Consider the following 288358-nt stretch of genomic DNA (forward strand, 5'->3'; position numbering starts at 1 on the left):
TCTTTATTTATTTTATTCAGCTTCCTCCTGCTGGTACAGCTCCCCCAGCAGACCACAACTTACAGGAGCTTGCTGGCAGCCATTGATGGATAAAACATCTGTAGCAGCCTGCTGCAGATGTTGAAGAAAACTAGCCTCCGCAGGAAGTAAAGCCTCGAGGGCCCCTTCCTGTAGAGGTTACCGGGGTTTAGAGACCTGTCCAGATTACTGTTCAAGATGAGACCCAGATATTTGTAGGCTGTGACTGTCCCTATAACCACACCCCCAGTACAGACCGGTGATGGAGAAGAAAACTTTTTCTGGAAGTCCAGGACCAACTCCTTAGTTTTTGAAGTGTGGCACTGTAGCTGGTTCCTCCGTCACTCTGTGAAGACCCTCATCAGTTTCCTGAACTCCTTCTCCTCGTGTCCTGTGACACATGCAGCGATGGCTGTGTCATCTGAATATGCATGTGACACAGTCATGACAGAAGTCAGCAGTATATAGAGTGAAGAGGGGGACAACACGGTGCCTCACAAACTGAAGTCTGTTTGTCAGATAGCTATCTAGAAAGCATGGAACAGCTCCACTTCCATGTTAGTTAGCTTATCCTGCAACAAGAGAGGCTGAATGGTAGTAAATCCACAAGAGAAATAAAGAAAAGAATCCTCACAGTGCGGCCTCCCTCATCCAGGTAGGAAAGAGTCCGGCAGAAGATACAGGACAGCATCCTCCTCCACCCCATCTTCTCCCTATCAGCAAACAATGCTGTACCTGCAGTACTCGCAGGACTATTCTCTCCAAAGATTTCAGGACATCAGGACATGTGACGTAAGGACAACTGGAGAAAAATCATTCAGTTCTAGGGATTGTCTGTTCTTGGGGACACCACCTCATCAGTCTTTTTAAAGAGACTTAAAACCTTTTTAGCTTAACTTTTAACTAAATTTTATTTGATCTTATTTTACATAATTTTATTTCGCATTATTTTTTTTTTCAGTTTACTCAACTGTATCACTTGTATTTATTTATTTATTTATTTATTTATTCATTCATTCATTCATTCATTCATTCATTCATTCATTCTTAGCTGTTCTTATTGTTTCTTTGGTTATTTAATCTTTGTTATAACTCCAGTGTTATCCTCATGGGGATCCTCCACGCTGGGGTTGTTGCCACAGAGATTGCCCTTGTCTGGGTGGCTGGGGCACTGCACTGCATCCTTATGGCTGTGGTGTGGGCCTCGGTCTGCCCTGATCAGGGTGGTTGCTGGGGTGACAGCCGCTGTGGACATGGGTGGACAGCCGCCTGGTGTGGACGGATCCTCATGATATGGTTTCCTCTCAGCAGCATCAGGCCAGATGTTTATTACCTTTAGTGTTTTATACCTACATTCAGTTTAGAGACAGAAAGAAGGGGGTCATGTTAGTGCAGAATTTGGGGGTGGGGGGCTGCTTTACGTGTGTGTACAACTGTGTGAAAGACTGGGTGTTTTTATTGTTATGTAATCTATTTTGATGTGTGTAAAGCCTAGTTTTATTTTTAATATGTACAAATCGCTTTTTTTTTATCATGTAAAGCAGTTTGTGGTGCCTTCAGCATGAAAAGTGTTTTATAAATAAAGTTTCATTTGATTTGATCTTATTTGATAGAGCATTTCCATTACCCATCCAGGGTGAGGGACTCAGTGGCTTGAATCTCCTGATGAACAGGACGACCCGGTACTAGAAGGTGGCCCTGATGAACAGGACGACCCGGTACTAGAAGGTGGCCCTGATGAACAGGACGACCTGATACTAGAAGGTGGACCTGATGAACAGGACGACCCGGTACTAGAAGGTGGGCCTGATGAACAGGACGACCCGGTACTAGAAGGTGGGCCTGATGAACAGGACAACCAGGTACTAGAAGGTGGCCCTGATGAACAGGACGACCCGGTACTGGAAGGTGGACCTGGGGTCCTGGTGAAGTAGCTGTTGTAAAGATTCAGATCAGGTTCATGTGGGGTAGCTCAGACCGGTTGATAAAAGGTCTCTGACCACTTTATGGGAACAAAGTCGATATTGATGCATATTTTTAGCTTCTTATTTCCAGATCTAAACTATAAAAACTCCACGCTTCCCTTTTCCCTTGTTGCACTCATATCTGCACGGTTCCAGCTACTTCTCTAAACACACTTTGAGGGCAAACATAGAAAAGTCTGCTATAATTATGTAGAGCAGGAGGGTGGGGAAGGCTGTCTAGTCTGGGTCTGAGCTAAAGGTCAGGGGCTGGTTTGCTTTGTCCAACTTTCTCTCCTTACCCAGCAGTTCCTCCCACGGAGAGTTATCCAGCAGTTTTCAGATCAGAATGCCTGGAGCTGCTGTTCTCCCAGTAGCTGGCAGCTCTGCGTGTTGACTTCCTGACACCAGACAAACAGCAAACGCACTCATTTATACAAAAACAAGAACTGAACCGACTCTGGCCTTTGTGATTTGTTCCTGGATTACTGTAAACCCTGAAGGATAGGGGAATGATTAGTGGGAACAAAACATCATAGTATGTACCATTTTTATTTGTTTAAACCCTGGTGTCCTGAAAAAAATTATCTTTCTTTTATTAGATGAGAGACTTTGATTTATGAGCTGATTGTTTGTTGCAGGGTCTGTAAAAGTCCAGCAGATGGCAGAGTTTGTCTCTGATGTGTGCTGCACAGCCTACACATTCCTGCATGTGCTGTAGTTCAACCAACGGCCACCAGGCGGCACCGTTTCCACACATGATTCCTGTATCTTAAACCAGAGGACAAAAGGAGTTTGAGCCGGACTGAGCTAAAAGGAATTTATTTATTTCTTCATTTGTTAATCTTTTTGTTTATTTATTTACTTTTCAACCTAAATGTTTCAATTGTTTAAAAAAACAATAGAACTAGTCGTGTTTTCTATTGTGTGACAGCAGTTTCTTTAATGACATGTATTTGTTGTTGTTGTTGTTGAAGATGCTAATTGTGCACATGTTCAGAGAAATCTGTGTCCATTCTTGCTGGATGAAAAGTTCCAGCTGCTCAGCTGTCTGTTGGTGTTCAGGTTGTGGACGGCAGGCAGGTCCGCCAGCCAGCACGAAGCCATCCTCCTCTATCTGGATATTTTCTCTTCTTCAGACCATTCTCTGGAAACCCTAGAGATGGTTGTAAATGCTCAGACCAACAACCATGCCACATTCAGAGTCTCTAAAATCCCCTTTCTCCCTCATTCTGATGCTTAACTTGAAATCCAGCAAGTCATTTTCACCATGTCTACATGGCTACATGCTGCCGTGTGATTGGCTGGTGGATGAGTGGCTGTTCCACAGTGTGTCACTCTCATTATTTAGGTCTCATCATCCCGGAGACTGTGACCTCCTCTCTTGTCTTTCATGTGGTTTTTACCTTTTTAAGTTTGATCCTGTTCAGGTCTGTGTCCCACATCTGCTGAAACCGAGGCTAGTTGGGGGGATTATCAGGATGTTCCCGCTGCTGGATCATCCCTGGGTGTATACTACCTTCCTAGATGGAAAACACTGCAGACAGCTGTCCCTCTTCCAAGGGAGGATTTCCTACTAAGTCCAGTCTAAGATCAGACCGTGCAAAGCTCAGAGAAACTGTAAAAACCCGGTAGCTCCATGGCGGACTCTCCATTTAGATGTTAAAGTTCATGACAGTCCAGTTGGAAAAAGACTGAACCAGTACGGCTTGTTGGGAAGGGTTGCAGGAGAAAAGAAGAGCATGGCAGCGCTGAACAAACCACCAGACTTCTGGAACCAGGTCCTCTGGACAGACCCGACCACAGTGGACATGTTTGGTCCTTAAACGCCTCATAGCAGCGGTCAGCACGGTGGTGGAGGGATGATGGTCTGGACACCTGCAGTCATTGAATGGACCATGAACTCCTCTTGATACCAAAGTCTTCTAGAATCAGATGTGAGTCTGAAATGGGGACACGCAGCAGGACAATAATGACCAGACTTCCCCTAAAATTCCCTGACAGAACCTTAAAGGAATTAAGAAACAAATGTCCTAAAATCTCAAAAGCTGTAAAAAGGAAAGACGGAAGTTCATCTTCTAAATGTGACAGAACAATATGGAGAACAGGATCGATTCTACAAGCTGCTGGATCAGGTCTTTCACAGATTCTGTATTTTAGCCAAGTGTTTGCTAAAAGGTCCGATCAGTGACATGTGGCATTCCTCTGGATTTACCTCATTCTGGAAAAGAGGGAGAGGCGGATTTTTATTCTAAGGTTGGAGGCTTGAAACCTGAAAACTAAACGAAGGTTTGCTTTCTTTTTGACATGACTGTACTTTCACCTTTCTACACTCTAAAAAGTAATTCAGGAGACTTTTTACCACCACTTAATTAACTGCATGGCTGCAAGATAAAAAATTTAATTTATTGATTTAGGCCAACCTGTAAAGTTACTAACATTATTATCATGAGTTGTGTTGACATAACAATGTTGATAATTACACCAACAAAATATTGTGTGTAATTTAAAGAAATATTTTTGCGTTTATTGATTTAAAACAAAATTCAAGTTGTAGTAACTTAATAAAATTGGCTTGATAACTTAATTTTCTCCACCTTGATTTGAGGATTTCAAGTCCCCTCTCTGATCACTTAACATGCCTTGAAATGTTTGGACAGTTAAGACTGTTTGAAGACCTGCAGAGTGAAAAAATACCATACAAAGGATATTTTTTAAATGAGTGTCATTTCATTTACAAATACATTCTACTAAAGCAATGAATTGTGACTTATTTGCAGTTGTCACGTGACCAATAGGGGATACACCGAGGTTAAGCTACACCTGCTCATAAAGTTGATGAATTAGCCCAAGTTAGCTTCTATTACTACAAGCTAACCTGTAGTAGTACAAGAAGAGACAATCAAATTCTGACAAACATCCACCTAAATTCACACCTCAGATGCCCGAGTGCCAGTAAATGCAGCATGTTCTAAATTACCTGCCCAGGTAGGTGATAACAATAATCTAGCTGCTGAAAAACTGAATGCAACCTCAAAACCATTTTATTAAAAGCAAATGATCTGCCATCATGTTACAGAGTTAGGATTGGTCCAGTGAGGGAGTCTAATTATTATATGAGCTGTTGTTGATGCATTTGACTCAAACTAAATGTCTTATAAAAACTATATGATCTATAAAGGACTGTCTTATAATTATGACCTAATTACTTTCTATAATATAAATACATTAACTAGAAAACAGAAAGTTATCAGGGAACGGCATCAACCAGAACCCAGCCTGCACGTTTTATCGCCCAGAATAATGATCTTATAACCATTGATGGATTGATTGATGTGCTTTTCCTGAGCAGGCAAAAGTACCTTCTATCAGAGTAGATGTATATAAGTTCTAGAAAAGAAAAGAAAAATTAACAATTCAATTCCAAATATATTAAATAAATTAAAGAAATTGATTCTAAATTTAATCTGGAAACAATAAGTTCACAGAAAGATGGAGGTTCATGACTCAGTGGACTTTCCTGCAGAATAAATTCCAACACCAGTTTTTAACATCACGTTGGTTTATACAAATAAAGATGAGTGAAGTCTGCCATACTTTTATTATTATTACTATTATTATTTGGTGTTGCAGCAGCAGTTATCTGGAAGCAGCCATAGCAGTGGGCTAAGCAAAGGGACGTAGATGCTACGTAGCTGTGCTCAGAGAAGGGCTTTATGATAGAAAATGTGATGTAAAGATGGGGGACTGGGCCCCGGCACAGTTCTGCTGTCCAGAATACTAATAAAACTTTGGCTCAAAGAAAGCTTTTCTCATTATTAATAAGTGTTTATGGAGCAGTGATAAAACCCACAGAATTCAGGAGCACCCAAAGTAAACAGCTGTTGAGGAAAATAGTTAAATTTATTATAGTTTTTACTTCTTTAGCTTCCCTTTGTTTTCAGTGGATGACCACTTCAGTTGCAATAATCAGTTCATTATTTAATTTTTTAAAAGGTCTCATTTACATGTGCCACCCTTCTCGTGGTCTGTTCATCCCCCAAAAATACCCGTGAGTGACCGGCAGTAACCAGGTCACGTGGTTTCTGAGGTGCGCCTCGGAGTTCCAGGTGGGGGAGTAACCGCAATGGAACGAAGTACGCATGCGCTTTGGGGTTTAATCTTCCGAGTGAGTTAACTCACAACACCTTTTTACAGCAAAGTATTGACAGAGAAGTTTAAAATACGACTGTTCCTTTTCCCGTCCGCTTCGTGTAACGAGTGGAGGATTTTTAGTTGTTTTTAGTTTTTACTTTCTTTTCCTCTCCGACCTGGAAGTTATGTGACCTGGTTTGGATCCGTAGGTAGTTGGTGGAGCTAGTTCCGTCTTGCTCTGCTCTTGGGATGGACAGCAGGGACAAGTCTCCAAAGTAATCAGGACTCCGGCTGACACAGGAAGACCAGGAGTGTCTCCGGTCTGTTTGGAGACGTTTCCACCCAACTTAACGTACTTTACAAGGTGAGCCCCTGTTGTAAGGCGCAGTCAAAGCTTTGTTAGCTGGAATGACAAGTATGAGCTAATTTACGTTAGCCAACGAAGCTAACGCTGAAGGGACAGTAGCACCTGTTGCTGCCTGACTTCAGCTAGCAGCAGTCACGGGTCATCGCTGGACCGTCACTGTCACGGCGCGCCGCTGTCCCGGGACAAAAGTACTTTTAGTTAATTAAATTAAACAGAAGTTAATCACTGTGAGAGCAAAAGCAGTCGCTGAGTGTATTACAGTATTTTACCTCTCAGGGTTGAACAGGTATCTGTACCTGTCTGACGTTAGCCGATGTACGCTGTAACCTTACCTGTGATGCGAAATGACTGGAAATAGCTACGTATTTTTGGAGTTTTGGCCGCTAATTATCTGACTTCTTATTAGTATACACACCATAAACCGGGGAAAATGGACTAGTTTTGAATCAAAGTTAGTTGTTTTTTTTTGGACATGGCTGCTGTGGTGTTAAATTACATGCCAGTGTTTCCAGAAAGGCCTCACGTGTGGGTTGTTTGCTTGTGAAGGAAGCAGCACACCTGTGTGACAGGCATTCCTCTGACAGGCGCGCGGACCTGTCCCAACAAGCACTTCGTGCTTTACTTCAGACTGAAGGCGGTGAAACGCCCTGCTGGGACCAGAGACAGCAGAAGCTCCAGATGGAGGTTGTAGCTGTAATCAGGTCAGTCATGTCTGAGCTGAGTGCAGGTGGGCCATGTTTACTGGCCTGTTTTTCAGGAAAAGAGGTGGTGGACTTCAATCTGGAGGATTTCTCAAAAACTTTGTCCTTTTTTTTTATTTTGAAAAAAATATACAAATTACCTTAGTTACTTTTATTGGTAACACTGATCTGGGTTCTTTATTATTTTCTCCTGTACTGTAATGTCAGAAATGTGTGATTCAGATGAAGAGAAGCAGATTAGTGAATAAACAGAGAATGTGGCTGAAGTTTGGGTGGAAAAATAAATTAAGTTAATGGTGTGCCTGGCTATTGTGGAGCTGTGGGACATAATCAGATGTGATGGAGATCCATGCAGCGCCACTGTGCTGATGCAGCTCTGCACAACCAACAATGGATGATTGTGCTGTTCTCGCTGGCTGCTGGTTTTAATGAGCTGACTGGGATCTCTGAGCAGACAGGATCAAGAAACCTGGTGAACCAATGTGGGCCTAGTTAAGCCAAAGCAATGACTTCTCATTGGATTCATGACTGCAAAGTTTCAAAAACTGTCTGTGACATTTTCTGAAGTGAGTCTTTCCTTATGCATGAACCAGAACAGCAACTTTGCTTTGTTAGATGGTGTTTAAATGGGCCTTTAGCTTCAGGGGAGCTGCAGAGAGGACATGGGTACAGTGCAAAGCCCAGCAGCATTTTACAAACTCTTCATGTACTTTTTTAAAATTATTATTATTTATTAATTTACCCTTTTTTTAAAAAAAAAAACAGAAGCCAGGATCATTGCAAAGGTGGGATGTCCCATCCTGTTTCTGGTGTGAACAGCTCTCATCAGTCCCTTTTAAACCTGACATTTACAGCTTTCCTTGAGACGTTTCTGACGTTTCTTCATATATATTTATAAAATCGCATTTTTATGAGAAAGAAGGATGAATTTTCAGGATTTACTAACTAAAAGGTAAAAAGTCAGCAGGATGAATTTAAAGCTGTGAAGCTGCTTCCTTCTAAACACAGAAGGAATAATATGTGATGAATATCAGCATCAGGTGAACAGACAGAAAGCAGGATTAGAATCTCACAGCTTCTAGATGGTGAGGAGAGAGAAATATTCACAATATGCACAATAACTTCCATCCATGCACCTTCAGTGTTTCAAGATCCAGATTTTTGGCCTTTAAATGCTCTAAACTTTATTTTTTAGCTTGACTGTTTAGCTTAACACCTCTGCACCTTCCGCTACCGGAAGTTAAGGGGTTAACATCTCGTTTCTGGGTGTAGCGTCAGATGTGCAGCTATAAACGTGTGTGGTATCCATAGAAAGTCCAGAATCTCAGCTAACAGCTCAGTTAAACCATTTCTGCAACCACCAAACACAGTTAAAACGACAAACCATCCAAAGACCAGGTACACAAAGTCCAAAAAATATGTAAACACAGATGATGTTTCCCCATGAAGGCGAACAAATGACTCCTCTACTGAAAGCTCACATCTCACAGATTCCACAGCTGGAAGTTTCATCTCACTATGACCAAGATTCACCGAACCAGAGGCAAAAGAAGACCCGATTTATGCTTTATACTTGGAAAAGTCAGAAAGCATGACTTACCTTTGCTGTCTTGCCTCAATTAAAACCACATTTATTAAAAATAATAAATAAAAAGTTTCTCATTGTCTTTTGGGAGCAGTTTCCCATCCAAAAATCACAATGTTCTGCCATCTGTATGAGTTTTGACAGACAAAGAGAAACGTCGGTTCTTATTCTTTTTTAAGTTCCAGACAGAAAACGTGTCTTTATTTTAATAAACCCGCTCTCTCCTGATTACACCAGACGCATCGCTGCAGCAGGGAAGGGAGACATGGACGCCATGTTTCTGTCATCAAAGCCAGCGAGCAAAAAAACAAAAATAAAATAAAACTTAACACGCGCTTAAAAAAATAAACAGCGTTAATTAAGCGTTGCATTAATGCACAATTAACTCGTTAACGTGCTCAGCACTAATACATATATAGGGTGTGTTATTTTAGTGTTCCCTTTATTTTTTTGAGCAGTGTAGTTTATTTCATACTTAACACTCCAGGTGGCTTCTTGGCCCCATAGTTGTAATGTCAGCTGTTTTTTGTTATTGTCCTTACTATCACATGGATAAAAGCAGGTCCTTGTTTCTGATGTGTTGATATCCTTGCGATGGATCTTTTTACCAAACCTGAAAGTCTGGCTTCCATTTTGAGCGTTGTTGTTGTTTTAGATGTACTCAGCTCTTTTTCATGCACCAGATAGTGTGCAGCTGATTCACTCAACCAACATGGAGGCCATGATCTGAAAGCAGCATAATTCAGAACGCCTCCTCTTCAGCTCTTGGATTATTTTTGAAATAATGGGACAGGGTGTGAACCTGTGTGTGTTTGAACTTGTTCCTGTGGTGTGGACGGGCTGGGCTGCTCTAGTTTTATAGATAGTATACAGTATACATGCTCCTGTATGCTAGGAGACGAGTCAGCTCAGTGTTTGCTGTAGTATTGTAGCTAGTACTGTATGCTAGCAGACGAGCTGGTTCAGTGTTTGCTGTAGTATTGTAGCTAGTACTGTATGCTAGCAGACGAGCTGGTTCAGTGTTTGCTGTAGTATTGTAGCTAGTACTGTATGCTAGCAGATAAGCTGGTTCAGTGTTTGCTGTAGTATTGTAGCTAGTACTGTATGCTAGCAGATAAGCTGGTTCAGTGTTTGCTGTAGTATTGTAGCTAGTACTGTATGCTAGCAGATGAGCTGGTTCAGTGTTTGCTGTAGTATTGTAGCTAGTACTGTATGCTAGCAGATGAGCTGGTTCAGTGTTTGCTGTAGTATTGTAGCTAGTACTGTATGCTAGCAGATGAGCTGGCTCAGTGTTTGCTGTAGTATTGTAGCTAGTACTGTATGCTAGCAGATGAGCTGGTTCAGTGTTTGCTGTAGTATTGTAGCTAGTACTGTATGCTAGCAGATGAGCTGGTTCAGTGTTTGCTGTAGTATTGTAGCTAGTACTGTATGCTAGCAGATGAGCTGGCTCAGTGTTTGCTGTAGTATTGTAGCTAGTACTGTATGCTAGCAGATGAGCTGGCTCAGTGTTTGCTGTAGTATTGTAGCTAGTACTGTATGCTAGCAGATGAGCTGGCTCAGTGTTTGCTGTAGTATTGTAGCTAGTACTGTATGCTAGCAGACGAGCTGGCTCAGTGTTTGCTGTAGTATTGTAGCTAGTACTGTATGCTAGCAGATAAGCTGGTTCAGTGTTTGCTGTAGTATTGTAGCTAGTACTGTATGCTAGCAGACAAGCTGGCTCAGTGTTTGCTGTAGTATTGTAGCTAGTACTGTATGCTAGCAAACGAGCTGGCTCAGTGTTTGCTCTGCTGCCAGCCTGCACCATTGCTGGGAGGATATCTGAGAACAGAACCGGGCTGTAGACGTGCTGACCGTTATTTGATTAATTATTTATCAGCTTCCCTCTCCTCATCAGCTGACTGGAAATGAATAATAAAGCCAATACACCTTTTAATGAAAAGACAGTAGATTAAACAAAGTGGTTGTCATTCTTAATTTCCTCAGGTTTAGAAGGTATTTTATGTCCTTAATGTTGATTATTTAAGATTACCATCAAGCTCTGCAAGCTGTGCACAATGCTGTTGCTGATAATATGCTGTTTGCGTTATTACCCAACACTTGTTAAACCAGTAGGACTGAACCAGAGCTGACCAGAGTTGTTCTCTAGAGCTCTTTTGAGGTCATGAACCAAATATTTAACACGTACAGCATAGTTGTAGGTGTTTTGTCATGTCAGAAAAACACGAGGATATCTCTGTCTTGTGAAAACCGGCCGCATAGTGAAATCTTCCCTGATCAACGCCTTACTCTGCAGATTTTTAACACGGCTCAGCAGCACCCTGAAGGAAGTTGCCTTTGTGTCATACATGGTGTACTTGTTTGTTTACATGTTTCAGAGGAGCGCTGTGATCACCAACTGCTGAGTTGTGAAACCTGAACCAGAAGCCCCAGGCAGACTGGCCCCAGGGAAGATTTCATAGATGATCAATGATCCTCAGTAAAGGTGAGTATGCTACCTGACAGCCGTCTGTAGATGAATAACTAGCAAAGTTTCAGTGTGTTCAACTTTTCCTTCATGGCGGCAGCTACAGTCACAGAGCACAAAAAAATAAAGCTACACCCTTATTCAGCGTTTTTGGCTTCTAGCCTGATACTGCTGCGAGGACAGAGCCCAGTTATCCACATTACATCCTCACACCTTCTCATTTTGACCAATCAGGGTTGTACTTTGAAAAAGCCACCGTTAGCTCTGTGGGAGAGAAAACACGCCGTCAGTTTGTCCTTGTTCTGATGTGAACCCAGCTGCTAGCTCTTAAAGCTACAGGACACCAGCAGACACTGGTTTGGAGCTAAATGCCGTTAATATTTTTATTCCTGTTGGTCCTGAAAACTCTTTCTTTTGGGTTTCTGACCATTTCATTGAAGTTTTAGTTTAATTTAAACTGATTGATGATTACTGATGATGACAAAGCTAATATTAGATAGAAGTGTTTTGGTACTGATCCTGTTCGTTTATTTCAGCTGCTGACGGCTGAGTTTTGGACACTGTGATGGACAAAGGTAAGTCTGCCTTCACCTGTCATGTTTATAGAAAACAAAGTTGCTGGAAAGTCGGAACCAAACCATCTAGGTTGTAATGGGGGGGGGGGGGCGTAGATGACATGACGTGGTTGCTGACGTGGTTGCTGGCGGGTCGGGGGGACCTGTCCTTTAAGGGCTCGGCTGTGTGACGTGTTGTGTGGTTTATGACTGAAATCAGCTGATAGGCCCCACCCTGAGGATAACGGAGCCGGCAGGTACTGTTACCACCACACATGGCCTTGAATCTCTGACTGATCTGGATCAGGTGCTGCGTATCGCTGTACGCTGTGGTGGCCCAGCAGTAGCCTCAGAGACACACTTGGGATGGCTCTGCAGTCTGAAGTCACCTGTGAGTAAAGCTGTTTTCTCTGAATCTGACTGTAGCTCGTACTGTAGAGGATTTCAAGCTGGATTGATGGCATTAGTTTTTTTTCTGGCTTCATGAGCTCTTCAGAGAAGTGAGCCATGGTGAGAACAGATTAAGGAAGCTGGATGTATTCATCCCTGCTTGGCTCTGTGGCCAAGCAGTAAAAATAAACCGGATTTCCTCATCAGCACCGTTTCTGACATGAAGCAGCAGGAATGCTTCACGCTGCCGGTGTTTTTATCCAGGAGGATGAGCAGCTGGAAGACATGCTGCTTTGCTGCTGCTCCTCCTGCTTGTTTATCTTTGCTTTCCTGGGTTGTTGTGCTGATTACTGTCCTTGGACCAGAAGTAGACTTGTGGTCTGGCATTCCTGACATTCCTGCAGCAGAGCTGTGCTGTAGCTGGAATTGGACTGTAGATGGAGCAACAGGGATGTAGAGTATCTTAGTCAAGGTGGAAAATGATGTTTAAATGAAGTTAACTTCCACTCCATTTACACACTGTAAAGATCTAACAGACTGGCTTGGCTAAAACAGGATGGAAGCTCCTGGAAGGATCGGAGGGTGTAGAGTTGTAAATATCAAGATTGGATGTGATAAATGTGGCTTTGCTAAAATATTAGAACAGAAAAGCCTGATTCAACTCATTTATACAACTTTTTGTTCCTCAAGCTACATTAACGGTGTTAACAGCTGCTGACTGCACCACATGTTTTCACTGAAGCCGACGTTTCCACCTTCCAGGGTGGATGAAGCACTGTGGTGAAGGTGTCTGCTACTACGCCATCCTCTTTCTGCTCTGCTTCTCCAGTTTAAAATTACAGTGATGCATGACTCTGAGTAGAAACCTGACGGACTGAGCTGGAGTAAAACCAGATGCAGTCCTGAGTTGCTAATATTTAACTTAAAGTCATCTGTTTGCACATGATTTAAAGGGCCAGTCCCCAGAAAGTCACTGTACACCTGCAAGGTTTCACTTCCCGCTCCACCCTGGCCCGACTCACCTTCTCCAGTTACCTGAGCTCGCTGAGCCCGCCCCTCCTCCTCCTTCAGGCACGGCTGTTGTAGCCGCCTGTAAAATGGTGCTAACTGCCGGGGTGGGAGTTGTAAATCCCTGAAGGCCTTGTGGCTGGACCAGACAAACCTCACTGCTCACCTGCTTTGAAAACATCTGCTGTGAGGAATGAACAGTGAATGAATGAACTGCTGGATTACCTTATTTATGAAGGCAGATCTCCAAGTAGGGAGGAACCTAAGCTCTGAGAGAGGGAGACAGGATGAAGGAGGGAGGGACTAAGACAGGCTGAAGGAAGGGGGAGGGCAAGACTACAGCCAAAAGAAACAAAACTCCTCAAGTGAGCTGTGAAGACGGTCTGTAGTTACAGTAGCAGCGTCCGTTTGGTGGCCTAAGGTCGTCCTGCTGCTGCAGGCCTCCGAAGAGGCAGCGGCCGTCAGGTCCGCGGGGACGGGAGCCGTAGCATGGGACACAGTGCTAGCAGCGAGACTGTGGCCCAGCAACCAGCTCAGCACAACACGGGTGAGTCTGAGGCCACACGTTAGCTCAGGAGGAGAGTTCAGAGCTGTTTCAGGTGTTGGATTAGAAGCATGAGCTTATAGAGAAGCAGGTGAAACTGGAGGCGGCAGGCTCAGGCAGGTAGAGGAATGCACCTGATGGAATGTGCTGATTGTGAAATGTACGAGCAACGCAGGCCTGTGTGGACACACAGGGCTGGTTTCCCTCTGGAAGCCTAGACCACCATAGACATCAGACCCTTTAACGCTGCTTCTAACACAGTGGCCTACTGTAGTTCCTCCCAGTTACTGACTGGTTCTTAGACTTTGGGTCGCTCTGTTTACTTGGTGTCAACATGTCATGTGATTGGAATGAGTCATGTGAAGATGTCTGACCTGGGAGTTTCTGGGTGTTGCATCTCCTGCAGGCTGTAACAGTCACCACAATACTGGTCTCCCACTTTACTGCCTGCCACCCCACCCTTCCCAGTGTAATACCTAGTGGTGTCAGAAATCGCTGAGTGGGTGACTGGAGTGTCCTCAGTGTGCCACATTTCCTCCCACCAAATCCCATTAGTGAGAAGTTGTACGGTGTCTCAGCAGGAGTCAGATTCAGACCAGTGTGAGTTTTATTTTCATGATTTCATCTCTGCTCTCCTGTTCTCTAGAAACAGGTCGTCGTGTAACTTCAGAGGTTAGGACGTCTTGATTAGAGATGTTCTTGGTACAATTATTAGTAGAGAAATTAGGATTTTACTGTTATAATTGTTATTATGTGTCGGTTCAACACTGTGAAACCACATCCGTCCTCCTTCTGGGTCTTAAGTTTTATCTCTTGCTGTCTTCTGATGCCAACATGACAAAATAACACAAGTAAAGCTAAATCTGCTGTGTGCAGAATACATAAATCCTATTAACCCACAGAAACAGATGGAAGGCTCCAGGACCTGGACCTGGACCTGGACCTGGAACTGGACCTGGACCTGGACCACAACCTGGAAAGCTTCTTTCTGGAAATTAAATGATAAAAATGCTTTAGAACATTTCCTTAGAAAGCAGGAAAACATCTGGCTAGCTTTGGCTTCCAGCTGTTGTTTGACACACAAATAATCTTGGAAGGGTGAAGATCACGAACCTAGACCACATCTGTAACTAAATACACTCCCTGCTACAGACCATCAGACAAGGACCAGTAAAAAACGTCACGCCCAGTTACTGATGTTTCAGCTGTAGTACTACTGATCCAGGTAGGAAAGTCGGATAAAGTTGAACTAATTCCTACATTTATAGACTTGGTGAACGGCTGCCGTGAATAAGAGCATCTGCTGCTGGTAGGCACGCCGACGGATGCTGCAGGCCGGGCACGCCGACGGATGCTGCAGGCCGGGCACGCCGACGGATGCTGCAGGCCGGGCCCGCTGGTGGATGTGATATTAATGGAAGTGATGTTAATCAGATGTTAAGTCTCATATCTCCAGATTCTGAATGCAGCTTGAATCAGACTACGATTTGAACTGCAGATAGCGCTGTGTGTTTTCCTCATACTCCAGCTGTGAATGGACCTCATGGTGGGTGGGTCTGACCCGGTGGCATCTACAGACCTCCTAAATACTACAAGGACGTTGTGAATGACTTCTCTGGTTTCTTGGCTGGAATTATGCCTCATGACCGGGTCCTTACTGTAGGTGATTCAGTATTCATGTGTGCCGTCCTGATAAGCCTCTAGTGGAGGACCTTTTTAGAGGTTATTAATTCTTTTAATCTTGTACAGTGTGTCTGGGACTGAACACAGACACACTCTGGACCTCATTCGCTCATATGCTTTGTCTGTATCTAACACAGAGATCTGTGACGTTGCTATTTCAGACCACGTGCAATAGTTTGATGCTGGACTTGTGCTGCGGGTAAATCTTGCGTCCCGCCACGGCACTGTAGGATTTTAACTCCTCCACTGCCAGTCTGTTCTCCGTTGCTTTAACCAGCTCCCCGTTCCCTCGGCTGCCTCCATTTCTTATGTGGAATTAGAGGACCCGATTATCTCGGAGGGACTGCAGGAGGACAGGATTCAAGTGAAAAAGGACGACCTGCAGGTCTCATTTCATATCTTAAGGAGCTGCTGGCAGCTTTATCCAACCACAGTTAAAGGCAGGAAGAGAACATCTGTCGAAGATGTTTCTACTCAACATGATCCAAGTTCTGTGTAAAACAACAGATTCTGTCCTTTCTGCCCCACAGGCTGCAGCGTCCGAAGCCGCCTCTGAAATGTGTAAGACTTTTCTGAATTTCCTCAGTGACCAGGTGGCAAATGTAAGGGCCGCCGTCCCTCCTCCTCCTTCCGACCCGGCAACTCGGTCATCTTTGGAAAGTTTGAGCCGGTGGCCCTGTTTTCCTTAGATGAGGTCGTCTGGCAGATTAAGGCATCTGGCTCTCCTCTTGATGCCATTCCTTCTCTTTTTTTTTATGGAGACCTTTCCCGCTGTAGCTCAGGTGGTCCTTGCCCTCATTAACAGCTGTTTTGAGACCGGTGCTGTTCCCCTCTTCTTTTAAACATGCACTTGTTCAAACCCTGTTCCAAAAACCTGGCCTTCACGGCTAACTTAAGGCCCGTCTCCAAGAGGCCTCTTGTATCAAACATCTTGGAGAAAGTTCTATACTTGCAATTCAGGTCGTTGGACCACCACTGCACTGTTTTTTAGTCTTCCAGTCTGGCTTCAGATCCCTGCATAGCATCAAATCAGCTTTATTGAGGGTTGTTAATGATATTCTCCTGGCTACTGATGCTGGAGATTATGTGATCCTGGTCCTGGTTCTGCATAACTTAGCAGCCATATTCGACACAGAGGACCACATGATCCTGTTGTCGCGGCTCCAGAACTTGGTAGGGATCTGAGGTACTGCATTAGACCGGTTCAGGTCTTATTTGGAGGGTAGGACCATGTGTGTCAACATAGCTGCTCGTCTTCTGGTTGGAGGGCGTAGGAGAGAGCCCGTCACTCCTGTTCTAGCATCACTTCACTGGCTACCAATGCAGAGTTCATTTTAAGATTATTTTCTTTGTTTTTAAATCCTGAACGGTCTGGCCCTGTTCTACCTCTTCATATTGGCCAGCCCGGCGCCTCAGATCAGCTGATCAGATCCTGTTTGAGGTACGAGGTCTCAGCGGAGGCTCAGAGGGGATAGAGGCTTTGCGGTCGCTGCTCCTGAACTGTGGAACTCTGCAGCCACAGAAACGCCCCATCATGGTCCGTTATTAAAACCAACCTGGCCTTGGATGTAGTGCAAACTCTTGTCATGTTTTTATTGTTTTACTTTGCATTTATTGTTTCTAGGCCAGGGGTAGGCAAGTTCGGTCCTAGAAAGCCACAATCCTGCAGGTTTTCCAAATTTCCCTGCTCCAGCACACCTGACTTAAACTAATGAGTCATTGTGCAGATCCTTATAGGCTGTTGGATCCATTTAATTTGAGTCAGGTGTGCTGAAACAGGGGAATTTAGAAAACCTGCAGGATTGTGGCTCTCTAGGACCTAACTTGTCTACCCCTGTTCTAGGCAGACGTTGATAAATGAAAGGGATGGTCAGATGTATAAATCCTGCCTGAGGACATGCAGCCATCCGTCTTTGTGCAGACTTCACCAGTATCCACTGGTCCACTGAGCCACTTTACATGCACACCAGTCATTATCCTGTTTCTGGAGTTATCAGATTATTAAAGTGATCGTGTGGACAGCGTAATCTGATTATGCTTCATCAGATAACTGCAGTTATCTGATTAGGAGAAATGGGATTAACATGATTAACTGTTTAGCAGCCTGGTTTCTGACCCGCGTATCTGGCTGATTTAGGTGAATGTGCAACAAACTGCGCTGCTTCACCGTTTTAACGCCTCACTTTAAAAGGCGGAAGCAGCACAGTCACGAAGTTTGTGAAGCACAGAAGAAAAACAGGATGGCAAGTCAGAATAGGAACTAAAGTATTTACATGTAGTCTGTTTAGCAGGCCATTAGCCCACGTTAGCGGCTAAGACCACCATGTTTAACAAAGACCGGATGTTATGAAATTAGGAAGATGAGTATTAACTACGTATGTAAGTAGTTTAGAAGCAGCTAAATGAATGATTTTCAATGTGGATGGAGGACTTTACCGGTGAAGCCAAAGGTAGCTGCACAATATCCAGAATATTTAAAAGGGTAGTACACCCAAAAATGTGTTTTTTCTAGCTGTAAAGAACACAGAATTACTTAATTGTGATGAAAATCACATATACTCTTGATAAAATTTGTATTGTTTTTAGTTTATTTTAAAAAGGGGATTTAGTTAGTAAAAATGGCTCATAACACCCTCTACAGGGTAAAACCAGGTTATGTTATGACATAGAGAGGTTATCTACGTCACAAGAAAATGTTAAAAACCCCACAACCTGCCGCGAGTCTCCACAGCTTTCCAGAGCTGCTGACAGGCTAGCTAACGGCGCTAACGGCTCAGACGGATACGCTTCAGGGCCACCTCGTTCACGTGTAGCTGAGGAGATTCAGGAGGGGAAAAGTCTTCCACCTCAAACCGCTCTGTGGCGTAGCTGCTTTGTGAATCTCACTTTGCATCTTGCCAGTGAGCTGAGCTGCTGTCAATCATTTCTGCCTGTGCATCCTGACCCGCCCACTCTCCGCCCCCTGATCTCCCCACACCTCCCACCCCAACCCCTGCAGTTTCAGGTATTTTTCAAATTCAGCAGTGGGTGGAGTTATGCAGAAAGTAGGGGTTGGAGCTACACTTTAACTCTTCTTCATGCTTTCTTTTTAACTTGTATGTGTAGTTGAGGTTTTTCTTGTTAGATTTCTTCTCATTTTAACCATCAAAGAAGTACAAAACCTGCAAACTGTGTAGCACAAACCCCTTTAGACAGATGTCCATCTTCCCTTTCCTGCAGAGATAAATACACTAATAAATAAACAAAGCATACTCCGCTTCGGAATAGCTGACATTATTAATAAATCAGCTGAAATCCTCCTGACTCATCAGCCTTTTGTTTGTGTTCAGTGCAGGACTATCCATCAATGATTAACTCGGCTTTCATGGATTCCTTCCAGTTTAACTTCACCTTCGCTGTGACTTTGACTTTGCAGCTGGGGTCTGAAGGCGTTTAGATCAGATCTGAGCTTCCTGGATCAGTTTTCCAGAGACGGAGTGATTAAACGGATCATTTAAAGGATTTGTTAGAATGAAATTGGTAAAGCCATGTGTTAAATCCAGAAATGGAGACTGAGTCTGTGGATGAATGCGTGTATAAGTTTGGGTTGGTTACTGGTGTAAAAGATGCTTTTTCCCTCTGAGCTTCAAACCTGCTGCCACGTGGTTCACAGCGGTACTGACATCTGTCTTACAACTCATCACAGAACAATTAGTTGTTTCCACCCCCACTCAGGACTGCATGTTTTTAAGGGCATTAAATCACTGAGCCCAAGTTTCCGTGACTAATACTGTTGATAGGTCTGTTGGTTGCAGTTAATCTGATGAACTTGCTATCCTGCTTGTGAATCTGTTTCTCTCATTAAACAAAGAACCATCAAAGTTAAGCCTTCACATTTATATTTTTTTCTCTTTGATCTAATTAATTGTTGTTTATATGACTTTGTGTACATTTTTTCCTCCCAGTTGCCATGCGGAGCCTTGTCCCTGATCATGTATGCAAAGAAGAGGTTATTAAGGGTCACTGCCATGAAGAAACAGACTTTCAGCGCCACAAAGCTAAAGAATATAATGCAGTAGCAGATGCTCTGTTCTAGTCAGGCATCTTCATGTTTATTACATGATGATTATTTCTGGTTGTCTGCCTTCGGCTGCATGCACCTCCAGAAATCCAGGTTCTCAGGTTTTAGCCTTCATTCGTGCAATATTTCCGTTTCCAAATAAACTTCTGCCTACACTTACAGTTGTACGTACATCAATCTGACATCAGTCCATCTGATTTGTTTTGAAAACCTGTTGTTCTTTAGAGAAGCGGTTCCCAACAAGGATGCTGCAGGTGACGGGTTATTTCACGTTTAAGTAGAAACTGGATCTGTGGCAGGGCTGGTTGTTGCACGCGGAGGTGTTGCGTCTTTAAATCCCACGTGTTGTTTACGTACTTTCTCACCACCTCGATCAGCTGTTCATTAAAACTATCCGTTCAGCCTCCATCAGGGGAATGCGGAAGCCACAACTTTCTGCTTCATTCTTTTCCACGTTAACCACGCCCACCTCAAATGGCCCACCAATCACACAGTACTTCTCAGCCTCACACGAAGACAGTTATGCTCAGTTGATGCGTCAAGAACAAGCTGCAAGATGTTCCCATTCATGTCCACAAGAGTAACGTCATTTTTTTCTTGTGGTCTCGAACAAAAACAAAGTTCTGGCTTCTCGTGGAGTGTACCAGCCTTTAGAGACATCAGTGAGGATTAAGGCCCGTTTATGCTCCTTACGAATGTAAACAGGTACGTCTGTTTCACACGTTGTCTTACGTCACCGCCCTTCATACTTTCATGCTTTTACATTTCCATGGTTCATCCATTAGTGGGCGGTGCTGAGTTCAGTGTTCTGACGCCAGGTTCAGACATGCCCTAGACATACATCATTACTTCAAAAGCTCCCACCAGCTTTACAACTGTTGTCCTCATCTTCTTCTTCTCTGGTTGTTTCCTTTTTGCTGGTCCGATGTCAGCTATCCTGCTGGTTTGCTCTGTTTGCTGCATCCAGGGATGAATCCACAAGGCCCTGGAGAACTGACCAAATACGCAACGAAAGTTTCTGTCTCCTTCTGCGTCTGTCTGCGTCTCTATCCTGTTCTCTGTATGCGTCCTCGTCTCCGTCTGCGTCTCCATCTGTGTCCCCGTCTGTGCCTCCGTCTGCGTCCCTGTCTCTGAGAGCCCCCTTCCTTCTAGTTAGTGTTCATCTTCAGAAATGAGTTTTGTATGTGACCCTATTAACTAGTGAACACTATTAACTGAGATGACATGTTTCATCCGCCTGTTGCAGCTTTTTGACACACACTGTTGTTGTAACATGTTTCTGAGAAAGTGAGACGCTAGAATGCGCTACACGTTAGCATGATACACGATTCAAACGTTAGATGGTGGTAATTCTTATATAATGTTCTTATAAAGCTACAAGGAGCATCTTAAATTATTCAGCTCAGTCCTAATTCTTTCCAGAAGTTATTTAAGTGCAGAGAGAATTAGTCTGTTCCCACCTGTTCTCTCTCTCTCTCTGTGTGCGGACGAGCGAGAATGGTGGGGAGAAGGAACGCTATTAATGAACGTAACTGTGTGCTCACTTGTGTGTGCATGTATCATCAGGTGGAGGAGAACTGTGAATGTACAGATTGGTTTTTGACTCCGTTGTGGAGCCTGGATGAAGACATGTTCAGACGCAGCCTGAGGTAGTTGAAGTTAGCTTCTGACGTGTAATAAAAGGGGTGACTCCACTACTTTTTTGGGACTTTGGCCACATTAGACCAGGTTCTGCTGAAAACCTGCAAGACTACAGATGTTGTAATCTGGACTGAACTATTCTACAGAGCATGAAGATTAATTGAAACAGTTCCTGATTTAATAAACCTTTATTCTATTCATGAAAATGCATATAAGGCTCATTTATTTAAACCTGTATTGGTTACGCCTAGACCATACGGGGTCAGTTCCAGAAAGCAGAACCCCCCAATGTGAACATCATTGTGATCTCCTCCATCATCTCCATGTTGTTATTGATGGTGGATATACTGACTAACAACCATGCTAACGTAAGGGATGCATGAAAGTATGAGAGCTGTGTTGTTTATAACAGACCTACCTGTTTACGTACGTAAAGGAAGTGTAAACAAGCCTTTATTGGCTTTTGCCGTGCTTTCCACCAGTTCTTCACATTGCTTTCTGTCACTCGTCACAAAAATCAATTAGCTCAGCTTTGTTTGAGGGGTTGCGACCATCCACCTTCCTCCTCATGACAATACACAGATTTTCAGTAGGGTTTAGATCTGGAGCTTGAGCTGGCCGTAAGAGGATCTCGATGTGGTGGTCCTCCTGCATCTAGTACTGGATTACCTGGCTGTATGGCATGGAGCATGGTCCTGCTGGAAATACTGATCTTCTGAGTTCTAATGTTTTCTCTCGCATAAGCTTATATGTGGTTTTATTTATGCATCCTTCACAAAGACACATCTGTGTCATTCTGGGACTTCTGGTGTGAGACCCTGTAGGCCTTTTCATGTCTCTAACCAGAGAACGACAAGGTGTAGCAAACTTTTATATCCCAGTGCTGATGAATCAGGTTAACTTAAGCAAACTAACTGCTGGTTGTTCCAGACAATGTGGTGGACCTGCAGCAGAGCACGACAGGAGAGGACGAAGGGCACTCTGGTGGAGGAACGCCTCCAGCTAAACGCAAAGGCAAGCTCTCCAAAATGGGAAAGATCTTCAAACCCTGGAAATGGAGGAAGAAGAAGCCAAGCGACAAGTTCACTGAGACATCTATAGGTATACTTCCTAGCAGGATTATTTTGAAAAGTTACTTCCTGCTGTGTCTGATGACTTGGCTGACTAATTCATATGTTAATCCCTTTTTCAGCTTTGGAAAGAAAAATTTCTGTTAGGAAAACTCGGCAAGAGCTTATCGCAATAGGAGTGTTAAAGGACATCCCAGAAAACGGTAGGTGGGTTTTCTGGTATCTCTTCTAGAGTGAAAATGAAACTCTCAGTTTCTTTTTAATGGTTTGTGTTTGTCCTTGTTTGTCTCAACATGACAGAAAGCAGCGAAGCAAACTATTCCAAAGCTCCACCGCTGAAAAATGGACATCCTACGCCTATGGATGTGGATCGGGTGTCGGAAGCAGGAGTGCGAGTATCTCAAGGGGAGTCAGATATCAAAGGGAATCCTGTCCGGCTTCCTCAGGGAGACGAACGTCGAAGCAGAGTGCCGTCCGATTTTTCCCGAAATAACAGGGCACCTTTGGATGTGGACTCCCACGCCAGATTCCCTGTGGAGGCTGATAGACGGAGCCGTCTCCCCTCCGATATGGATAAGAGAGGAGGATCTTTACCTCGAGGACCTCCGCAAGATGATAGATACCGCAGGGAAGAGAGGAGAGATTACAAAGATGACAAGGAGAACAGAGGGAGGAAGGACAGGGAAGATGTGGAAAGAAGGGACAAGCGAGAGGAAAGGGAAAGGGATGGAGTAGTTGACCGGAGAGAAGACAGAGACTCAAGAGAAAGGCGGGAATGGAGAGATGACAGGGAGAGAAAGGATGAAAGGACAGACAGAGACATTCGAGAAAGAAAGGATCGGGATGAGAAAGGGCGAAGGGATCGGGAAGAGCGGGAGTTGAAAGATCGGGAAAGAAAGGATCGAGAAGGGAGGGATCCAGATGAGCGGGTAAAGAGGGAGCGTGATGAAAGGAGGGAGGACAGGGACTGGCGACCAGAGCGTGAAAGGAGAGAGAATCGAGACGACAGGGAGAGGAAAGATGCACCAACGGAAAGAGATGATAGGGAGAGGAGAGAGGACCAGTATAGAGGAGATGACCGGGCAAAGAGGAACGATAGGGATGGTAAAGAAGACAGACCGGTGCCTAAGCGGTCCGTGGACGACTCGAAGCCTGGACTGAGGCCCTACTCGGAGATGGACATAAGGGCTCCTCTGCAAAAAACCTCCTCGGAGGAAAGCAGGAAAGCTCGCCCGGCCTCGGATGCCGGCAGGACCACCCTGCCCAGATACAACCCACCTGTGGAGTTCAGAGAGCGCTCTGGTAAGACCTCGTCCTGTCTTCAACTACACCGGTTTGACTGTAGGAGAAAAAGAGCGGAGTTCTCAAAGGAAGTGGAGAGAATATTTAGAGTGGCGTAAAGTTGCTGTCTGAGCTGAATAATGTCACTGTGAAGGAGGTCGCACAGTCCCAAGATTTCCAAAGGCTAACAAGGAATTCCCAAAGCACCAGGGCTTCTGTATCGCTAACTGGTTCTGTTTTTAATATTTCATGGTCGATTTAATTCATCCAACCTGAACATGAGGCTGAAATACTAAAAATAACAGATACTAAAACTTAAGCAGAGTAAAACCAGACACCACATTTTTAATTTAATACATTAAAATCAGTCTGGATGTTAATAGTTATTTAATAGTTTTAATCATTCCTATTCTCATGTTTTAGGAAACTTATAAAGGTAATAAATAGGTCCAACGTTTCCCTCGTGTATTTTAGGGCTTAAAGTATCTGGCTGTACGATGCGGCAACCACCAGTAGGTCTGGTCGTATGCGCCATGCTGCTGACGAGTTACAGGCTGCTGAATCAGCCTGCTGATGGGTTACAGGCTGCCGGCCTGCTGACAGGTTCTGGAGTGCAGTGGTTTAGACAATGAAAACGGAAACTCTGGGTTTTTCAAGCATTGTTTAGGTTAACATGTGAAGATGAGAAAAAGCAGCATATTCAGACTGAGTTGATGTCACGTGGCCGCCAGAGATTGAAGAATTCAGTCAGTTTCCATAACCCCTGTGTGTTTGTTTGTGTGTGTGTGCGCATGCGTGTGGTGGCCTCTTGTATTTCCTGTTTACATAGTTTTGTGAAGCTCTGGATCAGCAGCCTCTCCCTAAACAACTCTGTGTGTGTGTGTGTGTGTGTTATTGTGTGTCCTCCTCCTCTGTAGAGTCCGCCGGGGTCCGCTTTGCCCCCGACCCTCCTCATCGAGTACAGGACTCCCAGCGGGAACCTCCCTCACCCAAGCAGGCTTTGCTCCCCCCTAAATTCCTCACCTCCGATTCCGGCCAGAGCCCGACCCCTCCCTGCCTCTCCTCTTCATCCTCTTCATCCTCGGTCGACAATGCTGTCTCCAAACCGCCGAGGACGGTGTCCCTAGATGTGCCTCGACCTGCTCATGCTGCCTCTGCTTCGTCAGCTGACTCCAACATGCCTCCCCCCATCCCTCCTCATGCCAAGCAGCCTCCCGTCCCTCCACCTAAACCCTCCAACCGCAACAGCAGCCTCTTGCTGCCTGGTGAGTCACAGAAACCTGTCTGTACACAGCTGCTTGGTTTCCTCCTTTCAGCAAGCTGGTCTGCTCAGTCTCAAAAAATACCTCTGAAGAAGAACTAGTATAAATATCCATCAGTGTTTGGGATCATTGAAAAACTACGTTCCAGGTGGTTCCATGGTCTCTGAGATACTCTGATGGTTAGACCGGCAGCCTGGACTTGTCTTGTATTCAGGGAAACTTAACTTTGTGATGTAAATGTTGAGGCGTCTCTTAGCTGCTGTGATCAGTAAATCTGTTCCTGTACTTTCACTTCTTTCACCTCCAGAGTTTTTCTTTTGCCCCTCATCTACCTGCCGCCGCTTGGCGATGGACTCAAAAACAGTGTTCCTTTTTTCCGTAACAAGTAATCTAATTGGTCGCTCTTCACATCATTACAACACCGTTATCATTACTGCTGAAAATGCGGCGCGTTACTGTAATTGAAGATGGTTTTTCATCTAATCACCTTGACCTCTAGCCGAGGTCTTTTTTTTTTTTTTTTTTTTTATACTTCCGTCAGTCAGCTAAGTCAGCTCATGTCTTAATTGGCTTATTCATTATTTACGATTTCTCCTTCTGAGGCCCTCCAAGTGGACCGGACCAGACAAAATCGGTTTAAACACACCCCACAGCACAGAGAAATTAGAAATGTTATTTGCAAACATCCAACAGTCGGGCCTTTGCTGGCTTTGATCGTAAGGGGAAGATCGGGACAAACTTCGGCCCGATTATCCTGTAGTGTACCCACCTTTAGCTAATTTATATTCTACTTCTTTATTTGTTCAATACATTTCTGCACATCTTAGCATATTTTAAATAAAGGAGGGATAGCTGAAGCCCTTTAAGGACAGTAACTGAGCAGAAGATAGCAGTACAGCGTCTCATCTCCTGCTCAGCTGTTTCTCTGCTGTTGATTGTGTAATGATGGACATGTCTTCTGCTCCTGGACTGCCTGAAGCCAAGACAAACATTATCTGAAAGCCTCCTTTCATATTTATCTCCCAGCTGTGGATTGTAAACCCGTCCCTCCGTCCTGACATCTCTGCTCACTTTTGCCAGCTTCCTCCTTGAACAGGGAGGTCAGGCCGCCTTGTTTCTGGACCAGCTGGACACGGCAGAGTGAGCTGGGTCTCTACCTTTCTCTTCCTCTGTGCCTGCGCCACAGGGCATGCTCAGGTACACCAGCCAGAAGCTGGACCCTCTGTCCGACTTTTAACAGCAGACATGCACTGCATGCGTTTTTAATGTGGAACCCATGTAGAAGCGCTGCATGCAGACATCCACCCTGCAATCAATGGTGTGACCACTGACCCAGCCACCAGACTGCCTGGATCAGGCCACTAAAGCGTCCATGTTTGTGTTTTTGCTTGTTTTAAATCGGACTAACCTCCCTCCTGTTCTGGGCTAATCTGTGTTTGCTTGTGTTTGAGCATCAAACTGTGAAACATGTTAACATCTTTTCTTTGGTTGAACAGCAGATCCTTCTCAGCCTGGCAACGCTGCCATCGTAGTCCCAGTACCTGCCAAGCGCTCCCCACCAACCCCACCCAAGAGGATGACGCCCGTCACCAACCGCCACTCAGTGGATCCCTCTCAGGTCCCCGAGTGCCCCCCTGCCGAGCCCTCCTCTGCCCCTGTTGAGGTGCCCCCGGCTGTCCTTAGAGAAGAAAGCAAGGAGAATCCAGCAGTTCCAGAGCCTTTGCCGCCCTCCCACATACCTCCATCACCTCCCAGGGTTAAGTCGCTCCAGCTGCCCAGCAAAACCTCCTTTGATCCCTTGCCCACTGTGCAAGCTGAGCCCCCCAGCCCAACCACAGAGCCTCCCAGCCAGCCTCCACCCATCCCTCTACACATCCTGATCCAGAGAGCTCTGGCTAACCCCGGCCCGGTTCAGCCCAAATCAGATGGCTCACAGAGGGCCCACTCGCTGCTGTTTGAGTCTCCTCCAAATCTCTTCGAAGAGGCAGGGGGCAACCTGCGCCATTCCCTCCCCGTCACCATCGAGCCTCTCAGGCTGTACGTGAGCTTTACTTTAATTTTGTTTTATGTTATTTTTGTATCTTAAAGCATGATTTAACTGTGATGCTTTTAAGGATGCACCGCAGGTTCTCAGTAGGGTTGAGGGTCAGGGGATGATGGTGGTCCATCATGAGTTTTTCTCCCTTTATACCCCAAGCAGCCAGAAATCCTGCTGGTATTCCTGCATCATGGGATGGAGCATTCAAATCAGTCTTTGTTTATATAGCAGTGTCATATACCAGGAGGTTCCCAAAGTTGCACTGGTAAAATAACAATACATCAAACAACAATTAAATAAACAATAAAAGACAAACGAGAAAAGATGCAAAGCCTGGCCTGATGGTGGCGCTCTCTGGAGTCAACAGATGACTTTTAAAAAGAGATTTATATTCACTCAGGGTTCTTGCAGACCGGAAAGAGGGAGACCGTTCTAGAGTTTAAGGGCTGCTCCCTGAGTTACGAGTCCGGTCCTGGGATCTACTAACCGACACGGTTCTTCAGATCTCAGAGCTCTACAAGGACGGTGATGGTGCAGGAGCTCAGATAGAGACCATTTAAACATTTAAAAGTCAAAAGTAAAATTTAAAAAAAAGAGAGCAGCCAGTGAAGGGAGCGCAGTAGGAATGTTGTCCCACCGTCTGGTCCTCGTTAATAGGCCGGCAGCTCAGTTCTGGACCAGCTGTAGACGGAGGAGAGACTGGTCCATCCCAGAATAAAGGGAGTGGCAGTAGTCCAGTCTAGAAAAGAGAAAAGTGTGGTTGAGCCTTTCTAGGGCATCACGAGGAAGATAAGGCTCGACTTTACTAATAAGCCTCAGGGCCCGGTTCAAATGTAATCCAATCGGATTTTGTTTATCAGATAGGATCAAATCTTGAAAATGGGTTGTTCAAAAGGAAAATCTGGATTCTGAAATCGGCTTGGATTACGTAATCCAATCCTGGTTGTTATCTGGATAAAACACTCAGTTTGGGTTGTTCAAAACTTCTGAGTAGGATCCGGATAACTCTGATCCAAAAAGTCAGAATTATCCTGATCCCAACAGAGGGTAGGATTACAAGGCGGATACCAGGAAGAACATGTGGTACAACCTAACAGCTGATCAAATAATAGAACTTTTTTTCGGTTCATATGCTTATATTTATATTTTGCACCTGACTTGTGTAACCGTTACAGGGATAAAGTGGTTAAAATAGACGTAGGCTACCCATGAAGCCTTTCAGCAGCAAAACATCTTGTCCCCATGAAATACACCCAAATAAATTCTATAACAAACGCACATAAAATATTCAATTTTCCTGTTGTTCATCGCTGTATAATCAGAAAAGAACCTGTCTGAAATAATGTCTAATGATGCATCCCTCACTACACGTCCCGTCCGTCCCTCATTCTGACAGAAAGCCAGAGGTTGGGCCTCCACACAGGGTTCAGGTGCGTCATCAGCGTGGTCACAGAGAGGGACAGTCCGCCTGGTAGCAATGTTATGCAGGAGAATACGTGCACGTATGATGTTACATGCCCCCTGTGGTTCCCCTCACAAGTACGTCTGGCGTGCAAACCGTCTTTCCAGAACTCCATTTAAACGCTGGGTTGCTCGTCTCGTTCCTCTATGAGCAGTGTTGAAGTGCCTGGGCTGGTGTGGCTGCAGCAAGGGCGTCATCAGCCACGGTAGGAATGGATTGGAGCTGTCTCCTAACATGATACCATCCGGTGGGTTGGTTTGGAGCTCTCTGTACAAGGCGCTCTCCCTCGGTACGGGCATCATGAACACACCCCGGCAGTTTGTGATGGGGAGGTCAGCGTCGCTCACAAGTTGGATGTTGATGCTGTGCCTCCGCTCTTCAGATGAGGAACCCTGAACAGTCTTTAGTGTGGTAACATGTAGACGTGGAGCCTTTTAAGACGTTTCACACTATCCACAATGTAGGTGGACATGTACTAGTTTAAATGTTGTGGCTCCGATGAGGTGTCATACAGTCCTAAGTAGAAGTGGATGTTTATGGTGTCTGTGTTGTCTCACAATAAAAATCACTTGACGTGACCCCATCCCGGCTCTTCTACCTGCTGTTCTTCACATTGCTGGAAGCCCACATTGATGTACGTGCTGGAAATTCAGATTTGGTGATCCTGAAAAACAGGATTCTGGATCAGGGTGATCCAATCCTATTTTGCTTTGAACAACCGGTTAAAATCACAAACAACCCCAAGATTTTTAATATAAGGGAAGTTAAATGAGTCCAGAGAGCCAACAGCACTGCTGCATCCTGCCAGCAGGTCAGTTTTCCCAACAGTAACAACCTCTGGTTTATCTTATTTATGCAGAGGAAGTTCATCTCCATGCATGTTTTCACATCCTGCAAGCATTTCTGTAGCTTCTCTATGCATCCACCTCCAGCAGGTTTTAGAGGCAGATAAATCTGGATGTCGTCTGCATAACAATGAAATGACACGTTTTTTAAAAATGGACCCCAGAGATATTAAATAAACTGAGAATAAAAGCGTCGTCTTTACTGCAAAAGGAAAACTTCTTCCTTTTATACCAAGGCAAGAAATGATCCGTTAGAAGCTGGACTGCTTTATCAGAGACCACCATAAAGGGTCCTACCATGTCACTCCCTATTATTCCAGCCCAAAACATCACTCCACCTCCACCTGCTGATGTAGCAGCCTTGCTGGGACATGGTGGACATCCACCATCCATCCAGACCGCCATCCATCTGGACCAAAGTTTTTAATACATCTTGATCAATAAATTGAAAACTAATTAATGAAAAGATGCAGAAAGCAGCTGGAACACTGGTCCTGTCAGGCTTTCTAAAGCTTGATTTTTCAGCTGAACTGAAGTCTTTGCGTTGTTTTGCAGCTGAATACTGCCCCCTAGTGGTTAATAAGAGCTATTATTCTATTTTAGATTGTATGGAAATGTAAGGTTAGGCTCTGCTGCGTGATGAGGCTTAATGTGCTTCAGGGTTTTAGCTCCATGCAGGGTTGACCTGTGGTGAGTCTGCTGCTCCTCAACTTCCATCAGCAGATCCAGACCAGGTTTTTCTGTCAGCTCAGGGTCCCAGCTTTTCTTCAGCCCAAACACAAACCACCGCTCAGCTCCTTCTCTCTCGACAGGCCCGAGGATGACGACTTCGACATGGAGGAGGAGCTGAGGAAGCTCAACCCTATGAGGGCTCCCCGCCAGCCGAACCTGGAGCCCCGCAGCAGGACAGGGCTGGTGGAGGACCCCAGAGTGAGCGTCATCCCTGAGGGAGGGGGCCCCGAAGAGGATTCGGACTCAGACGGCCCCATCCTGTACCGAGACGACAAAGAGGAGGAGGATGATGATGATGATGAGGAAGGGCCTCCAAGTTAGTTCCATTTATGCTAATTTAATAAAATTTAATAAAAAAATAAAAACCAAACCTGGAAGCAAGTAATAAATATAATATCTGATCTATCATACTTATTGTAGGTAGTAGTAGTAACAGTCATAGTAATGTTTATATGACAGAATTAATGACATTATATATTTATACAATTATTTTTACAATTAGATAATTATTAAACTTTTATTATTGTAGGTATAGTAAACTTTATAATTAATATTATTCATAGTAGTCATTATGCTCAGTATTACACATATTTTTTCCTCTTTATGTATTTAAATCTAGAAATAAATGTTTATATATTTATTGTTAGTGAGTTAGTACCTGTACTTGTTAAACTTCCTAAAAGTTTGTTGAATGTAACCTATTGATTATAACAAATGGGAGGAAGAGAAAAGGCTGTTCTCCTCATCGGACTGTAGACTGAAGTGTTTTATAACCTTTCTGTATTAATGGAGTTTAGTTAGCAGCTCGAACATCACACACCTTCGATCCAAAATTAGATCTGTTCCTCTAACGTTAAGGTGATGTGTTGAACAGGTGGGCTGGCGAGCCGTGTGAATAGGAAAGACACGTTGGCTCTGAAGTTGGAGAGACAGGAGCGGGATGCTCAGGAAAACCAGGACGGTATGAGCTGGAACAACAAGGAGCAGTGGTTGGCTGTGAGGAACAAGATCGGTACCACCCTTACACGGTGAGTTACCTGCTTCATGTTCACATCACTCGACGCAAATACATCCTGGGTTAGGAAATAGGTCCTGGGTCACCTCTACTTCTAGTTCTTCTAGTAGAGATTCAGGACACGATGCAGTTGAATTAAGGTTGTTTGTGAGCTGGTGGATAAATAGAAATCTGTTTCCAGGCGGCTGAGTCAGAGACCAACAGCAGAGGAGCTGGAGCAGAGAAACATCCTTCAAGGTGAGCGTCTCCCTCTGTCTCTCTCTCCATCCTTCATTCCTTTATTGCTTTATGTTCCAAGAAGCTTCATTAATCAGTAAAAATCTGCAGACTTCATGACAAACTTCCACTTAGCTGGATTCATCTGTGGTTGTTCAGCGCTGACACCAGTCAGAGGTCATGTTTAGGTTCACCAGGGAGGTCTTTTATTAACAGGGCGAGGACGGTCAGATAATGCCGTGGTGTGTTCCATGGTGACACACCCTGAACGTTTTCACCATGAATATGGTTCACCAAACGTACAAGCCCACATCTGGTTTCTCAGTAACATAATTATTCAGTCCTCTCTCTTTGGATGGATTTGTTATTTAATTGTTTTCTATAAAAAAAAAAAAAAAAAAAAACATGAATCCAATTCAATCTGGTCCAGACAGTTTTATTCCTAATAAACACTAAATCATTAACAATGTTTTTTTTTTCCATTTGTTTTCAGTCTCATTCTCGACTTATACATTTATTTAGGCTAGCTATTTTTGGTCTCTTAATTAAATGAAAAAAGAAAATAAAAACCCATGGACCATTCACCAGCAGTCCTTTTCTCGGGTCCTAAATAATTATGTTCTCCGTCTGGAATTTTGCAGTGTTTATAAAACCTACCTACGCTGCATATTAGGGCTGCACGATTCAGAAAAAGTGTGAATCACGACTTTTTTGCTCAGAATTGAGATCACGATTCTCAAAAAAAAATGTAAGAAGTTGAGATCCGGACTGGTTCACTATAAATTAAAAACCTTTTTAAAATGACCTTTTTGCACACATTGAACCTGGAACTAACGGAGCCTTTAAAACAACATTAATCATTAAATAAAAAATCTTTTCTTATGGCTCTATATGCACTTTTTTAGCTGAGTCATTTTTAAATTGAAAACATTTTCTACAGATTTCCTCATTTGAAAAATCAAACGGCGTTATAGCAAGAAAAAAAATGCAAAAAGTTAAACTGCACTGAACGTCACTTTTCTATAGGTATATATTACATATATAAATATAATACACAGACACATACACATTATTTATATATATATATATGTATATATATATATATATATATATATATATATATATATATATATATATATATATATATATATATATATATATATAATTAATAAGGTTTAGTCCAGTTATTGACATCTGTCTTTATTTCTTGTTTTGTACGCATTAATGTGATTGTAGAGATTTGTGGTGTTGCCTTGAGGTGCTGCAACCAGCGTAAAAAAAAAACTTAACTATGCAACTCGCTTTGTTTCTCATCATCTGGCTTAAATCCAAAAACTTCCACACCGCTGCTGAATGAGAACATTTTTTGGGTACGTGTTAGGTTCAGGTGACGGGGGGACTGTCGCCACTACCGCTTGGGTTTTCGTCGCTTTGCATTTAAACCTGCTTCCCGCAGAATTCCCTCCGCTTTCACTCACTCTTTCCAAACACTGACCTGCAGGCGGCTTCCTCCACTGAATCGCATGTTGTAACGGCGCTTTACCATTGGTTGAGAGAGGAGGCAACAACAGTGATGCATTTGGGGACCCTTAAAAAAATCCAGGAAGAAATTAGGAGCGTTTTTTTGTGATACAGCTCGTGATCTAAAATGTTTCAGAATCGCTGTGCGTAGAAATGAGATCATGTGTATGTGTGAATCGAGATCGCGATTTTTAAATTTATTTATTGTTAAATTTATTGTGCAGCCCCTCTATGTATCTCCTCCTTGGCTTTGTATTTCAATAACAAAACGGCAGAAGATAGTGATGATGCGTTCAAGCCGCCTCGTTAACACGGGTGCAGAGGAGATAAACTGTGTAATAATGGATGTAACCATGCGTTTTCCTGATGCGGACATGCTTAGAAAGAGACATTACGTATTTAGCTGTCTCCGATGCACACTGTAGCTACCGGTGCAGTCTCATCGCAAACATCTGCCTCAGACCACCCATTCAGATCGGTGCGTCTCTCCATGCCTGCTGCAGAGACCTCTGATGTTGGGTTGAGCTGTGAAAGTCCTATGTATGCTATTTTTTCCTGGTCTCTGAAGGCGCCAGCGTGCCCTCCTGTGTTACACGGTGCTTATAATAAACAGAAGAGCATCATCAGCATTCAGACGCCATATTATGTTATTTTCTCATTGTGTTGGTCTGAGATCGCATGGAAGTAAGCCATGATGATGAAGAATAAGGTCTAAAAACGCTGAGTCACTGCAGCTGTTAAACTCTGAGGAGGTGTTCGCGTGTTTTACTCTGAGCTGAAAAAAGATGAGAAAAGAGAAACTTCTCTTTCCTGTAACTGTATGCTGCTCTAAAGCAGGAGGTTGGACTGAGACTGGACTTCCACGATCCTCTGGCTGGAATTAAAATTTCCAGCGGATTTGCGAAGACAGATATATTTTAGTGAAACATTCAGGCGCAGACAGGAGGTCTGGAATATTTCTGTCTGTCTCAGCTCAAACCTTTAACTCAGGTTACTGAAAAAGAAAACTGCTGACTCCTCATCATCTTCATCATCATGGGTTCAGACTGAATTAATAGCCGGATCCAGAGCTAGTGCTGATCCAGGATCAGTGAGAGTCTGGACCTCCTCTCACGGCAGCTCAGGTGCAACCTTATCTGACTGGCCTCACATGGAATGTGGTTTTCCTCCCACAGCCAAGAATGAAGTGGACCGGCGGCTGGAGAGAAGCGAGATTAAACGGAGGCTCACCAGAAAGGTAAGGAAGCAGCGGTCTGTCCTACATCCTGTGGTTGTAGTTACGGTGAAGCTGACCAGGCCTCTGCTGCTGTTCCCCTCAGTTGTCTCAAAGACCCACGGTGGCCGAGCTGCAGGCCAGGAAGATCCTCCGCTTCCACGAGTATGTGGAGAGCACCCACGCCGAGGACTACGACCGGAGAGCGGACAAACCCTGGACCAAGCTCACTCCTGCTGACAAGGTGACCCCACACACCCAGTTCCATCAGCTGTAACAGGGCTGCTTCAGAAGGAGGGGGGGCCAACACCTAACCCTTAGACCTCCAGATCTCTTCTATCATCAGCATTTCAGGAGCGGTAGTGTGTAGCTCTGTGGGGTAAACTGTGATGGATAGTTACGCTTTAGCTGATCTACAGAAGTTTTCCAGGCATTTCTATCCCGTCCAGGAGGTTTACAATCCAGCCACTAAATGTAGTTTGATTCAGAGACTCTCTGGCAAATCCACAATGATCCATGATAACAGCATTATTCATCACATTTTCATCATAAAAAGATCAATATCACTACTATGTTGCTAAGAGACCTCTATTTAGACCTGGACATGATGATGATCCATACCAAATAAAAGGGTAATTCAAAGATAAAAATCACAATATGAAAAATGACAGATTAGTAACAATATCTATATAAACAGATACAGGATCAATCCTGCCAGTGAGTACTATGTACAGTATTATCAGTATGATAGACAGTAAATGTAAATGTAGAACGTAAATGAATAATAGTGGACGTTGTTGCTGTATGGAGGAGTTGTACAGTGTGATGGCCACAGGTAGGAATGATTTCCTGTCTGGTTCAGTGGAGCATTCAGGTGGTATCAGTCTCTCACTGAACGTACTCCAGTGGCTGATCAGCAGGTTGTTAAGCGGGTGGGAGGTCCAGCTCCATACTCACCACGTTACTGGCTTTGCAGATCAGCTTGTTCAGTTTGTTTGTGTCTGCAGCCCTCAGCCTGCTGCCTCAGCATGCAGCAGCATAGAGGATAGCACCGGCCACAACAGACTCATAAAACATCCTAAGCGATGTTTGGCAGATGTTAATATAGAGACGGCTCTGGCCCTTCTTGTAAAGTGCAGCAGTGTTCTTAACCCAGTCCAGTTTATTGTCCATATGCACTCCAAGGTATCTGTAATCCTTCACCACTTCCACATTGATGCCCTGTATTAAAACGGGTGTTGCTGGTGTTTTGGACCTCCTAAAATCCACAATCAGTTCCTTAGTCTTTGTCACATTAAGCTGCAGATGATTCTGCTCACACCATGTGACAAAGAAGTCTACAGAAGCTCGATATTCCACCTCATCTCCTCCCCTGATACGTGCAACTCCAGCAGTCATCAGAAAACTTCTGAAGGTGGCAGGTCTCTGTGCAGTAGCTGAAGTCAGATGTGTAGATGGTGAAAAGAAAGGGGGAGAGGACAGTCCGTGGTCATGGAGAAGATGCTAGTCTGGTCCAAAAGGGTCAGATCATCGGCATCAAGCAGAGAAAACATCTAAGGAGAAGCAGAAACTACTAAACTGGGTTCAGAACCGTCCAACCATCATTAAAACCGGAAGGATGGTGGGGAACCGTCGTCTTCCAGGAAGAAATGTGGTCAGAAAAACATCCTGAATGATGGCGATCACTTTAACCTGATGGTAGAAAACCAGCAGTAGAACTCAGGACTATGTTTGATAGTAAAAGGAAGAATATTTCTGATGAACATCATATTTAAAACAATCTTCTTCCTCTCAGGCGGCCATCCGTAAGGAGCTGAATGAATTCAAAAGTTCGGAGATGGAGGTTCATGAGGACAGCAGGATCTACACCCGGTGAGGCCTAAACCCAGCTCGGTAACACCTCATGTAAACAGAATTGTTTTTAACGGCCTCTCTCCTCCAGGTTTCATCGGCCTTAGCTGCTCACAGCGACTGGTAAAGCACTTACACTGGAACCTGGCGTTACTACCTGCTAACCTGCTTCGGCTGGAGCCGAAGCTGGAGGAGCTACGCCCTCTCACCGAGACAGCCTGGACTAAAAGGAAGTTAGGAGTGAAATCTTCTGCCCCACCCCGGCCCCCTGACAGTACCGCTAACCTAGTCTGGACCTGGTCTCCCGCTCACATGGACCTACACGCCTGTTCTAATGTGAAAGACTTGTTAAGCTGGTTTGACTCAGCCTACAGCGTTTCTCTGAAATGTGCATTTTACTGTATTTCTTTGGATCAATTTGATTATTCTCATGGAAACCCAAATCACTAGATTATCTCTAATAAGGCACCTTTTCTTTCTTAATTATCTTTCATGATCCTGTGTTTATAATTGAATTATTCAAAGCAGGAAAATGTACATATTTTTATTTTCCTGGCTGTTTTATGGTACGTCAGTAACCGGCTACAGATGTATAGATCACTGATTGACTTTGTAAACTACTCATGGCTTGTTTTAATTGTAAAGTTTATCAATTATTTCTTCATATTAATGGTACAGTTTTTTTTTTTTTTATACAGATACTTTAAAAAGTTTTATGTGAACACTGAATAACTGAGAAATCCACCTAGAGATTAAACACTGATTTTCCAATCAGCCCAGCCTGGTTATTCCAGAGTCAAAGGTTTCGAATAACCAGTGTTGCAGGACCCAGAATGACCACATGAGGGCAGTATTACCTCAGTTCAGAGAGCACCAGCGCAACACATAAAACAACAAGAAGCTTCTCTTTGTCTGCTTCTGTGTTTACAGGTGAGTGCAGCCTGTTTGTCTCTGAAGGAAGTCCCAGGTGCGTTTACCTGCTGGACCCCACTGAGTAGATACGGAGCCAGGATAGCTGTTCAGCCCAGTTACCGTGGTAACTAGGTCCACCTAGTTAATTAAGTTTACCTGTAAAGGTCATGGTGTATATTAGGTCATTCTGACATCATATAAAACGGGCAGAATACGTCCAACCTTGTGAGTCTCCAGCCATGGATCGGATTTGTACCAGTTCCTGCAGAAGCTTCTGGTTCCTCCCTGGAAGGTCTGAGGGAAACTCCTTACTTAGGCATGTCAAGCAGATGGAGAGGACAGAAGCTGAAAAACAAGTTTCAAGCTGTTTATTTGTCACATGCAAGATGGCAATGAAGTCGTACATGCATCTGAGGCTGTGCACAGCCATTTCCCGCTAGTAAAACAACACGGTAATAAACTAAAAAGACAGCAAATAGAAATCTGCTGAGCCACAGTGATGTGCTGCTAACAGACTGACTACATGTATATACAGAATATGTCCAGTGTAAAAGTAGCAGAGCTTGTAAAATGGACATGAGTAAATGACAGTGTTTCCAGCAGAAGCTAGGACGCTGGCCAGGGTCACTACAGGGTAGAGTTCCCAGTTCCTCCAGCCTGAGGGAGGAGTTCCTCCTGATTCTCTCTGGGTTCGCCTTCATGAGCCTTAGACGCCGGCCAGAGCGCCGCCACTCCACCACACCGTTGTTAGGATGGTGAGGGTCTCCATGATCCAGTTCGCTCTGGCTGCTGTTCTCCTCATGAACATGTCCTGGAGGGTGGGGCGGGTTGTACCCATGGTATGCTCTGCTGACCTCAGCACCCTCTGCAGGGCCCTCCAGTCCCAACCAGTCCTGTTCCCGTACCACTGGGTGGTGTTACCAGAACACTCTCCACCACTCCACACCACACCACATCCTCACGATCCTCAGAGAGACTCTGAACTTCCTCAGGTGACGCTGCCTCACCTTCTTCACCTGGCTGTCTATGTGCAGAGTCCAGGATAGATCCTCTATGATGTGCACACCAAGGTACTGGAACCTGCACCCCCCACTCCACCAGAGTCCCATTAACCCTCCGAGGGTGTAGTTCCACTGCTGTCTCCTCCCGTATTCAGTAATCATACAACATAACGCTTAGCGAGTTTTCAGACCCTTCTTGCAACTCTTCTTTAAAACTGCCGTAGCATTAAGCCCAGCAACTTTTTCAGGTCTTATTGGAGACTTATGGAGACTGATGTGGAAACAGGTATTGTTCTTATTCTGACCAATGACAAGCAGTGCTGCCATAGACCCCTCCCCATCCCAAACCACTCACAGGAAGCTATTAATTACAACGCACTTTTTATTGCAAATATATAAGATACAAAACAAAAATAGGGCCTTAGTGTATATATCAGCCTTCACTCAACATAGTTTACTCAGACTGAGCAGGGAAAAAGCTTCTGTCAAACAAGACAAGATAATCCGCCGTGTATATAACTAAAGACAAGAAATAAAGTCCTTACTATCCCATCAGGTCAACATGTTCATACAGCCTGACTGCATGTTTATTTTGGACCAATCAGAAATTTAGAAACAACATAAAATCATTATGCCAAACATTAAATGTGGGTTTAATTTTGAAATATCTACATCTAAGAATAAAGAACTTTCCAATCATAATAAAAATGTTCACCAAACATTCCGTTGCTTTGTTCTCGTTTTTTTAATCTGAGTAAAATTAAATCTGCATTTCTCTAACAAAACAAGCCATTTTAGTTGGATTTATTTTATGAACTATTTAAATAGCATCTCCTTTGCTTTTGGGGGAGCAGAAAACTGACCAAAATTTGTTGGTATTTTAATATTTTGATCTCTTGTAAAGTCTTTAAGCGTAGTTTCTTCGAACAGGGTTTGGAGAAAAGACGGAGGCATTTTATCATCACAGAACTTTATTCCGTGGCTGTGGAATGAGCTCAGTTCTGGAGTCGGTCTGAATTTAGAACATTTTCTCTAACAGGTCGGAAAGGACTTGGAATAAAATTTCAAAATATTTTTAAATATATTTTGTTGTTATATAATTGTGTTCCTGTTGTAACATATTTTTATTTTTCAAAAACTGTATTACCATCCCCATAAGACAGCGCTGACGAACATTCATGATTTCCCTACCTCACCACCAGAGGGAGTATCCCCTGAAGTGAGTAGGGCAAGACGGTAATCTGTCAGGGCCAGTTGTTGACAGGAGTGATAAATACATGCTATGTCTGTTTACAGAACTGTTCCATTAAAGACTCCATAAAAACCCACATGAGTGGAATCATCCTTCTCAACGGTGCAACAAAATTTGGTGTCAGAAGTGGGATCAGAGGTGCTGCTGAGGACGCAAAATCGTAGTGCAACAGTAAAGATGGAGTTGGAGAAACTGCAGGATAAACTGAGTGAGGTCCTCCTGCAGCTAAAGTTTGACCAACTACAGGAGGTGTGCGTTCATGCTAAGATCCCCACGGAAAAATGGACAAAGAAGCACGTGCTGATCAGAGCCTTGATTGAAACAGTAGAAACAGTTATTGAAAAGGAAGATGAGGATATTGCAAATACATTTCTGGAAAGATTAATTACAACTGCAAAAGAAATTAAAGAAAGAGGCGGTGATTCAAAGGACAATGAAGGTAATGTTAGTCAAGATGCTGTTGCGTTAACCAGTCTTCATGAACAGTATGCAGCATTACAGCTTTCAGACCGCAACCAGGAAGTTAGAGGAAGAAATGGCACAGCTTACCCAAAAAATGTCCTTCCATGGACCAGGGCATCGTCCAAGCTACAACTTGACGGCTTCCCCAACAATGCAACTACCTGAGCTGACCATTTGCAGAGAATTCTGAATAAATGGTCAAATTGGAGAACGAGGCCAAAAAGACAAACTTTCTTACTCAAATCGGATTCATCAAATTGAAACAGGGCAGAGAAGAAACCACAGTGAGGCTGAAATTATCGACGCTGTTATCAGAGCCATCAGTCCTGGTTTAAGCCTCCGTGACGTGTTAGAGATCAAACAGACCTCACACTCGCACAGCTTCGCACCATCCTGAGGGGACATTACAAGGAAGACCGCTCTACTGATCTTTGTCATCGGCTGATAAATATTGTCCAAGAGCATAATGAGTCGCCACAGAACTTCCTGTTCAGGGCGATAGAGCTAAAAGAGAGGCTCCTTGCATCATCCAAAGAACCAGGTGCAGATGAACAGTACAGTGCTGAACTGGTACAAAAGAAGTTCTTGCGAGCTGTGGGTACAGGTTTAATCAGTGACAATGTAGAATATCAGATTAAAAGCTATCTAGATGACCTTACCACCACTGATGATATTCTGATAGCAAAGATCAATGAAGCAGCAAGCTTTGAGTGGGAGAGACAACAAAAGTTCAGGAAGAACAGCAAAGAACCGAGGGTGAGGGAGGTAAAGGTTGAGCCACAGCCAGTCCACGAAACAACAGTTGGTGCAGTAGGTGGACAGGAACAGTCATTTTCCACATCAGCAAAGAATAAAATGGCTAAAACACAACCAGCAGTTACTCATAAAGAAACAGAGCTTCTTGAGATCATCAGTCAGTTAAAGGGAGAAATAGCTGAAATTAAAGGGGCCATTCAGGATTCACACCGAACGCCTAGACCACGTCAGACAGCAAGGAAACGGGGCTGCAGAGACTGTCAGGACAGAAACAAGGGAGAGCATTGTGATCATTGCTTTAAATGTGGAGAGAGTGGTCATCTGTCGAAAGGATGCAGAGCCCAACGCAAAACCACAGACAAGTCAGAGCCAATTGGTATGTTGGCTAACACAGTGACGTCATCCCAACACACACCTGTCCAGGGTGAACAGAGACACGACACGTACAAACTCATCACTGACAGTATCAAACACCTGGAAGGTAAAATGGAAGCGAACACCCAAGACCAACCGAATGGTGCAGTCACTGTTAGCCTCCTCTCCCCGAAACGGAAGGCTCAGCTCATGAACCTGGTTGGGAAGAAACGCATGATTTCCTGTCTACTAGATGGCACAGAAGCAAGAGCGTTGTGGGACACTGGGTCGCAGGTTTGCCTCATAAATGAAAAATGGAGACAACAGAACATTCCACACACCAATGTGAGACATTTAACAGACATAATCGGACCCGGTGTACTGGAGGGAAGAGCAGTAAACCAGACAACAATTCCCTTCTCAGGGTGGGTTGAAGTCCACTTTAGTCTACCAACAACAAAGCCAGCACCATTAGATTTACTACTTCCAGTTCTTGTTTCTCAGGAAGATCGGGTGGTAGAGGAGCCAATCATTGGCTTTAATGTGCTTGAACATCTGCTGGACCAGGGAATTGAACAACCACATGTTGAGACAGAGGCCATCAGTGCGGCATTCTCCATAGACTGTAAGAAAGCCGAAGTCTTCCTCAAAGTGATGAAAGGTGGAGACGAGGGGATTGATGAGGGTACAGTGAAGACAGGGAGAAAAGTCATGAGCATCCCTGCTGGCCAGACAAGGGTTGTCAAGTGCTGTGTGACAGCAGGTCCACTCCCAGAATGTCAAGAGGCTCTATTTGAGCCGAACTCACCAGTGCAGCTGCCAGAGGGCTTGGAGGTACAGGAAGGTATCGTAGAGCTACAGCAAGGTACATGGTCCCGCGTTACCCTCCCAGTTACTAACAATACAGCTCATGAGATTTTTCTGCCTCCAAGAACAGTGCTGGGGCAAACTCAGAGGGTTAGGACAAGTTACCCCGCCCATGCAAAAGTTACCACTGAGCAAGCACAGACGCAACAAAAGAATCTGACAGTAGAACCAGATAACAGAACAAACCCAAGCAATGATGATCTCTGGGACCCTCCTGTCCCTCTTGACCACCTCCCTCCAGCAAAGCAACAAGAGGTGAAAAAGCTGTTAAGGGAAGAGTGCAGAGCCTTTGCTCATGATGAATATGATGTGGGCACTATACCATCCCTACAACTCAAGAAGAACTTACATGTCAGTCCCAAAACCCCTACATAAAGAGGTAAAAGAGTACCTAGAAGACTTGTTGAACAGAGGGTGGATAAAAAAATCCAAATCGCCTTACTCCAGTCCTATTAACTGTGTGAGGAAGAAGGATGGGAGTCTTCGCTTGTGTTGTGACTACAGGGAGCTAAACATGAAATCCATCCCCGACTGGCATCTCATTCCACACATACAGGATATGCTCAACACCTTGAAAGGAAGTTCCTGGTTCTCCGTCCTAGACCAAGGGAAGACGTACCATCAGGCTTACTGGAGGAATCAAGCCGTCCTCTCACTGCATTTATTACACCATGGGGACTGTATGAGTGGGTAAGAATCCCTTTTGGTTTCACATCCGCCCCTGCCGAGTTTCAGAGGTCAATGGAAGAATGCCTGACTGGACTGAGAGATGATGTATGCTTACCCTACTTGGATGACAATCTTGTTCACTCTCAGAGTTTTGAGGACCACTTCTGGATCTGAGAAAGGTCCTGCAGCGCTATGAGAGCCATGGGGTTAAGCTGACACCCAGAAAATGTGAGCTTTTTAAAACCCAGATGAGGTTCCTGGGGAGGCTGGTGACTCCAGATGGTCATACCATGGACCTTGCTGACATCGCCCCAGTTCAAGCTTTAAAACAAAAAAACCCCACCACCATTGGAGAAGTGAGAAAGTTGTTGGGTTTAATTTCTTACTACCACAACTACATTCCAGATTTCTCAAAGATAGCCAAACCGCTGTATGACCTCCTGTCTAGAGGAAACACTGGAAAAAAGACAGACACAAAAAGGAAACATGACCCAAGGACACAATCCAAAGGGGGGCAGTTACCCATCTTTCCCAGTGGTGTGGTCAGCTGAACACAGACAGGTGATTGGTCAGTTGGTCGACTTCCTCACTCAGCCTCCAGTTCTGGGGTATCCTGATTTTGAGCAACCTTTCATCCTTCACTGTGATGCGTCACAGGAAGGACTTGGGGCGGTGTTATATCAGAGGCAGAGCGGAAAATTGGTGATGATTGCTTATGGGTCTAGATCGCTGACTGTTCCTGAAAAGAATTACCACCTCCATTCAGGCAAGCTGGAGTTTCTTGCCCTGAAGTGGGCCATATGTGAGAGGTTCGGGGATTACCTTTATTACTCACCTCCGTTTATTGTCTACACTGACAATAATATCTCACATACGTGCTCACAACTGCAAAACTCAATGCTACAACCCACCGATGGGTAGCTGAACTTGCAGATTTCCAGTTCACCATTAAGTATCGACCGGGCAGAGCTAACAGAGATGCCGATGGCCTTTCACGCATGCCTCTAGATATGGATCAGTTCATCCAGACCTGTACAGAAGCTGTGACACCTGAGGGAATGAACAGTGTGACTGAGGCTCTGGGTGTTCAGCTGCAAAAAGGTTAGCCAAGGCTGTGTCCTCTGACCATCGCAACAGCAGTAGCAGAAATACAAAAGGAAATTGAGTTATCAGTGGGGCAGATTCCAAAAGCTGATTTAAGACAGGCCCAACAGGAGGACCCTATAATTGGTGAAGTGCTCAAGTGTATCACCAGGAACTACTGGCCAAAAGGTAGGAAACAGACCTTCAACAAGGGGGTAGCGGTGCTAGCAAGAGAAAAACAGAAACTGCACTTGGACGACAAAGGTTTACTGTTTAGAAAAACATTTAACTGGTCACAGCTCCTCCTGCCAAAGAAGTTTCACAAGCTTGTTTACAAAAAACTGCATGAAGACATGGGTCATTTAGGGGTTGAGAGAGTTTTGACCCTCATCAGGGACCGCTTCTATTGGCCTCACATGCAGAAAGATATTGAGCACTACATAACAAAAGAAACGCCCTAATAGACCTACGAGAGCACCCCTCACAAACATCATCACCACTTACCCATTTGAACTGGTCTCTATAGATTTTTTGCATTTAAAAAAATGTAAGGGAGGATACGAAAATATCCTAGTCGTGATGGACCACTTCACGCAGTTCGCCCAGGCTTACCCCTGCAGAGACAAAAGTGCCAAATCACCTGCTGAGAAAATGTTTGGGGATTTTGTCTTGAGGTTCGGCTTTCCCACACGACTCCACCATGACCAAGGTAGGGAGTTTGAGAACAAGTTGTTCGCCAAGCTGGAAGAATACAGTGGAGTAAAAGGGTCCAGAACCACGCCGTACCACCCCCAGGGAAATGGACAGGTGGAGCGGTTTAATAGAACTTTGCTGGCAATGCTCCGAAACCTCCCAGAGACAGCTAAGGCAGACTGGAAGACATCACTGGCAAAAGTGGTCCACGCTTATAACTGTACACACAGTGAAGCAACCAGATATGCACCCCACTTTCTGTTGTTTGGGAGAAATCCCAGACTCCCCATCGACCTCATGTTTGACACCACGGTTAAAGACCAAAGTCTGTCACACAGAAATTATGCTGAAAGGTGGAAGGCTCGCATGAGTGATGCTTACAAACTCGCCTTACAAACACAGCATGCAAAGAGAGCAGGCGAGGGAGAACACTCTATGACAGGAAAGCCCATGGTGCAGAGTTGGACCCAGGATGCAGAGTACTGGTCAGAAATCTAAATGAAAAAAGGAGGGCCAGGGAAACTGAGGTCATTCTGGGAGGACCAAGTGTTTGTGGTGACACAAAAAAAAAATATAAGGACAGCCCAGTATATGAAATTAAGCCAGAAAATGGAAAAGGACCAGTCCGTGTGGTCCACAGGAATCTTCTACTGCCGGCTGAGTCTAAATTGGCCGACTGTCTGCTTAACGAGCTTGGCAGTAGCCATAATCAGTGGTAACTTGCCAAATGTTAGGCTAAGTTGTAGCTACAAACGTGACTTTTTCTTCCATGACAAAGGTGGTTCTCCAGTTGTTCATCTCTTTTGTCGCAGATTGAAATAATTTGAAAAAAAAACATTTTTTTCTTTATTCCAAACAGTATTATTCTAAGCAGCCTGTAACACTGTTGGCCTTGGCTGCAGCATGCCTAGAAAAGAGAAAAGGAGCTGCACCAGGAAGCTCAGGGAAGCAGCTCTCTGCTGGCCTGGATGAAGCCGTCAAGCAGCAAGGAGGATGATGAGGAAGATGATGAAGGAGAAAGGTCAGAGCCATGACCAGAGTCATGTTAACTGTTAATAATAATAATAAATAATACACAGAACTTAACTTAACTATAAGCAGTGGATTAATGAAGGTGTAACAGCTGGGTGTGTACAAAGGATGGATGTTTTAACAGTTTCAAGAACTAAAGGAGTTTGATTTGACTAATCAGAACCACGTTCGCTACCTCCAGGAGAGAGTCACACTGATCCTAATGATGATGATTGTGTAAAAATGCTGGACTATATCACTCTAAAAAGTACAGAGCTATATCTTCCCTCTACGGACATTAAATGGGTGGGAGAGCCCATAACATGTAGATGTGACACAGAAATTGGAGAAAGAGCGAGGAATTCCTGTCTCACACAACATCCAACCCCTTCCTCAAGAATCTGGAGGCAACACTGCTGGAAAAATATCATTCCATTTTTCCTGACTCCTAAAATCCCAGCTGGATATGCATCCAGAGTCCAGCCCTGCTGAGAGAAAGTGGAGATGTTAACGTAAATCAGTCTTCTGGCCATGCTGGTAACTGTTGAGATATCAGGCTATGCAATCCCTACATGTTGGGTGATGTATTGTGGTTGTATGGGAGATAATGTAGCTAAAAATTAAAGATATTTATTAAAAATATTATTAGCAGTTTGCAAAAAGGCTATTACTAAAACATGATGCAGATCAGAACCACCGACTAACTAACCACTTAAGACTGGCTACGAGCCGTAAATGGAATATCTGAGATGGAGATCCTGAACCACAGACTAGGGACTTCAGCGATGGATTTTCTCCTGATGGGAAACAAGACTCTTTGTCGGTCCAGAATCTCTCTTGGATTTGGTCGAGCAGCAAAATTTCTTTCACAATATGTAGGTGAAAAACACCAAATCTGGCAACGCCAGCCACCACAGAGCCGCACCGCACATGCGTCATCAAACTTCAAAACATGGAGGCAAAATCCAGTGAAGGCAGCAGCTCCACCTCTGCCTCAACGATCACTACAGCATCTTCGTATGATCACTTAAAATAAATATCTGAAAAGGCCAGTGATGATCCAGGAGAGAGAAAATCTTGCCTTTTAGTGTGAACTTTGCCCGCCAATATACCTTCTGCAGTATATTGTCAGAGACCTGCAGCCTTTGAGGAAAGAGGAACCCTCAGCTTTCAGAAACCTGACTAATGCAGACAAATGGTCTGCATGTCTTTCTTTTGTTCTTTTACTTATTCATTTGGTCTGAATTTTGCACTCCTATGACCCAAGTTCTAGAACTTTTCTTTAGACAAACAAGTCAGAAAAAATACTTTCACAACAAACTGAAAAGTGACTTAATAAAAAGATAAATAATATTTAAATGTTTTGCACTTTGAGGAACATCCTTTGTTTCCTACCTCAGCCTGCTTCCTACCTCAGATAGTTTAATAAGTCCTCATTAAAAAAGATCATTCAAGCAAGTTTTTCCTCATGTTTTTATACTGTAGGAGTGAAAGCTGCAGCTGGTTACGAGCGTGGACTGAATGAATGGCAACAATAGGAAAATGCCGTATTCTGACGGTAATAGCTCAGAGAAACGTATTGGGGGAAAAACATCTATGAACTAGTTCATTTTTAGAACTGTGAACTTAGTTCAAAAATATGAATTGTGAACTATGAACTGAACTAATTCTTTTTAAAATGTGTGAACTGAACTTTGAACTAGTTCATCTAGAAGTTGAACTTTCCCAACACTATCAGAAATCTCATAAAAAAAGGAGATAAATGTTTTTGGTGGACAATGGTCACAGCTGTGACAATGATGTTTTTTACTATTGGATTACATTCACCTGTAAACTCTGAGAGCTTATTACTGCTCACATTAGAAGCTAACGCTAAGACAGCGCGCGCCGCCATGTTCAAAACCAAATGTTTAGAAAATAACAGGAAGTGACATCACCAAGTACGTATGTAGTCCAAAATAAATCCGATAAAGGACTGGCTAAATGTAGCCAACAATCTTTAGAAGATGCTATTTCAGAAGTGCTTCTAGATGCATCAGACTGAAGTATCTGATTTTGAGGGTCATGTAAACAGGCTCATTGTTTCCAAAAAAGTTACCTGAGAACATCGTTAATATTCAAGAAAAACTGGTGTTACATAAAAATCTATAAATCGATATCAAATCTAATCAGGGTGTTGTCAATCAAATCAATTCAGGAAATCAGTAGTGATACTCTGCCCTGCTGATATTCGATGGTTTTTCAAAAACTTTATTCAGTCTAATACGTTCACAGCTCAGTACACAAAAACAACTTTGTACCACTTACAGGTGCAGAAAAGTCACACTTTATATCAGTGGTTCTCAAACTGGGGTGTGGGGCACAGGGTGGGGCGCACGGGATTAGGAAAGCAGACAAACTAATGTTTTGACAACTTTGGGCTCTTGGAAACACTCCAGACCACTGGATGGCAGTAGTGCACCAGTTCATTTTTGCCAACTGCTAAAAATATAAAAGAAGAAGAAGAAGAAATATTTATTCCTCCAAAGGGGGGCACAGTAAAAAGTTTGAGAGCCACTGCTGTATACTTATGAACATCAAACCTGTGGATTTCACAGGTTAAAGCCACTGCAAGGCTTCTGGTTACTGCTTTGTTTTAGGGATATACAGAACATTTTCATTTCTACTGGCTAATAATCTTAACAGTGATGCAATGAACAGGTCAGATGTTGGTGAAAATGATCCCACAGTACAGATTCGCCTTAAATCCAATGGCATTCCCATGAGATCCAATCTAGCAGCAAATGTGGAAAAATAAAATGATGAAATAAATCTATGTCAGCATGAAGAAATGGCAATCTTCTTTTCATTCTGGCAGCATTCTCTCATTAAATGTCGATATACTGCAGACAGTACAGGATATTTTAGAGTAACAGACTTGGTCTAGACATCCAAAGACATGCATGTTATGTAAACAGGTCTCCCTACAGCAGAGACTGTGTCTCAGTGGGATTACCTGGAGAAATAATGGTTAAAAAATACATCATTTGCAGAAATAGATATATATTAAAGTACTGTGCAAACGTCTGGAGGCGACACCAAGGTATGGAAGCGCCTCCGACAACATAAAAAAAAAAAAGGCCATTACAGCCTAAAAACACAATCCTTCATTAAGGAAAGCCTCAAACCTCATTTCTTTACATTTAAGCAAGAAGAAAAGCTACTTAGATTCATAAAATATGTGTAAACTTATAAGCATGTACAGCAGGGGTGGCCAGTGTTGGTCCTCAAGAGTCACAATCCTGCAGGTTTTCCATGCATCTCTGCACCGACACGCCTGACTTAAACTAATGAGTCATTGTGCAGATCCTTATAGGGATCCATTTAATTTGAGTCAGGTGTGTTGGTGCAGGGATGCATGGAAAACCTGCAGGATTGTGGCTCTGATGTACAGTATAGGACAAAACCAAAAGAAGTCAGTATTTAGTGGGACCACCTTTGTTCTTCAGCACAGCCTGAACCCTCTTTGGTAAACTGTCTTGTAAAACCTTTAAATAGTCTTTAGGAATAGTCCTCCAGGCTTCTTGGAGGACTTTCCAGAGCTCTTCTTTGGATGTTGGCTGCCGTTTGTAGCGTTCTCTGTCCAGATGATCCCACACTGCTTCAACAATGTTGAGGTCCAGGCTCTGGGGGGGCCAGTCCATGACTGACAGAGTCCCATCTTGTGTTTTTTCGTTCAGGTATGCTTTCACTGCATCACCAGCGTGTTTGGGATCATTTTCATGTTGAAAAATGAAGCTGCTGCCAATCAGACGCTGTCCACATGGCACCGCGTGGTTGATCAAGATCTGATGATACTTTTCAGCATCCATGGCTCCGTCTATGTGGACTAGATCTCCAACCCCGGCTGCTGACAGGCAGCCCCAAACTACAACCAAGCCTCCAGCATGTTTCCCACATGTCTGCAGACTCTCGCTGCTGGATTTCTCTCCACACCTCTTCCCAACATTTTGCCATTTTGGACCAAATATTTCAAACTTGGTCTCATGGCTCCATAAGACCTGCTGCCACTGGCTTTCAGTCCAGTTTTTGTGGGATCTGGCAAACTTCAGTCTTTTGTCCCTGCTTCCCTTTCCCAGTGGCTTCCTGTCGGCCATCCTTCCACGGAGGCCATTTCTGATGAGGCTTCGGCGAACTGTGGAAGGATCGACCGAAGGTCCAGAAGCATCTCTCAGGTCCTGCGTCAGGTCTTTGCTGGATTTTCTCCCATTTCTTAAAGACATGACTTTCAGATACTGTTCATCAGCGGTAGAAAGTTTTTTAGGTCTACCACTTCGTTTTTTGTCCTTTACTTTTCCAGTTTTCTCAAATTTCTTAAGGACGTACTGCACACCATGTCGAGATATGCCAAGTTTTCGGCTAATATCTCTTTGAGAAACACCTTCTTGGTGCAAAAATACTATTTTATATCTGTCAAACTGCTTTATCTTTGGCATTGCTGCAACCTAAAGTGCCAAAGACAATATTTAAAACTGGTTTTATGCTCACTTGTCGTGTACAGTAAGACGTGGGCAGAAAGGTGGGTGAAAAGGCAGATGCAGTCCAAAAAAAGACTGCAGAGCCCTCCGATGTCCGATCAGTGGTGAGGCATGGTTAACATGGCTGAGGAGGGAGGAGGGCTGCAGAGGGTCTGGAGGGCACAAAGACAAAACAGAAATGTTCATTTAAAGAACAGGTATTAGTCACTGATTATGACTGATGTGAAAATGCACATAATGCATCTCTGAGTCCAAATAAAAGTCATCTCCACATCCACTATAGTTGTGTGTATGAGCTTTGTTTTACATGGATAAATGATGGACTTTTAGTTTCAGCTTCTTCTGATACCGTTCATGTCATGTCTAAACCAGGTTGAAATATATGGACAAATTTGACACTTGAGACACATGGCTTCTTTGTATGTAAATAATCTATAACTAAAGTCCAATAATCATGCAATTCCAATAAAAAGGGGGTGTCTCTCTAAAGTCTAATAATATTATTAATAATGGATTAGAATTCACGGGACATGAGTTACTGAGAAAAAACTGTACTTTAAATAAATAAATAGTAAAAATACTAAATGAGAACATACAAAGCAGGAAAAAGGTGTGCCAAATTTGATATTATTTCAATTTATCATTCAGTATACTGACTTACATAACGTGATTTAATGGCAAACAAAATAACAAATAAATCAAGTGGGAAAGCTATATGAAATTTAAATAAGAGTTAAAAAGAAAGTTTTATACAAAACAGAAAAAGCGCTCAAGTCTCGTAGGTGAAAATATCCGCTAATTTAGTTTTTTTTTAAATTTGGTGTTGCAGAGTCACGTGACACGGGACGTAATGACAAAAATTGGAATTAAAAAACAATAAAAAAAATACACACAAAATGTAAAACAATAAAATAAGCAAAATTTTAAAAGAATGATAATTTCATAAATAGAAATAACAATAAAACCCCCAAATTCTCATGCAAAACAAAAAAAACTAAATAAAATAAACAAATAAAAACAATTAAATAATGAATTTCAGAAAAATCTCCAGTCCAAGAAAAGGGGTGTGTCTCGTGCACCACGCTTGCAGCGTGTGTGGGCTTAGTGAGTCACGTGACATGGCAGTCATTAACTACATCCTCATTATGTATTCATATAACAGAGGGATGGCACCCGCAGGACTTTTTCCTTTCTTTTTAATGACTCGGACGTTTTTACTGTCCATTCTCCAGCGGAAGTGACCAAGCCGTCCTCACGGGACGTCTGGTACACAAAGACCGCGTGCCCCCTTCACGTCACACACCTGAGATCAAGCTAGCGTGTGATTAATGTCCGTTAGCTCTGTCCTGCCACATTAACGGGTCAGAGAGGAAGGTGAAGCCAGTCAGAAACCTGGCCTAGCTTGCTGCTATCCGTTAGGTACACGTCACACATATACAACCGGAAATGGTCCATTCTCACCTCTGCGCGCTCAGTCAGAGTTCTGGTTTTCATAGTGGTTTCTACAGAACCTGGGTACTGTGTTGCAAACAAAGGTTTAATTTCCAGCCGGAAGATGAGACAAGTTGCCCTGGCCAACATGGCGGTGCCGTTGACGTACGAGCCAAGGACCAATGCGGCGTCTATGTATTACGTAAGAACGTAATTACACCTGTTCAGTACGTCACTTCCCACAACTGTTAGAAGAATTAAGTTTTCTTTATTTTCAAGAACATAATAAAAGTAATAAAGATAGGATATTAAATAACAATGAATGAAAAATACTTTATTTATCCAAGAGGGAAGTTGTAATGTATTAGGTTTATATATACATGACCACACACACACATACACGTGTGTGTATAAAGTATTTTTCATTCATTAACAAAGAGATTCATTGTTATTTAATATCCTATCTTTATTACTTTTATTATGTTCTTGAAAATAAAGAATATGTGTGTGTGTGTGTGCGCGCGCGCGCTGCCAAATACATTCTTCATGTAGCAGGAAATAAATGAATGCTACATCTGGTGTGACATGTTTAGATTTGAACTCAGTTATTTTATTATCATTTTACTGAAGGCCCGCTCACCTCCAGCCAGTCACAGGCAGAGCAGGAAAATACACAGCAGGGTACACATGTCTCTCTGTAGCCATTGTGTATCTGGTGTTAAGTGGGTTCATATCTACAATGCTAGATTCAAAAGTTGCACTATATGTTTCCTTTAGTGCTAAATTTGCTCTTCAAGGGACTGGGGTCATTCTCATATTTCTCAGAGACCTTTGAGCATGAGGCAATGATGCTGTCCTGTGCCATATCTCTGAATTTCCATAGGATGCAGAACGCACCACATAGCTGTTGCAGTGATGAGAGCTGTACCTGTAGTTGAGAAATTATGCTGTCCATTGCAACATGAAGCACTATTTCTGAATCGGGTCTCTGGGCTTTGCTCCGCTGTCTCTTCCTTTTCTGACTCATCAAAGAAATGCCTCCTCTTTCTCTGACTCATATCTAACTTGGATTTGATGCCCATGGATGTAAGAACAGCAGCTGCCTCTGTCTCATGATGCATGCATGCACATCAGGTAAGATGTTACTTCAGCTTTGGCTTCACTGGCGAGTTTACCTGTAATCAAATCAAATCAAATCAAACTTTATTTATAAAGCACTTTTCATGCTGAAGGCAGCACAAATTGCTTTACATCAAAATTGCAATTCATGCATTTAAAAAATGAGCCTTTACACATATCAAAATAGATTACATAACAATAAATAAGAAAAAACACTCAGTCTTTCACAGTCACATGCACACACATGTATACACACACACACACACAAAGCAACACCCCCTCATTCTGCACAAACATGACTCCCTAGTTTCTGTCTCTAAACTGAATGTAGGTATAAATACTAAGTGAGAAAAGCGAGTGAGTAAGAGAGTGAACATCTGGCTTGATGCTGTAGTGATGGGGGTGTCTAAAGCCAGGATCACACCGGGTAAATGTTGTGCCACTGGACGCGCTGCCTCTAGCCACGCACTCCACTGTGTCAGAAAAGCTGTGCAGAGAACAGCAAAACAGAGGCCTGCCACTGAATAGTTTGTACAGCTGATTGATGAAGCCATAGAATATGTCTGTTTCTGAGCAGTGGAGGTTTAATGGTTGAGAGGCACAAGGTGATGTGGCCAAGTGATTTTTAGTCAGTATGCGAGCCTGCATTCCTCTCACTTTTTCACATAATGCAGGAAAGCTGAGATGATGTGATGGGTCTGTGGTCCATCCTACTCAGCTGATTGCAGCTGGATCTCTCGCGTCTCTACCTCATCCTCTCTGACGGAGCTACCAAACTCACCTGTTTCTTTCAAAGAGAACATGTGGCAGGCTTTCATAAAAGCTAATGGACGCTAACTTTAGAAGTTACGTTTCCAGGCTGGTAGACGTTGGCTGCAATGTTTCTTACTTTGCGTGACCTTTCTGTGCGTGGCCGACAGCTTGGCCGCTTAGTGGCTGCTGCAGGAGGTGCAGGCAGGTCTGTTTTTAGCGGTGTCGTCTGGCACCAGTCTGCTCTGATCTTCCATCTTACAGCTTTGCTGCTGCTGCCAGTGCTTTTGCCTACTGCAGCCTATAATATTGGAAAGAATCTTTTCCGACCCATCGCCCTGGAAAATCACAAGACCTTCATTGACATCCAGCCTGTGAGTTTAATAAAATGTTTTCTGTTGTTAACAGAAGTTAAATGGGCTTAGAAGATTGAGACTTCCCAACTTTAGTACACTAGTTCAAGTGTTGTGAGTTTGAAATTTTATAAATTTTAAAGTTATAAACAGCTGGTTTTGTGTTTTAAGATTTAGTGTGCAGACGTGGGAAGATTTGTCTAAACATTTTGATGTCTTGACATTTTTGTGTCAATCAGCAGTGTTTGTAAGCAGGAATATAGGCAGGAAATTGTTTTTGTATGTTTCCTTTTTATACAGTTTTATGCTTTTTTTTTAATGCATTTTCACAGATTATTTACAATGTCAAATTAAAACTGATTTTTTTCTACAGTCATTTAGCAGACGCCTTTATCCATAGCGACTTACAACAACACAAGCATGAATTCAAACAAGATGGGACGTCATAATTAAGTGGTAGTCAGACTGCTTTGAGTCCAGTTGGACCCAGGTGCTGTCATGTAGTGCTAGAGGCAGTGCATATAATTTTTTTTAAGTCATTTTGTTTCAATATCTCAATATCTCACATCTCCAGTGTCGCCTCCACCACGAAGCTGAACTTAGCCTCCGTTTCGCTAGTTAAGGGAAATTTTAAGGGACCCTTAAGTCAGAACTCAAGTGACTGTATTTCTCTATTAACCCTGCGTTTTACTGATACTCAATGCCGTCAAACCTGTCCTAGATTATTCTACAGAGTCTCCAGAATCTGAAAAATATAATTTGTGATTTATGAAACCTTTCTCTGATTTGTGAAAATGCAATAAAGGCAGATTTCACTCATTTTTTTGCCGTTTTTACCCATAATAGCTGGTCCAGATGTTATAATATCACACTGAGTCAGGTCAAACCCGTCTTAGATTATTCTACAGAGTCTACTGAATCTGAAAAACATAGTTTCTGATTTGTGAAACCTTTCTCTGATTTGTGAAAATGCAATAAAGGCAGATTTCACTCATTTTTCTGCCGTTTTTACCCATAATACCTGGTCCAGATGTTATAATATCACACTGAGTCAGGTCAAACCCGTCTTAGATTATTCTACAGAGCCTACTGAATCTGAAAAACACAGTTTCTGATTTGTGAAACCTTTCTCTGATTTGTGAAAATGCAATAAGGCAGATTTCAATCATTTTTCTGCCGTTTTTACACACTATACCTGGTCCAGATGTTATAGTATCACACTGAGTCAGGTCAAACCTGTCTTACATTATTCTACAGACTCTACTGAATCTGAAAAACATAGTTTGTGATTTGTGAAACCTTTCTCTGATTTGTGAAAATGCAGTAAAGGCAGATTTCACTCATTTTTCTGCCGTTTTTACCCATAATAGCTGGTCTAGATGTTATAATATTACACTGAGTCAGGTCAAACCTGTCTTACATTATTCTACAGAGCCTACTGAATCTGAAAAACATAGTTTGTGATTTGTGAAACCTTTCTCTGATTTGTGAAAATGCAATAAAGGCAGATTTCACTCATTTATTTGCTGTTTTTACACACTATACCTGGTCCAGATGTTATAGTACCCACACTGAGTCAGGTCAGACCTGTCTTACATTATTCTACAGAGCCTACTGAATCTGAAAAACACAGGTGAATCTGATTTAAGAAACCTTTATTGGATCGTTTTTACACAAGCCCACGCCTCTCCATGTGATTCCTTATTGCCATCTCCATGGCCTCCATTTCACCAGAAAAAGAAATCATATTTTTGACAGAGATTTTGGGCTATTTTTTAAAGGACATTTAAATGTTTCACTAACCTCTCATCCAGTGGTCCATGATCAACCTCTTCCACTGCGTCTTTTATTGTCATGTTCCTTTTTTCTTTCAAGGCCTTTACTGTCACCTTTGTTACAGGTATCATATCCCGATTATGCATCCATATTATTGTCAGTGTTATTATGCTCATACCTCTACATTTAAAAAGGCACCTATTGACTTACCTCTGGCAACATCACAACAAGGATGTATTCAAGCTTGTCATAGGACAGCATGGTGGAGACTTCATCTGAGATTTTTTCACAGTTATGAAGGAAGCCTGTCAGGTACTTAACTATCCTGTCCAACTGTTGGTCATCAAACAATATTGGAACCCACTTTTGTGTAAATTCAAAGTGGGGCTGCTTCTCTCCAGACACGACGGCCTGAAAAATAAATGTACTCAAACTTAACCGTACTGTTTGCTTGCTGGAGGTGGCATGGTCATAGTGATCACATAATGATTAAGCGTTATGTGATGAACAAAAAGAAAAAGGCGTACCTGCAGTGTATCTTCTGCACCCTTTTGTTCCACAATGAACTTGACAAGCGCTTAATTTTTTTCTGAACGTTCAGCAGCAGCCTCTGCTGCCTTGTCCTACAACAAAAGCTCTCCACACCTGGTCCTGATCTGATGAAGTCTAATCAGTCATACCTGTCCCCCAGTCCTTATAATCCCCAGTTCTGCCCTCAGTCCTCGTCGGACCTTAAACCCATGTTCTTCATGGACTCACCTCTTCTCCGTTCCTGGTTCCTGTCCCTCCAACCGTCTCCTTCTGTTCGGTTCGAGTAAGACCTTTACTTTGTGTTCAATCTTGGGTAGGCATTCATAAATGTTTCCAAAACAAAGAAACTTAGTGATACCAAGGCATTGTAACTAAAATGTTTGCGTGATTGTAAGTTTATTAGAGTATTAGATAATTCTGTTAGTATTAAAATGGCCTGTCTATCATGGCCCCCTAATTTGTATGAATTAATTGTTGAGTTTGAAATTATATTTAGCAATCTATATTTTTATTTCACAATTACTTACTCATCATAAAATGCTGTATTGCTTTTTCAAAGACCCTCCTGGTCCTCCATGGTATCCCCATAGTTAGTATTTTACAAGCAGCAGACAGCCGTCAGACTATCCTGACACAAAATCACCGTACATAGTCAGAAACAAACCATCTTTCAGTACAGTGAGGGTGCATTTTAATTCCAGATTGTAAGGCAACAGAAGAGGAATAAGGGAAGAGAAATGCATTACGAGCCATTGCTGGTGGCCTTTCTCAATTCTTTAAATTATGCCAGCTTCTTTATTTCCATGTGTTTATTTAAGTCTTTATTTGGGGGGTGGGGGTGTCTGGTTTCACTAACAATCTTGTTCTGCTTTAAATTCAGCTCAGACTGAAAGCTCAGAAGTTATCTGCTCATCATATCTTGCTGAAAACCTTCTCAGGGAATAGTAAAGGATAACAGCAGAGGGGGCAAAGGAAGCAATGGGAGATCACCCTAAGAATCTCTTCTGGTGTGAATTTAACAAAAAGCTGACAGCAGCACAGCAAGCAGTTAAGTGTTTGCCTGGTAAAAATGTGTTTCATTGAGAAATGACAGTTGGCTTGAACGTCATCACCTTTTTTGACTTGAAAATTTCTTATATGTCAAATAGGTTTGAATATTGCAGTGTTTTAACACCCATTTCTCCATGAGGCCCCTTGATGCCTGTATCATTTGAAGTTTAAGGAAAAATTGTGGTAGCCTTTTCTCTTTAATCTTTCTCTGCTTTGTTGTTCATATTTATGCACAATCTTCTAAACCAATTCAGTAGATGGGAAAATCCCATTTTTCCACCCGATATCGCTTGTAGCTCATCCCAACTGGTAGCATGGTCTCAGTCCATTGTGTTGATTAAGTAACTCACCTATTTCTGCTTTTCATCAACTCAGGATTTACAGTCCCTCCTCTGGTAGCTCCTGGAGTGTTTCATATCCTTTTGGCCTTTCCACTGTTGTTTCATTCACAATGTACAGCGAGTTCAGTTGTTAAGTAGATACAGTCACACAAAGCTTTGTGGGCCAAAATGGCATGAATCTGCAGGGTTTGGGTTATTCTGCATGTAAAATAGAAAATTTGCTTTGAGCTCATTGACAACTTCATGTTTAACCAATTTAAATTTTTAAGTTATGTAATATATTTCTAATGTGACTAAAACTAGAAATTATGGAGGTGTTTGTGTGGTTTTAAAAGCTAACTAGATGTTTCTTAGCAAGTTGGGTTAAAGATGGATATTTTATGTGATGCATCTCTATATAACTGCCAGCATTTTTCATATCTCTAACTTGAATGAGCCACTAGGGATGTCAGGCTGGGTCAGGAAATACCGATGGCAGGAGGCTCTTTGACAGGCCAGACTGGAATCTGCAGGGAAGAGGAAAGGGGTTGGCTTATGCTGCTAGTGATCCCTCTCACCATACTTCTGCAACCTTTCACAGGCAGGGTGAAAGAGAGAGAGTCTGAAATACCATATTTTCTGAGAGGAACTTGGACTCATCATTCTTGGCATGTAACACTGGCCTCCTCACAAGCCATACTCTATCCTGTGTGTGCTGAGCGAGTGAAAGGCTGTAGTATGTGTGAGGCTCACAGACCCAGCTTGAGCTCAAAACTCATGGAGAATGGCCCAGCCTCTGTCCCCAGCTGCTAAGCCAAACACTGGCATGTCTGAGTCACCGCACATGCCCGACCATGCAGGGCCCAGGCAGAGCAAATGTTTGATTGGTCTGAGAATGGAAGAAAAGGAGGATGACTGTGCTGGTGAGAAAGGAGGCAGGATGGTGAGAAAGAGGAGGGCAAGGATGGCTAGAGATGAAAGGAGTTGCTACTGTATAAATCACACTTTTAAAGGTAATTTCTGGGTCATAGTGCAGAATGATGCAAAATTTATTATTTATCTGTATTCATCAGTTTTTTTTTTGTTTTTTTTTTGCCAATAACAATCATTTGGCAGAAAAAAATGCCCACAATGGGAATTATTTTTCAGTTAGAAGATCTAATGGCAAAATTATTTCTCTCTCCCCACAGTAAGGAATCCTGGATCCAGACAGTGATCCAGATCACCCCCAGATCTAATCATTTGTTCCTTTATTCCATTTCTTATTGTTTTCTCAAAATGTAATCAAAATCCATCCATAACTTTTTAAATCATGTTGCTAACAGACAGTCAAACAACATCACTGAATACATGTATTTGGTAATGCAAATTTAGCCCTCCCTCATCTCTGTCATTTTAATAAAGTGATAATTATCAAGTAGGGCAAGGAGGTGACTTCTAATCTAGGTTCAGTGAGGAGATTGGCTGCTATTACCTGTCTAAACTGGTAAATTGTCTGTCTAAACTGGGTTCTGTTACCATTTTTATTTTTACTTGTCCTGTCCAGCAAACAAAATTTGTAGCAAACTGTGTTGTGCTGAACAGATTTGCTTTGCCAATGTCATCTCGCTGGACCTGAGCGGAGGGGGCAGAAAACAAGAAGAGGAATGAAGAAAAGTAAAAAGGAAAGTAGAAAAAAGGAAGCGAAGACAAAAATAGAGTATATGGAAGGCAACAATCCTTCAATTCGACCTAACACCAGACAACCAACTGCTACACCTGTACAGAAACACAACAGAGAATTTCTTATAGCTTTTACAGGTAAACTAAGCTGACAATCATCAGGGGTTCCTAAAAAACAATATCCCCCAAAAAATCTAAACAAAAGTAGCTCTTAGTTCAGACCAGGGCATATTACGGCCCGCGGGGCACATCCGGCCCTCCCTGTCTTGCCCATAAATTTCAACATAGATAGATTAAAGAAATATCTATGTTTTGCGTGCAATGCAACTTTGCTTTTATTTTGAAAAGCATTACGCTACTTCCGTATTGATGTATGCGCGTGATGCGAACTTTGAGTGAAGGTGAATAGCGACAAGTGATGCTAGTTAGGTTACCCTCAAGATGTCAGCTCATGTTAAGAAAAGTTGATAACGAAAGTCGTCTTTTTAACAAGACATAAACTGCCAAGTATGTCTTCACAGAAATTAAAGCAGTGTGCTTGATTTGTGGTACACAGGTAGCTGTGTTAAAAGATTGTCAATCAATCTCCGCCATGCTATGTCTCCTGTATAGTACAGAATGCATTCAGCTTGCCAAATTTACATAAATCTTCAATCGCTGGCACTGTGACTCTGAAGTGCTGTACTGTATGTTTACAAGTTTTCTTCCCAACAAACCCCAATGTCAGTGAAACGTTCTGCACCGTCAAAGGCACCTGCAGCAGCACCCAAAAGGCAGAGGAAGATGCTAACCATCGCACAAAAAGTTGGACTTTTGAACATGCTAAACAAATCTTTTCTACGAAGGTTTAAACTTTGAAGGTGTTTAAACAAGAGAGAAAAGTGTGAAAAAGTTAATGCCTGCCTGTGAAGTGTATAAAGTGTATCCTGAGGGGTTTTACAGCCTTAAAACATCTATAATAATTGTAAAAAATAAAGCTGACTACTTTGCAGATTTTGCCTATTGCGGGTTATTTTTAGAAGGTAATTCCTGCGATTGACAAGGGACCACTATAAATGTCAGTGAGCTATCAAAATGAGTAAGAAGCATGTTTGAGGTAGGAAACTTGAGTAGTGTTTCTTTAAAGCTGGATATAGTGTTAACCTTACTTCAGTCTAGAGTCTCAAATCAAATATTTTCAATAACCAAGTTAGTACTGTCTGACTATTATAGTGATGGGAGTAAAATAAACAGTATTACTAACAGCGTTACTTTTTTCCAGTAATAGGTAATCTAACTAACTACTCTTTCATCCGTTACAACACCATTATCGTTACTATTATTGTAAGATAAGATTAATTTTTGTTGTTTCACAATTTGTTTGGACTAAAATGTGCTGCTGCTACAGTGAAGAGAAGGCGGAGTGATACGCAGAAACTGTTTGAGTAGAAGAATTGCTGTGTTGTGACCGGGTGCAAGCTAAGTAGGTCCTCACCATTTATCACAGAATTTTCACTTTATTCAAACCAGGCGATCAGCCGAGGCATCAGCTGGATGACCGGCTAAGATCGGACAGCTTGTTCAGCGAGAACACCCGTTTTAACCACAGAACAAACAAATCAGTCCGATTTAGAATGTGCACCCTATTCCCTACATAGTGCCCTATATAGGGGTCATGATATTTTCTCAGAGCGTCCGAATGTCCAGAGAGAAAAAAATAGGGCACTAAAAATGACCCAGAATACATCTTGAAAAGTAGTGAGCATCTATGGTCACTAGACGGATCAATATAGACCACAATGCATTGCGGGCAGACGCTCAACATGGAGCAAGGGGGTGAAAAAATCAAGCTGCGCGAAATTACCTATAAACAAACAAAAAAAGAATAAAATACAACATAAGGAATAAAATAAAAATATTTACACACAACTTTGGATTGGATTTGAAATGACATCTTGACACGCATTGTGGTTGTCGTGGTGATGGCGGTAGTCAAGTGGTTTGCGGCAATGAAAAAATAGACAGCTTCATGTCCGAATCGCCAAGAGAATCTCTATGTAGTGTGCTATGTAGTGCAGCCCTATGCAGTGAACAAGGGGTTAGGGAGCAGGGTGGACATTCGGACACAGCCTTAGAAAATGTTACAACCTGATAAATAATGTTGATGTTCGGCTTGTGTTTGTTCAGTAGATAACTTTGCGTTAGTACGATTCCTCAAACAACTTCTGCTGATTTTATGATTCTTTTCAGCTTCTCTGGGCAGTGAAGTTCTACTCTAATCCAACTAATTGTCCTTGTATGTAAAAGACCTCCAATGGACACTGTTGCACTTTGCAGACTACAACATAAAAGAAATGCGTACAAAATTATGGCTTTATTATTAACTTTTTATTATTTTTATGACCAATTTTGCCCTGAAGGATCTGTGCCTTTTGTTTTCGTGAAGCCTCTGTCCACCAGCAAACCTTTTCCACCGCTCGTCATCATTTCTCCCCGAGTCACCGCCTGGTTGACGGTAAAGGAGCGGACCCAGTCAGTATCACAGCCACACACACAAACGACCAGGAGACACAGCAACGGCCAGAGAAAACGTTTTAATCTGGAACCACAGACACCACTTTTCCCTCACAGAGATGAAAGACGTTTTGGGGAGTGTCCATCATAACTGGAAGATTCTTTTTCATGGTGGAGAATCTCCTCTCCTCAGGAGGACACGAAAACACGACTTCCAGCAGCCTCAGATTAGTGTCCATGATTTTTACATTAGTAATTTAGACCGTTAGGTTTCCATATCATACATTAGTGAGATCTAATATGGTTTTATTATGAATAAATAAACATGAAGAGGAATTTTAAATTCCATCAAAGGGAACATATTTGAGGATTTTTAAAGTTACTTTTCCAAGTAATTAATTACAGTCAATGCTGTAACTCAGTTACTAACTCGGTTATTTTCTGAATTATATTTATTTGTTTAATTTATTTAGTTAACAACTTTTTTAAAGGAACATACTGATAGTGACACAAATGCTTTGGATATTGGCATTTTTCTCATTAAACTTTGGTTGTTAGAATAAAGCAAATGGAAACAATTCCACTTGTTTTTTCTTAAACGTGTCTAAAAAAATCAGAACTGTATCAATGTTTGATTTTTTCAATTTGTATTAATGCCATTGGCTGATTGATCATTGAATTGACATCATTACACACCTCCCACATTCACCCACCTAACCTTTTCTCCAATTTTTCTCTCTTACACATGTGGTTAAGAAGAAATACTAACACAGTTTTTCTGCTTACGTGTTATGGCCAAATTAATAACAAATGAAGTGTGTACAGTCATTTCTAAATGTACATTTAAATACAGTCAATAATATATATATATATATATATATATATATAATAAACTTCATGTTCCAGAAAGACAAGTCCGTTGGGCTTGACCAATGAAGATGAACGCTGAACATTTGTGTGGAATGGTGACAAATTGTTTTCTGCAACCACAACAGGACCAGAACACAATGCTGCTGCTTTCTGTAGACACTGCATGTAAGGAAAGCAGAGCCTATCAATATAAAAGTAAAACACATCTGTAACGTCTCTGCTCAGCTGCAAGACAGCCAAGTTTGGTAAGAGCTACTACCTGCAGACATCAGTGACTGAACCTGTGCAACATAGTAGTTGCTGAAGTTGACGTCTCTGACATAAGGAGCAGGCTGGTAGTAGCAGGTGATGTTGGACAGAGCAGGGATTGCATTTTGTTCAGCCATTACACGGAGCGCGAGGGCAGAAATGAGAGCCAGCGTCTGGCGGCGCTCATGGCCCATCAGACACACAGTGCTTTCATCAACTACTTGCCTCAGCGTCACTAGATACTCGTATCGCTTGTGCCACATGCCCACAAAGTGGTTCTGCAGATATGTCTCCAGCTTCCTCTGCTGCTCGCTAATATTGGGGAAGTCGATGAAGAAGCGTGAGCACATGTAGCGCTGCATCTGTTTCATCTGACTTTCAGATGATGGACGGAAGCCGCGCACCAGCAGGTGGCAGTACTTGAGCAACCCACCTCCCCGGATCTCTTCAGGGCTGTGGGTGGCAATAGTCTTGGAGCGAAGGTGATCCAAAGCTTCCTCAAAATCTCCATACATGCTCTCTCCTTGCACTGTAGGGTGGAAGGTCTCAGACATGGCCGTCTCTGAGCAGCGGTCGAAAAGCAGCAGTGAGTCCAACGTGATCTGGAAAGAGTCGACACTAAACTCGAACTGCCTTCTCAGGGAGTCCACAAACTTCAGTTCCACATTTTTGCCAGTGTTGTTGGACAGCGAGATGAGACTCCAGCGGTCTGTATCATTGCAAACTTTCACCAGTTTCTGCACGTAGGCCTCTTTGAGGGCAAGAGCTGTGATTTGCTCCTTGCACACCCCCTCGGGCAAGAAGTTCACCAGGCAATCCAGCACAACATCCTTTACCAGACGAAAAGTTTTGTCATCGGTAAGACTTAGGCCAAAGATCAGGTCCAGGTCTTTGTAGCCAAGGCCATTGACCTGATGAAGCACATGGCTGGCCGCCGAGCCATTGAGCTTAACGTCATGTACAGTCACTCCCTGCTCCTCCAGTCGAGCCCTGACTACCTGAAAAATAAAGAGACAAATCTGAGTGATGGGAATCTAAAACAAGATAATAATTAAAGGAGACTGACCCAAAAGTAGAAGTTTCAACAGGTTCACTCCTTACTGCTTCAAATAGAAAGAAACTAAGGTGAAATTTAATACAGCATGGAAATAAAGTAGGACTAACATAATACTACATTAATATTTTAGTTATTCTACACATTAAAATAAGCTGCATGAATATCAGGCTGTTGTGGAAAAAATACAGCAGGAAGTAAAAGGTAAGTGAAACCAGTGGCAGGTTACTGAGGCAGGTACTGTATGTTGCTGCTGAACACGATCTGCAAAGTGACCGCTTCTATCAAAACAATGGTGTCCATTATGGAGCAACTCTTTGTTTACCGCAGGGGAAAAAACTCTTAATAATTTGTGGCAGCAGTGCAATATAAAAAGTGTGGGGGTGTTTATAAATGGAAATGCAGGTCTTTTTAATGAACTGAAAACACAGTTCGGTTTAAAAAATTTAAATTTTTTATCCCATAGACAAACGAAGTAAGAGAGACTTAGTAGACATACTTAAGAAAATTGCTGCCAGGAGGGATGCAGTGTCAGCAACTTTCAAACGCTCCAAAAGGAAAGTGAGACGGTATAAAAAATATACAGTGGGATGCTGTTCTTAAAAATAGCACTAATATCCAAAAGCATCACATATAAAATTTTGCAAGTAAAAATAATACACTGAGCACATATTACACTGTGCACATTAAATAAAATAAACCATAACTAAATTCCAGAGACTCCTGCAGAGCTTGAGAAATTCCAATAAGCCCAAACGAGCGTTGAAGCTAGCAAGATTTTTATCTAAATATCTCCCCACTGGGAGAGGTTGCTCCAGGTGATTCCTTTTTCCAGCTTCTTTTTGGAGCTTGAAGCGGCTTTGGGTGCAGAGGGAGTTTGGACGTGGGGCTCACCCTGCCCATGACGATGAGGCTGAAGCACTCATCGATAAATTCCAACAGACTGGTGCAATGCTCATTGTTGTGCTCCAGAGTGTACCTTCAACGAGTCTTTGAATTCTCTGCTTCAAGACAAGTTTTAAATTAAGTTGGCAAGATTGCTCAATAGAATAAACGTTTGTTTAGAAGCGTGCCTTGTCTGAGTCTGTTGTCTCACAGAAACTCTGTCACTCCTGCATCACAACTGTCACTTACAGAACCTGTGTCTCCCGTCATCTTTTACTTGACTTAGCAATGACTATGTTTCAAGTTCATAGCTTGTTTTATGTTTCTTTGAATTTCCAGAGCCCTTGACTGTGATCCCTCTTGTTCTTTTATTCAGACACTGCCTTTTCTTGTCCATGTTGCAGTGAGATTCTTATGCTTGCTTAACATTCTTGCTTCCCATGCAGTGTCTCCATTTTTCATGGTTATTGTTCATTAATATGCACATTAATCCCTTTTATTTTCACTGCTTGTGACAGCACGTTATTTCTTTGCTTTGTACTGATGAATCTGATAATGACGGCGGGATTTGTTTTTGCTACTTTGCTCTGTTAAGTATGACACATGGATATTGCCACTAATATTTTTCCTTTGAAGAAACTTTACAACCTGTTGTTCAAGTGTTTGTAGGTCTTCCTCAGGAGCATCTTCTGCTGTCTCTGTGTCTGTTAAAGCTTGAGCATAACACCTATGCCTGGTTACAAGTCCTGTTAGAACTAGATTGTCCCTCCAGTTAATCCACAGCTGTGGGCAGCTGCCAGAGGCGGGGACCCTGGCGGTCTGATCCTCGGCTGCAAAAGCTAGCTCTAGGGACGTGGAATGTCACCTCTCTGGCGGGGAAGGAGGCTGAGCTGGTGCGTGAGGTTGAGCGGTTCTGGCTAGATATAGTTGGACTCACCTCGACACACGGTTTCGGCTCTGGAACCACTGTCCTTGAGAGGGGCTGGACCCTCTTCCATTCTGGAGTTGCTCCCGGTGAGAGGTGCCGAGCAGGTATGGGCATGCTCATTGCCCCCCGACTTGGCGCCTGTACGTTGGGGTTTACCCCGGTGGATGAAAGGGTAGCCTCCCTCCGCCTTCGGGTGGGGGGATGGGTCCTGACTGTTGTTTGTGTTTATGCACTAAATAGCAGTTCAGGGGGACTGCAATGCTCACGTGGGCAATGACAGCGAGTGAGCTGGCCTGGGAACGCCTCAGGATCCCTCCAGATAAGAGGCAGAAAATGGATGGATGGGTCCATGTCAGTAGCCTAGAAATGGTTCGGCATTGACAAGACTGACGTCGGTCAAAATAACATTATATGCAAGATATGCCCAAAAAAATGTCACTGTTAAAAGCAGTTTAACAACAAATCTGTTCCACCACTTGCGAATGAACTATACGAAGGAATGTGAGGAATATGCAAAACTTTGTGACTTCACAACCACGACTATGGCCAAAGAAAAGACATTAAATCTGCACAATACACTCAAACCCTTGTGGAGTCATTCAGTAAACATTTACCATATGACAAAGCAAGTAAACGTTGGCAAGAAATGACACTATCACTAAATTCATAGCGAAGGCAATGATGGCGATTTAAGTAATCCCGGATACAAAGTGCCAAATCACAAATAGCTTGGCCAAACTGCTCTATAAAACTTTTATGAATAAACTCGCAAAATGCTCACTGAGAAACTTCAAAATATGTCACACTTTACACCACACCGCACACTTTACTTTTTTTCCTCAGTTCACCACTCATACTCTAGGCTAGATTATTTTCTGGTTAGCAGCTCTTTGGTAAGTGAGATTTCAGAGACCCAGATTCACCCCATCACTATCAGCGACCATGCCCCAGTTTCCTTTACTTTGAGGAACACGAGAATCACACCACCGACTAAAAGCTGGAGATTTAATACAACGTTGCTTAAAGATCCCGACTTTATCAGCTACTTCACAAAAGAATGGGCTATATACTTAGAAAACAATGACAAACCAGGAGTCCCAGCATGTGTTCTGTGGGAAGCAGGGAAAGCGGTAATGCGAGGCAAAATCATCTCTTTTGCATCACATAAAAAAAGAACGAAAACTCAAAAATATTAGAATTAGAACTAAGAATTAAATCATTAGAGGACGCCTACAGTGCTTCACCAGATGAACCAACGATGAACCAAATAAGGAAGGCTAGACTGGAATTAAATGAAATAATCAACAAGAGAACAGAATTTCTGGTGCAAAGATTACGCTTGGAGACATTTGAACACAGTAATAAATCTGGAAAATTTTTAGCTAATCAGTTAAAAATAAATAAAGAAAAATTTACCATATCAGCTGTTAAAGATTCAGTAGGTCTGAATGAGCCAGATGCAATAAAAAACATCTTTAGAGATTCTATAAAACTCTGTATACATCACACTTAGATCCATCAGACAACGATATCCATCATTTTCTTAACAATATAGATCTTTCAGGTTTACAGCAGGAACAAGTCACGGCCTTAGATTCCCCCCTCACAGTGGAGGAGCTACATGAAGCCCTTAAACATATGCCCTGTAAAAAGCCCCAGGTCCGGATGGCTTCCCAGCAGAGTTCTATAAAGAATTCTGGTCAATACTGGCCCCAACATTTTTCAAAATGGTGACACAAATAAAGGAAAATGGTTACTTACCCCCAAACATAAACTCTGACACCATTACTGTACTATTAAAACCAGGTAAAGACCCCACAATACCATCTAGTTACAGACCCATATCACTGATAAATGCTGACCCTAAAAGAATCTGCAAAGCATTAGCTGGAAGGTGAGAGAAAGTAACTCCTCTCATTATACACCCTGATCAAACAGGCTTTATAAAGGGCAGATAGATTATTCTACCATCAATAACCTGGAAACAATAACAGTTTCTTTAGATGCAGAGAAAGCTTTTGATCGTGTTAACTGGACAACAGAGGAAATATGATCATTTCTACCTATTTTGGCATCAGGTGGTTATTTGGACCATATGGGATTTTGCACTGTTCTTTTCTTTAGACTCCCATGGCTCTGGATCAGATCATGTGGAAGTATTCTGTAAAGGGTGGTATGCAGAGATGGATCGATGCTGGATTTTACAACATACTGGACTTTGCAGGGACAAATGTCCACAACAAGAAATGCATTCAAATGCAGTCAGACTTATGGAAATTTTCATAGCTCTGAGAGTTCTGGTGTTATACATTCTTCTCATATTTATTCCACCTAGTGTCTTCTGCATTAAGACCTATTAAGATGCCCTAATTTTTATTTTATTTTAAGCATTTTCTGTGCACTTTACTTGTTTGCACTCCACACTTCAGACATAGATTGATTAATTATGATTCATTTGTAAGCTCTGATTACTCTAATTAAAAATTTTAATAATTTGACAGCCCTGATATACATATATATATTTTTTTTCCTATATCATCCACCTCTACCATCTTTCATTCCATTCTTTTAGATAAAACAAAACAAACAAACAAAGAACAAACTAGAAACACTCAGAGTGCAGGCCTCTTTGTCGACCAAACAAACAAGCCAAAGACAGGTTACCTCCTTTACATAGCCCTGGGAGCATGTGGTGTCCTCATGTTGCTCAGCCTAAACAAAGGGCTAGTGAGGCATTGGTTTACAGTCTGGTCTCCAGTTACCTCAGTGATACGGTGTCAAGCAGACCCACAAGTCCAGCGTTATGACATACACTAATTCATTCCTCACAGGCTGCTGCAAATCCAGGTCACAAACTATTATCCAGGAAAGCTGAGATCCAGGTAAAACAAACAAAAAATAAACTAGAAGCACCTAGAGAGCAAAGACCTTATCCAAGCCCCAAACCCCCAAAAGGTCCAAAACCCACCCAGTACACCCTATATATGATCAATGATGTTGTATTATAACATCTACCAATGATTTTGGGCATTATCTGACAAGTTAGAAGCTGCAATTGCAAATTTATTCCTATTTAATAATAGTAAAGAGTCCTTTAAAAATTCCTGGATCAGGGTCACTGATCACAGGATCACATTTAGACCCCAAAGAATCAAACTTTTAGCCCACAACCAATAACAGGCAGATAAAGAAAATCTGAAATTTGCTGTCTCACTGTTGAGGAGGTAATAAACAAAAAATCCTCCCCCCATGTATTTAGCCTATGACACAGTCATCAGGCATCTGAGTTTATCAATACGTGATGCTACTCTGGAGCCTCTGTAGGTGTAGCCTGCTGATGGGGGAACATGGACAGCCACCGTGGGTTCCAGTTGTGATTCATTAATTGCTGATGTAAATGAGTCTCAAAGAACAGTGGTATTGTTAACAGCAGAAGTTTTGCTTTTTTGCTTTCATGGCTTACTTAAAAGATGCCCACAAACATGTTATTTAAATCTGGCCCACAGACCAATCCGCTGCTGAGTGGCTCCTGTGACTCTTCAGGAGTCTGATTATCCATTACGTCACCAAGCATGCCATAGCAGGATTGGCCTCAAAGTTGCTGTGACTGGTGCTTAGGCCCAGAATAATTCACATTCAAGTAAATGACTGGTGGTTTAATAGGTTTTAGTACATTTACCATGAATCAGGAACACCTTACCCTTCATTTCCACCAGGTGCATGTACGCCATGTTACGGCTGTGCCACGGATTTGTTCCAACCTTCGTGGCACATCAATCTGCACCGTGAGTGTGTCAGATGTGAAGCGCCTAGTTGGATCTGTGAGATCACAAAATCACAGGAGAATTGGACAATCGTGTGATTCTCCACTTCCAGGATGAATGTCTCGTCGTCCATGATAAAGAAAAAAGACACTGAGACACCCTGACAGGTTAAATACGTAATATTTTCATGGTTGAGCAGCAAATCTGCACAGGGGCTTTCATTTTGTATAATACCTTTAGTTTTTAAACTGCTCTCGTGTCTGATTTCCTGTCTGCCCATATCTCAACTAAGGATATTGACGCATTCTGGGTGCGTGCTCCATCAAAAATAGACTCGGCACGTAAATTTAGCGGAGAGCCGCGACAAGTCGCTTCTGGGACGCTTCTGACACCTGCTGCGGTGCACCCGGTGGAAACCAAACCGTCGACTAAAACGGCCACGAACAGCAGCGGAAGCCGTAATGTGGAAACCAGGGGCTACCTTACTGTCATCCATTTTCAAAACATATCAGACTGGGTTAAACCAAAAGGCTGTGTGACCAGTAGCTGGCTTTCTGTCACGTTGGATTAAGCTCAACATCAAGCACAACACTGAAGGAAAGAGATTCAGAGGATAAGTAAAAAAGGGTAAGGTTGTCACTTATTTCCATTTCTGCTAAATTATTGTGTTGATGACAATATAATTGAAAATAAAATTTGATTAATAACCAAATGATTGTGCATTATGCTAATTAAGTTGAAGGAGCCGTGACAAGTTTGCGGTTTAAATGTATTAAAAGTACTTCTAATTTGAGATCTTAAAATCTTCCAAAATGTGACTTATTTTGTGTCTGAAACATGCCAGGAAGTGTTTTTCCAGTTAATAAACTTCCAGAAGAACAAAAGTGTCTTTTTTTTATTTTACTGAAAAAAGTGAAGAAAGCAGGGGATGACTTTTCCAAAAGCTGAACACTGAAAGGTCCAATAAATCTGCTTTTGCTCATGGAAAGAAAAATGTTTGGGGCCCCTGTTGCCTACTGGACTGTATACTGAAGAAAAGATAATAGCAGGGGGATGTTCAGAGCAGGTGGCAGGGGCCTCCTTGACAGCATAGGTCTTTTAAAGCGAGTGTGTGTGTGAAAAAGAAAAAGAGAGCGAGGCCGTCATTCTTCACCCCATAAGATCACAACAGAAAATAATAACTTAAAGGAAATATGAGCATAGATTACAGGAACTTTAATATTGTCCAGAAGAAGTGCAGACTTTCAGCAAATACTCAGTAGTGCTTTAATTATCTTTCAAGAGCTGTGAAAGAAAAAAGAAGACGACTCAGGGAGCTGAAGAATTAGTAAGCTAGTGGAAAACTCCAGTCACAGAGTTAGATCCTCCACACTTGTATGTCTGAGATCAAATATTTTTTAGGTGATGTGAGCAATTAAATCTAATCACTGCAGAAAACCAGCAGCGAACAAAGGAAACAGCTGGAGTCATTTTCATTCTCTTTACTGCCTTTTTATGTATCTCATCTGAAGACTAGGCTAATACAAACACAAGCACAAATCCACATGTGTCAAACTTTAAATAACCACTGTCTTGCAGGTTTTGGATGTTTCCTGCTGCAGCACAAGTGTATCAAATTAATGAGCCAACATGACTGGCCAGAACTTGACAACAAGCGGTGGAGGAGCGCCATTAAAATCTGAATCAGGTGTGTTGGATCAGGGAGACATCTAAAACCGGCAGTATTGTGGCCCTCAAAGATCGGAGCTGGACACCATTGACCTAACTGGACTCATGTGCCGTTTGCCAACAGGCAAACCAGGCAAATGCAAGGGGCCCCGAGCCAGAAGGGGGTCTCCAAGGGCCAACCAACTTCTAATCAAGACAGAGTAGTTAGAATGTGGAGCGTTCTAGTTTCTCTGGGTCTTACAGCAGTGCATCTGAGAGGCAAGAAATCTGATATGTATTATTAAAGTGCATGGATGAAAGTTATTGAGTGGTGTTTGGGCAACATGGCTCAGTGGGTAGAGCGGTCATCTTGTAGCCTGAGCTGGGGTTGCCGGTTTGATCCTTGGCCTGTGGAGTTCATGGCGAGGTGTCCCTGAGCAAAATACCGAACCCCAAATTGCTCCTAATGGGTCGTGGTTAGTTTGGTTAGTTAGTTTGAATGGCAGCTTCCGCCATCAGTGCTTTTGGTATCATTCCAGGTACAGAAAAGCGCTATATAAATACAGACCACTTACCATTTATTTACCATTTATACTTCTGATAACTACTCAGTATTTCTGTGGAAATACAGAAGATTAAATGATATTTCTCCAGTTTACTTTAATAAAAATAATACATAATTATGTAAACGTCAGTAAAAGTTAAAGCCGTCAACGAACATTTACAAGTACAAGAAAAATAATTGCTGTACCAACAAGATAACATTTAAAGATTACATTATTACCATGTTATTGCTATTGTTATAATTAAACAATATCATAATAAAGGGGCAATGCACGCTGGTTGGAAGGGCCAGCTGTAAAGTTTTCCTTGGGACCCCCAAAGACTGAAGAATTGCTTCTGAGTGGACTCAAGCTGCGGAGATAGACGCCCCTCATCTAAGTTGACTCAAACTATGGTCTCACCTGAACGATCTGCCGAGGCTGCACGGACAGCGTGGGGAAGTTCCCGCGGCCGTGGATCGGCACGCTCTCCCCCAGGATGGAATCCAAACGGCGCACCTGATCCCAAGACAACACGCTGACCCGCCGACTCTCCTCCGAGGCATCACCAGAAGACATGACGACCGGGAAAGACTACAGAAACAAGGGGACGGCCACGGGATGAGTTAACAAGCCTTCCTCCTCAGAGAAGAGTCTGTGATGTCAGGATGAACGTGTCTGAGCGGCTGCGCGTGTCTGTCTCTCCTCCTCAGAAAGTCTCAAAAACTTCCACGATGTCACACAACACGGACCCACTCACTCCTCCACTCAGAGATTTCTCTTAACGCACACCGGCTTTTTTAACCCACGAGCTTTCTCATTGGCTGGACGCATAATTACGGGCACTTACACGTACAGAAAACCTGCACACCTACTTCCCATGCGTCAGATGACGTTTAGGGACTGTAGGAAATGTGATAATTATTACATAGGCGCAAATGGAAGACCGCCTCACAGCAACTAGAGGCCCTGCAAAAGTTTTCTAGTTGCGCTTTAGGTGCCTTTTTTACATAAGCATGCTGTAAAAGTCTCATTAAAGTGTGGAATAAAGTGTGGAAAATGAAAGAAAATCAGGTTAAGTTGTGTAAATACATAAAGTCCTAAGGAAAACTCATAATGTCATATGTTGCCAAGATATTGGTGCAGCTCTTTATTTAAATGTGTAAAAATTTAATGAAAATTCAATATAAGCAGTAAGGCAAAAACAGAGTTGCTACCGTTTTAATGAGGTTTACAATCATTATATTGTATGAGCAGCTTTATTCTTCACCACAGTCTGACCCTTGACCAGCTTTGCTGTAATGTCTTTAAACTGGTCTTTCTTTAAGTGGGAATAATTCTCCAGTCTTCTTGAAGGTATTTCAAAAGCTCCTTTTTGGGTGATGGCTGCTTTTTTGGTAAATGGTAAATGGTTTATTTAGCGCTTTACTGTACCTGGGATGATACCCAAAGCACTTTACATCATACACACATTCACACACTGATGGCGGAAGCTGCCATGCAAGGCTCTCAACCACGACCCATCAGGAGCAATTAGGGGTTCGATGTCTTGCCCAAGGACATCTCAACATGAACTTGACTTGGCCGAGGATCGAATAAGCAACCCTTGGGTTACAAGATGACCACTGGCGGCATCCTTTTGTTTCTGTTCTCTGTCCATATGATCCCACATTGCTTTTGTTCAGGTCCGGACTTTGGGGAGGCTTCATCACTCCATCAGACCTGTTAAGACTGACTTTCAGTCCAGTTTTTGTGTCATTTGGCATACTTCAGCCTTTTCCCCCTGTTTTCCTTACTTAAAAATGGCTTCTTAACAGCAACTTTGACCATTTCTGCTGAGTAGATTAATCAAGTGCATCTCTCTGGTCCTGTGTCAGGTCTTTGATTGTTTTATTATTATTATTATTATTATTATTATTATTATTATTATTGAGTTTTTTAGTACAATACTTTTAAATACTCTCTTTGTAAACACACAGCTCCTCCCTCCAGATGCAGATAGGTGGGGTCCTCACCTTGCAGCCATAGAAAACCACACCCACCAACGCATGTGAAGGAACATGGACTTATATGATATAGATTTGCTAGTTTCAGATATTCTTTCACAGAGTTTCTGATGAAATGTTCCTGCAATGGGACGAATTTGTGCTTCTGAGGGGTGTAAAAGTAACACCAGACTTTATTCTTTATCAAATCAAATCAAATCAAACTTTATTTATATAGCACCTTTCATACATAAAAATAGCAACTCAAGGTGCTTTACAGATAGTAAATTCCCCCAGAACCCCAACCCAATAGCAGCAAGCCCCATCCCCCCCCACCCCTGCCCATCAAACACACACACATCACCGAGGGTAAAAGCAAGTTAAAAGGACCAAGGAAACGCTGTTGTAAATTCTGGGGTCTAGTGGTGTGGGGAAACACTGAGATAAAACACTGTAAAACCAAATCTAAAACAATCTAAAAACCAACCTGGGTATAAAAGTAATAGTAATATTGCTAAGACCCATAAAATAAGAGAACCCGTGAAATAAGAGAATCAGAATGATTAAACAAATACATAAATGATAAATAAATAGAAGCTGAATACAGCCTGTGTTAAGAATAAAGAAATGAATAAATACAATAGTAATAATAAAAGTAATGATTAAAATGCTAAACTAAAAAGGTGGGTCTTGAGTCTGTTTTTAAAAATATCCACACTACATGGCAGCTCAGGGCGAGCTGTCTATGCCCCTGCTCTTCTATTTCCCTCACCTGCTCTTCCACTTCTCTCTCTTGCTCTTCAGTCTTTCTCTCCTGTTCTTCCATCTCCTCTCTCACACTCCTCCACTGGGGATGGTGGATAAACCTGGTCTAACATATTAAGATTGACATAATTGGTTGATTTTTGGAAGAGCTTGCAGATAACAAAAGAAAAGAAGGATCTTTCTATTATATTCCTGCCGTTTAAAAGGTTTCTCTATATAAAGTAGTAAAGCCTAATTAGCCTGGTTGTAGTTACATGCATCTAAAAGTAGATCTATTTTATTATGATGCAGTTAAAAAAATGGCACAGAATGTAGATTTTACAGTATTTTGAAAGACTGTACTCTAAAAACTAACAACCACAAATTAAAAGTTTTTTTTAGGAAAGCACCAGTGAAAACCATCAACAGTAAATATTATAGCTCTTAGATACACCTTATGGTGCACCTGAACACATCATCAGTGTTGTAACCTGGGATCACAGGGGTTTTGGGTCTTTCAACAATCAGACCCCTCACCCAGGCGACCCAGCCTGGGGGAGAAAACACTACCTGGACACAAGCCCCATGGCTGTTTTACCAAATAATGACACCAGCCTCTTCAAGCATCCTTACCGACTAAATCTAGGCCTGTTGTATTGATGTATAATTGATGTATTGCATAAATTCCCACTGCTGAAGAAACTGCAAATATATCCAAAAATACTAATTAACTTGAGCATATGTCAATTTTAACTAGTCCAAATGCAAGAATTCAGTTTTGAGTATTATTCCTTTTTATGCCATAGAGGAAGTTATTATTTTGCATCTGTTTCTACACACTCACCGCGCTACTCTGAATACAGTGTGGTGCCATGTTATCTGTGAAAATGTGCTGAATCTGTATGGAGCTCTAATGATGAAAGACCACCCCTGAAAGCCCTGCTATTCTTACATCTAGCTGCTATGCTTTGTAAAACTGCACAAAGGTGTATTGTTGTAGCTATTTTACGAGGAGCAATTAACACATCCACTCGCAGATTATAGGATTAAACTCACTTATCAGATTTATTTCCATGGCCAATAAAATTTTCAGTTTTATTCAAAGTACTTCTGTGTTTTAGTTAAAATGATGGAAAGTTCTTATATTTCAGTAGATGTGTTGAGTGTAAATTTGGTTTTGTTTCCTTAATTGGTTAAAAGTTTTAAAACCCATCTGGTGTTAACAGAGATAAACATTAGTTTTTGGGGGGTTTTGGACCAAAGACATGTAATGGTTTGGTTTTGGAGGTTTTACATCAATGATTTCATACAATAATGAATCAAAAAACCAAGATTACCAGTATGAGATTCAAAGGTGTATACCTTGTCAGTTGTGTGACATATCCAGCGCTCTGCTAAGATCAAACAAATGGACTCTGATGAATTTATGTGGCAGTAAAGAGGGTTTTTGGCTGGACATGAATGGGCTGACATCTGCGCTCAATCTTCACTGTGCCTTGTAATGAGCATCACAGGGCTTTGTTCTCTTCTAGAGGAGAAAAGGAGCCAGGTAGGGGGTCTGCCGCTCAGGTAAACCTGGGTATTTGCCTTACAGCTACTGGAAAACATTAGTAGAGGGGTGTGGATAATTGTAGTTCTGAAGCTGAACTGGTGGTCTTCCTGGTGGGCTCTTTTAAAAGCATGGGGCTGGATCATCTGGACTTGACACTAACCAAAGGGTTTGACTCAGTCGGAGCCTCCACATAAATGTGACACGTGGTTTTCCTGCACAGTGCAATTTTGATCTGTTCATAGTTAAGTTTTCTGCGCAGCGTCAGTGTCAATATATCAAACTGGAGTCTGAAAGTCCAGAACTACAGAGGAATTTGAAACAGGTTTATTTTATTATTTTTCCCAGAAAATCACAAAGCGAATCAGAATATTGAACATCTGATTTGACACATCTGTAGGTGAAACAGCGTGAGCAGCCGTACTGTTCACGTACACAGGAGGAACTGAAAATAAAAAGCAGTCATGCTGCTGACAGAAGAAAAAAACAGTAAATCAAAGACATAAAACCTTGTGTATTAAATTCTTCACAGTGGTGGTGGAGTGGTGTGAATACCTCTGCAGGAAGGTGCCAGGTCACCTGACTTTCTGTGAAAAGTCTTCAGTAGATGCATTTTATCTATTATTATTTTTTCATTCTTTTGGTCTGGCTGCTGTGTTGTGCTGAACAAATTTTCTTTGCCAAGAGGAGTACAAAACAAAAGTAGCTCTTGGTGTATGAACCCACTGAACAAGTCAGTGACTGTGTCAGGATGCAGAGGATGAGGACTATGAGGAGTGTAACGATGCAAATGCCACCACACCACCACAGGCTAGAGAGTTTTACATCGAACCATAGTTCACCTAGACTGCTAGATTTAAGCCATTTGGAGATACATTGCAGCTTATTAGCTAAGAATTAGTGATTAAAGTTGGGTAAGTCCAGTCTACCTCTGTTTTATCTTTTTAGTCAGTTAAAGTTTTTAGACTGATACGTGATGGTTTATTTTATTAAGATATTTGGATCTGTGTTGGTCCAGTGACTTAAACCAGCTTTAGGATGGTTTAGTGGCTATCATTGAAAACAGGTAGTTGACTTTAGGTATAAGCATTATATTCACTGTTTGGTGCTGATTTGGGGTTTGGGGCCATGTAGTACAAAGCAGACGGGATTGCTAATGCGGCCCCACTCCCAGCGCGGTCACTGCCCCTCAATTTTACACACACACTTCACAAACAGTCTGGAGCGAGGAGGGTGAGGGCATTGGGGACCTCTCGCATCCCTGATCCCCTGAGCGTTGCTGGGGGCAGGCAGGGGGAGGTGGTTGCCCTGGGAGCCGGGACCTGGATTGACCACGCTAATGGGGGACTGCTGGCCCCTGGGGGTTCAGTCTGCCACATCTGGGTGGGTATCATTGAAAACAGGTAGTTGACTTTAGGTAGAACCACAGGAAATTAAGTCTTTGCATCTGGAATTGTGTTTATTTATTTATTTGTTTATTTATCAAATTTTTTATTAAGTTCAAGTTTTGCTTTCGTTATATCATTCAGTGTATTCAGTGTGTGGGTAATATGATAAGCGTCCTCTAGGGATTTAATTCTGAGTTCTAATGGGCAAGACACACAGGAGGCGACCAGCGACCCTCGTGAAACCGAACACACTGACACAACAAATGACAGCAAATGTGTATATCATTAAATTTTCAATTTTTGTCTGGTAACTTTTGCCTCAGATGCTTCATTGCCTGAAAATCTCTGGCAACAACACAGTGTTTGGATGACAAGCGAGGGGAGATCAGCTCTGCTGAGCACCAGTTGTCCATAAACATTTATTTGTTCTTCCGAGGGACTAGTAAAATGTAGGGCAGACTCTTTTAGCTTGGAGCTAGCTAATTTGTCTTGACATTCCTGAGATGGCATGGTGAGAGGGGAGCCCCGCGTCCCTCGTAAGCTGCACACATGCAGGACAGAAAGGTAAAGCTACCAGTTAGACAGCAGGAACTCCTTTTAAAAATATTAAATAGCTCATGTGCCATTTTTCATGTTCTTGGCAAGTAGAACTCGGAGGAGTCTTGACTTCTTTACAGTGTGGTAGTGTCAGGTTTAAGCCAAAGACTGCAAACAACAGGTCTTCTCAACATGGTGTGAGGTTGGTTAACTGAAGATGTATCATGCATACTTACTTTGTGTGGTTTTTAACAGAGGGACTTCATCACTGAAGCATTTAAGGGCATTCAATAAAAAAGGGGGAACCTAGAAAAGGGATTAGAGGAAACAGGTGGTAAACTATGTCAGGTCCTCGCTGATGTGAACACCCAGGAACTTAGTGGAATTCACTTCCTCCCTCTTGATAGGCAGTGGGTCCTCTGTGTTCCCGTGTGCTGTCCAAAAGTCCACAATAACCAGATTGTTTTCAGTGCACCATTCAGCCTGATGTTGGACCTCCTGCCTGTAGTAGGACTCATCTGAGATGGGTCCCACTACGGTAGTGTCATCAGCAAATTTAATTATGTTGTTGGAGGAATGTAGGGGGGCACAGTCATGTGTGAAAAGGGTGAAGAGGGCTGTACTAAGCACACAGCCCTGCAGCACGCCTGTGTACAGAGTTTAAGTTGATGATGTCTGATTCCTGACATTTTATGGTCTGTTGGTAAGGAGGTCCATAATCCATGCACAAAGTGTGCCGGGCAGTTCCAGGGTTGGTGGGTCTATTGACCAGTTTATGGTGGATGCTTACATTTGGGTGCTCTAACACAGGGACAGGGCTGAGCAAAGTGTAATAGAGAGGCCATCCTCTGCAGATTGTTTAAATTTGTCATTCTCTCAAAGCATTTCATTATCACAGGTGTAAGGGTAACGGAACAGTAGTCATTTAGGTAGGCAACTGCTGTCTTCTTGGGCAGAGGGACAATGGTAGTGGGTACTGCAGCATGCTGTGACAAGATAATGAATATATCCTTGTCTGCTGGTCAGCATAGACTTTTAAGGATGTGTCCAGGCACCCCATCTGGTCTAGATGCCTTGGTGGTGTCAATCCTTTTAAGATCTGACCTCACCTGTAGGATGAGTGTCTTCTCCTCCTCTAGCTGAAACCATCTGGTCTTTGAGCAAGTGTGTGGTTTTAAAAAGTGGACAAAAAACACTGTTCAAGGTATCAGAAAGATCTTTGTCCAGACTAACTTGAGTGTTCTTTTTACCTTATAGCTAGTCAAGGTTTTGATTCCTTTCCACATGCTGCATGAGTTGTTCTCAAAGTGTCCCTCAACCTGTCGTTTGCACCTGCCTTTGGCTTTTTTAATGCCTTTTTCAGATCCCTACAGGCTGCACTATAGGCCAACCTGTCATTTGAACTGAAGGCAGCATCTCCTTTCTGGAGTTGTGACCTCACCCTGTTGTCTAACCAGGGTTTTTGTTCGGAAGCAGCCTGATGTTTCTGGAAGTCAGCACGGCTTCAGTGCAAAAGTTGATGTAAACCAAGACAGCAGAGGTATATGTCTCTAAGTCAGCTCCCTGTGGAAACATTCCCCAGTCTGTGCTCTTGAAACAGTCCTGTAGTGTTGCAGCAGTGCTCTTACTCCACACCTGCACTGTCCGTACAGTTGGTCTAGTTCTACAAACCACAGGTCTGAGTCAGCCTCAGGGAAATGTGCTCAGATGAGCCAAGATGGAGAGATGGTGTAGCTTTGTATGCCGTATAGATATTTGTGTATTCTTGGTCCAGGATGTTTTTGTCTCTGGTTGGAATTACAGGGTAACACCAGCCAGAGTAACACTGTTTCCAGTTCTACATAGTTAAAGTCTCCAGTTTTAACAGGAGCCCCCTCAGGATGAGGAGTCAGCTGATTGTTCATGAGGCTATGCAGCTCTTCCAGGGCTAGCTTAGCATTAAAGTTGAACATGATAACAAAGAAAAAAGACGCTCTCACAGACTCAAAGTTAACTTTTAAATTAATCCTCAAGGTCACGCGTTCATCCAACACTCATCATCAGTGCAGTTTAAATCTCAGTAATTTTCTCAGATTTTCCTATTTGAGCAAACTTGGATAAATTTGAAAAAACTGTATTTTCATTCAATGAAATAATTTTCTTGATATGAAACAGTTTTAAATTAGATAAAAGAGACAAACAAATCCAAAGTAGTTGGAAGAATTTAATTCTGATAACTAAAAGGACTATGGTGCATAAATAGCCTGATTTCATCAGTCTCTGCTGCCATCTAGTGGTCATTTACAGTACTTACTGGACATAAATACACAGAACCTTTTCACTTCAACCATTTTGTTCTCCTTACCTTTAGAGAACACGAGTGTAATTCATGCATATAATCTCACTAATGTCACAGAAGGGTTTGGGATGACTTGACAAAAGCAAGCTGGTATTCAACTTTTTGTGTCTACATTTTAGTGCCCAGCCATGATTTCTGGGATCATTGCATTTTTGTGCAGCTATTGCAATCATGTTAGAACTTACATATTGAATACCGACTGCTTTCCAACTGAGAACGAACCACAGCATCATCCATTTAGATGCATCTTTGATATGCCAAAGCAAGAAATGTACTTCCATCGATGAGCTGAAGTTAGCGTGAGCAGGTAATGTACAAGGAGCTTAAAATTACTGTGCAATAGTGATGACAACACAAGTATAAATCAGAAATAATGCAGTAGCTCTACAAAAAAATAAATAAAAAAAAAAAAAAAAAAAAAAAACAGTTTCAGACTTCAGAAATGATGTTAGAATTTAAATAAATAAAGAAAATATAAAATACATTTTTACTGTAGTTTTTACCATGCAGTTGCATTCTATTACAGCACAGAAATCTAAACAAGAGTACACACAAATACAACCGATACACATCCCAACCCACTGTGTTTTATGTGCAAGGTTCAAGAGAAAAAAAACAACAGAAAATTCACATTGTGCAATTTCAGTGATTGTGAGATCATACAAGTCAATGTCTTACAATAAAAAACAATCATGGTAGCACTAAAAATTGAAGAGACAACGATGTGTTGCTACTGTTGGGGTTAATGCATGGAAACTGAAACTCAGTGAAGTCGATGGGCGGATGGTGCATTTGGAAGAGCCTCAACACTTTTTAAGATTTTGGAGTGAAGTCTAAGGCTGAAAATATACTTGCTTGCATACGTGTTTATCATGCCTGCTTTGTGTATTTTGCGTTTGTTTTAAGTGTTGCTTATGCACTCACTTGTAAAGTTTTCTTTGTGAGGTGCCCCTTAACAAAATGGCCAGTGTATTGATATCCAGTTGCTGGCGTGCAATGTGATGCTGTCCTCAAGGCCTGAATAAAAGTTGTGAAGTTCTGTTTCTCAGTTCCTGGGTGCTACAGAACAATAACAGCTCCGAGAATATACATCTTGAATGTCAGTGTGCCATCAAAACAAGTCAGAAACACATTTTAAAGTCTTGAAGTTATACAGTGTTTTTTTTTATGTTTTTTGTTATGTGAGTAACCAGTAGGGGCAGGTTCAATTTGAATGAACGTAAGGTCACAGGGTCAACAGTACTGAAAATGACAAAGTTTTAAAGACAAGCCTATTGACCAAGTTCCACATGTTTACTTTATATGTCATTACGTCTGCACTGCAAATATGCTTGTCACAACAGCTGGCAAGAGATCAGTACTATTTTAGAAGTTGACTTGGAGACATGCAGAAGTAGGTAGTAACAGGTCTGAGATTATGTCTGTGCACGGAGGACGATGATAGAGAAACGGAGTGGGGACAGGGTGTTTGATTCACCATTCATAAGACGGAAGATTTGGACCAGCAAATTTGTCAACCTCCAGTTTACAGAGATCAGTTTAACTAAATTTTTACCTCCTCTATTGTTGCCATACTTATTGTGTTACTATAGACATCGAGCAACTCTATATGGGCTGAGTTTTCTAATGTGGAATTATCTGATAACAAGTTTAGTACACAAGCAACCATGTGACCAGTTATGATCAAGACAGAGGCAGTTACCCACACAAACGCAAGGTTAAAAAGCAAGTAGTTTCTCAGTCTTAGATTATTATCATGTACATGTCCTAAAACTGCTTCCTGTCAAAGGGGTTGTTCTAAGCTGGACTCATTAAACTTTTATAATTGTAGTATATGATTGTTGCAGGTTCATGTGTGCTTTCATACATGGACCAGAATGGGGAAAGTATGACTAAAACTAAAAATTAAAAATATTAAAAATAAAAATAAACCCCTAAAATTTTGTCTAACAAAGCAGAGCCATCTGTCTATTTATTTATTACCCCTATATACATTTAGCTGGGTAAGGGCCCAGAGCTTAAAACTTCATGTCAATACGAGTCTGTAAATTATATCAACTCTTGATTTGTTTCCATGGATACTACATTCTCCTTGGATTTGAGTGGATCTGTTGTCGGGAATTTCATATGATGTTGTTACTCATGTTGTTATTGGTGTAAATTAGTGTGAACATAAGAAACATAGTGTTTTCATGACTTTAAATTGAAGCCTTTAAATCTTCACCGTACCGTTTCTGTGGTAACCCAGACATGACCTAACAAACACTGGTTACGGAATTTGCTAAGAATATTTGCTTCTACTAATATTGCCTTTTAGTGGTCACTGTAATTTCTTCTACATAGCAGGGGGGGGAAGCAGAAGTATTGTTAATTGCAATCCACAACTTCGCCACTGGGTGTCACTAAATCCCGAGATTGGACAGCCTTGTTTCTCCTGGAGAAAACTCAACTCCAATTTACAATCAAATCTGAGATTGCCTAATGTAGCGTACCATATATCCAATGGATTTCCAAATGTAAACACTTTTAAATCCAGGTTAATAACATTTGTTCTGTCAAGCGCCTACGTATCAAATCTGACCAGTAACTTTTTAGCTTTTTAGCTTTAAATCATTTGAATGTATTTTATGATTTTATTGTGATTTTTGCTATTTGTTGCTGCCTTTTACTGCTTCTAAATGCTTTCTTTGCACCATCAGTAATGCGTTTAATATTTTATGTGAAGCACTTTGAATTGTCTTGTATATGAAATGAGCTATGACTCTGACATGCTTGTTGATTTTTTTACATAACTATCAGAAAGACATATGGCTTAATCGCAGTACTTCATGAATCTTAAAAAAAAAATCAACCTTTTCATGTGCTTTCTGTCCTCCTCTGAAGTCTTAATTGCATCCATGGTATTCCTCATCTGGTTAGCCCTTGCACTCGTTTCTCCACACCTTTATGATTGTCGTACTCTGAGATCAGACCCAAGACTTTAACTAAACAACACAAAAAAGGAAATATTTCATATCACTTGGATCATTTTACAGCTTCTGACCATTTATCACTGACCATTTTACAGCATGCAGGCTTCAAGCAGAGTCAGTTTTAACTAGAGAATAATGTCACTGGACTCATTCAGTGCAACGGAGCAACGCTGGCGTCTTCGTGGTCTTTGACTTTGGAGCTGCAATCAGAGTTTGGAGAAATAGGGGAAACAGGGGCATCAAGGGTAGGGTTGGGAATATGCACAGGAGCTTGTTTGAATTTTTTTGAGCGAGTCTTGGCATGACGCAGAGGAGAGGCATTCCCATGGGGTCTGGCGGTATGGGAGGCCCTGCAGCTCTTGGGTAGCTCCAGTGGGTGGTTAGAGTTCACTGCAGGGTTGCTGTTTGTACAGGAATGAGCTCTCTGAGGTTTCCCCTGAGGACAGGAGGTGGACAGGAGTGGAGAGAGAGCTGCTGACTCCAGCAGTCCTTTAGTTCCCTGTGTGCACTAGAGAAGAACGGGAGCACACAAAAACAAAGACAAGAAGAGACGGTGAAGTTAACAGGACAAACAGCAAGGGGTTAAAATAGTTCGTCACTACTGCAACAGCAGTGCTGTAGTCACTTCAGTAGTGAACTAAAGCAAAACAGCCTTTATCACACCACAGAATTGCACATTAGTCAGAGGATATCATAGTTTATATTTGATTAAGCTCAAGATAAATCCAGCAACGTTGTCTCTAAAAACTTTAAAAAATGGATGGACAATGTTTAGTTATCTGAGGCCAAAGTATTCTTTTACATCTTAGCAGTCAGGGAAATGATGTATAACGTCTATATTTACATCCATGTAACTTCCACTGCTGGCTCCACCAACTGCTTCCAACTTCGTTACATTCAATGGCAATTAGGAGAAAAAAGAACATGCATATAATAAAATACTGTAAGAAGCTGAACTTCCGAGTTAAGTCCTGAAAAGGTTTGTTTGCACATCTACAGTTTACCAAGATAACATAAGAGCTCTCGGACATGGTCTGTTGGTTTTTGTTGTCTTTAGCTTGTGTTTCATGGTTCTTTGATAATCTTTCTTTGGTCACATCTTTTGTTTATTCAAGTCTTTAGTTTAGTTCATCCACCTGAACTCCTGTCTGTGGTCCTGCATTTGGTTCCTTCCTTCTTATAAAATAAGGAGGAAGTGGGACACACTATGGACTGTTTGGTGTTTTTAAACTAGACATCAACATATTTATTTGTGGCTCATTTCTTAAGCCAGTCAAGCAAACTATACTCACTGGCCACTTTATTACATTCACCCGTGTAACAAAAACGTAGCATAGTTGTTGGTCTGAGTCTTTCAGAACCTGCTGCTCTACTGGGATTTTCACACACAATCATCTCTAGGGTTTACAGAGAATGGTTCAGAATAGAGAAAATGTCTAGTGAGCATTCAGAGGGTATGGTCAGAATTTGGTACAAACGAGATGAAAGCATGGGTCCATCCTGCCTTGTAACAAAGGTTCAGGCTGCTGGTGGTGTAATGGTGTGGGGGATATTTTCTTTGCACACTTTGGGTCCTTTGGTCCCAATGTGGCACGGTTTAAACGCCACAGCCTACTTTTTTTTTTTTTTTTTTTTAACTTGTCTTGACCAGCATTGTGGCAAGCAAAATGACGGTCTGGCTGCTGGGCAAATTTGCCAAGAGAAAGTGCAGCTGGTGTGTCGATTCAACACATTGTTGAATTTATGACACTGAGAATTAACTCAGGTCTGAAGGAAAACCAGGAACAAGCAAAGTGGACCTAATAAAGTGGCCGATGAACACATAAGTACATGATCCAGATCAGTAGATTCAAGTTTTGTGTACACTATAATGGCAGAAACAGGCTTTTCTCTTTAGAGCAGTGACCCTTCAAAGTCTGATTGTTTTTGGTAAAACAGCTGTTCTGCCCTAAAAGAGTTTCAGTTCATGTTTTTACTTGGTCACAATAATTAAATGAGCCCAGTTCAAATGGTACAAGATAAACTAAAAGATGTTAATCTATAAGATGAACTCTGATCAATTAATCAGTTTCAGTTAAATCTATTAAGTTATCACAACCTAACGTCTTTTAAAAGACAGATCTTCATCAAATCTACTACTGGATAATTGACACTTATTAAAATACTTATTAGAATAAACTGCGTTATTGCTAATCTATGACTTGAAAAGGGTTCAGTCAAAGTTAAGTGACAGTAGCAGAAGTGGAGGTATAGCTACATACAGTGAGTTAATTCAGCATAGTGTGAGCAGCATTGATAAAGCCATGCAAAACAGTGGAGGGTACATGCAAAGACAGCGACGGCCCAGGCACACTGCACTTCCTCTACCTCTCTGTAAATGGGCTTACCAAGCTCAAGCTTTGACTTTTTCCTGCTCTAACAGCAGCTTATCAGCCTGTGCAGTCAGCTGCAAAGTCCACACACTTATCCTCCTAGTGTTGGTGGTGGGATGCAAGTACAGAGACACACCACATACAGAACAGTAAGTCAGGACTGAATCAGGTCTGTAGATGTGTGTTTGACATACACAAACTCAGATATGTAAACGAAGAGGACAGCGAAACAAAACCATGTAGAGTGAAATAAAGAGACATGAGAGCTAAGATGAGCAGACAAAGATTTAATCTATGACACTTCTCACAGCAAGAAGGTATTTTCTGTTTTAAAACAACAATGGCGTCCAGTATGGTTCAGTGTCTTTATTAGCTTGTAGAAGAAAATGAAGAAATAATTCAATCAGCCTCTCATCAACTTGATCCACTGGTTATTGTTTGTAAAAAACAGTGGTTACCACACAAATTCAGCGAGAAGATCCAGATATCTGGCAACACGTGATCCCAAACTGACCAATCACAAGGGAGTATCTCTGCGTAACCGACTGTGTAGCAGGAGTGCACGTCAGGTCTGGAAGTGTGAGTGTTTGTGCAGCAGCGCTAAAAGTCCTACAGAAGCAGCATCACCCAAAGTAAACACCTGTTAATAAAATAGATCATTGGCTGTTTGTTTTACATCACTTTTTTTAACATTAGATGATAGACTTTAGTTGTAATAATCAGTTCAATATTTCATAAAATTTAGACCTAAAAAGTTCTCATTTGTGCCCCCTTTTTCCTGGTCAGTGCCCCTGCCTGGCCCCATCAAAACATTTCTAGACCCGCCCCTGCATAGCTGACGTATCCTTGTCTACCACCAGCCAGCTACTGTTAGAGAAGGTTCTGTAAAAGCAATACTTTTGGGTAAATGACAGTGTGAGCCATGGACTGATAGTTTCCTCCTTCTCAGCTGAACAATAAACAAACATAAAAAGAAAGAACAGCCAATCAGCTGATCACAGACAGCCGTCATGATTCACGAACAACCTGAAAGTAGAGGGAGGAAGCAGCTGCTGCACAAATGATGACTACCTGAGAGCCACTAGGTCAGACATGTTTGTGCAAAACGTAGGATAAGTTCAGAAGAAAAAATAAATAAATAAAGGTAAAGTGTGGCTGTGGATCCCTTAAACTGTGAAAAGAGTGTGAGTTAAAACACCCGCATTCTCCATGGAGGCATCGTCCATGGGTTGCTCCATTAGTGCTGTGTTTATTCTCAAATCCATCGATAGAGCCGGCCGAGAAGTATTTACTGATCGAACAGACCACCACCAACACTGCTTCTCTTATGGCTCTTTCTAAGAGCGTGCATTATTATGATTTTCTCCACTGTCGCCTTGTTTGCTATTGTCTGAAACTGCTTCTTCTTCGTGGTTTTCTTCTTCTTTTGGTGTTTTTGAACGGTTGTAAATGACTTTATAGAGGTGCACTACCATAGATATATATAGAACGCTAGATGCCTCGTCCGCGTTGCCAGCCAACAAAGTCGAACGTCCGTGCCTGGCGGCCATCTTACCACAGGTAGCTCTCTCACCCATAACGCTGTTGGTAGTGTAAAAGTACTTTTCAGAGGACCATAACTTGATCAAATTTCAACAGATTTTCAAACGGTTTGGTTTGTTATAAACATGGGTGGATGTAATAATTATACTCAATTGTTATTAATGATTATGTTGTCCTAAAAATAATGTTATGAAACAGGTAGATTAATATTTCCTATTACAAATAGGCTATAAGAAAGGCTCTATGTTGAAATCCTTTAATGATTATGTTGTCCTAAAAATAATTTTCTGAAACAGGTAGATTGTAGATTCCTGTATAACAGAAATTGTATTGAACATACTTCCACTAAATAACTAACGATTATCCTAAAAATAATGTATTATCTTACTGGTGAAAGGTGATCCCTCGTTTTCTTGTGTCAAGACTACGATGATTAGCGCGGCCATAAGCTGCACAAAAGTCCGGCATGTTCTCTTTGAAAAACAAATTTCCTGTAGAAATAAGAATGGAAGATGTTTTAAACAAACCAAACCCAAATTGAAAATCATGTGCAACTTTAGTTATATTGAAAAGAAACACCAATTCTGCCTCTGACTTCGACGTAAAATTACTAGGTGCTAGCTAGCAGCCTAGCCATACACAACGTTGACTAAACCGTTTTCTGAAGAGAAAATCTGCGATTTCAACATGTCCAAGCATCCAGGATTATAACCACGTTAATACTGTTTCTAATAAATCCAACCATTTGTAAATCCGTCAAAATTTCATCGAGATAAGAATAATAATGTTTCAGCATATCACTGACCTTACCTTGGTTTACCTCAGGTTCGACAGATTCTGCCAGGAAGCGAACCTGTGGTAAGATGGCCGACCTGTGATGCCGTTTAAGACTCCGCCATAAGGCATCTAGCGTTCTATATATATCTATGTGCACTACCGCCACCAACCAGGGTCAAAACGCAGAAGACAACTCTGAACTTGGCACTGCCCACTAGTGGATGAACTGACCCATGGCAACATAAATGATGCATGGAAGTATGAAACTAATAATAATAATAATCAGAAAGGTTTATTTCTATGGATGTCAAACTAGATATAATGTGTTGTCCTATGGCTGTAAATCTAAATCTTAGTTGTTTTATTTATTAGTATTATTTTGGTTTATTATTGATATAATTCCTGAAAAAAGGAAAGAAAATAAGAAAACATTTTTTAAATGTTCCTGTAGTGCCAACGTGCCAAAACAGCTACTAGATATGATAACATGGTGGCTCAGACTGCAGCCCAACCTAAACCACAAAAGGTGCTGTACAAATCTCCAGATACCTTTTCATCCTTTTTTTTATCCCTGGCTTGTCAGGAAGAATAACAAAAAAAGACACAAACGGAGGCGGAGGAGGAGGATGAGGTGGAAACAATCTTTACTTCTTATTTCTTTTGCTCTCTAAACACCCTGAGCTGGTTTACTGTACAGCTGACACAAAATACGGAGGGTAAAATTGTGATTAAATAAACACACACACACACATATATATATATATATATATATATATATATATATATATATATATATATATATATATATATATATATATATATATATATAAATGAGGTAGACTTGACTCAACTGCAGCAAATCACAGGCGTTAAATTCAACTGACTAAAACCGTGACTTTTTCAATCATTAAGCTGCACATGGGGAATGACATTTACACGACAGCCGACAGGCAGCAGACAGGTGCTAGGTTCTCTCAGAGGGGCAGTATGGGTAAAAAGGAGGGGGATTGAGAAAATCCTCCTACCACATTTATCTCGTTTTTAGCCGCAAAAGTGGGCAGCTCCATGTCTGTGCCGCCGATCTGGGACGATTCGTCTGCTGGCAGCAAACCTCGTCTGTCAATCAAGCTGAAACGAGGTGAGAAAAAAGGTCTGAATGATGAGAAGTTTCAACATACTGCTCAAGTTGAACTGAACACAAAGGCAAAGACAAAAAAATCATTGAAAGTCTTGCTGCACACATTATATTATATGGTCGGATGAGCTTGCATTTCTAACCTTTCATGTCACTGCAAATGAAATAAACTGACGTTTTTTTGGTGGTTTTTGTTGTTTTAAAAGAAACATGAACTTGAAACAGCTTTGTGAATCAATTCCGACCTCACAAAGGTTAAACAGATATGATATTCCAGCTGTTTCAGGTCTGAACTGGCAAATAATAAATTCACAAGATTGACCAAGATTGTCAGTAATATTACAGATGTTGTCCGAGCTGGAAGTAATTCCCATTTCCTTCTTGCGATGTGATGGAGTGTCAGATCTGAGACTGAAGCTAACATCTATTAATCAGGACTGTGAAGAGACGTCTTGCTATATAGGCCACCTGGAGCTGTTGTCAGCTCTGCTGGACAACACAGATTTGAAACTCTCAGTTTTATAAAATCATAGACATGATAACTTGAAATTAATTATACAAAAATATTTATCCAAGCTGAAAAATGGGATGGGATGCACAGGTGTGCAGTTTCTTTTGATTTATTTGTCACTGTGCTAAATGAAAATAAAAATGAGTGCAAGAATGCACTGGTGGTGGGAAGGGACACCTTGTACTCAATTCTGAGTGGGACAGGGAGCAAGTGGAGATTTCAGAATAGGGGTGAATTGACCATATTTGCAGACCCTCATCAGGATCCTATCGTTGAGAATAGTTGTTCTGGATGTACTGCAGTCTCTGGATGCTCTTCCCAGAGATCCCAATGAGAAGTGCATTACAGTAGTCCAGCCTAGAGGAGATCAAGCCGTGGACAAGCTTCTCTGCATCTGCCATGAAAGGGTTGAACAGAGTTTGGCAATGTTCCTGAGGTGGTAGAATGAAGTCTTTTAGCAGTGTTTGATATGGGTGTCAGAGGTGAGTTAATCCGTTTTGGGAGATGTTTTGGCTAGAGAAGATTATACTGGTGATGGTGAAAAGCAGAGCTGATGGGGTTTGCCGACTAGGATGGCTTCTGTCTTGGAACTGTTCTGTTCTGAAGAACTGAAGAAGGTTGAGGTTCATCTACGCCTCTATGTCCTCCAGGCAGGTGGTCAGTGTGGATGTTGGCAGAAGAGCAGAAGTGGGGCTTGTCCTTAAGTAGAGCTGTGTGTTATCAGCATAGCAGTGTAGGATATCCCATGCCTGCTGATGAGATTGCCAGGGGGAGGATAAAGAGGATGAGACCCAGCACTGAGCCGCGGGACACTGCAGGTGACGTTGTGTGTGTGCAGTCTAGATTTGCTCAGAGCAACATGCTCGGTCCTGTTGGGCAGATATGAGGTGAACCAGCTGTTTAAGTTTTCTGAGAGTTTAATGGTGTATTTCCGGTGGTGGAGGAGGATGTTGTGGTCAGCTGTGTCAAAAGTAGCTGTTAGGTCCTGGAGGTTGAGTAGAGATGGAGAACCGGTATCTGGACCTTAAACATAAATGGAAGATTGGAACTGGGCCTGTAGGTGGAAAGGACGTCTTAAATCCAGGGTGGGTTTTTTTCAATGGCGGTCTGATGACAGCGGAGAGGTGTGATGGATTGTCAAACCTTTGCCTAAAAAAAGTGATGTGCATGTTGCACTTCTCTGTGGTCTCAGAGTGGGAAATTAAAGGGGTTTGAGGAGATGATTTAATCCCAAGAATTGTTGTTTGGAGTTACCAGGGCTGTTGATGATGGTGGAATAAATTGTTGACTGTGCATCCCTCAGAATTCTGCATACGCCTTCTTGCTTATGAACAGAGACCTTGAGCTGCTGCTCACAGTAACGCCCAGAAGCCTTCATCTTTCACAGCTCGCAGGTGTACCAGGGAGCTGAGCATGAGAAGGAAGCTGACCTGGATGTTAAAGAGGTCTAGAAGAAGTTTTAACATTCACATCAGTCATCCACTTCAGCACTTCTTTCCTCTAACGATGGCCACTCCCATTAAAACAAAAAGTTGTGATGTTTGGTTTCTTGGCCTAGAGATGCTGCAGGGCCACATCTCTAGATGTGGCAGGGCCTCCAAGAAAGTAAAAAATCAATGTCTGTGTGTCATCAAAACAAGTCAGAAGCAAAGTAAAAAAATTATGTAAAATAATGTAGTTTTACTTTAATGGTCAGTTCATAATTTTCTCATCCATTTGTGTGCAAAACCAGGTATCATGCATTTTGTAATCAGCATCAGTCTGCTACAGTCTGACCCGGCTTGCTCTGCAGACAAAGCTGGCACACAAATATACAAAAGACAAAAAACTATGAGGAAAGTACGGATGCTTTCATAGGACAGGTTGTTATCAACACAAAAACAGAGCAAACACACACAGACGATGTCAAACCTGTTACATGAAATGATAAAATGGGCATGTTTGACATTTTCTTTTGTTTAATCCTTGAAAAATTAGTGTAAAAAAAATGTCATTTTACGTTTTTTTCTTTTTCTTTTTTTACTTACTTTCATTCAGATCTTTTCAACAACTTCGACCTAAGCAGAGATATATTTTTTTATTCTATTTTTACATTTTGTTTCAGCACAAAATTTTTCTAATAAGAAAAAGACCAAATATGCATAACCTAAAAAAAAAGAAAAATAAGGGTCTGAGCTGTAAAACTGTGAAATTACAAAAATAATGTGCATTTGTAAAAAGCCCAGAACCACATTCAGGTTTGATTAGTTCATGAACAGGATCAAAAAGCTCTAAGTGTGAAAGCATCACATGCAACTGCTTTCACAATTTAGTAATCTTAAAAATAGAATTACCAGCCACTTGAGGAATATTACTTTAATTCTGAGGCTTTATTCATAAAAACGGATCTGCGTACCCACCTGGGAGGAATGGGTGAACAGAGCACAGAACAACAGTTTTTAAAGATGTTTTTATGACTGTAGGGGTTGGTTACACCTTCGCCACTCTTCCCCGACCAGGAGCCTTTGATCTGTAAAACAATTATTGAAAATAATGATAAAAAAAACATTTATTTATTCATTTTTTATGCTTGTTAATGTTTTAAAAGCTGTACATTTATCATTCTATAAATATAAAAAAATGCTTATTGCTTTGAATTAAAACTAATTTTACAATGAGCTCACATTCTTGTCTTTACTTTTCTAACGTTAGTTTAGATGTTTCTACATTTATGTTTAGAAATAAAGGCTTTTATTTAATCAAATCCCAAAATGAACAAGCTGCCAATGATCCAGCAAAGGTGTAAATGATCTTCAGTGCTACATCAAAAGGCAAAACTCACGTCTTCATTCGTCGTCAGATTTGAAGCAACCAGGTATGTATGGAAGCCCGAGAGGCCCAAGATGGACCAGACAGAGAAGAAACAAATCACCAGCTCCACGGCAGTGAAAGACAGGGTCAAGGAGAGCATCCATACGTTTGAGGACTGAGGGATTGTTTTTCCTTCCAGAAAAATTAGTTTTTGTTAAATGATATAAATTTACCAAACGTGACTTCACACAGGAATGTGGATTATCATTCAAATGGATTTCATATGTTAAGAAACTTAAAAAAACCCAAGACAAGTGAAGCCAACTTGTGAAAGCTGAACGTTTAACTAACATTAGCTCTACAGTGGATATAAAAGGTGTTCTGACACGTTAAAATGTTGTGTTTTTGTAATGTTAAAAAATGAGACCACAATACCTCATTTCAACACTTTTTCCACTTTTAATGTGACCTATAACCTGTTCAACTGAAAAAAAAAATGTTTGTACACTCTTAAGGCTCATTTAGCTCCCTCTTACATAAACAGGTGTGTCCGTGTCAAACATCACTGCTCACATACTCCTCTAAATCAGTGCTTCTCATCCAGGTCCTCAGGCCACACTGCCCTGCATGTCCTGGACGTGCTCCTACTCCAAAACAAATGGGTCGAAATAATAAACTTGCCCATCTAGTATTTTGCAAGCCTGTCAATGAGCCATTAATTTTATTCCGGTGTGTTTGTTAAACAAAAGAATTGCTTCACCTGAGGAAAACTGAAGTTCTGAAACACCCCAGAAACAGTTCAGAACTTTAATACAAAAGAAAATCTGTAGGATGACCTGAAGATGGCTGAATAACAGATTTCCTAACAATCTGACAGATTTGGAGCACATTTGCTTGGAAGTGTGGAAAAAAATTTATGTGCAGTGCTGATGGATTCATACCAGGATGACCGAATGCTGGGATTAAATCAAACATCCATGATATTTTATTTCAAATATCACAAAAATCCAGTATTTTAACAGGTGTTTGATTTAATCCCATCACAACGGTGGCTATGTAGTGGAGTACACAGCTTATTTCTCTTTCGCTGATGTGATCTCTTTGCAATGTGAGCTCTTAAACTACCTCAGAGACATTTGTGACCTTTATATGAATTTTAAACTTTCTGAATGACACCTCATATTGTTCAAATAGTTAAGTTTAGGGTAAATACAAGGGAGACTTTACATATGACACAAAAAAAGTGAACAAACTAATAAGTAGTTAAAAACAATTTCATGACACCAGGCTGCAGAGTCTCATCCCTTTCACATGCAGCGAAGTGGCATAATGTGTTGTAAGGCTGCGAGAACGTCTGGTTTGGAAATGGACCGGCTGCATTTCTGCCAAATTCTAAATCGTTTTTCAGCTTTTATTCTAAATCAAAGCATGATTACTATTTATCTCAGACTACAGATTCTTTACATGACCTGAGGAAATTCTGGCTATCTAGAAATCACTCTCTGGTAACTCCTGCACATCGGATTTTCCTCCCTCTGTCACGGTGACAAATAAAACTGAGATGTTCAACTGTCTTCACAGACACTTTGTAGTCTCAGTTCCCTGTTTGATAGTTTCTACTGGTCAAACAAGAGACAGAAGCTAAATGCAAGACGTTCATTTTAAGCAATAATTCACCTCAGAAATGACGACGACGATGAGGAGACTGATTATTTAGCTGTGCGTATTTCCTGATGGACATGAAGTTCTTGGTATAATGGAGCAGGAAACTCCTCCAGCTGCTTTTCCTATAGCTGCTCTTTTTATTACATTTCTGTCTGTTTTACAGGTGGTTGATGCAACAGTTTCCAACATGCACTCTGTCTGCTGGTGGGAGTGTAGCTCACCTGTGTGTGCATGTGGGAAGCCATGTAGAGACATGACACGATGTAATTAGATGTCTACATGAGAATAAGATGGATAAAACCAGGCTGTTTAGTTTTTTTTATATGTATATAAAATGAAGAAATATTAACCTGTTCTAGAAGAATGGGGACCTTTGGTGCAAAATAGAAAAAAACAAAATAAAATATATTTGAATTTTGGGCAGACCCCTAATATAATAGTCAGGGAAACACTGGGTTTTATTACGTTTATGAGTGCAGGTCCCTGGTTCAGAATAAAAAGAGATATATATATCTAAAATAGTCTGTATTTATAGAGCTTTTACCCAAAGTGCTTTACATGATATTCACCCATTCACCAATCAGGAGCAATATGGGGTTTGGCGTCTTGCTCAGGGACGCCTCAACATGAGCTTGACAGGCCGAGAATTGAACCGGCAACCATCAGGATACAAGACAACCACTCTACCCACTGAGCCACGCTGCCGTGTATCGGTATAAGGAGAAAAGAAATATTAGTTATAGACCACAGCGCCCAGCCCTACTCTACACATCCTTAAACGCCAGATCTCAGATAATGTGTTGACGTTAATAAAGCCGACAAAGAATATTGGGTCCATTTTAAGCCGTAATATGACAAAGAAATGACTACAATGATCAGCTTGTTGAGCTGTGCTCGTCCCTGCGATGGACATGAAGTTGTAGCTTTGAGGAGCAGGAGAAATACTCTCTCTGTTCCTTGCTTTAGCGCAACTGTTTCCACCTTCACCTTCCTGGGAGAGCTTTTTAAAAAATGAAAATTTAGTTTGCTTTTCAGCTGGTTGGTGTGTTTTCTTTATGCGCTGGTGAAAGTGTTCTTAACTGTGTGTGCGCACGGGTCTACGTGTGTGGCAACCCCGCCGTGGACACAGAGAGCAGCTCTGACATGCCATCATGTAAACCAGATAAATAACATCAGACTGTTCAGTGTGTGCAAGAGGAAAAGAAGCCTTAAACGACTTCTAATAAGACTTGACGCTGTACTGAAAACCAGATCAAAACAGAATATGGTTTAATGGTAGAGGACCCACTGGGATGCATTGCCTAACAACCAAGGTAACACAACGGACTCATGGGAGTGTGTGAGCAGTAACGTTTGATGACGTCTGACACAGTCGTGCCTTTTTATTTACATGAACTGAGCACAAATGAGCCTTTACAGGAGCTGTTGAGAAGCAGAGGTACGGTCAGCCCTTTTTAAGTCATCGTCAGTTACGGCCATTATTCTCATCACTTGTGAAAACGTTACAGTCTTGACTCTAGAAAACTTTATATTTCATGTCAGAAAAAGTGACACTTAACATTTAACAGCTACATTTACATCATACAAGGATCAAGAAAGCAGTTCTGTATCAATATAAATTAATATATGGCTCAACTCAAACTGAAAAATGACAATAGCTGTTTGTTTGCTTAGGAAATCAAAAACACTGGCCAGTAAAGGATATCTGCCCGGACTCTCTTGGAGAGCAAACACCAGGCCCCTCCCTCCCTGGGCCCCTAAAACAGAAAAAAAAAAAAAACATTACAGCAGGTTTACACATTTTTCTCTCTCTGGCAACCGAACTGCATTAATTTAGTAAAAACAGACTAATCTGGCAGGTGCAGGGATACAAAATAAACACAAACAGTTGCTGTGAAGAAAACGAAGAAAAACTTGTAAAACAAACAGCCTTTCCAATGATATATACAGTTGTTTATTTTGGGTGATGCTGCTGTAGGACGTAAAGCTGAACAAAGACTTAAAGGATAAAAAAGAAATTTTGGTTTTATCAGAGGTTGTTCATCAATATGGGCTGTTTAACTTCAGACGTCACATCTGGTGTTTTAATGTCAGATATTATCACCATGGAGACGGTTGGTGAGATGATGATGTGCAAATTCTATGTAAATATTAGTGCTGGGCAACCTAAAAAATATGTGAACAAAAATTATAGCGCCTCTTGTCCATCCGACAGCACTTCTACTGACAGCTCACATCTCATATTCCAAAGGTTTCATCTCGCTATGACCAAGATTCACCAAACCAGGGACAAAAGAAGGCCTGATATGTTTGTAAAACATACTCATACAATGTCTTACCTTTTCTGTCCTGCCTCAAAACTTATATCCAACAGGAAAAAACTGCATTTAGTTAAAGAACTAAAGAAAACAACTACGTTTCTCATTTTCTTTTACGAACAATTTCCCAAGCAAAAATAATTTTCTGCCCAAGTGTCAGTTAATTTTTTTCTTTCTTAAGTGTCAGACAGAAAATCTTCCTTTCATCTTAATAAACCCGCTCGCTCCTGTTTCCGCTGCAGCAGGACAAGACATGCAGGAAGAGACCTGGACTGCAGCTGCTGCATGAGGTTTCTCTGTGATCAGAGCCAGTGAACAAGAACTTTGAGGGGGAAGAAAAAAAAAATCACTGCATTAACGTGTGAAAAAAAAAACAAAAAACAGAGTTAATAATGCGTTATCGTGCCCAGCCCTAATACACACACACACACACACACACCATATACATATATATATATGTGTATATGGTATATGTATATGATGATTATGTGTTACAGCTATGAGAACCCCAAGATTATAGTCTCAGAAAATCAGAAAAGTAGAGTTAAAGTGCCACACTCTAGTCAGCTCCTTAATCCAAAACACCCGCAAGTAGTCTCTCAGTCCATTTCTGTAGAATTCACAGTCATGAGGAAGGTTGCTGACCCAACAGGTGTGCAGAAAACCATCATTTAACACCTTCCACATGGAGGGAAACCTCAAACGGTAATGGCAAAAGAATGCCCTCAAAGTGCTGCATCAAAGCACATCAATAAAAAGTTGAGTGGAAGGAAAAGGTGGAACAACCAGCAGGGATGACGCAGCCTGAAGAGGATCGTCAGGAATAAATTAAGTTTTGAGCAATATTCAAATTTTCACCTGTATGTGCACAAATAAACAATTTAAAACTTAAAACACCTGCAGATTAAAACAACAGCACATACTCAGTGCCAGATGCGTGGTAACACAGCCAAAGATGAACGCCGTCAGGAAGGAGAGTGACACGATGAAGGTGTAGAAGAATCGGTAGTTGCGTTTCCCGACGCAGTTCCCCACCCAGGGGCAGTGATGGTCGAACCTTTCTGAGGATAAATACAGAAGTCCAAGTGAAATTGTGACATTCAGGAAACACTGCAGCACTGTAAGACGTATGACAGCCTGCTCACTGTGGCTCCTTCATTATTGATGGGAGGATGAATGTCATAGCTCACCCACACAGTTGTCACACAGGCTGCAGTGGGAGGTCCGCGGAGGCCGGAACATCTTGCAGGTGAAGCAGTACTTAAGTTTCACCACCTGCTGGTTGATGAGGACTTCCTTGGTGCGTGGTGGAGGCCGATAGCTAGTGTTTCCAGTGTTGTCTACAGATATAAAAACAACACAATGTATTATTTAAACACTGTTTACTTCAAAGGACAACAAACCTATATTGAAATGACACAGATCTTAAAGACACAGTGCCCGGCGACGCGCCTCCTATCACCAGCTACTTCGACATCCATCTTGCATCCCACCTGTACTGTGAGCTTCCTCCAGCAAAAGACAGTCTTATCTGACTCTTGTTTTGTCCCTTTCTTCATCAGATAATGTGTTCTTGGATTTTCTTTCTCAGTGTGCCTTCAAAACAGCCAGTGTGTTTATAACAATTTGCTGGCTTGTGAAGTGATGCTTGTCATGCAACACTGGGCAGCGATGGCTCCAGAAATAGATGTCACCCTATCATCAAATGAGTCTGGAACGCAGAAGTTTTAAGGTCAGAAAGTTATGTAATGCATCTTTAAAGCTCTTACTTGAGTTTAAATATCTGAGGGTGGTGATCATAAAACCTGAGTGCTGCTTTTCCAACAGATAGACCTTACAGACATCCACAGAACTGAGACTTTACTCAAAAAGAAAATATATCTGTATACATACGGCCACTTTATCAGGCACATCAGTCAATCAATTTGTTGTTTACACAAATATCTAATCAGCCAATGACATGGCAGCTCAGTGCATTTAGTCATGTAGACATGGTCTAGATGTCAATAATGAGGAAGAAAGGGGTTTTTAAGTGACTTTGAACGGAATATTTTTGTCCACACTCTTCATTAAAAGGCATTAATATCTGACTGTAAGCCAGGGCCGGATCAGCCACGTTTCGTGATCTTACGTCTGACACAAAAGCCCCAAAGCCTGCGTCGAGTAAAGGGGGCGTGTCCAAATGAAGCCTGAAGCGAAGGCCGTATTATTTTCCTGAACATCACGTGACCAAAGACAAACGAGACCCCGTTTTTCCTGATTCACACGAGTGTTTTTCGTGTGATTCGGGCTGCAAAATGCAAATGCAAAAAATGCTCTGCATAATTCCAGTTGACAGTGAAGTGAAACAACACATGCAGCACTGACAGAAGCAAAGACATCAAAGCAAAAGACATCAGCAGTTTGGGAATATTTTATATGATACATTCCAATAAGATAAGATATAACTTTAATCTGCTGAAAGGATAGTATGTCTGCTGGACCTCAAATGACCAGCAGATGTCAGTACTACCTAATGTGCTGTTAAATGGGGCCTCGAGTAAATGACACTAGAAAGACTCAACACATTCACGGGGCTTCATTAAACCTTCACTAGTCATGGAGCAGAAGTAAACTTTTCCTGCTGGAGCTGGGACTGCTGCGTGAGGACTGAGCCTCCTGTGTGACAGGAACCAGTGCTCATTAAGAGTAAACTATACATGCTTTCACATCAGTCCCCAAAAGTCTCCAATAACACCAGAAAAAGTCGCTAGATTTGTTGCTAGTCGCTAATCGTTAGAGGGTCTTAAAACTCGCTAAACATGGCACCAAAGTTGCTAAGAGCCAAGCTCTGACATGTGTACCAGTGTATTGGGTGTACCAGGAACTCCTGCACTGACAAATGTTCCATGTAGATCACAATTTAAACTGGGATTAAATGCATTAATTTCTTTAAAGCGTTAATTTTTTGTAATTAATTGATCGTAATTACTGCGTTATAGTCCCACCCATAACAAGTATGGGTTAAGCACAAACTCTCCGAAATTTAGGTGTATTCTTAAAAAAAAATGGACAGTAATGTAATGGAAAAGTGCCTTAATGTCCACTATCTTCAATATTTAGTTACAAGCTGATTATTTTATACTTATTCATGCATCATTTTCTCCATTTCTGTGTAAGATTATTGTGACCAAATAAATCTTCTAGAGAAAGTAATTTTTTTTCCATTTAAAATGAAACTCAATTCAAATAGGAATCAATAAGAAAACATCCAGTACCAGGAACCCATAAAATAAAGTTACAATTCTTAACATAAATTCCTTAAAATAATATGTGTATATTATATATATATATATATATATATATATATATATTTTTTTTTTCTTCTTTTTTTCTCATCCATCCTTTGGGTCCAACTCTTTGCCTTAATTCTCATTGGATCATGACAATAAAGTCAGACTGTGCTACCTTGGTTACTATTTACTAAGTTATACAAATATTTAGTTTCAGGCTCTGAATAGGAGCAACAACATCCTGCTTTAATGTCTACAAACAGAAATTTATTCTTTCACTTTTCTTTTACACGATGTGAAATTTTTAAAGCTCAATGTTCGTATTCAAAGACAAAAGTTTTAGATAAACATTTCACACTTCTGCCACAAAAATAGCCCAAGCAAAAGTAGCACGGTTGAATAAGATAAACATCTTACATCATCGCTGCCTAAACTTTGGTCACGAGTAGGAGTTTCCAATGCGAGCAAGAAGCAAACTTCAGACTCTGAGGTCAAAATATCTATGCATACCATATTAAAAAGAAAAAGATATTATTGGCAAGGTACAAAACTGACAGAAAACACGTCTATAGTCCAAAAGAACAGACTGAAATAAAGAAACCAGTTCAGTGGGACACTTCTGATTATGAAAAGGTCTACATTAACATTAATGTAATTATAACAAAAATCAGCTTTTTGTTTCCCTAGTAGCAGAACAATACCTTAAATCTATACTGCAAACAGTGCATCAATACACTGAGGGAATCTGAAGTCCACAAGGTGAGTTCTAGTGTCAGGACTGGTCTGACATCAATGCTTAACACTGGCAGAAATCCAGCTAAAGCAGAAAACACTTCAAAAGAGTTGCATTTTAAAATATAGACAGAGCACTTCAGACAACATTAAAGCCACGTCCAACCTCACCCCTTACCAATCTGTCTCTCAATATTTGCAGCCTCGTCTGGCGTCGCTCTGGGCAGGATGCCAGGGTCGGTGAAACTGGTCTGGAGCAGCGTGATGACCACAAAGACAAAGAGGACACCTCCAATGGCAGGTATACAGCTGGTCAAGTGTTTGACCAGGAAGGGACAGCTGTAATAAGAGACACAGAGAGAGGGCAAGTTCCTTAAGAGACTTGACTAAATCAAATGCTGTGAACAGGTCAAAACAATGCATATTTCATGTAACCAAGCCTACTTTGTCTTCAAACAGATCTGGTGTTAATTAATAGCTGGTGCTTTTAATCACCATGTAAAACTCTAGAGACAGAGCACACTTTATTTTACTGCACAGTGATTGTCTTTCACTATCATTTATTACTGTGCAAAAAACTGTTATGTAACATTAACAGCTGCAGGGGGAGAAAAACAAAGAAAAAAAAACCCTCAATGTAAAACCAAGACAGATATTCACATAGTGGGCCAAGTGGTGGGTCACATGGAGCTTAGGGAAGTACTCCTCTTTGGCCTGAGACATGATTAAATTTTCCAGCCTAACCTGCATGTTAGTAAGAGACTTTCTCTTCTAGAAAATGAAGACGTTTTATAAATAAGTACGACCTCTTCAACACTGCGGAGTAGAAGAATCAGTTACACACACAAGAATCAGTTAATATAATGTCAACATAAAAATGTTTTGTGCATCTCAAGACAAAAACCTTCATTTGTACTTATCATACTAATAATAAAAGAACTATTTGACTTTATAAATTGTAAAATAACACATAAACTTACTCAAATATAAAGAATAAACCGCTTGTGACGAGGATAAGGCCCAGAGTGAGGGGTAGGACCCCACTCTGACGGGCCACAATGATCCTTCCATCGCAGTAGAAGCGGTTCTTTCCGGGAAAAACTTCCCACTTTCTCCGGGGTCTTTTCGGCTCCTTTTTGTCTGTCTCGTTCCCGTGGTGAGGTGGAGAGATCGGGGCGGGCGTCGGGAGTGCCTGCGGGTCGATTTGCTGATACTCACAGTTTTTCATGATTTACAATGGAGTCAGACAGCTCTGTCCCAATTCGGACAACGACCGACGGCATCACTGGCTCCCGTGTACTCCGAGGCTGGCAACGGGAGCAAACGTCGTCATGCCGCTGAATAAACGAGCAAATTCAATACTGTTGCTGTTCAGTAAAAAAACACGAAATCCTGCGCCCGAAATAATGCCTTTTGTACTTTCCATGCCTCCGTAATAATTCATCTTTATCTGTCTATGCGAAGACTCGGCACAGATAACCCACTGCCCATCGTTAGCTTCTTAGCTCTCCCACTCATACTAGCCAGCTCTCCCAGCTGTGGAGGTACATAACAGCATTAAGCCCAAAGTACTGTCAACACTGCTAGCTTGTTAGGTTACTAAAGTGACACATTTTAGTCGGCTTTCATGCTTCGCTACAGCTGCAGCTGCCATACACCGAAAAATCAAATTAAACTCAGCAGCGTTGATATTTTGAATGTATTTACCCATAAACGTCTTTCAAAATTGCTTTGATAAACCAAATTGAAAAACAAGACGATTTCCGGTATCCTTTCAAACTAAAAGAATATTATTTAAATACTATACAGCTTTTGTGACAGTGAAACAAATCAAACAAATGGCTTTATAATGTCGTAAATATGGAGCATCGAAACTGCCCAAATAAAAGATAAATACTTAATATAAAAATTACTCAATAAATAAATTGATTTGCAAATGAATTATACTAAATAAAATGCGGTTTTTCCATTAAGAAACCTATGAAACATGACCAATTTATTTAGTAATTTTCAACTGTTTTAATTTTACTTTGTGTTAACATTCCTTTTTATTTACTTTTCCATGTCATTTTCAGTTGAATTTATTCATTTATTTGGTGATAATTTTTCTTCCTTTATTTTTATGCCTGTATTTATTTCTGTATTATTTTTATTTTAGTGATCCAGGCAACATTCTCTAAGCATCACACCCAGAGAAATGTAAAAATGAGACACAGGAATAAATACACTTGGTAAAATTAAAAAGAGGAAGAACATGTAAGACAATAATAATAAGAACATAAATATGACTGAATTTAAAATAAGTCTAAATAAATAAATAAAATGTTAGATTCAAATAAAATACAGGAAAAAATAATTTGGGGGATAATGACACATAAAAGGAAACTAATACAGAAATAAATACAAGCATTAAAATAAAGGATAAAAAATAAATAATCAAACAAATAAATAAACTGAACTGAAAAATAACATAGAAAAGTAAATAAATAGAAATATTTTTCTCTGCAATTCTGCCGTCATTTAGCAGACAATTTTCTCCAAAGCAACTTACATCAAAAGATGGTTAGGAAGTAACCGGAAATACAACCTCTAAGGCTCTTACCTGAGGACCCACCTGAAAGGTGTTAATATTCGTCCCCTGAGGAATTCAAACTCGTATCTCGTATAGACAGATGCCCTGCCAACTGAGCTATCCAGCCACATACTAACACAAAATTAAATTAAAACAGTTGAAAATGACAAAAGAAATGTAAAACTGTGTCATGTTTAATAGGTTTCTTAATGGATTTTTTTTTTTTTTTTTTTTTTTTTGTAAAATTAACTGGGACATCAATTTTTCAAAACATTTTTATATTTCTGTATTTATTTTTAAATTTAGCAGTGTCATTAATCCATACATAAACGGTTTTACTTACACCACTAAATTATTCCCAAATAGTATCCTTGAAATGTAGATGTTTTTTTCTATACTTCTATTATAAACAGCATTCTTCAATTTTTTTTATTTTTATTTTTATTATTATTATTATTGTATGAAATACAGAATTTCTTGGAAATTAGAGCCGGAATATTTCCAAATAACAATGAAAAAGTTTCAAATAAACGTTCATTGCATTTTTTAGCTCGTAAAATGTTAAAATTACAGTGGATTCTCCGCCGAGTTTTACTTTGTAATGTAAATCTTAACCGGAAGTACGAGCTCTTTATCGCAGCTACCTGGTTCGCTTCCTGCACCTTGACGCTCAGGTACACGGATTTGATCGAAAACTTCACTGAAACTTGGATTTCTGGGAGCAGTATGTACGGCGGACTGTTCAAACGGATTTAAACGAGCTTTTATAATAAATTTAAGACGCCGTTATTATTTCGAGAGTCAACTCCTGGATAAACTGGAAACATAGGTGAGAAATTCATGTGTTCTCTAATGGAGGAAGGAGCAGCAATGACAGTCGCCATGAAAGTTAAAACAGTATTTGTTGTGTACAGAGCTTATTTAACGATTTTGTACCAGATGTCAGCATATCAGTTAACTAAAATAACACCAAAACCATTAAAATAATTTAAACGGATTAAAAGAAAGTTAAGTTAAAGACTACCGTAAACATTCGTCACAAAACACGTCACATAAATGGTAAACCAGACCCTCCGAGAATCTGACATGATACAACTCTTATTTGAAAAATGGTCAAATATTGGCCTATACATAAACTGAAATCTAACTTAAGATTTAATTTTCTCATCTTAAAACATCAATTTCAATTTTAGCTTTTTTTATTTATATTTTTTAATGTCAATTATAACATTATTATTACATTTGCAAATTCTAACTAACTCTAATTTAATTTTGGCATTTATTTGAACTAGTTAATAAATGAACATTTTTACAACTTTAAAAAATAGTTATTGCTTAGCATTTTCACCCAATCATTAAACATAGAACTTAATTCCAGTCTTTTTTAAAGTTAGTTTAATATTTGGAAGTCTTCATTTTGGAATACCTCTTGACACCATGCAGAGAACATGACATATGAGTGGGTGATTGTCTTTCACCATTTGATCACATCCTCCAACAAAACCTGTTGGGCTACATTACCTGCAACCTGGGGACAGAAGTTTCACCCTTGTTTTGAAGGGAAAGATGCCCTCAGGTGGCTATAAGTTATTTCAGATTATTACCTGAAAGATTGGATTGAACACAACTTCATTTCATCACATTCTTATTTAAATAAACCTCCAATTGACATAATTTTCTTTACATGCTTGTCTTTAAATTCTTGCAGCCAGTAAGTCATGTCCGCTGGCAGCACCGGCAGTCTGAGACGCAGCTCAGGGCCCGGGAGCAGCAGCCAAGCATGGTTTTATGAGGAGCGTTGTGTGGATCCAGTAGAAGACAAACAACCTACCCCACAGCACAAAGCGGTGCATAAAGCTCATGTTAAAGATGCTAATGGAAAGGAGTCTGAGTCCATCGGGTTCATTCCTGGCTCAGCTGATCCGTCGTCTGCAGCACAAACCTGTAACCCCTGCGCTTCTCCCAAGAGTTGTAAGACTTTTGTGTGCAGCGTGCTCACCTGTGGCCTCTACAGGGTCTGCCAGCGCTCCGTCCTTGCTCCATGCTTGGCGCCAGAGGAAAACTCCCCAGATGAACCAGAGAGGGTGAGCCTCCGAACTGTGAACCCGGCAGACAACAAAGTAGAAGACGGTATAGGATACCCTGATGTCCGCATTGCTGGTGTCATGGTGGCCAATCCAAGAGAGTATATTGATGTTGAAACCAAATCTCCATCATACGCGCCTTCATCTGCTGCTGATACCCAGAAATTCAACTCCTCCCTGCACGAGTCAATGATATTCGATGACTGGGAAGATGGTGAAGAGGATGTGGACTCTTTGATAACCAAGAAGTTATTGGAGCTTTACTCAGAATATCAGATTGAGGAGTTAGCCAGATGCACCTCAGATTCAGTGTTTCTGAGGAAGAGCAAGGCCATCAACCAGCTGATTAACTCGCTGGCAGAGGAGCACAAATTGGACGAGCAGGAAGCAGAGTGCAGGTTGGTGCGAGGCATCATCCGAATCAGCACTCGGAGGAACACCAAAAAGAAGCAGATCACCTCCAGGATGCCGAGGACGGTGTCGGACAGCGGGAATGAGACGATGAACTGTAGCAGCGATTTTTCATTAAGCAACAATAGTAAGTAAAGTTTCTTTTCACTCCATCACCTTCAAAAATCCAACAGAAATGCTTCCCTGCTGTCAAGGTTAAAAAAAAAAAGCTAATTTTCTCTGTTTCTTCAAGATGATTATAGATCAAATCCCAACATCCAAATATCAGACCTGACCCCCTCCGACAAGTTTGCCAGGGAGATGTGGAGGAAGAACGGTGGTAAGAAATCCTCCGTGTTCACCTCTAATTTATGATTACATACACAATATACAGCTTCATTTTTAAATAAATGTGGGTTTGTGTGTCATTCACTAATAATTCTCCAGTAATTTGATTATTGACTTTGGAAGTGTGTTTTGTAACCATACAGTACTTGTTTTACTTGTTTTGGGTCATACGTGGTGTGCAGGGCGAGTAGCTGATATTAGGCTTTGTTTTCAGACTAACGCAGGTTTGACTGCCTGATACATGCTGCACCAAGTTTGTTGAAAAAATATTTGCTGTGCAAGAAGTTAAAATGTATGTAGAATATATCTACGTAATCTCTTGTTTAATCTGAAGGATGTGGTGTTCACTGGGCATCGGACCACAGAATAACTTTTGCAGTTTGCCTCAGTCTGTTTTAAATTAGCTTTGTCCCAGAGAAGATGTTAGTTTTGTTTCATGTGATCACATGTGGCTCCTTGTTTTCTTCTGTTCTTGTTTACTTTGGATTCCTATAAGATAGACCAGAACATAGCAAATTAATCACATAGCTTATCAGCAGGTCTCAGGTCTTGTTATTTCTGAAACCTTTACTTGAATATCTTACCTTTTTTTTTTCCCCAGTTTCATATCCTTCATCCATTAGCTGTGTGATGGAGGGGCTGCATCCTTCCATTTGAATAGAATTAATCTTCTAGCCAGCAGAGAAAAACAAGGAGATGACCATAGCTGAGAGGGAAATTTAACGCCTGTTTGAGCTACACCAAACACTACAATTGTTGGGGATGGTGTAATGCAGGAGTGTCTAGCTCCGGTCGTCGAGGTCTGCGGTCCTGCAGGTTTTAGATGTCTCCCTGATCCAACACACTTGATTCAAATTAAAAGGCTCTCCACAACAGCTTGTTGTCAAGTTCCATCCAAACATATTGACACAATACTCAGATTCACCCTGATTCAGGTGTGTATATAGTATATTCGTAAACAGTGGAAAATGTTGTCAATACCCAGTCATGGAGGAAAACGGGTAACAAATAAATAAATAAAATACTGTGAAACCAGCAGTATTTTAAAAAATACTATGAAATATGTAGTTTTACATTGAGGAATGTTATTTTGAAGTTCCGTATTTGTAAATGAAGCTTTTTCCAGATTTCCGAAGCCTATTTTTGAAAGACTCTGCCTCTCTAAGGTGCTCTTTAGTATACTCAGTCATGTTACTGACCAGCTGCCTAACTAGCTGCAACATGTTTCTCCAGCAGTTTATTTTGACTGTAGCTTACTTTTCCAGTCTTTTGTGGGTCCTGTATTAAATTTTACATATCTGATGTCGACATCACATTAATGATGTTCAACATTTGATATGTTTTCTGTTTTTATTATGATTAAAATATTAGTAAGAGTTGAAAATTGTGGCATTCTGAGACGTATGAATACCTTTTCTGAAGTACAAGCGTTATTTTATGGGTTAAAATACTGCTCACCAACCGAATGACACCATTTTTGTAATGCTTACCATTATTGATAGAATATTAAGATTTAGATTTAAAAAGATTTTATTACAAAAATACACAGAGCATGTATAGAGTAGTTAAATTGTTTGGAGTGGAGTGTTTTGTGTGAGAATTTCCATTTCCTTCTAAAGAACATATGGTAGATGTACTGTAATTTTTACCCTTCATATCCTCCCCGGTCGTTACCAGTGACAGTGGACAAATGTAAATAGCTTTTATCAGAGAGTGCTGCAATGCCTGCATATCTGCTTTGACTGTGGCGCCGGCTAAATTACCACCAAGACTGTTGATGGAAAGATAAGAATAAGAAAGTGAAAATACGATTTGAGAATTTTTTCTGTTCCATCTCTCATGTTAATATGATTGTAATATGATGGAGGGATTATACAGAATCTTTGAATAATGCAGTTTTAAAGGTAGATTTCTATTTTTTTTTAATTATTACAAATTTTTACATTCTCACTTGGGTGAAAATCTGTTTTTCTAAATTAATTAGATACTTTTTTTTACTATATAAAGTGCTCTGCTTGTCAGCGTAATTAACACGTTACTTTTAAACAAAAGACTATTTTATTTCCTTCAAGTTGTTGAGTTTAATTCAGTTCAGCACATCAGAAGATTCTCTCATCTCTACGTTATGTAGATTGGATTGTTATAGTTTGCTGAATTTGTGCAAACACCTGGAGCCTTTACACTCGGGTCTGCTGGATGTAACCATGTTTTGCTAAGATCGGTAGTGACACAGGAGACATTCAGGAGAATGGATCCCTGTGGAGTGCAGCAGAGGTGGGAAAATAAGCCAGAGGAGCCTTCTTTCCAAGAATCAGCAACTCTGGTGCTCACGGAGCGATTCAGGTATTGGATGTTTACCTCCTGCAACACACCTGATTCAAAGTAATGAGTCATCAACAGACTTGTGCAGAACTAAAACAACAAGCTATAAGAGAATGATTTTGTTTGATTCAGTGTGCTGCAGCAGGGAAACATTTAAAACCTGCAGGAGAGCAGCCCTCATGACCGGACCTTAGTGAAAAATATGATGCAACTCTGGATGCAGTGGGATGTTATTCGTTAAGGTAATCTAAACACTTTTACAGTGAATGTGTGCTACACTCAGGTCTCAGGTGGTTGGAAAATCCTGTCTTACAAATTTCAATAAAGTAAATCCTTGAAATTGTTACTATTAGTCAAGAAAATTTTGAAAATATACCTTAAAGTTTACCGTGCTTGTATACATAAAAGCCAAGGTTATTGATTTTTCAAGCTAAATTTATCATAAATTCACTAATGATGTGTTAAAATTTTTAATCGTGATTAATTGCATGACCTGTAAGGGCCTGACGAGGTGTCGGCTCCTCTACGAAGAGCTCACATCTCACAGATTTCACAGCTGGAAGTTTCATCTCGTTATGGTCAAGATTCACCGAACCAGAGACAGAAGAAGACCCGATAGTGGAGGCCCAGATCAGATCAGCACAGTTACTAAACCCTCAGAAATGTTGCTTCAGGAGCAAAAAGCCAGGACGGATAGATGAAGAAAATAACTTTGATATTGCTGAAAAACGTAAAAAACAAAAAAAAAAAAAAAAAAAACACTTGTTTACACACAATATACAAATAACATCTCATCCACATTTTACAATTTTTCATTTGGAGTTTAAATATTTTTTTTATTTAATCATTGATGTACTCAATCTTTTTTTTTTTTTTCTTTGTTCTTACAGGTCACCCCTCAAGTTCCCCAACAGCATACTCCCCCTCTCACACAGAGGTCAATTCCTCCGGTGTCCCTCTGCTGAGCACCACAGTGAGGACATGATTTGTTCGGCACAATGACGATCTGTACTCAACCACCTTGTGTCCATGGGGTCCCACATGTTGGATTTTTAAAGGAGACACTACACGCACTGGAGTCTCTGGCTGAGCCAAGCTCTTTTAAGCTTTATATTTGTAGAAGGAAGAAGAAACAATAAGTGAACGTTCACGTTGTCTGAAGGAATTCAGTGAACTCAGGGCTCTGAGTGGAGGTATTTATGGCTAGTAAATATTGTGCCTTTGAAGAATGGATAGATTAGGAGGTAAGGAAGTTACCAGCAGCTTTTACAATATTTAACCGTCCTCGTGTTTTTTAAAGTAGGTCTGGCTCGAAATGTGAACCCCATCTTTGAGAGGTTTAATTATTATGCTGTTGTTACGCAAATAATGTTCTTTCAATGTTTTTTGTATGTTTTAACTGCACATTTCACCATCTCATTATAATTGAGTGATTTTCTTTGCTTTTTGTAATAATTTGATTCAGTTGAATGATTGTATACAGCATTTCACCAGATAATGGTTGATCATGCTATGATAGTTTTCAGAAATTGATTTACTTCAGGTTGATCTGGGGGTATGGATGAAAAAACTGGTTATGTTTTTTTTTTTCCTCATTTTTTTATGTTCCTGAAAGTAAACTACAAATAAGAAATGATTCCCAACATGAGAATTATGCTTTTCCTGTAAATTTCCTTACATAATTTTTATAATTAGTATGTCCAAATTGTTTTAAATTTGGTAATTTTCTTATTACTACTAATGCTAATGGTAATGCTGATTTTCAGATTTCAGTGAAAAGGCCCATTTATGGTCCCTTACGTACGTAAATGGCCTCAAATACTTCACTGTCCTCATACTTCCACGCGTCTTCTGCATCGCCATGGTTGTTAAGTCGACTCCTCCACTAGTGGGCAGGGCTAATTTCATTTCCCAAATGTGAAAACCAACTAAAAAATTCATCTGCATTTTTGTGTTTTGAGTTAAATGATTAAGATACTTAGGATAACTTTGTCGTACTGTCTTTTTTGAAACGCTTTCTTCATGCCATTATAATGAAGTTGTGGGACACGGATTCCGGTGTGGACCAGGAAGCATGAAATATAATTGAAAAGGCAAACTCTGCTTTTTACTTTACCAGATGTTTGAATCGTTAGCTAAAACATTGCACTTTGTTTCAGTTTCCTAATCTTTTGTGGATGTCTGGTCGCCTGAGGGCAAAGTGTAATATTTATGCCTTTCACATGTTTAGTAGTGGTAAGTAACTCTTTTCCTTTCGACCATCTGGCCAAAGAAACTGTAAAATATATGTGAACGAAAGCTGCTTTATTGGGAGTTCATACATAAAAATATTTGTTTTATGTAAATATACAAAAATATGGAATTGGGAAGAATTTAGAGCACCTAGATCGATTTAGGTTTAGTTGCGCATATACTGTATATGCAGAAAGGATTTTGATTCTGGCTGTCAGGCTTATTCAAGTTTCGTCTCAAAGTATGTCTGACAAGTTGAAAAGAGCCTCCTAACAGAGTGATAAATTCTGTCATGTAATAAAATAATATTAAAATCATGTAACAGCTTTTTAATTGTTCATAAAACAAATAAACACTTGTGATATCTCCTCTTACTGAAACGGCATAATTACTTTGTGGTTACACTTACAAATGTTAAAAACTATCATGATGATCAAATTGGATATATCAGCTATTTACTATTGTGGACGATATTTATATATTACTTTGACTTACTGCTGCATTTGTCATTGTTCTCTCAGATTACTTCTGCTCAGATATGATAGTATCTGAGGTTCTTTAATGTCTGCTGACCAGGGGCCTGATTCTGGCATAGGAACAAAAACCGGCATACACCAATCATATTAACTTTTGGGATTTATAAAAACCAAACTGGATCTATCCATCTATCTGTTGTGAAAGAAATTGTGCTGCATATGGTAATCACTCATATAATAATCACATGTATATTCAGTTTTCTTTATTCATTTATTATTGTTAATCCATTCACTATTACATTTTCATGTTGTGTGTTTTCATTCTACAGAATACTGAAGTTACAGTTTTCATTGTGTGTGCGTGTGTGTGTGTGTGAGGTCAGACTGACCACTTTCTTCCCACAGCTCTGATATGGCAGAGTTGAGGCTGGATGGATGGATGGAAAAACAGCAATCCTAGATTTTTTTTTTTAACTGATTAAACCTTTGCACTGTTAAATTATTGTATTTTATTACATAGAGACCATGTGTGAGCAATATGGTCTCAAACCCAGATCCTCATATCTGAAGTTTTCTGTTTTCTGTGCTGATGAAATCATTCAAAGACACCCTTTGTTTATGGAAAAGACTATTAATAAGCCTTTAGTGTTGATCTACATTCACTTTTTTTTTTAGTTTTGTTTTTTATTTTTTTACTGTTACTCTCTAATTCTTCTAAACCAGCATCACGCAGAAGATTCACATGTGCACATGTTCCCTTGATTGGATGTCTGCATATATGAAACATGCTGCTTTACTCTGTTCATTACTGTTCATTGCTAGTTGATTTCACAAGCTAGTCTCTTGCAAACACAAGTGACTTTCTTTCTTTCTTTAGAAAAGATAAAACAAATTCGATCAATATCTGAATCTATATAAATGGTTATTTACATGGTTCATGTTTGTTTTAACTTTATTTTAATATGCAGAAAGAAATTAAAATTGAAATGCTACTTAAATATCTAGACAAGTCTAGCTTAGTACATCTGACTTTGATATGTAATTGTTTGCAGGTGTTGTAATAAAACGGTGTATTTGACACCGTTTTATTACAAACTCGCCAATAAAGTGGCGAATTAAGGCCCCTTTGGCTGTATGGCAGCATTTCTCATGAGGCAGGCGAAGCACTTGTTGGCACAATGCAGACACTTCTTTCCCAAAGCGGGATGTATTTGCTCCACTTCATCACAAACCTGCAACTGTAGAAATATCAAACTGTCTTCAGCTTTACAATAATTGTAAATTAATCCATTTTGAAAACATTTGCTGCAAACCTGAAATAGCTACACGTCAAATAAAGGCACAGATAAATAAATAAAACTAAATAATTCAGCGTCCTGAATTGATGAAGTCTGTAGGAACCGTTTTTAAGTATCTGTAGATCTCTTATTTGGCCACCAGGTTGTTACTGCCTATATAAGTTAGCAACCTTCCTGCAGGCCAGAGTGGGACTTATTTAATCCCTCAGACCGGCCGCTTTAGATGACCACCTATTTTTATTAAAATCATGTCATTATAACTTTACATGTTATGTCTACAAGAGCACAATGTTCTGTAAAACTTTGTAATGCAGTATATTTTTCTACAATATTTCTAATTCAGTGCAAGAAGGGGTTGCTTCACAACGTAGATTTCTTTCAACATGAGTACTCATCTCTAACATTATTCTTTACAACACATCGTTTCAACTCAACTTTATTTATATAGCTCTTTAAAACAACCACAGCTGAAACAAAGTGCTGTAGATGAATGGACAAAGCAACACATAAAGTACAAAAATCAACCAGGAAATAAAAAATATAATAAAATATAATAAAATAATTGTTCATTGTTTTTAAAACAGTTTTAAAACAATAAGCAATTTTAAAAGAATAAACAAATTATAAACAAATAAAACCAATAAGTAAAACAAACCACAGCACACTAAACAGGAACAGTCTCATACTGGGCTGAAAGCCAAAGAATAAAAATGGGTTTTAAGATGAGTTTTAAAAATAGACAGTGAAGAAGCTTGTCTAATGTGGAGAGGGAGCTCATTCCACAGTTTTGGACCAGCGACTGAAAAAGCTTGATCCCCTCTGAGCTTCCGTTTGGACCTCGGTACGTCCAGGAGCAGCAGGTCAGCTGACCTGACGCACAGAGCTGGAGGGGTAGGGGTGGAGTAGCTCAGAGAGGTAAGGAGGCACCAGACCATTTAAAGATTTAAAAACAAATAAAAGAATCTTAAAATTAACTCTGTAGTGCACTGGCAGCCAGTGAAGTGAGGCCAGGATGGGGGTTATGTGCTCCCTCTTACGTACTCCAGCTAGGAGGCGTGCAGCTGCATTTTGCACCAACTGGAGACGTGCGATGGAGGACTGGCTAACCCCAAAATAAAGAGCGATACAATAATCCAGCCAAGATGTAATGAAGGCATGGATTACTGTTTCAAAGTGTTGTTTTTTAAGAAAAGGTTTGACCTTGGCAAGCTGCCTGATGTTTCAACAACATCAGAATCTATATCCTGTTCAAATAAGTGTTCACAGATATTCAAACCTTATAAAGGATAAATAGAATATTAAATAATAAATAAATTAAATAAAAAGTGTTGCACTTTCTAATAACACTATCAACTAATTTAATCTGCAAGGAAACAGTTGCATCACAGCTTAGATTCCACTAATATGAGAACATGAATTAAAGGGCAAATCTCCAACACCATCCTTTAGAACATCAGAATTAGAGATGCACCGAAATAAAAATTCTTGGCCGAAACCGAAAACCAGAAATAAGGAAACAAAGGCCAAAAACCGAAACACCGAAAGAAATGATTATGCTAATTATTAGTACCACAGTATTCATTTCTATGAATTTGTACTAACCTCACGTGTACTATTTATTTAGCACATTCCAACAATGCACAATAATAAAATAAAACAAAAATAAAATACAATTTTCTCTGTAGGACTACTACAACAAAGTGCATTCAGAATGAGTGCAGCTGCTGCAACCATAGACTGTATATAAAAGATGGACGTCACCCGTAGGTTTCTGAAGAGCAAAAGTGAAGCTCGCTGGGCGTTCCCACCGTCGCCATCTTGGTAGCGTCACTCGTGTCGTTAGTCCCGGAAAATCCATAAATGGGCAAAGAGGTGAGCGGCGGCCTGTGACCTCGGGGGTGGATGATTGACAACCATCAAATCATCAAATTCTGACACTAAATTACATTTTAAAAATGTTTATATTTTTCAGCACAAATCTCCTCTTTTTACAAAGCCTGATCCATTCAGGACAGTTTCATTAATATAGTGCTGAATCATCGAGCATCTCAAGGCACTTTTCATACAGAACAGGTGCTTTTTTTTGGCTTTCTTATATTATATCTTATATTTGTATTAAAATCTGGACTGCCATATTATGCATACCCCTTCTTGTACTAAAATCCAAACAGGTAGGGTTGAAATGGTGTTTCCTCCATTATAACTAGTCTATTTTGACTCATCGGTGTGGGTTCCTAACATATAACTTACATTTGTGAACCCTGCCCCTGTTTAAGGAAGACTGAAAACTTATTTTTTAGATCAGTCTTTGACACATGATGGTGCTGTCACTCGAGAAACTTGTGATGTTTATAATTTACAAGTTTACTATGTTTTTATTCTTGTTTTTATCTCTTTTATCTCGACTAGTGACAGCATCCAAAAGCTGCGGGGATGCTTTGAATCTACTGACTGGAATAACCTTCTTGCCCCTTCCATGCACATAATGGAGCAAGTGGACACTGTCTCTTCCTACATCAACTTCTTTGCGGACAACATCTTCCCTAACAACAAACCTTGGATTACAAAAGAACTTAGGGACGTTCTAAACAAGAAAAAGTGAATTTTCTTCGCTGGTTCGAACTAGGACCAGCAACGATTAGTCAATGTTGTCGACGACAGTCGACAATAAAAATAGTAGACAACGAATGTAGCTTTTGACTTTTGTCTGAAAAAAAAACACAAAAAACTACAGAGTGAGACATTGTCTTTTAATCCTATCTCTGCTGAGAGTTGCACATGCGCAGTAAAGTCCACCAAGGGAAAAAAATGGTGGGGGACTAGGGAGCAAAACGGCGGCTGAGGATGTCAAAAGTCTGGGATAACTTCACGTTAAACTTACAAAATAAATTAAATACATGTGAGATTTGTAAAGTGGACCTTGTGTACCACGGAAGTACGTCTGCAATGCTTGATCACTTAAAGAAGAGGCACGTCGGACAACCTCATGCAAGATTTCAAAGCTGACAGTGAAATAAGAGCCATTTATAATAATTATGAGATACATAATCCGATTGGTCGACTAGTCGTTTTAATAGTCGGTGACAAATTGACCATCAGAATAGTTATTAGTTGCAGCCCTAGTTCGCACATTGAAAAGAAGGAGGTAAACAGAGAGGTCAAGCGGGCCATAAAGACTGCAAAGCTGAAATACAAAACCAGGGTAAAGGAAAAATTCACCCAGGGGAACCTCTGCTTGGCTTGGCAGGGCCTGTGAACATCCCTGCCACCAACCACAATACTATCCAGGTGGCCGGCAGCAGCCATGCACCTCTACCCAACCACCTTAACTCCTTTCATACAAGATTTGAGAGAGACAATTCAACTAATTTGGCAAAGACAGTGGCAACACTCAACCCCGGGGACTCCACTCTCATCTTTGAAACAGAGGAGGTAGTGAGAGCCCTCAGGAGGACTAGGGAGAACAGTTGTTGCGGCGCACCAACTTAAAATTTAACCCAAACGCTGCGGCAGGCTAAGACATGAGGCTTTGTATCAAAAACGCGTCACGCTAAACCAGTGCACTTGTCACTATGTTTTATTTTTCTTTATCCAAATCACAATCATAAGAAACAAGCACTTACTTTGATTGATGATGTTCCAGATGTGCAAGGTTATATAAAACAGTGCATTTAGATGACGTTAATGGTATAGACAATGACGGTTAATAGAAAATTTCTCAAGATCACTCTGCCTCCATGCTCCAGGCCCAAAACCGACACAGGTGAGCGTAACCATAAATGAAGATAACATGCCCACAGTGCCACCCACAATCACCAGTGATGCCACCATGCATGTGCACACATACATTATATGGGTAAATAAATAACCCAACATACAGCTCGTACAGTTCTCCTGTCTGCTCTCAGGTCAGGAGTTTGTGCAGTGGTGTGATAGCACAGGCCTTGAGCTCAATGTGAGCAAAACCAAAGAGATGGTGGTGAACTTCACTTACAGGCAGCGAGAGCTGGTTGCAGCATCCATGGTAAGCCTGTGGAGCTGGTGGAAAAATGCAAATATTTGGGCACCATCTTTGACAGCCACCTGAAATTCTCCTCTTACACAGAAGAGATTCTTCGGAAATGCCACCAGCAGCAGTATCTCCTAAAAAACTTAATTTCTTTGGTGTCAATAAAAACATCTTGCTAAATTTCTATTACTCTTTCAGTGAAAGCATGGCCACATTTCCCATAACCTGCTGGTTCCACTCCATCAGCCTCCAAAACAGAAACCGCCTAGAAGGCACAGCCGGAGTCTACTCTAAGATCATTGGACAGTCGACAAGAACTCTCTCCTCCATCTATGAACAGCAAACTCTCAGGCTGGCCAATAGGATCATGCATGACCCCTCACACACTCTCCACCCTGCATTTGAGTGGCTCCCTTCAGGGGAGCTGGGGATAGAACTGGGGATAGTTCTCAGATAAAAAAAATTATCTTTTTAATAAAACACTTTGTACAGTAATTAATAAATATTGATTAATCACATATTATTCAACAGTATTTGTCCCAAAAAGCAAAATTTTTTCATTTAAATGGACTTTAGTGGACAACTGAATCAAATAACACACACAAACATTAAAATTGTAAACTCAATCAACATTTTATTCATTTAAAATGCAGAACATTTTATTATCTGTTTTAATTCTTGGCATGCACGTTTGTGTAGCTGAAATACAGCACCTGCTTGACCTTCTGAGGTCGTGATCCAAGTTTAGTTAAGCTATGTTTATTTTATTTTACAAACAGAGCATTTTATTTTTCCATATTACCATTTCCTTGTTAGTTTGGGCCGTGTTTATAACCCTTTGCAGCGACGTCCTCTGAGCCACCATGTAGCTGGTGTACCACACACACATGCAGCTGGTGTACCACACACACATGCAGCTGGTGTACCAAACACTATGGTACTATTCTTCTCCTTCTTCTAAGCATTTTGAGCCTAAATATCACCCCCTAAACACCCATGAAAAGTTGTGAAACTTGGCGCACACATCAAGTTTGGCGAAAATTTCATTTTTCCTTTTGCTGTTACAGTACACTGTACTACATTATGCAAGATGCTACTTTGTTGTTTGGTAACCTGTTAGAGAGATTGTGGATTAATAACATGGAAACTTGCATATACAGTGAAGACCATGAGCCTTTTCCAGAAAGGTGGTTCTAGTCCGGTAGTTTTGGTCCAATTAGGGACTCGACTCAGCTGGAGGTTGCTGGTTTTTCTGGATTGAAATTGCTTTCATGCTGCACTACTTAAACAAATTGGACCTTTTAAATAATGTGTTTCACACTTGTGCTGCACCAAGAATTACTGAAGGAGAAGAAGAGAAAATTCATTCATCTTTTGGTTAATGCAGTACATAACAGTTTCTAGTACATAACAGCTTAATACGGAGCTGCATCAGATCCTAGCGGTTTTGGGTTAATCATATTTCCATGAAAACTTTTCCCAAATTTATTCCCACGTCTGACCCTGAACCATTTCTCCCGCCCCACATGTTCTTATGTTTTAATTATGTTTACCCACGATGCAGCACACTGAACCCAAAGTGCACTTTGTTTTGTAGTCCGCTTTCTGTTTTAGTCCGCTTGAAGTGGACAGAGACCTACGTTTGTACACGGACCAAGTTTGCTTCTTTGATTCGAATCAGAATTTGTTTGCACTTTCACAATAACCCCCCAAAAAACAGACTTCCCACACAGAAGAACTTGGATTCAAACTGTTGGAGAAAACCTGAAAAATGCACAAGTAATCAAGAACAGGTACTTCTTCTCTAAGTAAAACTAAACAGGTACTTCTAAATTCCCATAATTTTAGTTACTAGATACTGTTCCACACTAATTTCTTTTTACCTTCCTTTTTAGGTTCTTCTCCTGCATGTTCGTTTTGATGGAGCATAGATGACAAACTACTTCTTTCAGTTGACAATTTATTAATTTACATAGTATGATAATGTGTGAATTACAGAACCCCGGGTCCAAATCTTTCCCTGGCAAACAGACCTAAGAAAGGTCTTGTTGCTCGCTACTGACAGGACATCCACTCTTTCTCCCTGGACCCTATATATTACAGCTCCTCCTCCTTGCTATACACAGTTTTGCTGACTAATGGTGCAGTTGCAGGAATCTGGTCAGATGCAGTCACAGGTCCTGTGACCCCTATCCACTTGTGTTCTAAAGAACAGGAACAAGAAGACAATACACAGACAAGCAGATTTCCTCTGGAAACTTAACCCTTAATCGCACCCAAGCACATTTATGTGTGTTAGGGAGCAAAAAGGAATTTTTTTAAAGGGGTGACAGAGGGTTAAGTGTAACATTTCACATGTTGTTTACTGGCAGTCAGCCCCTCACATGTTTTTCTCACTTACCCCTGATATGAGCTTAAAGATAAGAGAAATATAATATGATTAATAGAGTAAGAATATAAATGAAAATAAGTAGCACACTTAAGTAATTCCTTGATGAGTATCCCAATAAATTTATTTACAATTCCCCCTTTTGACCTCTAATAAGAAGTCAACCTTTGAACATTATAGTGGATATTATTTATTTTATCTACATTCTTATTTACAGTAATAAACAAGAAAATGGATTCAAACCCAGCTGCAACCTGGTCCACTAATTTATACTCATCTGGACTATCTCGTGGGACTCCATCTTTAATGGGGGTGAAGATTGGAGAGACAGCTTTTACAGGTGCTGAAGGAAAATAATGTTTCCAAAGGCCTACAGGGGGCAGAGGAGTTCTGAGGCATATGAAGCTCCAGGATGATAGGTATTGTAGAAAAATTACCAAGAGTCTGGAATGAGTAAAAGTATATAAGGTTTATTTACAGGAGAAGTATTGAATAAAAAACTACTTGCAAGTAAAGAGATTGGTCGTCCCGACTCGCATGGAGTTGGAAGAGACTCTGATGATTCATCAGAGAGAAATAGTTTTATTCAGCTGGTCCCCAGCTGAAGGTCAAACAGCAAAATAATAAATGAGGAATAGAAGACTGAGTGGCACCACTTTCTTCCAGTTTTAAGACAAAGCCCACATACCACAACAAGCTGATATCCCAAACAACTATTGCTATCTAGCAGGTTGAAAACTCTGCCATATCAGAGCTCTGGGAAGAAAGTGGTCAGTCTGACCTCACACACGCAAACACAATGAAAACTGTAACTTCAGTATTCTGTAGAATGAAAACACACAATATGAAAATGTAAAAGTGAATGGATTAACAATAATAAATTAATAAAGAAAACTGAATATACATGTGATTATTATGAGTATGTATATATGAGTGATTACCGAATGCAGCAAAATTTCTTTCACATGGGTCTGTTAAATTATCAACCACCTTGATTCCAAGCTGAGCCAGTAGGTCATCACCAGTCAAATAAGCTACCAGGACATATACTCCAGTATCTTTAGCCTGAGGATCTTTAAGAGTTATTAGTAGAGGGTTGCAGTGTCCCGGCTGACATCCTGAGGGAGAAGAAGACTTTAAAAAATGGTTAATCTGCCATAGATTACTGGCTCCATGGTTATATTATGTCCAGCCCTCTTACAATACCCCCAGCAAGACCCAGCTTCCTTGGGTCAGTTCCTGGTCCTTGGGTTCTTGGTGCTGCACACCTCTGGATCTAAAAAGAGACACTGCCAGTACTGTTAGCGAACCATCATAAGATTATGGGACGATTTATTGAGGTCCATGGGTTCTTCTCTAAAAGCTAATGATCCCGGACCTGGCATCTCCCTACCAAACATTAACACCGTGACGTATGGTTACAGTAAAATTTTCCAGTCTCTGTCAGAGATGGGTCATGGTAAATGCCTTTGATAAGACAAAGGACGCTACACTGTGGGTGGTCAAAACAGTCAGGGTATGATGCATGACAATGTAGGCTTTAATGGATGGACTTTGACTCATTTCTTCAGTGTCCAGCTTGGAACTGTAATAGAGTAAAACCTGTCTGCCTCCATCTTTTATCTGAAAGAGTACCAGTTGACCAGAGACCTCAAGACAAAAGGGAAGTGTGTAGTCCAGAACTACCAGAATATTGGCAGAATGCAGCATTTGTATAAGGACGATAAACTAAGCCTCAACCTATTCTTTAAGAGATACTGACAGCACCAAATGAACATCGAGTGTAGAAAGAAAACTGCACAGGAGAGAAATGAGAATAAAAACTCACGTCTGTGGGTCCATCAGACCACAGTAGGATGTGGACAGAGTTTAACATACTGTCAGCCTGTGGATGATCCGTGTGCTCCCTCTCTAGTTCCAATATAGCCTTATCAACAATGTCTTATAGGTGTCATTACTGAAAGAGTAGAGAACTTAGAACTTGGCAGAGTAGATTGTTTCCAGTCCTGGGCTTCTAACAGGTGTTTTATCATTGGACCTAAATCCTTAGCGTGAGGCATAAGAGCTAAGTTTATACCAGGACATCTGATCAGGGCAATTCCACAGCAGCTACCACCCCCTCCTTACCTACAAGGAGGCAGGGCAAGCTGATGGACCAGGAGGTCCCTGCAATCTCTTTTTCAAAAACATGATAAATAAAATCCATTTTTCTAGTACAGTCAAGGGTGACATGGAGATATTCAGGGGGAGGAGTATAAGAATGAAGTAACGGTAGCCAGGGCTTCCAGCTCTGAAACAGGGGAAAAAATGCCAGTCTTTTCAAACAGCCTCAGGTTGTAACAAGGCCCAGTATATATCCACAGGCTGGGAGAGGATAGGTGCTCCACATTTAGGAGCCTGCCTATCAGGGAAAGTAAACTCAGGTTATTCTGGTAAACAGATAACAGCCATTCCTATTTTATACATAATGTCTCTTCCCAGACAGTCCAGAGAAAATGTGTGGAGAATCTGGCTCCTGTGTTCACCATGAGGAGCAAATGATATGTTTCCACAGTTATTTGGAGCACAGGTTCTGCCAAGCCTTGCTTGCAAGTAATTTTGTATTCAATAATTCTCCTGTAATAAACTTTATATACTTTTACTCATACCAGACTCTTGGTAATTTTTCTACAACAACTGGCGATGTCTGCAAAATTTCGACCATGGAGAAGCTCAGTGACGGTGTATCTGATCAACCTGAATTCCATTTAGCCTCCAGTTCGAAAGGAGGACCCCTCGCTCAGATTCTCTGAAACTCACTCTGTAACTTTTTTAACAGAGCTGAGAAGCTGGTTTGGTGACAGGGGTGGTCTGTGGGCTTGTGTGAGTCGAGCTGTGTGGGCATATGCGTTTTCGCTGCGGAAAACAGGCCTTCAGCTGGTTAATTCCTCTGTGTCCGCAGAGGTCTCCCAGTAGAGTGGCCAGGTAAACTTATTACTTGGAGTCTGTGAAGACGTTCACAACTATAAGGAGATCTCCCCCATTTGTGGTAAGAATGGGCAACAAAGACTCCGTCTTTGTCACAGGAGAATTATTTGATTTTATGGGTAACAAATAATGGTAAATAATTCAATAGAATTTTGTTCTGAATGGATCTCAGTAGGTGTGTTCCCTGCTGAAGAAACTCTGGGTCCAAGGGAACTCAAAAAGTATAAGAGGGTTAAAAAAAAACTAAATAGTCCAATGGTTTTGTTTTAAGTACATTATCCAGGTTCAGTCATTCAATTTAAATTCATGGTGTTGATAAGTCTGCTCAACACGAGAGGCGTGTACGGAGAACTGACTGAGAACAACAGTTTTTGAGAACATTTTTTTTTCTTACATTTCTCATCCTTCATGAGAAAATATACAAGTTGTCAAATAATCTGATCAGTCTGAGGAAATCTTTTGCTCTGCTTCACAATGCTCAATATATGCACAAGGACACACTTTCAGAAGTTAAGTGACACTCTGCTTGCAATGAAGAATGCTTTTTGCTTACACACAAACACACACACAAACCAGATGTTTGATGGACGTGTAAACATCTGCTTTGGATGGTAAAACACCATCCTCCACAATGCTCCTGATTATGCGTTTTATTCTGAGGACAGGACAAAAGCTCAAGGACAATCGGGATAAGAAACAAAACTGTGTGAGCTCTCCGGCCCAGTTCCGTGGTAGCATGGCCAGTGGGCTGAGGTGGGTGGTGGGGGCCTGAGGTTGGAAAACCATCCAGTTCTACAGACCAGAGAGAGAACATCCATGTGGTGAAAAGGGTCATTGGGCATAAAATCAAAAGGTGGTTTGCCATCTGACTGATCCACGGCAGAGCTGACTTGGAGATGGAAGTAGTCATGTGACCACGTGACACTGATGGTGAGACCGTTCTGATTTCATACCACAAATAGTTCATGATTTAATTACAAAACTCTGTTAGTACACTGAAGTTTAACAGATCTTATCTTTTATGAAGAGAAGGTGCTAAAAGTAAACAAAAGACAGCTTCAGTTCTAGAGTAGGTCTGCACATAAGACGAGTTCATAGCTTGAACAAGAGACACATACATGAATACACACATTTACATGAACAAACACACACACGCTCACTGCAACGAAGTACCTGCTTGCTGCTGATCACATGACATGATGAGCTACTAACCCTTGTTTTGTTTTCATGATTTAGAAAGAACAGAACATGTTTAGTGACCTGGTGGCAACAGCCTTTCCTCAGTTATCCAACACTGATCGGCTCATTGTTTTTGAAAGAAAGAAATTAGTAAAACGAATTGAAAATAATATTTTCTTTATTTGATCCCTTCAGACGCATCCTAACGGTGACTCACTGACACATGAATTTATATTTCCTCCAGATTACCGTCTAACCGCTGACCCAGGATCTGATAAGATGTGGAAATGCCAACATACTGATCCTTATGTGCATTTATGTAAATACCGAACGGCAGTTTTCCTGCTTGGTTCTGTGTGGTGATGCAAGCTGCAAGTCCCCTGATTTCCTGACAACTTTAAGTGTGTGCGTGATTTGTACAAAAACTGCTCGTGTGTCTCTGGGTCCTGATTATTTTATTTTTGCTCACAGTTGGTTTAAGTTAAGATGTTGAATATCTTGGTATCTATAATTTATAATAAACCTGAAACACCTTCCATTTTGCTCTTAAAAAGGCTGCATAATAACTTTGACCCGTGGTCTCATGTGTGAACCATAATGTGCTACATTTAGGAGTTATTTGCAGCCACATCTAAATATACTGGAATGGTTTTCTTTGGTATTGATCTATCATGGCACTTTGGTAATACATGCTATTTTACTTTTAAGAATAAACACTGAAGGCCTGATATATGTTTCAATCAAGCAAACTAAGGATCTGAAATCTGAAAATGAAAAAAAAAAGGATGGATTAATAAACAATTTTCCTAGAGGAAAATAAATCCCTGGCACTTAGAGAAAATGGTGATTAATAAATGGTAAAACTAAAGCAAATTAAAGGAGCTCCTCTTTTAACTGTCAGCAAATAACCAGATGGAAATTAATTTAAGGAAAAGGAAGGAAACTTGAAACACTAGTTAAACAAACCTACATCAATATAGATAAAATAGGGTTTGTTTGTTTGTTTTTTTTTTTTTTTTTTTGGCTGCAATAACATGGGAAAGTGTACTGTAAGAATTCATACGAAGAGGTACCAGGAGAAAATACAAACAATTTCATAATGATGTGAAATCCATGGATATTTTAAACAGATCCTCTTGTAAAATAAAAATAAAGAATTTGTAAAAGAACAAAAGAGAAAAAGCTGCTCGAGCAAATTCAGGCTGATGGTGGACACAGTATTAATATTCTACATTGTATTCTACATTCATTTAGCAGACGCTTTTATCCAAAACGACTTACATTTGAGATTGAGAACAACACAAGCAAGAATTCAAACAAGATAATAAGTGGTAGTCAGACTGCTTTAGAGTCCAGTTGGACCCAGGTGCTGTCATGTAGTGCTAGAGGCAGCGCAATAATTTTTTTTTTAAGTCATTTTGTTTAAATACAAGATCACGATTTCATCACACAATATCATCTTGGGCAAAAGTGCACACAGCTTATTCAGTACTTGGTTGAGCCACAGAGCTGGACAAATCTTTCTAACTCATTCTATTGAGTAGAAGAGTTAAACTAAATGTGGAAATGCTCCTTAAACAACTGAGTCTTTAGCTTGCTCTTAAAAGTGGATAAGGACTCTGCGGATCGGACGGAGTTTGGTAGATCGTTCCACCACCGGAGAACAACAGAGGAGAAAAGTCTAGCTACTGATTTTGTGCCACGTTGTGGTGGGAGCACTAGGCGTTTTTTGCTGGCAGAGCGTAACTGTCGAGAGGGAGTTCAGCTCTGGATTAAGGAGTGGAGGTAGACAGGAGCCGTTTGGGTTATTGTTTTCTAAGCCAGGAGCAGAGCTTTAAATTTGATGAGTGCTGCAACTGGAAGCCAGTGGAGAGCGATTAGCAACGGAGTGACATGAGCTCTTTTGGGCTGGTTGAAGACCAGAGGTGCTGCTGCGTTCTGGATGATCTGCAGAGGTTTAACTGAGCATGCAGGCAGGCCAGCCAGTAAGGAGTTGCAGTAGTCAGTGCGTGAAATGACCAGAGTCTGGACCAGAAACTGGGCCGTGTGTTCTGTTAGGTAGGGTCTGATCCTACAGTATAGAGTATCTGTAAAGTGGCCTTGTCTATAGCTAGATTGATATGGATCAAACAAGTTGTTATCTTGGAGGAACTGTGAGACCTGACTGAAGACAGCACGCTTTAGTAGTTTAGACATGAATGGAAGCAATGGGACCGGCCAGTAGTTTCCAACCTGGGCTCGGTTGAGTGTGGGTTTCTTCAGCAGCGGGGTAACCCGAGCTTGCTTGAATTCAGAGGGTAAGACACCAGATTCAAGAGAGGAGGTGATAATATGGGTTACTGCAGTTTTGATTGTAGGTAAAATGCTCTGCAGGATGTCAGCGTGAACAGGATCAAGACGACAGGTCGTGGGTTTTGAGTTAACTAGAAGTTTCAAGACTTCATCCTTATTTAGAGAGCAGAAAGAGCAGAGTGAGGCACCAGTAGCTGGTTTGGTAAGGCTGAGTTGGTCAGGCTCAGTGAATTGGTTACTGATGGTAGCAACCTTTTCAGTGAAGTAGGAAGCAAACATTTCTGCAGTCAGCACAGTGGGAGGCTGAGCAGGTGGTGGAGATTGAAGAGAGTTAAACACCATGAAGAGTTGTCATGTGTTGGGAGCATTGCGGATCTTGTTCTGATAAAAGGCTATCTTGGCTGCCTTTAGGCTGGATGTGAAAGTTTCAAGTTTTTGCTGGTACTCAGACAAGTCAGCGTGCTCTTTTGATTTGTGCCACTTTCTTTCTGCAGCCCTGAGTCCAGCTCTGTGCTCCCTTAGAGCCTCTGTGAGCCATGGACTGGGAGGATTTTCTCTGGCTGGTTTTGACACCAGAGGACAGAGTTTGTCCAGAGACGAGGCGAGAGAGGAGCAGAGTGTTTCTGTAGCCTCATTAACAGACAGTAAGGAGAAGTCGAAGTGGAAAAGGAGGGTAGAGTAAGCCTCATCAGGCAGGTGTGTAGGTCTGAATGATCTCAAGTTTTTGCGGTAGGACACTATTTTTGGAGCCACTTGAGGACTCGCGCAGGTAGACTTGCAGGTCTTTACCCTTAGTGGTCTTAACCTGACTTGGGCTGACACAATGGCTGATGCCTCGCTGATGCTTGTGGAAAAGTACCTGGAGCTGACACAGCTGAGCTCACTTTGCTTGATTGCAACTGGCTGAAACCGCCTCTATCTGCTTTGCCCTGAGCAGTACACAGTGGGTGTGACCCCGCGTCACGGCCTCAACTGGTTGTAGAGTGCAGCAATGTAAACAATAACCCGTAACCAAGACAGAAACTCAAGCAGTAAACTCACCTAAGTGACTGTACCAACTCTGACTGAAATCAGTGCTTGTTCTGACATAGAGACATAGACATTCAAATTGGTTTAATGTCCATATCATCTTGGAGTTTAAAGAACTGATCTAGAAAACTCCAGAAGACTTCTTGTCTTTCTAAAACGATGCCATATTGGCCTTTATGGATCCTCCTACATGCAGGGAAAATCTACCTGCTCTGATTTGGCCGTTTACTTGACCTTTTCCTTCCAGCAGGTTCTTCTCCAGGACACTGCTCTGCTTCCACACAGGGATGATTGCTGTGTTTTTTATAATGCTGCTAGCTCTGATGCCATTAACCAGAAACACCTTTATTTTCCTGATAAGCAGGTCTGGTGACATGGATCTGTCTGCAGGACTAGACATCAATACTTATTTTTACAAAATATGTGTATGTGCATTTTGAAAATCAAACATGACATGACATCAAATATTTACTCTTATGACATTCTGGGATAAACTTTTACAGGAAGGATATTATCACCGTGGACACGGGTGCATGTGCTGTTTAATACACCTTATCGTACGGCTGATGATGACTGCTTTCACAGGGGTGATACCAGAGCAGTCACCTTCAGGATTCAGTCGTACAATTTGGTTATTTTATAATAACTTGTCTTTTCTAGATTACATGAACAAACAGATGTAATTATAAATATTTGATATGTTTATGTTCGTATGTGCATGTATGACACTATCTTGCAGTTTGAGTGAACGTCAATGACTTGTTTTAGAATGTTTGTTTGTCCACATCTTTCTCTCATAAAGCTGGTTGCTCTGGCGACGCAGACACCGTTCTAAAAACCGGATGGTAAGCTGGTTTTGGACGTGTCTTGGGTTGCTTACCTTTGCAGGCACCGTTATTTCTGTCTGTCTCACTCCGCCATATCTTGCTTGACGTCTCCCTACTTCTCCTCCTCGCTCCCTTTGTCCTCTGCCCCTCCCTTCACATTCTCTGCTTTGCATGCTGACGGCTCTCTACCTCCTCCTGACCTGCATGAGAATGTGTAACTGGACAAGGTTGAACCTCAGTCCATTTCAGGTTCTCTCTAGCAGGCCTCCTGGTCTTGGAATTGAGCCGGCCCTACCTGGAATCGTCATTGGTGAGGACTCAGTGTTGGTTTATTGCAAAACCTTTTCCTTCTGCTTTCTGAGGCTTTACAGGTGGTGACAGCAGCTCTCCCACAACCACCTGAGGATAGGTTTCACACACACTGATGCAGGGTGGCTGGATCGTAGGTGAAGACCTCCGAAGGAGCATTGAACGGCTCAGAAGTTCACGGGTCCATACCAGGTTTCCCTGCTGGGAGGTCTTCCTGGCCAGCCCCTGCAACCATGTCCCAACATCAGCGGGAGATCTTCAGTCTTCACCGCCCCCTCCATCTCCATCTCCTGGGGGAGATCTCGACTCATCTGATCCACCAGGATGAATCAACGTGGGTTACCCTGTCCCCTTTTATCCTGAGTGGTGACTAGCGATAACCATGGCCTTCAGATGACTACGGGAGCTTGAATGCAGATATTGTGGAGCAATACTCATCTGCTTCATTTCTTTTCTTGTTCACATGGAGGCTGACAACCACAGGAGGGGGTGAAACATCACCTGATTGATCATCATGATGAGCAAAACACACTTGTGGTATCAGCTGGCTGAGCAAACCGCTCTGAAATTGACAAATTCCAGCTGTTCTGTCTGTTCCCTAATCCCATTTGTGACCTGAGGTCCCCCTGCTGTGACCTCGGCCAGCAGATGCTGTGCTGAGTGTCCTTTCTGCATTCACTGTTGTCACTCACAGCAGTACACACTTCCTGGATCTGAGCGTTAAAGGAGACATTTTCCAACTCTCTCTCATTCATTCCAACTCGTTTTCCTTCCAACTTCTCTGCACACACCAACAAGACTGTTTCTGGTGCAGTGATAACTACTCCACACTCAGTTCATACTCCACAGGTTCCGGTATGTTTCCACCTTCTGGGTGGAGCATCTTTGTTTTATCTTAGTTCTACCTCACGCTGTAATTTTTTATCCTGCATCTTGGTTTTATTGTGAAAACAGCTTTCCATGTCACAAGTCTGATGTAGTCCTGCTACTATGCTTGTATTTACTTCTTTGGGTTTTCATGGTATGAATATGCTGTTTCACACACACCTTCTCGGGGTTCTGGGTGTCCCAGAGGTGTTGTGAAGGTTTATGGTCACCATTCTTGCCTGTCTCTTCCTTTCAGGTGTGGTATTTGCTACTTAGCCTTCTTTATTCCTTATGCACGTGTGGCCTCTAATTTAACTATTGCTTTATTCCTGCAGGCGTCACTCTGGCCTCCATAAGAGGGAGAGGTCGGCTCCATGGTCTAAGTTTATGGTAAGTGGCTTATGGTACTGGTCGTAATGCTTTTCACATAGATTAGTTGCGCTATTGAAGTTGAGAATCTCTCTGTACCAGTTTCATCTGGTTTTGAGTGACCCTTGACCTTAAGGCTCCTGTACACATGGGTATAACAAGCTTTTCAACAGTGTGGGGGATGTGGTTTATTACGTCAACACTAACAAATATAGACTTTTTCCCCATAGTTCCACAAGTTTTAATAAGCAGATAATTATTTAGTAAAATCTAGACCTTATAAATTCTCATTTGTGTCATCCTTTTCCTGGTTAGTGCCCTTGGCTGGTCCTCTCATCAAAACTTTTATGTACCTGTCCCTGTATATACAGTAGATCCTATCACCTGTCAACCACCTGGTTGGAGAAGGTCATACTCTGATTTGGATTTCAGAACCTGTTTATAATTTCCCTTCATGGCTTATAAAAAATAAACCTGCCTGTCCAACATCTGCACAGTACCAATAATTTAGAAAAATACTCTTGTTTAATCTTGACACTCGTTAGATATCTGAACCTGATTCATCTGGCTGTATTATGACCAGCAGATTTTACAGCTGTCACCAGTTAATAAACCTCAGTTAATAAAGAAAATAATAGACAATAAATGCAAACAAAAGGCTATCTAATTGAAACAGGCTAAAGTTTTGCATCAACATCTTGCTAGTTTCCTCCTCCTCAACATTAGCTTAACGATAAACAAACTACAAGAGAGAAGCTGGGACAGAAAAGCCAATCAGCTGATCACCGACAGTCACGTCATGATTCAAGGAGCGACAGAAGAGGAAGGGGGAGGAGAGAGACTGGAGAACGTTTGCGCATAAGTTTATAAAAGAAAAATGTGTCATCAAGCTCGAATTGATTTCAGACAGCTGAACTTCTATTTCTAGACAATTAAAACTTTTTCAAAAATGCTTGGTACAAAGCTCTGTCGGTGCACGGTGATCAGCTGGTGGCTGAGGCACAAAAACTTCCTCTGCCTCAGTCTAATGTTTTACCGGCTTCAGAGTTGCACCTCACAGCATACACTTCACATGGTCCTGATCCTGATGTTACACTTACTCCTGTTACTGTGGAGGTATCCACTAGGTTAATTTCCACCAAGGGTTAATGAACCTAGATGATTTTTTTTGGGCCAGAGGTTCGGCTACTTAGAGGAGGAGTGAAAAGAATGAGACTCGTACACAAGCTTAAATTTAAACTCCCGGGTTGTATTATTTTAACAGAAAATAGAAAATTTGCAATAAGAAAACAAAGGGGGAAAGGAAAAATAAATAAAATTGTTTCAAGTCAAAATCCTTTTTTTGGTACCAATAGTCAATAATCAACTCTTTCACAGTCAATGAATGACTATAAAATTCTTCCAGGGTGCACCCATCTAGTTGTACAGATCCAGCTTAATCCAAAAGAACAGTTTCAACTGTATTGATATTCTTTACAGAACATGAATCATAGCATTTCAGTGCAACAAAACCCTTGTTTGAAATATGTCTTTCACTATACTATGTCAGTCGTGCATGATCTGTGCTGTAAATATTGCAGGTAAGAGGCATAAGATGCCCCCTGCAGCTCACGAACCGCCCAGCATGCCATTTGAACATCTGCAGCTCGACTTTGTGGAACTCAGCCCTGCTGAAGGTAAGCAGTTTGCACTGGTGATGTGTAATATGTTTTCATATGTTTTTTCTGCCAAGCATGCTACGAGCCATGTCGTCACTAAAGCCCTGCTGACTGACATTGTCCCTCGCTGGGGAATTCCATGCAGGATCAGCTCTGATAACGGTTCACATTTTGTCAACGAGGTTGTGTCACAGGTTGGAGCTTTTCTGGGTATTGATCTAAAACACCATTGTGCCTATTACCTGCAGTCAGCTAGCGCGTTTGAACGTCAGAATGGTATCCTGAAAGCTAAACTGACTAAGTGCTGCCTATCGTTCTGACATATATGCGTATGAGGAAAAGAACCAAGCTCAATCTCAGTCCATTTGAGATCTTTTTAGGTAGACCCCCCAGTCTTGGTATTGGGCCAGCTCGCAGACCACTCCCTGAAACCTCGGTGTGTGAGGACTCAATGTTGATTTATTGCAAAACCTTGTCCCATGTGCTTTCTGACATTTCACAGGTGGTGAAATCCGCACTCCCAACACCTGTTGAGACCGCGCTACATGATTTCAAACCAGGCGACTGGGTGGTGGTAAAAAACTTCAGGCAGAAACACTGGAAGGCCCAGAGGTTCACTGGCCCGTACCAGGTTCTGCTGGCAATTGATACTGCTGTTAAAGTAGCTGAACAGGGCCACTTGGATCCACGCCAGCCACCGCAAACGGGTCGATCACCTCCTCCTTCATCACCTCCTCCGTCTGAGGTAGACCCTGCTTCCTCTGAATGATCACATTGCCTAACCCTGGTTTTTCGTGTCCCCTTGTGGAAAAGTGGTGACTACCACTGGTCATGCTCCTGAAACGGGTCCAGGAATTCGAGTGCAGGTGCCGCGCTGTCCTGCTGTTCTGGCTTGTTGCATTCCTGCTGGTGTGGTGGCTCCTGATTACTCCTGCCACCCCACGCAGTAGGTGAAACGTCACCTCATTGATCACCATAATGTCGATGATAAACTCTGGTATCAATTGGCTAAGCAGACGGCTCAGAAGGTTTCTAATTCTACCTGTTATGTCTGCTCCCTGATCCCCTCTGCCACCCCTGCATCACCACTCCTTCAGCCCTGGCCCGTGAATCTTACCACAGCATTCAGTGTCCTTGCTGCTTTCACTGCTAATACCCACAGTGCCACCCACTTCCTGGATCTGCAGTTTCTGCAACACTGTTGTTGCACCATGTGGTTTTGTACGTGAAGAACATTTTCCATGTAACATGTCCTCTGCACTTCCTGTACAGTCTAATGTAACCTTTGCTGATTTTGGCATTTCAGGTTCTGGTCTGCAGTCCGTTAATCTTTTTCTTCCCTCACCCCAGAGGTTTGGCCTTCCTATTAATATGGTGTGGGTTTGTGGTTACAAGTCCTATCTCTATCTGCCTGTGTCGTGGTGTGGAACTTGATACCTGGCTTATCTTGTTCCTCATATACGTGTGACCTCCTCTTTGACCTCTGCCCTTACCCGTAGGTTCCGCTCTCGCCTCCATAAGAGGGAGAGGGTGGCTTCCTGGTCTAAGTTCCTTGGGGGAGTGATTACTTCATATGCTACTGTACATAATGCTTACAATATTGACTGCTTGGCTGTGGAGCTTGAGAACCTTACTGCTACTGTTACTTCCGGTTTTGAGTCTTTGACTCCTGAGCTCAAAGCTCAGACCCCTCTGCTCTAAATGTTAAAGGCTGTTCAGTTTATCTCTAGTTGTTAACTTGTTAAATGTGGATTTCTCTGCTGTTCTTTCATGTTTTTTTTTCCAAATTCTTGACTTTATCCTCCAGCTCTTCTTGTTTTTGTTGTCAAGCTTTTTTGAGTCCAAATGATATTTCTATAATCTTTCCACAAATCACAACTTTCCTTCCATTCCACAGTGCTGATGGCGATGTTTCATTTAAATACCATGAAAATAATGTTTTTTTGTGTTGTTCACATGTCCATGTGGCATTTATTTGACGCCAGAGGACATATCTTGTGAAAAAATTTGATCAAAATGGCTTGTCTGAGTATTTCTGCATTTAAATCATTGTGAACCAATGGTGGGCAGAAAAAGGCGGGCTCAGACAGACCAGCATTTACATGTCATAAACCCTCTGAGGATGAAGAGATGACGGATTGTCATGTATGTGCAGTAGCGGGTTGCTAATCACGTTAGCTTTCATTATTTACCAAAAACTTTGTTGTGAGAGAGCAATGGATTAGGTTTCTCTGTCATCACTATATAACAAACCACACATTGGTTTGCAGTCTGCACTTCAAAGTTTCAAGATTCAAGATTTTTTATTTGTCATTATACAAGTGCAGGACACAAGTACAACGAAATGTATTCCAGTACAACCCGTCCAAGACTAGACAGCAACAACATGTAGGCACAAACAGGGTCGGCGCGGTGCACCTATATTAGTATTAGATATAGATGGAAAAGATAACATGAAGGGAATAAGATGAGGCTAGAGAAAAAAAAGGCATCTTCACGCTGGGCCCAATGCATACGGTAATCAATAATATTTACTCATATAATATTCACAAGTGTAATCATTCTTTTATTCATATAATACATTTATTCATTTATTACCCTCAATTACATTTCATAATGTGTATTTCCTTGTATAAGAACACTGAAGTTATTATTCTCCTGTTGGGTTCTTGTGTGAGGTCAGGCTGACCACTTTTCTTCCAGACTCATGATATGGGGAAAAGTTGAGAGTGATGGGAAGCTGCTAGATACAAACAGTTGTTTAGAAAATGGCAGCCTGTTTGGGCGAGACAGTAAGAGAGCGGGATCTTTCTAGTCTCCCTTCTCCTTTTTATCAGTTTAGAGACTGACCTTCAGCTAGGATCAGGTTGAATAAAACTGATTCCCAAAATGATGCAAGGCAGAGTCCTCTTGTCGGCTTCTGGGCTCAGCAAGATAGCTCTCGAACTTGCGACTGTAGCAGGACCCATGGGTGTTACGTGTTTCATTGATTGCCGTATGTGTTGGTTGGCCAATTACTGAGTGGGGTCGATGATATAAAAGGCAAGCAGGACGTGCAGTCTGCCTCTCGCTTCCTGGTGGCTGGGTTTACTTCAGTTCCTGGCATCCGGAATTTCCCCCTCTTGGATGGTGCAGGTAGGCTAGTAGCCGCTGCTGCTCACTGGGTATTGCTGCGGGGTGCACTCTTCATCGAGCTCCCAGATCAGTTAGGCTGATGCTGCAGGCGGCATAACTAGTCGGGGATTCCTTCGCCTCACGTGCGGCCCCGGAATTGTGGGTTATACACAGCGCCGTGTTAACCCGCCGCCTGACGCCAAGCTGCAGCGGATAAAGGCGGGTCGGTGAAAGCTCCGTGATACGAGATCGTCTGATTTGAGCTGTTGAGTGACCGTGCAGCGCTGGATCACGTCTGCTGGGACCGCTTTGTTTTTTTTGCTTTGCTTTGTTCTGCTTTGTTCTGCTTTGCTTTACTGTGCTGGTGTGGCTGCTCTTTGCTCGGGCGCGGTCACTGAAGAGGATCTTCATCAGGAGGACATGTTGGCTAAGTTTTGCTTTTTTTTTTTCAGAACTGACGGCTGCTCTGTGTGCACTGATGCCATCAGCTGTTTAGAGAGAAGGAGCCTTTCATATTGACTGCTATTAGCCGAGCTGGTGTGCACACGTTCGCGTGCCCATTTTAGAATAGACGTCATTCTCTTTATTTTCTTTTATCAAGTTTGTGTTGTATTTTATCCAGAGTGTTTATAATCCTGTTTTCTTTCCTTTATCAGGTGCTGAGCCCCTTGGTGGTGGATCAATGTCCCTAGTGGTGGTTTCCCCCTATGTGTGTTGTGTGGATTTGAGTTGGTGTGGTTTGTTCACCCTCACTTGTGGTGTCCCTGGGATCCCCTTTTCATTTGTTTTGGACCCTTCCCCAACCAAGTAGGTCTCAGCCCTGATTTACGCTTTTAGTTTTATTGGTTATTTTAACAGATACTGCTTTGTTTATTAAATTCATTGGTTTATTGGAAGTGCTATTTCTGCCTCGTGCATTTTGAACCTGGGTACCTGGTGGTAAGAATTACCACCGGGATTCATTTCCTTGGGTGGAAGTCCTGGGGTGGTGTTGTCCAACCCTTGCGTTGTATTGCCTGTATTTGATACTTCTCCTGTAATAAACCTTATATGCTGAACATGAGCGCATCCAGTTGTCCACCCACCCAAGAGTGGAGGGAGGGGGGGAAGGATCAACCAAGGCAGTGAAAATCATGGTGGAGGTGTGTCTGTAGTAGTGTTTGTGAGTGTGGTGCATGCATGTGTGCAGTAAGTGAGCCTGTGAACTTTCTCCCAGTTCCTTTCTCCAGTCTCCAGATGATAGTGGGGAGTCCTTGGGAGCTGATCCAGGAAAAGTCCACCACCCGAGAGGAGGGCGGGGGGACTGAGCATCCGTCAACATAACCTTCCAGGAGAATTTTATAACCAGCCATCCAAGGCCAGTACAGGGAGCCGAATTTAGATAACAGCATTTGTTTTAGTTTCAGGCCAGAGCTGTTTCGTCTGCCTTGAGTCTCTCAGTGGTCCCACTGGCGACTAAATCATCTGAATTTGTGGGTCAATTTCCATCCAGCCGAGCTGACAACTTTTCCAAGTTGGTGTCCACCGCGTACGAGCTCTGGAATCGCAATTAGCTTGCCATTCTGAGCTAGAATAGCCTCCAGTTTACGATTTAGCTCCTGCAACGCCAAAGTCTGATTGTTCATAGCTCGACACACATCTGCACAGAAATCCGGCAGCTTGCCAGTGGCCGCTAATAGTGTCCGAATTTTGTGATATACCAGGAAACTGCCCGCTCCAAACAGCAGAAACCCAGTTATCATGAATCCGAATGTATGTCGTCAGCATCCTCGACAGAATCGAAAGGCACATGACCTTCCACACTCCCCAGGAATCCATCACATATACAGCCGAAAACGTTCCGACAGGACAAGCAGGCTCCCCTACGCCTGTTTTCCGGTTCAAATAAATTTGTCGATTGCATTTAGGGACCAGCTGATCAAATCCATGGTTCTAGATTCAGAATAGAAAGAGAGAGAGAGAGGCTCAGGGATAACAGGAGAAGTGGCAGGGCATAGGTGAAGTTACAACTCATTACAACTGTGACGGGGGTGAATTTTTTTTTCTAACTCATCCGTTTGGATGTTATTTAATTTTGAAATTCGGCATAATTAGGGGCGTGTCCTTTTGATTGACAGGTATCCAATATCCATGGAAAGGCTGGAGAGTGCAGAACAACTGCGGTTTTTAGCCGGCGAACAGCCCGCCTTAGTTTTGGCCCGCCTACCTCCGTTAGCTGGTTAGCTATCATTGCTTGGGGTTAGCTCTTAGCTACAGACAACTTGGAGTTTCATGGTTGTCAATCATCCACCCCTGCCTTCACAGTCCCTCTCTCAGCTCGACCTCTTTGCCCATTTTTGGATTTTGAACAATGAACTATACTTTTGCTCTTCAGAAAACTTTGGGTGACGTGACGGAGGCTCCGTCCATTTTACAGTCTCTGGCTCACTGTCATGTCGTCTCTTCTACGCATGCAGGACACTTTTAGTGCGCATCAGGTTCATACAGGAGATCACATACAAGTTGCATTTAATTGGAAATGTGAACGGACTCTAAAAAAAATTGGATTTCACAAAAAAAATCCAAATTGATCATTACGCCCTGCAGTGTGAACCTAGCCATTGATGACACAGACTTTGCCCAGCAATTGCACATTAGTCAGCAGAAACTGACATTTTTTAGGGTTCAGGAGCCAGGTAGTCATGTTCAGTTTTGTGGCAGGCAACACTACACTTTTATGTCTGTTCGCTAGGGCCAGGTAACAGAACCCAGAGAACTCTGTAAATTGCACATTTTCTAATACCATTGTAATTGATAAATAGTTAGAGAGAAGTCTGGTCCACGTTCTAGAAGAGAAGAAAGCCCATGGAGTCAGAAGGTGATTATTAGTACTCTAAGTATGTTGGAAAGTAATACTTTTTAGGGGTTTTCTTTCTTCTTCACTACTTAAAAACAGGTTAGTCGGTTAGTTACAGGTTTCACAAGTTCCGTCTTTCATTTTCACTTCTAACTTAAATTAACTAAAATGAACTGAACTTTAAACTAGTTCAAAATTAAAATGGTGAACTATGAATGTTCTTTTAACGTTTATTATTTTGAACAGAATAAACTATACATTGAATAATTCATGAGAAGCATGAACTTGCACCGCACCGCTTAACTCTTTAACCATTAAAAGTACTGGTTTAACTGAACCTTCTACAGGAAACTGCAGAAAAGAAAAATATTAGGTTTCTGTTCCATCTTTAAAATGTTGTTCCATCCAAGTCTTAGTCTGCATTGTAAAAGACTGGTTTGTCAAGAATGAGCTTCCTGAATACCAACCCCCACCTTTTGATTCCAGTAACAGCCTAAAACAAAAGTTAAGATCACAGTAACTACTGCTCTTGATCTTGAATGCATCAAGGTAAGACTCTCTTTCTTAAATTTAAAACTGTTCAATTATTCTTTAACATTTCTTGAAAAGCTGAATTTCTATGTATATTGTGATTTATAATGGATTCCATGAAATATCTTGGTTTATATTTATCATTATTACCCTTCAGATGTCGCAGATTTACAACCTACTTCAAAAACACAGACTGGAAAGTTATTACAACAAGTTTCTACAGTTCGGTGTGAAAGATGAAATAGATTTCTTTGACAGTGTCACAAATGAAAACTTAACCGACCTCGGTAAGAATACCATTAGAAAAGTGTTTTTACTTTCTGTTTTACATGATGTTTGCATAAGATATTTGAAATGATAAGATCTCAATCTGAATAAGAAACACATCTTAAATACAATTCCAACCCAAACTCATTATAATTTAATATAAGAGGTGTGTATTATTTTCAAATAATGAGATTAAATCAAACCTGTATTTCCAAACAGGATTAACTCAAGCTGAAAAGAATCGTTTTGCTGAATTGAAAAAGACCATCAGCAGATTCAGAGCTCCAGCAGCTCAATCTGCTGCTCCAATGCAAAAGTCTATGAAGCCTTTTTCTCTACTGTATACATACCCCAAATGCCCTGAGCCAAAACGCATCGGAGGTAAGAGATTCATACAATCTATGCCTTTTCATTCTCACAAAGTTTTTTTTTTTTCTTCTTACATATCATCATTTGTGTGACACGTACTGTAAAAGTGTTTATTTCCAGTGCTTAGACTTCTGGAGGATGGAACACACTTGGTGTGGGGACTTTACACTCCCTAATCAAGAGTATAGTTCTTTTTTTTGTTTCAGAGCAAATTTGCTTGTTTATGTAGTTAAATATTGACTGTGTCCCAAGACAGTGGATACTGTTACAGATGTGGACAAAATTGTTGGTACCCTTCGGTTAATGAAAGAAAAAATCACAATGGTCACAGAAATAACTTGAATCTGACAAAAGTAATAATTAATAAAAATTCTATGAAAGTTAACCAATGAAAGTCATCTATCTATCTATCTGTCTATCTGTCTATCTGTCTATCTGTCTATCTGTCTATCTGTCTATCTATCTGTCTATCTGTCTATCTATCTATCTGTCTATCTGTCTATCTGTCTATCTGTCTGTCTGTCTGTCTGTCTGTCTGTCTGTCTGTCTGTCTGTCTTAGCTTGTGTTGTTGATGATCTGATGAACCCACTTACTGTAAATGCAGTCATCATATTATCTGGCTCTCCACTGTCTGGAATTTTTGACAGAGTTGTTAAACTGCAATCAAAGAGTGAGCAAAGATAATCCGTGAAAAGTGAAACTAAATGTATAGAAACTCAGTGTCATATTTGAGAATTAACACGTTTGAGGTGAAGTAGACCATATTTAACCACATACAGAGCATGAAAACAAGGAAGTATGCTCTCAAATAAATAATTTTTGCTGTTATTTTTACAGATATGGACACACAAAACACAGTCGAAGATCTGATGTTGAGGATAAGTCATCTTGAAAGTATCAGTTCCTCTAGAACTGTCTGCCTCTACACAGTCGATGGAATGCCACTGACAGATGATCCATTCTTCAACACATGTATGCTTTTTCAGTCTCTTTTTTGTCAGCTTTAAGTCGCTCATTTCATTTTCTGTGAGCTGAATCACATCAGGTGAAGCTTTAGAAATGAACAGTTAATAAATGTTGATAACAGTCATAGGACCAAATGTCAAAATATAAACAAAGTGACATAAAATGGACAAAATAAACAAAACCTCTTTCAAAGAATGTTTGGCCGGTATTCAACTAAGCAGCAACTTAACTAATTCTCCAAAGTGACTGTCAGATCGCTCTCAGATTAAATAGCTACGATTAAACCAAATAAAAAAAAAAAATAAAAAAAAATTATAATTTAATAATTGTCCAGCATACTGTTCTGGAGAGCGATGACTGAACACGCAGCACAAAGTCTGCCATCTTGATCTTGATTATTGAGAAACAATATGCATAAAAACTCATTGGTCTTTTGTGCAGGTCTTTTTTTTTCTTTTTTGTGACATTGTTTTCTCACTTTCTTCACTTATTATTTGTTCTTTTGTTTTGTTCTTTTGTTTTTGTTTTTATTTATTTTTTTGTTTTTGTTGTTTTTTTTATTTTTAATTTAGTTACGACAGTAATAACGTGGTTATAATAAAATGCATTCTAGCTTGATTGCATGGAGAGCAACGTTTCAGACTCCTGAAATGCCGGTTTTGTGAGGAAAAAATGACCAAACATTAAATAACTGAATAAAATAAATTCTCCCCCTATGGATAGGGCCTTTGTTGTCCTGATCTCATCACATAGTCTTTAAACAGTTTAAGATATGTTCCTGGTGCCATGTGCATCAGTGAAACATGTAACATGCATTCTCCATTTGCGTCCTTAGTGCATTTCCCATCAGAGTGACTGGAAGAAATGGTTTGAATTGCCTTCACTTTTCCCTCTGCCTTCTCCTGCCCTGCATTATTTTGTTGCATTTCAACTTGTGTGGGATTTGGTGTATTATTTCACTCATTAATTCATTTATGGATACGTTAAGTTGATCCCATTTTAAAATAACTCTTCTCTTGGATTTTGTCAAAGAAGAAAAATCAACTGTATTTAAAAAAATTTAAATAATAAGATCAGTCTTATTACAACTGCTGCCATGTGGCGGCATATTCTAGAAAAGAAAGAGCTATTTAAAACGGTGCCACGAGACATTTTTCTAAAACAGCTAATTCATACTTGTGGTTACTTTTCTCTTTATTTGAAGGGTCTTTAGAAGAAAGACACATTAAAAGTGGAGATGTGATCTATGTTGTATTTACACCAAAAGAGAACCTGATAACAGCTGCTCCAGTGATACAGCGACCAACAACTAAAACTGATGAAACAGACACAGTGCAGTGTCATGTCATGCTCAAGGTACGTTAAAAATATTCATTGATATTTTTCCTTGGAGATTTCCTTGGAAATTGGTAAGACGGATACTACTGAAGAGATAAAGAAAGGAAGACACTGCGACTTCAGAAAAATTTTTAAGGCAGGCTGACACAAGATTTTATATATATATATATATATATATATATATATATATATATATATATATATATATATATATATATATATATATATATATATATATATATATATATATATATATATATATATATATATATATATATATATATATATATATATATATATATATATATATATATATATATACATATATATATATATATATATATATATATATATATATATATATATATATATATATATACATATATATATACATATGAAAACGAACAAATGGCTCCTCTACTGAAAGCTCACATCTCACAGATTCCACAGCTGGAAGTTTCATCTCACTATGACCAAGATTCACCGAACCAGAGGCAGAAGAAGACCCGATTTATGCTTCACGTTTGTAAAAGTCAGAAAGCATGTCTTACCTTTGCTGTCTTTTTGTGAATAACAATTTAACAGATTTTCCAACTTGCCGGGGTAGTAAGTCGCTCTCGTTTATCTTCTCCTCCCACATCTCAAGCACTATGCGCCGGCTCGCAGGGAGAACGCCCTTCCGGCTTACCCATCATATGAATAAACAAATCTAAAAATCTTCGCTAACGAAAATGTGTCTGATCATTAGCCAAGGTCATAATACACCAATAATAACACATAAACACATGCAGATGTCGGTTTTGGCCAATAAACAACGGAAAATGTTACACAGTGTCCCTTTTAAGATTCAGAGATATGACAGCATTAAGCAGAGAGGTAGGCCGCCCTGTCTATAGCCTCATAATACATATTAAGAAAAGAAATGAAGTAAGCTCTTTTACATAAACCTTATAAAACTCGGCTGTAAAGCCATTTGGACCAGAGGCTTTACCAGAATGAAGATTTTGGATAGTTTCAGTTTTCTCCTCTGTGGTAATTGGCTGATTGAGTGACATTGTCTATTCTGCTGACAAAGGGAGGAGGCCAAGAGTTAAAACCTATACAATTTCTTGCTTACTTGCATAGTTTTCCAATGAATAAAAAGTAGAGTAAAACATTTTAAACGTTTCATTTATCTTAATTGTGTCAGTTATTAATTTATCCCCCTGTGCCCTAAAAGGTGGAATGGAACTTAAAGCTCCCTTTTGTTTAAAGTATCTCGTCAGCATACGTCTGGCTCTAAACAATGTAAATTCAGCTTTATAAGTTAAAATGATATTTAACTCATATTTGAGTCTAGTTGGAGTACTGCTGGAGTATTTAGTTTGAAGACACTTTATTCTTATTTTTTCCTCCTTTATTTTTATGTCTCTATTTATTTTGTGTTATTTTCCTTTTACATTTTTTTTTTCAAGCACATTCATTTCTCTGTTTCCTTTTGACATTTTCTTATGCATTTCTGCCCCATTATGTAAATGAGGGGGCAGTGTTTCAAGGCATGTCTTGGACCAGATCCTCACCAATTGGTCAATCAAGACTGAGCAGTTAGTGCAGGCAGAGCTTCCTGCATGGCTGCCTGCTGAGTAAGGCTGTGGGAGGGAAATGAAGGTTTTAGATTGGCAGAAATGGCTGACTTTCAGCAGGAGACTGTACAGGATCGTCTCTTTTAGCTGAAAAGTCACACAATAACTTATGACTTTTTATGATTTAGTGTGGATGCAGTAACTGAGAGGCTGTTCCAGCTGCAGACGTGCACAACTAATAGGTTGACGGTTCTGGGTTGCCTGGATTGTTGAGATTAGAACTTATTTTAAATATTCCGTGAACGTCCGAAGAACAATCCCCGAAACACCGTTTCACTTCCTCCTTTCCTGCCCACTGCAGCCGCTGCTCCTGGAGCAAAACACACTGCTCTGTATTGTAAAGAATATTCCAGCCTTCATTTAATCCTGTCATAATTGCTTGTAAGGACAAATACACGCCAGGGCGCACCGCACACAGTGGCTGTGAAGTTGGTTTCTTATTCACAGCCTTAGAGATACATGAGATGGCGTACCGCAGAGCTCAGTTGTGAGTTGCCTAATTAAGTAACTGAGTAATTTTTATTTAGTTCAGTTAAATGAATAAAAATAACTCAGTTGTTTAGGGCTGGACTGGAGCAAAAAGTCAGGCTGGAGTCATACACTCAGCCAGGACACACTAATTCATATTCTGCACATATATGTTCACATGCAAGTACACACACACACATGCATGTTTGCGCGCGCACACACACACACACACACACACACATCAGCTGATCTGCTGAATTTGCTACATATGCATTTTGTCTCAGGGTGTAATGAACTCATAAAAAAAATTTTTTTTCACTTGATATTTCACATCTTGTACAGGGAGACTATGAGGTGAAAGTGAACTTGGCAAGGGACACAGCCTCTAGTTTGAAGAACAAACTTTCCTGTGTGTGTGGAATCCCAGCAAATGTCCTTCATTACAAGTAAGAATGTAGACAGCATTTATAGGGGAATTTATATAAACAATTATTATTACTGTTATTACTACTATTACTTTTTAATGTGTTTTTATTATCTGATTACCAATATTGTATCAGAGGAACAAATGAAGTGGGCATTTCATTGGAGAGTTGTGGGATCACAGAAACATCAACGGTGTACTTTTCATTATCCACATTTGCTGAAGAGGACCAAACTTCCAAGGAATTCTTCATTGATGACATTATTCCAGCAGTTCAGCAAACTCCCAAAGGAATCAGTATCTTGCTTTCATCTCTCTATATGATCGTAAGAAGTCTGTGCATGTGCGCACACACACACACACACACACACACACACACACACACACACACACACACACACACACACACACACACACACACACACACACATACCCTCTGTTGTCCATCTTAGAATTCCCTTATCCACATGCATTTAAATAAAATAGTTATTGTTTACTCTCAGGGAATTTTAGAGTTTACTTTAATTTTCATGGTTTTTAATGACCTTTCTCTTTTAGAAATACAAACGCTCAGTGGATTTCCAAAAGAAATTGATTGGCTACATCCAAAAACTAACTGCATGCAACCCCCTGGCACAAAGTTTGTACCAGTTACTCTGTAAGAATGAAAACATATCCAGGATTCAAAAGGTAAGTTATATTGACAAATAAAGATATTAAATTGCTGTCTGTTGTTTCTTGGTTGATTTTCTTTCATTACTTGTTTCTTCCTTGATTCAGTGTATGTCAATCAAATTGTTCTGATTGTTTATGTCGTTTTACTACTACAATGTAGATTGCTGTAATTGAAGGCTTGTACACCCTATTTCGAGAGCTTCTACCAAATCATGGAACAAATCAAGGTGACAGGATCATCGAGGACGTTGAGGTCTTTGAGTATTCAACACACTGCTGGGCATATCTCATGTCAGAAGCAGAGGTACTTTTGAACCAGTGCAACAAAATCCCCTTCACGCTTCGGCTGGAAAATATCAAGTTTCAAGATAGCATGTGTGAATAATCTTTCTCTCTGTAGAATACTGGACTCCAAAATGTTTAGAAATTATCTTATAATCCTTCTCAGATTTATGAGCAGCAAAGATAGCTTCTCTAAGATCATTGTTGATGTCTTTCCTCCATGGCATAGGGTTAACACACAGCTGAACGCTGAACTTCTACTTTTATCCTGAGGTGATCAAACTTGTTCAGTTCATGAATTGTATGCTGTTAGCAGGATCTTGCTGTTTTTTTTTTTTATCTTCCTAATAGTTAAAAAGCTTTTATTAGTAAATTACTCTCTTCAGATGGGTGTCTTCCTCTCTGCCTTTAAAACAGCAGTAGTGAGGCACCTTCTGAAGAAGAGTAGATTAGACCCAAACATTCTTGATAACTACCGACCTGTATTCAGCTTACCATTTCTAAGTAAACTTCTTGAAAATGTTGTTTTTATTCAGCTAAATGAGTTTTTATATAAAAACAATATTTTAGAAAAATGTCAGTCTGGATTTAGGACAAACCACAGTACTGAGATGGCCCTTTTAAAGATTGCCAGGGATCTTAGATGTATAATTGATTAAGTTATGTTATCAGACACTTAGTTTTATCATAAGCCTACCTAACATATCATGACAGTAGTCTTCCATCTTCATCAGAGGTGTAACCGGATGGTGTGTGACACCTCTGATGAAGACAGAAGACTACCGTTGAAACATGTCAGGTAGGGCTGGGCGATTAATCGATAAAATCGATAAATCGAATTTTCCAGTTTTGGAGATTTATTTTTATGAAAATCTGGATTTTTTTTTTTTTTTTTTTACCATAGTTAGTTAGCAGCAGACTTAGCCCTCCCTCCACACCAGAACGGTGTTTGTCTGACAGATTTTCAGTGAAGTGGTCCTTCACTCACGCCTGGGATTTAGCTGTGCGAATAACTGCAGTGAGAAATGCTGCTCTCTATGAGATGCAGAAGTCAACTTAACCCACAAACACTAGTTAAGATACAACCTTCATCAGGGGAATTATTTCTGCAGTGGATCCTGTATGATAAGGATCCAGATGGAAAGAGATCACGGATGCATTGTGTCGCATATTTCTATGTAAGATATGAAGTTGTTTATATGGTGGAAAAGCTATGACATTATATGCTTTATTTTTGCTGGCATTCATTTATATAAACAAATAAATGTTTTTAAAAAGTTTATTTATGTTTTGTAAAAGAAAAGAAAAGAAATTATTAAAATCGGAAATCGGATTTGGCTATAAAAAATTGGAGATTTTATTTTTAGGCCATATCGCCCAGCCCTAATGTCAGGTATAGTCAGGTATAGCCTGGCCTTGTTTCCACATCAGAGGTTTGGATTTTTGGCTGCAACTCTACCATGAAGACCAGTTCTGGTCAGACTTCTACAGACAGCAGATGGGTGTACCCGGGCTGGACTGGTTTCTATCACTTCTGAGCTGGTGGCACTGCTGGACATCTTCTGATTTTGATGAGAAATAAACTTAATGTAATTTTCATCTTTTTTTTCTTGGCCGGTCACTGACTATGATCGTACAAAACTCTTGACTTTTTACAAGTGTACCTATAAGAATTGATGCTGGTTTGAGGGCAAAGAGAAGTAAGACCAAATATTAATACGATTTAGATTTTTCTTTAGCTTGCTCACTTTGCTTTTTGTAAATTGATAATAAACAATCATCATTTATATATATGAAAGCATTCTTAGTATACAGCATTTGTTCACACCTTCCTTAAAATGTTTGCACAGTACTGTACACACACACACACACACATATAGTATATTGTATATTGAGAGAAAAGCAGTATTTGTGTACACAGATTAGTGACCTTGTGTAGAATTTATACACCTTACATATGACTGTCCTTGTACTTTTTTTTTATAGAAAGAAACATCAGAACATGAAAACTTTGCACCATTTTACCTGATGAGTGAAGATGGCAGTCGGTTCTGTGAGCCAGTCCGGGTTCCTGGAGTACCAACTACCATGGAAAGAGCAGCTGTTCTGCAGAAAATAAAAGGTCAAACAACCTTTTATAAAAGAAAACCAACATGTGCAAATAACAATATAAATATTCCTGTCTTGTTTTGTCTTAATTTTGTCTTTATGATTATTAGAATTAAAATGTTTCTAGTAAGCTAGAGTCTGTTAACAGAATTTTATCATCTGTTTCTGTCATGTAGAAGGAGAAAGAATTCCAAACTGCACTGAAGAGGTTTTACTGGAAACATCACTGAAGACAGCCACTGACATTGAGAAGATTCTTCTCAGTGTTCATCCTTCACTAAAAACCTATTATCTTTGGATTTCGCATGACAGCGTGTCTGGTCAGAAGTATGTATTTCATATGGTTGAAGTGAGCATGGTACAATCACATCCAACCATTTAATTGTTCATTTTCAGTAGTTGTAAACTAATTCAAACCACCGTAATTACAAATATTTTTAAACTACTTGAGTAAAAGGAAGAGCTTTGGCTGAGGGAAAGCAAGAAGATTTTGGTTAAGTGTCTTTTGACTGGTTGAATTCCAGGAGACTTGCTAGTGGGGTGAAAGTGGGGATGATGGTGGCTAATGAACTATCACTGTTCCTGTTTCTAGTCAGAAGGCTACTACAACTCATAAATAAAATGTTGACAAACACAGTACGTTTATAACCCTGAGATCACCTTAAATCCAGCTGTATATGTTTGAGGCAGATTCAGGTCTAGAATATGAAGGTGAGCAGCACAAAATTAACAAATGTGTCAACAAATGTATGAACACAAAAAACTGTTAGCTCCCTTATATGCTTTTTGCTCAGAGTACCCATGACGTACCTGTATGTACTAAAGTCAAATAATACACCTAATGAAAACATAACACAGAGATAGTGGCCTCGTAACTTAGAAAGGTCTCATGTGGTTCTGGATAAGTTGAGCTTCTTTTAGATAAAAGAATGCTAAAACATACTTACTGTATAACTTTTTCAAAGTTTATGAGGAAATGGAGTTTGAAAGACACCATACAATGCTGATGAGGAAGCTCATTGTTGGTGATGCAAAGTGGATTACAGAGAAAATATACAACATCTATCTATCTATCTATCTATCTATCTATCTATCTATCTATCTATCTATCTATCTATCTATCTATCTATCTATCTATCTATCTATCTATCTATCTATCTATCTGTCTATCTGTCTATCTGTCTATCTGTCTATCTGTCTGTCTGTCTGTCTGTCTGTCTGTCTGTCTGTCTGTCTAGAGACACACAAACCACTTCTTCAGCTCTACTGGAATCAGAATTAGACACACTTAACCCCAGATTAGGAAATTTCATTGTCACAGCAGCTAATCTACAATTCTCAAATAAATATCCAAATAAAAATATGAATAATGAGACAATATGGGATACAAGATCAAAAACAGAAGTATGGCGGTGCATAAACAAAAGAAATAAAGTAAGAAGCAGAGTTAACCAGTTGTGGGTCTGCACTTGAGTTTTTATCTTACAGAGAACTGTTTCCTGTGGCAGGAAAGAGTGGTATCCTCCCAAAAAAAAATTTTATTTTTAATGAAAGAATCATCTCTCTTGAACAAACTCCTCTCCCCATGCAAGTATCCATTAATTGGCGAAAGAGGACAAAAAACTTGGAGCTACCTTCCTTTCCTGCAATCAACTGAAGTAAATATGTGAATGCTCTCTATATATAAATATAGAGAGAGCCCATGACTCTGTGTCTGATCTGCTGACCTGCAGCGTAGGTGTCCCCCAGGGGACGGTCTTGGCCCACTTTGTCTTCACCCTCTACACTGCAGACTTCAGACACAACACAGACAGCTTTGTTCTGCAGAAGTTCTCAGATGACTCTGTGAATGTTTGAACTGATTACTGAGGATGACGGTGTAGACTACAGAGGACTGATGCAGAACTTTGTGGACTGGTGTCAACAAAACCACCTCCTAATCAATGCAAAGAAAACCAAGAAGATGGTGGTGGATTTTTGCAGATGCCAGTTGTTGTGGAATTTTATTATCAAAGATCACACACTACGTGAGAATCAAACAAAGTATTTTATTAAGAGCTGATCAGCAATGAGAGTCACACAGTCAAACAGCTTTGGCTGAGCGAGTCCGCAGAGATACACATGGGCTTGGTTAATATAGACTCGCATGAGGTGATAGCATCAAGGTTGTTGAAGCAAATCCTCAGTACACTGTCTTCAGAACCTGCTCAAACTAGTACAGAGTTTCAGAAAAATGTTAACAGCGGTGTGATAAGAAAGAAAGCTCATTACCAAATATTTGCTGGGTACAGGTCGTTCTGCTTAGTGAAATATAAGCCATGGTTTTAATAATACAAAGTGCAAGATTACATGTCTCATCTAAACATCACACAAATATATAAGGATTATGTGTATAATTTTCCATTATACGGTCTGCTGTCCCATTACCAGTCAACATCCAGGAAATGAACATTGAGAGAGTGGACTAAAAAGTACCTGGGGTTTCAGCTAAACAATAAACTGGACTGGACTCACAACAGAGATGCACTGTACAGGAAAGGTCAGAGCAGGTCTTTCTTCTGAGGAGATTGCAGTCTTTTGGAATGAAGGGGGCTCTCCTGAGGACCTTCTATGACTCAGGGAGTCCAGCTCTGTCCTGGGCTGTTCTCTGGACTCTGTGCAGGAAGTGGGTGACAAAAGGGTCATGGCAAAACTGATATCCATGCTGGACCATGAGTCCCACCCCCTGCAGGACGCTCTGTCTGCTGTGGAGAGCAGCTTCAGTGACAGCCTGGTCCATCCTGGCTGTGTGAAGATCAGATAGCGGAGGTCTTTCCTCACTGCTGCTGTCAGACTTTGCAATGAACACATGTAGACTGTCTTTACATATTTTATATACATGTTTATGTACATATTTATATACTGTACATACTCACCCTATCAGACAATATACTGTCATATTATTACTTATTGTGTGTGAGTGTTGTTTGATATCACCTATGTGCTTCTGCTTACTGCACCTGTACTGTTGCAGCAATGCAATTTCTACAGCGGGGGACTAATAAAGGTTTACTCATTATTATTAATTTCTGCAATACTTAGATTGGTAATGTTATATTTACATTATATTATATTTACAGTACACACTGTATTTAAATTTTCAATCACTTCAGTAATTCATTTCACTATATTCCAGCTTCCACGTCAGTACAGGGAAGTCTATTGGAGACATGGCAGAGCACCTGAAGGCTTTCCCTCTACTTGCAGTAACACCACCACTGCATTTGAAGGATCTAGGATGTCAAGATCCATGTCTTGTTTATCTGGAAAAAGGTACTACACAGATTTATACTTCAAATGTATGCAGAGAAATTAATAATGGTAAAAGCTGTAGAGGAAATTTCTTAAATGCAAGTATTTGCAACACGGTCACCCAGATATGAAAACAGTACGTTCATTGTAACATGGGCCACAATAACCTAGCATAGACGTGATGAGCTGTTAGCGTATTGCACCCTTGGCTAAATATTCTTTTCACATTCAGCCTTTATTAAGACCTCCTGTCCCCTTCACCCCATGTCTTTTGTGGTAATATTAAATATTTGGTAACCAGGAACAGGCTGGCCATGTAGCATTCTGGGCATTTTCCTGGTGGTGCTGACGTGTTTTGGGGCCTACACAGTTCAATTGTTAGTATGACTTCATAAAACTCACTAGATAAATGGTCCAACTAACACTGGGCCGGCCCGCTCAAATTTTTAAACACCACCCCTTTTCCTGTGGTCATTGTGCCTGAGTAATTTATCCATACAAATAGTTTATTTCCTGACCATGCGTTAACCCCTGGCTCACTGGTTCTGCTCTTCACTGACACCAGACTGAACCAATCAGATACCTTAAACTGCTTAAACAGCTGGAGGACTAAGCTAACGGCTAACATTGGAGCCACTTAAACAACTGCAATGGAATACTTTGCTGAAACTTTATCACCTAGCACTAGCCACAGCAAAGACTTTAGCCAAGATGGTGCCACAATGCTTCACAACAATCTCACTCAGGTCAGGGGTCTGGACTGACACTTGACATGCATAAAACTCTGCTAGGTTGTACCACCACCACCACTCCAGAAATTAGCCATGACTCAGCCGTTGTGCGTCCCTCTGTGATGGCTGTTACACCTGCTGCAGCTGAAAACACTCCCTTTACCTACAGCACTGATCCTGGATGCTAGGATAAAATTGAACATTTGAGGATATTTTGGATTACCAGGGACAAAAAGTTAGTCAGAACAAAGATTTGGATGTTGCAGACAACAGAAGGGGTACTTTTCTAAAACCTCTATCTAAAACTGAGAAACTGGCAAATGGTGAAACTATATCAAGAAAATTTGGGAATTGTTAGCCTAGTGGTTATAGAGGTGAGTTTGGGTCTGGAAAACCTGGATTCAAGTCTGGAATCTGGCAGCCCACTGATCCTAGAAACTAGGATGGGTTAAATGCAGAGAAAGAATTTACCAACTTGAGATTAATTAAGTATAATAAAAAAGAAAAAAGGTTGCTTTATTCCATTTTAAAAAGTACTGTGCTGTGTTTTGCATGTAAACTACTTAGGGGCAGTCTGCAAGTCACTGCAGGCTATAGAGGCTGTAAAAAGGCAGCTATGCGCCTTGGTGAACATAAAAGATCAGAGGGCCACAGAAGGGCCTTGGTTATTTATATTATGTGCTGTGCTGATGCTGGGTGTCCAGATTCGGAACTGAGGGGTACTACTCCCAACATTAGTCTAGGGGCCCATGACCATTTTAATCCACCACTGTTTATAGATGTTGCTTGTGCTTTTGAGCATTTCCCATGCTCATAATTTCATACATCTCTCATGTGACACATAACATAAAAGGTTGTAAAACAATTAATGAGCATTTGCCTGTGCACCATGATCATATATGGGCCACTCTGGGCCAAAATGCCAGGGCCGATTTTGTTGCCCCAGTCCAGTCCAGTTGCTACTGATCCATATTTAATGTCTTCCATGTCCATATTTTGTCTTCTCTATATTATTTGCAGAAAAACTTGGTGTTTATCTGAATAAAAATAAGCTGACACCTGAAGCGATTGATGTCTTTGACTGCATGTCTGGCAAAAAAAAGATCCTGGATGTGAACAAATTGGCTGCTGTGTAAGTATTGATTATTCTTGCAGTAACAAGATACAGACATACTAAAACCTGAGTTGTATTTAAGATTTCTACTCTATTTGAAATATTTTTTCTTAAAAAAAAATTAAATAAAACCATTTAAGTTCCAAACTGAAGCTATCCTGTTACAAGAATGCACAGCAGTATCTTTGGTGCAACTTATTAAGATCACTAAAGTTTTAAACATAATATTATTATATTTATTCTTTCTTTTATAATATTAAACTGGTTATTGATCTTAAGAAAACATGAGGTTTTTCATTTTTTATACAGAACTGGTGACCACAGGGAGGACCACACATTTGCCACGACCAGGACTCCAAAAGAAGCTATTCTGGTATTTCTATTTTAATTTTTTTTTTTTTGTCCAGTTATTTTCCTCATATTTCCATCTGGTATTTTTTTGCTCCTAAAGCAATAGCTCTGTGAGGGTTTAGTAATTGTGCTTCTCTGGTCTGTTGCCTCCACTATCAGTAAAAACCCCAACATAAAACAGCTGCTAAACTTTCTGTACCAAGCTCGGAAGGTGGAGGCGAGGTAATCACTTCTAGGTGAAGCAGCAGCTAGCTTTAGCTCCCTTAACTTACCCAGCAGCAGCCAGCCAGCAGCTAGCTTTAGGTTTAGCTCTCTTCACTTTACCCAGCAGTGATGAAGCAGACACGAGACTCTGCTGGAACTAGAAGAGCTGGGTGGTATTTATTGCTAAAGCTTGTAGCAACACATTCACTTCTCTGGTCAGAGAGTCTCTCCCAGCTAACTTTCTCTGCTCCAACCAGTGTTGCCAGATTAGAAATCTTAATTTATCATACCAGGAGCTCAGAATAACCATATTTTTGAGGAAAACACACCTACTTTGCATCCTGATGTGGCTCAGGACGATCAGCTTCAATAACACAATATCAAAGACTGTACATATTATAGCCTATATAGCAGTTTTAACTTTAAAGACTAACAGAAAAGATAAAAAGAACCAGCTCTTACAGTACAGAACAGCATCTCTAGCTGTGTGGTGTGCAGGATGACCCCAGGCCGAACAGCCAATAATATCAGTCAATTCCCAAACTTGTTCAGGCATTAACCAGCTTGTGAAGGTATGTTTGGTCCAACACGACCCACTAAATTTTTCATGCAGTAAAATAAGAAAGTCATTATCATGTAAACAGCAACATTTACAAACATACACTCCATATAAAGTTCTTAACAAAAAAACTCACATATCACTTAACCACATCATTTACAACCAGATAAACACACTGACAATCTGATTAAGTTAAAAGGTTCCTTCATCAGTATTTAGCCTGGGATAATAAAATGTTCCTCATTTGGCAGTTTTACAGTTGTTTCTGAGTTGGACGAGGACAGCTGTGTACAGTAGTGTACAGGTGTTAAATCCAAGCAGTTTAAGTATTAAAATATCCATCTGTAAATTTACCACAGCACATTATATTAACTAAAAATTTATCTGTGATACCAGGACATCTCAACTAGGACTTCCTGTATACCCCAGTAGCTTCTATGTCCATCTCTCCTCTAACACTCATTTATGAAATAGAGAACTCACAACTGACTGCTGCTGCTGGTAGAGACTCAATATCAGAAAGTTCTGACATTTACCTCCTCCTCAAGTGCCTTTTTCTTTTAAACATCTATGTTCTTTGTTCGTGGTATTTTGTTTTTGAGCTAAGGTTTATCTTGCATGTGATGTGGTTTATGATTGATAAGAATTGTATGTTGTCCTTTTTCATTTGCACACTACATTTGCTCAGTAAATTAACAGCAAAAAAAAAACAAATTGATGAATAATAAGAAATTATAAAAATTAACTTGCCATTAAAGTAATTAATATTATTGTCATGACCAAAACACTGCGTGTTTCTGATTTAGGTGATATATTGACCTCAGACAGACCTTCTAAGTGGTTGTAATCATAAATTATGTTATATATTGTAAGGGCACGGTGTAAAAATGATTAATCATTCATTCAAATAAAGACACAAAGTCAAAACTCTTTTGGATTTAAAAAACTGTCCGCCATCCTGGAGTATACAATAGTAGAATTTAGTCAGTATCACAATGAAGTGCCAGCTTCACATATCTGATTAGATTTCTGGTCTTTTGTTCTCATCAGGTCCTCATAGATACAAGCTCTTCAATGGATGAAAAATGCTATGGAAGTGTTGACATAAAGAAAATCCATGCAGTGAAAGAGCTTTTTGGCATCTTTGCATCTCGGAGTATGGCTTATGATTTTCACCACATCATAGGCCTTGTCAAGTTCAACTCAACTGTGAAAACAATCCACACATTTACAGAAACACTTGATAAGTTTAAGGTAAGTTTATCAACCTTTGATTAATCTGATACTGTACACATAAAACTTAAATATCAATTGTCAGTTAAGATATTTTCACAGCACAGGCTCTTGAGTCTGAAACAGTTTTTACTTTGTCCAGGAACACGTGCGCACTCTTGAGCCATCAGGAATCACACTGCTGTATGATGCTCTACAACACGGACAAGCTGAGCTAGAGAAAGTCAAGAGCAAATTCTCACAGTGCAGACTTCGCATTCTGTGTCTCACAGATGGAAATGATGTTGGGTAAATTTCACTGGCTCTGCTAGTTAGCTAACAGCTACCATACTGAGGTGATCAGCTCTGCCATCTTTAAATAATACTCCAGTATTACTAATACAAAGTTAAGGTTCAAGCTTAAGTTATGATGGTGTTAGGTGAGGATTAAACTATGTCAGTGTAATCTCCTTTTATGTGGGTGACTGTGTCTGTATTTCTGTGTCTATGTAAAATTACAGCCTTGCTTGGTTTTAAGTTATGGTTAACTTGTTTTAGGTTTAGGGATGTGAAGTCACTAATTATTTTATGTCTTTAACAACATATCTGGATGTTTCTGAGAAGATCTTCAAACATGCCAGCTCATGTTGCTGTCGACCTGATAAGGTCCCAGATAATAGTGGATTCAATCCTCCTTGGAAATGTGGTGAATAACATTCTGCATGGAATCAGTAATGCAACAGGTAACTTTTCATGGAACTTCAAAGTTTACAAAATAATTTCTATAATCTTTTTAAGGTTTTATTTTCATTACATTCTTGAAGGTTTATTTCTATGGATTATAATATTTCAAGAGCAAAAGTCAAAGTTCTTATTTAGGGCTAATGGCAGACCTACTGTATACTAATGCTGCTAGAGTTGATCACTCACAGAATAAGACTGGAAAGTAAGCTTTAATCCTGAGCTTAAAGAAACAGAAATCCCAGTTAAGGCAAAAAATATAAAAAAAAAACACTAACTAAAGATTATATAGCTTATGTATCAGGACAAAATAAAAAGGTCCTTACCAGGTGTCAAAAGTATGTCAATATAAACAACACAGGAAATATTGCACACCATTCTAAATTTGAGAAAAACTAACCCAGAAATCCAAAAGATCATGTGAAAAACTAAATGATGTGAGAGCCTGTAACTCCTGAAATCGTACTGCTGCTAAATTGTCCCTTTTCTGTTACAAGCAAAGCACATATTTGTGCAGAGTCAAGTCTAAGCGAAAGTTACCCTCAAAAATGAATAAATAAATGAATATATAAATAAGCCTATTATATCTTGGACAGTAATGTACTGTTTTCCTGCCAACTTTGATGTGTCCTTATGGATGGTGCAATGACGTTTCTGCAGCCAAGAGCCTCCCAATGAAAATGACTTGCAGAGATGGAAACAGAATCAGATAGTTAATGCAAACTGAAAAGGTTCTGCATTACTAATTACAGTAATGAAAAAAAATGTAGGAACAAGGGAAACAATAACGGGATGAGATGATGCCATTGTTGCTTCCATCCTATCGAGCAAGAGTGTGGACTTTTTCAGTGACATGTCTGACAGTTTTATTGTAGTTTGGTAGTAACAAAACTGTCCCCACAGGCAGCTGACAGCAGACTTGCTGAATGAGTGTTAAATCACACACCTGTTTCTCTTTTAGGAGGATGTTGTTTCAAACCAGAAACAAGCAGAGATGGGGTCAAGCTTTTTGAGACTGAAACTGCTCTTTCTTTGGAGATGAGGAAACCAAAAAGCAAAGCTGATCCATCAAGCATCACTGAGGTTCATACACTTTGTCTCAAAATTGATCATAATTACCTTTACATTACAATAATACTTTGACTTATGTACCGTTCTTATTTTACAGAGTCTTTTGACAAGCTACTTTGCTACTCATGGATATGATGCCTTTCCAGAGGCTGTCTTACCGAGTCAGATGCAGAGCAAAGTGACTGTGACACAAAAGTAAGTAATAAAACAGAATTTCACTGCAAGGGAATACGAGAGTTAGTCAGGTTTTCAGCACAAAAAGGAGGTAGATAAATTATTTCTTATAATGACTGACATGATTTCAATAATCACCTTTGTAAACTTTTTTTTTATCTAGTTAAATTAAGAAGACTTGTTGAAAATTGTATGTTTTGATAGTTTTCAGGAAGTTTTATGTTAAAGGTGAAATTATAATATAGAATCTTCAAAGATCTGACTTTTTATTGGACAGATTACTTCAAATATTCTACCAATATTTTTTTATTTGTTGTTGTTGTTTGTTTTTGCTCAGTGTTCTTGAGGTCTGGAGAAATGTTTGTAACTTGCTTTAGTCAAAAATACCTCCAGAATAAAGTGTTGGCTACAAAAATACATTTGGAAATGTTTTATTGTATGACAGAGAATAAAGTACCTTGTTGTATGTTTACAGGTACATCCATTTTAAACATCATTGTCCTCATACTCATATGTTGTTAGGTAATACATCCACTAGCAGGCAGTGTACAGTTCAGAGCTCTGACATCAGTGAAAGACAATCGGAGATTTTCTTTTTTTTTTTGCTTTAAACCTGTCTTGTCAGCATCATAGGAAACAGAATGATGGTCTGACTTCTCTGTTGCTTTGCCAAGGGGAGCTTGATGGGTATAAGGCTCCCCTTGATAATCAAAGCAAAGGGGACAGAATAAAAAGACAGGCTTGAACACAAAAGAGAATAGAACAGAGAAGAAATAGAAATAGGGGGGAAAAAAAACAAAGGAAAAAAAGGGGTCCATAGAAAACATGCGGTTATGTCAGGTTTCCTCATGAAATCATAAACAGGGAGATGAAGACAAGGATTTTATGAAAAGATGTCAAGAAATATGGCTTGCAGATATTTTGCTGAGATCAAAAGGAGCTGAATGACAGAGTTTGCAGAGATCACTTCATTAAAAATGTACAAATAACTTCAGTTGGTTAGGGTCCTTCTCTGTTAGCCTCTGCCTTGTTGTAGCTAAATTAAAGTTGCACTATGTAATTTCACACTGACATTCACTATGTACATTTCTGGAGCCGTCGCTGCCCAACAGTATCCTGAAACTGAGAAACTTGTAAGATTGGATCGGCTGAAAATCGGACACAAGCGCAGGCTGGTTGAGAGAAGGATTTTAATTGAGCTCTAACAGACCAAAGGTGTGACAAGACAATACAAAGTTCTGCAGTGTGCTAAGGGTTTAAGTAGGCCAGAGGACAGGTGTGACTTGTTAGGTTGATGAGGATAGAGGCAGGTGAAGTCCGATGAGCTGGAACAGATGAGTCCTGGGAGATGAAGTCCTAGAACCGGTGATCAGAATTCTGGTGAAGCAGAGCGTACTGGTGCCGGAGGAGCAGGCATGACAGAACCTCCCCCTTGAGGCGCAGCTCCCGATGCGCCACGCCGCCTGCCAGGAGGACTACCCCTAGGCCGAGGGGCAGGGCGATCCGGACGAGCCCGGTGGAAGTCCCGGATGAGATCAGGGTCCAGGATATCCCCACTCGAAACCCAACTGCGCTCCTCAGGGCCATACCCTTCCCAGTCCACCAGGTATTCCAGGTGCCCCCGGCGACGCCTGGAATCCAGCAGAGACTGGACCGAGTACGCCACAGTCCCCTCAACCTCCAGGGCTGGAGGAGGGTCATCCAGCGGAACAGCATCAGCGAGGGGACCTCTGATCACCGGCCTGAGGAGGGAGACATGAAAAGTCGGTGAGACGCGAAAGTGTGAAGGTAGTTGGAGAGTATACGCAACCTCATTGACCCTGCGAAGGATCTTAAAGGGGCCAATGAAGCGAGGGCTCAGCTTCCAACACGGCAGCCGGAGACGGAGGTCCCTAGTAGAGAGCCAGACCTGATCCCCTGGCTGGAACACCGGAGCCTCCGAACGCCTGCGATCCGCCTGGATCTTCTGATGGCGAATCACCCGGCGCAGCTGGACATGAGTGGTCTCCCAAACCCGCCCGGCCAGCAGAAACCACTCATCAACGGCCTGGATCCCCTCCCGATTCGGGATCCAGGGACTAAATGGAGGTTGACGCCCCAGCACACACTGGAAAGGCGTCAGCCCGGTTGAGGCGTTCCGCAGGGAATTCTGGGCGTATTCCGCCCAGGGCAGGAACCGAGATCAGGTGTATTGATTTCGAGAACTGTGGGCCCGTAAAAACCTCCCCAGCTCCTGGTTCGTTCGCTCAGCCTGTCCATTGGACTCGGGATGGTAACCAGAAGTCAGACTCACAGAGATGCCAAGGTGGCGGAAGAAAGATTTCCAGACCCGGGAGATGAACTGCGGACCCCTGTCAGACACAATATCCTCTGGAAGACCAAAGTTCCTGAAGACCTGGCAAAACAAGGCCTCAGCAACCTGAAGAGCAGAAGGCAGTTTAGCAAATGGAATAAATTTACAGAACTTGGAGAAACGGTCAACGACCACCAGAATTACAGTATGTCCTTCAGAGACAGGTAAGTCTGTAACAAAGTCCACTGCGACGTGAGACCACGGCCTCTGAGGAACAGGCAAGGGCATAAGTTTCCCCACAGGACGATGGCGTGGAGACTTGGTTGTAGCACAGAGAGAACAGGAACGAACATATTGGAGGACATCAGAGGCCAGGCGAGGCCACCAATATTTCTGCCCTATTAGGTGGGCCGTGCGCTTTGCTCCAGGATGACCCGATGCTGCAGATGTGTGTGCCCACCTGATAACCCTGTCTCGGAGGTTCAGAGGGACAAACGTCCGTTGGGCTGGACATTCCGGTGGTGTTGGAGTCAGACGTAACTCTCATGTGATACCCGCGTCAATGTCCCAACTGATGGGGTTGAGAAAGACTGAAGCCGGTAGGATGGAAGCCTGCTCCATAGGCTCCGCGTGAGGAGCATCTCGTCGAGACAGGGCATCCGCCTTGGTGTTACGACTTCCTGGTCTATAGGAAATGGAAAAGTCAAAGCGTGAAAAGAACAAAGCCCACCTGGCTTGACGCGGATTAAATCTCTTAGCTGTGCGGAAATACTCCAGGTTCCGATGGTCCGTGAGAACCTGGAATGGATGGTGAGCCCCCTCGAGCCAATGTCGCCACTCCTCTAATGCCAACTTCACCGCGAGTAGCTCACGGTCGCCCACATCATAGTTCTTCTCAGCTGGAGTCAGGGTCCTAGAGAAGTAAGCACAAGGATGGAGTTTAGGGGGCTCACCTGACCGCTGTGAGAGTACCGCCCCCACACCAGAGTCACTTGCGTCCACTTCAACCACGAAGGCTAGGTCAGGATCAGGAAGCCGCAGGATCGGAGCCGAGGTGAAGCGTCGCTTCAGGCTATCGAAAGCCATCGGAGCTGCCGGCGTCCACACGAGATCCCTCGGTTTTCCCCTGAGTAGAGCAGTAAGGGGAGATGCGACAGAGCTGAACCCACGGATGAAACGTCGATAGAAGTTGGCAAACCCCAAAAACCTCTGTAGCTCCTTGATGGTCCGGGGGACAGGCCAGGAGGCGACAGCGTCAACCTTCACCTTATCCATTTTCACACCGTCAGAACTAATAACATAGCCCAGGAATGCAACGGTTGACTTATGGAACTCACACTTCTCTGCTTTGACGTACAGCTGATAAGACAGCAGCCGTTCCAGGACCTGCCGAACATGCTGAGTATGCTGGGACTGTGAACTAGAATAAATCAGAATGTCATCAATGTATGCTATGATGTATTTACCCAGCATGTCACGTAGAACGTCGTTGATGAGACTTTGGAATACCGAAGGGGCGTTGGCTAGCCCATATGGCATGACGCGGTACTCAAAGTGGCCAGAATGAGTACTGAACGTAGTTTTCCACTCATCCCCCTCTCTGATACGCACCAAGCTGTAAGCACTGCGGAGATCCAATTTCGAAAATATGGTTGCCCCGTGCAGTTGGTCCAGTGCACTAGGGACCAAAGGAAGAGGGTAGCGGTACTTCACGGTGATGTTATTCAGACCACGGTAGTCAATACATGGCCGAAGTCCCCCATCCTTCTTATCAACGAAGAAGAAACCCGCAGCAGCCGGAGAGGAAGATGGCCGGATGAAACCCTGGTTGAGGGCCTCCTCGATGTAAGCCTCCATGGCGCGATGTTCAGCCTGAGTCAGGGGATATATGCGGCTCCTTGGAGGAGTGGTGCCTGGAAACAGATCGATGGCACAATCCCATGATCGGTGAGGGGGCAGGCGTGTGGCTCTAACCTTACTGAATACTGCCATCAGGTCATGATATTCTCTGGGAACCGGTGGCCCGGGAACTACAGAGGGGCTCTCTACAGACGTGGCAGCACAGATCACCTTCCCAGAGCGAGGATCCGACGAAGGTGAGGGAAAACCCACCTCCCGGGTCCTCCAGTGAATGGTGGGCATGTTCTTGGTGAGCCACGGCAATCCAAGGACGAGGAGATGGCGGGACTGAGGCAGAACATACAGAGCCAACTCCTCCTGGTGAGTTCCCACTGTGAGCTGAAGGGAACTGACAAAGTGAGTAATGGGGCCCCTGCTGATGGGCCTCCCATCTATGGCTTGGACAGCGACCGGAGTAGGAAGCCGATGGAGTGTCAGATGGAGTCTCCTAGCCAGACCAGGAGAGATGAGGTTGCCTGCAGCTCCGGAGTCCACCAATGCTGGAACTGGAAGACTCATATCACCAGCATGGACAGTCACAGGAATCATAAATTGTTCAGTGCAATATAAGGGTGGTGTCACACTCACCCGCGGGTCGGGTCGTCGCCGACCTCTATCTCCCGGAGCACAGGGAACGTGTGGGCAGTCAGGTAGGAGATGAGTCCCTTCTCCACAGTACATGCACAGGCCCCTCTGCCGTCAACGCCTCCTCTCCTCAGCAGTAAGCCGTGCGTGTTCTACCTGCATCGGTTCCTCCTCCTGATCCTCCCTCGCAGAGGGTCGGGTGGCAGCACGAGTCCTCTCGCGGTGAAGATTATCAATCCGTATGGCCAAGGAAATCAGGTTGTTGAGAGAGAGAGTGTCATCCCGACAGGCCAGCTCAGTTTTAATCCCTGTCGAAAAGCCGTGATAGGCTCATTTCAACCACTCGCAGCAGCCACAGTGCGAAAGTCCAGTGCGTAATCAGCCACAGATCGTGCGCCCTGTCGCAGCCGAAGGAGCCTCTCTCCCCCCTCACGTCCCTCTGGTGGATGGTCAAAAACCGAGCGAAATAACGTCAAAAAACGTGCGTAAGAAGAGAGCACCTCACCACCGCCAGTCCAGACCGCTGTAGCCCATTCACGCACCTGACCTCCCAGAAGAGAGATAACCGTGGCAATCCGTTCACCATCCTGCAGCTCTGGGTGATAAGAAAAAAACAGGTCGCACTGCAGGAGGAATCCCGCACAGCCAGACGAATCACCGTAATAAACTTCCGGGAGACGTACTGGTGAGGCAGTGGGTCGATTTACCTCAGCTGGAGCGGCTGCCTGAGTTGGAGCCGGATTGCTGCCCACAGCTGACGGCGGGTGATGTTGAATCTGTAGGTGTTGTAACAGATCCGCCATCATCGTCTCCTGCCTGCTGACGCATTGCTCCAGGGCGGTGGCGACTGCGGCAAGTTGGGCAAGAACAGAGGGTGGCTCAGGGACTGAAGCCGTGCCTGACGAAGATCCTTCTCCAGGAGAAATGCCCGCTGTATCCATGGTGGTATTGTCTTCTGTAAGATTGGATCGGCTGAAAGTCGGACACAAGCGCAGGCTGGTTGAGAGAAGGATTTTAATGGAGCTCTAACAGACCAAAGGTGTGACAAGACAATACAAAGTTCTGCAGTGTGCTGAGGGTTTAAGTAGGCCAGAGGACAGGTGTGACTTGTTAGGTTGATGAGGATAGAGGCAGGTGAAGTCCGATGAGCTGGAACAGATGAGTCCTGGGAGATGAAGTCCTAGAACCGGTGATCAGAATTCTGGTGAAGCAGAGCGTACTGGTGCAGGAGGAGCAGGCATGACAAAACTGCACTACACAAACTCCATGTATGCTGCATGATGTTGCAGCTGAGTTTCACTTTATGCACTACGGCACATGCTAGCAAGCAGATATCAACACACCGGCCATTTTCAATTGCACACAAATTGAGTAAAGACATGCAAGTAGACATTATTGGAGGAAGATAGGAAAGAAAAGAGAGGGACAGAGCAGGAGATAAGACAAGACTCAACATAGGACTGTCTTTTTCTGGCCAGAGAGAGCTCACAGTAAAAGTAGGATGCAAAACAGATGCAGAATTAGCCATCAATAAGTCTGAGAAAATTTGCCAAAGTTCTTTAATGCTCAGCTTACGAGGGCCTAAGAGCAGAAGCTGCTTCTTGTTTTACTTGACATGATTGCACATTGTCAGGTGTGCAGCAAATAAATGTCTGTAAAGTGGAGAACAAACAAAGGAAGTGTCATTTAGAAAAAATCTTTTTGTACTGCGGCAAGTGACCATCTCCATCTAGCTGCCACTGGGATTCTGGGCTGTACTATTATCTACCCCGGGTCTACGTAGTCTCCGGCCCACCCCGAAATGGTCGTCTTGTGAGTGGCTTGAAGTTAATGGGAGCTAAATCTACCTGCTCTTGAGTGTGCTGGGCCATCACTTGTGTGAAGAACAGACTGTTTTTGTGGACTCGGAGGCTTAATTACTGTTTATTTCTTATAAGATACGGCAAAATATTAGAAAGTCATTTCATATTTGAAAATAAATGTTGCCATGTTTATTATGTAATGTTGGCAGTAAACTCAGTTAATCTTTAATGTAAACAAATGTCACAACTCTGTCACTGACTCTCAAACTAGTGCTCTGAAAGAGAAGATTCGGGAGGCCAAAGATGGGCGTTTCATGGAGAAAGACAGGCGCATCCTTGAGGAGCTGAAGAGCCTGCAATGTGAACCACATCCCTACATCAATATCTTTCCATCTGAATCTGATTTTAGTAGGTGACTTTTTATAAATATTTTTTTTCTCAAAATGACTTTTATCATTTTCATTTGTGAAATATTTACAAATTAGTTAATAACATGACAACACTGGTAAAATACAGTTGTCCTGGTTGGGTTCTGACAACATTACCTGGTTTAGGTTAAGAAAACAATGATAGTTGAGACTAAAGTAAATTCTTTGCCTTAATGGACACATTTTGCTGGTTGCTTTGGTTACTTGTAAACACAACACATCATTATAAAACTTTGTTTTTTTTAAGGTTGTTACACTGGTTAGGGTTAGAAAACAAAACTACTTGGATGGGGTTAAACCCTTGTAAGTTGCTTCAATATCATGTTAGTAGAAAACAAGAGTCCTCTCCAAAGAACAACAATAAAAACATTACTGATTTTTTTTCATGTTTTTTCTCAGATTGTTCTACCAATTTTAGCCCCAATTCAAGCTACATTAAATGTGTAATTGTGCAATTTATTTTTGTCTTTTGTTTATTTTTTAAATGTACTAAAATGAGTTAAGGCATTGATTAAAGGGTTTAAATTTGAATTATTGTATATTTGGTATTTTCGATTAGGTGTGAAGTTGATTAAATGATTTAAAAAAAAAATAGAAAGAATATTGTTCTTGAATGTTTTTATATCAGGTTTTGGTTTAGGACTTTTGTCATCTAATGTACCTGTAATTTAATAAATTTTGTTCCCGGAGTTTTGTTGACATTGTTGACAAGTTCCTCAAATACTGTCTTACAAAAAGTCTTCCCATTTTGGGTAACATACAAATCCTGGCCAGACACTTAATGAAAAATGACCTGAAAGAGCAACAAAAAAAGTCCCTTTTGACCAACAAGGATTAAAAAAAGCCACTGTGGTCACAACTAAAATAGATGCTTTTTACAAAGTCAGTATCACCCTCATCAATGCCATTTTTACACTTCACATGCAATTGCTCTCACAACCACTAAAGCTCATATATTCTCTAATTTAATCATAGGCCCCCTATGGGGCCTAAGGGGCAGGCTGGGCGGGGGTTCTGGGCTCTGGTGCCAGGGGGTGGTCCTCCTCCCTCCGGGGTGGTGGGCTCCGTATGTGCCTGGGGTCTGGGCCTGCCCTGATGTGCTGCCGTGGTGTGGGTTGGTGCATGCCCTGGTGTCTGGTTGACACCCTGGGACCCAGGGTATGGCCCGGGGGCAGGGGGGGTGTAGGGGTTTGAAGGAGGGCTGAGTGGGATTCGGGGGATTATAGGGGGAGGTGCTGGGGTGTGAGACAGGGATGCTTGTGTGTTGTGTGTGTGTGTCTATACTTTGGATGTTTGTGTGAATGGGGGGGTATGTTTGTGTGCGGGCGGGCCTGGGGGTGGTGGGCCATGGGTCTGCCGCTGTCCCCATCCTCTCATTCCCCTTTAGGGGTGTGGGAGGGTGGGAACTTTCTGGGGTGGGTGGCGGCTCACTGGCTGTGGTCCCTGAATGGCCCCGCCGTGGGGGGCGGCCTCTCCTGGCCTGTCTTGCCCTGGGGGGCCTCCTGGGGAGCAGGGGTGCCTAATGCCACTAAAGGCTCATCATCCAGAGGGAAGTTTGCTTCCCTCTGGACGTACATCCCCGGACCCCTCTTACTTCCCGCTCTCTCTGTCTCACACACACACACACACACGTAGGGAGTTGGGAGGCGTGGAGCCATGCGGGGTGGAATGGAGGAGACCATTCAGTGGTCTCCTTGGATGCACCCCGTGGCTGCTCGCCTCTCAGTTTTAATTGCACCGAGACACCAAAACACAAGAAACACAACACACAAACAAACACTTGGGGGGCATGGCATGCGGTGCATGGCGGGCGGGGCCACTTAGGTGGCCCGGCTCGCGGCTCATTGCAGTCACTGCCCCTCAATTTTAATTGCACACAACACACACTACATAAACAGTCAGGAGCGGGGAGGGAGAGGGTATTGGGGACCTCTTACACCCCTGCTCCTCCTGTGTGTGGCTGGGGGCAGGCGGGGGGGGGGGGGGGGGGGGGGGGGGGTTGGTGATCTTTTTGTCTCCTTTCTTCTTTTCCTTTTGCTCTTTTTTGCTATTTTCCATCTTTTTCTGTCCCCTCCGGTCAGGTCCAGCAAGATTACATAGATTCCGTGATTCAAAGTAAATAAATAAATAAATTAATCACATTATCAAGAGGAGCCTTACCCATAGGCCTCCCCTTGGCAGAGCAAATTTGTTCAGCACGATATGGCAACCAGATTATCATTTTGCTTGCTATGATGCTGGACAGGACAAGTTAAAAAAAAAAAAATCATAGGCCCTCTCTGTCTGTATAAACATAATACCCAGGAACATATTTTGAGGACAGTCAACATAAGGAATGTTTTAGATTTGATCACAATTACCAAGAAGCTTTGTTATCCAACCCTATTCTAGTTATGTTATTTCCTAAACCTAAACAGGTGACAGCATTTTGTCTTAAAGTGTTCTGTGCATATGCAACCAGTGCAACCAGTATCTGAGAAGTATGTGATGTAGAAACGTACCAGAACTGTATTGTTTTTTTAGGGCAGCAAGATTCTGCTTATTTGACTCAGGTTCATAGCGATGTTGTGGACATTTAATTTTCATTTTAGTACATTTTTATGAGGTTCAAGCCAACATCTACTGGCTAAAGTCCATTTTACTTGGAAGAGTCAACTGCTTTGTCTTACGTCTACATCTTACAGCATTCTGGAAGATTCTGATGGAGGGCCCTCCTGACACCCCTTATGAGAAAGGAGTCTTTGAGTTGTTCTGCCAGTTTGGTCCCGACTACCCTGTGAAGCCCCCAACTGTTCGCTTTGTCACACATGTATCCTGCTAAATAAATGTCTTTCTGTCATGAAACATTTATTGTAAGGCCATGGGTTTAATCTCAACTGATGGTGTCTAAATAAAGAATATTTGTATGATTGTGTAAATTTTATGTTTATTGTTTGCACATAATGAACAAAAGAAGACAGCTGTTCTCTTACTTCCTTAATGAGAATTAAGATGTACCACTGCAACATTAACAGTTCCGGGCGCATTTGCCACAACATATTCGATCGGAACTACAATTCCCATATCACCATGAGAGAAATCCTTGAGGCTGTGTTTGGACTGCTGATGTTCCCTGAGCCAGAAGATCCACTAGACAGGTAACACTACCGGGCAGACTCTCACATTGACATTTTCCACCTTTTCACCAATGACTTTAAACATTTTTGCTTCATTTTAAGCAGCATTGTGCATGAAAAACACTGAACAACCCTACTGTTTACCCAAACTTCTCACAGTGGAGTAATATGTCACAGCTGTCTTTTGTATTTATGGCACTATGTCACACCTACAAAAGGATATCACCACTCTGGCCATTTTGGAACACAGGAGCGAAATGAGCCTTTTACACTTTATGGGGCTCCACAAAGTGTGAAAATCTACCAAAGTTCAACAGTGGGACTTAAACATTTTTAACAGTGTATTGTAAAGACTTTTTAAAAAGACTTTTCATCACCTTCATTTATCATGGTGATGAAGGAAACTACTTAAGCCAGCATGTACTAAGGTACATGACTTACTTAAATGGCTGACCATTTTACCAGCTTACCAAAGCACAAAGATTTTTAAATGAGGCGTCTACAGTGTAAATTGACTTCATCATTTTACAAGTATTGTGTAAATTTACTAACACTGTCTATGTATAAGATGATAAATCATTGAAACTGAATATTGTTTTGGTTTTATTTCTTTTCCGTGGAAGTGTTCTGGCTGAGGAGTACCTGACAAACCGCACATCATATGAAGAAAAGGCCAAAAAACAGACTGAGGAAGCTGCAGGGGAGTCTATGGAGACGAAGGAGAAGGTGATGGGCCGTTTCATTCTGCAGGAAGATAAAACTGCAGACATCTGATGATATGTTAACAAACTCTTTCCTGTCATTTGGATAAAAGCACTGATATATTGATTTAATAAAACATTAACAGATTTAAATCTTTTGATTAAGGGATAATTATTTTAAATCCAAGGTTAGAAATACATTTTTAAGTACTTACTTGCACTCCAAATAATTTAGGTGCACAAACCAATTTTGTGAGATATTAACCTTAAATTTAATCTAATAAAATCTTAGAAAACCTAAAACATACATATAAAAGAGTTTTAGCTTAATTCCTTAAACCTGCTTTGGTTTAATTGTTGCTGGGTAATGAATAAATGTCATTCCATAAAATGTAATGACAATTAATAGTGTTATTACACACAAATTTCAATGATGATTCAAAACTTGTTTATTGGAAACCAGTTTATATTGCAAGAAAGTATATTATATATAGTATATTGCTATATGAGTAATTGTTTAGTAATTGTTTCTGGTAAAAACACATAATCCACTTTAACAACAATCTTCTTTTACTAACCAGCCATTAAAATATTTCTTGTAAATCTCAACTTAAACATTATTGTAATAAAATCTAATATATATGACAAAGAATGAAAATTTACAGATTTATTTGTTAAAAATTAGCAAGTCAGTAGTATGAATTTAAGCTGCTTTCTTTCCAAACACAGAGGGAACAATATCTTACTGTGGATTTCAGTCCGCAGGTGTTTTCCTGCTGGAACAGAAAGCAGGATAAAAAATCTCCCACTGTGAGGGAGGAAGCGATGTTGTTGTTGTTGTTGAGAAAATAATGCTCAAACTTGTGTAAATATCCAGGTAATATATAAATTAATTTCTCTTAAAACTTCCGTTATATGAGCAGTAGGAGATAAAGTATCACGATGATAATATGTTTAGCATGTACAAAAGTTATTTAACAAGTCTTTCAAATTTAAAATCTGAAAATAAAACAATTTTAACTTTCTGTTGTAATTCTGTGAAACAAGCACAGTATGTCAAAAACGAGTTTTAATCGAGTTGTTTCCTTGTGTGGGGACATAAACTGTTCAGGTGAGCTCTGCAGCACTCCACCTACAGGTGAAAAACTTTTTCCGTACTTGCACAAGTGCATGTGCAGTCAAAATTTATGTGCACCGCTCCAATTTTACGTGCACAAACTTGCACATGCATGTGTTATTTTGAGCCCTGAAATTTTTCAGTTTATGACATGTTAATATAGTATGTGCTGTCTACTTCTTATTTAACAGAAACTGGTGGAGTCGGCAAAACAGCCTGTACCTCCACATCTCATCTGTCCACTGACCAAGAAGCTGTTTGTTGATCCTGTGAAAACCCCACATGGAAGGATTTATGAACGGAAGGCCATTGAAAAACACCTGAAAGAGTAAGTAACGTTATAATAGACTGATCAAAAAGAATATTTAAAACATTTTAAACTACTAGCATATGCTGTCTTAAAATTCATTGGAAGAGTGAAAATTATTTCTATTTAAAAAACTAATTCATAAAGAAAAATATTTAGCTGATATTTGTTTTGGGCAGCACAGAAATGCAGTGGTTTGTAAAGTTCACACCAACAAATTCTGACTTGGAACCTGATAGTTGGATGAAGCTTTTTTACAACCTAAATTGTAAAAAAGTTGGAAAGCTGCATAAAATCTACATTAAACACTGGGGATAGGACTCAGATAAAAAATTTATCTTTTAATAACACGCTTTGTAATTAATAAATATTAATTAATCACATATTAATCAACAGTATTTGTCCCAAAAAGCAACATTTTTTCATTTAAATGGACTTTAGTGGACGACTGAATCAAATAACACTCACAAACATTAAAACTGTAAACTCAATCAACATTTTATTTTCTGTTTTAATTCTTGGCATGTACGTTTATGTAGCTGAAATGCAGCACCTGCTTGACCTTCTGAGGTCGTGATTCAAGTTTAGTTAAGCTATGTTTATTTTATTTTACATACAGAGCATTTTATTTTTCCATATTACCATTTCCTTGTTAGTTTGGGCCATGTTTATAACCCTTTGCAGTGACGTCCTCTGAGCCACCATGCAGCTGGTGTACAACACACACATGCAGCTGGTGTACCACACACACATGCAGCTGGTGTACCAAACACACATTCAGCTGGTGTACCACACACACATGCAGCCCTCCACCCTCTCCACACAGTCCCCGCTGATGAACAGAAGTGGAATGTCTGTTTTTCTTCTCCTAAATTCTATGACTAGCTGATGCAGCAGGTCTAAGATGTTTCCCTGCTGCCAAGTTCTGCACAAGTCTACTATTGACCCATTAATTTCAGTCAGGTGTATTGCAGCAGGAAAACACTGGAAGTCTGAAGGACAGTGGGCCTTGAAGACCAGAGTTGGGAATTCCTGTCATAGACATGGTGAACTTAAGGAAAGCTGCCGGACTGGATGGAGTTCCAGCCAAAGTTGATGGTGATATTCACAACACTGTTCAACCCTGCGACTTCACTGTTGCTGCTCCACAACTGTGGAATAATCTGCCTTTATACATCAGAGAGACCCCTCCACTGTCCAATTTTAACTAGTTTTAATAACCATTTTTATTCTTTGGCTTTCATCCCGGGCAAGACTTAGTTTTTTTGTTGTTGTTGTTGTTGTTGTTTTTGTTTGTTTTGTTTTGTTTTTTTATTGTGTTAAGTTTAGCTATTCTCATGTCTCATGTTTTTGTTTGTATTTATATTGATTTTAATTGTGTACAGCAGTGTTCCACAACCCTGGTCCTCAAGGCCCACTATCCTTCAGGTCTTAGATGTCTCTTAGATGCTATGCTATGCTATGCTATGGATATGGTATGGTATAGTGTAATATGTTATGTTATGTTATGGTATAGTGTAATATAGTATGGTATGGTATCACTGTTTAATGGAGAGCATCCTCCCCTCTGGTGTGTGTGGTATGGTAGTTGCTCAGCAGAGGACAACAAAGTGCTGCAGAGAGTGACCTCAGCAGCCCAAAAGATCATTGGCTGGAAACTACCAAGTCCCATTGCTTTAAGAGGATCAAAACCATCACTACTCACCTCTCACACCCTGCAAGCCATCGATTCGATCTGCTCCCATCAGGGAGATGTTACAGATCAATCAAATCACGTACCACCAGATTCATAAACAGCTTTTCCCCCTGGGCCATAAGAACTGCTAACAAACACTGCAAATAACAATAAATCCTGCACAAAAAACATCTAATGTCTGAATGTCTTTTATTTTTAATATTCATGTTTCTTGTGCTCTGTACTGGCTGAACACCTTAATGTTGTTGCACATTGTTGTGTAATGACAATAACGTTTATTCTATTCTATTCTGTTCTACTCTAGACTTTGTACTTGAATGTTTTCACTGTATTTTTTTGTTTTTGTTGTTTTTTACAGTTGGAAATATGATCCAGTTGACCGGAAGTTGTTCCTAAGAAGAACTGATCTTAAGGCAGAACCCAACATTAAGAAAATGGTGACAGAGTACCGTTCAAGTCTAATTTCAGAAACCAGTGTTTAGCAAACCACTGGTGCTCCAGTTACACCAGTACAGTTACAGTCTGTATGACATGAGTGTAAACAGGAAAAGTATAGTTTTGCTTAGTTCATGTCATTATATTATCATCTAATTTTAAGTCCTAACTGCCTGTTATTTCGAGAAATTATATGTAACCTTTTACTAATTTTACTAATTTTTACTAATAAGTCATTATTGTGCTTTATGATAGTTGATTGGTATATTATTGTACAAATTACGTTGTGACAAACTGAGTTGGGTGAAAATTTTAATGTTTTTCTGTTTTATCTGAATGACATATAACAATTTGAAAAGTCGGGAAACCTTTAACCCCTGCATTATATAATAAGTCTGAATATAAAGTGTGTATAATGAACCCAAAATCACGATTTAGCTTTTGTTTTTAAAAGTTTTGGAGCTTTACTTGAATCAGTGGATAAATATTTTAAGAAGTTTTTATAATTTTTGTTTTTAATATCTTTTTGTGAAGTTGACAGCTGCCTGTAGACGAGTTGATAATGAGAATAAAATCTGGGTTGCTTTATTGCAAATTACTTTTAATATTTTTCCAATGATACAGAAATGTTTATAAATGCTTGATGACAAATAAAATTGAAAGATATCACTTATTGGTTTTATTAATCTAAAAGACATTCAAGACTACTTTGTTTTTGTTGTTGTATTTACAAAAATCCAACAAATGTCATCTTTGTGTTTTGTGTCAGATACTTTATATACTACTATACATTTAAGTGGCATACGTTGGTGTGTTAATGGAAGACAGTTATTTTTCTTGTTGCTGTTACAGTACACTGTACTACATTATGCAAGATGCTACTTTGTTGTTTGGTAACCTGTTAGATAGATTGTGGATTAATAACATGGAAACTTGTATATACAGTGAAGACCATGAGCTTTTTCCAGAAAGGTGGTTCTAGTCTGGTAGTTTTGGTCCGATTAGGGACTCGGTTCAGCTGGAGGTTGCTGGTTTTTCTGGATTGAAATTGCTTTCATGCTGCACTACTTAAACAATTTGAACCTTTTAAATATTGTGTTTTACACTTGTGCTGCACCAAGAATTACTGAAGGAGAAGAAGAGACACAACAAAGAAGAAAATTCATTCATCTTTTGGTTAATGCAGTACATAACAGTTTCTAGTACATAACAGCTTAATACGGAGCTGCATCAGATCCTAGCGGTTTTGGGTTAATCATATTTCCATGAAAACTTTTCCCAAATTTATTCCCACGTCTGACCCTGAACCATTTCTCCCACCCCACATGTTCTTATGTTTTAAGTGTGTTTACCCAAAATGCAGCGCACTGAACCCAAAGTGCACTTTGTTTTGTTGTCCGCTTTCTGTTTTAGTCCGCTTGAAGTGGACGGAGACCTATGTTTGTACACGGACCAAGTTTGCTTTGATTCGAATCTGAATTGTTTGCACATTCACAATAACCCCCCAAAAAACAGACTTCCCACACAGAAGAACTTGGAATCCAACCCAAAATGTTGGTGTGAAAAGGAAAATATGGCGTTACATCACTACACAAGAGATTATGTTACACGCGCGCAGGTGTCAGTGTGTGCGTGCATCTCGGCAGAACTTTTGAGATACACGACAGAGACATCAGCTCTGACATATGTCATGTATGTCCTATACAGTCTATGTGCATATCAGATAATTACATCAGACTGTTTAGTTTTTTGTTTGTTTTTTGTTAATAAAAGAACTCATATACTCGTATAAACCGTTTATTGAGCAAATGAGACTTAAAGGACTTCTGCTGTGACTTCAGATCAAAATAGTTCAGTTTGATCTGTTAGGGGTATAATGTTAGGGGAAACACTGATAGTGTTTTTCTGAAGATTAGTTACGGAAATTGGGGGTTGTCTTGTATATATACACTACTGTTCAAAAGTTTGGGGTCACTTCCCTATTGAATCCCATGGCAAAGTGACCCCAAACTTTTGAACGGTAGTGTATATATATATATATATACACTGCTCACAAAAATTAAAGGAACACTTTTTTTATTGGGCCTGGCATGAAATCAGTTAAACCTGTCTGATAATTTTCTGGTTGGTTAAGCAGCTGAGGGCATCGTTAATCACTTTCAGCTGTATTGGTGTTCATGGAATTAACAACAGGTGCACCACAGTGGCAACAATCAGAAAACCCTCAAAACAGGATTGGTTTTACATGTGGAGGTCATTTCAAGTTTCTCCCTCTTGATCTTTTTTGGCTGATTTTTCACTCGTGCTGGTTTTGGCTTGAGTAATCATCTCTACTGGCAGTATGAGGCGATTCCTTAACCCTACAGAAGTTGCACAGGTTGTCCAACTTCTCCAGGATGGCACATCCACACGTGCTGCAGCAAGAAGGTTTAATGTGTCTCCCAGCACAATCTCCAGAACATGGAGGAGATTTCAGGAGACTGGTGGTTATTCTCGGAGAGCTGGACAGGGCCGTAGAAGGTCCTCAAGCCATCAGCAAGACCGATACCTGCTCCTTTGTGCAAGGCGGCACAGGCTGAGCACTGCTCGTGCCCTACAGAATGACCTCCAGAGGGCCACTGGTGTGAATGTCTCTACCCAAACAATCAGGAACAGACTTCATGAAGGTGGCCTGAGGGCCCGACGTCCTGTAGTGGGCCCTGTGCTCACTGCCCAGCACCGTGGAGCTCGACTGGCATTTGCTGAAGAACACCAGAATTGGCAAGTCCGCCACTGGCGCCCTGTACTTTTCACAGACGAGAGCAGGTTCACCCTGAGCACCTGTGATAGACGTGAAAGAGTCTGGAGAAGACAAGGAGAACGTTATGCTGCCTGCAACGTCGTTCAACATGACAGGTTTGGTGGTGGGTCAGTGATAGTCTGGGGAGGCATATCCATGGAGGGACGCACAGACCTCTACTGCCTAGGAAATGGTTCTCTGACTGCCAGAAGGTATCGAGATGAAATCCTTCAACCCATTGTCAGACCCTACGCTGGTGCAGTAGGTCCTGGTTTCCTCCTAATGCACGTCAATGCCCAGCCTCATGTGGCAAGAGTATGCAGGCAGTACCTGGAGGATGAAGGAATTGAAACAATTGAATGGCCTTCACGATCCCCTGACTTAAACCCAATAGAACATGTGTGGGACATTATGTTTCGATCCATTAGGCGCCGCCAAGTTGCTCCTCAGACTGTACAACAGCTCAGGGATGCCCTCACACAGATCTGGGAGGAAATGCCACAAGACACCATCCGTCGTCTCATTAGGAGCATGCCGCGACGTTGTCAAGCATGCATACAAGCTCGTGGGGGCCACACAAGATACTGAAAAGCATTTTGAGTTGCAGAAATTAAGTTTTTGAAAAAATGGACTAGCCTGCCACATCTTCATTTCACTCTGATTTTAGGGTGCCTACACAACTAAACCCTCTGTAGGCTGAAAACTTTTATTTCCATTAAAAGACTTGGCATCCTTTTGTTCCTAAGACATTGCCCTGTCGTTATTTGTATAGATATGCAACTTCATATTGAGATCTGATGTATCTAATGTGTTTCTTTAAAGTGCTCCTTTAATTTTTGTGAGCAGTGTATATATAGATGCCTTAACTCCCGGTAGCGAGGCTGCAGGTGCAGAGGTGAAGCTAAACAGTCAAGCTAAGAATGAAAGATTAGAAAAATTATAGGCCAGAAATCTGGATAATGAAGCAGTGAAGGTGCATGGATGGAAATTATTGTACATATAGTGAATATTTCTCTCTCCTCACCATCTAGAAGCTGTGAGATTCTAATCCTGCTTTCTGTCTGTTCACCTGATGCTGATATTCATCACATATTGTTCCTTCTGTGTTTAGAAGGAAGCAGCTTCACAGCTTTAAATTCATCCTGCTGACTTTTTACCTTTTAGTTAGTAAATGCTGAACATTTCATCCTTCTTTGTCATAAATTTTTGATTTTATAAATATATATGAAGAAACATTTAACTGTTTCTGTTTAAAGAGAAAACTGCTGCTAAACCTGTTTATGTGTTTAGTGCAGGGGTCTGCAGCCTTTCCAATCCAAAGAGCCATTTTTCCCTCAGCCGAATAAATAAAACTCCTTTAGAGCTACAAATGTTACGAGACCTTTTCAAGAAGGCAACTTAATATATATTTTTAATGAAGAGCCACCATAGGATGTTTGTTATTTTGAAGAACCACATTTTTATTTATATTTATATTTATTTTTAGGTTTTAAAATAAAGAAAAACATAAAACCTTTATGAAAAAAGAGGATAAACAGACTTTCTTCTAAGGGATGTAGATATTTGTGGAAAATTATGTAAAAGGAAAAAAGTCCCTGGTTTCCAACCTAATGACAAGAAAGATAGATTTAAAATTAAAGCCGCAAGTGGCATCCATCGGGTCCGAGCCTCATGGCCCCCGCCACCCGTCTCATACACCTTTTTAGCTTAACCCATAAGATTCTGACGTGACATATTTGTCACATACAGTTTCTGAGAAACTTGTTTCAATTTATGGTATTAACTTTGCTCAAAATCCCTAACAGATACCCAGAAGCAGAAAACCAAATTATAATATTTTTAAACTGTCACATGGTAATAAATGGTAGATATCCAAATAAAGACCCCATATTTAAAAATATGGACTTTTCTTACCATTTTTTCATGGGATGGGCCTTAACGGTTTAACACGGCACAGTGTACCTGTGTGATGATTTTTAAACAATGTACATGGAGATGGCTGAGTCCTACACATTGTAAAGCCAGCAGTTCTCTCCAACCAGAGCGATATATATATGGTAATAAATGGTACAGCCATTGAAGACCCACCTCTTTTGAGTACAGTGGATGAGTGTTTCAGAACATTTGTGTTGTAAATCAGCTGAAGATCAGATATTAAATAACTATTATGATTTTATTCATTTTAGTTTTTTTCCATTGTATTTCTGCACTTTTTACAAATTGAGAATATGTGCCTTGTTTTTCAATAAATGACTGAAACATTGTGCTGTATTATTATATTCCATTTATAAAGGCAGATTTAAAATAAATATATTGGGTCATTTCAAACCAATTGTTAGTAGTTTAATAACCCATGTTTTGGGTTTTCTTTTTAATCCACTTTTGGGTAGCTTTAACTATACATCAGGTCATTTTAATCCATTTTTAGAGCAGAAAATATTACCCAATGTGCTGGGTCCAACACATAACCCAACCCTGCTGATTTAAAATAACCCAGTGCCGGGTTGATCCATATTTGAACTAGCAGCTGGGTTCAGATTGGGTTATTTTTTAACCCAGCACTTTTTAGTGTATGTGTGTGTGTGTATACATGTGTGTACATACATATATGTGTACACACACCACACATGCTTTAACAGACAATGCCTCAACAGCAGGATTAATGAAAAGACAGCCTGGTCCTGCTGGATATATATCACGATTTAAGTTAAAAAAATAAGATGTGATTGTAAAAAAATAGTAATTATTCAGTTATTCTGCTTATGTCAGTGCCTGGTGAAGCCGCCCTGGTGTTGGACAGATGTTGCTCCAGTATGTCCAGTCACATCCTTAGAAAGCTTTACAGTTTCTCAGTGGTGTGATTATCATGTCAGTTTGCACACATTACCTCCCATCTCTGTGAGATTGTAGAATAAAATTATATTATATAAAAATATTGTTTTGTATCCTGTTTGGTTGAAAGTTGTGTATTTTCTGAAGACTTGATAAACTCATTTAGTCATTTATTGTTATTAACAAAAAATATATTTCAAATTATTTCAATGTTTTAGTTCATATTTAACAATAGTTTTCTGGTTAGAACAATAAACAGGGTTACATATGTAATTATTAAGCTCACATAACAAAAAGTGAATTGTATTATGTATTATGTAGTGACATAATAGTGGTGCCTTCTATACATTGGAATAATAAATTCCCAGTCATCATTCGAAGCATCTACAGCCACTTGTCCAAGTTGAGGATCTGAAATTGGGGTAAAATTTATCTAAAATATTACACTGCCTGTTTTTGCCGCGCCACAGATCACGTGACTACCTGCAGTCACCACAGCAACCTAAAAAATATTTCCTTATATTGTATTTTATTATTTCTTTTTTGTTTATCCATTTCTTTGTTGAGTTTTGTTTAATCAGCCTGTTCGCTTCTTTCTTGTGCTATTTAGAGCTCCAGACTGCAATGCATTGTGGTTTATTTCTTCCCGGTCTTCATGTTTTCATTTGTCAAATCAAAGTAAACACGGACTTTATGGGCATTGCTTTTAGGGACTACACGAACCACGTGTTGACGAGGGTCATAATATGGCAATTTAACATTTAATCGCTAAACGTGACTATCCAGAATTAACATTATAGATATCCATAATTTAATTTTGACTAGTCGTAATTATATTATAACTAGTAAGAATTTTAATTAAAGATATCTACAATTGCATTCTGATTAGTCAAAAATACAATTAGAGATATCTGTTATTCATTTTTGACTAGTCGCAAAAGAATTGCAGATATCCAAAATGACGTCACTTTAACTGACACACAACTCGTCACACATCCTAAATGACAATTACAGATATCTGTAATTCATTTTTGACTTTCCAGAATTAAAATTCAGGATATCTCAAACGTAATTATGACTAGTCAGAATTGATGGTTGGAATGGGTTTGATCAACAATCAATAACATTGATCCTTAAGACCCCACAGCTAAGGAATGGAGCTTCGATGCTACATTACTACCTCCAACCTCATCGCTGGACATAACAAGCTACCTCGTTTATGGTATCAGTGCTTACACGTATGAACAGTTCAGAAACAAATCTCTGGAAGCTCCGGACATTTCAGGAATGTCTGCGTGCAGGATCTGTTCACATTTCCACCGCAGGACTGAACACCACAGTGTCACTGCAAAGGTAAGTTAACCTGACTAATCAAACTGACACTGGTTATTTATGTGCTTAAGAGGCAACGAAGAGTCAAAAAGACTTTAAAATGCCATTCACACACTTTATTTTCATGTTCAAGCTATACACAAAAACAAAAAAAATGCACATTTTTGCTGCACAAATATTATGAAAACTTCCAACTATCTAACTATACACATACATCATCGTCATGTGTCTCATCCTCTGTGATCAGCTGATCACCATCTTCTCCAGCCTTATGTGTCCTCTGGTCTGTAGCTGAAGCTTTCCTCTCCAGCATCAGGTGTCCTCTTCATGGTCTGTAGCTCTCCAGTGTCTGCATCCTGGTGGACTCCATCTCTGCTGCTTGCAGCGTCTCTTTCCTCAGCTGATCCGTCTTCTTCGTCTTGCAGACGTGCAGCGTTTGTGGGTGTAACTGATGTGTGTCCTAGAAGCAGGAATGGTGAACAATCTGAGCCTCCATCATTTCTTAAGCTGGGTGACCTGCAACCACATGTTTGGTGTTATTAAAAAACTAGTTAACATTGGATGCTTCCATTACATTTCACAATCTTAACCACTTAATCCAACCTGTTAACATCCCATCAGATCTCACAGAACACTCTTGGTATTTACCTGTATCTTCATAATCATTCACTCTGTGACGGTTTTTATATAAAGATGATTAAACAAAATAAACACTGATCAAACACAAACAGATGAACCCATTTCTATTTCCCTCCCTCTTTGCCTGTAGTTTATAAGTGAAGTTAGCCAATGTAAATATAGCGACTTTAAAAAACCAAATAAAGTATATTCATTAACATTACTTACACAATAAAAACAACAGCAACAACAAAAAACTCTCCTACTTGCCTTTATGAAAATGCCGAGAGCAAACACGCATGAAGGGAGATGGTGTTGGATGTGGTGTCCTTCCCTCACCGCAGCGACCAGGCCATCCGATGTTATATCCTCAACCTGCTGTCCAAAGCCTCTTTTGCAAGTCGGAAACTGAAAAAAATCTAACGTAGTGGCTACTTTTCTACCATTAAAGTTGTGTGACTTAGTATGGCAGTCTTTAACACAACACGAGACCCATTTTATCAAAGATTATAACACAGCAAAGACGATGAACAGCTGTTTACAACGTGTAACCAGCCAACATGGCCGCCCCCCCTCCACCCCCACTTTGTTACAGATATCTGCAACGTCTTTTTGCCTAGTCTAAATTCTAATACAAGATCTCTGCAATTACATTCTGCCTAGGCAGAATGAGGATTAAAGATATCTGCAATACGAGATATCTCTAATTAAAATCCCTTTTAAGATATCTCCAAACGAATTATAGATATCTACAACTGATTTATGGATATCTGTAATTCCAATTAAAGATATCTACAATATAATTTTGACTAGTCAAAATTCCAATTCAAGATATCTACAATGTTATTCTGGCTAGGTAAAACTCATTTTAAGATGTCTCGAAAAACAAATGCAGATATCTTTAATTAAGGGATAATGGAGGTATCTTGAATTGGAATTATGCCTAGTCAAAATTATATTGTAGATATCTTTAATTGGAATTACGGATATCCATAATTCAGCTGTAGATATCTGCAATGTGAGTTGTGGATATCTGCAATTTAATTATGACTGTCTGTAATGACACGCCCCATAGACATGAATGGGGAAAGTGACGTCATTTGTCCTAGTAAAAATTAAATTGAGGATATCTGTAATTACAATTGTGTATAGGAAGAATTAAATTGTGGATATCTGAAATGTTATTTTTGAATAGGAAGAAGTGAATAACAGATATCTGCAACACATATCCTGTCTGACAATTAAATGTTAAAACGGCTTGCCATAGTAATAACTCTTATTGGATCAGGTTCGAATTTTTGAAAGATGCACTTTTCGTTAGGACATTTTGTAAAAATTGCTGGGGTCGTTTTTTTTTAGCTCAGCTTCTGACCGGACAGCACGTCACGTTGACAGCAGACTGAAAACTTTGCATTCTTGTGGATTTATCCAGCTAACTTCAAGCTTTTCAATCCAGGACAACTTCTTCAGCTTCTCGAACATCTTTGTGGCTTTGCTTGGTAAGTTTAACATTTTTATTAATGGAAAATAAACTTTTTTCTGCACCGGTGTCAGCAGATCGAATTGGATTAACGTGACGTATAACCTGTTAAATCCTCTGCATTGAAATGATAGTTTATTTATTTTTTTTTTTTTAAAGTGAACTAAAATAATAATGTCTTAACACTACTGTCCAAAGCAATCGAATATTTTGTAAAATAAATGCCTCCCAATGATGGATATTTAAGATAAGCTAAGATAGGTTAGCTGGTGTTACGTCTTTTATTCAGGATCATGTTTCTGCTTGCTGTTTTATTACGGTGGACATTGTGTTTCTGATTTAAGCTCCTTATTTGCTAAACATTTAATGCCGTTTTTCTGTGATAATGGGTTGATTCTCTCTCCAAAAATACCTCATCCTGATAGATCCTTACATCAGTGAGGTGTGACACAAGATCATGGTTGGATCATTCTGTGTTACAAGTTTTACTCAATGGCCATATAATTTAATTATAATTTTTTTTCATTATCCATAAATGTGCGTGAACTACCTTCTCTTTGGTCTTGTGGAGTCCCACATCATTCAATGACAGAGTTTTTATTGATAGAGGCAGAAATATTTCGTGTCCATTGCAATTGACGCAAGCTCTGAAATGTCTGTGTTATACCATTCTATTTCTGTTTTTTTGTGCTTTTATATATATATATATATATATATATACATTTTTTTATTTATATGCTTTTTTCCTGTATTGTCCAGCCCTAATATATGTAGGGGGGGAAAGAAAATGGAAAAGGGAATCACCTTTTAAATCTAAGATTTGAAAAGGAATTTCTAAGCAGATTATTTAATTATCCTTATTTAATTCTCCTTTTAGAAATTGCTTTTGAAAATACATTTACAAATCACGGTATTTAATAATGAATATTTCCTATTCCTTGTTAATATTTTAATTTGAAATGTGTACAAATTACAAAACACTTTTCAAATTGATCTTTTTATTGTATAAATTAATTTTTTTAATTTAAAATGATATGAATTAATCTATTTTCTTGTCTGTCGTGTTTTGACAGGGGTATGGCTTGATGATAGAACATGCCTGGGTCTCTGTGATTGGTTAGGAGGAAGTTATAACTGTAGTTTTAAGCTACGTGATGGACTGTGAAGATGCACAACCCTATTGCGCAATAGCATAAAATGGCCAGACCAACACTTAAAATATATCTTTTTAAATGTTTTGATAATTATCAATATCAATCATATATATATATATATATATATATATATATATATATATATATTAGGGCTGGGACGATATGCTTTTCTCCCGATTCAATTCTTTTACGATTTTCTGTTTGCCGATTCGATTTAAATTGCGATTCTTTGATACAGCCGATTTTTGTGATTTTTTTGTTTGCAACTATAGTTGAAACTATGTCTACAGACTATCAGGAGCCATTTTTTCCATTAAAAAAATGCACATCACATGTTAGTCTGTTTTTAAGATTTATTCAGCAGCAATATATTTGCACAAGCTGTTTCAACTGATACTTTATTCAAAAGCCTGGACTGCATGTAAGAGGTATGGAAAAAAGATAAGAACGTTATTCTTACTTTCCACATCTTAAACTTTTTTAAAAAACTGAATAAAAAAACCTAACTTTCTGAAATAAACTGCTACATTTACCTGCACACAATACAAATTGCAGCCTTTAAATTAACGTTAAGGTTAATAAGGAAGTAATACCTCAAAAGTAGTACATAAACTCTACAATACAATGAACAAGAACATGCACTCTGCTGCTACATTTATCCTTCATAGTGCTTCGGAATATCAAGATTCTTGTGCAAAAACAAGAGCTGGTCAACATGGTCTGTGGTGAGGCTGCTCCTCTGAGCAGTGACAATATCCCGAGCTGTAGAGAAGACACGTTCAGCAGAGACACTTGTCCCTGGTACACATAAGTACCGCTTGGCTAGTTTAGCCAGGAAAGGGTACTCATAATGATGTTCTTTCCACCACTCTAACGGACTTTCAGACAGTGGCAAAGGAGCAGCTCTGTTGTAATCCTTCACCTCCTCTGCAGCACTGTCAAAGGCTGACTTCTCTGGAAGTGCTGATACCTGCCTGCTGGTTTCCCCAAAAGTGTTCCCAAGTAATTCATCTAGTGCACAGGACACTCTTCTTTTTGCAGATGGGGGGCCCTGGAAATCTCCATCTTCTCCTTTACTCTGACCCTCTTCTGTAGCAGCTGCATAATCACCAAGTTCCTCCTGGTTCTGCCTCACTACTTCCTACAACAAATAAAATAGTATAACAAATAATTAATACAATATATAAATAACTTAAATGTCACTTCTTTGATGGCACTCTCCTTATTCGATCATTAAATTGCAATACATCATGAGCAAAGTGCCACATACATTATTCATAATCATAATGTAAACATTTTAAAATGCATATACCTCCAGAATACTCACAGAACATGTCTCTAATGATTATTATATTATTAATTTATTTGTTTACCTGACAATGTTCCACGGTGGTTGCAGCTTCAGCGGCCATTCTTGCAAATGTTTCTTGTTTCTCCTCTTCTGTCAGGAATGGCAGCACTTTAAACCTTGGATCTAGTGCTGATGCTAGATTAAGTGTGGCCTTTTCCACCTCTGACGTGTACCTCTTACTTAAGTCTTGGTGAACTGCTTCTTTCAGGTCTCTAACAAATGGAGGATCTCCGAGGGTTTCCTGCGTGGCTTGCAGGAGTTGCGCATGAAGTGGGGCTATGACAGAGACAGTCGGGTTGTTCTCATCAGACATAACACTTGTAGCCACCTTGACTGGCTTCAGGGCCCGGATGAACTCCTCCGCATTAGATATGTCTGACTCTGTAAAGGTGCTGATATCTTTCTCTTTTTTCCTCACATCGGGGGAAAGCAGAGCAGCTGTGACTGCTGGCTGCTGTTCGAGGAAACGCTCGACCATATCATACGCACTGTTCCACCTGGTTGATATGTCAGTTATCAGTTTGTGCGCGGGAAGCTCAAGCAACTTCTGTTTTTGCTCCAAAACATTAAGTGCGATGGCACTTCTATGGAAAAATCCAGTCACACACGGTACTCGTCCGAGTAGACTTGCTACAGCCGGCAGCTTTAGCGCACGCTGAGAGGCCAGGTTGAGTGTGTGTGCGTAGCACTTGACATGCAGAAAGCCGGCTAACTGTGCGGCGACAACCATATTAGCCGCATTATCTGACACTAAAGCCGGGTCTTTATCTGTGATGTACCACTCCGTCACCACGTTACAAAGCAGCTCTGCTAAATTTGAGCCAGTATGACACTCATGCATGTCCCTGGTCTGGAGGACGTGGGAGGACAGAGACCAGTCTTCAGTGATGTGATGGGCTGTTATGGTGATGTAAGACTGGGTTGCCCGTGAAGTCCATGCGTCGCAGGTGAGAGCAACACGTTCCGCTCTGATGAGTTTTTCTTTGACTTTCTCCTTAATGTCCTTGTACATTTGAGGCACTGCTGTTTCAGAGAAATACTTTCTGGAAGGTATCACGTACCTCAGCTCTAGCGTGTGTAGCATGTTCCTGAATCCCGTGTTTTCCACAACACTATAAGGCCGCAGGTCTTTACAAATAAAGTCAGCGATTGATTAAGTTATGCGTTTCGCTTTTTCAGAACTGCTGGGTAGTTTGTACAGTGCTGCTTTGAGTGTCTGCTGGCTTGCTGCTGCAGTTCGTTTGGCTACTAGCTCTGCATTTACCTCAGGGTGGTGTCTTGTCAACTGGGCAGTAACGTTGGTCGTGTTTCCGCAGTACGCGACGTGTGCATTACAGTCTTTACAAATAGCTTTCGACATGTCCAGCTCTGTTTTTCCATTCAAAGCAAAAAAACCAAAATGTGTCCATACTTTTGACTTAAAATGAGAAGGTGGAGGTTTTATCTCCGCGCATTTTTGCAAATTCTCCACCATTTTCTGCCTTCATTTTAAGTTTTTTTTCCTGCAAACGGATGTAACGTCACATCACGCGATAGCCGGAAGAAAAACATTTCGCCCTCTGTTGGAGAAAAGCGGTAACCCTTTTCCCACCCGACTTATACACAGACTAAAACGAAGCGTTTAAATTGAAGGAAAAATCGATTTTTGAACAAAAAAATCAATTTAAAAATTGTAAAACAAAAAAACGCGATACTTACGTGAATCGATTTTTTCTCCCACCCCTAGTACCTAGTGATGGACACTTATTCCTCCTGGAGTATTATACTGTTCATTCCCTTGGAACACTAAAACCTTTTGTTAAAATGGCAAATGTTATGAAGAATCACACATGTTTTGAAAACTAATATATAGGAAATGTTAAGTAGCATATCTTGCATGTTATCTATTCATGGGTTTCATGTGACGTCACTGGGTTTCAACGGCGCCATCTTTAGGACCGTCCTGAGACCGGAAGTATGTTGTAATCATGCCATCTATATGCTGTGCGGTCGGTTGCGATAATAGCAAAGGAAAACAAACAGGACTTACGTTTTTTAACATCCCAAAAGACAACGAAAGAAGACAGAGGTGGATTGCTGCCATAAAAAGGGACCACTGGACTCCCACCGAACATTCACGGCTATGCGCTGAGCACTTTATTTCAGGTGAGTACGTACGTAGCTTAGCGTTAGCATGCTAACAATCTTGATATTAAAGATTAAAGAGATTAAAAATAGTCGCGATCAATGAACGCAATTAGTTCAGAATATTACTATATCGAGTTATAATCAATTATTAGTTAGAGCTAATTACTAAATTTCGTTTCCTAACTTGTTTTTTTTTTATTCCATTTCTACTGCTGCAGGTAAGAAGAGTGACAATCCCCTTCACCCTGATTATGTGCCAAGCTTGTTTGCATATGTTACACCTGAGCAACGGCAAAAGAAGGAGTACACGTACAGGAAGTTTGAGCAAACACAATCACTCAAACGAAAACTATGTGCAGTACAAGATGTTGGGATGGTGGCTGCCTATGGCATCAGCAGCGATCCTCACACAGACCATGAGAACATGGCTACAGAGGACCCAGGTGAGACTGCAGACCACAGCTACTGCAAAGAAACAATTTTCACTGAGGACACTGTACCATGCACCAATGAAGCCTGCCAAGCCACTGTAAAGAGACTGACAGATGAGTGCAGTGCACTGCGTGCAGAAGTTTGTCAGCTAAGAGAAAAGGTCAGCCAGTTCTCCTTCAGCCAGGAAGCCTTTATGAACAATGATGACATGGTGCAGGACTTAACTGGACTTCCATCTCATGCAAAACTCATGGTTGTCTTCAGTTTTGTGTCAGGATTCCTGAAAGTTGGACCTGGACTTTCTCCCTTTCAAAGCTTCATTTTGACACTTATGAGAGTGAGATTAAACTTACCACTACTTTTCTTTTCTTATATGTTTAATGTGTCAAAGCCTACAGTGAGTCGTGTGTTTAACAGTACATTAGATGTTTTACATGATAGATTGTCCAAATTAATTGTATGGCCCCCAAAAGAACAGATTCAGATTAGTTTACCCATGTGCTTTAGATCTAGTAACTTCAGAAACTGTACCTCCATAATTGATTGTTTTGAAATTTTCATTGAACGACCTAAAAACATGAGAGCCAGAGCACAGACGTATTCCCAATACAAACATCACAATTCGGCAAAGTACCTAATATCAATTACCCCACAGGGAGTCATATCTTTTGTGTCTAATGGTTGGGGAGGGCGAACAAGTGACAAGCACATCACTGAAAACTCTGGCTACCTGGAAAATCTGTCACCTGGCGATGTGGTCCTGGCAGACCGAGGCTTCACTGTAGGAGCTGCTGTAGGCTTGCACAGTGCTCACCTCAAAATACCTGCCTTCACTAAGGGGAAACAGCAGCTGCATCCAAGTGAACTTGAGGATTCAAGGGGACTTGCAGCTGTTCGGATCCATGTTGAGCGGGTCATTGGTCTTGTGAGGAACAAGTACACCATTCTACAAAGCACAATACCCATTTCTCTGTGTCAGACATCAACTGAAGGAAACCTCACATCGCTAGACAAGATTGTCAGAGTGTGCTGTTCCCTGTGCAACATTTGTCCATCTGTTGTCCCCTCAGAGTAAAATGGGTGTGACGCTGTAAATAGTTTTTTTTTCTTTTTTTTGGTTGTAACGATTAGCCAACTTATTAATGCTCATTGACTGTTTAAGTGGTTAATTATTTGTTATTAATAAATCTTACCATAGTGAGGCCTCTCATTCTGACTTTACATCTCTGCTGCTCAGGGTAATTCTCTCTTCTAATGGGTTTGTTTACATTTTGTTTCAACAGACGGTTTAATAAAGATGTATTTAAACAATCTTTCATGTCTTTATTTGATAGAGAATTTAATTTTACCCACATCATCCAAAATATAAAAACAAGTTTGATAATAGCTTGAGTACAAGTTTGATAGAGGAATGGGCAGGTCCAGCTGCATCACCTTTGGGATGAACCTGAGAGAGAGGGATGGAGAGAAAAAAGAGAGAAAATAATAATTAAGATAAATTGTAGAGCACCTCCTTCCCGCAACTCTTTATTTTTGTTAAAATGAAAAAAATATATTAGAAACTTAAAATTAAACATTTGTACAGTTGTGAATGAAGGCTACTACTACATTTTAAATTTCAATTAAAATTAGACCTGCACAAAAGTCAAAAAGAGGGACATGTAATGGCGCTGCTTAGCAGCATTTGCATATCTCCAAAATCCACCTAGAATTACACATCGACTCGTCTGTTTTCCTGCAGACATGACTAGGAGGAAATGCAAAGGAGACACTTTTTAAGTTCCTTGGTGTACCTGAAATGGAACAGTAGTTTCCACAAAAAAGTGGGATTTATCTATGAAAAAGTAAAGGTTGTGAGGGCTTATTCAGGCCATCTAATCTGTCTTACCTGTAGGAGTGGCGGTCTGAAACAGAGAGGATGGCACTTTCTTTGGGCTTGGACTCCTGCTTCTCGCTGTCATGAAGCATCTCAAGAAATCTCTGGCACTCTTCATCTGATGGTGTGATGTCCGTACCAGGAGCTTGAGTCTGGCGGGGCTCCTTATGAGAAAAGCTGATGTTGCGTAGCTCTTCAAATGGAACACCCTTAACAGATGCCCTACTCGGCCGAGTCCAAGCACAGGGCTTCTGCGTGCAAGCCTGACCGTTTCTGATCTCAACAGCAGCCACGACGGCATACATGAGGGCTGCCGCATGAGAGCACACCTCTCCCAAGCCTGCTTTACAGGTGCAGTGAGCCATAACAACAGTCCCATCTTCCTGCACTGTGATCCAGGGGTGTGTGGGGGTCAAAGTCAGACTCTGTGAATGTTTCACCTGCAGTTTACAAGACCCACCCACCCATCCACACACACACACACACACACACAAAGAAAAAGAAAAAAAAAAGAATGGAAGATTAGTGTTCCAACAAGAATACCCCCTTTTTTATTACGTCCAGTGCCAGATAATCAGGATATTTTCTAGATATTTTTACATCAGTTATAAATTATAATGGATATCAAATTATCCAGATGTGCTGCACAACATGCAGTAGGCCTACATCTACTGAGATCTACTTATTTATTTATTCTTTAATTGTTTGATTTATAATCAAACAATTAAAGAACAAATAAATAAACGCCCCCTCCGTTACTTTCATGGATTTTTTTCACACAGCAAGCTAGCGCACTTGTAAACAAACACTTAGCTAGACAAAAAGAGATAGCAAACGTAACTTTTCTCATACTTTTAATCGGCCATAAAGCTAGTAATGTAGTAAATAAATACACAACGTACCTTTCCTGTGATCAAGAAAAGATTTTTCTCCTCCAGGTGATGAAGTTTAGCCTCAGTTACCCATCCTGAAGTGAAGTGGCGGTAGGCGTCGGTACTCTTGTATGCCTTAAGGGATTCGCCGGTGTAGGGGGATGGATTGTGAATGAGATATATGTAGATGTCGGCAAAAGACAAATTTGGCAAATGTTGGGCAGATTTCAGAGGATTCAGCAATTCATTTGATATATGATATGGATCAAAGCCTAAAATACCGATTTTTTTCAAATAGCGTTCTTTTTCTTTAGCAGAGAGATGCACGATTGCCATTTTTCCTTGTGAACAGTTGATGGCGCTAGGTCCTAAAGATGGCGGTGGTCGGAAAATCGTGACATCAGTGAAACCCATGAATTGTTATTGTTTTAGATTTATAGCTGTCTCATAAATGAGAGCACCACACCTCTGTTTGAAAGTATTGACAGTTTAAATACTTGAAACGTACATAGTTTTTTTATCATATTAATTTTAATAACTATTAAATAATAAATTTTAAAGGCATTGAATGCTGGTCGGCTGGTTGGTGGTTGCAACAGCTCTCACCAGTTTTCCTTTATTTTCTTGTGTTTTAACCTATTTATAGCTTACTGCCTCTGTAAATATTGTGCACATATACACTTAATTGTACACAAATCTGTTGTTTTTCTGTGTTGTTGTTCAATTTATTTTTTTTTTCTTTTGTTTATTTTTTAAATGTACTAAAATGAGTTCAGACATTGATTCAAGGGTTTAAATAGTTTATATAATTGTATATTTGGTATTTTTGATTAGGTGTGAAGTTGATTGAATGATTTGAAAAAAAAAATTAAAAGAATATTAATCTTTCAGATTTGTACACAAATCTGTTGTTTTTCTTCGGATTCGTCGTGTTCCTTTCAACTTACGCAGCACCTACAGCGGTGATGCAGACGCTGCGCAAATATAAATCCGCCTTAAGTCCTGTGCAAATGAACTGTGTGCAGTTTTGGAGCATGTCTTTAACCCGATCCTCAAGCTGAAGGTGGTACCACAGCTCTGGAAGACCTCCTGTGTAGAGCTACAGGTACAGGTGTATCTACAGGCCGGTGGTTCCCTTGTCCCACCTGATGAAGACACTGGAGAGACTGATCCTGGGACACCTCCACACCACAGTGGGACCCTCCATGGATCCATTGCAGTTCGCCTACCAGCCTACACCATGCTCTTGCTCACCTGGAGAAACCTGGCAGAACTGTTAAAAAAAATATTTTATATATATATATATATATATATATATACACGTGTCCCCCAGGGGATGGTCTTGGCCCACTTTCTCTTCACCCTCTACACTGCAGACTTCAGACACAACACTGACAGCTTTGTTCTGCAGAAGTTCTCAGATGACTCTGTGAATGTACATAGTGTCTCCAAAGAACAAGTAAGACTTGCATTTAATCCAGGAAATTGCTTTGCTTGTTTCTCTCTTGGGCCAAAGTGATGATCATTCCACACCATCGGATTCAATAAGCCTGGAACACTAAAACCTTTTGTAAAAATGGCAAATGTTATGAATAATCACACATGTTTTGAAAACTAATATATAGGAAATGTTAAGTAGCATATCTTGCTTACTGCCTCTGTAAATATTGTGTATACAAGCCTTATACACTTAACTGTACACAAATCTGTTGTTTTTCTATGTTGTTGTTCAATTTATTTTTTACATATGTTTTGACACACTGTTAGGGCTGATTTGCTCCAGTTTGTAGCTCCTGCTTTTCAGTACTGCTTGCCAATTGGCCAATCACACATCTCAGAGTTTTCCTTGGTTGGAGCCAACCTGCAAGAGAAAATACAAAGCAGAGGACTGTTTGCAGGGTGATTTATGAGGAATATTTACAGGGAACTAACAACACAGTGGTATTTTTATTTTGCTTGAACAGTTCAAGCAAGTGTGACAAGGAAAGCTGCACACAAACAGCTAATAAGTCACATGATCACATGGCATCAACTCAATACATTGAGGTATGCACATATGCCTCACAACACATTTGCTTGCTTTTACTTTTTATTCCAGTTTAATGTAATTTCTTCTTTACTGATTTTTATTGGCTTTCTTTATTTACTGTATAGTGTTTTTTTTAATTGTGTAGTATTTTATGTTGTAGTTGTATGTTCAGTTTGGGCAACTGGGGTTGGAGTAAATGTGCCTCATTCCTCCTGGAGTACTATACCGTTCATTCCCTTGACTGCTGTAAGTACCCACCCATAAAATAAAATGAAATAAAATAGAAAATTGTTGGATGACTTAATGAATAAACAAAAAGACTAAAAAAAGAAATTGAGTCCCTGTTAATACATGTTGCAGTTATAAATCTATAATATTCACTTATTAATTAACTAACATTTCCTCGCCAGGTGGGCTCTTTCCTTTTGTTGAAAATTGGAATTGTCGTCATCGCCTGTGAATTTCACAGAGGCCATGAAAAAAGAAAAGAAAAAGGTGCATGGGTCTGTGATCAACTGGGGAAATACGTCACTGGTGAGACTAGAACACAACTGGCTACACCACCACGGGCAGAGGTTTAACTCCCTAAATAACCATGCTTCACGAAAGCCAATTCCCTTATCTTTCAGCTTGAGTACTCACCTGGTCTGCTTGGCAGAATTAAGGTAATGGTGGAGGGCGATTGCTTCGAAAATACAATCTTGGTTTTAATTATCCTCAATATAATCGAAATGGCTGTTGACCACCATGGTCAGGTGAGAGAAAACACCACAAATGTTTTAAAATGCAGAGATCTGTTGAAGCTGCCGTTTTATTAATTTTTTTTTTTCTCTTTTTTTTCTCCTGCAGCCTCAGGAAATGACCAGAGCATTAGGTTTGTGTAACGTAATTTTCACAGTATTGTTTGCAATTGAGATGATCTTAAAGGTCCTGGCATATTCAAACTGCAGAACTTTGTATATCGAACAAACCTCTTCGACTTTACCATGGTCATCATCAGGTACTTGATGTTTTGGGTAACAGCCCATCTCAAATGTAAATAAAATCAGAATACTGAAGTAGACGGTACTTGATAAAAGATCATGTCTGCTTGTGTCTCAGTATTTGGGAAGCGTGGCTGAGAGTGTCCTGCTTCGCTTCATGCCCAACCTGAAGAAACAGCTGAATGTGCTGTGGATGTCCATAAAAGACGCATCCATGCTCTGCTGGCTCATTCTATTTTTCATTTTCATCTTTAGGCATGTACACACACACACACATGTACTAAATTATTACATCACACAAAATCCCAGATGCTGCTTTCTTATGGTGATTATCTCTCACAAGGTGGGAACATCTTAATGACTCTCACTGTGATCTGCTGTCTCTTTGCAGTGTGATGGGGATGCACCTGTTTGGCTGTAAAATTAACTGGCTGCCTCAATATGGAGAAGTTGTCGATGACAGAAAGAACTTTGACTCACTGCTCTGGTCCATGGTGACAGTGTTCCAGGTTAGCTTTTGCCATAATCACATATGTTTTGAAAACTAATACATAGCAAATGATCTTGATGAGGATATGCAAAACTGGAAAACACAACTAGTCCTGACTATTGAACTCTTACCTGCATCTGATGAAAACACTAAGCTTCTTATTGGCCCTGGCAGGAGAACTGAATGCCTGCTTTGTGCATGTATCCATGAATAGAAAATAACTGGCTTTGATGTTGCTGAAAAATGTAAAAAAAAAAAAAAAACAACAACAACAAAACACTTGTTTACACACAATATACAAATAACATCTCATACACATTTTACAATTTTTCATTTGGAGTTTAAATATTTTTTTTATTTAATCATTGATGTACTCAATCTTTTTTTTTTCTTTGTTCTTACAGGATGGTTAACCCAGACACTTTTCAATACACATGGTTTAAGGCGGGCAGTAATGACCAATACTCAAGACTTGATTTTTGGCTTGTTTCCACTGAACTCTGCAAAAATGTTCTGGATTGTAAAATTTCAGCTGCTCCATTAACTGATCACAGTGTAATACACTTGTCACTATCTGTTCATAATAATTCTCAAAATGGTACCAGGGTCTGGAAATTTAATAATAATTAATTAAAAGTTTCAGAATTTCAGCGTCAAGTAAAGGTTATGATTGAAGAAATAAAAAATTCAGACATGTCTGATTTAAATAGATGGGAATGGCTGTAATTTCAAATCAAACAGCTGGCAATTGTCACGGGGAAGAAACTGTCATCTGTAAAATGACAAAAACAAACTGACCTGATAAAAAAAATCAACTCATTAACAGAAAAAGGTAATGATACTAATAATGTTGATGAACTCCAATCCCTTCAGGCTCAGCTAGATGATATATACCAGGAAAAGGCAAACGGTGCCTACATTAGGTCTCCTGCCAAATGGATTGAGCAGGGTGACAAAAGTACGGCCTACTTCTTCAGTCTTGAAAAACAGAGACAGTCAAGAAAACTTATTGATAAACTGAAAGTGGATGGTGTTCTAGTGGAAAGTCCACACATCATTGGGATAAGTATTTGGTCTTTTTATTCGGATCTGTACAAATTAAGTTTTCAACCACAGAAGTGTAAATCTTTGTTTAAAGGTATAGAGGGTAAGCTACAAACTTTAACTGAAGATGATAAAACAAACCTAGAAGAAGAGTTAAAGATCGCAGAGTTAGACAAAGCACTTCATGAAATGAAGAATGGGAAGTCTCCTGGAATCGATGGATTGACCACTGAATTGTTGAAATTCTTTTGGAATGAGATCAAATCAATTGTATATAAAGATTTTCTGGAATGTATTCATCATGGACGTTTATCCCCATCAATGAAAACTGGGTTAATAACACTAATTCCCAAGCCCAACAAAGATCTACTCTCGCTAAATAACTGGAGACCTATAACATTACTATGTAACGATTATAAGCTGTTAGCCTCCTGTTATGCTAATCGTCTTAAAACAATCCTTTCAAAAATTGTGGCTGAATATCAGTCTGCCTTTATAAAAGGACGCTACATTTCCAATCATATTAGACTTGTTCTGGACATGATAGACTACAAGAGCCTAATTGAATCTCAGAGCCTCATCCTATTTCTTGATTTTTATAAAGCATTTGACACCCTGGAACATAACTTTTTATAGACAACGCTTAATAAATTAGGATGTGGTGATAATTTTTGTAAAATAATAAAAATGTTCTACGACGACATCTATAGCTATGTCATATTGTCCACAGGATCGTCAGACAAGATCAGAATCAAGAAAGGAATCAGGCAAGGGTGTCCAATATCTCCCAAGCTGTTTATTGTTTGTACTCAGATCCTAGCTTACTCGGTCATTAACCATTCAGAGCTCAAAGGTATAAATATATTTAACTATAGCTGTGTCCCAATTCAGGGTCTGCACACTTCGAAGTACGCAGACTACGTAGGCTACAGAGTGTCCTCCGTAGTCTACACACTTCGAAGTCTGCTTAACGTTCGTGAAATGGGACAGCCTACCTAGTCTACAAGAATTTCCCATAGCAACAACACAGGACGTTGAATCACTTAAACCTCTGAAATTACTCGTAGGAAACATCAGTAGACGCTGAACACGGAGCGGCAACACCGACAGTAAAAAAAAAAAAATGAAAAACACGGTTTGAGGCTCTGTTGTTTTCCAGCCGGTACACACTTCATTAACCCCTTAAAAGTCATTGAATATCAAATATTACCGAATGTCACCATTTAACAAACATGCTTTAAATGCACTTGCTTTTGTAACGTATATACTAAAATGTAGTTAAAAAAAACTTACTTTTTTTAAAATAAAACTTTATTTAAACTTAATACGACTCTTCTGAGGTTGCTGATTCGCCACCGTCCTGTGCAATAAATTGTGGGAGACAGCCTTTGTTTGAGGCCAAACGAAGGGTGGATTTGGAGGGTCCTCCAAAGTCTGTGAATTGGGACAGTACTTCGCGCACTGCGATGAGGTATGTGGCCGACGAATCCTCACTTCGAAGTGTGCAGACCCTGAATTGGGACACACCCCATATTTTTCCCCTGGCCGACTTTATGGCGCATGTGCAACTCTCAGCAGAGATAAAAAAAAAAAAAATAAAGAAGACGATGTCTCACTCTATATTTTCTTCCCCTCTTTGCGCATGTGCATTGTGCAACTCTCAGCAGAGATAGGATTAGAAGACAATGTCTCACTCTGTAGTTTTTTTTTTTTTTTTTTGACGACAATAGTCGACGGCTAAATTCGTCGTCGTCTATTTTTATTGTCGACTAATCGTTGCAGCCCTAGTGAGAGCTCAGTGCTACCGCTCATTGAGGAAAGCAGAGACGCCCCGTCAGCTAAGAGTAGGAAAAGTTAAAATGACACTGTTCAAAGTTTTGTTACGTGTCACGTTCAAGGTTCTGTTGAACATGTTTCAAAGGTTTGTTCTGCACTTGGTTTTACTACTTTTACAGTTCAGGCATTGCTTTAAAAAAGTTGGTAGCCAGATGCAGTTCCAGAGTTGCTGCATAGAAATTAGCTTTGTGTGGGCTGTAGTAAACAAATAGGATTTTCACAAGTCAAATTCACTCACTCAGCTATTCTTCAAACTGCATAGTCTAACTTAAATCAGGGTAGCGTTTCCCAAAACATTTGTAGCCCCTTGCTGTAACAGATAATATAAGAGAACACAATTGAACAATATGCAACATAAGGAAACTGTTAGGGCTACAAGGGTTTCAGGAAACACTATCCTGTTGCCTGTTTTTTTTTACTTCTTTACACGTGGCTCCAGTTTAGTAGGCCTACCTATCAGCTGATTTACCTTATCACCCTCAGCAAGAGGCAATAGGACAAAAAAACTGCACTGTTCTGTTGTTAGTGGCACTATTATATTATATTATTGTTGAATAAGTCCCTGCCAACTAATATATTTTAGCAAGTTCAAACACAACTATATTATATTATTCTGCATGAATTTGTTAAATTATTGTTTAACAAGTTCATGCAAAACAATATATTAAATTAGTGGCTTGCATCACGAACGATGGTAGAGGGCTAGTTTTGCTCCTGTTGCTCTTGCTTGTTAGCCTCATTTTGAAAAAAAAATCTTTTCAACTTCACCTCTGTGTTTCAGGTGACATTACGTGACTCACAGCCAGTTGTATTGGTCAACAGTCGCTGTTCCTGTGTAGCTGGATGTGGAATGGGCAACCACTTGGTTGCTTTGTTATATCAAACAGCCCATTACTCTGTAAGTAGTTTGTCAGTCATACCTCCAGTCCTTGCTTGTACACAAACCGAACAGAAGTGGCATAAACCCCGATCATTGGTTTGTATTACTTGAATGAATAAACACTTGAATCAGTCTTTACTAGTACATTTTCTCCTAACATGAACTTTTACATAAATAGGGAGTGAAGCCAGGACCTGTCGACACCATGGTTGTCAGAAAGGCCAAACCAGGTGCTACCACAGCCAGTGGAATTAGGTGTGTAATAGATAATGTATACAGGCAGACTATAATTTGTTGTAAGAAAAACAATGTATTTATTACCTGATTGTGTACCTTGTGTATTTTAGATAACATTACACGATTCACAGACTGTTTTATGGCTTTCTGGAGTACAATGCATGTTATTGTTGTTGTAAAAATGCATGTCATTGATTGCCTGATGATGTTGTTTCAGATCTAAACTTTACAAGGGCTACAGTGGTGATCTCCCAGTCCCATCCACACTCAACCCTGGAACTGCCTACACTGAAATGGCTGCAGAATGTGTCCCCCTCAACTGCCAAATTAACATTTCAGCTGACAAGCCACTTGTCAATTCCATCTTTGGCATGGTGCAAGCTGGCAGTGTGCTGTCTTACCAACACCCTCCACCTGCACCTGACAGTGTTGTTATCCATGAAGATGCACCTCCATTTCCTAGATTGCCACTTGAGGGTTACCACCTGCAACCTACCGAGTGTTCATTTGTGCCAACACACCAACAATACCTGCATCTAAGCTCCCTGTCTGTGACCATGACACAGTGCCATATGATTGAGGAGGCAACCAGAAACCAAAGTGCAACAAATGAGTGGCATTCACTGAGGAGGGAGAGGGTGACTGCTTCACATTTCAGGGAGGTAAGCCATGTGAGGTCAGGTACAGCAGAAAACCTGGCTGAGAGGATGATTAGAGGGACAAGACAGACTGCACTTATGAAAAGGGGAATAGAAATGGAGAGGGGTGCATTAAAGGACTATGCGGTTCTGAAAAACCTGAACCTGACTAAGTGTGGGTTTGTTGTGCATCCAGATGCACCTTGGCTGGGTGCATCACCTGATGGGCTTGTGTTTGATCCACTTGAACGACCATCATTTGGCCTTGTAGAAATTAAATGCCCAAATGTTTCGAGTTACGTAGATTGCAAATTTGTAAGGTCTGACCACGGAGCACATAAGCTGAAAGAGAACCACTGCTACTATTGGCAAGTTCAAGGACAGTTGTTCATCACTGGTATGCAGTGGTGTGATTTTGTCGTTTGTGCCCATGATGATATGTTCGTCCAACGCATTTACAAGGATGCTGCTGTCCTCAGGGAGATGAAAACTAAGACTGATTTGTTTTCCTTTTACACATACATGCCCAATTACCTGTCCATCTGCAAGTAATGACATAAATAAAATAACAATGTATTTTGTTTCATCAACATTTATTATTTGAACTGTATTTCATTTTGTATTTGTAACATATTTCATTTTTTAATGCATTTGTGTATGTACACTCATTGTATTTTGCATATGTAAAAAATGTAACAAGAAATTGCATTCAATTACATAACTTGACATCACAGCCTTTTTTTCTGTAGTTGCACATGTCCTAAAGTAAAAAAAAAAAAAAGAAGAAGAAAATCATATATATAATGAAGTACAAATGAGTACTAATCAATCTGTGCCGGATATAAAAAAGAAAAAGACAACCTTTATTTACGATGCATTCTGTCTTTCGGAATTTGTGAGTGCTTGCCCAGGTTTTAACCAAGGGCTTATTTTAATAATTAACCAAAAGACATGCAATTGTGTAAAGTTGATTGATGCTGCCCGTGAGTGAAAGTGGATTTCTGTACTAAATATTTTATGCTCCTTCACTCTGCGGATGAGGCGTTCAACGTGGACCCTAAGTCTGGCAATAGACTGAGTCTTTGTCACCTCTGGCCCTGACGGTTGTGCTCTCTTTGATAAGAAGGCAGGTATGTAGGCTTTGCAGGGCACACAAGTCTTTTACAAGGAAACCCTTGTCAACCATATTGGCCAGAGCGGGGTTTAAGAGAAGCACAATACAAGACTGCCTCAGAATCTCCCTATCACTGATACCACCTTCGTACAGAGGCGACACAAATGTTACTGCTCCATGAGGGGTCATCCCAATCAACCCTTTGAAGGTACAGTGTGATTTGTAACTTGAAAACACCTCACTCTGAAGAAGAAGGGAGTTTGGTGTTTGGCAACAGAGTTCAGTGCAGTCCAAAATGATTTGGATATCAGAGAAATCCTTAAACTCCTCTGGCAGGTGCGCTTTTACTGTCTCCTCATCCAACCAAATACCCACAGCCCCCAGCACAGCGTAGAGGAAACTGGCCCATGTGTTTATGATGCAGCTTACAGTGGATTGGTGAATTTTGAAGCGATGTGCCTAATCTCTGCATCAGACCCAATGACAAGTAATTCATAAACAAAAGAACTCATCAATGGGTTGAAGAACCTGAGGGAGGGGAAAAAAATCATTACCAATCAGCCATGTCGAACGTCAGACTAATTCAGGGTGGGTCGACCATTTTTCTGCCAAAGTATTATGCCGTGTGCATTTTGTCATCTATTTATCAGACCCTACATTGACAAATTGAGCAATATGAGCCACTGTAGTTCATTATCTGGTCTGCAGCATCTGCTCAAATTGAAGAATGTGTTAATGCTGACTCTGATCTAAAGTAAAAAACACAGTGTGTACCGCCAAGTATTTTATTTATTCATTCATTATTTATTAATATAGCCGAGAAGTGTAGACTTAAGATAGACTAGCCTAACTTGACATAAAAATGAATATGAAGAAGCTGACAACAGAAAAATATTCACTGTTGCACTTGCAGTGTGAGAAACCTGACTAGCCACAACTCTCTGTGCTCTTGTCACCCGTACAATCTTGTGGATGGCTGGCTGTACTTGTCTCCAACAGGCCATCAGGTGGGTGTGACTGGCAAATCTGCAAGACATTACGTAATATTAATTTTATTCAAATCTATATTTGAAGTCCTAGAATAATGGCCATAGCTATAAATATGTTAAATACGTGCAGAAATTAAAATCTTCTGAAACTGTGTGAGTGTGTATCTCTCTCTCTATATATATATATTCACACACACACACACACATTTATAAAGTGCTGTATGTTAACACACCCAGACTTAGAGTAACCACCTAAAGGTGGTTACAAAATCTTTGAGATGTATACATGTATACATCTCAACATAGATTATGTACCTTGTAAATAATCTGATATCATCTGATGCAGAAAAATGCTCCAAACAAGTGTCGGCTACAAACTCTGGAGCTATCGGATACTATAAATTTGTCACGTCTGATGTTGATTATCCAGCGGCTTTGTAACTCCTTATCCTTAGGGAAAGTGTGGAAACTGAGGTAGGAGTTGCATCTGGCTGACGCTGTGCAAAATGGGACACAACAGTGGTGGCTTGCTGTACTTCCAACTCGTTTCTGGCATGTTATCTTTGCTTGTCTGCACGACATTGTTAAGTGAACAATAAACTAAAAAAAAAACATCACAAGCTAATAAGATAAAACGAGAAAAACAGAACTACAACGGCGTGAACAACGACATCCAATTAGTAAGACTAAACTGGCTTATGATGTCTGGGTTTGCAAAAGCCGTCCATTTTGGATAATGAGACCAAAAGTCCAAGATCGAGACACATGTCTTTGCAAGATTCATGCCAACACTTAGTTCATGGCCGATAAGCTCTTTTACCACATTAGATAGTCTTTGTAGCCAGACTTCAGCAAAGAATGCATGTAAGGAGAGTGCCTCCATTGCTTGAAGGTGGTACTTTCGATCCGAGTCAACAGACAAACTGGATGGAGTGGAGCTCTAAAGACGAAGAACGAGAAAAGAAGAAAAAAATGGATCAAGAGAGAAGTTTGTTGCCCATTTAACTGTTAAAGAATGTAAGGTATCCGACTTCACATCAGTTCATTAGAAAACTAGATCGTCATTCATGTAGATTTTGCGCTTAAGTGATTGGTTGTTTCAATTGCCAAACAAAATACATTCCGTTCATTGGTCGAAATAAAGAAGGCGTGGTTTGTTACCAGGAAGTGCTTGCTGTGTAACTGTACTGGCCTTTCTAGAGCAACTTTTTTTGTTTTCTTTAGCTTTCATCCGCGGCCATCTCTCTCTTAGACCATATCTTCTTTTCAAAGATGGGTGACGACGAAGAAAAGTATGACGGGATGCTTCTTGTTATGGCCCAACAGCACGAAGGAGGGGTACAAGAGGTAAAGCAACGTGCTAACACCGACATGCTAGCGTTGAAGCTAATGTGGCTAGCCTGTAAGCTTATCAGCACTTGCCACATAAATATGTTTCAGGTTATTTTTTTCCACAGAGGTAAGCATGTGATGCTGTCACCTATCAGAATCTGAAGATAGTTTATCGCATAATAAAAAAAAAAAATCAGGGGTTCTAGAAAATTCGACAAACACGTGACAAAATTGGTAGCAAGGATTTTATGTCTTGATGGTTTGACGGTCCATTTTTTTAAAACACAATGATAGTTATCCGTATGGTGATACAGAATTCTGTAAATGACTACTTTTCTTTAACAAAGAGAAACTGATGCATGAACAAATGTTTGACTATATGTGTGGAACTCAGCATTGAAAACACACGGAGCAAATATCTAACATAACATTTTTTCATATATTTTTTGTCTTTCAACAGTTAGTAAACACGTTTTTTAGCTTTCTACGCCGCAAAACCGATTTCTTCACAGGTGGTGACACAGGCGCTGCAGAGAAGGTGAGCAATCTAACTCCATCTTTAGCTTTTGTAACACATGAGTCTCCATCATCACCAGGCTCTGCTGGGTGATGGTGGCACGCCTTCTTCCACCCGTCATTTATAGCCATCTGTCTCTTTCAGCTGGTAAAGGAAGCCTTTGATCACCACAGCAAGCAGGCACTAAAGGCCCACAAGGATAAGCAGATGAAACATGAGAAGGAAAAGGAGAAAGCTGAAAGAGCGGCCAAGCTCGCAGAGGAGGAGAGGAAAAAGAAAAATGATGACGGACCGAGGATTCAGGAACTGACAGATGAAGAAGCAGAGAAACTTCAGTCTGAGCTCGACAAGGTGAAATTTTAATTCATTTCTCTCTTTGTCAAGCAAATGAGTTCTAGTTTCATGTGAATGATTTTATTTATTTATTTATTTTTTGTAGAAAAATAAAGAAGCGGAGAAAATGAAGAATCAAACAGCAGAAGCAGCTAAAACATCTGATAAAGAAAAAGGGGTGAGTGGATGGTTTGGTGTTGACAGGTAAAGAAATGAAGGTCTGCTTACTCACTGCTATGTTTCCATTTTATCCAGTCTGACTCGGAAGGAGAGGAGGATGAGAAGGATAAAGATAAACTGAAGCCTAACTCAGGAAATGGAGCAGATCTACCCAACTACAAGTGGACACAGACTCTGTCTGAAGTTGATGTGAGTTCCTTTTGTCTTCAGACTTTCAGGGCTTAAAATATTCTGGAAATGTACCGGATCTCTGGCTGGCAGTGCAAAAATTGTAGGTGTACCCCAATTTTAACAGCGTCGTTCTCAGAAGCTCATTTTTATACATTCAGGGTTTACATTCTTTGCCCCCCCCCCCCCCCCCCCCCCCTCACATTTTGTTAAATACTATTAATATTTATTTTCTACGGATCTTCTCCAGGACAGCCTCCAGGGTCAACTCAAACAGATAAAGTGAGTTTGATGAAGGCTGCTGGTTTTCTGGTGACTTTTTTTTTAGCCAGTATAGTTTCATTTTAAAGGCCAGTTTCCACCGGGTGCGTGTGCGCTGCGTTACGGCTCTCTGCTAAACATATGTGCCAACTCTATGTTTTAACGGATCACGTGTCCAGAGCATGTCAAGATGTTCTAGAGCTCGGTAGTGTTGGATTTCTATCTAATTATTTTTTAAATAACTTCTTAGCTGCAGCAGCGTTAACACATCTAACTCACTTCCACCTTTTCTGCTTCATTTTGCTCAGACAGTGAAAAACTCTTAAATTAGTGAGGAAAATAACCACATATGAGTAAATTCCACCATTTTGCATGTTTTACAATTGTTTCTGTGATTCTCATCCACGTCTTTCCTCGTTGAACTGGACGTAATGCGTGTTGGTCTAAATTTCAAACCAACTCAGAACACTGTACAGCTTGGAATCAGAAGTAAAACCAACCACTTCTCTTGGCTTTTTATCACGGTGTTATTCTTCTCTGAGCTCAGGTAAGGACAGAATGAGCATAGAATACTTAGATAGACATTCGGAGATCATGAAAGTCCTTCACTCAGACCCGGAAAATGTTAGTCGCACCGGTGCGACTAAGAAAAAAGGTTAGTCGCACTCAGCAGATGTTTGGTTGCGTGGTTGCTCTCTAGAGCCCTGCTATGAATCCTTAATGAAGAAAAGCCCGAAGGAGAATTTATCAGACATATTCTGCTGGTCCATTGTCCACTTCCTGTGGTCTTTGCATCATTTTATATGATCTTCGGGATTGATGGATGAAAGAAAGGGTTTGGAAATTATGGCGTGCAACAGTATCAGGCTGCATTAGGCTCTAAATAAACTGATTTGATTGATATTGTCTTAGGGAAATGTTGGTTTAGGCCTGCAGTCACTGAAGTAGCTGAATGGTTGGTGTTTCCCACAGACCAGGTAGCAATTTAAGATGCTCCAGTGGCACCAGTGAGGGAATCAAGTTTCTCAGTGGTTGGTGGAGTTGGTCATTGGGGTGTATGCAAAGTGTGTGCAGGTGGCGGCGTTCAAACACACACTTTCTGAGCTGGCAAATTAAATAAACATAAAAAAAAAGAACCATTTGAAATTATTCAGCTCAACTTTAATTCTTGAAGTCAAGTTCTTTAACAGAAGAACTTTCATTCGTCATATTGCAAGCTGGGGGGCCGGGTAATTCGATGTTTCCAGCTACTTCCAGTATCGCACTGCTGAGTCAGGATTATCTTATGAACCATAACTGTGGCTTGGGGATAACGAATCAACAAAATACCCTTTTATTTACATAGAAAGGCGGGGGGGTGAATTGCTATCAGATATAAAGTGTCAACTAACCATTATTTAGGTAAGCTTCAGATGTCCCAGGTGTCAGTGAATGCAGCATTACATAATGTTCTACATTAACACTGAAACATATCATTTGCTGTTTGTTTTTACATATTTAACATCTGATGACCACTAATCTGCAAATTCTTTTCTAAAATTTCAGCTTTATAAATAAAGAAAAACAAAATTTTATTTGTGCCTCACAAACACACACAACACACAAACAACAAAGTTAGTACACGTGCCATATTAAAAATCTGAATTTGACATAATCTCTGTGGCAGAAGCTTATTTTGGGCATGTAGGTGCTTCGTTACAGTGGCGAACCACCAAAAACCACTTTATCCTCCTTATTTTTGGAGATTCTGACAGTTTTACAGGCTTACATTTAGAGGATGGCTGCAAGATGACCCATTTGAGACATCGCCCAATTAACCACTAAGTTGTTGTGTGTGGGGGTGGGGGTGGCAAACACCAATGCATCTTATCTGGTGGACCATGGCTCAAAAAGTTTTGAAAACCACTGGTTTAGGGGCCGTCCCCACTACGCCGGATTGCAGCAAATCCGGCGTAGTGGGGACGCCACCCCACCCAACCTCTTATCTATAATTGTGTTAAATAATCGAGATCTCAATTTCAATCAAAATAATCGTGATTATCATTTTTCCCATAATCGAGCAGCACCTAAGATATAGATCTGATTACATTGTTTTAGTGGAGTTGACAGTTTCTAAACTCACAGTTTGCTCTTTTTAGATATTAAATAGTCGATTATTTGTATTTAATAAATATATTTCTGAATGAACACTGAACCAAAACTGGAATTTTAAAGATTAAATCTAAATTGCAATATTGGTCAGAAAAATCCTTTTTTCCTGAGAAATGAACTGGTTTTAAAATCCTCCCACAGCTGGCTGTGCCTTTCGACGTGAAGTTCCGCATCAAGAGCAGGGATGTGGTGGTGGACATCCAGCGACGCTCCATCAAGGTCGGCCTGAAGGGACACCCTCCTGTTATCGACAGCCAGCTCTACAACGAGGTGAAGGTGGAAGAGAGCTCCTGGCTCATCGATGATGGAAAAGTGGTTACCGTCCACCTGGAGAAGGTGAGAACATGTTTGTTTTGTGGACGTTGCCCTTCCCACCTTCAGGTGACATGTAACTGAGTCAAACTTTACGCTTTGATTTCAGATTAATAAAATGGAGTGGTGGAGCAGGATTGTAACCACAGATCCAGAAATGAACACCAAGAAGGTCTGTCCTGAGAACTCAAAGGTAAAGGATGAACTCAGCCTCCTCTCTCAGAATTAGTTACAAAAGCAATAATATTACTAACAAGTGTTTCATTATCATCTTTCACCTTCCTACGGAGCAGCTGTCAGACCTGGATGGAGAAACTCGCGGGATGGTGGAGAAGATGATGTATGACCAGCGGCAGAAGTCAATGGGCCTACCTACATCCGAAGAGCAGAAGAAACAAGATATTCTTAAAAAGTAAGTTCCCATTGCTGCACCACTTCCCTTCCACTCAGCGCTGTAACTGCAACCCGGTCATATGTGTGTTTGCCAGCTTCTGCTGAGACCCAAATACAGCTTTTATGTTTAGTCTTATCTTTTTCTTTTGTAGCAGTGAGGTAAGCCTTTATCTTTTTGGGTCATTTTTGGGTTATAGTTACACTGTTTTTGGTCTCTAAAAGAAAAACTGTACTTTGACTTTGCAAAATGGAGGAATTGAGCTCACATGGGTCTGACCAGAAATTTCCTCTCATAAAATAAATACTGTGGCTGAAGTCACCCCCTGCTGGCCACTAGAAAGAATAAACTTTTAAAGCACTTTCAGATTTACTTCACTTTTCATACTTGATACTTTAGTTCGTTAGCCACTTAAAGCAGAACACACTGAATATTTAATAAAGGTGAGTGCAGTTTAACTGCAGCATGGGTAACAAAGCACCAGGCTTTTCTGCAGGTAGACGATTACAAGACATAAACAAAAAGAAAAGTAAAGATAATTTATTAGAGATATAAAGATAAATAGAGCTTTCTGATTATTTTGTATTAAAACATTTTTGTTTTAATTAGGGCTGTAACTTATGTTCAAATTATTTGATTTAACTAATTACAAAAAATGGTCGATTAAAATTCCCGGTAATCGAAGCTTTGTTTAACAAGAACAAACAAACCGTTCTGTTTAATACATCACGTCTGGTCTGCAAAACCTACGTCCGCTATTACCTAGGGATGCGTCGGTATGTTATTGGTAGTTGTTATCGGTACCGATATTGGAGAAATTTCTATATCGGTATCAGTGACAATGGGCCCGATCCATAGGCGCAAATCTATTTAGTGTAGTTCTATGCTGCATGCTTTAAGTGACGTCATGCGCCAACAACGCGCCACGCGGAGGCTCACATTTGTTTTTCAAGTGGAGCGAGCGAAGTCAAGTCAACCCGGGTTTTAAAACGGAAGACCAAAGGGTTCGCCCCGAGCAAGTCGGCAAATTTGCATCTGGTTGCCCCCTGGCTCGTTGCAACAGTACACATAACAACATGCAAACAATGTAAGGTAAAGCTAAACTGGCCTGCGACTCCTTTTCTTAAATTTATTCACATACTTTTCTGTGTTCTTTGGTGAGAAGGTTAAATCTGTGACTGGAAACAGATTTTTGTAACTACAGTCGCACCAAACCAAGGGTGAGAGTTAAGAATCAGCTGCTCTACACACTGATGCAAAACATGACACGTTCTTTGTCTTCTGTTTCTTTGCATTGTTTGTAATGGATAAAAAACTAAATAAATACTATGTTGTGAAGAAAATACACTAGTTTTCTGATCGTTTACGAACTTCCTTTATCTTCCTCGTGTTTCTGACTCTTTGTCTGCAGGTTCATGGCTCAGCATCCAGAGATGGATTTCTCTAAAGCCAAATTCAGCTGAGAGCTGCCGTCGGATCCGTGCCCTGTAGCATCAACATGTTCACGGTTTGATGTTTCTCCATCAGAGCCAGCCTTGGACATCAAAGAACTCCTCCATCTTTTCCTAAATGCACACGCCTTTTGTTTTGACCTACATATGTTAAGTGCTTCAGTTATTGATGTCTGATCAATGTTGGCGTCATTCTTTCTTTGCGTGTAGTTCTCATGTAAAGATGTGTCTGGATTTTTTTTAATAAATTAATCTTAAAAACAAAGATTGGATTTTCTGCAGTCAGTTTAAGCTTTTATCTTCCTGCTTTAGGTTTTTTTTTTTTTATAGTGTGATCCTGTAGGTCCTCTGTGTCACTGAGCATCACTTTTAATATGTTTGAATTAAATTTATCGGTTTAGATGTATTAAATGAAAAGGGAAGGACAACATCCACAGGCTGGAAAAGGTTTTATTTTTCAGCCACAAGAGGGAAGCAAAGGGTTTTCCTTTGGGTCTAATGGGAACGTTTTGGATGTTTAACACTGCCTTAAATAGTTTTGCTTGTAGCGCAGTGACATGTTAAATGTAATGAACGAATACTGAAGACTCAAGGCTGATAAGTTTGAATTCTAATATAAATAGGACTAAACTGAAACAGTTACATCATCAAATCCAAAGACTCATCAGCTAGATTAACGTGTAGTAAATGTCTTTGGAAACATTTTTTAAATTCTAAAAATAAAAAATATTGAAGGATACCTGAGGATTACATATTACATGAATGTGGAGCATTTACGGACAGACAATAATTGCTGTTAAAATTACTTTTGCAGTGATATTAATTTTCGTGTGCAACTGTTGCCGATGTAAAAAGAAAAATAAATGCAGGATAATGTTTTATCGAATGTGTCTGAGCTTTAAACAACAGGAGCTACATGTTCCAAACGTGGTCCAGTCTATTCTGAGTTCTGCACTGGTTTTGTAATGAAATGTTAGACTTGCTATAAAACATTTTTCATTGCAAGAGCTCTGCACTGCCCAGTTTCAACCTCAGGGATGTCAGACTCTACAAAATCTACATTTTGTCCAATTTATAATAACTGTACATATAAACCAAATTATAAGACAACACATCTTCTCTTTGATTATGTCCCCATCCTAAGTGGTGTGGGCCAGAAGAAGACGGTGGAGAGGAAACATTTACAGCAGGGATCTCCAACTCCGGTCCTCATGAGCTGAGCATGAGTTGGAGACCCCTGATTTACAGGAAGGAAAAACCTCCAGCAGAACCATGAGGGGTCAACAAGCAGGAAGGGATACCTGCTGAGAATAAAAGGAAACACGTTAATGACATAGAAAAAAAAAACAAAAAGAAAAGTGGTATTTTTGGTTCAGAATTAATGGATCATTTCTGTGTTTTCAGTTTTTTTTTTTTTTTGAATCTAGGCTACTGTTCATCTATCTAGCGGATGATGATTCTTTTTTATGGTGTCATGTTTTAGAGAACAATAGGCATGATTACTTTTACAAAGAAGCTCATCAAGGGCTCGAAACTAAAATGTGTATTAATTTGATGCCATATCAAGTCATGTTTGAAATAATAGTAAATTTATATGTATATATATATATATATATACATATACATAAATAAATCTTGGTGTCTTAGGGTGTGTTTCCAGGGTCAGGGATTGTAAATAAGATGTGGCATCTATCGTTATGATGGCGGGATTTTCTAAGGTGAGTGACCCTATGGCTTGGCAGAGGTCTGCGCGCTTAGTGCTGCTAGTTAAAGATCAAAAGCGAGCCGAGAAACCAGTCCCATTCTGTACAGGGATGCCGGTTACAAATTCAAGTATGTCTGCACATACTTAGCTTACCTTAACCAGTTACTGAGCCCATCCCTCCTTACCTTAGTAGTCTTTTCTTGGTTTTCTGGAACAGTTAATTTCTGTCTCAATTCTTCATTTGCATGTAACTGTTCCTTCATTTAATTTGCTGTCTTTGTTTTTTTTTTGTTTTTTTTTTATTAAATGATCATTTTGAATCATTGTCTTTGACTTGAACCAGTCCCCTTTGCACTACTGATCAGGACTCTTTGAGTTATCATGGTGTGTGTATAAAGCAGCTCTAAAATGACCTTCTAATCGTGTACATGTACAACTCCAAAAAAATATTGAAAAAAAATTTGGTTATTTTGCATCCGATGGCAGCAACACGTCTAAAAAGTTGGAACAGGAGCAGCAAAAGTCTGGAAAAGTAATCGGTACGGAGCAAAAACAACTGGAGGAGTTTTTTAACAACTAAACAGGTTAACTGACGCTAAGTCAGTAACAGCGATCCGACTTATTTAGAATTGGGGTTGTAGTTTGTAAATAACCCCTTGTAGTAAGTTGATTGGACTTTTTGGTAGTTTGAGGCCCAAGCTTTGCCAAGTTCTTCTCTGAAGCGGTAGCTGTTTACTATTACCTTCCATTTTAAGGCTAACTATTCAGGAAAATCATTTGACACAATCATTTCCATCAGCTGTCTCACTGAAGGAGTCTCTTAGTGTCCTGCAATGCTTGCATATGTGGTCTGAAGCCTGAGGATAATCAGCATCTCACCACCAATGAGTAAAACTCTGGGTTTCTCAGTCAGTCCACACTGGATATCATACATCTCTGCTAAATGTTACTTCACTGAGGACTGGTTTGGGTACAAGTTTTGTCAGGTTGTGTGACTGTCCACAGAGAACTGGACAGGACTGTCAGGATGGTGAGATTCTGTCACCATCACTGCAGCGACTGGAGGAAACATACATTAGCTTATGCTGGCTAGCAGCTCTGCCTAATGTGTGAAATTGCTCATGTAGTTCAAAAACACTCCTCAAACAGCTGTCTCATCGGACACCAGAAATTTTGCAGCGACAAAGCGGCTGTCTTTAAAGCACCAGTAACCACTTAACACTTTAGGTAATGACACGGGAAGCTGAGATTTTTTTCTGTGATGGATCATTTGTTAGTAGAATTATGAAGCAGTTTAACTAACTTTAGCCTGCTGAACACGTTTAACTGTGGACATCTTTTTCTTTTTTTTTTTTTTTAATCAACAGTCCAGAGAAGGCCAGATTTTTATGGTTATGGGTATATATAGGTGGTGTTTTAGTCAAAGCAGAATCTATTTAATAATAATAAAAATGACTTAATTTTTGGTCTAACATTTGCTCTCCAGCTTTGCTTGGGCTCAGCTCCAACTCACAAAATCATTTGCTTTTCAGTTGATCAACGAGGCTCTGTCAGAAAAACTGCTGGTACATAAATATTTGCTGATTTGAGGTGGAGTGAAATCAAAATCTGTTGTGATTTTCTAGAGAATATTGTTCTGTTTAGACTAGTAGTTTGCAGTTCCAGTCCTTGAGGGCCACCGTCCTGCAGTTTTTATGTTTCCCTGCTTCAACACACCTGGTTGAATTAAATTAATGAATCATTAACAGGCTTGTGCAGAACTTGTCAAGCTGTTGGGAAACATCTAAAACCTGCAGGACAGAGAATGCAAACCAACATCATCAATGCATAGAGTTGTGGGAATAATTCACCATTTTAATTCACAAACAGTTTCTGGGCTCCTGGGGCCCTGGGTCCTTTGCTCGGGCCGCCCTGGATGGCCGGTCCCTGGTGGGGCCGGAAGCTGCCAATCTTGGCCCACTGGGACCTGTGCCCCAAGACCATGGGGGGCTCTGGCTGGGTCTCTCCTCTGCCACCCTTTGGGTGGGGCTGGGTCGTCTTCGTGGTGGGGAAGCTTGGGTTGGTGCTCCGGGGCTGCTGCTGATGGCCCGGGTCTCTGGGCTGCCCTGGTCTGCCTCTAGCCTCCATAGAGGCGTGGTCGCATTTGCAGGATCTCACTCACCACTCTTCATCACTGGTCACTCCTCATTCCTCATCCTCTGCATGCTGACACAGTCACTGAGTTGTCCAGTGAGTCTATACACTAAGAGATCATTTCTCTCTCTCTCTTTTTTTTTTTTTTTTTTTTTTTTTGTGAGTTTGTATCTGGTACTTCAGTTGTTGTTGTGATATATCTTTTTGATTTAGTTATTATTTAAGAACTCTTGATCTCTAGCAGCTCTGTTTTTCTGTAAAAACCATAGGAATTTTTCTGGTGTATTTATGTACAAGTGTAACAGTTTGTTGTCTGGTGATGGTGTGAATTGAAGGTCGTTGCCTTCTGTCTGAGGTGTTTTTGTCTCCTCTTTCTTATTTCTGCTTTCCCTTTTGCTTCTTTTCGCTGTCTTCCTTCTTTTTCTGTCCCCTCCGATCAGGTCCAGCAAGATTCCATAGATTCCATAATTCAGTTCAACAATTAATAAATAAACTAATCAGTTTATCAAGAGGAGCCTTATACCCATAAGCCTCCCCTTGGCAGAGCAAATTTGTTCGGCACAACACAGCAATCAGATTATCATTCTGCTGTTGTGATGCTGGACAGGACAGTTAAAAAAAAGAAGTCTGTTCACTGTTTTCAGATATTTCAGAGTAGATCTGCAATCAGATCCAGTGAAGTTATTTTGTATATTTTATTTTCCTTGTAATAAATAAATATACTTCCTCATATTTTTGACTGCTTTCATAGTTTTACTCCCACCGTTAGGTTAATTGATTACTATAAATTCTCCCTAGGAGTGTGTGTGAGTGTAAATGGTTGTTTGTACCCTATGTGTTATCCAGGGTGTACCTGCCTCTCACCTGTTAATGCTGGGATAGGCTCCAGCTTACCCACGACCCGTAATGGACTAAGCGGTTCAGAGAATAAACGAATGAATGAATATATATATATATATACACACACACACACATACATATATACACACACACATGCATGCAGAGTTGTACATGTGTTCGAGCAAACTCTTGAAGTGAAGTGGAAAGAAAGAAGAGACAAACAAACGAAGGTTCAGTGCTCTGGTATGTAGATTGATGGCATTTACCACAGAAATAAAGTTTTCTTTTGGTTTTTCTCTCCTTTTATTGTTTTACCTGCTAAGATTTTTTTTAAAGAGAAAAAGAAAAAGGTTGAGGTGGATAAGGTCTTAAAATCAAATTCTGTGTTTTTTTTTTTTGTAGCCCCTACACCTAATGGTTGTAATAATCATACATACTTGTGCAGGCTGGTTGTGAAAAATACTAAATGAATATTTTAGGCTCTTCTACAGGTTCCATTAACTGTTGCGAGGGGGTGAGGAAAGGCCAGAGGCCTGACGGGGCTGCGGTTGGGTGGGGCGGCAGTATAACTGTGCAGGGGTTGAGGGCACAGAGGAGGCAGCGTCTGCTCAGCTGAGAGCAATGTCTCACCAAGGTATCAGAATTTCTTCATTAACGAAGACACACAGACATCAGAGGGACAGGGTTGGGGTTCTGGGGCGGGCGAGATGGGCGGTCTGCAAACACACCTCCTTGCAGCTGCACTGACTCGCTGTTCCAGACTTGATTACTTGTTTTTTGGCAGCAGCCCCTCGTAAATCACCCACAAGGCCTTGCACAATGTGACTCACCATTACAATCGTGAAGTTTGTGGAGGCCGCTGTGCCTGTTATTCCGTAAGAATGCTTGGTGGATTATTCCTGGAAGTGGAAGAGGGATACGTGAGGAGATGACAAGACAAAGATGGGAAGCTGTCAGGTTCTGGTTTTCATGGTACACGCTTGAATTTAAACCTGACTTCTGTAATTCCTGACTAAAACCAACAACTAGCGTCAAATCTATACAAGACTGACCCATCTGCATCTCTTATTTAGATGCACCTGGGTGGTGGGCACACTCTGTAAAGCGTATTTAAAACACACACTTCCAGGGGTGGAGACGAGGCCAGTGTGCAAAGTCAAACTCCAATTGTCAATTAGCGAAGGCCAACAGTGGCTGCAGGTTGGGGTGTACAGAGCAGATCAACCATCTTGGAAAACAAAGGCTTCAGTCAGTATAAGACACTCAGATCAACACACACTGTAACTGAGAGGGCAGGGATGGCCGTGGGCTCAGCAGGACCTGTTTACTGCTCCAGACTGAGCAAAGACCATCAGCAAACATCCTCCTCCACCAAATCTGGACAACTGCTTATAAACACACACACACGCACAAAGAACACACACACTGAAAAACAAGAGCTCATTGACTTTTGGTTTTGGCTTCTGTTGTCTACCAGACAAAATAAACCCAACATCCACCTAAAAGCATTCAAACAACAGCACACGGACGTTAAAATCCTTCGACCTAATGTAGCTTAGATTGTATGCATATTGTTGTTCTTTATTTGTATAACATCATATAAAAACACTTGCTTACCATTGTGCTGTACATATAGATACACAAAAATATTCCACACACTCCCAGATATTCTAAACAGGAAATACATAAAATACATAAAAACCAAATGAAAAATAAAAATACGTGAAAATGTGGAAGACTAAAATATAGCTCAAAGACACTAAAGCAGTTACAAGATTAACCCTTTGGTGCATAGTGTCCACTACAGAGGACACATATTTAAAGGCTGTTTTTAAATGTATGCATGGGTGTGGATCATACATTAGCAACTTCGTTGGACATTAGTGAGTCACCAGTACTCTGCCACGTATGAAGAATAAATACATTTGATATAGTATATATACATACATTGTTATTACCAAGTTTGTCTCAGTGATAAACAGGACAAGAAAATGATCCAGGTGTTTTTATAGAAAATCTATTTTATATTAATATGACAAGACGTTATTTTATAAATATTTTCATAGATCAAATAGAAAAATCAATATACTGAGTCAAAGTTCAAATAAGATTAAAAACAGAAGATGTGCATGTGTCTGTAGAAGTAAAATATTTTATTTAAAAAAAATGTGGCACTGTTTTGTAATAATTCATGCACCAGAGGGTTAAAATGTTACCCAATATTGAGATAACGTGTAATAATAACATATATATATAAGACAAGAAGTTGTACTCATGCAAATTGTTCAAAGATACAGAAATTAACTGTTCTGAACTACATTTGTATTTTACACTAAATGTGGTGTAAAAAGGAATTTACCATTAACCCTTTCATGCATGGGTTTAAAAACAAAACAATGCTCTAAATCTTTTTCACATATTACTTCTACAGAAATGTTTTTTTTTTTTTTCTGGATAATGTTTTACTCTTTAAATTTATTTTGATCTATTTTAAGCATATTTTAAAAATGATAGGTTATCACATTTCCATGACATAAATATTTTGTTGTGTTGCTTTCTTCTTCTCTTTATCAGTAATTATATAATTAATAATTATGTTGTGGGAAGTATTTGTTTGCAGTGAGGCTGAAGAAGCCTCTGACTGAACAAACTCTGCTGTTTAACTGGAAGGATCAGCTTCACATCATAACATTCTGACTTTATTTATATTTTCAATTAAAACATAAATTATTAATCTATAAATAATTGTTGAAAAGCCTGTTTATTTTCCTTTTAAATGAAGCCACATTTGTAAGGAAAATGCGTTTGTGTGATGAGCAGCAGAGAAGAGCATGTGGATTGAAAAACTTGTCAAACCTTCTCTAACAGCTTCTCTTGCCACTGACACTTTGAATTGTGGGGTTTATTTACAGTTCATTGTGTCATTAGTGGATTAACAGAATCCAGAAATCTCTTAAACCCAGAAGCGAAGCTGAAAACCAGTTTATTATCCTTCTTTAGTCCAAACTTATTAAAGGTGAGTCATTGTGAAAAAATAAGTTGGCCTTGGTGAGTTTGGTGGTCTGAAAAATTCTGATTTTCTATTCTTATTTAAATCGTTTAGTGCTGTCTTCTTATCAATGCAACATGTTTTAATTAGAGGTTTTCTCTGTACAGCTGTTGCTTACCTTAATTTTACATGGACCAAATAAAACAGCGAAGCTCCCTCAAGGTGTTTGTGGTAAAATCAGAGACATAAAATGAAAATGCGACCTGCCACTTTCTTCTGCCATGCTGTCTCTTGTTTTAAGTTTTTGCTAGGTGGTCCCAACCTTGTGAATGTTAGCATGATGGGCACAACATCTGGCGTGTAAGGTGTTTTGTTATCTGACACAGAAGTGGCATGTTTCGCTGCCATTGTGCTCACTGCAATGACCACTTTCCAAGCTAACCATTATGTTAGACAGCACCATAATTAATTATACCTTATTAATCCCGATAGGAAAATTCAGCTCTGCATTTGATCCATCTCTAGAGCAGTGGGCTGCCATTTTCTGGCACCTTCGGTTCACCTCTGGTGGCAGTCCAGAGATTTAAACCTGGGTTTGTCAAACCAAAGCATTATTTATTTATTTATTTATTTTGTCTACCACATCCCAGATGCTGTTATATAATTTTTACCAGCTGGTAACAGTCAGGGATGGACTGGGACTAAAACACAGCCCTGAAGTTTGACTCGGCCCGACCCAAGACCACGCCTCGCATGGGTGTCACAATACCTGCACCAGGCTGGCTGTATCTGAATAAGATTCCCTCAAAACATATGCCTCAGCACGTCTGTGACTCTTTGACTGACATGGTTCCAGTCCTGCGTTCCACTTATGAAGGGACTGCAGCTGGTTTGGCAAATGCTAAACGTGTAGGACAATACACCGTATGGTTCTCTTCCCAGTACATGAGCCATTTTCTGTCTGTGCCATCTTTGTGTTTTAACGCTCTCTGTACTGTCAGGTATTTTGTCTTCTGGGGGCAATATGAAAAGAAAATCCTCTAGACTGTGACTGTCTGACTTTAGGTGCTTAAAATAACTCAGGTTTAAGCTGGGAGTCATCCTTACCCTCGGTTTAATGTCAACCTGAATAAACAAATGATGGAATGGATTAAAAGAAAAACAGGTCATATTTAAAAATCAATTACATGCTATAATTGTATCTCACCCCAGGACTACCTTAGTCCAGGCAGATTTTTTTAGGGATCTGTAGTTTTTTGAGAACAATATAATTGTGGAGCTACAGTCTAAGCTTGTTAGACGGGACACCACATTAAGTTTGCTGTTTTGTACTTAAACTGTTTATTTAGGCAAATTCGGGAAGCTTGGTTACAACTCTATAATTCATCTCAAGATACGACCAATTTAAATAGTAAATCAAATATGCACTTCACTAATGTGTGGCCACAAGTTAAATATCTTCTTCCCTTGCATCAGGAATATGTGGTCACAGGTTAATTTTGCTTCTGTCGATGTCACCAGATGGGCTCTGTACTTAACAGATCCGATTATCGTCATCATCTCATGTGGATTTGGCTAAAAAGACAGCAACTGTACACTGTCAAAGCTAACAGAGATGAACTGCATCAGCAGGAACGGCAGCAAAGTGAAACATTGGGAGATGTCAGCGTTTCATGAGCGGACCTTTGCTCCACTGTACGAGGCCCCGCCAGCTGCAGGTCACATTGCTGCTTCATTACTGTTTGCTTGTGGCCCCCTGACCCTCCAGCCTTCATTTGCACCTCAGTGAGGACCACTCCATCACTGCTCTGGGGCCGAAACCTCTGTCGGCCTGACACACACACATATCACACCAGTGTTACCATGAACCTGCAGCCATGCCTCTGGGCTCAGGTATGAGCTGAATAAACCAGCTAACTGAAGCCATTTCTTAATTTGTTCTGTTTGGATTTTTCCATATCTATAATTACACTTTTTCAAGTGTACCATCTATATTTTTAAATTACAATCAATTTTACATAAAAATTGGATAAAATATTATCATGAGTAAGTAGTTCAAGATGTGTTTGGATTAAAAAAAAAAAAGTTTCTCTCCACTAATATTACACAGCTAATGGGTATTTCTTATTGTATTTAATTAAGTCTCAGGTGTTCACATTTTGGGTCCATATTATTTGACTTTCCTCACATACAGATCTCAGTGTGTTGGCTGTATGTCGCACCACGACGCAGATTTTAACAGAAGGGTGCCAGTGATGGTAAAATACCTCCTGAAGATTGCTGACAATTCTCCATCACAGCCTCGTTTTGGCCACGTCAGAGAAGCCGCATTTACTTATCGAGGCCATGCTGTTGTTTTATTTAAAGAACACTGGTTATAGCAGGGCCAAAAGTCTGATGACCAAGGTTTGGGGCATCTCCAGACTAAAGCTGAGGGATTTAAAATTAGAAAAGGTGTGTGCTGGATGACAATTAGAGGGCTTCTGCTTAATTAATCCACAATAAACCAGGTTTGCATTCTCACATCACCCAATCTAGATGTTATTCTGCCAACTATCTAAAAAATACAACAAAATTCATAACTGAGAAAAGAAATATTTTTAATTTATTATTAAACGACATAAATAAAACTTACAGCAAGTTCAAATACAAATAGATAGTTTATGTACAGCTATCTGAACAGGTGTAAAACCTCGCCAGGAAGCAGAAGGCACTTGTAGCTCTCAAAGTGGGCCATTTATATTGCAATCACAAAAGGCACATTTATATTTGAAAAAAAAAACAAAAACAAAAACAAAACAGAACGTTAAGTTACTTTTATACACACATGTACACAGTTATGTTAGCAGAACTTTTTTTGACAGATAAAATGAAAGCAAATGTCAGTAAGCATTCACAGGCATGAAGACAAAAACGGACGGGACATGTAATTATCATGCAAGACTTTTTAAGAGCAAATAATTTTGACCATTTAGCTTAAAACTAACCATTAAAATTTATGTTGAGGACTTTTAAACCAAGTAAGCAGTAGGTTGCAGATTGCACAGATGACAGTTTCCTCCATGAAAGGTGGGAGTGGTCGTCACTTTCCACTCCAAGAAAAAACACTGTTTCTTTACTTATTTACAAATTCATATTTAATTATGAATCAACTCTCAATTTCAATCTCTCAATTTGTGCTTCCATTTAAAAGTGAAACTGAGGTGGCCGATCTTTTCTCACCAGCTTGGTTCACTACGTCTTTTTCAGTGATCTAAACTTTAGAATATCTCCTCCTGATTTTAGTCTTTAATGCTGTTCCGGAAGTCTCTGGTCTCCCCGGATAACGACCAGACAAAGGAGTCAAAGTTTCAGTAGCTCTGAGCAACAGGCGCCCAGGTTGCTGTAAGTCTGGCGATAGAGCTCTCAAACTGGGCTTCCCCAACTCCAACTTCGCTCAGGCTCGGGTCGTACATGGAGGATGGCGAGGAGACGGGTAGTGAGGAGGTCAGGCCTGTGTAGGAGGAGCCCCTCAGGAACTGAGAGGTCAGACCTCCGGGTATGGAGCCTGAGGCTGAGCCTGAAGGGGTCAGCGTGGTGCCGGCTACTGACCAGAGGCTGGGGTACTGACTGTGGGTGAGACAGAGGCAAGGGTTGGTGGAAATACCAAAACGTAAATAACAATTCGCTCCAGTTTGTCTGGCAACTTATCTACCTCTTCTCTTTTAAGGATCAAGAAATGTGACCATATTGCACTTCAGACAGGGTTTTAGGGGCCATGTAGGTGGTAAGATGATCACTATTAATTGATCCCTAAAAGAAAAAGGGGCACCTTATCGCTTCAAAACTGAGGGGTTGGATCCTATTATAGCCAATGGAAGGAATAAATGTGGAGTTTTCATACAGGTAAGAAGCTCACCTAGAATTAGATGTTGAGTTGGTAGAGTGGGACAGAGTTCCCATGCCTGTGGAGTTTGGAATCTGGAGGGTGGACCAGCTGTCATGAGAAGGCAGAGCTCCTGAGGTGTTGTCCATGTAGTTGTCTAAAAATGAGGTAAAGACAATAAATTAACAACAGCTTTCCCATTTATTGATACATCCACTATCTTTAAATAAAAATAATGGAGATGAGTGGATTCTTACTTGTGCTGGAGGTGCGGTGGGGGTAATGGCTGGGGTACGGAGCCGCTCTGTGGCTCCTCAGGCTGGAGTAGCGTTCACAGTAGGATCCAGATGAGTGGCCTGCTGTACCACTAAACTGAGGTGGGCTGCTGCTGGGGCAGATGGGACTCTGGCCAGGGAGGAACCAACCTCCAACTGAGGAGGAAAAGATGCACATCAGAGCCATCAGTAATGATCCTGGCAGGCATTCAGAATCCTAAACACCTTTTATCAACAGCTTACTGATTTTTTTAAACTTTAAGAAGAAACAGTACTCACGCTGAGAATAACCAGATTGTTGGCTGTCTGCACTGTGGTCAGGAACTTCTTTATGGTCACTCCTGTATTTAAAAATACAGTATCAGTGGCTGTAATCCTAGTGAGCTAACCTAACAATTTAAAAAGAAGTTGAGGTTCAAATCTGTACCTTTCTTTGGCATCCAGGAAGGCTTTGGCAAAAGGATTGTGCTTTATCTTCAGAGCTGTGATCTGTGTGAAGGATGCAACTGTTAAATTTCCAAACAATCCAGTCATTCTCACAATCTGAAGATATGTTTTTCTTGTACAACTAACCTCCTCATTCTGGTAAGCGGTGACAGCAATGAACTGAGTTTCGGGGAAAGACTGGCTGCTGATCATCTTCTGGATGCCCCCGACCTTCACAATGTGTATTCTTGGCTCGTATTTATGCAGAGAGTTGAGCATAATCTATTAAAATATTCCAGTTATTAGTGTTTGTTCATGCAGAGGAATTTTTTTTTATCATAGCATAAAGTGGCACAAATCATTGGCAAGTAAAAATCTCGTGCGTAAAAGTCACGCTAAATTTTCAATTAAAAGTTTACGTTTAAAAATGTAAGAAAAGCTGCCCCCCTTAAGATGCCTTAGGCCTTAAAGTTACTGCAATACAACAGGAAGATTCGTTATTTTCTTTGCACATGTACTGTGCGCGAACCCCTCACCTGTCCACCGCCGTTCAGTTTGTTGGACAGCTTGACTTTGCTGAAGGAGACGGGCGCTTTCATCCAGTGCGCGCCGAAGTTTGGGGAGTCCGGATGGATGTAGACGCAGCTGGGACTCTGGGGCTCCGGTTTGCCTCCGGGCACCCACTCCCCGTTCACATATTTCCAGCGGTTATTGTCCGCGGCTACGAAATCCAGCAGCACGGAGTACATGGCGTTCGGATCCAGGCCGGAGACGCTGGCCCTGAGAACGGGAAACATCCTCCTGGAAAACACGGGATGGGGTATGTGTGAATGTATTTTAATAGTTTAAAAACGCATGAATCTTTTTCTTTTATTATTATTATTATTATTATTATTATTATTATTATTATTATTATTATTATTATATTTCATTATAAAAAAATTGTAAAGAAAAGAGAGAAAATAAAACATGTTACCGAAGTTTTATTTATTTATTTTTTTTGTTTCAAGGCCTCTAAAGGCCTCACGGGCAACGGCTTTGACACCACACTTTTATGTAAGTCTAATTTGTGTAAAAAAGAAAAAAAGAAAAAGAAAAAAAAAGATGTATTTTTTACAAATAAATCTTAGACTTTAGGTTGAAAATCTCGTGCGCAAACTGTATCCCACCTGTGCGCAAAGAGCACCGGTTGGCCTCCTGCTTAGACCTACCTTCCAGTTTTGGTGACGATCATCTCGTTAGTTAACTCTTTGAACTTGTTCCACAATTCCGCATCTTCCAGCGTCAGTTTAATATCCCTCTCCGACACGTCCCCCTTCTCGCTGCCCTTCTGGAACTCGCTTTCCACGGCGCTCAGAAGATGCTCCAGGCGTTGGTCGGGGTTTGAAGAAGTCATATTTCCAACAGTTAGGAAGACAAGAGCCAAAATCCTGCACGTTATTAGGATGAGGCTGATACAGGCCCTAGCGCATACTCTTTTCTAATCCCTGAGGCCTCGTCATTTAAGGGCCCCCGAGGGACTTCATGGGGGGATGTGGGGCGTGGTTTGTGCGCACACACCTCGCCTTTCTGACGGGCTTCAACACCTTCAAACTCCGCCCCACGATTGCCTCAACTTCATATAGCTAGCCTACAGGTTTTCCAGATTTAAATTTGACTTAAAACGAATGAATAGAAAATAGAGAAATTCCTTGCTGCTTCTGTTAAGTTTGAAACGGACCGTTTGAAAGCTTCACATCTGTTTCAGTCTGCTGCAGCTAATGCCCTCTACACTGAAATCTAAGTTCAAACAAAAGAGGGGAAGCAAGGAAAGAAAGCATTGCCTTTGAACTCAGTGGTATATTTGCAAATTGTGCTAATCTTTTGTTGCCTCAAATCCACATGAGAGGGGATTTGTGTTAACTGAGTAAGGGGCCATTAGGAAACGCTCCCTGCTCCTGTTGTGACAAAGTGTGGACTGCCCGCAAGTGATGCCTGGATTTGCATAATAGGCCTGCATCACTCCTTCAGACTCAAACATTAAATACTAGTTATTTATTCACTGTCCCATATTATTTACCAACAAATACTCAAAATTTATCTCCATTTATCGCCTAGATTTCATGACAAGAAGTGGAAACCACATATTTTTAACTTCAAAATGTCCCATTGATGGAAACGAAGTGTTCTTAAGTACAGTTTGGCTTCTTTCCTTGCTGCCTGTTACCATTTAACTTTCAGTCCCACTTCAGTTAGACATATAAGAACACAGCAGACTTGAGCTGGTATTTACTCTTCATTTAATGCTCCCTCTTGTTCTGTATTTAACCTTTTAAAACCTGAGGTCTCCCAGGACATTAAAAACGTGCCATTTGGCCATTTTGGAGACTTTGCCTGAACTGTCTGCAGCTAAACCCCTCTGATTTTTTTAACAGTTGGTCTTTGCAGAGATAAAATTCTAATATGATTAATAGAGGTTTAGAGCTACAGCCTGAATTTAGATGAGCCTGCATTACATTTGATGAAACACCTTATTCATTTATTGTTCACCAGTAAAACATATACGATATTTACACATGAATGAAATGACTGAAAACTAAAACCAGAGGTTGCTGGTTCAAATCCTGTCCTGCAAAAACTTCCACAGTCCTTATGCAGCTGGCGTGTTTTTCTGCTTCATTTTTACTCACTAATGTTTAAGAATGGTGTTAAAATAGATCATTAGAGTCAGAATGTTTTCACAAACTGTACTGTTTAACATTGATCGAAGCACCATCGCCTGCATTGACAGCTTTAAAAAATCCTAACGTACATTTTGTCATATAAATGTCTAAACTTCACTTTGATATTCATTTACACAACAATCAACCTGTTCTCAGTCCTAAAACTTCACTCAAACTGTTTTGAGAAGTGCACAATGGAGATTTTCAGAGGGAAGTCTAAATAATTTGGTCTAGACTGTTTCCACCGTTGTTCTTCTCATAAGACTTCATGCTGGAGTTTTGTTGTCCTGACTCAAAGTGAGGGGAATGTAGTGGATGGTGCAAAAGTGACACTGTGGAAATAGCAGCTTTTTCTTTACACTGAAAGAACAGCAGGTAAAGCTCTTAACTGTGTTGATAAAAGTACTGCACAGTAAGCAGAGCAGCATACAGGTCACAGCTTCAATCACATTAGTCAGAATATTTGCTGACACGTTCACACATTTTCTCACCTGCTGATGTTCCAGAGATTTTACCGAGGTGGAAAACCTCTGCTGAAAGTTTGAGGTGAATGATGTGGACTTGTGTTTTCACATGCCACCTCTCCAGAACATCTAGAACATTTCAAAGCTCCACTTCATCTTTGAAAATGGTTACACTCACAGTTAGGGCCCATTCACACCAGCCCTTTAGAGTAGAACCAGAGTCCGTTTGCTTGGATTGTCCTATTTGTTTGGGGTTTTGTGAACGTGCAAACAGATTCTGATTCAAATCAAAGAAGCGGACTCGGTCCACTTACAAACACAGGTCTCAGTCCGCTTCAAGCAGACCAAATCCAGGAAGCAGACTATAAAACGAAGTGAATTGTGGGTTCAGCATACAGCATCAGACGGGACAAGTCTCTGGATGGGAGACATGGCTTGCGTGGAAAAATTCATGAAAAGTGTTGATAGAAAACTGATCTAACCAAGACCACTAGGATCTGATGCAGCCCCATATTTAGCTGGTACTAGAAACTAAAGTTGTCCTGCATTAACCAAAAGATGAACGAGTTGTCTTCTTCTTCATGTGTCGTCTTCTCCTTCAGTAATTATTGGTCTTTCGCAGAGAATGGAACACTTTATTTTAAAGGTAGCGCTTCGTGAATGTAATCTCAGTCCGGAAGAATACTGCGCCCCCCAAACGAGTCCCCAACCGGACCAAGCTGACTATCCTAGTGGGAATACTAAAGGCACTTTTTCTAATCAAGTCATGATCTCGTCTTTTGTGAAATGTAATATTTTTCAGAGAGGAACCTGCTGCACAAAAAAGCAACTGAAAGAAAGTCAGAGAGGGGTCAGTCACGTCACATGACAGATCAATATGCAGGGGAGTTCAGCACTGATCCAGCCCAATCCTTTTAAACATGCACAGGGTTACATATGTACATACATGTTTAGGATTAGACATCAGTAAAAATCTCTGTCTGTCAGTCTTGTTTCCTGAATGATTTCATATGAAGAAACAATGTGCAGTAACACTAACATGACCATATCATTGTGACAGCATCACACGTGCTCACCTTTTCCTATAATTTCTTTAAAGGAAAATTTATTAGGTTTTATAACATATTGGTGTATGTGTTACGTTAATGTATTATAATCACAAGTTCAGTATCAGAGCACTGAAAGGATTTACACTTTTGTTGGTTTAATGTCTTTACTTACCCAAACAGTACAATTCTTTATTTTAATAATGATGCTACTTTTTCTTTCTAAATAATAAGTAGTATATACAACAAAAACTATACTGTAAAAATATTTAATATAAAAAACATAAAAATATCATCAATAAAGTTTAACACCACATCTGTACAAAAGATGCATTTTATTTCTCCTCAGCAATGATGGGAACATCGTCTTACTCTAAAGTTCATAAACAAAAGAGAAAAATGTTTCTTTGCATTTTTCCTTAACGTGAACAACAATGAGAATCAATGTTTTTGATAAGATGAAAGTTAATAACATAAAAATAGGTGATGATGGGGTGATGGGGTTTTAACACTTGTTTGGGGATTTTATTCCCAAATTCAGTGGTAGAAATGGCTGAAGTACATTCACAGAAAAAATGCTACCAAACAGCAGAACATGTTACCTGGTTACAGATTTTTCATCATGAGCAAAGCGTTTGGTTACATACTCTTAATAAACAATATTTAATGGCATGTTAAGCACTTCCAGTTGACGTGTAATATTCAAATGCTGCTTTTTCATGCACTGATTTGTAATAATAATCTAACAATACAGCATAAAATTTACACAGTGATATAAATTACTTTAAATTTTTGTTTTTAATGAGCTTATTTATGAAAATCATTCAGTGATTCTGCCACTTTGCTGTAGTTAAAAGGTCCTCTAAGCATAATAAAGTTAGTCACAGTGTTCCTCAGGATTCTGTTCTTGGCCCTTTCCAGCTGTTTTTACCTGTTTGCTCTGAGTAATGTCATCATCAGGAATATAGCATACATCTCCACAACTATCCCAGTGACATCAGCTTCGGTAGCCAATGAAGCCTGAAGAAACTAAGCAGGTACAGTAAATTTAAGTTGGTGTAAAAGACATCCTTTAACTTCCTGCTTTTGAATTCAGATAAAACTGAGGTTGGTTTATCTCACTTTCATACTGGCACTGTTTTGTCAGCTTTAAACAAACTCTGCTCCGCTTCCATGGACGGTTTGTACGGTTTGTTTGGTGCAGTGGGAACTATTTAAACTCTGGTGTGGACTACAAGGCAAACTCTAGCCTGCTAGAAACCGGGCAGTCTCCCAAACAGATTCTCCTGGTTTATCCTGGTGCAGTTGGAACTGTTGAAATTATGAGCAACTGATAAAGGAGAGGAGATTAAGAACAAAGTAAGCACAAATCGTAAAAACGGCCTTTTGTGCAACATTTGCTGCTAATTCTGTTCCTGTGGATACAGAGTCAGAACCCGACAGATTTCTGACATATGTCTCACTTCAATGGCATAAAAGCACATGACATTCAAACTGAGGTCGCTTTGAGAAATACTGGACAAGTCTCAAATTTAAGTACAACAAGTGACCTGGGTCAGATTTAAAAAATGTGATTTGCGCTGTTCAGACTGTATATAAAAGCTCAGATGGCGGTCACGTTTGGGTCACATTCTGCAATGTGAATGAGGTCCAGAGTGGCCTTCAGGCTCATCTTGTTGAACCAACTCCCAGCTTGGATGCAAAATGCAGGCGCCCATCTGTTTTTAAACTAATCTTAAAATGTACTTCTTTAGAAAACCTTATATATCTTTAACCCATTTGTTTTAATTTAAGTCACAGTACTGACATTTCCAGACTGCTTTTATAAATGGTATTGTTGGTCTTAATTTATTATTTTTTAAAGCACTTTATGCGACATTTGTGTTTGAAAGGTGCCACATAAATTTGAAAAAAAAAAATCTATTTGTATTAAATTACTCACTGAAGCCTAATGCATCCCAGATAAACAACAGCCTTCATGCTCCAAACATGAGTCTTCTCTGCTTCCGTCACCTCTGATTTTACTCTCTGTGATGTACTTGGAATTGAGTGAGGGCTTTAGAGCGCGACTCAACTTTACTGCACCACTTCCTCCAGTTCTAGAGAGGCCATAAATGTAAAGGGGTTCTCTCACACCTTTGCATCCCGTATCATTCAGCAGCCTCTTCCTTTTTATTTTAGAGGACTGAGACACAAAGCGTTAAAAAGTGGCTGCATACAGAACATAACCCCCGCCTGCCCCCAGCCTCTGCTCGCCCTTCCAACAAACAGATTCACAACAGGAAGCTGCTTCATACCCGCAGATCAAGATTTTGTTTGTGATTGTGCTCATTGGGGAAGACAGAGATGAGTTGTTTGTAGCTGAAGGGAGAAATCGCTTGGCTTTAAGTTCAGATGTGTGAGTTTGTTACAGTAAAACTGATTAAAATACAAAACAACGCAAAACATCCTAACAGACTGACTGACTGGCCAAACAGAAGTGGAAAGCGGAGCATCTCCATCCCACACGGTGAGCGAACGTCTGCTCTAAAATATGAAGTTTGCTTGAAAAGGCTACTAGAGGTTTCCCACAAGCCTTTGACTCCACACACACACTGCTGCCCGGAGAGCTGAGGGTTAACCGATGCAGTCTCTGCTTGGGCATCAGCACACACTCACCTAGGTGAGAAATATTACAGAAGGCTGGTGCTTCACAAAGAGACAGTTATAACGATGCATATTTTCCAGAGAACTTCGCTGGCCTAAATGAGTAAACAGGGAGGCGGATGAGTCAGCCCTGGGAAGAAAAAACACGCTTTTTCTCTCATACAAACACACAATGTTTCCATGATTTATGACACAAACTGGTAATGGACAAAACATACCAGTACATGGTAGGTTTTTTTTTTTTTGGGGGGGGGGGGGGGGGGGGGGGGCTTTTTGTTTTGTCTTTATGGAAAAATAATAAGAAATTCCAAGATGATTCTATCAATTTAACCACAAGTTTGACTGTAAGATAGGTAAGTTACAAATTACATTACAAGTACAACATGTAAGAATCTTTTTGGGAGTTTTCGGCCTTTTTAAACATGAAAATGTGTCTTATGGACATTTTCCTAAACGTCAGAATTTAAAAGTTTCAGTCAGATTTTCCTGTCAACTGTATGGACTCAGCTTCTGGCACATTTACCTGATAAATAAGAAGAAACTTCGATTGACAGTAAGCTGCCCTGAAGTTGTGCTACTGGGATGATATACCTTGTGTGTTTTTTCAGGTGGACTTCTACTGACATAAAGGACTTTTCTCTGGATTGGATTCATGGTGCAGATGTTTAGAAGATCTGTTTTTGTATATAGCAATGAGTTGTTGGTAGTTCCTACAGTTGTCCATGTACATGTTAGGGCCCATTTATGCTCCCTTACAAACGTAAATGGCCACATCCATTTCATTCGACAAAAAAACAGAAGAGCAGCATGTAGCACAGTAGTTTGGTCTGACTGCCTCTTGACAGCTGCTTAACTCTGCCTACATTCGTAGTCAGTTTGGCAGCAGTAATGCGTCGCTATAAAGTTGTTTCCAACTGCCCTGCACACGCTACAAATTCACATAGTCTTTCTTCAAAAGCTTGCACAACTTCTGCAGTTGTGCTCATCTTCATTCTGCTTCTGCTTTTTGTTCCCTTGCTGATTTTCGTCTTCTTCGCTGGTTTGTTTCTTACTCTGGTTGCATGTCGGCTATTCTTGTGCTGCAAACAAGTGGAACAAACTGCCAGTGGAGATTAAACTTTCACCAAATGTAGACATTTTAAAATCCAGGTTAAAAAAATTCTTTTCTCATGTGCCAATGCATGAAATCTGCATGTTAACTTTTTTAACTTATCTTGCTTTTAATCATTTTAATGTAATTTATTATTTTATTGTGATTATGTGTTGATGCCTTTACTATTTCTACATTCCTGTAATGCCTTTGTTTTATGTAAAGCACTTTGAATTGTCCTGTACATGAAATGTGCTGTATAAATAAACTGCCTTGCTTTGCCCCACACTGCTCAGCACTACCCCTGTGATTTCCGGTGGTATTGCTCCATGTTCTGCGTCAAGCGACAGAAAGCTGAGCTCCTGTCCGTCCGTCTGCTCATCCATTTTCTGCGTCAAGCATAAATGGGCCTTTACTCACCAAAGCATGACTGTAATACGGTAGAGTATGTAAAAAAATAAAATGTTTGTCTGTGGGAGGGCATACACACATGTACCGAACTCACTGTAAACATGTCTTCAAGATACTTGAATGGTTATTTTTTCAGATGACACTGGTGTTAAAATCAGGATTTGTTGGTAATGATCAAGCTGACCTGAATGTAGGAAGAATGATGGATGCTGAATTAGCTGTCGATGGGGGCGCCCCTAACCCCTAACCCCTAACCCCTAACCCATAACCCTTTAGTGCGTCTAAACAAAGATGCAAAAATGTAATACTTTGGTTTATGTATATATTAACACCAAGGCCCGGTTGGGTCTAGTTGAGTGTGAGGATTTATTTAACTTCCGGTCTCGTTTTGTTAACTTCAGTTTGTTATGATTTAAGTAGGACTAACATGTTTACATGCATTTTAAAAGCATGGATTTATTTTATTTTTTATTTATTTATTTTGTTTACTTGTCCTTTCCTTTATTTGGTAAAAAAAAGAAAAAGAAAATAAAAGTGGGGGGTGGGTATGAGGGTACTGGAAATGGACTATGTAAAGATTATTATTTGCCATGTTGGTTTTCAATGATAATGCCTTTTCTAAAAAAATTAAAAAATAAAAATAAAATTAATAAAAAAAAAAGGTTTTGGATATAAAGATAAAGATTTTATTTGTTGTTTCAAACTTTCCAGTCTAGCATCAAAACAAAGATATGATTTGGATACAGATAAGTTTATTCTGCACATTTTTAGTTATCAAAATAATGCCAATTAAATGACACCATGTAAAATCTCCTGCTGTAAGTTGTTCCCGAGTACTACACCTTAGTAGTTATAGCAGCAGTCAAACGTTTGGACACACTTTTTCATTAAATCCAGTTGGAAAGTGTGTCCCAGCTTTTGGCTGGAACTACCTTGTACAAGACTGTTAAGCTTCATTACCATGTTTAAAATTATTTTCTTTCACTTATCTACGATATTAAAGAGAAATTTGCAAGGGTATCACACTTTATCGCTATGTGATTCTAACCTTAGAATTGTCAAGACAGAAAGCCAGTAAAAGTCCTCCAACTAACACCTACCACAGCACTAAGGACTGAGGAGCTCCCACCCAGTAACACACACACACACACACACACACTCACACACTTCAGCCCTTTACGATGTGGATTGAACCCTGAGTTTCGTCTGTCGCTTTTGCATTTCCACTTCAAGTTCAGGAAATCTAAACTTTCCTCTTCTAATCACCCCTCCCTTTGAAAGGGATAAAAAGAATTAGTGGGGACAGTAATTGCCCCCCCACCCCACCCCCCCAACCTCTCTTTGGCCTCTGCTGGCCCTCTGGGTGCCCTACAGTAGACCTTGGGACCTTTGGCATGCTAATGATAGAAAGCTCAGCTTTGACACTACAGGGACTGACTCAGACCAGCAGAAGGAAAATTACAGAGGAGCTCGTAAGAAGACAGTTTGTTTTGTTTACACCAGATGTGTGTTGTCATGTCACATGAACTTAAGGAGACTGTTTATATCTGTAAATGTAGAAAGGACAAGATTAAAGTTTATAGGTGGGCTCTCTATCTGACAGCAGCAAAGAGGAAATTCTGTAACGTGTTGGCACAAGAGACAAAGACCTAAACTTATACTTTTGGTTCACGAAGGTGAAAGTTCACAAATGTTTAGTGTTAATGCAGAAAATATATACATATAACATTTTTGTGATGTGTTTCATTAGTCATTTACTAAGTTAGAAAAAGCAGATTTGTATTATTTTTATTTAACTTTTATTCATTTTAATGGCTATTTACTTCTGCAATAAATAAAATGATCTTTCCTTTCCTTTAATTTTCATTTAACCAGGGAAATCCCTATGACCTCCAGCGTTGAGTGTTTTTGGCCATGTCGTGCTTCCGTCATTCACAGCAAGCAAATCCCAGCCCTAAGGGAGTTCTGGCCAAGATAGGTAGCAAGCAGCAAATGCAACAAATACAAAATTACACAGTTAAAATACAAATAAAAAATTAAAAGAAAAACTATTTTAAAAATGTCTATTCAGTGGTTTTGACCTCATGAACTCTGAGTTTGGATTTAAAAAGGTTCAATTAAATCAGTTCAATCTATTTGCATTTTTTCTGCAACAAATTCCCTTCAGATGGTGGAGAATGGACAAAACCCCCTTTTACCTAAGTCCGTACAGGCATATGCAACAGATACAGCAAAAGAATCAACACTTTTCTGAGTAACTAAACCTGGGCACACACATGAAGATTTTTGGGCCACTTTTGTCCCGATTTTCCCCGTTCCGATGATACAACAAGGTCGCTCATTGAACTGCGCCCTAGCGGGTCCTTGTGCCAAGTGCACGTGCGGACACTCTTAAGGTGGATTTATGCTTGCACGGCTGTGACCCTGACGCTGGTGGGTTTGTGTTCACACTCGAGCGAAGGAGGTACGTGTCGTTTTGGTGTCGTGTTGCAGTTTCTCCTCCTAACCTGAAGGTGGCAGCAGAGATGGTTGGAGATCTTTTGATGGTTTGCTTCAGTTCAGTAGGTATTTCCTGTTTTAGAACAACAATGGCATCCAGTATGGTTCAGTGTCTTTATTAGCTTGTGGAAGAAAACAAAGAAATAATTCAATCAGCCTCTCATCAACTTGATCCACTGCTTATTGTTTTTTAAAAACAGTGGTTACCACACAAATTCAGCGAGAAGATCCAGATATCTGGCAACATGTCATCCCAAACTGACCAATCACAAGGGAGTACCTCTGCGTAACCGACTGCGTAGCAGGGGTGCACGTCAGGTCTGGAAGAGGTGTGCGTCGAGCCTCTGCGGAGCTACTCCAAGCCTACGGGGGTGACGCAGATGCCACGTGACCATAAATCCGCCTATATGCCTGAACATGATGTTTGTTATAAATAACGGAAATCCTCCCAATCACACCTCTCCAGGACATGGGGGCACATGTCACCCTTCCAGGCTGAGCCCGGCCGGGCTCCATGGGCAAAGACCCGGCCACCAGGGCCTCGCATCCGTCCTCCACCTCCAGGCCTGGCTCCAGAGGGGGGGTCCTGGTGACCCAAGTCCAGGCAAGGGAAACCTGGATCCATTGTTTTTAATCTTAATGGTGATCTGTTGAGCCCCGCTTTGTCTGGTCCTAGAGACCTGTTTGCCATGGGTGACCCTACCAGGGACATGAAGCCCAACATAGTTCCACGTGCAAACTCCTCCATCAGGGTGGAGGCTCAAGGACGATTTATTCATTTATTTTATTCTAACTAATTTATCATATCAATGTATTTGCTTTTAAACTAATAATTATGTATGTATTTTCTATAATTAATTTATTATCTATTTCATTTGTTAATTGTCTTTTTGGGGTTTTTTTTTCTTGTATTTATTTTGTTTTAATATAATTGTAAATAAATTCAGGGTTTTATTTTCAGGACTTTATGGACTGATATTGCTTCCTTCATATGTCTGTTATTTAACACCATGTTAACTTTAAATTGCTGAGATTTTGAATCAAATATTTTAACATTGAAGCTACAAAATGCAGGAAAACATTCTCTTCTTCTGACTTTCCACCACAGCATAGCTTGAGTTTGTTTCAGTCATTTTCCTCCTCACACATTTGTTTTTGCCTATTTCTTTTTTCTCTTTTTTCTTTTTTCCCCCTCTCCAATTGGTGTATCCTGATGTAAATATGAGCAGCTGAGGTCAGCAGACACCAGTGTGTGAGAACACACAGTTAAATCTCCTGGCTTCAGCCCCCAGCTGTGTGCACATGCAAACGCACACACTCATATGAGCAGCAGTGAAATCACACCTCAGCCTATCTGCCTCTGACGTGAAGAGGGATAGACATTAGCAAATATTAGCAGATATCAGTCACTGCTTCTTCTTTTTTCCTAGGATGGATCATCTGAGCCGGGCCCCGCCGTCTGCTTGGGGTTTTCTCGCCACCGTTTCTGCTTGAGCTGCTGGGAAGGTTGAATGGACTGAGAAGGGGTGGATCAAAAGAAGAGGGGCCAGTTTTCACTGACAAACAGTGAGTGTTAAGGACAGAGGATTAATGATAGGTGCAAGTCAGGAACATTATTTACCCAGAGTCAGAGGACGTGGGACTTCAGAGCTCATCACCTTCTTTCTTCTTTCACTTCCTCTCTCTATAAATGCACAATTAAAATGAGATGTTCACACACCACAGTGTCACCTTCTGATGTGTGACCAATGAGCTGTAAGCATCTAACAAAGCAATAATATGGAAGACTAATAATAGTTTGTGAAGTGGCTGTGTGGGCAAGCTGGAAAACATTCACAATAAACACACAGTAAGGAGCAGAAAAGATGATTATGTAATAATTGTCACTGCTAAACATTGGACTATATTTTTAGTCCTTTTTTCAGCAGACTTCAAGATATATATATATATATATATATATATATATATATATATATATATATGTGTGTGTGTGTGTGTGTGTGTGTGTGTGTTTGTTTTAAAAAAATGTAAAAAAAAATGTCCTAATTTTGTTAGGAAATTATTTGCTTCATTCATCCCAAATGGTTCATTTAGAGTCACTCTGAGCTTCCGTTCAAGCAGAATTTAACTATTATTTTTTGGGGGGTTATATAAAAGCCCTGTTGTATTTGCTTTTTTCATTGTTTAGCATTTTAATCAAACATTATAACATTCTGGTGACAATTCTGCACTCAGCTTTTTAACACCACTTAAATGCAGCCAGATGCTGATTTTTCAGTTTTAGCTCAGTTCTTCACCTTATCCCGACGTGCTTGTATGGAACTCCAGCTCCAGCTCTTCCCCTGCCCTCGTCCCGCTGGCCCTTCTTCCAACAGACTGCCGCTGACAGCGACAGCAGCAGCAGCAAGGTGCTGCCTCCACAGAAAGGGGAGCGCTCACCACCATAGCTTCACACATGGAAATGAGTGGAAATTAAACCTTTTCATTTGCTTTCGTGTGCTGATCTACTCTCTCTCTCTCTCTATATATATATATATATATTTATATATAGAAGTGCAGAACAACTAAGATACTGCGTAGCCCAGGGAAGATGGGAGGTTGGGTGAGGGAAGTACTTTTTTTCCCTCTTGTGCACGGTGCACCCCCTCAGAGATTGCACCCTGGGTGCTTGCCCACATCACTCTTAGCAAAAACCACCCCTGTATGTCCTAGACTAAATGATTGCCTTGAAAATTATTATTTTACTTTTTCTTTTCATGCAATCCATGGATGATATTAAGGCTTGGTATTTATTTGAAAGGATTCCTGCTTCTTCAAAGGACAGTACAGGTGTCTGAAATGTATTATTCCACTATCTGGTTTCCTGCAGCTGTTTGGTAACCAGTCATTTCCTGCCCTGCTTGAAGGAAATATCGTTCCCCGCCATGCTAACTCTTCCTCTATGGGGGTCCAAGGTCCCCCACCCACCCCCTGTCAGAGAGGCAGCCTGGAGTCTGAAGGACGAGCAACAGAGGAAGGTGGGGAGGCCGCCTGCACCGTAAACCGGATGGGGGGTAAAGAAAGGGGGCCGGTCAGCTTTTACTGCCTTCCCACGCCAGGCAACAGCAGCAGCTGACTGGAAAGTGTTACCTGGAATATGCTCGGCCGCCCCCTCCAGCAGCAGACAGCCAATCTGAAAGCAGGCACGCTGACCCAGGTGTACAAACAGCAAACAGTGGAGGCACTTCAAAGGGTCTCATTAAAAGACAATAGACCTCCTCCTTCCTCCCCCACCACTACCTCTTCTATTTTTTTTTCTTTTTTTCTTCAGAATAGGTCCGCTGACTGCCCACTGAGCCCGGCATGCTGCCCCCTTCTGTTCAGAGCTGTGGAGCAGAAGGAGGTGGGTTTCTGCTTTGGTGTGTTATTATGTTATCACTGCCCATTTAAAGCTGTTTCTTACATGTTACACACATATTCAGTTGCTCTTTTCCAACTTATATCAAACATTTTGTACTAAAGTATGACTGTTTTTCTTAATCCCATGAAAAACTCCAATCCAGCAGTAAAAGCATCTATTTGTACTAAACGTGTACTCTGAATTTTTGATTCCACATAAATGAGCCACATGGTTCCCGACCATAACACTGACTGTAAACGAAGCCACACTTAAACAGAACCAGGACCATCAGAATCCTCTTTGTTCAATGATATTCTGTAAAAAGCTATTTAAGTTTATTTTTCAGTCGTTTCATATTAAAAAAACAAAACAGTAAAAGTAGACATACAGTTACACGCTCACACTGCAGGTCTTAACCCTCTTATGCATGAATAATTAAAAAACTATGCTACAGTTTTTTAACATATAATATATGTTATATACAGTGATGCTTTTCTTTTATTATAATATTTTACTTTTTAAAAAAAAGTAACATAATGTTCTGTCATATTTATATAATATTATATAAATATGACATAAATAAATATTGTATAAAAATATAGCTGTAACATTTTCTTGTCCTGTTTATCACTGAGGCAAACTTGGCAATTAAAATATTTGTACATGTATATCAAATGATATAATATACTGTCTTTATTTATTCCTCAGTAAGTGGCAGTGTATTAGAGGTCATTGATGTTCACTGAAGTAGGTCATTTGCCATCTACACCCAGACATTTACTACAAAACAGCCTTTGAATTGGTGTCCACCGTAGTGAAAACTCTGTATCTAATAGTAAATGTTCATAACTCCCATTTTTATGCTGCAATGGATTTTTTTGTGTGTGGTTGTTCGCATTATAACTTAAATGCACCCATCATCAGACTCCAGTCTGAACCTTAAGTGTGCAAAAGAAAAAGTTTCATTGTGCGCGTCATCTCCTCTGCCGCAGAATTGTGTTGAATTGTGCCACGTTCACATGGACACAAGTATTCAGATCAAAACCGGTTCAGAGTAAAAATGCTTTGTGTGAACATACCAGTTATAAGATTCTGGTTCAAACACACTCATTCAGATTAAAATTTTATTTGAGGGTTGGAGGTTGTGTAGTTATGATGTGTTTACAGCTTCATTACACAAAACTTTCATAGGTTTCAAAGCTGTTTTTTTTTTAACCTGATACAGTGTGAGATGTAACATTTATCTGATATAAAAATCTTTATTTATATCTTCAGATATAAACGTGTTTGTGGACGTGTGTTTGCTGGAGTGTGAGCTTCATTACATGTGGAACAGAGTTGCACTCATATTTTCTCTTGTATTTGTATTAATAATAAATATAATAATTCTTATTTCTATCCTAATATGCCTATGACTGATGATGGTGATGAGTGTTTTAAACTTTGCTTTTTAGCTCTGTCTTCTAAGCTAGTTTATGCCAAAGTCTTTGTCTTTTGCCAGGCACATTGTTAATATAAGATTTTGTCCTTAATGACTGGCCTGGTTAAATAAAGGTTAACCCTTAAAGTCCTTATCATGGCTGAGAAAAACAAAGACATAACTACGACTTCTTTAATGCAAACATAATGCTTAGAAATAATTTTGTTGTTGAAGGTGATCAATGACATCTTTGTTCATGGAAACATTGCTAGCGTGGTGTTATCCTTTGTTAGGGAAACAGGAAACAAATTTCACATTTCTTTTTTGGTTGATATTAATCATGCATCATAGGAGAAACAACATTTTTAACAACATTCCCTGAGGTCTTTAGATGTCCCTAGACAACAAAAAACACGAATGTGACCTTATTGTGGAGCAATTCTTCGCTTCAGGTTTGTCTTTTTTCTGAAAATACGGCTTAAGAATGACTTGTGAAGTCATATTTTTCCTCTGTTATTTCTTCTTTTACATTTTTTAAGAAGTGCGTTTGTCCCTCTAAACCTGTTCTGGTTTTCTTCTGTGCTGAGAACTAATCTGCTAAAATTAGTAGAGCTTCAGTTTCTCACTGAGCAGCCAGCATTATAAGGATTAAAACGCAGCCAAGGAAGGAACAAACTTGATTTTTTCAGATTTGTGCTTCATCATGTCCCCTCAATGTCTGACGTGAACTTTAAATTTTAAATTTCCAAAAGTTGTGGGGAGGAAAATTCTTGGGGAAATTTTGCACAAATGTTTCTTCATCAGTCAGATGTGAAAGGCCAGACACCATGCTTTAGTCCCTGCAAAGGAAAAAAAAAACAGAGAAACATTTAAAGCAGCAGCCTAAAGGGCAGGCCTGCACCGTTAGATGAGCTGGCCTGGGAAAAGCCTATCTGGACTCCACAGACAGCCACGGCCTCTCAGCTTTGATGGGGAAGCCTCTTTGTAGTTTGGGCTGGAGATGGCTTGTTAGTCAGTAAAAGTGTGGACTAAATGGCTCCCTAACAGGAAGCAGTTTACACGGTGACGCTCAACCTGCCTGTGGCCCTCTATTGTCCCAAACCCCATGTCCCACTTCATTACCATTTCCATAAGAAAGGGACAGTAATTGCCCCTTTTCTTCTGCTGCCCCTTCATCTTAGAGTGTCTCTTTTTTTCCCTTCCTTCTCTCAGTTTTTCTGCCCCCTCTCAAAGAGGCTTATTCCAGTTTACTGGAAAAACGTCTTTATTTATAACACATAAGCAGCTATCAGTCAGAAGTTCTTCTAAGGTATATAAAACAAAACTTTTTTTTCACTTTTACAATTAATGTTGTAGAAAAAGCCAATGTTCTTTCCAAAAGTACAAAGAAACTCCTGAACTTTGGCCCATACTTGAGAAAACACGTCCGTCTTGATTTCATTAATAATTGAGAACATTGAAATAGAGGTATATTCATCCAACTGAATACCAACTTATTTCATACAACTCCCAATCAGGAAAAGTTGAGATGTGATGGAAAATGTAAATGACAGGTACATTTCTGATGTCAGCGGTTGCAGTAGCCATTTTTTTTCAGGGAAATGAAGACAGATCACAAATGCAACTGAATGTATTTAATCATCCATGTTTCTTCAATTTGTTTCAACTGATGTTTTTTTTATGAAAATACTAAACATCAACATTTTCTCCTCATTTTGTTCCAGCAAAGAACAAAATAACTTTTGCTCAGGACACGTTTGAAATTAAATAATTTTACAATATTACTCGAATAAAAAGAATTCTGTCTGTCCAACATTTTTAAAGTAGAAACACAACTATCAGACTTTAAAGCTCTGTGCTTCTGGTCCGTTTTCGATTGATTGATTGATTGATTGATTGATTGATTGATTGATTGATTGATTGATTGATTGATTGATTTATATTTATTTCGAACAAAAAATAACACAAATTAATCAGAGTAAAGAAAAAGAAAACAGTTGCTATAGAATCCGAAAAGGAGGAGGAAGTTAAAAAACTTCCTGGCCCCCTTTTATAATAAGAAGTTTATCTTCATTACAGTTGTCACATTAGTTCCTTAATTGTCAGTTTTTAGATTATTTTTTCCTTTTAGAAAAAAGTTGATACAGGAAACAATAAATATAAACATGTACACATACATACTCATGAATGCACGCTGACATTTATTATGTCCTGGAACTGTCGTTGGCAGCAGTTTTCCAAAGCTGAGAAACTCCGTATCACCGCTTTATTTTCCCACCCGGGATGTTACAGGACAGCTGTGTTTCGCTTTAGGACACCTCATCACAGGGTAGCAGCTGGATATCAACACACTGGCTGTTTTTAACGTACAAAGATAGGCTCGCCACACAGGAGTCACACATAACGTATCTATGAGCTGTTATATGTAAAGAAAAATCACACAAAATAATATTTTTATTGACATACAGGGATCAAGTTCACATGTTATAAAAGAAAAATATACTGTATGACACAACATCATCAAAAGTCTGCATTTTCATCCACCCCAAATGGGTCAGGTACAAGGCAGAACCCTTCCTGGTCCTGGTCCTGGTCCTGGTTCTATTAAAAAGGAAGTTTTTCCTCTCCAATACTGCCCCACGCAGCTCAGAATGGCAAACCATTGGTTTTAATTTTTGCATTAAACTGGATTGATTTGGTTCATGTGATTTGTTTAAACTGGATTATAACTGGATTACAGTAAACTGAATTGGACTTTAAAAGTGCCTGGAGATGACTTTGTTGTAAGTTGATTGAACTGAACAACTACATATAAATAAAGTATATAAATGACTATGATATATATGAGATTTGAAACCTAAAGTAAAATAAAGACAAGAATTTGTGGAATCAACATTTGAGGCCACAAAGGATTACATACACGCATACATAAACTCTCTCACACGTTCACATGTGCTGCCTCACAGGCCGGCCTTGATTTACTTTGAACTTCCAAGGTGACAAGAAGTAAATGCAGCAACAACAGAAGGAATCAATGCAGAGAGAACGATCAACAGCTTCAGTGTGAGTAATCCTATCAAGAGCAGCGTGAATACCTGCAAACAACCAAATCCAACACGCTGCTGTACACCCTGAATCACCTCTAAACAGCTGCTCTGTTTCAACAGATAGATGAAACCGATTCAACTGAAGCTGTGTTTTTAAGAGAGTAAAACTCCCTTAAAAATGGAGAGGCGTTCCTCGTGGTTCTTCTGTTTCCTGAGGCACCTCCATGGAAAGGCTGGCTGCAGGTAGTCGCTGCAGTCAGAGAAAGGGGAGGGCCGTCAGACCTCCCTCTGTGAGTTGAACTGTTTTAATCAGGGCCCCATGTGGACCCCGACAAAAGAGCCAGGTCAGAATCATCGTCTGCTCTTTTGTTGCAGGGGGAGCCACCGAGGCTGGGAGCGGACCTCAGGCTCAGTCCCATCTCCACAGCAGGCCTCCTGTTTATTTGCTGTTTTATCCCAGGTGACAGTAGAGGTGGCAGGTTCCCGCTGGGATTAGTCGTACCCCAAGCCTTTTTTTCTTTACCTGTTGACCAGGAGAACTTGTCAGTAGAAACACATAGAAGCATTTGTTCTAGTTCATTGTGGTATTGATCTAAAGTTACATGTCTATTATAAATAAATGTTAATACTACAAGATGAAAATTATTTTTCTATCTTTGAAAATAGTGAATCAAAAAAGTACAGGGTTGGAACGACTGTCAGAAGACCACAAGGCTAAATTTGTATTTATTATTTGATCAATAAAATTCTGTTTGTTTATCAATTAATTTATTTATTTATCTTCTGTACGTAATATGCTGCTGCCTATTATTTACTTGTTTTATACCCAACATTTTATACTTTAGTAGCATAATATTTTGAGGGAGGACTGACTGAATATTACTCCATTCCATAATGTATTTATGGTCTGGCATTATTCTGTGATATGTTTTAATTTTTTTTAAATTCCTATAGATCTGGTGATATAAATTGATATAAATATTAGGAGGCAACCTAAATGGAGTTTAAAGAAACTAATGTGGAAAGATTCTTGAAAAGAATTGGACTTTGTCTGGAAAACCTTCACAAAACGTCCAAATCCATGAAAAACAGAATGATAAACTATCATTTTATTCATAGAATACATTGCACAACATGGGTATAACTGACTTAGACATTTACCTCCGCCAAGGTGGAGGTAAAAGTACGTCTGTCTGTCTGTCTGTCTGTTAATTAGCAACATAACTCAAAAGTAATTGGATGGATTTTGAAAAAAATTTCAGGAAATCTCAGAAAAGGAACAACTGATTTGATTTTGGTAGTGATACGGATCATTGTCGATCACTCTCTTGGGTCTTGGAGGGGGCATAGGAGTTTGTTCAGCCAGTCTACATGTGCTTTTTGGACTTGGAGAAGGCGTTCGACCGTGTCCCCCGGGGGCTCCTGTGGGGAGTACTCCTGGAGTATGGAGTGCTGGACCCCCGACCGAGTGTCCGGTCCCTGTACGACTGACTGTGTCAGGGCTTGGTCTGCATTGCTGGCAGTAAATCAGAATCATTTCCAGTGAGGGTTGGACTCCACCAAGGCTGCCCTTTGTCACCGATTCTGTTCATAACTTTTATGGTGATCTGGGAGGGGCTCAGAGTAGATTCACTGCTCCTCCGCATTGAGAGGAGCCAGATGAGGTGACTCGGGCATCTGGCCAGGATGCCTCCTGGACGCCTCCCTGGTGAGGTGTTCCTGGTAAGTCCCACCAGAAAGAGGCCCCGGGGGAAGACCTAGAATACGCTGGACGGACTACATCTCGTGGCTAGTCTGGGAACGCCTTGGGATGCATAAATAAATAAATAAATAGTATGGTCATGTTGTAAAAGAATTTTTTAGGAAAATAAACAATCTTTGGGTAAAACTGTTGGCTGTACTCTTCACTATGATTTAGTTTTATGTCTTTTGAATTTTAATGTTGAAGGAGTTCACAAACAAATTGGAATAACTGGATGTATGAAGCTAAAATGCTGGGAGTAATGAACTGGAAAGATGTAGGTCACCGGTGTCAAACTCATTTTAGATCAGGGGCCACATACAGTGCAATTTGATCTCAACTAGGCCAGACATGTAAAACAGAAGCAAAATAACCTAAAAATGACAAAAACCCCTAATTAGGATTTATTTAATTTATTGTTTATTGTGTTTATGTAAATGGTTTTCTTATGTCTATACTGAAATACATATTGGTAAATAATGTAAGTGTATCAGGTTTTTTCTGTCTGCTGAAAAACAAACTTTCTGTGAATTTGTTTAAAAATACTAATAAGTGTATTTACAACTAATAATATTATTTGTGTCGCTTGAAGACTAACCAAAACTTTTAATTTACGTGTCAACTGAAGATATATATTTTTTTTCATTTTGTGCCTCTGAATAAAGAACATTTGAATTTATTTTATATATATTAATTTATTAATATCTGTCACTTATTACCATATTACCATAAATATTATGGATTTTTCGGTATCTGTAAGTTTGGTCGTTGAAAACATTAATTATTGAGACTGGGATCGGGATTGTTAAAATTACATCTGCTCCTCTGGCCATGATACAAAATAAAGAACCCAAATTTACCTCTGATGTGACAAACCCAACAAGTAATGAACCTGATAAAGGTACCAAAGACCACAACACCAATATAAAACAGAAGTTTGTTAACACAGCGTCAAAGAAAATAAAATAAAAATAGATTTCAAGACCAGAGAAATTTGTAAGAGTAAGTACTGAAGGGTTCATTGAAAAGGAACGATTTCTAATAGTGTATTTTATTATCATTTAGAGGGGACTCCGTTGTGTTAGTGAAATATTAGGATTACATGAGAAATTGTCATGACACTAACTTTGCAAAGATGGTCAGGAAAATTAAAAATGGATGGTATTACTCCTTCCTTTAAACCAGTTAACTGTCCAGTCTTGTCAAAGTCCTCTGGGTTAAAACGATGGCTGCAGACGACTGAACAGTCCGTCGGTACAAAGTCTTTCTTCCTGAGTGCTGCTAACCATGCTGCCTCCTACATTTATCTTCTGGAAACATACAAACAAATCCATCTGATCTTTGCTCAGTTCTTCTGTAGCTACAGTTCAGCAGTTAAAGTTAATGTTAGCGCCATGGAACTGGTTTAATAGATAATATTGAAATGATCTACTTAGCACAATTATATGAAGTGGCTGATTACCACTTAAACCATCTTACTGTAATCATCGTCTTATATATATATATATATATATATATATACAAGGCTCAAAACCATCTTAACGCAATGTCCCAGAGAGGATTTGTTTTCAGAGGACTGTTTACAAGGCAGCAACGTTTTTGTAACAAGTAACAAGTAATGTAATTTAATTACAATTTGCAGAAGTAATGAGTAACTAGTAACTAATTACTTTTTAAGAGTAACTACCCCAACATTGTGTAACATGTTATTTTAATGTTGGAATGAATTATAACATGCAATTTCTTGCCAAAATTAGCAAGAGAGACATAATTCAGGTGTTTAAGGTGCGCAGTTTGAAATGAGAAAATGCATTACAATATGTTTTTCCTCCATCACACACTTAGTCTGTTTTCATGACAAATCAAATAATTGTGAGTAATCAGATCATTTTAATAATTAAATTTAACACATCATTTACTCTGTAGAAATGCCATAATTGAAAAACCATGTCTGAAATAAAACTTGAATAAATACAGTAAGCGTCAGCTCACGTTGTAAATGCATCATTTTTACATTCTGTCATTTATTTTCATGCTTTTTATTTGGCTTATCTGGTAATTCCAGAAATCAGATCATTATTATCAGATTTGTGGTGAGCAAGAACAAAACGAACGTACCATTGGGTACAAAGAGTGAGGTTCAGCATTCTTACAATATTAGTACCAGGGATCATTTCACTGACCTTCATACCGTCTCTTCTTCCTGAGCTACAGCTCCACACTGGAGTTCAGTCTGCTGTGTTCTAAGTGGAAAAAAGTTGTGCACTACTTGCATCACCATGACATAAACAGCAACCCCAAAAATGAACCACCTGATTAGTATTGATCACCAGGATCAACGTGGACATCTCTAATTTTCCTGCTGCTGCTGTTTTTAAAAGACCCAGCTGCCAAACACTCCTTCGAGGTTTGGTGACACCTCCATTGATCCTCAAAGTGATCTCCGGCTAAATTGCCCCCCTGGTGTTTATTACAGAGAACATCTGTACAAATGAAAAGCTTTAGATTAAAAGGCCACTGGACAGACACAGCTGTCTGAGGCATGTGCAAGAAGTTGGGAAAAATGTGCCAAAATCTGGAAGGAGTTTGGAATAAAATGCTGTTTTGGTGATTGCTGCTGGCTGTGGTTGTTTTCATTAAATAATGCATGCTCACCCTCTGGTGGCCACAGGAAATATCACTACGCTTTGGAAGATATTAGGCGTCCTCTAACACATCATGTTGGATGCAATAATACAATCTTCTCTGAACACAGGTTTATTCTTCTCAACAGCACACACAAGATTGATGATGAATAAAGCACAAATCTTATAGAGGGGCGACAAAAATGCATGTGTCTCCACACTTTAGTTTTGTGAACCTGCTTTTGTTGCCGTGAAAATAACACTGAAAATCGAATTACAGGCGCAGGCTTTGGGAATGATTGATATAATGCAACAGCATGCAGCAGAAAATGACTAGGGGATGTTTTATTCATGAGGAGTTAGATAAACAATAAAATCTCTGCTGAAACATGAACACCCACTGAAAAACAGATTCACAAGAACAGCATACACACATATAGATTTTTGCATGATTGTACATTCTTACTGGCATTACTTGAAGATGAATAAAATGTCTTGAGTCTAAATGTAATTGGAATTCTGGTGTCAGTAGCAGAGGGCAAAATATCCTCCTCTGCTTTGAAGATTTTGACTTCAGAGAGAAACATTTTTAAACAAATCTCATCAGGCTTTATGGAAATTAGATAAGTGAGTTTGGATTCATGTTGGACCTCTTTTCCTCTTTACCCACTCTTTGAATTGGACACTTTCATTTGCCCCAGTGTCTTTCACTCCTTCCAAACCATGACAAACAGATGCATTAGCTCCCTAATTGCTAAGCTTTTCCAATGAGATGCCTTATGAGTAACCAGGGTTGCCTCCTAGAAATGAAAGCCGAGGCCAATTTGCATGGGAGGTAATTGAATCGCCTGCAGAGAGGAGAGAAGAAGGAACGTGCTGCGCATTACAGCCCAACTGGCTTCTCAGAGAGCAGACCATGAAAAGCTATTTTCAAGCGCTCAATGTGAGGGGTTTGCGCTCTCTCATTTAAGCAGAGTTCACTTTTCGCAGGCTTTCCCATCCACTCTGGCTTCAGTTTCTCCAGGGTCGGTTGACGGCCGTTGAATAGGAGTTACGTTCAGGAGTCTTGCATCCTTGTTGAAAAGTGAAAAGTCTCTCCTTTGTGTGGAAATCCTGGGAACAGTCGCAGAAGAAGAGAGAACATAGAATAGAAGTGTTTGTGGGATTGGAAAAACAAAGAAACCTCAGTACTTACTGGGTCTGACAGATTAATAAGGAAGAAAATGGTTAAGCCCATAAGTATGATAGTATTTTAACTTAAGGTAAAAATAAGGGAGGGTATTTGATTGGATTGGTTAGGGTTCAGGAGCTGGGTATGCACATGAAAAACAAGGATGTGTGTTTGTGTGATTGTCAAATTCAGATTAACCATAGCTGTACAATTTGCTTTGAAAAATGCTCTGGGACAGCAGTAAAATGCACATGTCATGTGACATCTGCATGTGCAAATTGAAAGTAGTGATGAGGAGAATTGTTTCCACACAGCAGCAGACACACACACACAGTTGCAGTAAACAATTGTATTAGCTGTCAGTGTAACGCTAATGCTGTTTGTATCCCAATAGGTTGCACCATAATGTCTTTTTTAATGATGCTTTATATCATATTTCCATTTATTTCTCTATTTTTCATCATGTTTATTTGCTTTTTTTGCATGTTTTGCATCAATTTGGTTTTGCTTCACATCAAAATTCTATCATCTTTTTCTTAAATCAGCTCCTACTTGTGTCACACTTTCAGTTAGAAACAATACATAAAAATATATATCATCAATAAACAGGAAATCAAATTTTTAAAATGAGCAAAGACATTTATGGACTGTTTTTTTTGGTTAACCTGGTTTGTCACATCTGGTCTTTGTTTGCAGTATTTCAGTTTACTCCAGGTTTTCCTGTGCTCATGACCAGGGACCGTATTCCTCAGCACAAAGATGTGCTTCTAGTGGCCAGATTCTAGAAAAATTCTTAGAATCATTATGTTTTCTTAGAATTTCCCCTAAAAGTAAAGAGTAGATTCTAGTAAAGATAAAAGCTATTTCTAAAGAATCTTAGCTTTTCAGAGGGATCCTAAGGTGAGATCTGTTAGAATGACTTTTAAGAGGCTTACCAGTTCCCTAAGCAGAGGAGAAAGTGGTGGACAGAAGAGGCAGGAGAGATATTCTCCAAACACTGGATGACAGTGAATTAATTAAACACTACAGATTGGATATTGTAGGAATCATGTTTGTAGTTGTTTATGAAATCTAACTCTCGAAACACCTTCATGCTCATTGACGTGTGTTTCCGTCTTTTTTTCTTCTCCATCGCTGTTCACTGGTTTGTGGTAGATGGGAACACCATCCAAGACTGTTTCTTATAGGTCGTGAGCAATCACAGACAGATGGAAGCTGAGCCAGTTTTCCTTCATTAATAAAAAAATGGAGCATGGTAAATAAATGTACAGAGATATTCTTTTTATGTAAACTATTATTTACAGTCTTCATAGAGATTAGATTCTATGCTTAAATCTATTGCTATGTCAGAATTTAATATGGTCGATTTAAAAATCCTACAAGAAATAGTTTGGCATCCAAAATCAACGACATAAGAATAAACAAAACCTTTATGATTAGTCCCTCAGGGAGGAATTGCTTTGTTGCAACATTACAGGTGTAGTAAGCAGAAGCACACAGGTGATATGAAAAATGACACACACACACACACACACACCCAAACACATGCACACACACACACACACACACACAAAATAAATAATAATATGTACAGTATATGGTTGACAGGGTGCGTTTGTACAGTATATAAATATGTATATAAACTTGTATAAATTAGGGCTGTCAAATTATGAAAAATGTTTTAATCAGATTAATCACAGATTTCAAATTAATTAAGCATGATTAATCACAGCTTCCCCCCTCCCGTGGGCTCACCACCTGCAGGAGGGGCCATAGGGGTCGGGTGCAAAAGCGGGAACCCTGGCGGTCTGATCCTTGGCTGCAAAAGCTAGCTCTAGGGACGTGGAATGTCACCTCTCTGGTGGGGAAGGAGTCTGAGCTGGTGCGTGAGGTTGAGCAGTTCCGGCTAGATATAGTTGGACTCACACCAAAAAAACAGCCTGGGCTCTGGAACCACTGTCCTTGAGAAGGGCTGGACCCTCTTCTATTCTGGAGTTGCTCCCAGTGAGAGGTGTGGGCATGCTCATCTCCCACCGACTTGGCGCCTGTACATTGGGGTTTACCCCGTTGGATGAGAGGCTAGCCTCCCTCCACATTCATGTCCAAACATGTTCTGGGTGAGGCGGGGGACATTGAGTCCGAGTGGGCTCTATTGTTGAGGTGGCCAGCCGGAGCTGTGGCCATAAGGTTGTCTGTGCCTGTTGTGGCGGTAACTGTCAAGCTGAAGGAGTCGTATTGGGCTGTTTTGGCCTGTGGGACTACAGCTGATGGCTAAGCAGAATACAGCTTCAGCTGTTGCTAAGACAAACCTCGGGCATGAGAGGAGCTCGGAGAATGACTTCTAGATGGCTTTGAGAAGATTCTGGGCCACCATCCGGAGGCTCAGGAGGGGAAAGCAGTGCTTTGTCAACATGGTGTACAGTGGGGATGGGGGGCTGCTGACCTGGACTCAGGACATTGTGAGGCAGTGGAGGGAATACTTCGAAGACCTCTTCAATCCCACCAACGCATCTTCCGATGAGGAAGCAGAGTCTGAGAACCCTGGTGTTGGCTCTCCCATCTCTGGGGCTGAGGTCGTTGAGGTGGTTAAAAAGCTCCTCGTGGCAGGGCCCCGGGGGTGGATGAGGTCTACCCAGAGTTCCTTAGAGCTTTGGATGTTGTAGGGCTGTCTTGGCTGACACACCTCTGCAGCATCGCGTGGACAGTTACATGTACTTTATGGTCTTGAAGAAGGCGTTATTTCACAGATTGAGAAGTTGTATATTGCAGTTTCTCAGCCTTGGGATGCTGCTGGGCAGCGACAGCTCCAGAAATAACAGATGTCAGTGTGTCATTAAACAAGTCAGGAATGCTGCGTTTTAAGGTCAGAAAGTGACGTAATGCCGCATTTCACATGCAGAGGACTAAACAGCCAGTCTCCACGTTATATATCTGAACTTTTTCTTGTTCGCATGAGTGCCTGTAGCGTTTAAGTAGAGATGAGGACTTGAGTCTGAATCCCAGACTCGAGTCACACTTCCATTTCCAGTGACTTGAGACTTAACTTGGACTCGCACTTGAAAGTCTCACAGACACGCCCGCATTGAACACGCAATTAATCAAAACACTGACAGCACTGGTAAATGCAGCAGTTGCTCCAGCACCTGCAACTTTAGGCTACTAAAAAGTAATAAAAAGGGACCAATATAAGTGCAGCAAACTGGAACATCTGTGGAATAAAACTCCAGGACACTGGATCCACCACATCCACCTTCATCCAACTTAAAACACACCTGGAGAGTTTGGTCACTGTAATGTTAATGCTAATGTTACCATCAATGTTAGCAACGAGCTGAGAGCCACAGCGATGTAAACATAAGCTTGTTACTACTTTAGTACTAAAATAACGTTAAATCCATCAGATTATCTCCACTGAATGTGTTCAGAAGGAAAATAAGATATTTACTGAACATTTTCCATAAACTGTAACGTTGCCATGAGGACGTTAAACTGGGATTAGACCCAGTCAGGAGTGCTCACAAAATCCAGCCCCCATGACCACCCCTAGCCATCCACTCCCACCAACCCTTACCCAGATGTAGCAGACTGGGCAACCCCAAGGGCCAGCGACCCCCCAGGAGTGCAGCCAGCCTTGACCCGGGGTCCACAGGACAACCATTTCCCTCTGCTCCAACCCTGCCCCAGTGGCAGCCAGGAAACATGGATGTGAGAGGACCCCATTGCCCTCACCCCCTCCGCTCATGACTCTTTGTGAAGCGTGTGTTGTTTGCAATTAAAATTGAGGAGCAGTAACCACACCGTGCTGTAAGCAAGGCCACTCAAGGAGTCCTGCCTGCCATGCACTACATGGCATGCCCCCAGATGTTGTTTGTGTGTTGTAATTCTAATTAAGTGTAATTAAAACTGAGAGGCGAACGGCAACAGGGTGCACCAAAGGAGGTCACATAGGGGCCGTCCCCACAACGCCGGATTGCAATAAAACTGCAAAAGTATTTTAGCAAACTACCCTTTCATCCCCACGAAGCCAGAGATTAGCCTCTATGAAACCGGCCATGTCTGAAGGCAGGTACCAAAGTGGATAGGTTTGAGTCCTCTACCATCTGCGGTACTGTGCAGACAGCGTAAACACACCACTCGAGGATATGACGTCAATGTGACAAACATGCACCCTTCCTCACGTGTTTTTATGCTTTGTAGTCCAGCGTTTTTTGAAGAAGAAGCTCGACTTCTTCATTAGTCCGAAGAAATGTTTCTCTTTTGTCTCACAGTGAAACCTCAGCTATCTTCTCTTCTCTGCTTCCACTGTGTTGTTCCTGCAACAGTAGTGAGCCTTTATCTAGCTTTGGAGTGTTACTCTTTAGCACCCCTTGTAGTATGTACTACAGTGGTGTTGTGGAAATGTTAAAGCGTTTCTCCTAGTTTTCGCCACCGTTTTCACACCGGAACCGGCTTCGGTGCCATGTGGATATGGCCTAAGACTGCCCGTTCCACCACACCTAGCATGATGTGCACACCTCCCAACAACCTACGTGTGTGTGAGAGATATCTGGGACGGAGAGGGGTCCAGGGATGTGAGTCTAGAGGGAAACATTTCTGAATTTCTAAAATATTCAGTTATCTTTGATAATTATTATTATAACACTGTACAATGTTGAAAACTATTAGAAACAGCTTATTTGTTTTAGTGAGACATAAAATGATAATTAATCAGTACTAAAATGTTTATATTCAAACAAAATCTGGGTTTAGAGTATCAATTCATTCATTCTAAGAGCACTGTGCTGACCAGTCAGCCGACTTCTAACACTATTTTACAAGAGAGCCAATCAGTAGCCACAGTGTAGAGGACACAGGAACACACAGCGAAGCTCGTGCTCAGGGGGACATAATTTTAGAGGTTTGTTTCAGCCTGCATTTAACAGCTGATGCTGTCCCGGAGGTCAGTCATATCAAGCAACATTTTTCTGAATGTTGAATGCTGGATGTTGTGATATTTGTTCACGTATGTGATCTGGCATGAGCTTTATTAGGTGTTAGTACGCGTTCTACACCATGGCTGCTGACAGCTGGTTTATTCTGATTTTAAATCTGAATGGAATTATTCCTCGATTATAAATTCGTTCATTCCACTTTAAATTTATTTCAGTCGTTCTGCTGATTCTTGTTCCCTTGTCCCGTCGCAATGACTGTTTGGTACTCTATCTGCTATCTCCTCCTCAGCTGATAAAACTGAAATAGTATGTGCTGCTGATTCAAAACTAGAATCAAAATCAAAGTGAGAATGGTTCTTATTATGGGGTCTTCCAAAGAAGGAGGAACTGGAGTTTGATTTCTTCCAGTAGACATAAATATGTCACATCCTGTCCAGTCAGAACCCTTCCCAAATCCCAGATCTTAAGTGGAATTGAATAAAGACTCTTAAACATGTTTTTCATATAAACCTCAACTTGGAATTATTATTTCTATGTAAACCCGAAGGAGAATACTTTAATTCTGAATTATTTGATTCTGAGTAATTAATTCTGAATTTTAAAATTATCATGTAACCATGGTCTTTCTTATTTTACCAAACATTACTTACTAAGGTCTTTCATGGAGAAATGTAGATTATATTAATATTAACATTATTTAATATATTTTCTTGCAGATTATTCATAGACTTTGGAAAAACATGATGTGTGCCCATGGCTTCAAAAACCGGGTTTTGGTGACATTGCAAGTATCTTTTTGGGTGAGATGTCATGAATTTGCAGTGTCCTTGTTGTCCTATTAAAGCCACAACACAAAATAGATATCTAAATCATCTTGAACTATCCCATCAAAATGAACCCAGTTTTGTTGTTGAATGTGGGCCCTTCATTTCCATCTGATTGTGTACCAATGAAGGCTTGTGTTGCAGGAGTTAGAGGACAAGCTCCTTCAGTCTATTCCAATGTTACTGTTACTATGTGTCTATTCTCAGATTATTCGGACCATCCATTACTGTTGATAATTCATCTGGTGTGGTAATTATGTCCTGTACGGATGCTACTGACTGACTTTTTTGTCTTTTCTTTCTATGTCACCATTGCTGGAGATTAAATTCATCCACCTGATGAGGACATGCTGGGTGCCTGGCTTCTCTGTCTGTAACATTGCTGATTCCACTGGCCTGTGCTGACCTTTTCCTCCACAGGACCAACATTACCTCTCCTTCGAGTGTATGCCCTCCTTATCTATCATTGTGTAAAGATTTTTGAAAAAAAAAATTGAATGAAGTTGAATGCTTTTTCCACATACCTACAGCTAACTTCTGCAGCCAAGGATCTGGCTCCCAACGGAGCTCACAGGAGGGGGACCATGTCACTCTTTCAGGCTGAGCCCAAATGGGCCTCATGCACAAAGGCACGTCCACCAGGCACTCGCCTCCATTGTTATTTTTCATCATAGGGGCTTGTTGAGTTGTGGACTGAGTAGGAACAGTGTGGTTTTCACCCAGGTCGTGGAACAGTGGACCAGTTCTACACCCTCTTCAGGGTCTACTAGGGGGTCGTGTTGCTCAACCAGTCTACATGTGCTTTGTGGACTTGGAGAAGTCCCTTAGAGATAAGGTGAGAAACTTGGTCATCCTGAAGGGACAGGAGTAAAGTCACTCCTGTCAGGGGCCAGATGAGGTGGCTCGGGCATCTGGCCAGAATGCCTCCTGGACGCCTCCCTGGTGAGGTGTTTGGGTTAACGTTAGGGTTACGCTGGAGGGCCTACATCTCTTGGATGGCCTGGGAAGGTGCCCCGGAGGAGCTGGTGAGTGTGGATGGATGGATGGATGGATGGATGGATGGATGGATGGATGGATGGATGCTTTTTCAATATCAGCTGTTTTGAATGTACATAATATACAATATGTATGTTATTTAATAGTTGTGGCAGACCAAAACAAAATCTTCTATAACCATTAAAAGACAAGAGTGTTTTTGGTGAAATCCTGATAAAATATGTCTAAGTGGGTTGTAAATAAAAACCATTCAAATATTAAATGGTTCTTCATGGAACTCCCTGTATGGGATCCGAATGAAACCCTTGGGATGTAAAAAGATCCTTGCATTGTAATTGTTTGTGGGTTTTGCTTTAAGGTTTTGTAGTCCAGTCATGTTTAGTTCTAGTTTCCTGTTTTATTTTGTTGAGTTTTCCCCTTGTGTATTCTGTTTTGCTTTCTGCTTCCTCTTTGTTTGTACACCTGGTTTAATTTGCTAATTTGCTTCACCTATTTCTTAGTTCACTGCTGTGTATATATACTCCACGATTTTATTTATTCTGTCAGTTCATTGAAGTCTTCATGTTTCGTTTATTTCAATCCGTGTTGTCTAGTTTAGTTTTGTGTTATTCAAACCTTAACTTCTGCAATTGTCTGCCTCCTGCCTCTTCATCAACCTGCACTTGGGTCCTTACCTCCCCCTCAACCCATGACATGCATGGTTCAGTGTAGAACCTGTCATAGGGGGTTCTGGGTAGAACCTTCTACTGATGGTTCTCAGTATAACCCTTTATAATAGGTTCCAGTCAAAGCTCTCTGAAAAGGTTTCAGTTAAAACCCTTACAAAGGGTTCTAATTCTGCTCAGTACAAGTAGTTTATACTGTTATTTCACCAGGTTTTTCTTCACATTTGTTTGCTCTTCTACTGGGTTTCTCCTCACAGTGTCTCCTGTGATTTCATTGACTATGACTTTAGTAAACATCTCGCTCTCCTGCTCATCCATCCATTTTCCACCGCTTATCCGAAGTCAGGTTGCGGTGGCAGCTGCCTAAGCAGAGAAACCCAGACTTCCCTCTCCCCGGCCACATTCACCAGCTCATCCGAGGGGATCCTGAAGCGTTCCCAGGCCAGCCGAGAGATGTAGTCTGTCCAGCGTGTCCTGGGTCTTCCCCGGGAACTCTTCCCAGTGTTTCCCACCTTGTTTCCTCCTCACACCTATAAAATATTTACCATGCTAGACTCTGCAAAGTGTTGGTGAGCCTCATTAATTAAGAACATATACCATTTTATGATTGCTGAGTAAACTCTGATTTGATTACAGCCCCCTAAAAAATTAGTCTGTGATGTAAAAATGTGTAAGGGAAGATTTTACTAATTTCTCCTAGAAAGACACCAGGAAAAGACGAGAAAGATTTAAAACTAGAAACCTGTTTCCCGCGCAATCCTCTTTGAATTCTACTTTCATAAAAGTACAATATTTGTAGTAGTTAATGTTGTTATACCAAATAATTTGCCCACATATTCATACTACTGCTGTCACCTGTGGTTTAGATTTAGAATAAAATATTTAACTTTTTTTTTCTTTTTTAAGGCATGGACATGGTCAGCAACAACACTCGGGTAGGTTGTGATGTTTCAACAATGCCACGTTGGTACTAAGGGGCCCAAAGTGGGACAATAAAATATCCCCACCATTACACCACCAGCAGCATGAACCGTTGATCCAAGGCAGGATGGATCCTTGCTTTCTGCTTGTTTCCTGTTCTTAGCTGACAGGAGGCACCCTGTGTGGTCTTCTGCTACAGCAGCCCATCTGCTTCAAGGTTGGATGTGTTGTTCCAAACAGATGCTATTCTGCATAACTTAGTTGAAACCAGTGCTTATCTGAGCTTTTTTTTTTTTTTTTTTTTGGCTTTCTCTCATCTCTGACCAGTCTGCCCATTCTCCTCTGACAAAGTTCACATCAACGAGACATTTTGGACATTTTCTATTTTCAGACCATTCTCCGTAAACCATAGAGATGGTCATGTGTGAAAATCCCAGTAGATCAGCAGCTTCTGAAATACTCAGACCATTTGGCATTAATAACCATGCCAAAGTCTAAGAACTTGTTTTCTTTTTTTTAAAAAAAACATACCTGTTCCTATGATGGTAAATAAACAAAACCAAATCGAACTAGAAGCACTCAGAGAACAAAGACCTCCGCCAAGCCATTGCAGTATTTTTTGCCAATGATTGTGGGCATTATTTTTTAGTTAGAAGCTCTAATAGCAAAATGATCCCAGTTTTCCCATAGTATCCTTTAAAAGAATTTCTGGATTTAGGCAGTGATCCAGATTACCCCAAAAAGCTAATCACTTGTTTCCTGCTCCATTTCTGGCATTTTCTGAAAATGTTATCAAAATCCATCCATTATTTTTAAAGTTATTTAACAAAGGTCTACGCTCTAGATGGATAAACAGCACTGGAAGTGATGTGACAGTAAAAACAATATCACCTTCCTGGATACCTGCATCGTCCTAATTGCTGTGAATGCAGGTGGACAACTTCAGAGTGTCTGTATATTGTCAATTCATTTGCCTTCTCTGCATCTCTTTTCTCATTAGACCACAAAAAAGGGAAGCATACCCCAATCTTATTTATTTTTAGTCCTGTCCTCAAATGAGAATGAGACCGATTACACTTCCACGATTGACAATTTTATGCTGCCAAATTAAAAAGAACCCTCTGAATTAGTGAGATAATTGCATGCAATCTCCCTTTAATGGCCCTGTCAGTGATTACTGGCTGCCTCAGCCAACCCCATCAGTGACAGGGGAGGGGGGTGTGCTGAAATGAAATGTCAATCATATTAGCATAAATGAGTGAATTAGTGGAAGTGGCTCATTGTCACAGCGAATCAGTCCTGATGTGGCACCCTCCGACCCGTGGTGAGGACTGACATCGTGAGGATGGAAGGATGAGCAAGAAAAAAAAAACAGAAGCTACAGAAAAGGAGGAGTAACTGAGACAAAGAAATTACATGTGACCACACAAGGCTGACAGCTTATGAGATTTACGGTTAGTATCTTCGAACGGCGAGGCACATCAGTGCGGCAGAAAGCAGTCCACAACCATTTTTCTTAATTTACTGAGAAGTTGGAAAGTAGTTTTAGGGCACAATTACACCGGGGAACTCATTTGGATTGGGCCAGGAATTCTTAAAATTCTCAAACATTTGTTTGGTCTGGTTTTCACAATATACTTTTCTCAAACAGACCAAATCGCCTGGTCAAGAATTTGTGTCATATGAGCAGCAGGAAAGGCAGCGAGCTCTCTGACATGTTGCTCTACATGCTGTGCCTAAAGCTGTCTGCATGTTCAAACACATATAAAGATCTGTGTTTGTCAAAATATCTGTGATCTCATATATATACAGAGCCTGTGTGGTTACATTGGAAGAAAATATATTTTATTCAGTGGCCATGGATTACTTATGCATGGGGAAAAGACAATTAGGTTGTTGCTACACGTCAGTAGTATTTCAGCAACTTGCCCAGTGTCCACAGACAGAATTTCAAACTGTGCACATTAAGCCCCTGAATTAAGTGCCTATTACTAATTATGGCATTGTTCTTTATCACAAGAGGGCTCAGAAGAGCTCATTTATGCTCTCCTAACAAACGTAAATAGGTGGGGATTGCAGATGATGGTGGAGATCATGATCATGTACATTCTCAGAAGGAAACATAAAAAGAAGCAGCAACGTAAACAATGGTGTTCTGGTCGAGCGTGAGCTACACTGCACAATACTGCCCCCATAATTGTCTGTGGTATTACTTCATTTCCTCTGGTGGGCTATCCATCTGTAAGCTATCTGAAAACATCCTGAAATACTCATGACAGGAATGCAAAGGATAAACAGAAGGCTCCATTTAATGTGTACGCATATTATTAACCACTGAGCATTATTGAGGAGACATCAGTCCTACTCAAAAAGGGTTGAATCCACATCTCTGTACCTGATGAATCAAAATGATCCATATTACATGCTCGCTATAGCTGTAAAGGAACTTGCCAAAGTTCATTTTCTTATTTGGCCACATGTCTTATTTTAAAAGTTGGACAGTCATAATCAAGTTCCATCCTGACCTCGTGTGTGTTCAAGTAACTTTACTTTGCAAAGTTGTTCTTGCATTTTCATTATCTCTTTCATCTGTTTTATATGATGTAAAAATTTGATGGTTATGGTTAGGAATACATCATTATGCATTCAAACTGACCCTGTAATAATGTACTCTATGAAAAATTTTTCCTAGATTACTTGATGCCAAGTCTGAAATCATTGGCTAAACACACACAATGTGGGATACACACAAAGCAGATGTCCAATCAGGAGTATTTACTGTGACTGAACAAATGTGTTCAGTGAAAATATGATGATTGCTGCTGTGTATTTTGTGCATGATGTCCTTCCTGGAAATGAAAAGTGTGATTTCACACCAAACGTTACATTTTCACCATTTCCAGAGAGGGTGCATAAAATACACTGCAGAAATCTGTGTATTTTCATTGTTCACAAGTTCACTGGCAGTAAATACTGCAGAATATTAGTGGTTATCTAACTCACTGATTCTCCAGAACTTTATGTAAAAAATGGATAGAAAGCCTGCACAAGAACAGGAGGAAATGCTGCTTTTCTCACATTCAAACATTCAGAACATTGCTAGAAAATGAAATCAGCTATGGAGGCTAGTTTGGAAGGATGCAACCTCTCATAGCTTCTTTTTTAAATGAAGGGTGTTAATATACAGAGGACCATAGTTTCCTGATCTTACTTACATTGAACTTAACGGTTTAATTCAGACTTCAAGTCTGACATTTCAAAAAATGTCTTTATGCGGATACTGTGAAGGATTTTGGGTATGAGTAAAAACTCAGGACAGCTGAAACGTTGTGGATGATGAGAAATCTGCCAGAAGAGAAAACCATGACGTCTACTAGTGTCATAATGAGTCAGGTATAGCTGGATAGTTCTTATTTTTTAAAAAGATAAGCAACATAACGAAGAGACAATATAATATGGTCACCATTGTGACATTATCTTTTGGGAAGAGAAAGATAATATTCTGGTGAATACTGACTCAAATGACCAATAGCTCTGTTGTTTGAGAATCCCTACAAGAAATAAAAGGACAGAAATCAAGCAAACACCTGACACTGGACCTAAGAGATAAATCTGCATATAATAATAATATAATTTTATTTAGTTTTTTAAATATAAAGAACACAAAGAAAACTAGTTTAGTTTAGCACACATTTCAAATCTCTCTCTGTTACACAAACTCATGCAGACACTTAACTCCTTTCCCTACGATTTCCCACAGGCTCTGGGAACTGTGAGCGTGAATCAAGGCAAAATTCCTCCGGTTCAATATTTCATTTGTCCACAGGCTTGTTAGGCAGGAAAAAGGAGAGCAAACGTGTGTCAATAAATCATCTGAAGCCTTGCTATATTTATGCCCACAGCAATGAGTTTAACAAGGAGAGCAGTCCTTGAAGCAATATCCTAAGTGGCACTTCATCCCTGTCTCCTTCTACATCCTTTTTCCTCTGCCCCCCTCACATCTCACCACCTCCCTTCTTCTCTTCACCCCTCAGGAGGCTTCTGATTGTGAAGTGGCAGAGGATGCTTCAGACTTGAGAGAAAAAGATGAGGCCAAAAAACACTAGCTGCCATCTCTCTGCTAAAATTACCTTGTGAGCCAGAGATTTGGAGAACTTCATTTCCTTGTTCATAATTAAACTCTTCAACCTTAATCTGACCCAGTCATTCTCCTGCTGGAGCAGAGCCGGGGCTTCCTGCAGCGCTTATTGAGCCCTACTTATTACAGGGATCAGAATCCATCCTCCTCTTCAGCTGCCAAGTGTGGGTCACACTATTCAATTATTTTTGCCTTTTGTGGCAGAAAAGATGCTGGCGATACCGGCAGCTCGGGCATTCACATGCTGGTGAAGAGTAGGCGCAGGGTTCATAAGAGGTGACCAGGAGATTTTTTTGTGAGAGCTTTAACTCTTGAAAAAGTATCTGCTGTGCGCAAAGCATTGCACAATCCCACTCATTGCATACTATGACAACATAATGACAGCAAAATGAAGCACCATCCTTGTTGCTTCCTGCAGTATGCTCAGAATGCCACTAGGTGGCAGCCCTGAACCAGCCTCCTTCTCTTCTGTTTCTTTCCCACACTCATCCACCCACTGCAGCTTTAATTACAGCCATAAAAGAGAGAGCTGTTTGTTATGTTTTCTCCACACACACACACACACACACACACACAAACACACACACACACACACCATCATCACTGAGATAGACGTTTGTCTTGTTTTGCTGTCAAATCAACTTACAAATCAAGAAGAGCCTTGTGAAATATTACAAAAAAAAAAAAGAAGAAACAATCAGGACTAAAAATATCAGCTGGATTTTTTTCCTCCTGAAGATTTTAACCAAATTAATCTTCTCCCTCAATGAGATATTATCACAAGAACAAAAGAAAGCGAAAGCATCTCAGCTCAGAATTAGCCAGGTGGTTTCCCCACATCCAAAAGAAGCGCTTGAGTCAATGTTATTAATTTCATAGGTAAAAGCTGAGGTGTCATAATCTGCTGCTACAACACCTTGCTGACCTGCACACCCATTAGACAACATCTGAGATGTAAGAGGGCAAGCAGGTTATCAGGTACTTTCAGTAGCTGGTGACAAAGAACTAGCCAGGAAGTGCTCCTGACACCATGGCGGTATTAGTAGATTTGTCAGTGTCACCTCCCCTGTCCCTTTGGCATCAGTTTAATATCACAAAGAGAGAAAGAAGATGTGGGATCCACAGCTTTGCATTGTCTTCACAGCCTTTATGCTGCCTTTAGAAGCGTGCCTTGTGCTCAGCTACGTCATTTGAGCTGGGGGGGAGAATAGGACCCCAGGAACACCCATGTTCGGGGTCGCAGCAGTGATCCTGTGACACACACACCCCCTCCTTTTCTCAATGGGTATTGTGTGAGCACGTGGATCAGAGGGTAAAACAATCCAAATAGTTTTAACAGCCATGAAGCAGGGAGGATAAAGCTGGGAGAAGAGGTTGTTGTCCGTTCTTAAAGGGCCTTGCCCTCAGTGGGCTGAGGGTCAAGCGCAGTGGGGAAAAGGTCACTGACTGGACCAGGAGCTGGCTGAACCTAAAACACCTGAATCAGGCAGGAGATGTGATCTCTACAGGTCTATATACAACAAGGAATGGCTGGCATCCAGTGTGTGGCAGCCCTGACAAGGGGATTAGCATGTTTTGACCTGCTTTACAGTCAACACAAACAACAGCCTCTCTTTTGTCTTTTCATCCATCTTTTCTCCACTTAAGAAAGTTTTCTACATCCACATTCGTCAAATCTAACATTTTGTTTTATTCTTCTCAAGTTGCACCACGCTCTTTGATTTAACCTACTTTTTGGGTGGGATCTAAGAAAATTGAGTTAAAAAAAAACAAAAAAGAAAACAATCTACAGCCGAATTTCAGGATTAGGCCCTGAGTCAAATTAATTCAGTTTTACTGGGTTATGTAACAGATGGCTGTTTCATTCAGGACTCGGGATAGTTTTGTTGCCTGGTAATCTTCAGCTAAACCAAATCAAAGGCCATAAACTGTCACTTAGGGGCATTGGAATCTGGTTTTGTGTGCGGTCTGGTAGTTGAAGCATTGGTCATCACACAACCGCATCCATCTAATCTGAGCCTGACTTCGTGTTAATTGATGGTTCAGATGCAAAGCCAATAAGGATCTGCTCCTTTTGGTAAGTTTCCACTGAGTCTCATCATGGCAAAACTGGTAAAACTTAATGTTAGGGGATGTTTTAATTATATGATAAAAGATTAATATAATTATTAGCTTTCTATATGTGATGTAGGCTAGCTGCATTTCGTTAACCACAACTGAATAATTTGTTTGTTTTGCTTTGTAGACTGATAGTCCTTCTTGTGATGAGTGTGAGTTATTATTTTATTACATGATTGCTGTGTTCATTACAACCAGAAGAACTTCATGCATGCTCTGTAAAGGAAAATGAACTCCAATGGGGGCCTACTGGTTTTATAGGGCTTTTCCTCTCTCTCTCTCTCTCTCTCTCTCTCTCTCTCTCTCTCTCTCTCTCTCTCCATTCTCTAGCTGGGTCTCTCTGTCTCTCTCGCTCATTGAGCCAAGGCGGGAGTTTACAGGAACAGCAGGCAGGCAGAGCCTTGTCACACCGCGGAACAACACAGGAATGTATTGTATGCGCTGGAAAGAGAGGACAGCTGGGACGAAATAGTGCGCCAAGTTCCCTAACCCGATTATACAGACATTGAAACGCATTACATTCCCCGCCCCGTGAAAATACCATCCAGAATAAATATTGGAGTCGGTTTAAGTACGCCGTTTTGGGCACAAACGTTGTTGTTTTCTGATGTACAATAACAGTCACATACACGCACACACAAGTGAGCCGCGGAAGAATCCTGAAGGTTGTCAGTGAGTGCTGCGGCGCTGAAAGCACACACACAGTAAATTGAGGCTCCGGCTTAGTGGAAAAGCCGAACTGGATTTTGATTTTAATCTAAAGCAAAAGCACGTTTTAGAAGTTGAAAAAACAAACTAGTAGATGATAAGAGTGTTCTGGATTGTCTTACAAAATATTCCATGAAAATATGAGAGGAAACAGCTTCGTTTACCCGTACAGTTTAACCGGTTTTTACTCGCTGTGTGTTAATGAAGTGTGTGCGTGACGGAGGGAACGGTTGCTGTACTATGACCTCTATCTAGACTTGACAATCTGTAGCTTAATGGTGAGAGCCAGACATCAGCTACAGGGTTAGAGGAACTGGTTATGCTGGTGGTCGGTAAACTGGAACATCCTGATGTCAAAAATAGCCAAGGTGGTCAGTTAACATATAAAATGCCTCATGGTATAAAACTGAACTGGTGTGGCAGTGTGAGGCCTCCGAAGCTGTCCAGGATAGACATGTTGAAATGCAATGGAAAAGTTGGAAGAATACATCCTCTATTCAGTCTATTAACTTTATAGGACCATTGTCTTAGAAAGATGTGTTCCAATAGGGCTTAAACACAGCATCTTTATACAAACTTTAATTCTAATTAGGTTACATGTCTCATTTAGATCTGTTATGCTATCAGATTTTCAAAAACTTTATTTTCTTTGCATAATAAACATATACATGTACAAGCTGTTTCGCAGGTCTAAAATAAAGCTGAGGCCATGTTTGACTGAAGATCACGTTGAAGGCCATGTTTGCGTGACCACCGACTTGTTTAGATCTACACTATCTCAACGGCGGCCCTCATACTCTCCAATCACTGCAGTCAGTCTGCCCTGGAATGCCGCCACTGACAGCAATTCTTCCCTGGGACAACAGGGAATTATTTAGAAAGGGTGGCAAAACCAACACTCTGTCTGCTGATTATCCCCCTGCTATTCTGGGCGCTTTGGCTCTGCTGTGTGTTCACAGCATCAAAGCTCCATTGGCCTAAAGGGAGGCAATGCACAGTTCAACCAAACATTTGGGTGTCTCTGCATTCAATGTCATGTGCCACCATAAAAAAAGACACATTAAGACACAATAAGGAGATGTCACCTGGTTTAGATTTCAAACCGTTGCACATGAATCTAAAAGTTTAGGTGTGTTTTTTGTTTATTTAACAGCCTTCATGTATATTTCTGCAGCAAACAAGACAGTCAAAACTTTTGTGTCTGTTTTGTTGATTACACTAATATCACAGTCCAATGACGGTCAGGAACTTGTTATCAAGTGACGCACAGATTCAGTATTTTCTGTGATATTTGATAAAGGATTCAGAGGAAATGTTAGAGCTGAGTCTGTTGTATTGGGGCTGTATGCTCCTGCCTGGCCTGATAAAACCCTTCCTCTACTCAGACTCTTTCTTGACTGTCACGTCTGGTTGACACAAAGTGCTGCCACACGGATGGGGGTTCACCCCTCCCATGAAAGGCCCAGCTGTCAGCGGTTACATAATAGCAGAGCCTTGTTGGGCTCGCCGGATAGCTTTGTGCGCCTGTCACTGAATGTGATTGTGGGCAAGATTAAGCGGCGGGTGAGAAGCCACAGTTAAGGGGTTCCTACCTGGTCTCCAGCAGAGATGACAGGAGAAACAGAATCAGAGGGTTTCCAGAGCCCTTTAATGTGGCACTGCACGGATCATATCCCCTTTTCACAGTGCGCATTGTGTTGGTAAATGCTGTTTCTTGCTTACATGTTCATGTTTTTGTGTTTCACCAAAGTAAAGACCTCCAAGGGAGAAGCAAAGCTGCATGGGTGGCCGATGAACTGAGCATTCACTAATGACAAATTGAACAAACAACATTAACCTAATGTTATTTTTTTACATGGATTTAATGCTGTAATACCTTTACAGAGATTCAGAAACCAAATGCTGAACTGAATTTCTAGCCCATAGCCATAATCAATAAATGCTTATGAAATATCAAGTAATGTAATGAATTCAACTAAAAGGGGAGGAGGGAAAGGCAGCTCAGTAGCTGTACAACCAAGAGCCCTGCATACACGTTATTTCACTGAATGTGATTTAATAATAACTGTGTTATTGAGCTGAAACCATAAAAACCATCGGTAGTGGGTGGGGGTTGCCAATTTATTGTTGAGAGACCTGATTTCCCTTGGGCCTGTGCAGTTAATTCAGTGTATTGTAGCACTGTTTATCCAGAGAGGGGGCAGGACCTGCTTCCAACAAGTCGTTTCCTGAGAGACGACAGTGGCTAAGGTTGAATCTTCTCCAAAGCTTCTCTGAGTGCTTCTGCATCCAGCTCAGTGCGATGGATGCTGCTCTGTTTCCATCGCTTCTCCATCTCCCCCACTTCCTGCCAGTCCAGACCAGCTTTTTCCTCTCTCCTTCACTCATAACAGAGAGCCAAGCCTTACATTAAATCTGTTTCTGCATAACCGGCCTTGTATGTTGTCCCCCCCCCCCCACCCCCCAAGTTGGTCCATCTCCTGTCTCCTTATTCATTCTCTTTGAGTGAAAATAATGTAAAAAACTAAATTCCATCCACACAATCTGAAATTTTGTCAAATGAAACTGCAAATAAACAGTGATGGAAAAAAAAGAAAAGAAAAAACGTGGGGGTGGGGGGTGTTCTGCATTCAGCTCGACAGTGCCATTTAAAACTGTGGCTATGGAAACCCCTTCGTCTTCCCCCATAATATGTGTTTACGTTGTTGGCTTTGAATGACAGATAAAGACACACCTGGGATAAAAGCCCCTTTTAAAATGCTCTGTCTACATCACCTCTTCCTATTACAAAAACATTTAGAAAAAGTAGATTTTTTTTGACAGGTTAAAATGAGGCACAGTAAATTACTTCATCTATGCTTTGCCCGTCTCTCTCTATTGTCTTGATTAGTACTTGTGCAGGACAGAGATTGCTCTCCACTCCGCCTGGAATAAAACATTGCTGCTGTCCCTGACAGTCTTCCTAGAGCCCATGTGGCGCCAGCTACTATCAAACAAGGGATATCGAAATCTCTCTGAGAGGCCTCCAAACAAATCTTTAAGTTAGAAGTCTCATGAAAAAAGACAGTAACACACATATTGCCTTTACATAGTGTTTCTGAACAGCTTCTGCACGTGTGACTGCCTGTTTTAGCTTTCTGCTATAACATGAGGGCAACGCTGAGAATATTGAGCAGATTGAACCACAGATGCTTCTTGGTTTTGTTTGTCTTTTTGATTGTTTTTGCACTGAAATGAGAAAGAGTTCATTGGCTTTTAACCAAGTATTTCAAAGTATGACTCACCGCCAGAGAATTTTGTTAAAGGTGATGCTTATGTGCTCATGCTAGTGACATTTCTGCAGTTTTATCCTGTTTATTATGAAATTGGTTGGTGTCAGCTGGAGTTGGGGCTTCCCAGCTCCTGTTAACTTTGTCAACTCCTGCAAAGACAATACTGCCTGTTTTAGGGTGCATTCACACCAGCCTTTCTTAACTGAATTTTATTTTGTTTGCTCAGAAAGTCTGGTTCATTTGCGGAGGTGTGAACTCACAACCAAAGTCAAGAACATCAAACTGGTCCATCTAAAACCGTATTAACCAACAGATTAGCAAGTTGCTTGTCCGTTGTTTCTTTGGTCTTATCTTTCAGTAATTCTTAATGCAGTGCTACCTCTGGCAAGGAGGGGAATATCAAGTCTAGCAGACTATTAACAACCTCAGCTTCCTACTGCCACATGGGGGCATTGCTCAAATAACAGGACAGCTTCATACAAAGATACCTCTTGGTTTCTTTATTCCTGTTGTTACTTTTTGCTCTTACACATAAAGAGTTCATCAGCTTCTTTGGACAACGGTAAAGCCAGGAACACAAAAGTATGAAATGTCACGAGGAAACCTTGTTATAGGCAATGCTTTTACCCTCATGAGGGCGACATTTGTGGTGCTCTATTCTGTTTGTTATAAATCGACTGTCAGCTCGAGTCAGAAGTTCCTGGCTCGAGTTAACTGTTATCCAATCAGATTTTGATCGCTGCATTGCGTCACCATTGCAAGCTCTGAGCTGTTTTGTTTTTAGAAGACTATACCCATCCATTTGTGTTAGAAAATTACCCAGCATAATACGGGCACTTGGAGCTACGCAGACAGATACGCAAGAATAAAAATCAGGTCTTGGTTCACGCTTACATATTAGCTGCATTTTTTTCTTTGTTTTAAAGCAGTCCAAACAGACAGCTGAAGACTGAAGGAGGCAACTTTACTGGCATTTATTTCTTGCACGTCATCTCCCACAGACAGTTGGCTTTTCAATTAATCATTTTCAGCTTGCAAAGCTTCTGCAACCTAATGCTAAGTTGTGTTGGGGCCAGTTGTCTGGAGGAGACAAGCCATACTACAGAGACACATGCCAAACAAAACCCTTAGTTGGCACTATGATGTGGGCATCATGCCTCTGCCAGCCTTCACTCTGTAGGGTCTGTGCCAGCCTTTTATAAATGCCCTATTTGGCATGAGCTGTGCCTCACAGTGTCTCTTAAGGTTCTGGTTCAAATACCCTCTTCAAATGTGAAGCTGATCCAAATCCTAAATGATCCAAATGATGCGTTCCAAATTGTAAGCTCTCATATCACATTCAGAGGAAACCGCGGATTATTTTTTATCAACTCAACTGGCAGCAGATGGAGAAAAACTGGAAAGTCATATGTTCAGCCTCGTTTTGCTTTATTGTCACACATTATAGTACATTTTGTCTCTTAATCCCTGTATCCTCCTTCTTCAATATACGGGGAGAAAAAGGTAAGCAGCTGGGGCATATCAGCACTCAGGGTTTGTTTTCCTGGTATTCAGCTTGGAGGTGTGTCGCCTAGAGTTACAGCAAAAGAGCAGTTACAGCTGATTGTCCTCTTTCTCATCAGCATTTCAATGCAAAGACTTGAGATCTGACCCCCAGCCAGTGCCACCCTGATCCTAAGCCTTCCTTCCTCTGCAGGACAATACGCAGCCACAAATAGAATAGTGTCTCTCAAAACCTTTAAAAGCCTTGTAGTCTCCTATCCTACAGACACCCTGCAGAGTCAAGATAAAGTTCTGTTTTCACAGCAGACTGGTGGGTGGTGCTGGGTCCCCTTCACTCCCCCCACTGGTGTCCCAGCATGGATGCAAAAGGTCATTCTTGAAGTGTGCCGCCACACATGGGGTCATGCTGTATTACACTGAACGAAGGCTAGTTACTCCACATACACTCACTGGACACTTAAGTCTGCACTGCTGGTACGAGGTTGGACAATGTTTTTCCTTCAGAACTGCCCTAATTCTTGGTGACATGGATTCAGTACGGTGTTGGAAACATTCTCTGAGATTTTGAAGGCATTGCATAGTTGCTGCAGATTTGTTGGCTGCACTTCAGGCCAGAAAACACGTTTCCATCTTCTATGTCCAGGGTTGAGTCTGTGTGAATTGTAGTTTCCTGTTCTTAGCTGACAGGAGGCACCCGGTGTGGTCTTCTGCTTTAGGCTGGACGGGTTGTGTGTTCAGAGAATCTATTCTGTAGACCTTGGTTGAAAACCAGTGCTTTTTTTTAGTTCCAGTTGTCTTTCCGTCATCTCTAACCAGTCTACTCATTATCCTCTGACCTCTGACACCAACAAGACAAGCAATTCTTTTTGCTATTTTTGTTTTTATACTATTAATATGCGACTTCCATTGAATATTTTCATCAATAATAACACCCAAAAACTTCACTTCTCTTATTCTGCCAATACTACTACCTTCAAAATCCAGTGTCATTTCTAAATTTGTATCTCTATTACCAAATACCATGAAATGTGTTTTATCTAGATTTAGGGATAATTTATTTATATTAAGCCAGTGTTTAATTTTTTCTAGTTCTTTTCAGGCCACCGCTTTCATTTGGTCTAAATTGTTACCTGTGTAATTAAAAGCCATCAGCAAATAACATGCATTTTAACAGTTTAGATACATTAACAATATTAATATAAAGGATGAACAGCCCTTGTGGTAACCCACATGTTATGGTATTTTATCAGATTTTATATTATTTATTTGAACATAATGTCGTCTGTTCTGTAAGTTGTGATCCAATGCAGTGCCACTCCTCTGATATTGTATTTACTGAGTTTTTTTAAAGGAATGTTATGATTTATAGTGTCAAATACGTTATATACGTTACGTGGCATACCTCTGCCTTTTCTCCCTGTTTTGACTCCTTAAGAACGGTTACTTGACAGGTGCTGTTCCATAAAGACCATTTCTGATGAGGATTCAGCCAACAGTTTGGGAATAACTGAAGATCCAGATGCATCTCTCAGGTCCTGTGGCAGGACTTTAAATAGTTTTTTTTTCCTGACCAGTTTTTAGGGCAAACCATGCTTAAATATGCCAAGTTTTAAGTTAATACATCTTTAGAAATCAACTTGTTGCTGGAAAAATTGATATTTTATATCAAACGGTGTCATCACTGTCATGTTAAAAAATTATGCCTCTTTGTGAAAAGCCACTAGTAACAAAGTCAATAAAAATACTGTCATTTTTTATTTTTCTTAGCAAAGTTTCTGTTATGTGTCGACACAACATTCCTGGAATTACATGTCCTTTTTATGCTAAAGTGCATTAAAAAATGAGCAAAACAAAAAAACATATTACTTTGAAAATGGCCAGGCACAAGGACTGCACTGAAACTGAGTTCAAAAGTAGCCAACATCCAAATAAAAACTCAGACAAAGCCTGGAGAGCTATTGCTCAAGATCACTTTAAAAGATTAAAAAAAAATCTTGTTTCCTGGAGCAAAATATAAAGAAAACATGAGGGGAGACACATTACCACCTGACATCTTGCTAACAGCTTGCTTTATGTGGTAAATTTGTGTTTTAAAAAAATATGCTTGTTCTGTTTCATCATCCACTCCCACACCTAGCTTACATTAAACTGCTACGTTAGTGCATTATGTTTTTTGTTTTTTTCTCCTAGCTTTACCTCCTCCTCACCCTCCGTAGGTTAAAGCAATCATGCTTCAAGCAGCACAAACAACAGTCCCCATAAGAGTTCAGGCACAACAAAAGGCGCATCTGTAAACAATAGGCTGAAAGAGTGGAACAAGAAAATGATCTCACTGGTAATAGCCGAAAACATCCAATTTCAATATATGAGAAGATTGGTCTCTTGAGCATCTTTGGGGCCCTGAGAGTAAATTACATCGGCCATTTCTCAATACACTTGCCTCTTATCACAACACTGATATTGCGCCTTGAAAGCAGTTTCTCCATAAAATGCTGCTTTGGTTTTCACTGACTATTTTTGGTGCTAGACAGGTACAGCTACAATTCATTTTTGTTTTTGTTTTGTTTTCAGATCCATTCACTTTGTTCGTTGTGTTCAGTTCATCTTCTCAGCCTGCCACAGTTCATATTAATATATGCGCAGGGGGCTGTTCTGTATCAGGTAACTTAATCACTCAGTTTTCAACATGTCGATTTGGTCCATATCTCCTCAAGCCCTTTTCATCATGTTTGAATTAGTTATTTTACCTCAAAACCAACTCAGATTCCCTCATTATCATCCCTTTTAATGCAAACATGGCTTCTTGATCCCTTATTCAGGTATAATTATTTGCTTTAACAGAAATTTTACATTTTATAAGTTAATATTAATTTATTGACTTCAGGAAGGTACAACTGGGAGAATCTCATTTCAGGTGTACTGTCTGCATATCATTAGCATGGCAGCATAGTAAACTTACGAAGTTTTGTGATATTTTCTAAAGAAAAGTGTTGTTTGTAATAATCAGCTGAAAAAATACAAAAATAAGGTAAAAATGTAATTTTTTAAAAAAAATCTAGCAAGGAAATCCTCTTTAAATGTTTTTTGCCTGACCATATTGTTTAATCGTCTTTGTCAAACAAGAGAAACTCTCTCTCTCTCTCTCTCTCTCTCTCTCTATATATATATATATATATATATATATATATGTGTGTGTGTGTGTGTGTGTGTGTGTGTGCGTGTGTGTGTAGCAATTAAACAGGCCAAAAACTAATTTTTTTCTTAAGAAACATTGAGGATTTTCTTTTCTTTTCCATTTTCCTATGATTACCTAAGGCAGAAATCTGGGAAGCATATTGTACAGGTTTGAATTACATGCATCAAACCCTCTACATCCTGCTTTGTCAGCTTAACTAAACCAAATATCAGTACATGTTGGAGTCAGAAAAGAATGAATGTTTATCAGCTGGATCTTCTTCTCTATACACAACCTGGTTTGGGCTATTGCCCTGTGGTAGTATGGTGAAAGTCTTTCTTTTTGTTTCCTGTGTTTTGTGGTATTGAATTGAAATTTGATTATTTGCCTAAATAAAAAAGAAGTGTAATAAAACTCTTGTAAATTGGTGGAATAAAAATAAATAATAAATAATAAAAATACAACATGCTGCTTTTTCATATACTGATTGAGTTTTGTACTGATTCAGTTTGCTCTTCATATTCATGCTGCAGAAATTTGTGAGAAGTGACAACAGGAATGGTAACTTATTATTTTTTATGGTACTCTAACAAGCTAGCAAGCAAACTATTTCCTTCCAAATATTTATTAAATAAAATAATAAAAAAGGCACTGAAGACTATGTTATACTAGTTATAGCTTGAAAACATGCTAGCTAGTTAGCTAGCTACGACAGTTTTGACAATTGGACTAAAATAACTCTAACACGACTTCTGATGCCTGGTAATTTGGCTCAACTGAAATCTTTGGCAAATTTCAAGTTACTATTGTGAAGGTATGTCAAGCTATGCTACATGCTGAGTGGGAGCACTGTTTCGTAAGAATTACTCTCCTGTTAGCCGTGTTCACTGCCATTGTTCCACTTGTTGCAATGACAATAAAGTTCTATTCTATTCTACTGTTGCCTGGTTCATTTTTGTTTTGTTTGATGCAGCAGAAATAAAATTTGCTAAATCTGGTGGAGAAGGGAAGAGACTAAAAGAAGAAAAGAAAAGAAAGAAAAAAGAAGAAATTATCTAATATGGATGTGATGGCCTACCACATATCTACACCTCATCACAAGTGTATATCTGCTTTATTTTTATTTGCAGCCCTGAGTCTAAATACCACATATTCAATTTCACATTACTTTATTGCTAAATTACTTTCATGTTCATACCTAAAAATGTTAAATACACTTAGGGACTGTAAGGTTAAATTATGTTTTGTATTAATACTTCTTTCTATGAGTTACCTGGGGTTCAGCCTCTCTTTCATGCTGCAGCAAAGGCGTGGCCAAGGGCCGAGGACTCTGATAGGCTGCTGCCAGCTCCGTTGGATTTGACCACATGCTGTAGTATCATAGGGGTGTTTGGGGATTTATTTTGAGGTTTTGGTTAGTGTAAAATTTAGTAGCCATCTTCTTTCCCCTTTTTGTGTTTACCTTTGTTTTAGCTATCTTGTATTTAAATTCACCTGTTTGATTGTTTAGGAGGTTAGTTTGTTATGTTCATTCATTTCTTCATTTGTTTGCTTGCTTAAGTTCTACTAAGTCTAGTTATATTTAGTTGGCCTCTTTTATTAGTTTTAGTTGAATCTTTGGATTTTGTAAAGTTAAAATTTTGGGGGTAAATAAAAAAAAGACCTGTAAAAACTGTAAAAAAGTTTTTTTTCACAGTTTGTGTGTACATACACAAGAATGTAGTTAGAATTCAGGGTCTCTACATACAAAAAACACACTCAGGGCAAGCTAAGCTGGAAAACAATATGGTGTCTAAACAATCAGATATGCCACTTCATATTCAGATTTGGTATAAAAACTTATTTTAGTTTTACTAGTGACCCCTTTAAGAGTTAGTAAGATAGCTAGCTCACATTTAATTTCCTAATGTGTATTGACTGGAATGGAAATTTGTCTTAAAGAGAAAAGACTAGCCTATTTTAGTTCATCTATTTGTTAGCTGTATGTGACATGTTTGCATTCAACTAGCCAGATACAATATAAACAACAATTAGCTTTAAAAATATTTCCGGTGCTACAAAGCCATAGCACTTTTGCTGGTTGTTCTTTTTGCCATAAGGACACAGCACTAAAGGAACTATTTTTAAGGAGGCCTGGTTATGTTTTCATTCCATCCTGGACTTTATGGCCTTTCTTTTCTCTTTGTTAGCCGTACATCACAGCTAAAACACTATAGGATTAAACTATTTTTTCAATCAAGTCAAGCTCACATACTGGCTCTGTGACCCACAATGATGCAGTTCTCTGGATGCGTACATTGTTGAGTTTCCTCACTACAGAGATGGTTCCCCACATGGTTTCTTTTTATCCTTTGCTGAAAGGAGAGCCAGCACTTCTCTGTCCTTGCAGGGTGGTCAACATAATTTTAAGCACACTTGACCTTGCCAGCCTAAAGATCAGGGGTCTTTCCTTCACCTCTCTTCAACAGACTGTAAGAAAATGGAGTGTTTGGGTTTCGGTGCTGGTACCTGTGTGGACCACAAGAATTCATATTTTTCTTTTTTTTAAAAAGCAACTTCAAGCAAATTATAAAACAGAACAAAGAAGGTGGATAAAGCACTTCACTGTAACCTAAACATGTCCTACTAGTTTTGATTTGGAAACTTATCATAAGGCATCAAGGTTCCCTTAATACAATACTATAAAAAAGACAGTGGCAGTGGTGTGAAGGTCTCAGTGTGAACAGTGAAAAGTTTGATACCGTTTGATCAAATCAGGTAGGAACAATGACCGAAAGATTAATTTAAAGCATATCCGTATGAGGCAGCAGGATGCTTTTTAATATCCTCTTATCTGTCTCATCTATCACAGCTGTATGTCTGGATTAAACATATACTGTGGGACTTGACTGCGTTTTGAATATAAAAGTGATTACCTGCATTTGTTAGGAAAACTGCAGGAAACCCTGAAGGACTTCTATTGGACTTTCTTTACTCCTGCACTGTTTACAATGCGGTGAGTGTGTGTTGGTCAGGTGTGCATTCGAACAGCATGTTGAACACGCACACATGAAGTGTCTGGGAACTAACCGGATGCTCATAGCACTTTGCAAAGTGGTACTTCCTTCCTCTACACACTCCAGACTATGTATTGAACTGCTGCCTGGCAACCATCTGGACAGGACCCAGCAGTTTTGACTGTGAATGTGTATGTATGTAGCCAGGATTACTTCAGTGTAGAATGGACACCCATGTTTAGTGCGAGTGTGTCCTAATGACAGACTCTTGACTGTCATAAATTTTCACTGTGTACACTTCTGTCAAGTAAGGATTGTGTTTTGTTATTGTTCACATGAGTGTGTACCATGCATGTGTGTCTGAATTCGTCTGCGCTCTTGTTAGGAGATTCCACACCACATTATTGGGTTGTTATGGTGATTGTGTGGCTTCATTCCCAGACTGGATCCAAAGGGATTAAAATAAGAGGAAAACTGAGCAAGAGTGACAGATTGCAAGGCTAAGATTAATTAAACAAAATTAGAGCAAAGAATACAATTTCTTTGCAGTTATGTTCATAAAATACTTATGTTGATAAAATTTCCTAGATTTGATTACACAAATATTTAACTCCCACCAAATCTTTTCAGCAAAACCTTCCATTGTTAATTTCCTTTCCCATCTTCTAATAAGCATCTGATGCCAATTTAAAATGTATCCTAGAGAAAAAGGTGGCTGGGTTGAGTCCCAGCTGCTGCCCTGGTGATGGCCAAGAAAGCACTGGGCCGAAGGTGATGCATCATGGTCATCCTCATTGGGAGGCAGCAGTGAGGCACAAGTAAACACTCTTAAGTCATCATCCTGGGACAGGTATGTGTGTGTGTGTGTGTGTGTGTGTGTGTGCATGGGGGCTGTTAAGGTTCTCCCTTAAACTCACACTATCAGAGTTCAAAGAGCCCAGCGTGACGGAGTCCAGGCAGCATTTTTTTTATCAACCTGTAGATTAAAACCGCGATTCCAAAAAAGATGGGACGCTGTTTAAAATGTAAATTAAAACATAATTAATTTGTTAAACTCATAATTTATTTTTGAGTGAAACATTTTACATTTCATGGAAAATATTAGCTCATTTTGAATTTGAGGTTGGCCTGGCGACCTGTCCAGGGTGTACCCTGCCTCTCACCTGCTAATTGCTGGGATAGGCTCCAGCTTCCCTGAAACCCTGAACTGGAATAAGTGGTATAGAAAATGAATGAATGAATGAATGAATGAATGAATGAATGAATGAATGAATGAATGAATGAATGAATGAATGAAGAAAGGAAGGAAGGACAACGGCTGAACCAGTGTCAGAGTCATTGGGGGATCCCGGGCCTTGCTGATGATGCTGGGAGGGGAAGAAACTGTTTTTATGACGTGAGGTTTTGGTCCTGATGGACCGCAGCCTCTTACCAGAGGGGAGCATCTTGAAGAGTTTGTGACCAGGGTGGGAGGGGTCAGCTACAATTGTTCCTGCACACCTCAGGGACCTGGTGGTGGTAAAGTCCTTGAGGGAAGGCAGATAGCAGCCAATCACCTTCTCTGCAGAGCGAATGATACGCTGCAGTCTGCTCTTGTCCTTGGCAGTGGCAGCAGCGTACCAGATGGTGATGGAGGAGGTGAGGATGGACTCAATGATGGCGGTGTAGAAGTGCACCATCACTGTCTTTGGTCGGTTGAATGTCTTCAGCTGCAAGAAGGACATCCTCTAACCTGGATTTGTGGATTTAATGATAAACTGTGTTCACATGCAGTGATTTCTGGAAGTGTTCCTGAGCCCATGCAGTAATTTCCAAGTGAGAATCATGTCGGTTTTTAATGCACTGCTGCCTGAAGGCCTCAAGATCACCAGCGTACCTTCAGCCTTGTCCCCATGCACACAAAGATTCCTCTGAATTCTCTGAATCTTTTGATGATATACATGATGGGATGATATCATTGATAGATGGTGAGATCTTCAAAGTCTTTACAATTTTATGTTGAGGAAAGTTTGTTCTGAAATTAATACATTTTTTATATGCAGTTTGTCTCAGATTGGTGAACCTCTGTCCATCTTTACAACTGAGAGGCTCTACCTCTCTGAAATGCTCCTTCTGTTGCCCCCGTTCCAACTTTTTAGAGATATGTTGCTGCCATCTAATTCAAAATGATCTAATATTTTCCATTAAATAGTAAAATGTCTCACTTTCAGCGTCTGATATATTGTTTTTGTTCTGTTGGGAATAAAATATGGGTTTATGAGATCTACAAATCATTGCATTCTGTTTTTATTTACCTTTTACACAGCGTCCCAACTTTTGGGGAATTTGGGTTGTACATCAGATTTGTTTTTCCGTTTCAAAATACTATGAAGAGAAGTGTCAGTCTTTTCTTACATGAGCCAGACATGATTTTGATTTTGAGAACTGATACAGTAACTCATCAACACCAGTCATTCTCCATGTTTGTGGCAACAGTTTGACTAAATATAAACAGCAGCTGTGACATCAATTGGAAACTACTATGGTGATCAGTATTTCAAAAAAGTCTGCTTGCCAAGCTATATTAATTTCAAGAATCATATTTTTCTTATTTATTTGATCTTCATGGTATCCACACAGCTGCTGTTGAGCTTGTCTGAACAGGCAGCTTGGCATTTTAGGGAAACACTTTATCCTTGTAAAAACAAGAATCGCATAAATAAATACATGGCACTCCCAGCTGCACATGAATGTGTTTTTGCATCTTGTTTCCCCACAGAGATATAACATAGCAAATTAACTTAATTGTTTTAAGTCACTTTGCAGCTGCACAGGGAATGAAAACAACAGATAAATATTTTTCAAGGTGAATGCTGAAAATGCAGGACATTTTGAAGCTTCTTCTAAAATAAGACCGAGGGAACAGAGCACAGAAAATCACACTGCTGTGCTGTTTTTAAACGTATAAAAGAGAGGCGAGAAGAGACCTCACTCCTTGATAACAAACAGCAAGTTTATGCTAAAAAGAAGAAGCTCCCTACCCCCTCTTCTCTTACAGCCCTGTATCTGTGCTTTCTGCTAACACACACACACACACTCCTCCCTTAGCCTATATAAGCAGACAGCAGCTGAGCTGACCCCCTCCACCCTGCATTCTCTTCTTCACTAAACAGACACAAGTTGGGTTTGCAAGATTTAAAATACATGCGGCTATTTCTGCTTTTTTAAAATTAAACTTAATAAAATGAAAGAGAAGCTGTTTCCAGACAGAGTGAGCTATATGGGCTGAAAGCCCTGCAATGTAGAGAGAAAGAGCTGGCTGAGCAGAGCAGAGCAGCGCGCTGCTGCTTCCCATCCCCCACGTTCACATAGCAAAGTTCTGTTGCCTTTGCGAGAGCGATGCTGCCTTCACGTGCTCTTCCACAGACTCGTGAAAGCCTAGTGTTGCAGCATTTAAGTGCTCTTAGGTTATAAATAAAAATCAACTTAAATGCATTTTTGTTTTCTTATGTTGTGGTATTTATATATGCATGTTTACATCCTGAAATAGAAAAGGTGGTAATTTATCATGTATTGTTATTATTTTCTGATACAGAGAACAAGCAGTAATTTGTGACAGAAAAAAATATATGAAAGTAACAAAGCCTGCTGTTCCCCAGTTAGTGACTGGACTTATTCAGTCCAAGTCATATTGCATCAAATAGACTGCATGTAAACAGTCATCAATATCAGAGATAAGGTCCCTCGACACGTATCCATGCACAGTTAAATCGAGCTACAGTCATAACTCGATTGGGACACTTAATTAGACTACTGTCCTTGTCCAAGGGTACAAGCTCAGGAGGGGAATCATTTTTGTGATGGAAGTATGTCAGACTTTGCTAAGATAGGTGGCGGTCTGCTTCTTTTCATATAGCGAGCATCTGTTTTTTTCCACATTACCTAATATTTAATAAACCAAAAAAAAAAAAAAAAAAAAACAAAAACAAAACAAACAAACAAAAAGAAAGCATATAAAAAAACAAAACAAAAAAAAAACATGCACAATATTCACTGTGGTTTCTTCTTCTTGGTCAAAGTCCTGGACAGGATCCATGAAACCTGTGCTACACATGTCACTGTTCATTTGAATTCAGACCAAATCATCCAGGTGTGTTCATTCGACTTAAAAAAATTGGCTTTACGGGATTTCTGTCCGGCTGATATTTCATGTGTATTTTAAAAGTCTGATTGAAGGTGAATTAAAGCAGTAATTCAGTTTTTGTCTAACATGACTTACATATGCTAAGTGGGGAAATACCTTAATGTGTATTACAACTGATGGCCACTGGATCCTTGCTTAAAACTATCTTTAGTTCAAGTGGAATCTCATAAAATAAACCATAAATTTCACTGTTGAAATACGAACTGTTCATTTTTACCACAAGTCAATGTTATTATTAGTTCGTCACTCCTTTTGATCAGCCTGCTGATGATCATTTTAGAAATAATTCGGTTTCTAGACAGAGACATTTAATTTTGTTCTATCATATTTCCCCAGCTCAAGCCCTCTGGATCAAATGAAAACATTTCTGGCTGCATAAAAACCAAGCAGGTGACCTCCAGATGTTGAACTGGAGGTTTCAAAATGGTGGTTTACAGACCAGTGTGTGATATGACAGGTGTCTATGTCCATGACTTGCATTGCAGTCTGTGGTCACGCTATTAACTTTTTCAAAAGTCCATTTTAGAGATGCACTACGTAATTTTCTGACCTTAAACTTCTGCGTTCCGGATGTGTTTGATGGTACAGTGACATCTATTACGTGCATTTCTGGAGCCATCACTGCCCAGCAGAGTTCAGAGGCTGAGAAGCCACACTACACAACTTCTTCGTCTGGGACACGGTGTGACGTTGTAGCTGAATTTCACTTTAAGCACGGCATCACACACTAGCGTTTTGAATGTGCACTGTGGCTGATTCAGCAAAGAAAAGCAGGAAGATATTATTAGAGGAAAAAAAGAGAGAAAGGACAGAGCAAGAGATGAGACAAGAGTCAAGATAAGATTACCTTTTTCTAGCTGGAGAGGGCTCATGGTACAGGTGGAATGCAAGATGTACTGTACGCCTAATTAGGTGTCGAAAGGGGATGCGTCACTGAGAAAATCCGCAAAAGTTCTGTAGTGTCTTTAAAGTGGGATTGATACCACGTCGTTACACATCAGTCTATGTCTGGAAGTACAGAAGTTGAATGGGGAGATGAAATTGATTCTACGCTAATAACTGGTCTGGTTGATTGGTCTGTGTGAATTACCCAAGAGAAACAACAATGATGATTTCTATTTTGTGCTAATAAGGCAGAACTTATAAATGAAAATATACTGCTTCGTCCATTAAGGGGTGCGGGAAAGCTAAAGTCTAACCCGGCATTAGTAGGTGAGAGGCAGGGCACACCCTGGACGACTCAGGAATAGAGCCACCATCAGTCACCTCCTCTACATGGATGACATCAAGCTGTAGGCAAAGAGTAAGCGAGACATTGACTCACTGATCCACACCACCAGGATCTACAGCAGTGACATCGGTATGTCCTTCAGACTGGAGTAATGTGGCTGAATGGTAACAAAGAGAGGGCTGGTAGTCCATACAGAGGGCATTGCACTCCCAGAGGGCAGAATAACATGTTGAGAAAAGCTACAACTACCTTGGCATACCACAAGCAAATGGCAACCACGAAGAAGCCACGAGGAAAGCTGCCACAACCAAATATCTGCAAGGAGTAAGGCAAGTCCTAAGAAGTCAGCTCCATGGCAAGAACAAGATCTGGGCAATTAACATCTATGCCCTGCCAGTGATTAGATACCTGTGTGGGAAAATAAGCTGGCCAAAGGAGGAAGTTCAGACCACAGATGTTAAAACACAGAAGCTGATCAATATGCATGAAGGCTTCCACCCCAAATTCAGTGTCCAGAGGCTATACACTAAGCGCAAAGAAGGAGGCTGAGGACTAGTAAGCATCAGGGCCACTATCCAAGATGAAATGTCCAAGCTCCATGAATACATCAGGAAGATGGCCCCAAGGGATGAGGCACTGAGTGAATGGAATCAGGCAATGGAACCTGGAGAAGAAAAAAATGGAGGAACCATCATGGGAGAACAAGCCCCTGCATGGGATGTACCACCGACAGATAGCTGAATAGTGGATATGTACAAGTCATCCCAATGGCTAGAGAGGCCTGAACTAAAGAGCAGCACAGAGACACTAATCATGGCAGCACAGGAGCAAGTCTTGACCACCAGGGCAATCGAGGCCCAGATCTATCACACCAGGCAGGACCTCAGGTGCAGGCTGTGCAGAGGCCCCTGAAACAACCCAGCACCACAGGGTGCAAGATACTTTCAGGCAAAGAATACATGGTATGCCATAACCAAGTAGCTGGCATAGTGTACAGAAACATCTGTGCAGAATATGGACTGGAGACCCATAGGTCACAATCAGAGAATCAGAGATACCGAGGTGGTGGAGAATGAGAGAGCTAAGATTCTGTGTGACTTCTAGATACAGACCGACAATATGGTGGTGGCCAACAAACTGGACATTGTGATCATGGATAAGCAGCAAAGAAAAGCTTTAGTGATGGATGTAGCCACCCCCAACGATGGAAATATCAGGAAAAAGGAACACGAGAAACTGGAGAAATACCAAGGACTCAAGGTGTTTGTGTGTGTGTGTGTGTGTGTGTGCATGTGTATGTATGTATATGTGTATATAAAAATCCCAGTTTGAATTTTAAATTGTATTTACTAATATAACAAATAGTAAAATTATAAATTCAGGGTTTTAAAATGGTGGGATGTAAACAAGTTGATGATACAATGGCCACATCCAGCTCAATTAACCTCATATTAATTATTGTTTTCAACAGTCACTATTGGCTTGTAGAGTAGTCTTATGCTGTCCATTATATAATTTCAAAATTGTAGCACAAAAAGAAGTACACAAACAGTGATTTATTGCAGTTTTAACTACTTTTACTACTTGAAAGCAGCCATCTTGTATTTTAGAGTTGGGCTGTTTGAGGTTGTTTTATTTTTTTAAGCTCATGCTTCCCAGATCAAACCATTAAATACCTCTTTCAACCAGTCATACACTGAGTTTAATCTCAGTGCTTTGGTGTGTCCATAAAATAGCTTCAGTACTCTCTGATCTCATTTTCTAAAACCATACATGTTGAGAATGTAAGATGAAATGTTCTTGGACATTTCACATTATTCTTGTCACATTTGGTTGCTTGAGTTCATGCTGTAATAGTAATTCAGAGGTCCCCCCTACCCCCCCTCCCCTCCTTGGCTGGGGGGAGATTCGAAAGTGGCCTTTCTGTATGGAGTTTGCACGTTCTCCCAGTCTACACGTGGGTTCTATCTGGGTAATCCGGCTTTCTCCCACCATCCAAAGACATGCATATTGGGTTAATTGCTCACTCTAAACTCTCCCTAGGAGTGAGTGTGAGTGGTTGTTTTGTCCCTGCGATGCACTGGTGACCTGTGTAGGGTGTACCCTGCCTCTCGTCGGGTAATGTTAATTGTTGGGATAGGCTCCAGCTTCCCCGTGACAGGTAATTAGACTAAGCGATACAGAAAATGAATGAGTAAAGGTGATTTAGAAAATGCCCACAGCACATGAAGGCAGCATGAGGGCTGCTGCTAGGAGAGTGCAGGCAGGCAGAGAACATGAAGAAAGGGGGTGGGGAGAGAGAGATTGGTGAAGAGCTGTAGTGTCTGTCCCTATTAATTGCATAGAGCGACTTTAGGTTTCTTCCCAATCTCTTCCCATTTTTTTTTTTTTTTTTTTTTTGTGTGCTGCTGTGAGATTTGACTTTTTGCAGATAACATGTGATGCATAAATTTCAGTGGCCTACACACTGTCACTTTTCCACCGGCACTGTTTCTCTTTTTCTGTCTTCACTTCCTGTTCTGTGACTGGCTCAGTCCATCCCCCATCCTTCCTCCTTTTCTATCATCTCTCTCTCTCACACACACACACAGTGCACAGACATGCACAAGTTGTAATTTCATGCTTTCCTCCACTCTCCTGCGCTGCTGTGCTCACTCTCATTTGCAGTTGCAGTCACATGGAGGCAGTCATTTCCACCCATTAGCCCACTCTCATGGTAGACATCGTGGCCTATTTTGTGTCACTTGTTTTGCCACCTAATAAGATAAGATAGTGAGAATAATGACCGTGAATGTGTCATACACTTATACACAAAGATTTGCTGCAGCCAGAATTGCTCACTTTTGTCAAGTTTAAGGCTTGTGAAAACAACAAAAAATCTTTGAGTGTTAAATGTCATAAAGTAGAATTTTGTCACCAAAGCCTTGTTATAAAGGTCTGTGATTATGTGTAACACAGCAATTTGTTTACTTTTGAGGACTGAAAAAAAATCAATGATGTAAATGATATGTTAGCAAGCAGGAACATGATCTGGTACCTCATAAACAAACACAAAATGAAAAGAATTGTTTAGACCTGAATGTATTTTAAAATATATATTTATAATAAAACAAAACTTAAATAAAATGCCAAAAAACAAAAAAATACATCATCTTACTGCCTTCTGAGCTTTAAATGTATATACAACTTTTAAATTATATAAACTAAGAATATTTTTTATAACAAAGCTATATTTTTATGTGCTAGATTAGTTTAAATTTTTATAACCCTTCAATAAACGCGCTTCTTCGGTATAAAAAAAAACATTGCTTTAAAGCAGAGAGCGCAGTCCAGGTCGGGTTAGCTAAGATTCCATTCCGGGATTTCGTTTCCTCGCGATAGGTCGGTAAGATGGCTGTGTCTCGCGGAGCCTCGTGCTGGTCTGGTTGATTTCTAGCTCGCGCTCTCGTTCTGTAACAGAACCCCCCCCCCCCCCCTCCTCCTCCCCTCCTCCAACACACACACACACTCACACACACACATACACTCACTCAGACTAGTGTCGGTGAAAATCATTTCCCTGGCTCTGTATTTACACATTTAGTCTTCACAAACTTTCCCCTCTCCATTTTAACTTTTAACGGAGTCGCAGTGGATTACCGGATACCAGTCCGGGCGGAGGTAACAGGGGGGAATGAACCGGGACAAAGGGTACGTTGTTACAAATATAATTGTATTTATATTCAATGGTTATTTGGAGTTTGCTTGTGAGTGAGTCGCCGTGCTGAGAGAGAGAGGCAGAGAAACAGTGGAGGGGAGAGAGAGAGGGATATCATGGCCGCTCAGGTCGCCAGCGTCGCCACTCTTAACACTAGCCCGCCATCCGAACTCAAAAAGCCGGATCGGGACACACAGGAGGAGTCGGTACCGGGAGAGAAACAGCATGAAAATAAGGAAACGGGACCTGACGGCGGATCTCCAGGCCAGAAGGAGCTACAGGACGGGACCGCTTCTGGAAATGCTGGGGGAGGAGGGGATCCTGACATGAAGAACGGCAACGGAAATTTACCCAGGATAAATAACAATAGCAGTAACCAGAATGATACAGGCGGATCCGAAGGGAGTAACCATCCCGGGATGGGTCATCACCACCCTGGCCCCTTTCCTCCACCTCCTTACAATTACAACCAGCACTACAACCGGGCCCCTTTTCATCAATATGGCGGACAACAAAGCCCTGGCATGGCAGCTGCATCGGGGCCGGGCATGATGGACCCTTACCCCCCTAATTCCCACGAACACGGCTACCACAACAGTTACAACAACTATAACCAGTTTCAGAACAGGACTTCTTTTCAGGGCCAAGGATACGGGGCCATGAATTCCCCGCGTAACAACCAGCCTCCGGCGGCTGGGGGGCAGCCAGGCAAGCAACAGCCAGCAGGAGGAACCACAGCTATGGCTGCCTCTTATAATAATCAGAGATATAATATGGGAAACCAACAGCCTACGTCTACACCAACTTTAAATCAGCTTTTGACATCCCCCAGTTCTGCTCGGAGCTACCCCAACTACCCCCAAGGAGACTATAACAATCAGGAAGGGGCCAACAAGGGACCAGGAGATATGGGTAGCAGTCAGTATGGTGGGATCCATTCGGGTTGGCAACAAAGGGCCCACCATCCACCTCCTATGAGCCCGGGCAACACTGGACAACCTCCAAACAGAAATCAGGTAAACTTCACTTAACCTGCCACACTTTGTCAAGAGTTGAAGCCACTCAGTAGCTGAGAAAGAGCCACTGTAGAGTTGCATATTGCTTTGGACCAGCCATTGTCTATGTAGCAAGAGCTCTAAAATGGCTGCCTCTCTCTTTCTCTCAGTACCACTCCTGCAGTAGTGTTTAGACAAGAAAAATAAGTCGTATATTTCGAAAGGAACAACTTTGGGAGCTGTGTGTGCCGGTGTGGGTCCCTGCTCGGTACAGGGCAGGAGTTTGGCTAAGTAGAGCAAGAGTTAGCGAGGAGAACGTGTGTGTGCGCGCGCGCAGATGCAGCATAAGGTGATACTCTTCTTAGCGTTTTTTCTGTTAAGGTTATATATTCCAGTTATTAATGCGAGTATCTGCGCAAAATAGCTCTTTTAATAACAGAACATGTCCAACTCCCACCGGTGCCATCAAAGTTGTGTCAGTAGCTAGCAAAGGAAATAAACAAGATGCAAATGACAGCGATAGCCGTTAAATGACATTTGCATAATCATTAGGAAAAGACCTGTGTATCGGTTAAAATAGCCGCTATATCAGTAAGTAGAGAAATGTCTTCTATTTCAGTGGATTTGCAACATTCCACACCAACTAAAGTGTTTTCTTTACAAGGATCAAAGTGTGATTGTGACCGCTAGTGATTTATATTGACAGGGAGTTTTTATTCGTAGCGCCTCGTTCGCTTTTTTTTTTCTTTTCGTTTTTCTCCTTCTGCTTTTCGACTCCGTGTATCGCCTTGTAAACACAACCCCGCTGGTTGGAGTTGGCAAAGTGTAGATTGCCTTTGCTTTGGGATTTGAATTATGGAGGTAAAATCCTGCTGTCAGAGCCAGGAGACAGTTGGTCTTAGGTTGACATGCGAGCCGAGATCTGATTGGCTCCCCGTTCTTCTGCTCTCGGCCATTTATAATTGCTTCTAATGGAAGGCTGCAGAAAAACAGCCCCCTCTGCTCCGATGTGTGTTCTTCCACCTTATCAAGAAAATATAGTCCCTATTCCTTTACATAATTTAGTCATTTTAAACATATATATTTGCAAATGCACAACTTACACATGTGTTAAATATTTTTTTTAAATCTATACTAGTCGGCTGTGTTAACAGACAACCACTAGGAACTAGATAGAATATCTTGGTAATAACCCTCTCTTTGGTTGTATTTGTTGAAAGCATTTTGCGAGCACCATTTGCTCACTTCCTCCCACTGCAGTAATTTGCATGCTGACAGTACTGATATGAATCAACCATTGTTTTTTATGTTTGTTTTATCCTTAAGCCTACATGTGCATATTCATATCTCTGCTATAGCTTTTTTAGCCACTGACTTTATTTTTTATTTCTATGTTTGCAGTTGGGTATACAAAGTGGGTGCATCGCTTCTTCCAAGTCTACTGACTCTGGTACAGCAGATAGAGTAGGTGTGGTCATGTGGCACCGTTGTACAACTGTGCTTTCCACTGTTTCCAGATCAGGACTGGAGAAGACTTGTGTGCTTAAACGTCTTTTTCTTTGGCCTACCTGATAGATGGACTGGCTGCAGTTGTTTACAAGCGTCAGCCAAGTCTCACTGTTTTTTCTTTTTTTTTCCCTCCTTTTTTTCCCTCACAGGTTTACAATAGCTAATTTACTTCCACTGGCAGGGTTTCCATGTCAACAGTGCTCACCTGCATCTCTTTCCTAAGAGATAACAGCCACATGTGTAGTGTTTTACTCTGTACTGTCACATGCAAAGCAGCTTTAGTATGTTTAGAAAAAAATGACAGATTAGGCTTTATAATTTAAATATTCAAGAAAATATTTATCAGCGTCAGGGCTTAGAATATTACCAGTTTTGTTTGGCATTGCTAATAAAAGTGTTATTTATGGGTATTTTTTAAATGGTTTTGCATCTGCAGGTGATAGATTTGTAATGCCACAGGCTGTGCTCTGCTGTGTGAGTTTACATGTCTGCTGCAGACATCTGCCTTTTCCTACTTTATTCCCAGCAAATAGATAATGTCCATTAACAGCAGAGTTTTCATCTGGAGAAGTGATACCACCACTTGTTGCTTTAAGCTGGAAGATGACAGCTTTTCACACGTTTTGATTGCCACTTTGCTGAATCACAGTGAGGTAAATCACTGGCTCTTACAGCTGCATAATGCACATTCACAGTTCTGTTTAAATGGCAGCAAAAATGTTCCGTTTCAAACATTTTAGACCTGATGCCCAAATAATTTGTGATTCGACATTGTGGCAGTAAACAGAGTCGTGTGGCTCTGATTGTCAAATGAGGCTATTTGGTATTTTTATATCAGAGCAGGTGAAGAGCGTGTGGATGTTTTTGTGGATTGCTGCTCGGTTGATTTTGCATCCTCTTTTTTTTTTTTTTAATGTTTAATCATACCTTAAGCATGTTCAAAAGTTTCTACCAGAGGTTCATTTTAGAAAAGTAGTTAGTATCATACGAACACAGACACTTTTCTTGCATTTACAATTGTAATGTTTTCTTTAGGCGATAGAATAAGTCCGGGAAAGTTGTCCTATTTTTGAAAACATCTGTACAGATGTTGAAAGAAAACTTGTATTGTTACTAAAGGTGTTTGTTTTAAGCTGTGTATCCATGCCCTTAAGGGCATATCCTGTTATGTTTATTCTCAAAATTATTCCGATATGTTCACAAGCAGAAAAAAGTCAAGATTTTACTTCAACTAACACATGAAGGGAATAGATTTATTGAGGATACGTGCTGTTTTCTGCTACAGTAGATGTCAATGTTACATGTCTTCTACATTCAGACTTGGATTCCTGTGGATTGACATCAACTTATTTTGAACTGAACTGAGTCATTTTCAGGCTAGAATGGATTTCTTTTAAATAAATGTGACCCAGGAGTTGTAGCCACATTGTGTTAGAGTTAAAGATTCACAACTCAAACCTTTATGAAGGATTTTTACATAAGCTAAAATGTTTGTGCTATTTTAAAAAAATCCAATGTAAGATCTTATTGTATGAGTCTCAGAAATGTTGGCGGGTAATTGATTTTTTTTTATTTATTAAGCATTAAACAAACTTGAGTTTTTACCCCACAGGTTATCTTGTTCAAGAGCTGTCCATTATAAGCGCTGCTGGCTGCATTTTAGAGGAGTTTATTAAATGCTTCCACTTCTTATTCATTAACAGCAGCAGGGCTGGTCTTTTAATTGGTGTATATTTATTTCTGGTAATGATTTTACGGAACCTCTCCCCTGAGTTGGGCCACCCGTGCAAAATGAATGAACGTGAAAGTGAGTGGATGATGAGGGATAGCACAGTTGGTTTTCATCATGCTTTGCTCATAAACAAGTACTCGGAAGCGATTTGTAGTTGGGATTGTTTTGGATGGCGTAACGCCAGGTGTTTCCTCCAGCCTTACACACTGGAGTGCGTCATCAGGGATGCCCCCTCAGCTCTGCAAGGCCAATCCCAAATTGAGCATGGATTGAAACATAGTCAAAGATAATTGGCAAATATTTCTTTAAGAAAGTCCCAAGACATAACGAGAGACCCCAAACACAGCGGTTCTGCATTGACTGCTGCTAATAGCGGCAAAGTTAAAGAGTAGCTTACTCATAAAGCACTTTTATTAATGCTTTAAAGGAAAAAAAATAGAAAAAATGTAGACGAAATATGGTGAGTATTTAATTGAGCAGTTTTCAAGGTCAGCTCTGCTTAGTCATTGCTGAGTGCTCAGCGTGTCATCTGGTTAAATGCAGTTTGTACCATAGAAGTCATTTTATAACATTAATTATAATCATTTTTACTTCATTAATCCCATTTGGGAAATTTGGCTGTGCATTTGATCCATCTTTAAATGTATTGGAGAACAGTGGGCCGCCATGTTTTGGCCCCTGGTGAGCATTCGGGAGGGGTTCAGGGCCTTGCTCAGAGGCCCACAGTGGTTCAACTTGTTGGTACACTGGGGACTCAAACCTGGGTTCTCCAGACCCGAGCCCACCTCTATAACCACCAGGCTACCACTTCCCTACTACAGTAAAGCTCGTAAAGAATGACAAGGGCTTTTCTACTGACGTACAGCTGCTGTACTCATTCAAACTTCTAATTAGTATTTTATTTGTTTGTTTGAAAGTAAGATAGCTAAAGGTGAAGCAGTTCCAGTGAAATTAGATTTTCATGCTTCTAACATTTTAGGATGACATATTTTTAATTTGGGAACCTGATGGTATTATTTTATTGTTTAATAAAATTCTGTAGCTCCAAAATTTGAAGAAAAATCAACAAATGAACCTATAATATAGTAATTCCAGATCTTTTTTTTTTTAAAGTTAAGAGTTTCAACAACAATCAAAGTGGACATCTTTTACATTATCTTGAAATAATGAATGAGCTCTCTTGGAATATCACGATAACAATGGCTGATTTCTTGAGATAACTAAATAATTTGTGTTGCTATCTTAAAACAAATTAGTTTTCATTATTTTATGGGTTTTTTTTGTTCTTAAAAAGTACGATGAAGATAAGAAAAAGGTCTTTCTTACTCAGGAAAGCAGTGATAGGAAAAAATATCTGAACCTTTAAAGATTGTGACCAGTTGTGACATTTACCCCTAAATTGGGGGCTAATTTCTAACTTTTGAGCTGACGTTGAGCATCTTGTGATCTTGATAAAACACAGCTTTCTATGGCTTAATAACCAGTCCGAGTAGGTGGTTATATCTAGAAAAATGGATTCCTCCATATAAGAAAATGAACTTGTTACATTAAAACGAGCTTTGTGATTTCAAGATCATTGAATAAATTAACTCACGATCTAGAGATAATGACATAATTAAATTAACAGTTGTTGGCATGACCACCCTTGGCTTCCGTTTTAAACAAATAAACACCCATTAATTGAAAAGTCAAGTTGCAGTTTCAGTTATTTTTAAGGAAAAGTGGCAGTTTTTCCGATCCGCAGCTCCACAAACCAGATGATATTTACATGCGTTTTACATGGGAGCTGTATTGATTGTGAACTCTGCAGATCGTCCTGATCGGCTGGGGTGATAAATTCAAATTTTTAGTCAAAACTTTTTAAACCTTTAGTCTAATATTTCTAATCCAAGTCATAGAAATAGTATAAAACTTTGTAAACACCGTCACTCCCCACAGAACTAGTTTGAAATCTTTAATAAGTGTTTGGTAAACACAAGGACCGTCATTAGTCTGTTTACAGCTTGACAGACGATAGATAGATAGATAGATAGATAGATAGATAGATAGATAGATAGATAGATAGATATTTTAGGTGCTTTGGTACATGGAATTGATAGTACTTCTAAATTGATAATTTGAATTGATAGTACTTCTGAACACGAGTTGATGTTTATCAAAGGAATTGATAGTACTTCTATCCTTAATTAATACACACATTAATAGTGCTTGTAACGTGAGTTTATACATGAACTGAAAAAATGAATTGGTAGTATTTCTAAAATGGATTTCTGGATGGTATTTCTAATATAAACTGATGGTGTTTCTAAAACAAATGTTATTTCTAACACAAAAAAGAGTATGGTTGATTAAAACTCATTTTACTGATCCACATAACGGACATTTTTTAAAGTTAAGTCCTGTTGTGGAGTTTCGGTTGTTCCTACTCGTTATCATGATGGCTTGCTGCAGCTGTAGTCGTTGCGTTTCTTGTTTATAAAACAAATAATAGTTGTAGATACTTCATCAGGTGGCGCTATGCAGTCACTAGATCGCCTTATTCTGATTTTTGACAGCTCGGTTCAGGCAACATTTTCTGAATTGTTCCTGTTGAGCACGCACACACAGTTCCAAGAAAACATGCCGGACAATTGCCGGCTGTTATGTATGGCTTTGTTCTGAGAGGAGGGGGAAGGAGCTTTCAGATAGGAAGTTCACTCTTGGCTTTTTAAGTCTTCACTGCTGAGTAATGATTCTCCACAGGCCACATGGACAGCATGCTGCCTCCTGGCAACCGTGTATGTGTGAGATAGTGGGTTAGTGTGTGCGTATGAGGGAGAAACGGTGTCAGTGATACCCAGGGGAGGGAGGGGAGTGTTTTGTGAATGATCTTCGTCTGGCCCTGACAACTGTGTGTGTATTTGTGTATGAAGTGCGGCAGTTACTTTGTGGTGTTTGTGTGTGCGCCTCAGGAGCTTCTCTGACCTGCTCTAACTCCACGTGTCACCAGACATCCATCTTTCTCTACTATCATCAACCTTTTTCTTCATGCTCACAATCACAACAAAGCATTTTGTTTTATTTTCCCAGACCTGTAGATTTTCCCTCAAACTTCTTGATTATTCGGATTATATTGGATGTTTTTTCTCTAAATGATGGAAAAGTTAATACATACACCCAGATACTGAAAATGCCCTGATCTGAATAATTGTGTTGCATTTGCCAACACACTTGGAAAAACAAGGTCCTCGTGGACAAATGTCAGACTGGGACTATTGCATTGGGCCAATGCAGGAATGTAAAAGTAATTCATTTCTTTTGACATTTACCTTCCAAAATGCTCCATATTAGCATAGTAATATCCTTCTCCAAGCCCATGCGGGACTACAGGCTCATTTACATGACGTATGATGTGCGCATTTTTTATGGAATAAAGTGGTTAACCTTTAAATGGGTGCAGTTCTTGATACTAGAAGGTGGAGAATGATGCTTCCTCCAAGCTCTTATGCACCTCTTACCTTTGATCTGCTGAAAGAAAAGAGGGGAAAAAGCTGATGGTTTTGATATAAACTAGAAAGAAAGCATAAGCGCACGGGAAGCAGCTGATTTTTCTGCCTGTTTCTTTTCTTTCTGTCTGTGGTACATGGTGATGCATGTTGTGAATTGTGCCTTTTAGTCATAGACTCGCTTTATGTTTTGCTTTATGTGGTATTTACAGCGTCAGATTTTCTTTCTTTTTCTGTTCTTGATATTTAGTTGTTAAATGATGTAAGTTATCAGTTTAGGACACAAATATCATGAGGACTTGTTGCATTCACTGTTTGATTCGAGCAAAAACAAGTCGATTTATGGAAGAAATGGCAGCTTGAAATCATGTCAATTATGACTGTAGTTGCACTCAAACTAACACGTCTTGTTCCAGTATATACGCACAGAACCAGAATCAAGTTATTAACTACCAGAAACATTCAAGATGGTTTAGTACTTCTAACCTTTACTATAGGCGAGTGATGAACATGTAAGTCTAACTGAGTTCACTGCACACACACTGACTCAACATCACTTTATTGGTGGTTTTGTTAGATGACATGGGTTATAAAATCAGCATTTTAATGCTTTTAAAAAATACAACTAAAGTCTTAATAGGCTGCTTTTCTGTTACAAGTTTTGGAATATAAAGATCTTAGATAAAATATGAATGAGAAGAGTTTTATTGGGAATTCAGCTGTATTATATACAAATATATTAGTATATAATAGTATTATATACGAGTGTGTGTGTATATGTATGTATATATATATATATATATATATATATATATATATATATATATATATATATATATATATATATATATATATATATATATATATATTAATAGGGCTTAGTTAGTCATGTTGTCGACAATAAAAATCGACAACAAATTTAACCATCAACTATTGTCAGTAAAAAATCAAAGCCTACAGAGTGAGACATCGTCTTCTTTCCTATCTCTGCTGAGAGTTGCACATGTGCACTAAAGTCCGCCACGGTAAAAATATGGCAGTGGACCAGGGAACAGAGGACGTCAAAAGTCTGGGACAACTTCACATTAAACTTACAAAATAAATGAAATACACGTGAGATTTGTAAAACGGACCTTGCATACCACGGGAGTACGTTTGCGATGCTCGAACAGTTAAAGAGGAGAAACGTCGGACTTACATAACAACCTTATGCAAGATTTCAAAGCTGAAAGAGAAATATGAGCCATTTAATAATTATACGATGCATAATCTTATTAGTTGTTATATATATAATAAAATTTTATGTAGTCAGGCAAAATGCAGAAATTAACCTGGGATCTTGTGTGGAGCAACCTGGCCCATCAGTCGAGTGTATACATGCATGAGAAATACAGTTGCGAATTATCTGAAAATATGATTCTGGTTTTGTGAAGCAAGATTTTGTATTCTTTTGGTCAAACTACACATTTACATGGTCTATAAAAGTGGTTTTGGCTGAACGTCACTTTTTTTTTCTAGTGTTGTGTGAACATGATCACTTTCTTTTAAATCAGTTGTTAGTTTCTGTTCCAAAATCATTTAAAAATGGTTTTTGTGTAACTTTAAACATTTTCACTGGTATCATGATTCCTAGAGTTGGGATCTATCCGATCGAGAATCGGGCTCCGAGTTCGACTTGATTCACAGATTGGATATTTATCGGAATTCCCTGATCCACCTCACCGATTCACTGAGCGAGCTTTCATGGTCCCATGTTTACAAATTATGAGTATTATGCAGGTTTAAGCCGGTGAAGGAAGATGTGGACGTTTTCCAGCTTGGGTTGCTTTGCTCGTACGCTGCTGCTCGTTGAGCTCGACGGCCTCATTTTACAGCACAGCGTTAGCGATGCTCTCACTAATAACCTGTGGAGCACTTCAAACATTCGTGTCTAGCACAGTCTCGTTTGTAGCATCTTCAAACTAAACTAAAGGTGGTTGCTAATCGGCTCCATGAAGACTTTCCAGCCAGATTGAAGTGTAGCTTCTATAATCACACGTCCTCAGCAGAAACAAGCGCTCTGAGCCGATACGGCACACCACAATCTGTCTGCAACGCTAAATCATAACGACCTCTGTTCTTTTTTTATTAAGATTATGAAGCAACTACAGACATAAAAGCAAAAGACATAAAAGTTTGCTTTTAGGTTTTTTTTTTCTTCTAAATTTTGGAAAACTTTTCAGCTGTAATAATTTTGTTTATCAGTTGCACTCTTATTAAGAAGGGAAATGTGGTTTACTGCAGTCTGATGAAACCTTACACAATAATAACAGCAATAATGACCATAATCACAACAACGTTCACTTAAACAGATTTGGTACTGGAAAATATCGGTAGCAGTCGATATCCAAATTTCAGATATTGGGATCAGAACCCCCAAAAAGCAGATCGGTGCATCGCTAATAATTCCACAAGTGCACAGCATGGTAGGAGAGTTACCTTCATGCACAGTGGTCGTGTGTTAAGTAAGGAATGCTTCAACCTTCATACATCTCTTTTAGGACCTGTCCATAGAGCTCTGATAAGAAGAAATACATTTATTGTAATTTGAGTCTGTTACTGGGTATAAACCTGTCAGTTCTTAACTGAAATTGACTTTAAATTCCAAACCCAAATTGTTTGTTTAAAAAATAAACAAAAATACCTATATTATTGCTATTATTCTGAAATTTCAGTATGATTTAAATTTAACATAATCAAGAAGTAAAATTGGTCAATTTGAGATATAAAGTAGGTTTTTGACAGCGTGTGTGTCGAGGCTGTTTTCTTAAATTAAACTAATTCAATACAGAAAAACTTTAATGTCCAAGCAAATGATAGTTAGCATCTTTAAATTGTCCCTGGATGCAGTGTTTCAGGTCACATTTCGGATTCCCCATCATTACCCAAGATCATAATCAGGTTTTGATTATCATAATCAAGAAGCCTGATTAATAAATAAAATGAATTTGGTGTGTTTGAGCAGGAAAACATGTCAAACATGAAGCGAAGGACTGGATTGCTGATGGGAAAAGTTTCCAGTTTCTGGTCACCATGTTCAGATATAGTGTAGCGGCTGCAGTGCTTCAACAAGTAATGATGATAAAATAGACGAGTCTGCCTCTGTTGTCCTGCTTCCGTTTGTCTGCACATCTGCTGAGCAAATGGCTGAACTGGCACTAACATCTGTATCATCAAAATAAAAATAATACCTATCCCTGTACACATTCATTATTTATAATCATACTGTGACTGTCCGGACTCACATGGAGAGTTAAATTGGTTGTGGAAATGTCTGACAATTCTTTCAGTTGTTCATCTGCAGGATCAGGGAAGGTTCAAGTTTACTGCAAACGTGGATGTAGGTTATGTAACTTAGTTCCAGGCCTGAAAACTTCTGTGTACATTCTTTTTCCAGAAGTAAGTTCTTAAATGTGGGAATTTATCCACAAAGTGGGTTTTGGGTTGAATTAGCTCATATTAACAGATGCTTTTGGGTGAAAACTAGTAACATTTTATGCATCAAAGCATTTGGTGTCCAGTTGATGCCAACATTGGTTTTTATTTTGATCTGTGTGTTTGTGTCTGATGTCAGAGTTGTGACAATAAGCATGAGGCAACCAGTGACCCGGCCAGGTCCTCGAATGACTTCTCATCCAGCAGCTGGGTTATTTCTGGCGTCTCACTGAGTGACACACCTATCGTAACGGTCTGTCCAGGCTGCCGATGGTCAGCTGAATAAGCATCCTTCTCGGCAGCACCTGCCATGATGTTACCTATCCCTGTCTTTTCTCGAATGCTGACGGGGCGAGTCGCTGCCCACTAATGCATTAAGTGGCTTATCTCTGAGCAGAATAGGACAGCAAAGACCGTTTTTTTTTTTCTTTTTCTGAACATTCCTGGCAAAGTTCTCATGTGGCTTAATTGACACTGCTAGTTTTAACTGGGATCCTTAAATAACACTGATATTCTTTACCGTAAACAGCTGCATTTTTATCACATTTTTCTGTTTTAAAGGTTGAGATTTTCTAAATATTTAAGAGGAAAGAGTTTTCTTTTTCTTAAACATTTTCACTATTACCAAAAGTAGACCTCAAGCCTTCATTTTCTTTGTTTTTAAACTATCTGCAATTGCAAGTGGTTTAGAAGGGGAAAACTCATCTAGTGTGCAGGTGCAGCATACATACAAGAGTTTTTCCCAGCAGTGACCTCATCTCACTCCCGGGAATCAGCTGCTGTCACCTGAAAATATAAGTCTGCCCTGAAAAGGTTGACAGCTGGCAGTCAGGACGAATGTTCATTCTCTTGTGCGTCTAGCCTTAGCGTTGAATTGACAGGCCAGGCAGCAGGAAACACTTTTATTTTTCTTGGTTGAATGGCAGCACCATGTTCGGATCTACCTGATGGCAGATGTTTCTTTTTCCCACAGAGCAGGATTCATCTCTGGGTTTAGTGTGGGAGCCAACAGCTGTTTTACTAATCAGTTAAAAAGATGCCTAAAAATGTCCACAAAAAGTTGACATAAGCACAGGTGAGTAGATGAGAAAAAAGGATTAACAGGATGCCAAAAGAAACTGATAAAATTGGGGGAAAAAAAACTTTAGATAAAGATGAATACATAGATTAAAAAAAAAAAGATAAAAAATATTCATTAAAACCAGTTTGTCCTAATTTCTATAGTGATTCATAACTATGACGACATAACAAATTTGTACATGATTTTTAAAACATTTCCAATCTATATCTAAATTCTAATTTATAAAAAGGTTTGCTAGTTATGGTTGTGGTTTGGAAAGTAATAAATAATTTTTCCCACTTGGATTTGGTATTTTTTTATGTGATCTTTTAGCTCCAGGGTTTTAATACTTTAGTCCAAATGAAAGGAATAACTGTAAATTCACACGGGAAGATTGTGCTGAAATGAATAAGACCAAGCAAGGCAGGTTTAAGTCTTTTTAAAAGGTGAAATTTAAGCATAAAAGCAAAAGTGGTTAAAAACAGCCATTTTACCGTAGTCCTCAGAGGGTTAATTGGATAACGAGCCTGCGGTCTGGTCCCATGAGCGGATCAGGATGCATATCCTTGTGGTGTTGTGGGCAAAAGGGTAAGTAGTAGACCATGTTTCATTGTAGTGTGCGGTACACAGCAGGCCACGATTATCAAACAGACCTGTAACCATGGTGAAAAGTAATAAATTACTAAATGTCTGGAGACATTTCGTTTTCATGTTGAAATCTGCGTCAATGAAATGTAGTCTGACATTTATATACGGCTCTATGGTGCGGCTGAAGCGATTCTTAGATCTGGCCCAGCAAAGAGTTGGTGCCAGGAGTCAGTGCTTAGGTGGTGGAAAGTCAAAGAACCGGTGCTTAGACAGGCTCTGGTTCCGAACCAGCACTGGAACCAGCTCGGCCGAAAATGCCCCAGAGGATTCCTGCTAGGGCTGGGCAATGTGGCCTATAACTAGTATCACAATGTTTGTTTGGCTTTATTGTGATTACCAACATATATCTGGATGTTTTGAAAACACTAAAATACTGCAAATGTTAAATTTAACATTTAACATAATCATGAATTAAAAGACGCCAATAAAATGATTTAAGTAAACCGTTAAAAGGGAAATATCACAACAAAGTTGAATTAAAAAAAAAACATTGTTAGTCTAAACCACTGACCTGCACTCATACATAATAATAATAATAAAATACATATAATACATATAAAATACATACGTATAATTAAACTAATCTCCTTTTTTTGCAGACAAAGATACGAGAGTAATTTGGTTTGCAGCTGCTTCGTTTGACTTTTTCTTTAGTGTGAGTAGAGTTGAACCATTCTTGGGGTTGTAGAGGCTGGCGTTTCAGTAGCAGTGGGAATCTTCAGGTGATTCGACTCTACTGCAATCCAGATTCCATTATAATCTATTATTATCTTATCTGTGTTATCTTTTTTGGAAGACATGTCTCCTGACCACATCTGCCTATGGTCGGACGCGCATTTGTTTTGGTTGTGTTTACCCACAATGCCCTGTGTTGTAGTCTGCTTCCTGTATTTGGTTCCCGTGAAGAGAACCAAGACCTACTTTTGTAGGTGGAGCATAGTTCCATCTTTGATCTGCATCAGAGCCAGGTTGCACATTCATACCTTCCCAAACGTATCAGACTTTTTGTGAACCAACAAAGCCGCCTGTAGAAGCTTATTTACCACATGTTAACTTTTAATGCAGAGGGCAATGGTTAGCCACCATGTCGGTTGTGTGCACGGTCCAGGCGCTGCATTTTCACAATCTTGAATTCTGCCTTTTGTTTTCCTCAATATCGTGATATTAACTTCCAGTTAAAGAACTGTTTTTTGTTTGTTTTTTAAACTCATACATCGATCCAAATTTGTCTGTCTGCATCAGGATGCAGCTAAAAAAAAACATCCCACCCAACACACCCCCTAATTTCAGGTAGTAAAACAGATTTGTGGTTCTGCTGCAAATTTGCTGCTTTTGAAACCCAAACCACCACCAGATGATGGATTCACACCTGTTTTTCTCCTAAACCAAGTCTTTTGTCTCACATTCAGCTTCCATATTTTTAATGCTCAAAATTGCTCCTTTTCCAGGCAACAGGATAGTTTGATGGATGGATGGATGGATGGATGGATGGAAGGAAGGAAGGAAAGTGAGAGAAACCAAACTATGGAGAGAGAGGAAAAAAAAAAAAGATGTGTAGATGGCTGAGAACACTCCCATGACGATTTCTACTAAATATATAGTCATTTTATTCATGGCATGATGAGCAGCTCTGGATACATCGAGTGTAGTGTATAATGTAAACTAGTTTTGATTCTTGTTCCTCCCTGAAAACATTAAACGTTAGTTACAGAACTTGGTACTCTGACAGCTTCTGTGTTAACTTT

General features: G+C 40.4%; 11 protein-coding genes and 2 long non-coding RNA genes across 17 annotated transcripts in view; 7 read left to right on the plus strand and 6 right to left on the minus strand.

Annotated features, from left to right (window-relative positions):
- The first annotated feature begins 6124 nt into the window (after positions 1 to 6124).
- Positions 6125 to 36390, plus strand: phactr4a (phosphatase and actin regulator 4a). 4 transcript variants are annotated; one of them, XM_042011518.1, is made up of 15 exons: positions 6125 to 6477; positions 11142 to 11248; positions 11767 to 11805; positions 22041 to 22211; positions 22303 to 22383; positions 22481 to 23482; positions 24379 to 24726; positions 26220 to 26760; positions 29881 to 30116; positions 30675 to 30828; positions 30997 to 31052; positions 33728 to 33789; positions 33872 to 34009; positions 35561 to 35637; positions 35708 to 36390. In XM_042011518.1, exons 3-15 carry the CDS (start codon positions 11796 to 11798, stop codon positions 35721 to 35723), a joined length of 2892 nt encoding a protein of 963 aa, XP_041867452.1. In that variant the 5' UTR covers positions 6125 to 6477; positions 11142 to 11248; positions 11767 to 11795; the 3' UTR covers positions 35724 to 36390. The 4 variants fall into 4 exon arrangements, with proteins under 4 accessions (XP_041867452.1, XP_041867451.1, XP_041867449.1 ...); XM_042011517.1 differs by lacking the exons at positions 6125 to 6477; positions 11142 to 11248; positions 11767 to 11805 and adding an exon at positions 12061 to 12175; XM_042011515.1 differs by lacking the exons at positions 6125 to 6477; positions 11142 to 11248; positions 11767 to 11805 and adding an exon at positions 13532 to 13729.
- A 24292-nt stretch (positions 36391 to 60682) lies between these two features.
- tent5bb (terminal nucleotidyltransferase 5Bb) lies at positions 60683 to 71362 on the minus strand. Its single transcript, XM_042011414.1, has 2 exons — positions 71041 to 71362; positions 60683 to 62795 (listed from the first exon to the last, which is right to left on the minus strand). The coding sequence occupies exons 1-2, from the start codon at positions 71194 to 71196 to the stop codon at positions 61770 to 61772; spliced, it is 1182 nt and encodes a 393-aa protein (XP_041867348.1). The 5' UTR covers positions 71197 to 71362; the 3' UTR covers positions 60683 to 61769.
- Positions 71363 to 79009: 7647 nt separating this feature from the next.
- Positions 79010 to 100991, minus strand: zdhhc18b (zinc finger DHHC-type palmitoyltransferase 18b). Its single transcript, XM_042011413.1, has 9 exons — positions 100225 to 100991; positions 99423 to 99583; positions 96431 to 96580; positions 96164 to 96301; positions 94628 to 94679; positions 91289 to 91391; positions 90867 to 90976; positions 87847 to 87949; positions 79010 to 82638 (listed from the first exon to the last, which is right to left on the minus strand). Exons 1-9 carry the CDS (start codon positions 100470 to 100472, stop codon positions 82282 to 82284), a joined length of 1422 nt encoding a protein of 473 aa, XP_041867347.1. The 5' UTR covers positions 100473 to 100991; the 3' UTR covers positions 79010 to 82281.
- Positions 100992 to 102465: 1474 nt separating this feature from the next.
- kdf1b (keratinocyte differentiation factor 1b) lies at positions 102466 to 109816 on the plus strand. The gene is made up of 4 exons (XM_042011415.1): positions 102466 to 102645; positions 103525 to 104438; positions 104544 to 104630; positions 107851 to 109816. Exons 2-4 carry the CDS (start codon positions 103535 to 103537, stop codon positions 107943 to 107945), a joined length of 1086 nt encoding a protein of 361 aa, XP_041867349.1. The 5' UTR covers positions 102466 to 102645; positions 103525 to 103534; the 3' UTR covers positions 107946 to 109816.
- Positions 109817 to 117074: 7258 nt separating this feature from the next.
- On the minus strand, positions 117075 to 139079 carry LOC121628244. The gene is made up of 3 exons (XR_006008114.1): positions 139069 to 139079; positions 126052 to 126057; positions 117075 to 117155 (listed from the first exon to the last, which is right to left on the minus strand). It is a non-coding gene; the product is annotated as an uncharacterized LOC121628244 (long non-coding RNA).
- On the plus strand, positions 135286 to 168394 carry LOC121628243. The gene is made up of 25 exons (XM_041967228.1): positions 135286 to 135360; positions 135500 to 135629; positions 135829 to 135990; positions 136817 to 136951; positions 138150 to 138301; positions 140716 to 140819; positions 140934 to 141123; positions 141356 to 141487; positions 141633 to 141776; positions 143741 to 143876; positions 144040 to 144190; positions 147039 to 147175; positions 148906 to 149017; positions 149309 to 149372; positions 151164 to 151367; positions 151489 to 151634; positions 151950 to 152068; positions 153028 to 153149; positions 153235 to 153332; positions 160162 to 160298; positions 163003 to 163127; positions 163310 to 163455; positions 164058 to 164160; positions 165444 to 165580; positions 167614 to 168394. Exons 2-25 carry the CDS (start codon positions 135500 to 135502, stop codon positions 167735 to 167737), a joined length of 3210 nt encoding a protein of 1069 aa, XP_041823162.1. The 5' UTR covers positions 135286 to 135360; the 3' UTR covers positions 167738 to 168394.
- A 10146-nt stretch (positions 168395 to 178540) lies between these two features.
- LOC121628031 (E3 SUMO-protein ligase ZBED1-like) lies at positions 178541 to 180320 on the minus strand. Its single transcript, XM_041966927.1, has 2 exons — positions 179259 to 180320; positions 178541 to 179026 (listed from the first exon to the last, which is right to left on the minus strand). The coding sequence occupies exons 1-2, from the start codon at positions 180318 to 180320 to the stop codon at positions 178541 to 178543; spliced, it is 1548 nt and encodes a 515-aa protein (XP_041822861.1).
- An 888-nt stretch (positions 180321 to 181208) lies between these two features.
- LOC121657151 lies at positions 181209 to 182997 on the plus strand. Its single transcript, XM_042012537.1, has 2 exons — positions 181209 to 181381; positions 181582 to 182997. The coding sequence occupies exon 2, from the start codon at positions 181737 to 181739 to the stop codon at positions 182868 to 182870; it is 1134 nt and encodes a 377-aa protein (XP_041868471.1). The 5' UTR covers positions 181209 to 181381; positions 181582 to 181736; the 3' UTR covers positions 182871 to 182997.
- A 121-nt stretch (positions 182998 to 183118) lies between these two features.
- LOC121628032 lies at positions 183119 to 184961 on the minus strand. The gene is made up of 3 exons (XM_041966928.1): positions 184574 to 184961; positions 183684 to 184111; positions 183119 to 183242 (listed from the first exon to the last, which is right to left on the minus strand). Exons 1-3 carry the CDS (start codon positions 184955 to 184957, stop codon positions 183119 to 183121), a joined length of 936 nt encoding a protein of 311 aa, XP_041822862.1. The 5' UTR covers positions 184958 to 184961.
- A 10968-nt stretch (positions 184962 to 195929) lies between these two features.
- nudc (nudC nuclear distribution protein) lies at positions 195930 to 202710 on the plus strand. The gene is made up of 9 exons (XM_041967193.1): positions 195930 to 196130; positions 196576 to 196653; positions 196777 to 196983; positions 197072 to 197143; positions 197221 to 197334; positions 199867 to 200061; positions 200147 to 200230; positions 200331 to 200449; positions 201840 to 202710. The coding sequence occupies exons 1-9, from the start codon at positions 196056 to 196058 to the stop codon at positions 201889 to 201891; spliced, it is 996 nt and encodes a 331-aa protein (XP_041823127.1). The 5' UTR covers positions 195930 to 196055; the 3' UTR covers positions 201892 to 202710.
- A 9419-nt stretch (positions 202711 to 212129) lies between these two features.
- On the minus strand, positions 212130 to 215580 carry tbxta (T-box transcription factor Ta). Its single transcript, XM_042012434.1, has 8 exons — positions 215324 to 215580; positions 214649 to 214913; positions 214260 to 214394; positions 214114 to 214175; positions 213966 to 214027; positions 213669 to 213842; positions 213445 to 213568; positions 212130 to 213155 (listed from the first exon to the last, which is right to left on the minus strand). Exons 1-8 carry the CDS (start codon positions 215506 to 215508, stop codon positions 212897 to 212899), a joined length of 1266 nt encoding a protein of 421 aa, XP_041868368.1. The 5' UTR covers positions 215509 to 215580; the 3' UTR covers positions 212130 to 212896.
- LOC121657068 lies at positions 214848 to 226689 on the plus strand. The gene is made up of 2 exons (XR_006013510.1): positions 214848 to 214932; positions 226401 to 226689. It is a non-coding gene; the product is annotated as an uncharacterized LOC121657068 (long non-coding RNA).
- A 46793-nt stretch (positions 226690 to 273482) lies between these two features.
- arid1ab (AT rich interactive domain 1Ab (SWI-like)) overlaps positions 273483 to 288358 on the plus strand; it is a 64016-nt gene continuing 49140 nt past the window's right edge. The window contains exon 1 of one of the 2 annotated variants that reach the window (XM_042012011.1): positions 273483 to 274726. In XM_042012011.1, coding sequence (XP_041867945.1) covers positions 273827 to 274726 — 900 coding nt within the window. In that variant the 5' untranslated portion in view covers positions 273483 to 273826. The remainder of the gene's footprint in view (positions 274727 to 288358) is intronic. The other variant, XM_042012012.1, reaches the window with a different exon arrangement.

This window comes from Melanotaenia boesemani, chromosome 17, assembly GCF_017639745.1.
Source record: "Melanotaenia boesemani isolate fMelBoe1 chromosome 17, fMelBoe1.pri, whole genome shotgun sequence".
Lineage (NCBI taxonomy): Eukaryota > Metazoa > Chordata > Actinopteri > Atheriniformes > Melanotaeniidae > Melanotaenia > Melanotaenia boesemani.

Bases quoted from the DNA above. Each gene is read 5' to 3' on its own strand.
- phactr4a (XM_042011515.1), top strand. From the start codon at position 13,672: ATGGGACACAGTGCTAGCAGCGAGACTGTGGCCCAGCAACCAGCTCAG. The intron at 24,727-26,219 runs GTGAGTCACAGA...TTGGTTGAACAG, and splicing joins CAGCAGCCTCTTGCTGCCTG to CAGATCCTTCTCAGCCTGGC. The intron at 26,761-29,880 runs GTACGTGAGCTT...CTCTCTCGACAG, and splicing joins ACCATCGAGCCTCTCAGGCT to GCCCGAGGATGACGACTTCG.
- LOC121657151 (XM_042012537.1), top strand. From the start codon at position 181,737: ATGGTGGCTGCCTATGGCATCAGCAGCGATCCTCACACAGACCATGAG.
- tbxta (XM_042012434.1), bottom strand. From the start codon at position 215,508: ATGACTTCTTCAAACCCCGACCAACGCCTGGAGCATCTTCTGAGCGCC. The intron at 214,914-215,323 runs GTAGGTCTAAGC...CGTGTTTTCCAG, and splicing joins ATCGTCACCAAAACTGGAAG to GAGGATGTTTCCCGTTCTCA. The intron at 214,028-214,113 runs GTACAGATTTGA...TTTTAAATACAG, and splicing joins TTCCTGGATGCCAAAGAAAG to GAGTGACCATAAAGAAGTTC.
- kdf1b (XM_042011415.1), top strand. From the start codon at position 103,535: ATGTCCGCTGGCAGCACCGGCAGTCTGAGACGCAGCTCAGGGCCCGGG. The intron at 104,439-104,543 runs GTAAGTAAAGTT...TGTTTCTTCAAG, and splicing joins TTTTTCATTAAGCAACAATA to ATGATTATAGATCAAATCCC. The intron at 104,631-107,850 runs GTAAGAAATCCT...TTGTTCTTACAG, and splicing joins GATGTGGAGGAAGAACGGTG to GTCACCCCTCAAGTTCCCCA.
- zdhhc18b (XM_042011413.1), bottom strand. From the start codon at position 100,472: ATGAAAAACTGTGAGTATCAGCAAATCGACCCGCAGGCACTCCCGACG. The intron at 91,392-94,627 runs ATATCCTTTACT...CCTGTCTTTCAC, and splicing joins CTCCAAGAGAGTCCGGGCAG to TGCCGTGGAGCTGGTGATTT. The intron at 82,639-87,846 runs GTAGGAGGATTT...GTTCTTCTCTAG, and splicing joins CTAAAAACGAGATAAATGTG to TGCACACAGGGAACTAAAGG.
- LOC121628031 (XM_041966927.1), bottom strand. From the start codon at position 180,320: ATGCTACACACGCTAGAGCTGAGGTACGTGATACCTTCCAGAAAGTAT. The intron at 179,027-179,258 runs GTAAACAAATAA...TATTTGTTGTAG, and splicing joins CCACCGTGGAACATTGTCAG to GAAGTAGTGAGGCAGAACCA.
- nudc (XM_041967193.1), top strand. From the start codon at position 196,056: ATGGGTGACGACGAAGAAAAGTATGACGGGATGCTTCTTGTTATGGCC. The intron at 196,654-196,776 runs GTGAGCAATCTA...TGTCTCTTTCAG, and splicing joins ACACAGGCGCTGCAGAGAAG to CTGGTAAAGGAAGCCTTTGA. The intron at 197,144-197,220 runs GTGAGTGGATGG...CATTTTATCCAG, and splicing joins CATCTGATAAAGAAAAAGGG to TCTGACTCGGAAGGAGAGGA.
- LOC121628243 (XM_041967228.1), top strand. From the start codon at position 135,500: ATGTCGCAGATTTACAACCTACTTCAAAAACACAGACTGGAAAGTTAT. The intron at 135,630-135,828 runs GTAAGAATACCA...ATTTCCAAACAG, and splicing joins TGAAAACTTAACCGACCTCG to GATTAACTCAAGCTGAAAAG. The intron at 165,581-167,613 runs GTAAGTAACGTT...TGTTTTTTACAG, and splicing joins ATTGAAAAACACCTGAAAGA to TTGGAAATATGATCCAGTTG.
- LOC121628032 (XM_041966928.1), bottom strand. From the start codon at position 184,957: ATGGGTTTCACTGATGTCACGATTTTCCGACCACCGCCATCTTTAGGA. The intron at 184,112-184,573 runs GTACGTTGTGTA...TGTAAACTGCAG, and splicing joins TTTTCTTGATCACAGGAAAG to GTGAAACATTCACAGAGTCT. The intron at 183,243-183,683 runs GTAAGACAGATT...CCTCTCTCTCAG, and splicing joins TCAGACCGCCACTCCTACAG to GTTCATCCCAAAGGTGATGC.
- tent5bb (XM_042011414.1), bottom strand. From the start codon at position 71,196: ATGTCTTCTGGTGATGCCTCGGAGGAGAGTCGGCGGGTCAGCGTGTTG. The intron at 62,796-71,040 runs GTGAGACCATAG...TTTATTTTTCAG, and splicing joins AGCCTCGGCAGATCGTTCAG to GTAGTCAGGGCTCGACTGGA.